Raw genomic sequence first — 209,045 nt, 5'->3', positions numbered from 1 at the left:
TTTTCATTCATTCGCCCTGGTGTCAAAGCAAAGCACGGTGATGAGTTCCGCCACTCAATACGCAATACCTCCAGAATTCAGCAGAAAATGGAGAACGGAGTGTCTTAACTAAGTTCCCTCTGCTACAGCGAAAAGCTAAAAAAGCCAGCTATGTGGAAATCGGACTCGCCCACCGATGTTTCCGAATCAATTTCAGGATTGAAGGCCGATGGGAAGTACAATTTATAAAAGTTTACAAAGTTAAGTTTGCGGGCGTATGCATCATCATCATATTTTACATATGAAATTATATGGGTTCGTCTGGGGGGCGCTGAAAAAGTATTTTACCCCGAACGCGAGTTAAGCTACTCCACTGCTAAGAATCTGAATACAAATAAAAATTACACTACATAAATTGATTATGACTAAAGTAATAAATTTATTATGCTCAAATACGATACATTAATAATTTTAATTATATACACAAAGCTATTTACACACCGCAACCTAATTAGTTTTTGCTTCATACTATAATAGTGATAATAAGAAGTGTGAAGTAATACGATGTGTAGTTTATACTCGCGACCACACTGCACTGTCAGTCATTTTGAAGAAGTGATGCTACCCCATCAAAAATATCAATGTTAAATGGGAACCAACTTAAATGTGTAATGTTAAATGTAATGCATATTCTCGACTTCTATATTGGTGCCGAGTTCTGTGTTCACTTGGGATAGTTGATTAATTTAATCACAAAAATGCATACTTACTTTATATGCCTACTACCATAAATAATCATAGATCTGGCATTTAACTTATTTCTAGCTAAATGATGTAACTTTACGTGTTTTACATATTTACTGAGACCATCATGATAATGCAGTAGGTACATATATATTTTGACGAAAAAAAATATGAGGACACAAGCGTGTCGTTGTAAACGCGACGGTTGTAAATTCGATTCTCACTCAGGGAAAAGAAATATTTAATATTTTTATTTCCTCGCTCTGGTAACAAGGCAAATCGCGGCGTTAATACACAATGCCTCTAGATGTTGGCGGAAAGTGATGAACGGAGTGTTTTAGGACTAGCGTGCCTACAGTGTTGTATGCGGATACAGCGTAAAGCTGAACTGTCGTGGGACGCTGTCATAGTGCAGTGGTACAGCGTCTGGTAAACACGATGGTTTTGGGTTCGATTCCCACTCTAAGCAATGAATTGTTTTCAATTCGTCGTTCCAGTAACAAGACAAAGCGCGGCGTTCAGTTCAACATGCAATGTTTCGAAATTTGGATGGACACGGAAACGGACAATCTTAATACAGGTTCCCTCGGCCTACTATACGTGAGATGCAACTTAAAGCTTAAAAATATATGTAAAAAAAACTGGACAAGCGCGAGTCGGTATTTCAACTCGATATCTCCAAGCATACTTGAGATATGTGCCCTTGACAGAAAGACAGACAGACGGACGGACAACAATGTAATGTTATAAGGGTTCCTTTTTTGTTTAAAAAGTACGGAACCCTAAAAAGGTTATATCGTTAGGTGTTCGAGATGTCAACGCCTACCTATCAAGTCATATTTTTACAAAATCATAATAAGACCTAAGAAAAAGTTATGTTTAAGAACTTACATATTTATGTTATGTTATCTTACTGTAGATAATTCGTAATAATCATTTGAAAAACTGCAACGTTACCCAAATATTATTTTCTTTTCCGTAATCTTTAGTTAGTTTGCTTGAAGAGGGTAGTAAATAAGATTTTCTCATGCAATTTACTTATGGGAATGTGAGGGAGTTGATGGCAATACATATTTTTTTTTGGCACCCATATACGGCTCTAAAAGTTATTGTTAGTATTTAGCACTGTTGTCGTACTTTGTAGTATGTTGCTACTTAGTATTTAGTAAAAGTAAATGATTACAATTTTAAGGTAGTCAAAGTCTATAACCATAATTTCACCATGGTCACGCGTCTACCGCATACATAATAACTTTTAGCAGATGTGTATCACACTGAACTCCAAGAAATGTTTCAAGCATTTATAGATAACATATTGTAAAATGTAAGGTTATAAAACTAACTCATTTTTGGTTAAGATATTCAAGGTTTATATTAAAAATAAAATGAAAAGAGTGCGTGTGGTACGAATAACCACAAAAAGAACCGATTATGTCGATAGAAATTACATAAGTAATTGAGGAAGTAGATTCGAAACAATGATGCGTTTCTATTTTAAAATTGTAATAATTGACTTATTACTATTATTTTAATTTATCGAAATTAATACAAACTACACTATTGGTATATTTATTTTTAGCTACGTAATAAATAAGAGGCCGTCGTGGCGCAGCGGCACAAGGTGTGACTGTAACGCGATGGTTGTAGGTTCGATCCCACTCGAGGAAGTGAAATATTTAATTACGTTTATATTTCCATTTCGTCGTTCTGGTGTCAAGGCAAAACGCGGCGTTGAGTTCTGCCACACTGTACACAGACTTCGGCAGAAAGTGGGGAGCGGAGTGTCTTAACACTAGGTTCCCTCTGCCTACCCTGCTGTGGGTGAGATACAGGGTAAAGCTGATTTAATTTAATTTTAATTTTAGTAATACGAGTGGGCGTGCTACGTATAATTTATGTCAAATTAGCGTTAAATACTTCAGAAAACTATATTGCTGCGTTACTTTATTTATATTTAGATAATAATCGTCATGCTTGGCTTTTACGAATGCAGCGTCAAACTATTTCATCCAGCAATGTATGCGGTCACAATGTACATATTGTGTTATTCAATAATAACAGATTTTCATACTTTACAATTCGCATTTTTTTTTAGCTTTACGCTGTATCCTGTATCATGTAGTGGAGTAGGCATAGGGAACCTCGGAACCTAGTGTTCAGTGTAAAATATGGTAAACCTTGTGCGCTTTTTCTAATGCATTTTTAGTTATAATTCTAAAATTGACAACACTGATCTATTCAGTGCCTTGTTCCCTTAGTCGTTGTCTCTGACAGTCACAAAACAACTATTGAAGTAATGAATTATCTTTTTCGAGAAATAGTTTTTCACAATCCTAATACTTACTTTATTTCCGCTCATTAATTAATTCGAAATCATGTCTATTCAGGTACATTCATTAGTTTTAGAAAATGACTATGTTAGCTCATAACATCGACTTTGGTCAGTGATTAATACTAATCTTTCTATGCAACTCATTACCCTAATGATAAATTTGTTAATGCAATTCTGTAAACAATATTAAACAAGTCTGAATACCATAAATATTTTTAAAAGATATACCTTACCAAAACCAATTATTTTATTAACAATAAAATTTGCCAAACATTACTTTTCATCAATGGCTCAATATTCTCTGCAACAGCTACTCCTTCCAAGCGTCTATTAGTTAACAATATTCTAGCTTCATTTGTTAGAAAGTCGTATTTGTAGAAAATGTAGATTAAAAAATAAATAAATAAATGTAGATTTATCTACTTCGACCTATACACGCGATAAGTAAAAATCTTGCTAATCTATCGCAAGAATTAAAATTATTAGCCTCAACCGATAACTATATGTTATTGTTGGCATAATGTCACGTTCTGTAAAATTTATACATAAACTGTAAATTTTTGCTTGTATTTAATAATAATATTTCAACTTTATCAGCACCGCATAATTATAATGATTGGCTTCTTTAAATGATTTTTGGTTATATTTAAATGATTTCAAGTGTCAAAATCAGACCCAAGTTAGCCGAGAGTGAACATACATGACGACATGTGTAACGAATATCAATAACTAAAACTTTTAACCGACTTCAAATAGGAGGTGCACAACGCTTTTTGTCAAAGATAGAAGAAAGATAACAAAGTTAAAAAGTTTATATACGAAAACAATGTTTCCATTTATTTAAATTATATTAAGGAATTAGTATTTCCGTTTCTTTTAAAATTGCAAGACACATGTACACGTGCATAGATATGTAAAGAAACTTTATAATCAATTCGTCAGTGAAAGTTATACCTACACGTTATCTGTTTTATCTGGCCAATAGTTTTAGCAATGGAATAAAATAAGGCTATATAAATAAGTAACTTAATATTTCAAACGTATATTTCTACAAAGCTTTATATACTTATAAGTATTTTTTACATAAATTATTTCTTTGATACTATTTATAAATAAATTTCTACATGTATTATGAAAATAGTTTTATTTAAACAACATTTAAGTACTATTTTTACTTTCACTCATCACGAGTATTTTTATATTCTTTACAATGTGTTTTAAATTCTCAAAATTTTCTGCCATAGCCATAGTTCTGTTGCTGGTCATCATCACCAACAGTCCCTTTTACTACTGAAACATAAAAGATATGAATATAAAATCATATAAAATAAATATTTAATTCATTCATATATTTTTTTCCTTGAAGTATGTAGGTACTTATGTTATTAAATTAATACTAAGATTTCCACTTCCGCATTATTTCACCACAACGTAAGGCCTAGTAAAAAGAACATAAATAGGAACTTGAATTAATAAAATGCACTCGTTTAATCAGTTTAGAACTCATTACTTTATATATTTTTTTATGATTTAAATACTCAGTTTCATCCTTATCAACAATTGATTACTTATTTTATAATCTACCCTTAACATTTAATCTTTAACATCCAGCTTAAATATGAAAATACATACGTAGGGCCTCTACGGTATCCCAAACGTTTAATTAAAGAAATCTTTTTTTATTAAGAAAAATGAAATATTGAGGTTGTAATTCAACCTCAATATTTCATTTTTCTTAACGCATAACGTTTTTAATTAAGAAAACATAGATTGTTATCTTTGAATATACAAACGTTATATGTTGTACACACGAACGAGTTTTCCAACGAAAAAAAGAGGGAGAGAAGCCGTAGCAGCAATAGTGCTAGCAGTGAAAGATGCACCCGAAGGTGCAGGTGATTCACAGCTGATGAGTGCAAAGGGTGTTGGCAGAAGTGTAAGCGCTGTGGGCGAGAGGGGCGAGCGGGGCGCAGATTGAGGCCACTATTTAATCGCACCGCGGCCGCGCAGCGACCTGTTGTGATCCCGTCATGGCGCGCTACGCCCGTGTCGCTCCTCTGGTCGCGTGTCTCTTGTTCGCCTGCGGTGAGTCCTAACCTTTGTCTTACGTCTCCAGATTCCGTCTATGTCGCGACGTCATCAGTCAGCGGGTGACGCGGTTACATCCGCTCATCTGCAATCATAGTATATAATGCGCGTCCATTATCCAGTGCACAATAGTGAACAGTGAAGTCACGAAATGACCGTCGCGAGATAGACTGTGTCTTAAAGTTTCCGATTGAATGCAGTCAGAACGTGATCTCCTTGCATCAAATGACTTAAGAATGTAATCAGCGCGCTGCAAACCTTCAAGGACAATTTTATAAATACAACTATCGAACGCATGTTAATAGCTGTAGTATCCTTATTACCAAAATTTGTAAATTAAAAAAAAGACATTATATAACTGTAGTAAGCTTATGAAATATACGTGTCCTAGTTTGTAGCTACCCGTAAGTCATATGTTAAAAATGTAACTCAAATGTGGGTAGTAAGTCTAAATAAGTTGTATTAGCGTTGAAATCAAATAATTTACGAAAGCACTCAATTATTTGATAAAGTAAATATTTAGCACTTACTGCGACTGCGCATTGTGGTTGCGGAGAACTTTCACATTCAGTCCATGTTGCGTTGCGGTTGCTGCTGACGTCACTCCCGCGCCACTCGTAATAGCGAGAAGTGTTGATTCTCAGCTTTCATGATAATACTAGAAAATATTTCGTCAATATAATATTAATACGTTTCATTATATGTTAATATTTACAGTATCAAACTCGGGTGCCATAAAACACATCTTGTAATTTAAATGATTTTTTAGGTATAGGGTATTCTGTTAATATAAACCTGATCGAACTTTGACTTGCGATATGATAAAAAAGGGCGGTAAAATAAAAAGGAAGTAAAACAAAAAGTAAAAACATATAGTATTTCAAATTCAATATATAAAATTACAGAACGAAAGACAGCTTTTTTAAAAAAATACCATTCATTTTAAGGTCAAGGTCACACGCTTCGCGCTCAGTGCTTTGACTTTTTATTTTATGGTGCTTGTAATTAATTAAGTAGAATATTATTATAATAATATGAATATTCTAATAAAAATTGAATCTTTCGTTATGGTCTATTCGGAGATTATATAAAATTACAAAACTCATTTTATAAGTAGTTGCGTAGTTAAGGTCAAATATTTGGCACAATTTCAGTCGCAAAATTTACATTTAAATAGCTTACAAATCGTAATTATACAACACAACGACCTAGTCAAGAGTCAAGACATCTAAGTTTATTTATTATACTTGTTTTAATGCTTAAGTAATAGTCCATGTGCGTAGTATGTATGTTTTTATGATATTGCAAAATGTTATAAATAAACATCATCAAAACAATGCTAATTGAATTAACAATTTTCTCCGACTAATATAAAGATTTACGGCAATTATTACCTATTATTCATTTAAATATTAGTAGTTTTTTTATTAGACGTTTTTTCTATTTCTATTTGTGCTTTTATATATTAATCAGTATGGTTTGGCTTTAAGTGAGCCAAAGATTAAACCGGTCATGTTTATTCCACAAAACTCATCCATTACGTGATGTTATGCAGAGATAGGATACCTTTAAATGTCAATCAAATATCGGTGGGAGGTAAGTTCATTGCGCTAAGTCATGAAGTTAATTTAAACACGTGCCAATGTTTTAATATTTTCCACTTAAACGCAGCATTTGTATTTCTTAATTATAATAATATTAAGTAAATAAAACTAAAGTGAAATTTCATTCGTTGAGTTTGTCAATCTGCCCCATTATATGTACGCACTGATGCAATTGAAACATAGTAATAGATGTCGTGAGAACGAAATATAAAAATAGTTTATAGCGAATTTTTCACAAGCCGTGAGAAGATATTGCGCACATGTCTAGTAATTCAGCACTCGGTGTCATGTGTCATCGTAGCGTAAATATTCCCATTATTACACTTCTCACGTTCTGAAGTTTGGTTAAAAGAACTAAAAGTTTCCAAATACGGAGTTGTATTTAAAATAAATTTACGGTGTTTCATTTATCAGTGTTTTTGTATTTCAGCAATATTTTAAAATAGTGCAAGTACTTTTACAATAGAAAAAAATGGCTTGCACATTTTTTTTCTCTGTTTAATCTGAACAAATATTTACTAGAATTTTGTGCAGCATAATATTAATCATATTTTTTTACATTCACTTTTCTAACGCTATCCTTCATAAAGTCCCGTTACTGATTTACCGTTTCATAATAACTTTATAGAAAACAATTGACACAAGGAAAGCCTAAAAGTAACATTCCATATTTGTGACTGATCGGTATGCAAGCAGCGCGCTAGGCCAACGGCCGTAGCGACGCCCGCGCAGCATAACTATGCATTTACACAAATCAAGGCTGTGGTATTCATCTAAGCAATAATATTTATTCCATTTATATTTAAAGAATCACATAAAACAAAAATATAATAAGAAAATTCAATTTAATATTCATATCATCGTAAGCTAGGCTAAACTATATAATTTAGAATGTGACATCAAGACATTCATAGAAAAGACATCAACGCGCGCGGTTATTTATAATCCGTAAGTAAATCGTTAAGAACCATATTAACTTATACTATTTCTTTCATATTATTTCATATAAATTTTACAAAATATATATTTATTTATTTATATGTGAGAAGAAATGAAATGTGGTGTGGTGTGAAAAGTCGTGAGATCAAGTCCATGTAATCGCTGCCGAAACACGTGGCAGATCCGGGTCAAAGAGGACAAGTTCTCATTTATCGTTCCGGTGGTGACAACTATTTTTATTGCGTCATGTTTTATTCATATATCTACTACTATCAAAAATTAAATAAGTAATAAGAATTAATTACGTTTTCCTGAGAGTTATACAACAGTCTAACAAATATTTGGTAGGATACTTGATAGGTACACATAATTCTTAATTCTTACGTGGTATTGTCCTTTTTTTATATTTATAGAAGACATATTCAATATATATTTATTGCGGTTACTTTTTAAATCATAATTATATCTAGTGCACGGAACCTTTAATCCATCTACAAGTAAAGAGACGGTCGACATTGAAAACAGGGTTGATTTATTTCCTGTTTACATTCACAAAGTCGTCATTTGGTTATGTATTTTTTATTGCATTGAATGAATTATTATATTTTTACTTCAATGTAGGTATATATTAAAAACATAAATCATGCGATGCAAATTTTTGAGGACAAATTAACAGCTATATAAAGGATTTTAGTATATTTACAAAAAGAGAGCAATAAATTAGACAGCTCTTCTCAAATTAAATACACTGTATGTATTTAGCTCAGTTTTTTTCTATTACGATTATATTTCTTGCTAACTTACACTCGCATGCATAATGTCATATAGATAGCAAATTTAACAAGTATGTCAACTTCTTGTCTAAAAAACATCATTTAATGTTAATATTAAAGTAATTTCTTTATAGATATGTACATACTAATGATTTTAACGTAGTCACTTGATAGTAATTTAATTTTATATATTATAATATATTTATTTTTCACATATCAAAGATGTAAATCTGCCATTTCCTGTTTAACTAGCCTATAGTTAGCGGTCAAGTAAATCAACTTTTTCGTGACCTATTGAAACTATAATAATTTCGACAGAACTCTCGCACAAAAACATCAAATGCCATGCATAATGAAACAGTTGTTTGATATATTCAGAAGAACTTAGAAAGAGTCGTCCTTGTTGTTGCTTAAGCGCTGACATTTCGAAGCAGTCAAATGTCACGTGCGCTCACTTCGCCTTTGACATTTGGGAACATCTTCTAGTGACATTTTACTTCTAACATTAAAAATGCCGTAAAGTATTTGTAAATATTAATCTATGTATTTTCATTTAAGATTTCACTTTAATCTGTCTATCGATTACTTAAAGAAATATGACGTTGTGCCATCTAGTATGGTTTCAATTGGGTAATGCTTAAAAAATATTTATAAATGTTTTAATTATTTTCACATAGTATTCGCTGATGGACACCGTTGGCGCCGACAAGCTGATGACTCTAAGAAAGACGAAAGTCTGGAACTAGAGCTATGCAAGGACAAGGACGCCGGCGAGTGGTTCCGGCTGGTAGCCGGCGAGGGCGACAACTGTCGCGACGTCATCCAGTGTACTGCCTCGGTGAGTGTAATAGGCGAATACTACTTTTCCATACATATATGTCATTTCTTGTTTTAAACTACATATCAATGCCATATGAGTAAATTGCCCATAAATAAGTAAATTTATAAGCAAATTTATAAAAATATATATGTATGTTATTTATTTCTTTAAAATAGTTTCAAAACAGCGGGCGCTTGAAAACTATTTTTTTAAAATATGTATGTCGAGACTTTAGTAATGTTTAGAATGAACATTTTTTATCTGTTGGTTATAAATAACTATTTATTGTTGTAATTATTTAACTGTAAGGGCTAATACTAACATTTTAAATTCTTTAATAGGGTATTCAAGCTATTCGTTGCCCTGCTGGTCTTTATTTCGATATCGAAAAACAAACTTGCGATTGGAAAGAGGCGGTTAAAAACTGCAAATTAAAAAACAAAGAACGTAAAGTAAAACCTCTATTGTACACCGAAGAACCTCTCTGTCAAGATGGATTCTTAGCCTGTGGTGATACTACGTGCATAGAACGCGGTCTGTTCTGTAACGGAGAAAAAGACTGCGCTGATGGTTCAGACGAAAACTCATGTGGTAAGAAACAAATTACACATTGTAACTTATTTAGACTTAAGGACTATTCTAAAATTAAAATAAAATATTGAACTTGAACACGTATAAGTAAAAACTGGCTCGTACGGCGTGACAAACGACTTGCCTGAAATGCCAATCACTTGGCCTAAAAAAACATCTCAATGCTATGTCGCAACGCACCTTAAGCAAATGGGGTGTTTGTTTTATTTACATTTTACTGAATAAGTTAACATTTAATTTTGTGGTGTAACATTTTCTATAATTTAAATAAATATGTATTGGGACACATCATCGTTAATAGATTACTAAATAACATAATGAATTTTATTACCTAAAATATATATTATATATCTATAAACTTTCTTTGAATAATTTGTACTAAATATAGTTATGTGTACGTATATTTTCATTATAGACTACATAAGCAGTCAAGCAAAACAAGCAAGTGTTGTAATCATTTTAATTTAAGTTGCACATTTCAATATGCATTAACTTCATTAATTACACAATTTACATGTTACGCTAGTTCATATTATGAGAGCTTATTACTTTTAATCACAACCACAATATCTCGCTTCAAAAAGTGAAATCAAAATGGATGCTAGTAGTGTTGAATGTTTTGACAAAGCGAAAGTACCCTTACTGGTTCTAGAAACATGACTCTAGCTGCAGACACATATTATGTTGATTGAATTGAATATTTTTTGTTTTAGATATTGACAATGACCCTAACAGGGCTCCTCCTTGTGACACATCCCAATGTGTACTACCCGATTGCTTCTGCTCAGAAGATGGTACCGTTATACCAGGTGATTTACCTGCCAGAGACGTACCTCAAATGATTACTATCACTTTTGATGATGCTATCAACAATAACAATATCGATTTGTATAAAGAAATTTTCAATGGAAAACGTAAAAACCCGAATGGTTGTGATATCAAAGCCACTTACTTTATTTCACATAAATACACGAACTACTCAGCCGTGCAAGAAACCCACAGAAAGGGACATGAAATCGCTGTACACTCGATCACGTAAGTAAAAACTTGTAACAAATTTGTAAAAAATATGTTACGGTTGAATATTTTGACATCATTAACTTAATATGATTTTTTGTTCTTAGACATAACGACGATGAACGGTTTTGGAGCAATGCTACCGTCGACGACTGGGGTAAGGAAATGGCTGGCATGCGAGTTATCATTGAAAAGTTCGCAAATGTAACCGATAACAGCGTTGTTGGTGTACGAGCTCCTTATCTGCGGGTTGGAGGCAACAATCAATTTACTATGATGGAAGAACAAGCTTTTCTTTATGACAGTACTATCACTGCTCCTCTATCCAATCCTCCTCTATGGCCCTATACTATGTACTTCCGCATGCCTCACCGCTGTCATGGTAACTTACAAAGCTGCCCCACTAGAAGTCACGCAGTTTGGGAGATGGTAATGAACGAACTTGACCGTCGTGAAGACCCTACCAATGACGAATACTTACCCGGTTGTGCCATGGTAGACTCTTGTTCTAACATTTTAACTGGTGACCAATTTTACAATTTCCTTAATCACAATTTTGACCGTCACTACGATCAAAACAGAGCTCCCTTGGGACTTTACTTCCACGCTGCCTGGTTAAGAAATAATCCAGAATTTTTGGAAGCATTCTTATATTGGATTGACGAAATCCTTCAGACTCACAATGACGTATACTTCGTAACGATGACACAAGTAATTCAATGGGTACAAAATCCACGTACCGTTACCGAGGCAAAGAACTTCGAGCCATGGAGAGAAAAGTGCGCCGTCGAAGGCAACCCCGCCTGTTGGGTACCTCACTCATGCAAGCTGACATCAAAGGAGGTTCCCGGTGAAACTATCAATTTACAAACCTGTGTCAGGTGCCCAGTCAATTACCCCTGGCTCAATGACCCCACGGGCGACGGTCATTATTAAATGAGATCTCGCGCCTCACGTGGTGCACGTTAGTTGATAAATTGCAATTGATTGCAAGGACATTATATTCGGAAATGTTATAATAAATAAAAGCCAAGTTTATTCAGTGTCGACTTATTCGATGAGTATGTGTCCGTGTAATTATGTACTGGGTCATAATCCCGTCTATAGTCTAAGTACCTACCTAAATGTAATATAGACTCACATGATATTTAATAGGTCTGTTTTAATACTATATGTGATTTTTCTACTGTAAGTCTGTTGGATAAAATTAAAATAAAAATCGTAAAAAATTTATATTGTTTTATTGTTTTTTAATTAATATATTTAATAACCTAAAAAACATGAAGATTAAAGAGTTGTCCATTAATAAATAAACGATAGTAACGTTAGATTAAAATAAAATAGCTATATATCTCGGATTAAATGTTGACTTTTAATTTTAGTATACAAATCACATCATCACTATAAATGATCTAAAGATATACCTACGAGTATATTTATGTATTTAAGCTGAGCACGTTTGCTCATTGTTATTCAATTTTCGTGCTTTTAGAACTAGCAATATTCTATACAGTTTCACAAATAAAAGTTGTTTTGTACGCGACATAGATAAAATGAATAGAATCAGTCAGCGTATCTGAAAGAATGGGGGTGTGGGGGTCTTCAAAGATAGAGTGAATAGGTATCTTCTAGGCAAGCGTGCACCACCGTAGATCGCATCAACGCTTACCAGACTTGATGCTGTCAAACGCAAGCCTATTACAAATATTAAAAAAAGAAATGATAATAAATTCCAGACAAGCATTTTATTTCACATTATCTATATACCCTACATCACGACAAAACGACTACTAGGATACGACCTACTTATTAAAATATGAGCAGGGTCTTATGCACTTATAGATTTATATTTAAACTGTATGAAAGTGAAATAAATATACATATTATGGTGTATACGAATACATGAACATACATGTTGAACATAACTAAGCCTTATTTTTAATATAAATGAAAACTAAATTAGTCATAAAATGTTAATATAATATAATTTTATAAAAGACAAGACACGTGTTAAGTTTACATGCATTAGGGAATTAATATTTTTTGAATTGAACATAGTACTGGTAAACGATTTCAATTCGAACTAATAATTGAACTGAATGACCACAACTCTTTTATGATAAGTAGTTATAAAAAGTAAGCATCATCCTTCACCTTTTTGTTTGTCGATACAACAAGATCTCGCTATTTTTTCAAAGAATTTGATTCAATGTGAAGTCCATTAATCATTTTGAAGTAACTTAAATGTTGTACGAAGTAACTTAACCTTGCTTATGCAGATATTTGAGTGGACATTTATGTCTTACCGATAGAAGTACCCACAACTCGGTATAATGCATCTATAGCAACGGAAATATAAATATTTTTAAGCAATAAGCAAATTCAATTCTTATAGGCAAATTTACTCGCAACTAAAAGTAAAATTAAAGAATTTGTAAAATTATAAGATTATTATACAAGTTCACATCTTAATATATTTATATTTTTTTGTAGTTAAAAACTACAAGGCTTACGGATACGATTCTATCATAACTATCCATTATTAGTCATTGCCAACTTAATAACATTTTTGAAATAGAATACTACAGTAGGTAGGTACAAGCACTATTATCTCGAATTATAAGCAATGTGGTAAAAATAAACATGACAAGCTACACTAAGCATTACCAAGAATTACAATTATATTTCATAAATAAAATTAATTAAAGAGTAAATATATGTACATAGCTATTGTTTAACTCATCAAAGTAACGAGGACGCAATCACTTGTGCGAGACAATAGAAGAGGGACGCCACCAACGCACCGCCTTCCCCGGTCTGACACATTGGCCTCGGTGGGTGGTTTGTTGCACATCATCACCTTCATTACGACCATCTGCCTATACTACATCGACATCATGCCAAACTTTCCATTTCATTTCGCAATATATGGTGTAAATCGAAGCAAAATAAGGATAATGAAAATTATTACTAACACTAGAAATGCGAAAATAAATAGAGAGTTGGCGAGTGATGTTCTCGTAGTAATAATGCATAAAGTAAGCATAGTTATGAAAAGAGGCGAAATACAGCCTGCAATAGTGAAAGCAGTGAAAGTCAGCGAACTGCACAGCCGTAGCATTCTTTATTTGTATTTGTCGACTAAAATATCACGTTGCGTAACTATAATAATATAATCTTTAGAAATCAACCGAAGGACTAGATAACTTAATGAACAAAATTTTATATTCAGTTAGAACTATATTTTTTTACATGAAGATAGACAATACCATGTAATAATAATAATTATTTTTTATTTATTTCTTAAATATTAAATGTTTTGCTTCTGCCACATACAGGAAAAAGAGCACAGTAAAAACTCGAATCTTTCATAAGAATTCCCCGAAGTAAACTACACAGCTGTTATGAGAAATAATTTTGTCATGTGTAAATTAAACGATAATTCAAAATTTAATCTAAATTAATATGCTAAAAGGAATTTTATATTTACTTGTTTATACGTGCACATGAACAAGTATAAAATATTTAAAATGGAAGTAGTTAAATGATTTGTGAGTAGCAAAAATACTTGTTGGCCTTATTGATATAGAATTGCTTAGAGCTTAACAAACCACATTTATTCGATGCTAATAGGTATACATAGGAGTGCATGCATTGTCGCAAGTGAAAGGAAATATCTTGAAGGATCCTTGACTCTTGCGCGCCTACTTGCCGCTGTGTTGCGCCGTGCGCGTCGCCTCGTCAGTACCATGGCTGTGACGTGCTCATATTCCGCACATCCATCCTTGCAACGTTAATATCTAAATAGCTACATTAATAGACATAAAAGTTTTACGAAACATTATCTACTTAATTATATTTTATGTTTCCAAAAAATGATGTCGTACACGACACGTAGCCTTATTAGCTAATGTTTATATACCAAAAATGTTCTATTTCGGAAATGTAAATTAGAAAATTTAAGATTAAAAATATATTTTAAGTAAATATTAACTATAATGTATTATGTATAATACTACTCCATTTGATTCAAAGCATAGCTTAAAGCAATAAATTGACCTATAGTGTGGGGAGCAATTTAGTGAGTGAACATATATTTAAACGCATTGTACATTGTTTAGAAGATAAACCTACTTTGTTGGAAGATTTGCTTCAGCACACAGATTCAACGGAAAGTGGCTTTTTAGTATTTTTTTTATTTATCTCAGCATCGTATCAGTCAGTCTAAGTAAATGCCTATATATTATCAAAGTCACTTAACACCCTTGTAGCATATGTACAATATATATATATATATATATATATATATATATATATATATATATATATATATAGATAAATACATTTAATAATACTCTGGACACCTTGTATCTACTACGTATGTCTTAATTATTTCCGCTGTTTTCGATTTACTTCCACATATTTCTTCTACTACCCGTTTCCTTATTTGTCGCCTCTGTAGACTTACGTACATTTAAGTATATGACTAGGTTAAAAACTTATTCCTGCTGCTTTTAATTATTTATTATTATTATGGTCTAGTCCTTAAGACTTTCACGTGATAAACTACTGGTTGCGTAAATTTCGGAAGATTTACCATTTAAATTTTACCTATCGATTGCTAGTACGTAAGCAATGTTCAGTTGTTACGTGCACAAATGACACGGATACTTGACACACATATGTAGGTATGTCTCATACAACTTACTCAAAGACGTTTTACATATATTAGATTTTTTTATCAAGTTAGTGTTCTTGCTTAAAAATATTTGCTTTGCCTCGGTCATTACATTTTTCCGAGTTATACCTGTTCAATAATCATTTGACCTTTCTTAATAGTAGGCACCTAATTATACGTTTTATTATATGCCACTAGTTTAAATATATCTATATACTGATTAAATTAACATCAAATTGATTTTAATAATGTTTAGTTGAATAACAAAAAAAACGACTCGTCTCGGTCAGATACAGAAACAATTATTTGAATAGATATATTACTTTTACTAATGTTACCTATTTATACTTCCCAAATCTATATTAAGTCCTTGCGTAATTAATATTCTATAATTTCCAAGATTTTGTTTAGGAGGTCAAAAAAAATTATCTATACTAATATAATACTAATATAATAAAGCGGAAGAGTTTGTTTGTTTGTTTGTTTGTTTGTTTGTTTGTTTGTTTGAACGCTAAGATCTCTGGATCTACTGGTCCGATTTACATTGTTTTTGTTTTGTATGAAAGCTGCATTCTTCAGAAGTGCTATAGGCTATATAACATTACATTACACATATAAATTAATATATTTTAAAGTACTTTTTAATTTGACATGCAATTTATTCTGCCATGTTAATAACAACCGTCGCGTCGCTACGCAACCGTTATCGCGACATTTAGATATTCATCCTTATGAAAATAAACATTATAGCATTTTATCTATTGAAATTATAGTTTACTGTATAACATTCTAATAAATAATTAAGGAGATGTCACTGATTCGAAATGACCTAGCCTACGGGCGGCATAGTATGACCTACGCGAACGGGCAGATGAGGTTGATGATTTTATTACATTTTCGAACTTTATTTGCTGTTTATAATTAATTTAAAATACACTTTGGTTCTCTACTTATTTTATTTGATATTGCTGGCAAAAATATCCTTTTAGGTAGTTTTTAGGTACGGGTTATTTTTACTTCTTATGGTATTTTTACTTAATTTGTAGTTATTTTTACTTCTTATGTTGGTTTTCAATTTCTCTGATATTTTTTCTAATAATATGTCTCTATTTATTATTATTTTTGATTATTTAAGCTTATATTTTCTTACTAATTCTATTGAAAACTGAAAATATAGTTAATAAATATTCTTATAGTTTAAGCAGGCGTAGCCGCGTCCGGGTCCACTAGTACTAATATAATAAAGCGGAAGAGTTTGTTTGTTTGTTTGTTTGTTTGTTTGTTTGTTTGAACGCTAAGATCTCTGGATCTACTGGTCCGATTTTCATTGTTTTTGTTTTGTATGAAAGCTGCATTCTTCAGAAGTGCTATAGGCTATATAACATTACATTACACATACATACTAATATATTTTAAAGTACATTCTAATTTGACATGCAATTTATTCTGCCATGTTAATAACAACCGTCGTTGCTACGCGACCGCTACCGCGACGTTCTGATATTCATCCTTATGAAAATAAATATAATAGTCACTTTTAGCATTTTATCTAGATTGAAATTATAGTTTACTGTATAACATACTAATAAATAATTAAGGAGATGTCACTGATTCCAAATGACCTAGCCTACGGGCGGCACAGTATGACCGACGCGAACGGGCAGATGACGTTGACGGTTTTATAAATTTTCATACATTTTCGAACTTTATTTGTTGTTTATAATTAATTTAAAATACACTTTGATTCTCTTCTTATTTTATTTGATATTGCCCGCTAAAATTATCCTACTTAATAGAGAGAAATGTTTAGTTATTTCGTAGAGTCGATATCTATGTACGCACGTACGGAAAACTTTAGGTACTTTTTCTAATATTAAGAATACCTATCCTTTAGTTACTTTTAATCCTTTTGTTAGTTCATTTCAATAACTCAGATATTTTTTTCTAATAATGTGTATCTACTTATTATTCTTTTTGATTATTTGAGCTTATATTTTCTTACTAATTCTATTGAGAATTGAAAATAATTTCATGAATATATTTAATAAATATTCTTATAGTTGAAGCAGCCGTAGCCGCGTCCGGGTCCACTAGTAATTGACAAAATCATAAGGAAATATTTTTTGATAATCTACAAGATAAAATTTACATGAAATATACGGTAATATAATATATGAAATATTGATATAATTGAAGCCAGTCGTGGTGCAGGGGCGCGTGATTGTAAACGCGACTGGTTGTGGGTTCGATTCCCACACGAGAAAATAAAATATTTCATATTTTAATTTTTTCGCTCTGGTGTCACGATAAAGCGCGGCAGTTACTTCCGCCACTCAACAGGTAATGCCTCCAGAATTCGGCGGAAAATGAGGAATGAAGTGTCTTAACACTAGGTTCTCTCTTGCCTACCCTGTTGTGTGTGGGATTGAGCGTGACGTTGGTATAATTGTGAACATTTTAATATTTTCGGCCTACAGTAGGTACCTCAGGTCAATAGGACAATGATATTTGCATTCGATTTATTCATATCAAGTTATAATGTAACAGTAAAGAAGATACTTAAAACTATATTATAGACTCTTCTACACGCACTTTCATGTACAGAGGTCACTATTAAAGGAAAGGCATATTATGTGGCTACCTTTTACTATTGCAAAACCAAACCTAATACCTGATGGGAGAACCAAATGATAAACCAAATAATTAATAAAAGTATGTAATTCTCAAAAGATAAACTTGTATTTTAAATGAAATGGTCTGTGCCCTGAAAAAGTATTACACCAAGTTTTTTTTACACTTCACAATCAGATTTCTATTTGAAATGTTTGCTTGACACGAATGTTGTGAACAACTATAAGAAACATAGCTTAGAGAAATATTATTTATTTAAGTATTGATCTGATAACAATTGCTTGAAGCTATAAACATTAACAAAGCTCATCATAATTCATATTATTCAAATTCATAACGAATAGATCAATTAATTTCCTTTTAATCAATTTTTATTTATAATCCATCCTTCACCTTTTCACTTTAGTGTAGTAATAGTAGCAGACATATACATAAATTTTATATAATAAAATACATGTAAAAATAGGTACGTTAATATGTCAAAAGGTCATAGAGATCCAACGTGATGAAGTGGCAAAACAACAACGGCGCCGCGGCCGCGGTCGACGGCGTGCCACGTAGCGCCCGCGCCGCCCGGGCCCCCGCGGCGCCCGCGCCCCTGCCCGCTCGGGCTTCGGTGCTTGTATGTTACATAATCTGAGACACCCGGATATTGCTACAAGGCCACCCATCTTCTCGCATATATTTAGTTGCAGTTATCTCATATTGTTATTAATTCTCCTTTGTCCTTTTCTAATTCGACAATTAACAATTAACAACTATTAATGTGCGAGTATGTTTGTATTCCTTAGTATATTGATAGCTATTTTCTTTTTCAATCTTTATTGATGAAATGACAGAGCATGAACTGAAATTAACAAATATATAAAAAAATCTTAAATATTAAATTCGAGAATTAGCTGTATTTATTAATAGATAACAAATAGTAGTTATATTAATTAAAATATAAATAAATATATTAAAAAAATAAAATGTCATTTTATTTGTCGCCAATTACTTCTTCCATTATTGTAATTTAAAAGAAACTAAGTGCAGGTTACGGAGTAAAGCTATATTAAAAAATGCTTTTGGCCCGTACGTTATTACTAGGTGTTTTTTATAGAAATAGCTTATATCTTGTTTTAAGTAATACCTACTTAATTATACAAAACCAAATCTTCTCTCCACATTTTTGTGACATTGACATAAATTTTAGAGAACAGGTTCGACGATAATCGAAAGTATTTCTTAATATACGATAAACTTTATTTTGTGGAATTAAAATTAGGACTAGTTTATTGCGAAATTAAAACAAATATTTAGCTATAAACTAATATAAAATAAATGATATTGGTTTTCTTTTTTATACTTTTATCCATCAATGTAATTGTATAATATATATGAGGATCTGCAGCGCGATATGAGCACTGAGAAGTATCTTTGTAATGCTTCTTTAAACCGCAATAAAATTACGGTATAACCACATTCATGATCATATTACATATATTCAAGGTTAAACAAAAGTAGCACTTGTTATTTTCTTCGGAAAAATAATTATTTTATAGATACTCTATAAAAAGTTTTCACATTATGCATCGTTTGTTTCTGTATTGACATGACCCTAAGATATTTAAGTCTCTATACAAATATATGCTAATACTATTCTTTATTCAAATTTATATAAATAATGTCATATTTTAGTAAAGTGGAACAGTTTCTAGGTACTTTATTGGCTTATTATTTAAAATATTCTACTCGCTTGCCTTGACAAATACTTAGCAGGGCAACATCAAAACTTTTAATGTTATGTTTTCTTTTTATTTAAACTTATAAGAAAATTATTATGCTTCTAATTGGCAACAAATTAGATATTTTTTTTATTTTTTGTCAATGATATAAAGTAATCAATAATTTCTGAATAACTTAAGTTATTTTTATGTATTTTTTTTTATGTTTTGCAAAAAGATGAAGCAACAACCATGTACCTAACTAATTACCTAGGAATTTTACTATACAAAAACTAAATCAATATTTTTGTTATCTGTACAATGTAATAATTCGTATCTATTAAAATATAAAAAATAGTATCGTTACAATTTATCTATGCTATTTTTTATTGAAAAAAGTATAGCGTAGTGGATGTTTTCGTATTTATGTCTAATAAAATTAATATTTTCTAATACAATTCATATTAATAATTGTTGGTGTTTACTCATTTCAACAAATAAATAGAATAAGTTCATAACAAGTACATGGTTACACCATTATAGAACTGATAAAATATGATTAATAGTTTCTATGAAAAAATGATAAAGTAATATGTGTAGCAATCATTTCTTTCGAACTATTTTACGCTATAATTAATTATTTAATTACTATTCAATACAAATAATTTACCGATAAGTAAAAAGAAGTGATTAACAAATGAAGAACATTTAAATTAGTTACAAAGCTAACCGTCATTATCATTTTTGCAAATTGTCGCGCAAAGCGTCAGCGAGTGCTTATTAAAAGCTGTGCCAAAGGAGTGATGACTTATATTGACGGGAGGTATAGTGCGTACAGGACGGGTGGAGTTTCTCGGCTGGTGTCGTGTACGACCTGCTGGTTATATAAATAGGTGAAGAGGGGCAGCAGACACCTCTTGCACTTTCTTGTAGAGCGCGACGCACCGGCCAGTCTTTGCCGAGCGCCATGGCTCGATACGCGTACCTGTGTCTAGGGGTATTACTTCTCGCACACTTTGGTGAGTACTAATTTATATTATTTTATTATTATAATAGATAAATTGTATTTTTAAATATTTCATATCAAAAGTGAGGCTTTTTTGTAAAGAATAAAGCAAAATTTGCACATTATAAATAAGATGTAGGTAGTTGTTAATTTTTTAATTTTGTTTTTTACAAACCGAAGAAATTTAGTATTTTTTTTAAACCGTATTCTTACGATTCCAAATATAGTCTGTAAATAATACTTGTTTCAATTTTATGCAAGCTCTTACACAATATGTGGCGACACCATATTATTAAATTTGCTTAATATACTTACGTAAAAATATCTTTAAATTCAAATATGAAAGAATACCGGCTTACGTGGCCGGCGTTGACCTCGATTTCCTTTTAACGTTTTACCTTTCAATGCCGTCATTGACTTGCTATCTGAGTGCGCAACATTATAAAAGCTTATTCTCCCTTATAAATATTTATTTACTATATTTAGGTTTCGTTCATATTAAGACATTCACAAGTTTTACGCATAACAACATGCTACGTCGAAATGAAACGGTACTACATTCCTTCACCCGCGTGTGGTAATCGAGGTTTACGTTAACTCACTTACTCAATAGGCATGTTAACATGCTATTAACGAAGTTGACTTCGTGCAACGTCTTACCTTTACAAATATTTCAAGCTGATGCTTTTATAGCAAAGAATCAAACGTTGAAGATTCAAATTTTATTTATGTACCCTCATATTTTTTTAATTTGTAATTATTTCATGTGTAGTGATCAGCGAGACACGAGTGAAGCGGCAAGATGAGGATAACGAAGATGAAGTGAATCCGGAAAAGCTTTGCGACGGTCGTCCAGCTGACGAGTACTTTAGGTTATCTACTGAAGGTGACTGCCGAGATGTCGTCAGGTCGGTTTCTCTTTTTTTTTTCATAAATTATTTATTGAATACCTACGTTATAAAAGAGTTGCTAACTAAATTATGCATTAAGCTAAGCAATAATAATTCGAATTGAATAAATGTACGAGAATATATCAATTATAGTTATCCGGTTTGACAAAACTTATGCATACAGTTGAAGGCTACATATTAAATGCAGCCGTTTGATATTCAAGAACTCGATATTCCAGCCAGTGAACGGAACGGTCGCCATCGTGCCTTGAATATTAGTCATAGGTATATTGCGCCTTCAATCTACAAAACAAAGCATTTTGTCTGGCTAACTACAATAACTTATATAAAATGTTGTATTCACGTTAGCCACTTTAGCATCTATCGTATCTAGAAATATTTTCTGGGACCTGGACTTCGAGCGTTGAAAATGTTCGTGTAAAGGTTTTTTTTTTTTTTCAGGGCACATTTTTTGTTAGTAAAATTTCTAGTGTGGGCACGGATCACCCGTACCTAGGGGGGTTCCTATGCTCATGCACTTTATTTCAATATAAAGTAGTATTTATTTCTCTAGGAAATTCCACAAAACGTTTTAAAACATTCTATGTCACATTTTTTTTTAAATTAAATTTATATAAACATGTTGGGTATTTCTAAATTAGATAATGAATGAATTTACGTAATCTAAGCTGAATACAGTTGTGTAACTACAATCATTATTTCGAATTGATACGAAGTTATAAGTTGTACCATAATTCCAACTTTAATTCCTATATCTATGTAATATACAGGGTGTCCCAGGAGCCAACGATAAAACGAAACCAGGTGATAGACCAAGTCGTGACAGTTATGAGAAAAATATAAAAAAAAATCTTTGTCATGTATTTTACATATTATATTGATTTTAAAAAATATCGCAAAAACCGACACCTGTGATGGTTTTTCACGTCCCTGGACTACAAATATTACTCTTTCTTCATTTTTTTTTCGGTAATGTAACCATGAGTAACCCTTCTGTGAATTACAGTTTAAGATTTAAACATACCTGCATCAGTTTTTAATAAAATGTGGTGTTTTTGCCAAACATTAAATTCAAAATATTTACTACACCCAACTTTAACCGACTGTACTATAAAAAAAATGTACTACACTGTTTTTGCAAGTAACTTTAAAAGTTGGCGCATTTAATCTGGATTCCAAAATGGTACGACACTTGCTGGATTACTTCTTTGTTGAAGAGAGAAAAATCGAAATACACGATAATCGGGATGACGTTCAGCTTTTTGGTATCTTTTCCGATACATTCTAGCTGCAGCATTTGCGTTACATAACCATTCTCCATGAATGAAATGCATATTGGCAATGTGTCAAAGACCGAGTATATCGCCTGCGAGACCCCGGACTCGAGCACTGTCCTTATAAGTCCTGGGTCCAGCAAGTGTCGTACCATTTCGGAATCCAGATTAAATGCGCCAACTTTTAAAGTTACTTGCAAAAACAGTGTAGTACATTTTTTTATAGTACAGTCGGTTAAAGTTGGGTGTAGTAAATATTTTGAATTTAATGTTTGGCAAAAACACCACATTTTATTGAAAACTGATGCAGGTATGTTTTAATCTTAAACTGTAATTCACAGAAGGGTTACTCATGATTACATTACAGAAAAAAAAATGAAGAAAGAGTAATATTTGTAGTCCAGGGACGTGAAAAACCATCACAGGGTGTCGGTTTTTGCGATATTTTTTAAAATCAATATAATATGAAAAATACATGACAAAGATTTTTTTTTATATTTTTCTCATAACTGTCACGACTTGGTCTATCACCTGGTTTCGTTTTATCGTTGGCTCCTGGGACACCCTGTATATGTTCAATATTTGTAATATTACCTACAATTTATACATAACTATCCTTATGATCATAACTAAAAGCTTTTTTATTTAATAATGAAACATATCTTTATTTATCTAAATATGCTTAGAATATTTGATATTTTTTTAAAAAAGAACCTTAATCAGTAACATATATACAAATTAGATTCTTGTGCTGAAAACTTGGCTGTATACAGGTGTGACAAGGGAGGTGAAAATGGTGTGACTAGGCTAGCTTCAGTGCGCTGCCCCGGCGGACTGGCTTTTGATATCGACCGCCAAACATGTGATTGGAAAACACATGTTAAGAATTGCGATAAATTAGAAAGTAAGTTCCGCCTACAACAGGGAGTGGTCGTGAGAAGGGCTTCCGACATGTCATATAGAGACGTAATTAATTATTCACCGCCAACAAGCCAATTCCACGGTCACTTCCTGCTTTTACACAGTTATTAAATATATAATTCTTATCGACACAGGTGCACTAGGTCAGGTCTTAAACAGATCACATGCCCCTCGGGACTGGCTTTTGATCTTGATAAGCAAACCTGCGACTGGAAGGGTAAAGTGACCAACTGTGACAAACTTGAGAGTAAGTGCGATAAAGTTATCCGCGAGTAGCGAGCAAAACCGAGCTTGGGTGAAGGGGCCGCGTCGCACTGTAGATTTGGTATAATGCATGAGGCCCCGGACTAAGGAAATAGTCCGTATCAGGACAAACGCACTATTTACGCATTAACATATACCACACAACCACTGTTGTTAAACTCGACTCAATTATCACACTTGCATATATAAATTAATTATTACATACATACTATGGATTATATAAATGTTTCTTATTTTAAATCACATGTAAAACATATCTGAATTCACTTATTCATATATAAATCAAATCTTCTGTTTCTTATATTTTTATGGAATACATTCATGTTTCTTTTAATTATCTACATACATTTACTGCTAACAGCTTTACATAACAATTTTCACTAACCGCTATCTTCTACACCTTTTACTAATTTTACTTAATTTTTATGACCACTTTAAGAAGTCACTTTTGTATCATACACCTGGGCTTTTATAAATTTAACACTATATAGATGATACCAACGATTCGCTTTTCTTATTAATTAAAATGTCATTAATCAAACGTGGTTATTACGAAAATACTAATTAATTTAAGTATGATGTTAATGACTATTCTTTTATAAATTTCCTTAATTTTTGTTTTCTACATAACCTCGTCTGATCTTCTTTTTGTACGTCTTATCTTTACTTTTGTTTATTCTGTTTCATTTTTTATTATATTTTCATTTTTTCCAAAGCATTTATTAATAAACGATGTTTAAAAACACTATTTAATTATCTTCCAACTTTCTTCTTCCCATTTTCTTCGTGATCATTAATTATCACCGAAAATTAAAATAAATTAACTCAAGAATACCTTTCTTTCTATTGAGTGACTAATGAACTTTGAGGACCTTCACTATACCACGGCAAAGCTCTGTGCTAAAAACATCTATTTCCTTATTAAAATAACTTATCTAATGTTAACTTGTCATGCTTTGACAATCATTGTTCAAACTCTTCTCTTTCTCCACGACCATTACACTATTACAAAGATACCTATAAACACAGACGAAGTAAAAACTTTCTGTTGGTCACTTCACTTATAATGTAATATATCGTTTTTTAATCAATTTGTGTATATACTTATTTACAGCACCTACAGCACACAAAAAATATTTAAACTAGAAGGTATACAAAAATGTATGTTTCAGAACCAAGAAAAATATTACCCATCTTGAAAACGGATGAACCAATATGCCCTGAAGGCAAATTAGCTTGCGGAAGCGGTGATTGTATCGAAAAAGAGCTGTTCTGTAATGGAAAACCTGATTGTAAGGACGAGTCTGACGAAAACGCCTGCAGTAAGTATTTATGAATAACGAACCTTAAATGCCTCGGTATATAATAATAAATTAAAAAGTATTGACAAGTGTATATAAATAATGTATTTATAAATGTGTACAAAGAGATGATTTATTGAATGCTTTTTTAATATTGCAGCTGTTGACCTAGACCCTAATAGAGCACCAGATTGTGACACCAACCAGTGCAGACTTCCCGATTGTTTCTGTTCCGCTGATGGCACACGGATTCCAGGAGGAATAGAGCCCAACCAGGTGCCTCAAATGGTAACGATTACCTTCAATGGCGCCGTAAATGTTGACAACATTGACTTATATGAGCAAATATTTAACGGTAACCGCCATAATCCAAATGGCTGTCAAATTCGCGGAACTTTCTTTGTCTCACATAAGTACACAAACTACGCTGCCGTTCAAGAATTACACCGCAAGGGACATGAAATTTCTGTTTTCTCACTAACACACAAAGATGATCCACAATATTGGACAAGTGGAAGCTACGATGATTGGTTGGCTGAAATGGCCGGTGCAAGACTCATCGTAGAACGATTTGCAAATATAACTGATGCTTCTATTATTGGTGTTCGGGCCCCTTACTTAAGAGTCGGTGGTAATAAGCAATTTGAAATGATGGCAGATCAATACTTCGTATATGATGCTTCAATAACAGCTCCCTTAGGTCGCGTTCCTATTTGGCCTTATACATTGTACTTCCGAATGCCACACAAATGTAATGGTAATGCCCACAATTGCCCCTCTAGAAGTCACCCTGTGTGGGAAATGGTAATGAACGAATTGGATAGACGTGATGACCCTACTTTTGACGAATCATTGCCTGGTTGTCACGTAGTCGATTCTTGTTCCAACATTCAAACTGGAGATCAATTTGCGCGTCTTCTTCGCCACAACTTCAACCGTCACTACTCTACCAACCGCGCTCCTTTAGGTCTTCACTTCCACGCGTCGTGGCTTAAATCCAAGAAGGAATTCAGAGATGAACTAGTTAAGTTCATTGAAGAGATGTTGGAAAAGAATGATGTTTACTTTAATTCTTTCACACAAGTAATGCAGTGGATGCAAAACCCAACAGAATTATCACAACTTAGAGACTTCCAAGAATGGAAAGAAGACAAATGTGATGTTAAAGGGCAACCTTTCTGCTCTTTGCCAAATGCTTGTCCATTAACAACTCGTGAGTTACCAGGAGAAACTTTACGTTTATTCACTTGCATGGAATGCCCTAATAACTATCCTTGGATTCTAGATCCTACGGGAGAGGGCTTCAACGTTAGGAAGTGATCTCGTTAAGTAAAATATTAAAAGACTGTACACATGTAAATAATACTCAATAATCTTAATGAATACAATTTATATTGTGACTGTGGCAGATAAAACCAATGTCAACTATTAAGTGATCGTTAAAATTATTTTTGTTAAGGCTAAAACATTAAAATATATATATTTTTATTCTTAACGTTGATATTTGGTTCATATTATAATTTAAATGCTGCCGCTCGATGTTTACCAGCAGAGATAGATAAACTTTCATTACTTAATTTAAATTGTTACAATCTTATCAACAATAATAAAAAATATAAAAATTGGTATTTTCTTTTATTTATCCCAATAATATAAAATAATTAAAAATATATTAATTTTATAAAAGATGTGTACAATATGTCATTAAAATTTAAGTGAATGTTTAAATTTGATATTTCTGATGAAACATAAATTAAGTCAATAGTAAAATTAGATTTACGATTTAAATTGTACATGAACTTAAATCAAATAAAAATTATTAAAATTCAAAGGCAAAACGGCCAGTCATGGCATGACTGTAAACACAACTGATTGCGGGTTCAATCCCCACTCGAAGAAATTAAAAATTTATTTAAAATTTATATTTTCATTTCTTCGCTCTGGTGTCGAGGCAAAGCGCTGCATTGAGTTCTGCCACTCAACACGCAATGCCCTAGAATTCAGCGTAAATTGGGCAACGGAGTGTCTTAACACTAGGTTCCCTCTGCGTACTCTGCTGTATGCGTGGGATACAGCGTCAAGCTGGTTTTCAATAGCAAAATGTTTATTGTGTTCACAAACAAGGTTAATTCAAATACTACTTGATAAAAGAGTGGTTTGCCAGCAAAGGGAAAAACTTAAAATTAATCTTATAGAATCTATAAGATTAATTTCAAGTTTTTAAAGAACGAAAAGGATGAAGAAAGGAAAGATGGACACTTTTTTTAAGAACATATGCTGTCTTATCATGGACATCATGAAGGCATAAGGTTTGTGTTTCACATATATATAAATACAGATAACAAAATATTAAAAATATTAATAAAATTAAAATAAAATTTATTAATTTATGAATTCAAAGTAACATTTTCAGATTTTTTAAAATATTATATATATTTGTAAAATATCCAATTTCCAACTTCGCTTGGTTTTTTAAAATTACAAACTTATAAGCCATTCAAAGATAATAAACTCCAATATGGGACACGTAGTGACTATTGTGGACATTTGATAACTTGACAATTGACATATGACAATTTTTAAATAACCCATCATGTCTAGATGACGTTTATATACGGCTTATCCAAAATTTAAGTTTTCACTTAAAATATATGTCTGTTTTTGTTTTTCGCACTAACAATATCATTAAATCAGTGTTGATTAATTTTAATTATATTATATATTGATGTGTGTAAATTAACTTAAGAGAGACTCCGAATATACGCATGTTTTTATTTAATCATATGTAATATACAGACAAACTAATTATTTGATTAATTATTATGGCATCACAAATTATAAATAAATTTAAACAGCTGGATGCTTATGCCAAAACTTTAGAAGACTTTAGAGTCAAAACAGCAACTGGTGCTATTAGTAAGTATTACTAATGTAAAGTTAACGATATTAAAATACATTATTATTATTGAGACCAGTCGTGGCGCAGGAGCACAAAGTTTGACTGTAAACCGATTGGTTGTAGGTTCGATCCCCACTCGAGGAAATGAAATATTTATTTAAATTTATATTTTCATTTCTTTGCTCTGATGACGAGGCAAAGGGCGGCGATGGGTTTCGCCACTCAACACCAAATGCCTCCTGCATCCGGTGGCAAGAGTGGGGAACAGTGTCTTAACACTAGGTTACCTCTAACTACCCTGCTATCTGTGGGCAATGGCGTAGCGAACTTAACTCGTGCCAGGGGCAAAATACTTTTACAGTACATATAATTTCATATCTTTGCTTAAATAGTTTTGCAAATTATTTGGCGCCCCTTTATGAGCGGCGCCCGGGCCATGATTTAATTTTGATTTTAATTTAGTTATTCTTTTATTTAATGACATCTCTTTTCAGTCACTGTTACTGGTGCAATTGTAATGATGCTCTTAATTTTGTCGGAACTGCATACTTATATGTCTCGTAATGTCTCTGAAGAGTTATTTGTTGATACATCCAGAGGACACAAGTTAAGAATCAATTTTGATATTATTGTACCAAGAATATCGTGTGATTGTAAGTCAAAAAATATTGTTCTTCTTCTCTAATGACAATGTATTATATATATTATTTAAATTAAAAATTATAATTCTTTAAAAAATATCAACTGTTGAAAATAATCATAATAAATTTGCAGATTTAGTATTAGATGCTATGGATTCATCAGGAGAACAACATTTACAAATGGACCACAATATCCATAAGAGACGATTAGACCTAAATGGTGTTCCAATTGAGGAATCTAAAATAGAAGAAATGACCATGTCTTCAACTGTTAGTTTATTTTTCTTTATATTAATTAAAAGCCAATAAAGATTTATTTTAAAACTAATATATCTGACACCATCAAATTATGTAGGCAGGGGGGGTACCTATCTAGTGCTAAGGTACTCATTAAGTGCCCCTGGGCCACAACAGACTCAATTGTGTGTTAAGTGATAGAATTCAATATCACAATATTGTTGTGTTGTCTGTCTTGTTACCAGCAGCCACATTTATGTTATATCTCAGATTTCATACACAATATTTAACTATAATATATTGTTTTTAAATATTTGATATTTCATATTGCAAAATATTTTATTCAATATTTACAAAATTTTACTTTTTAGGTGAAGCAAAATATAACTGAAGTTGCCAAAATAACATGTGGCAGTTGTTATGGTGCAGCATTTAATGAATCTCAGTAAGACATCATTAATCTTAAATGCTTATTATGAATTGCTTGATATATTTGTATTTATTTTATTTAGATTGAGGCACATGCATGCATCTATAATCGCAACAGTTGTGGGTTTTACTTCTACCTAGGGGATACTTTCATTTTCTCTCTCTGGTAATGAATCAAAGTGCAGCATTAAGTTATGCCACTCAACATACAATGCCCTGAGAAAACAATGAAAAATAATTCAAATGTCTATATGGAAATGGAGTATCTTAACATTAGGTTTCCCGGAACCCTCTGCCTACTGGGCCATATAGTGTGTAGCTAAAAAAATGTATAACATTGTGTAGCAATTGACAATAGCTACTTAAATTCAATAATATATTATTATATTTATCTATCCCTCAAATGCATGGGAAATAGATGTAGATGTGCCTAATATATAAATATACTTTAAATTAAATAGACATACATATAAATAAAATAATTTTATCAATATTTAGTTACTATATATTATACTTATTGTCTAATTATTTATTTAAAGGTGTTGTAATACTTGTGATGATATAAAAGAAGCATATAGATTGAGACGCTGGGCATTACCAGATTTAGCAACTATAGAACAATGTAAAGATGATAAATCATTAGAAAGGACCAACCTAGCTCTTAAAGAAGGATGTGAAATCTATGGTTATATGGAAGTTAATCGGGTAACAATACTATCATAAATCTAATAATGTCAGATGTATCCTATACAATCTGAAAGTAAATGATATATAATATGTAAATTTTAGGTTGGTGGTAGTTTTCATATAGCTCCAGGCAAAAGCTTCACTATAAATCATGTCCATGTCCATGATGTCCAACCATTCTCATCATCTGTTTTTAATACAACCCATATAATTAAACACTTATCTTTTGGAACAGACATAAAAAGCGCCAATACATCTCCTTTAGATGGTGTAATGGGATTAGCCAAAGAAGGTAAGTTATACATTTTTCTATTTTAAATAGGTTAATCTAGAAATCAAAAGAAATACAAATTATTAACCTAAAAATTGAACTTTAATAGAAATAAACCAATATATCACTACATATTATGGAAGTTTTATATACAATTTGCTTTATAATAGTAATATCAACAACGAATTCCAGTACCAATAGCCATAAAAGTGCCAAAGGTGCCACCTCCCTGAAGCATAACTTTTCCTACAGAATGAACCAATTCTCGACCCCTTGCACCATATCTGAAAAGTAATACACACAAATATAGTAATTAGGACCTAATATAAACAAAATATTACGAATTCTTAGGTAACTCAGTGTTAACCTTAAAGCAGTAAAACCGCCGAATAAACCTCCGCTCGCCATGCCTACACAAAACCCTATCATAAATCCCATTTTCATTTTATCAAAACACGAAGGTCCTTGTGTTTGATATACACCTCCCGGAACTGGCATTGTATTTTCGTTTATTATAAAACTAATTAAATGCTTTTGCAGTAATACAATAACTATGTTTGATCCCAAATGTCAATGTCAGTTATCAGAAATGACATTTCACTTAAGTTGCTCTATTCTGCGATATCGATGTCTTTGTCGTTACCAATATTATAAGTTAAAAAATAAATATTGTACATTATTACATTGTACTTTTCAATTTATATTTTTTGTTAACTCGTAAGTTACCTATCTTATAACTTTAAAAAAATGTGCGGTTAAAATTATTTATAAACGAACGTCCTTTTTATTTGTAGCATTACGCGAAATAAATAGGCTAATATTCCAAGAGCCAAACCAAGCCAGATCTTCGTTATGTTATAAAACCTGAAAATGTCGCTGCGCAAGTGCGCATACACCTTACGCCATTAACTAGTAAGAGCTATAGATTTATAGCCTGCGCCATATAAAATTCTACTAGAAGATAAAAGAAAAGAAACCAAACAACCCAAGATATCTCACTTTTTTAATCCATAGGGCAACTAGATTTTAAACATAACTAAGATATTAATATTAAATATAACAAAATATAGTATATCGAATTAATCTCAAAGCTCATATTTTTAATATTTTTTAGCAAATTCAATATTCACGAACTCTTCGGAACGCATACCACGCGAATAATGAAGGACCAGTGTATTATAATAACAGCCGTCGCAGCGGACGCCCTTACCACAATTGACATTCTCATAAGCAGCCACATAGTGCTTACAATTTTTTCAGGGACAGAGTACCCGTAGTCGCAGTAAACGCCAGTAGGGCTAACAGCATTAATCAATTCGAAAAAAAAGGAGAGGTCTAAACTGAGCTTTGCATTTTTGTGTGTTCATATATAGTATAGGAGTAACCTCCCTTGATTGGCCTAAACCGGTTGATCTACCACCGGCCACCACCACCACCACCACAAGTATTGGTAGCAGCTTCAGTCGTCATATATTTAATTCTTAATATTTTATTTTTGTGTTCCATTTATTAAAATTGAAAGATAAAGTTAGCACAATCAACATACAAGATTGGAATAAAAATGAATGTGACCGAGCAGTAAAAAAGCAATCATGAAAATAATTGCGTACACAACGCTGTTTTTGGTAATATAACGGTAGTATAAATTAATAACTCAAATTCTCATTGCATCCCGGACATTTCTGGCGTAGAAGAATTGATATATATTTTTTATTGGTAATTTAAAAAAAATGATTTTAAATTAAAATATTTTTCTGGCTCTACTTATAAAAACAGTTCCTCACAAATACAAAGATCTCCCAGCCTGAAACACGTTCGCAAGCCGAGGTTCCAGTCCCGCAGGGGTGCCCTCGCCGCCGTCGACATCCTCTCAAGCAGTCACATAGTGCTTGCAGATTTTTCAGGGACAGAGTACCCTCTTCCCTATCCACCTGGTGTCACTGTAAAAACTAATTAGGACTAACGGAATTAACCTCAAGTTCGAAAAAAAGGGATACAAAGCGCAGTTTACGCCTCGTGAATAGTACTTATTGTTTAGATTCTCTAAAATAGATTACATTCTTATGGAAATCCCACTATTTTTAAATGGTACAGAACTTTAAACCATTTGTTAATTTATTTTCAGATGCTGTTATGTTTCAGTACTATTTAAAAATTGTTCCTACGATGTACATAAAGTTAGACAACTCTGTTCTGCACACAAATCAGTTTTCAGTAACAAGACATCAAAAATCTGTCTCAAATGTAAATACAGAATCAGGGATGCCAGGTGCATTCTTCAGTTATGAACTGTCACCTTTGATGGTTAAATATACGGAAAAAGAAAGGTTTGTTAAAACTATTTATAGATAAAAGAAAATAAGTAACAATGATCTATTTTATTTAACACTTTATTTAAATTATAATTATTAGTTACGCTTTATAAATTCCCTCTTCAATTAAAATATTAAATTATTTATTTTTGGTTTTGCTGATATTATACTTAAATGTTTAAATTTTGTGTGTTATTTTAGGTCCATTGGCCATTTTGCAACAAATATCTGTGCTATTGTTGGTGGAGTGTTCACAGTAGCAGGTATATTTGATACTCTCTTGTATCATTCACTAAATGCTTTTCAAAATAAAGTTGTTTTAGGTAAAGCAGGTTGATGTAATTTACAATGTTTTTAAAAATGTATTTAAGTCATCAATGCTGCATTTGGCATGATTTTTACAAAATTCTAAATCTGTACCTTCAACTAGTGCATTCACTGGTATATAATTTTCTTTGCTGGGATCATATTGTGCTCTTCCTAAACTTTTAAGAAATTGATGTCGTTGTTTTACTTTAAAATTTCTACATAGCAATGCATTTGGGTAATTTAATAATGTTTTATGGGATATTTTAATAATGTTATGCAGATAATTGAATCTCTCTAATAATGATTTTTGACCTGAAACAAAAAAAATGTTTATAATAAAAATGACTTGAATATAAAATAAATGTATTTTTAAATTTTCTGATTGCTTATTTCCCCTAGAACCTTGCATATCCTTTTTATAAATTTACAAAAAATATCAATGTATTTTAATAATTACTGTTGTTCTCATTTGTATCAACAATATACAAGTCAAATTACAAACTTAAAAGTTACAAATAGTGCATACTTATTAACCACAATTTTGGCTTTATAAGGATTAACTGTTTTATTTCTTCATCATCAAATCCCATTTCTTCTTTTATTACAAATGTATTTGTATTTATATGATGTAAATTATATGTTATTATTTTTGGTTGTCTTGTTGATAATTGTCGCACTTCATTACCACATAAATTAAATTTTTGTTGGAAATATCCTAAACGCCTGTCAATCCTTAGAGAACTGAAAGAAATAATTACACGAAGATAATGTAAAAGATACAGTATGGCACAACCTGTTGTACGTGCCTGTGGTACATTTAGTGAGGTAAGCAGAAAGAATCTAGTGTACACCTATACTAGTCATTACAAATATTATACAATTTTGTATATAATTGCTTGTATATAATATTGCATATTAGGCATTGATATAAGCAATTCAAAGATAAAGATATAATAAAAAAATATGTTATGAATGATTTAAATAATGAGATAGAAATATATATAATGCCAATACCTGAACATTAACCAAAAAGGATTTTTTATTATTATTTGTTGAATTTCATTCATAGTAAACCGTTTTGATTTGAGATAGTTAATTCTAACTTGAAGATCGTCTAAAGGTTCACATAAAATAAGAGGATTTTTAGTTAGAATTTTTCCAGTATTGTCTAGACCCACATAATCTTTTAAAAAGTATATATGACTCTTCATATCTCGTTCAAAATCTAATTTTAATATTTTATTCACCACATGTGGTCTTTTTTCAATTTTGCTCAGATTCACATTTAAGTGAAGGAGTTTTTGAAGTGTTTCAGAGTTATTAACATAGGCTGCAATATTAAATGATTCAGGAAAATAAGGCCTTATTTCCGACACATCGTTTGATGATAGTGTTATTGGACTTTCGTTTTGTTTGCTTGTAACCTGCAGTGAACTATTAAAAAGCTCAACATTTTTTTGGGCAGTTTTTCTGCTTCGGTGAAAACTGCGATTGCATAGTGATAATAACCGATAAAAAGATTCATGACAAGACAAATTCATGTCGTTTTCTTGTTTCTAATATGTCAAACTTAAATTACGTTGTACGTTTTGGTGGTTTCTCTTCGATGTACATAGATCGTGTGTCTTTGCCTTAATATATTATTTATAAGACAATAGCGAGTGTTGTGAAATATGCTGTTTTCTTAACTTGTTCTTAATCAATATTTTCGAGCGTAATAGTTCAGGAAAGGAATTCTCCAAAGCTCTCAACAACCCTTCACAACAAACGACTAACCTATTTGCATATCGTGGATTGTCACTTGTCATTTAAGCCACAGTTACTATAAGTTTGCAATACCAACTACAGTGTAGACCTAAAAGTAATATTTCTTTGCAGTGTGTTTCACTGATCTCAAGAATTCGTTCACATTCTTGTTAGGCTTAAATGTAGTTTTAATGGAAGTATTTCTAAAGATGTTGCCAATCCTGCCTGTAACCCCCTTCACATACCATATGTGACGATGTGACCGTTGTTTTTCTATTGTTTTGTTGACCGGGCATCTTGATCTGATGAAGGGCGTTCTTACCTATCAAAACTCTAGGTGTGTCAAGTTGCAGATTTGGAGGGCTCTTTGAAATAAAGATTTGCCAACGGTACATAAATATTTAGGATGGTGGTGAGATTCACTATTGAAGTATCTATTGGTATTGTTTCATTATATACTAATGAATATGATTAATAAATAGAAAACAATACCTTTATATATAGTACTGTCCGTAGGTAAAATTATAAAACTTGTTATTAACGTAAGGCATGTACCGTGGGTAAAAAAAGTATTTGCACACCCTAATTTTTTGAAGTTACATCTACAAAAAAACGAATGCTTTTAGTTAATTATTGTATTTAATAGCTTAATCTATATTTATTTCGAATTGGTTAATAAGTATTTTTAGAAAATAGAAATGAAAAATGAGACGGTATAAACACGTATTTTAAAGTCAAATAAGTATTTGCACACCAACCAGCTTGTACGTATTTTGTAAAAAAATTCAATAATAAGTAAATGAAAGAAAAAACACCTCATATTTTGTGTGCATTCCATTAGCATAAGTGATGGCTTGCAATCTCCTTGGCATCGATTGCAATAATTTGGACGTGGTTTAAATCGAGATTTAAGCCATTTCTCCACCAAAGCACGCTTCAAATAATTTTTATTTAAAAAATTTCATTTTCCTTACATTTTAATCCAGCTGTTGCCATAAATTTTCAATTGGATTGATGTCTAGCGTTTGTGGCGGAGTTTTCAGCATTCTACAGACATTGTACATCACCCATTCCTTACGTTTTCATAGCTGCATGCTTAGGACCATTACCCTACTGACAGTAGTATGTCTCACTTACGCCTAATTTTGATCCGCTGCAAGATAAAATATCGCGCAACACTTTACCATAATCTTCTGCTTTCATTATTCTTTCGATAAAAGCAAAGTTTCCGACACCATTTGCTGTCATGCAGCCTCAGACCATCACATGACCACCGCCGTGTATGACTGTAATATGCAAATGTTTCGCCTGCAGTTCAGTATTTGGGATAACTTCAACCTTCATTACGGAGTAAAATAATTTCTCCACGCGTTGATAATTACAGTTCTTTCGGCATGTTGGCTTCAAGATTTTTCTGAACACTAAACAAAAGTCTCGATATTAGGATACGTTTCCCGATGTATACAAACGATGTTCATATTTTACCTAAAGTGACAAAATGTCGCGGGAATAACATTGTATCAAGAGAATGGTTGGTGTGCAAATACTTGACTTTAAGAAAAGGTATTTTTACCCTCTCTTTTTTTTTACTTCTATTTTCTAAGAATTTTTAGTAATCGATTCTAAATATATATAGATTAAGCTATTAATACATTAATTAACTGGAATCATTCTGTGTTTTTGTAGACGTAATATCCTTGGTAGACGTGGTGCAGAGCTAAGAGCCCTCTGTTCAAAATCCTCCATGTATATATTTGCTAGCACGGGGCCACGTGCTAACCCATAGCAATGTCACATTTTTTCAATAAAATCCACATGTAAGATAATGTTTTTATAGTTCAAGATATTCTATAGGCCTACTCTTATATACTGCTAAACAGCGACATTCAACACTAAAAACGGTTTCTTTGTTAGATAGCGTAAGATCTTTCCGCCCACTAACAAAATGGTAAGATTTCCTGACATAAGATGTTGAGCCAGCTTATACCTGCACTAACTGTTGGAGGAAGAGGTACAGTCAGTACAGACTTTTTGTGTATTTCCGGTAACCCATACAACTTAGGAGGTTTTACACAGCTAGTTACGAGGGATTTAATAGGAACTTTGTCGGATGGAAGTGCCTTGCTAAGTGTATATGCGTGTATCTGGAGCTAGACCCCCCGAATGCCCAAGGAAGAGCTTGTTGGATGTCGTGATGCAGGACTTGAGAGCTATTGGTCTAATCACCCAGGACGATACAGACTGTGCAAAGTGGAGTAAGTTAAGCAGAAAAGCCAGACCTTGGTAATAAACGCCGGGATTAGTGCCAGGATGAAGAAAGTACATATAACATAGAAAAAAGTTATTTCAAAATTAGCTTTATATTTCACTTCATAGAAAGTTGATCTACAATGCATACAGAATATCAAAAACATGAAATTAAAAAATTCACGGAATCCTCGGTGGGCAACTCCCGACTCGCACTTGACTGATTTGTTTTATTTGTAAATAAATAAAAGTATGTAAAGTATGTAATTCATAAAGTGTCAATTTTAAGCGTTAGTTTTTTTAGTTTAATTAATTTGTTTTCTTTACTTTATTTCATTTACTTAAAAAAGTTATGCCAATGTCAAATATTAGATGTCAAGATGATGACGCAATGCCGTCAAGTGAAGTGAAATGTACTAATTTTCATACTTGCTCACGTTGTATCTTTGTACACTCAACGCTGCCAGTTTTCTAATTCCTGCTATTTCCCTATAAAATTTCATCTTTCCATAAGGTAAACTGAAATATTTACTAGTTATTCACTTTAAGAATACCTACATAATATTTTTTTTATAATGTTATTGTAGACATTTCATTTAACTTGCTATATACTTACTTTCACAAAAATATTGTAACCATATGTTTAAATGAAAATAAATGATAGCAATAAACTTAAATGTTTCTTAGCTTCTATTAAGTACTCGTTTAGGTCCTTATATTTATTTTCTAAGTCATGATTTAGAATATACACTAATAAAATTATTTTTATATTTGATACAAAGATAAAGTTTAACCTTTATTTCATCCCAATATTATCTAATTCATATATGATATGTTTATAATGCATTTAATATTTTTTTGAATTACTATTCCTTCGAAGGCTACATGATCCGTTGCACCATTTTTTAAAAAATGTATTATCTAGATATTAATTAATACCTTATTTACATTTTTATGATTTATATTTGAAACATATTTCTTAATTTATGAGTAAGGCTATTATTATTTATTTTATACTAAAATAACATATAGTCAATTTTTTTATAGTTCCAAAGTAAACATTATATTTGTGTTTTTGAATAATAAACATTATAATTTTATTCAATAATTGAACTTAGTTTAGCCACATAGTTAAAAGCAAATTATAACCTAGAATAAATTGTACAAATAAAAATGAACTCTGCTGTATCCCGCATACAGCAGGGTACAAATCAATTGCACAAATCTTTATCTAAAATTCAGTGATTTGCCCATATTATATTTTTATTTAAAAACTAGCGGACCCGTGCAAAGTTTCGTAAACTACTAAATAAACCCTATATGTTTTCAGAAGCTTGCCAGAATCAAATAGTGAAAACCCCCAGACAAACAGACAAAAATTTTAACCAATAACATTTTTTTAAAATATCTTCCAGGTACAGACACCGACCCTCTTACGATTTTATGATATGTATAGATTATTCCTTTGATCTACATTTAGAAAGTATATTAGTATAACATGGCATTAAGGCCTACTTTCTGCAAAATTTTCAAGACATGTTAGTTAGCAGAACCTTAAACCTCTTGTATACTAAATAAAGGAAATAAAATAATTTAACTATAATCATTCCCCCATATCAAAAAGAACAATATATAAGCAATGATATTTATATTCTTTATTGCACTAAAAAAATACATAATAAACAATATATAGACATTTTGTGTACAAAGGTGGACTTATCTCTATAAGAGATCTCTTCCAGCCAACCAGTGGAAGTGGATGAGTGAGTAGCGAGCAAAACAAAGTACAATTTAAGAAATTAAAAATTATATACTAGTAACAAAATACAGCTAAAATATATATATACGTACATATATAAGAGTAAACTATTTAAAGAATTTTTTTTATTTAAAGAATTTATAGCAAGACCACTCCCAACTGTGCGACAATGGCCTGCACATTTGTTATATATCTATCTAAATTTCAATTTGTTTCAAACTCACTTAGTGAATGTATGTTAAAGTTAGACGAGAACAAGTGTTGAGTTCTGTGACTGTAGTATTGCAATATTTCTTAAATAGTCAGGAACTGAAGAATGCAGTATCAACTGTACTTTCTTTCAAGCAATTTTTATAAATTCCATGCAATATAAACATAACTGTATAATGCAATAATAATACTAGTAATTAATTAGATTTTTTAAAAATAAAATTGTAATATACATCTATATTTTGATATATTATAGTAAAAAGAAAAAACAAATACTTTTGTCATTAGTAGCTATTGTTCATTATAACATTCTTCTTACAGATAGTTGCCATCATGGATACACAACTGACAGGAAATGAGATTAGAAAAGCATTTATAGACTTCTTCATCAGTAAAGGTCATAAATATGTCCATTCTTCCTCCACAATACCATTAGACGATCCAACACTGCTGTTTGCAAATGCAGGCATGAATCAATTTAAACCAATATTCTTAGGATCAGTAGACCCCAATTCAGACATGGCTCAATACATAAGAGTAGTTAATACCCAAAAATGTATAAGGGCAGGGGGGAAACACAATGATTTAGATGATGTTGGAAAAGATGTTTATCATCATACATTTTTTGAAATGATGGGAAATTGGTCTTTTGGTGATTATTTTAAAAAGGAAATATGTGCATGGGCTTGGGAACTTCTTACTCAGGTTTATAAATTATCTGGAGATAGATTGTATGTCACATATTTCGGAGGTGATAAGTCTTCAGGGTTGGACCCAGATTTAGAATGTAAAAATATCTGGCTGGACTTGGGAGTTTCAGAATCACACATTTTACCTGGTAGCATGAAAGATAATTTTTGGGAGATGGGTGAAACTGGGCCTTGTGGACCATGTTCCGAATTACACTATGACAGAATTGGTGGACGAAATGCTGCACATCTTGTAAATATGGATGATCCCGATGTCCTTGAAATTTGGAACTTGGTGTTCATACAATTTAATAGAGAATCTGATGGATCATTAAAATTATTACCAAAAAAACATATTGACTGTGGTTTGGGTTTAGAAAGATTAGTGTCTGTCATTCAAAATAAAAGAGCTAATTACGATACAGATTTCTTTATGCCTATCTTCCACGCTATTGAAAATGGTACAAAAATAAGACCATACAGTGGAAAAGTTGGGTCAGAAGATAAAGATGGGATTGATATGGCATACCGCGTTCTAGCTGATCATGCCCGAACTTTAACCATAGCTTTGTCTGATGGTGGATACCCCGATAACACAGGGAGAGGATATGTTCTTAGAAGAATTTTAAGAAGGGCTGTTCGATTTGCTTCAGAAAAACTCAATGCAAAACCCGGTTTTTTTGGGTCGTTAGTACGTACTGTTGTTCAATTACTTGGCGATGTTTTCCCAGAAATAAAAAAAGATCCAGAATCTATCATTCAGATCATTAATGAAGAAGAAATCCAGTTCTTGAAAACCCTCACCCGTGGACGCAATTTGCTTAACAGAACAATTGAGAAATTAGGTGATTCAAAAATCATACCGGGTGACATAGCATGGCGCATGTATGACACATATGGTTTTCCAATTGATTTAACTCAGTTGATGTGTGAGGAGAGGGGCTTATCAATAGACATGGAAGGATATGAAAAAGCCAAAAAGGAATCTCAATTATCATCTCAAGGCAAATCTGCAGGGCAGGAAGACTTATTGTCTTTAGATATACATGCTATAAGTCACTTGCAGGAGAACAGCGTTCCTATTACTGATGATTCCCCAAAATATAATTATGTGCCTTCAAAACCAGACAAAGACGCTGAATATAAGTTTTCTACATGTTCTGGTACTATTTTAGCTTTGCGTAAAGATAAACAATTTGTAAATGAAGTAACAAGTGGTCAAGAATGTGGCATTATCCTAGATAAAACTAATTTCTATGCCGAGCAAGGTGGTCAAATATTTGATGAAGGATACATGGTAAAGAGCGAGGATGACAGTGTAGAATTTACAGTTAAAAATGTGCAAGTTAAAGGTGGCTATGTTCTTCATGTCGGTAAAATCGAGGGAACACTTAAAGTTGGTGATTCTCTTGTTTTGCATATTGATACAGAAAGACGTAGACTAGTTATGAATAATCATACAGGAACTCATATTTTAAATAGTGTCTTAAGAAAAGTTCTCGGAAATGATTCTGATCAGCGTGGATCACTTGTAATGCCAGATCGTCTTAGATTTGATTTCACTAATAAAGGCCCTATGACAGTTAAACAGATCAAAGATGCCGAAGATGAAATTAAATCAATTATTAATAGTAATAAACGTGTCTACGCGAAACACACTAGTTTAAGCGAAGCTAAAAAAATTAAAGGTCTTCGTGCTATGTTTGATGAGCAATATCCTGATCCAGTTCGCGTAGTTTCTGTAGGTATACCAGTAGAAGAATTAGAGCAAAATCCAGATGGGTCGTCTGGAATGGATACTTCGGTAGAGTTTTGTGGTGGCTCGCATTTACACCAAACTGGCCATATTGGAGAATATGTCATAGTAAGTGAAGAAGGTATCGCAAAAGGTATTCGAAGAATTGTAGCATTAACTGGTCCTGAAGCAATAAAAGCCATAAATAAAATGAGCATTTTAGAAAATGAAGTCAATGACATTACAAGGTTCATTAAAGATGAGGGTGATAATATCAATCAAAAAGAAATAGTCAAAAAAATTATTGAACTTACAAATGACGTTTCTCACGCCCAGATATCATATTGGAAGAAAGAGGAGTTACGTAATATGCTGAAATCTCTCAAAAAACAATTGGACGATAAAGAAAGAGCCGCTAAAGCAATGACTATAAATTTAGTAATTGAAAAGGCAAAAGAAATGTGTTTGGAAGAAAAATGTCCAGAAGTAATTATTTCGGAGTTAAAAGCTTACAATAATACCAAAGCCCTAGATGGGGCTTTGAAACAAGTTAAACAATTGAAACCTGATTCAGCTGCTATGTTTCTTTCTGTCGATGAAGATTCTAATAAAATATTTTGTTTGGCGGCAGTACCTAAACCGTTAGTCGACAGAGGATTGTTAGCATCAGAATGGGTTCAGTCCATTGTACCCGCCATTGGGGGAAAAGGAGGTGGAAAATCAGAATCCGCACAAGCATCAGGGAATAATCCACGTGCCTTGCATGAAGCTATTACAATTGCCCAGAATTTCGCTCAATCAAAAATATCCAGTAATTAATTACTTATTAATATTAAACAATGCAGGAACTACTATTTTTATTATGCACTACTATTTATTTTTTACATCAGAGTTCATAATATTAATGATATCTAAGTGTCATAGTATATTTCTTTTAAATATATATAACAAATTAATTTTGAAAATTAAAACTTTTATTTATTAACGTTTTGTTTTATTTATGACTCAAGAGTCTAATTAATTAACTTTTAAAACTTAGTTGGAATATTTTGTTTCCGATGGACCTCTTATGCGCGTAAAAGCGTTTAATAAAATGTTATTACATATACTGTAATAGATACAAGGAAAGACATTGTTAAAATTTATGTCAGAAGTGAGATTCCACATGGTTGCATTTCTTTTTTAACCAACCTCAAAAAAGAGGATGTTCTCATTTTCAACTGATTTCAAAAATATTATATATTATATTTTTTATGTAAGTATGTTCTTGTCAATATACCAAAATGTTAGTTTGCATGTTGTTTCCACCTAATTAAGTGAAGTTTTACATAGGACAACCACTCGTATACAACCACTACAACCACCACTAGTACTTTTAAGGTCTACTCATCACTTAAAATCGTAAAATAAAAAAAAAATTAACAAAGAGAAAAACTGACTTCAAACAACTTTACAAAGATTTTATAATTTTAAAGTCGGTGTCAAGCTAATGCTACAGCGACCTTACTACAATATCAAAATACTAAGCCTGTTTGTTTTACTTAGTTCGTTGTTTGAAGTCGATTTTTCTTTTTGTAAAATAAATATTTATTTAACCAACTTTTATAATTTATGTTTGTGTATTTTTTTGAATATACATGGTAGTTAATGTAAAAAATACTGAACAAACAGAAGTGCAGAAATTACCAAAATAAGTAACACGAAACAAGAATCTCTATTCACTATTTTCCCCAAGTTCGTTACAAATAAATCTACGTAAAATCAATACATAGACTCCTCTGTATTTATTAATTTTGATAATCTCAATTATGTTATAAATCTTTTTTCAAGAAAGTTCTATAATAAAAATAAATTCTTTATACTAAACACAAAATGAGGTATAACAGCTATGGTAGCGGAAATAAAAGCTATGAGCAAAATATGTAATTCGATAATTGAAAAAAATTTAGACCTCAAACTTGAAAAAAATGCTGCACGCATCTCCTACGGAACACATACATCGGATTTTGATTGATGAATTTTCCTATGAAATACCTGTAAATTATCACAAATTTCATACAAAGTACTTTTGATTGCGTTGACTATTGTATTTATTGACCTATAGACAAAATCTAGGTTCTAAATATTTTTACTTAAAAGTAACGACCTCGCGAGGTCTTACTTTAGCGTAATAAATAAATTATATTTTTAGATTTGAACTTTTATTTTTACAATGTTCCTGGCTTTAAATATGAAAACAGTCTTTATTTTTAATTATTAAATTCATATCGTTTCGCTTCAAATTTTATAAACTTAAACATTGTAGGTACATATCTAATTTTATAAAATTTGAAACTATAAGTAATTGTCAAAACAATTTCATCATCGATGAAATCGATAAATTAAAATCATAATTATTATTAACTAATAAGTTTTATAGATATCGTTCAATAATATTATTTAACTCCATAAATCCATAGATTTCTTTAACTTAATATAGTATATTCCATCAATCGCGACCTACAAAATAACCTTTTTTTGTTTACTTTATACAGGGTGAGTCATATTGAACTTTCCGATTTCAATAAGGTGTGTATTAAAAACAAAGCGACATGCAGTAAAAATTATTTTATTGTTTGAAAGCACATAACATGCAGTTTTAATTTAGTTGGTTTTAAAAATGATATCCTGTAAATGTCTACCTCCATTGACCACACACTGCTGAAGCCTTTCCCGGAAGTTGTCCATTACTCGTCGAGTCATATTCAGCGGAATAGCATTGATTTCTTCCGTGATTGCAGCCTTCAGTTCATCGATGGTTCGGGGACGATGCGTGTACACCTTTTCCTTCAGGTAACCCCAGAGAAAGAAATCGCAGGGGGTTAAATCAGGTGATCTCGGCGGCCACCCAACGTCACCTCGCAAAGAAATGAGATGACCGGGAAACATTTGTCGCAGGATTTCCATTGAACGCCTGGATGTATGGGCTGTAGCACCATCTTGTTGGAACCAGATGTTATCGTTGTCATGATTCTGCGTTAATTCCTCCAATTTCGGTTTCAGAAAAGTTTCAAGCATGTCGCAATACCGAGCAGAGGTAACTGTGACGACTTGACCATCTTCTTCAAAAAAATAGGGACCCCACACACCAAACTCTGCAATAGCGCACCACACTGTCACTCGAGGGCTGTGAAGTGGTCGTTCGTGTAGGTTTCGTGGGTTATTCTCAGCCCAGTATCGAAAATTCTGTTTGTTGACAGTTCCGGCGAGGTGAAAATGTGCCTCATCACTGAAGATCAAAACAGCAGTGCGGGGGATCTGCTGAATGTCGCGGCATAAGTTTGTTCGTGTGTCTAAGTCTCTAACTGTTAATTCTTGCACTACCTGAATCTTGTATGGGTGAAATTTAAGGTCTCTATGCAGTATTCTGCGGACACTACTGAAAGATAATCCTAGTGAAGCGGCATGTTTCCGAACAGAACGCCGAGGGGATTGTTGAATTGAAGCCCGCACTCTATCCACGTTTTCCGCTGACGTTGACGTCCTAATTCGGCCTTGTGGTCTTGTTTTTAATGCTGATGATGTTGCTCTAAAATTTGATACCCAATTTCTGATTGTTGGTCCAGTGGGAATGGGATCACGTCGACCAATAGCAAAATGTAAACGGAACGCACGCTGTGTTGTGATCACGGAGCCGCCATTTTTAATAAACTCTTCAACTACGAACGCACGATGTTGTCCCGACCAAGCCATTGCTCACACTAAAACTGCATGTCATGGCGCGTCTAATGACACCATCCCCACCCTTCTACTCCTTCCCTTCTTCGTGCAACGTCCTTCCAAAACCGGAAAGTTCAATATGACTCACCCTGTATCTCATGCTTTCGTGAATAGGATATAAATGTGATAAATAAAATGAGCTATCGCACATAATTTTAGGAACTTTGTCTATTGACCACGTTTTTGAACTTGTTGACTAGACTATTAGATTAATAACTTTTTTTTATTTGATTTACATAGTATAACAATTATCATTCCGAAAAATCATAACACTTGAAGGACTTCAATGAAACAATTATCATTTTACATAATTTTATTGAACGTTATAGACGAACTTTATAAATATAGTTAAAACAAAATATATCTTATATAATCGACATAATACGCTAATGATATCTACACAATAAAATAAATGTTTAAACAAATATTCATATTTTTGGTTGGTCTTTTCACCGCGGCACCTAATCCATAGAAATAATTCCAAGATGGGAGCATGGTGCATAAAGTTAAAGTGATAATAATTTACATTACTCTACTAGTGCTAATAGCAAAAACATCTTTACTCCTGACCAAAACCTTCAGTTTCTTCGATAGCATAGTTTAATTTTTCACATAATTGTTCGTAGCTCTTATAGGGCGGGAGGTCGAGTCGATTGAAGCACGTATGCGACCGGGGCAGCCAAGTGTCTTTGCCAACCTGTATTCATAAATATTAACCACATTATTGATTATAGTTGCTAAAAGCATAATTATGACAAAGAATTGCAAGTATAAGTGAATTGTAAATATATATATTATCAGTTATTTTATGTGTATATTCTATTCACAAAGGCATGAGATAAAAGTTATCTTTTACGTGTTTATACACGTCAAAAAAACTTTGTTAACATGTCACGGTTGATGGAGTTACTATATTAAGTATAAAAAATATTTATCTATGGATTTATGGACTTTATTATTTATGTAATATACTAAATTAATGACCGATAGCACTGTAAATAATATTATCTTATTATAGAAATAAAATACCAGTAGTGGGGAAAAAAATATTAACAAAATTTGTTTACACTACAATATCCAATTATTTTCATTAATGTACTCTGAAATATAGTAAAGGAACGGTAAAATAAATGCAAAACGTATGTCACGTTTGAATAGTTATGCATTAATTTTATTGTTGAATTGCATCAATTTGTACTATAGAAAAGTTATACATTTATTATATTATAAAGTATAAACACTGTGTTCAGTGACAAAAAACTAGTTTTATTATTCTGTCATTAATTAGGATCAAGTTATAAGTATTAATTAATAAAATTACAATTTAAATTTGCGGATGTCGATAAAATTATTTTTATAATTATATTTTAAAATTTTATAAAATTGAATATATATTTCTTAAAACGAAGTAATTATCTTAAAAGAAACGAATACAATTAATAAAATATAAAAATACATTAAATTATTCCAAGATTTCATATTCATTCCACCAAAGCCACTTTAAATTATTTTCTTTACTTTCAATAATAATTTTTAAATACTTGAAATGTAAAAACACCTAAAAGCCAACTTCTTCTCAAACTTGTGACATATTTTAATAGTATAACAATAAATTACATACTGTAATTATGATAAGATAATAAGTACATTTTATATAAAATTATTTTGTCATCCGTCAGATTATATTCGCCATTTTCAGTTATTTTCATAGAATTTCCGTCATTACTTTTGTTTTTATTAATAATAACTATACGCTTGGCAAAGGCTTGCATTGACCATGCGATAAAAGAAGAGCAAAAGATGCAAAAAAATATGCTAATATGGTGGACCATTTCGTCATTAATGTAGGTGTTAGTTCCCCAGAATCCTCCGAATTTAAATAAATAATTGAATAATATATATATTTAGTTTTATTATCCTCATAGTTAAGTACCTTTTAGTAAAATTTGTACATAAATAAATTAAATAGAAATAAAAAAATAACAACAAACACAATTTTGTTTTTTACATTTTGTCTCATGACAATTATTTTAAGAAAAAAACAAACCTTTTCTATACAAAATAAAAAAAAAACCCGGTTTTTTTGGGTCGTTAGTACGTACTGTTGTTCAATTACTTGGCGATGTTTTCCCAGAAATAAAAAAAGATCCAGAATCTATCATTCAGATCATTAATGAAGAAGAAATCCAGTTCTTGAAAACCCTCACCCGTGGACGCAATTTGCTTAACAGAACAATTGAGAAATTAGGTGATTCAAAAATCATACCGGGTGACATAGCATGGCGCATGTATGACACATATGGTTTTCCAATTGATTTAACTCAGTTGATGTGTGAGGAGAGGGGCTTATCAATAGACATGGAAGGATATGAAAAAGCCAAAAAGGAATCTCAATTATCATCTCAAGGCAAATCTGCAGGGCAGGAAGACTTATTGTCTTTAGATATACATGCTATAAGTCACTTGCAGGAGAACAGCGTTCCTATTACTGATGATTCCCCAAAATATAATTATGTGCCTTCAACACCAGACAAAGACGCTGAATATAAGTTTTCTACATGTTCTGGTACTATTTTAGCTTTGCGTAAAGATAAACAATTTGTAAATGAAGTAACAAGTGGTCAAGAATGTGGCATTATCCTAGATAAAACTAATTTCTATGCCGAGCAAGGTGGTCAAATATTTGATGAAGGATACATGGTAAAGAGCGAGGATGACAGTGTAGAATTTACAGTTAAAAATGTGCAAGTTAAAGGTGGCTATGTTCTTCATGTCGGTAAAATCGAGGGAACACTTAAAGTTGGTGATTCTCTTGTTTTGCATATTGATACAGAAAGACGTAGACTAGTTATGAATAATCATACAGGAACTCATATTTTAAATAGTGTCTTAAGAAAAGTTCTCGGAAATGATTCTGATCAGCGTGGATCACTTGTAATGCCAGATCGTCTTAGATTTGATTTCACTAATAAAGGCCCTATGACAGTTAAACAGATCAAAGATGCCGAAGATGAAATTAAATCAATTATTAATAGTAATAAACGTGTCTACGCGAAACACACTAGTTTAAGCGAAGCTAAAAAAATTAAAGGTCTTCGTGCTATGTTTGATGAGCAATATCCTGATCCAGTTCGCGTAGTTTCTGTAGGTATACCAGTAGAAGAATTAGAGCAAAATCCAGATGGGTCGTCTGGAATGGATACTTCGGTAGAGTTTTGTGGTGGCTCGCATTTACACCAAACTGGCCATATTGGAGAATATGTCATAGTAAGTGAAGAAGGTATCGCAAAAGGTATTCGAAGAATTGTAGCATTAACTGGTCCTGAAGCAATAAAAGCCATAAATAAAATGAGCATTTTAGAAAATGAAGTCAATGACATTACAAGGTTCATTAAAGATGAGGGTGATAATATCAATCAAAAAGAAATAGTCAAAAAAATTATTGAACTTACAAATGACGTTTCTCACGCCCAGATATCATATTGGAAGAAAGAGGAGTTACGTAATATGCTGAAATCTCTCAAAAAACAATTGGACGATAAAGAAAGAGCCGCTAAAGCAATGACTATAAATTTAGTAATTGAAAAGGCAAAAGAAATGTGTTTGGAAGAAAAATGTCCAGAAGTAATTATTTCGGAGTTAAAAGCTTACAATAATACCAAAGCCCTAGATGGGGCTTTGAAACAAGTTAAACAATTGAAACCTGATTCAGCTGCTATGTTTCTTTCTGTCGATGAAGATTCTAATAAAATATTTTGTTTGGCGGCAGTACCTAAACCGTTAGTCGACAGAGGATTGTTAGCATCAGAATGGGTTCAGTCCATTGTACCCGCCATTGGGGGAAAAGGAGGTGGAAAATCAGAATCCGCACAAGCATCAGGGAATAATCCACGTGCCTTGCATGAAGCTATTACAATTGCCCAGAATTTCGCTCAATCAAAAATATCCAGTAATTAATTACTTATTAATATTAAACAATGCAGGAACTACTATTTTTATTATGCACTACTATTTATTTTTTACATCAGAGTTCATAATATTAATGATATCTAAGTGTCATAGTATATTTCTTTTAAATATATATAACAAATTAATTTTGAAAATTAAAACTTTTATTTATTAACGTTTTGTTTTATTTATGACTCAAGAGTCTAATTAATTAACTTTTAAAACTTAGTTGGAATATTTTGTTTCCGATGGACCTCTTATGCGCGTAAAAGCGTTTAATAAAATGTTATTACATATACTGTAATAGATACAAGGAAAGACATTGTTAAAATTTATGTCAGAAGTGAGATTCCACATGGTTGCATTTCTTTTTTAACCAACCTCAAAAAAGAGGATGTTCTCATTTTCAACTGATTTCAAAAATATTATATATTATATTTTTTATGTAAGTATGTTCTTGTCAATATACCAAAATGTTAGTTTGCATGTTGTTTCCACCTAATTAAGTGAAGTTTTACATAGGACAACCACTCGTATACAACCACTACAACCACCACTAGTACTTTTAAGGTCTACTCATCACTTAAAATCGTAAAATAAAAAAAAAATTAACAAAGAGAAAAACTGACTTCAAACAACTTTACAAAGATTTTATAATTTTAAAGTCGGTGTCAAGCTAATGCTACAGCGACCTTACTACAATATCAAAATACTAAGCCTGTTTGTTTTACTTAGTTCGTTGTTTGAAGTCGATTTTTCTTTTTGTAAAATAAATATTTATTTAACCAACTTTTATAATTTATGTTTGTGTATTTTTTTGAATATACATGGTAGTTAATGTAAAAAATACTGAACAAACAGAAGTGCAGAAATTACCAAAATAAGTAACACGAAACAAGAATCTCTATTCACTATTTTCCCCAAGTTCGTTACAAATAAATCTACGTAAAATCAATACATAGACTCCTCTGTATTTATTAATTTTGATAATCTCAATTATGTTATAAATCTTTTTTCAAGAAAGTTCTATAATAAAAATAAATTCTTTATACTAAACACAAAATGAGGTATAACAGCTATGGTAGCGGAAATAAAAGCTATGAGCAAAATATGTAATTCGATAATTGAAAAAAATTTAGACCTCAAACTTGAAAAAAATGCTGCACGCATCTCCTACGGAACACATACATCGGATTTTGATTGATGAATTTTCCTATGAAATACCTGTAAATTATCACAAATTTCATACAAAGTACTTTTGATTGCGTTGACTATTGTATTTATTGACCTATAGACAAAATCTAGGTTCTAAATATTTTTACTTAAAAGTAACGACCTCGCGAGGTCTTACTTTAGCGTAATAAATAAATTATATTTTTAGATTTGAACTTTTATTTTTACAATGTTCCTGGCTTTAAATATGAAAACAGTCTTTATTTTTAATTATTAAATTCATATCGTTTCGCTTCAAATTTTATAAACTTAAACATTGTAGGTACATATCTAATTTTATAAAATTTGAAACTATAAGTAATTGTCAAAACAATTTCATCATCGATGAAATCGATAAATTAAAATCATAATTATTATTAACTAATAAGTTTTATAGATATCGTTCAATAATATTATTTAACTCCATAAATCCATAGATTTCTTTAACTTAATATAGTATATTCCATCAATCGCGACCTACAAAATAACCTTTTTTTGTTTACTTTATACAGGGTGAGTCATATTGAACTTTCCGATTTCAATAAGGTGTGTATTAAAAACAAAGCGACATGCAGTAAAAATTATTTTATTGTTTGAAAGCACATAACATGCAGTTTTAATTTAGTTGGTTTTAAAAATGATATCCTGTAAATGTCTACCTCCATTGACCACACACTGCTGAAGCCTTTCCCGGAAGTTGTCCATTACTCGTCGAGTCATATTCAGCGGAATAGCATTGATTTCTTCCGTGATTGCAGCCTTCAGTTCATCGATGGTTCGGGGACGATGCGTGTACACCTTTTCCTTCAGGTAACCCCAGAGAAAGAAATCGCAGGGGGTTAAATCAGGTGATCTCGGCGGCCACCCAACGTCACCTCGCAAAGAAATGAGATGACCGGGAAACATTTGTCGCAGGATTTCCATTGAACGCCTGGATGTATGGGCTGTAGCACCATCTTGTTGGAACCAGATGTTATCGTTGTCATGATTCTGCGTTAATTCCTCCAATTTCGGTTTCAGAAAAGTTTCAAGCATGTCGCAATACCGAGCAGAGGTAACTGTGACGACTTGACCATCTTCTTCAAAAAAATAGGGACCCCACACACCAAACTCTGCAATAGCGCACCACACTGTCACTCGAGGGCTGTGAAGTGGTCGTTCGTGTAGGTTTCGTGGGTTATTCTCAGCCCAGTATCGAAAATTCTGTTTGTTGACAGTTCCGGCGAGGTGAAAATGTGCCTCATCACTGAAGATCAAAACAGCAGTGCGGGGGATCTGCTGAATGTCGCGGCATAAGTTTGTTCGTGTGTCTAAGTCTCTAACTGTTAATTCTTGCACTACCTGAATCTTGTATGGGTGAAATTTAAGGTCTCTATGCAGTATTCTGCGGACACTACTGAAAGATAATCCTAGTGAAGCGGCATGTTTCCGAACAGAACGCCGAGGGGATTGTTGAATTGAAGCCCGCACTCTATCCACGTTTTCCGCTGACGTTGACGTCCTAATTCGGCCTTGTGGTCTTGTTTTTAATGCTGATGATGTTGCTCTAAAATTTGATACCCAATTTCTGATTGTTGGTCCAGTGGGAATGGGATCACGTCGACCAATAGCAAAATGTAAACGGAACGCACGCTGTGTTGTGATCACGGAGCCGCCATTTTTAATAAACTCTTCAACTACGAACGCACGATGTTGTCCCGACCAAGCCATTGCTCACACTAAAACTGCATGTCATGGCGCGTCTAATGACACCATCCCCACCCTTCTACTCCTTCCCTTCTTCGTGCAACGTCCTTCCAAAACCGGAAAGTTCAATATGACTCACCCTGTATCTCATGCTTTCGTGAATAGGATATAAATGTGATAAATAAAATGAGCTATCGCACATAATTTTAGGAACTTTGTCTATTGACCACGTTTTTGAACTTGTTGACTAGACTATTAGATTAATAACTTTTTTTTATTTGATTTACATAGTATAACAATTATCATTCCGAAAAATCATAACACTTGAAGGACTTCAATGAAACAATTATCATTTTACATAATTTTATTGAACGTTATAGACGAACTTTATAAATATAGTTAAAACAAAATATATCTTATATAATCGACATAATACGCTAATGATATCTACACAATAAAATAAATGTTTAAACAAATATTCATATTTTTGGTTGGTCTTTTCACCGCGGCACCTAATCCATAGAAATAATTCCAAGATGGGAGCATGGTGCATAAAGTTAAAGTGATAATAATTTACATTACTCTACTAGTGCTAATAGCAAAAACATCTTTACTCCTGACCAAAACCTTCAGTTTCTTCGATAGCATAGTTTAATTTTTCACATAATTGTTCGTAGCTCTTATAGGGCGGGAGGTCGAGTCGATTGAAGCACGTATGCGACCGGGGCAGCCAAGTGTCTTTGCCAACCTGTATTCATAAATATTAACCACATTATTGATTATAGTTGCTAAAAGCATAATTATGACAAAGAATTGCAAGTATAAGTGAATTGTAAATATATATATTATCAGTTATTTTATGTGTATATTCTATTCACAAAGGCATGAGATAAAAGTTATCTTTTACGTGTTTATACACGTCAAAAAAACTTTGTTAACATGTCACGGTTGATGGAGTTACTATATTAAGTATAAAAAATATTTATCTATGGATTTATGGACTTTATTATTTATGTAATATACTAAATTAATGACCGATAGCACTGTAAATAATATTATCTTATTATAGAAATAAAATACCAGTAGTGGGGAAAAAAATATTAACAAAATTTGTTTACACTACAATATCCAATTATTTTCATTAATGTACTCTGAAATATAGTAAAGGAACGGTAAAATAAATGCAAAACGTATGTCACGTTTGAATAGTTATGCATTAATTTTATTGTTGAATTGCATCAATTTGTACTATAGAAAAGTTATACATTTATTATATTATAAAGTATAAACACTGTGTTCAGTGACAAAAAACTAGTTTTATTATTCTGTCATTAATTAGGATCAAGTTATAAGTATTAATTAATAAAATTACAATTTAAATTTGCGGATGTCGATAAAATTATTTTTATAATTATATTTTAAAATTTTATAAAATTGAATATATATTTCTTAAAACGAAGTAATTATCTTAAAAGAAACGAATACAATTAATAAAATATAAAAATACATTAAATTATTCCAAGATTTCATATTCATTCCACCAAAGCCACTTTAAATTATTTTCTTTACTTTCAATAATAATTTTTAAATACTTGAAATGTAAAAACACCTAAAAGCCAACTTCTTCTCAAACTTGTGACATATTTTAATAGTATAACAATAAATTACATACTGTAATTATGATAAGATAATAAGTACATTTTATATAAAATTATTTTGTCATCCGTCAGATTATATTCGCCATTTTCAGTTATTTTCATAGAATTTCCGTCATTACTTTTGTTTTTATTAATAATAACTATACGCTTGGCAAAGGCTTGCATTGACCATGCGATAAAAGAAGAGCAAAAGATGCAAAAAAATATGCTAATATGGTGGACCATTTCGTCATTAATGTAGGTGTTAGTTCCCCAGAATCCTCCGAATTTAAATAAATAATTGAATAATATATATATTTAGTTTTATTATCCTCATAGTTAAGTACCTTTTAGTAAAATTTGTACATAAATAAATTAAATAGAAATAAAAAAATAACAACAAACACAATTTTGTTTTTTACATTTTGTCTCATGACAATTATTTTAAGAAAAAAACAAACCTTTTCTATACAAAATAAAAAAAAAACCCGGTTTTTTTGGGTCGTTAGTACGTACTGTTGTTCAATTACTTGGCGATGTTTTCCCAGAAATAAAAAAAGATCCAGAATCTATCATTCAGATCATTAATGAAGAAGAAATCCAGTTCTTGAAAACCCTCACCCGTGGACGCAATTTGCTTAACAGAACAATTGAGAAATTAGGTGATTCAAAAATCATACCGGGTGACATAGCATGGCGCATGTATGACACATATGGTTTTCCAATTGATTTAACTCAGTTGATGTGTGAGGAGAGGGGCTTATCAATAGACATGGAAGGATATGAAAAAGCCAAAAAGGAATCTCAATTATCATCTCAAGGCAAATCTGCAGGGCAGGAAGACTTATTGTCTTTAGATATACATGCTATAAGTCACTTGCAGGAGAACAGCGTTCCTATTACTGATGATTCCCCAAAATATAATTATGTGCCTTCAACACCAGACAAAGACGCTGAATATAAGTTTTCTACATGTTCTGGTACTATTTTAGCTTTGCGTAAAGATAAACAATTTGTAAATGAAGTAACAAGTGGTCAAGAATGTGGCATTATCCTAGATAAAACTAATTTCTATGCCGAGCAAGGTGGTCAAATATTTGATGAAGGATACATGGTAAAGAGCGAGGATGACAGTGTAGAATTTACAGTTAAAAATGTGCAAGTTAAAGGTGGCTATGTTCTTCATGTCGGTAAAATCGAGGGAACACTTAAAGTTGGTGATTCTCTTGTTTTGCATATTGATACAGAAAGACGTAGACTAGTTATGAATAATCATACAGGAACTCATATTTTAAATAGTGTCTTAAGAAAAGTTCTCGGAAATGATTCTGATCAGCGTGGATCACTTGTAATGCCAGATCGTCTTAGATTTGATTTCACTAATAAAGGCCCTATGACAGTTAAACAGATCAAAGATGCCGAAGATGAAATTAAATCAATTATTAATAGTAATAAACGTGTCTACGCGAAACACACTAGTTTAAGCGAAGCTAAAAAAATTAAAGGTCTTCGTGCTATGTTTGATGAGCAATATCCTGATCCAGTTCGCGTAGTTTCTGTAGGTATACCAGTAGAAGAATTAGAGCAAAATCCAGATGGGTCGTCTGGAATGGATACTTCGGTAGAGTTTTGTGGTGGCTCGCATTTACACCAAACTGGCCATATTGGAGAATATGTCATAGTAAGTGAAGAAGGTATCGCAAAAGGTATTCGAAGAATTGTAGCATTAACTGGTCCTGAAGCAATAAAAGCCATAAATAAAATGAGCATTTTAGAAAATGAAGTCAATGACATTACAAGGTTCATTAAAGATGAGGGTGATAATATCAATCAAAAAGAAATAGTCAAAAAAATTATTGAACTTACAAATGACGTTTCTCACGCCCAGATATCATATTGGAAGAAAGAGGAGTTACGTAATATGCTGAAATCTCTCAAAAAACAATTGGACGATAAAGAAAGAGCCGCTAAAGCAATGACTATAAATTTAGTAATTGAAAAGGCAAAAGAAATGTGTTTGGAAGAAAAATGTCCAGAAGTAATTATTTCGGAGTTAAAAGCTTACAATAATACCAAAGCCCTAGATGGGGCTTTGAAACAAGTTAAACAATTGAAACCTGATTCAGCTGCTATGTTTCTTTCTGTCGATGAAGATTCTAATAAAATATTTTGTTTGGCGGCAGTACCTAAACCGTTAGTCGACAGAGGATTGTTAGCATCAGAATGGGTTCAGTCCATTGTACCCGCCATTGGGGGAAAAGGAGGTGGAAAATCAGAATCCGCACAAGCATCAGGGAATAATCCACGTGCCTTGCATGAAGCTATTACAATTGCCCAGAATTTCGCTCAATCAAAAATATCCAGTAATTAATTACTTATTAATATTAAACAATGCAGGAACTACTATTTTTATTATGCACTACTATTTATTTTTTACATCAGAGTTCATAATATTAATGATATCTAAGTGTCATAGTATATTTCTTTTAAATATATATAACAAATTAATTTTGAAAATTAAAACTTTTATTTATTAACGTTTTGTTTTATTTATGACTCAAGAGTCTAATTAATTAACTTTTAAAACTTAGTTGGAATATTTTGTTTCCGATGGACCTCTTATGCGCGTAAAAGCGTTTAATAAAATGTTATTACATATACTGTAATAGATACAAGGAAAGACATTGTTAAAATTTATGTCAGAAGTGAGATTCCACATGGTTGCATTTCTTTTTTAACCAACCTCAAAAAAGAGGATGTTCTCATTTTCAACTGATTTCAAAAATATTATATATTATATTTTTTATGTAAGTATGTTCTTGTCAATATACCAAAATGTTAGTTTGCATGTTGTTTCCACCTAATTAAGTGAAGTTTTACATAGGACAACCACTCGTATACAACCACTACAACCACCACTAGTACTTTTAAGGTCTACTCATCACTTAAAATCGTAAAATAAAAAAAAAATTAACAAAGAGAAAAACTGACTTCAAACAACTTTACAAAGATTTTATAATTTTAAAGTCGGTGTCAAGCTAATGCTACAGCGACCTTACTACAATATCAAAATACTAAGCCTGTTTGTTTTACTTAGTTCGTTGTTTGAAGTCGATTTTTCTTTTTGTAAAATAAATATTTATTTAACCAACTTTTATAATTTATGTTTGTGTATTTTTTTGAATATACATGGTAGTTAATGTAAAAAATACTGAACAAACAGAAGTGCAGAAATTACCAAAATAAGTAACACGAAACAAGAATCTCTATTCACTATTTTCCCCAAGTTCGTTACAAATAAATCTACGTAAAATCAATACATAGACTCCTCTGTATTTATTAATTTTGATAATCTCAATTATGTTATAAATCTTTTTTCAAGAAAGTTCTATAATAAAAATAAATTCTTTATACTAAACACAAAATGAGGTATAACAGCTATGGTAGCGGAAATAAAAGCTATGAGCAAAATATGTAATTCGATAATTGAAAAAAATTTAGACCTCAAACTTGAAAAAAATGCTGCACGCATCTCCTACGGAACACATACATCGGATTTTGATTGATGAATTTTCCTATGAAATACCTGTAAATTATCACAAATTTCATACAAAGTACTTTTGATTGCGTTGACTATTGTATTTATTGACCTATAGACAAAATCTAGGTTCTAAATATTTTTACTTAAAAGTAACGACCTCGCGAGGTCTTACTTTAGCGTAATAAATAAATTATATTTTTAGATTTGAACTTTTATTTTTACAATGTTCCTGGCTTTAAATATGAAAACAGTCTTTATTTTTAATTATTAAATTCATATCGTTTCGCTTCAAATTTTATAAACTTAAACATTGTAGGTACATATCTAATTTTATAAAATTTGAAACTATAAGTAATTGTCAAAACAATTTCATCATCGATGAAATCGATAAATTAAAATCATAATTATTATTAACTAATAAGTTTTATAGATATCGTTCAATAATATTATTTAACTCCATAAATCCATAGATTTCTTTAACTTAATATAGTATATTCCATCAATCGCGACCTACAAAATAACCTTTTTTTGTTTACTTTATACAGGGTGAGTCATATTGAACTTTCCGATTTCAATAAGGTGTGTATTAAAAACAAAGCGACATGCAGTAAAAATTATTTTATTGTTTGAAAGCACATAACATGCAGTTTTAATTTAGTTGGTTTTAAAAATGATATCCTGTAAATGTCTACCTCCATTGACCACACACTGCTGAAGCCTTTCCCGGAAGTTGTCCATTACTCGTCGAGTCATATTCAGCGGAATAGCATTGATTTCTTCCGTGATTGCAGCCTTCAGTTCATCGATGGTTCGGGGACGATGCGTGTACACCTTTTCCTTCAGGTAACCCCAGAGAAAGAAATCGCAGGGGGTTAAATCAGGTGATCTCGGCGGCCACCCAACGTCACCTCGCAAAGAAATGAGATGACCGGGAAACATTTGTCGCAGGATTTCCATTGAACGCCTGGATGTATGGGCTGTAGCACCATCTTGTTGGAACCAGATGTTATCGTTGTCATGATTCTGCGTTAATTCCTCCAATTTCGGTTTCAGAAAAGTTTCAAGCATGTCGCAATACCGAGCAGAGGTAACTGTGACGACTTGACCATCTTCTTCAAAAAAATAGGGACCCCACACACCAAACTCTGCAATAGCGCACCACACTGTCACTCGAGGGCTGTGAAGTGGTCGTTCGTGTAGGTTTCGTGGGTTATTCTCAGCCCAGTATCGAAAATTCTGTTTGTTGACAGTTCCGGCGAGGTGAAAATGTGCCTCATCACTGAAGATCAAAACAGCAGTGCGGGGGATCTGCTGAATGTCGCGGCATAAGTTTGTTCGTGTGTCTAAGTCTCTAACTGTTAATTCTTGCACTACCTGAATCTTGTATGGGTGAAATTTAAGGTCTCTATGCAGTATTCTGCGGACACTACTGAAAGATAATCCTAGTGAAGCGGCATGTTTCCGAACAGAACGCCGAGGGGATTGTTGAATTGAAGCCCGCACTCTATCCACGTTTTCCGCTGACGTTGACGTCCTAATTCGGCCTTGTGGTCTTGTTTTTAATGCTGATGATGTTGCTCTAAAATTTGATACCCAATTTCTGATTGTTGGTCCAGTGGGAATGGGATCACGTCGACCAATAGCAAAATGTAAACGGAACGCACGCTGTGTTGTGATCACGGAGCCGCCATTTTTAATAAACTCTTCAACTACGAACGCACGATGTTGTCCCGACCAAGCCATTGCTCACACTAAAACTGCATGTCATGGCGCGTCTAATGACACCATCCCCACCCTTCTACTCCTTCCCTTCTTCGTGCAACGTCCTTCCAAAACCGGAAAGTTCAATATGACTCACCCTGTATCTCATGCTTTCGTGAATAGGATATAAATGTGATAAATAAAATGAGCTATCGCACATAATTTTAGGAACTTTGTCTATTGACCACGTTTTTGAACTTGTTGACTAGACTATTAGATTAATAACTTTTTTTTATTTGATTTACATAGTATAACAATTATCATTCCGAAAAATCATAACACTTGAAGGACTTCAATGAAACAATTATCATTTTACATAATTTTATTGAACGTTATAGACGAACTTTATAAATATAGTTAAAACAAAATATATCTTATATAATCGACATAATACGCTAATGATATCTACACAATAAAATAAATGTTTAAACAAATATTCATATTTTTGGTTGGTCTTTTCACCGCGGCACCTAATCCATAGAAATAATTCCAAGATGGGAGCATGGTGCATAAAGTTAAAGTGATAATAATTTACATTACTCTACTAGTGCTAATAGCAAAAACATCTTTACTCCTGACCAAAACCTTCAGTTTCTTCGATAGCATAGTTTAATTTTTCACATAATTGTTCGTAGCTCTTATAGGGCGGGAGGTCGAGTCGATTGAAGCACGTATGCGACCGGGGCAGCCAAGTGTCTTTGCCAACCTGTATTCATAAATATTAACCACATTATTGATTATAGTTGCTAAAAGCATAATTATGACAAAGAATTGCAAGTATAAGTGAATTGTAAATATATATATTATCAGTTATTTTATGTGTATATTCTATTCACAAAGGCATGAGATAAAAGTTATCTTTTACGTGTTTATACACGTCAAAAAAACTTTGTTAACATGTCACGGTTGATGGAGTTACTATATTAAGTATAAAAAATATTTATCTATGGATTTATGGACTTTATTATTTATGTAATATACTAAATTAATGACCGATAGCACTGTAAATAATATTATCTTATTATAGAAATAAAATACCAGTAGTGGGGAAAAAAATATTAACAAAATTTGTTTACACTACAATATCCAATTATTTTCATTAATGTACTCTGAAATATAGTAAAGGAACGGTAAAATAAATGCAAAACGTATGTCACGTTTGAATAGTTATGCATTAATTTTATTGTTGAATTGCATCAATTTGTACTATAGAAAAGTTATACATTTATTATATTATAAAGTATAAACACTGTGTTCAGTGACAAAAAACTAGTTTTATTATTCTGTCATTAATTAGGATCAAGTTATAAGTATTAATTAATAAAATTACAATTTAAATTTGCGGATGTCGATAAAATTATTTTTATAATTATATTTTAAAATTTTATAAAATTGAATATATATTTCTTAAAACGAAGTAATTATCTTAAAAGAAACGAATACAATTAATAAAATATAAAAATACATTAAATTATTCCAAGATTTCATATTCATTCCACCAAAGCCACTTTAAATTATTTTCTTTACTTTCAATAATAATTTTTAAATACTTGAAATGTAAAAACACCTAAAAGCCAACTTCTTCTCAAACTTGTGACATATTTTAATAGTATAACAATAAATTACATACTGTAATTATGATAAGATAATAAGTACATTTTATATAAAATTATTTTGTCATCCGTCAGATTATATTCGCCATTTTCAGTTATTTTCATAGAATTTCCGTCATTACTTTTGTTTTTATTAATAATAACTATACGCTTGGCAAAGGCTTGCATTGACCATGCGATAAAAGAAGAGCAAAAGATGCAAAAAAATATGCTAATATGGTGGACCATTTCGTCATTAATGTAGGTGTTAGTTCCCCAGAATCCTCCGAATTTAAATAAATAATTGAATAATATATATATTTAGTTTTATTATCCTCATAGTTAAGTACCTTTTAGTAAAATTTGTACATAAATAAATTAAATAGAAATAAAAAAATAACAACAAACACAATTTTGTTTTTTACATTTTGTCTCATGACAATTATTTTAAGAAAAAAACAAACCTTTTCTATACAAAATCTTTGAGGACCATTGGAGCCCATTAATTCAGCAAATCCGCCAACTGGCACTCGACATGTTCCTGTTACGAACTGCAATAGCCTCGCTCTCTTTTCATTGTCCATTTGTCGCACAAACTAAAAAAATAAGATATAATAAAAACCTATGAGAATAAGTTAACAATATTAATAGCATAATAATTATTTCTCCCCAAATAAAAGGAAATATTCATTATATTTCTGCTCGAGACCTTGTAATGGAGGATTAGAGAATTTTTGAAATTACAGATCACTTTGATAACAAACTGACAAGTATATATGTACGAGTGTTCCTTTTTTAAGATATTTTTTTTAGCGTCACATTGTACTCTGCATATAACAGGGTAGGCATAGGGAAAGTAGTGTTAAGACAAGTTGATGGGCCTAACTCCACGCCCGATATATTTTTTAAAAGAGCCATGAAATGATAAAAGCTCCAATCCCCAAAATGACAATCAAACTCACAACTGTCTTTTGTCTTACACAATCATCAGAGTGACTCATATTTTGATTATTTCTTCGGGAATAGGTCATGCGCAAAAGTTTAGAAAACCTTACTACAGAGCAGCCACAACTCATCGACTGTATTATACGCTCTAGAAATTAATTCATCATAGTTCCTAAGCCTAACAGGTTAAGTCTTTTAGCAAACAATAGAGATTTCGTTGTTATACTTTTCGCTTCTACCTAGTAAAAATTAAAGTTATTCCTGGTAACTTCATTAATAAATAAAGAATAACTTAAATATTCCATTACATACCTGCCAAAACCATACAACTTGTTTGCTGGTGCGCGTGTAGTGCCTGTATATGGTGTTGCGTTGCCAGTCGTCCACGTCCACCTCCTGCATACCGCACAACATCAGCTCCAGCTCGCGCTCGTCGAAGTACTTCAACCATTCTAGCGGCACCACCTGAAATTCAGAGGATGATATAATTTTACTAAAAAAGCAACTTTACGCTTATTCCCGTATAACAAGAAAAAGGTTGGCTTTGGACAAATGTATACTCGGCTAAAAAAACATTATTTTTATTATATGGATTTTAATAAAATTTTTAGTAAATCACATTAGAAAACGGTAAATCTAATGAACTTCATCATTTCTTCATATATATGTCCCAGAAACATATGAGTATACTTCAAAACTGCAGTGGTCCTTATTTTGTTTGTTGAGTAGTATATAAGAAAATTTTTAAATAAAAAAGTATTCCTATTATTTTTAAAGTTTACTATTATTATTACTAGAAATCAGGAGCGTGAATAACAGTTTAAATAGTTTTTTTCGTTATGTATCACCATAAAAAGTTATGAATGGTATTGTTTTGAAATGAACTTAACATTATAATTTAACAACAAATGTTATAAAAAATCACTTTTTAGATTAATTATAAAAATTAAGATAAAAAACTAATAATTACCTCATTAAAGCCATCAAGAAAAGCGTTTGTTTGTTCTTCAATTCCTCTAGTCATTCTCCATTGTGTAACTAATTGTAAATATTGCTCTTTGTTAGACTGAAAAAAAATAATTAAATACATAAATGTATTAGTATAGTATTTATCTCAAAAATTATGCAAAGGCGCTATCCATAATTTACGTCACACGAAATACATAATTTTTTGACCAATTGAACACATACATACTTGACAATGTTACTTTAGAAATTATTAAATTAATTAAACTATCAGTTCCAAAATTATGTCTGTTTATTATATTTTGAAATGTTACGAAATTTAAGATCACTGCCTACCCTATGTCACAATGTCACCCTTCGTCAACCTCCTCCTTCACGTTCAATGTGTGACGTAATTATGTTAATAGATTCTAAGTTTTGATCGTGTTCAAACTTACCTCAGTTACACGTTCCTTATCGCCCGCGGGCTTCAATTCATGGTGTATAACTTGTCCTAGAACTTCAAAATCTACACTAAACCACATTTCAAGACCGCATTCATCAATATTGTTGTCTTTGATCCATACTAGCGAATTATAAAATTCTGGGTCAATAGATTCTATATCTTTCATGGTTAATTTTTTATTCAACATTCTCTTATAAAAAGGCATAGTGAAACCAGAATAAATAAATCTGCCGTGGTACAGGGCCATGGCTATAAATCTTCCTATAAACTTAAAATATAACAAATGATCTGGGTTAACATAACTGGCTGGATTGATTTGAAGGCTGTAGTTGTTTTTATTAGCATACTCGAAGAGACAGTACATAGGATTTAGCACTTCATGCGACAGAAGGAAGAACCACTCGCGACTTACTCCTCCATAATCTAAGCCTTCTTCACCACGGAATATTATATACAACCTTCTTCGTAATTCATACGCAGGTAGCCTCATTATCTGTAAAAAATAAAGGATTTATTTGATTAAAAATAATTATCATACAAATGATATATTCAAAAAATTAATTGTGATGTATAAGATAACTTGTTATGAAATATAATTAGATATGTACACTGTTGAAAGATATGTTGTTCCCAAGGATTTAAAATTGAATACAATTTTTTAAAAAAAGGTGTAAGTGTTAACAAAAATAGAGAGCTTGTTAATCCTACACATGACTTTAATTTTTAATTATACTATTTTTTGGCTTTGATATCACATACATATATATATATATATGTATATGATTACTACTTTGATTTTAAAAAATATATTATCTTTAAAACCATAGCAATAGTAAACATATCGTAACATTAGTCCAACACGGGTGCATGAATTATTTTTATTTCCCTTATTTTCTCTGGTAATATGAAGCAGCAGCAGCATTCAGTTCAACCACTGAAAATTTAAAACAAAACAATTTCTCGACTTTAGGACGGAAAGTGATAATAAGGTTGTCTTTATCCGAGCCCCGTCCCTGTAGTACGCACTTGGTGATAAGAATCCTCAAAGAGCGTCTGCCGGGACAGCGTGATCTTGATGTGGCTGGGCAGCGCGTTGCTCTGGCACAGGTAGCGGAACTGCGACAGCTTCCAGCGAAAGGAGCGCTCGTAGGCGCGTGGCACGCCGTACGCGCCCTGCGGCCCTTTAGGCGCGCCCGGCCGCGGGTCCTGGAACGTGGTCGTGCGCGTATTGTGGTCCACGAAGTAGCGCGTGCCCTCTTCTGTGAAGCGGATCTCCCAACCCGGCGGCAGTGCCTCCTCTAGTGCGCTGATCTCTTGGCCCTGTCATTATATAACATATTCTGCATTGTAATACAGAGAGACTCATTCATGCCACCTTTACTTAATATTTGCTCATACATATCACCATATCACATCATTATCATCATATCACCAACGTAACATGTGACACATGACATATATGTGACGTACATCTACACATGTAATACTACACTACTACACAAATGATCCATAAAATTGAATTTAAATCTTAAGAACAAGAGGAACAAAACTATTTAAATAATTATAATTAAGCCAGTTAGTGTATAGTAAGTGTGGTGTAGTGTGTAATAGTTTTTACCCACTCTTATTCAAGAAAACACAGAAAAAAACAATACCTGCGTGCGCGGGTCCTCCCACTGTGTGGTGCGGTTCTTATGATTAACGTAGTAGACGCGTCCGTCGGGCTGCACGCGGCGCTCCCAGCCCGCCGGCAGCGCGCCCAGCGCCTCCTCGCCCGCGGTCGCGCCCGCACCCGCTCCCGAGCCCGCGCTCGCCGGCGACGCGGCCGACACGCTAGGAGCGCCACTGTTACCACTACCTGTGCCTGTAAATACACAAATATGAAAATATTAAATAATAAATTCCGTACAGTTAATCTGAGTAACTTTGGCAGGTACGAGCGAAATATACCACTACATCTAAAAATTTAAAGCACATTGCAAGAGCGTTTTGGTTTTATTAGTGCTCTCATAATACTTTTCACCTTTTCAAATGTTTTAATTAACTTAATTCTTCCAGTATTCTTCTAAAAAGAAATAAATTAAGCTAATTAAAAAAGTTTATTGTATAAGAGACAGGTTTTTAAGGATAAAGTGCAAAGGATCCCTGGCAGGGTTCTTTCAAGCAGCGTAGCATTCTTTCATATTTTCTCAATGTGTCCGAACTATCCGAGTATGTTCTAAGAAATATCTAAAAAAATACTAATCTAAAGTACCACCACTTTTTATAAGTGAAAAGTTATGCTGTTAGTTGTAATATGTATTTGATTTCCATTAACGAAATTATTACGGCTTGTTTATTTTCTTTTTAGTTTTATGCAGTTGGGGTTTTGGTTTTTTTAAATATTTTTTTATTGTATTCAGAAAATATTATTATAAAGTATCCATCATTTATCTATGAAGGATACTTTTGAAATTAATAAAGTTTGATAAATTAGTAAACTACAAAACAATTATTAGTTAAAATATTCAATCTTAATTATTATTTTACATTAATGATTAATCATTTCGATTCAGAGAAGAGCGAAAGAAAAGGATAAAATGTTATACAAATATATACATTAAATACAATAACGAAATTTGGAGTAAAATTTAATACGTGTGGGTTATTGTGTCAAAAATAATGTTATTGACAACAAAAATAGGATTGTTGGTGATAAAGCACACTTATCTGATATTTGTGTACAGAATACAGATAAAATTAATGAGTATCATAATGATAATTTTTGATATTAATAAAATCCTCAAAGTGCCATAGTGGAATAATATGAGACTGTAATCGCGATAGTTGTGGGTTCGATTTCTACTTGAAGTATATTTAACTGTTTTTTCCTACCGGCGGCATCGAGTTCTGCGGGGGCGGCGGCGGAGGCGGCTGCGTTGGGCGCCACGGGGTGCGGCGGGTGCGCAGGGTGCGTGTGGTGCGGCGGGTGCGGCGGCTGCGGCGGCGGGTACAGGAAGCGCTGGTTGCCCTGCGCGACCACGTGGCGGCGTTCGCCGCGCCAGTGCTGGAAGCGCGCCAGGCGCTCCGTGTCGGGCCGCTGCCACGTGGTGGTGCGCGTGTTGTGGTCCACGTAGTACACTCGCCCGCGCGCGTCGCGCCGCACCTCCCAGCCCGGCGGCAGCGGCTGCGGCCGCTCCCACGACGTCGACCGCGAGTTATGGTCCACGTAGTACCTGCATCATTTCATTGCCTTATTTTAAAGCTATTACTTATAAAAATGTACTATTTGTAGGTTACACCCACAGTGTTTGATGAATTACTCCTTAACTGTATGACTGTAGATTATTACATATGATTACAAGAAACTATTATATTAAACTAGCATTTATAGAAACATCTCTTCTTTTTATTATAAAATTTTACTTTAAATATATATATATTATTTCCGAGTACCACAATAAAAATTATCATCACATATAATATGTTTACCGTAGTGTATGAACTATTATTTCATACACTACACTCTTAAAGTATATTGTATTTCATACTTTCTCCCGTAAACATCAAATCGCATCGCCCAGCCGGGCGGCAGGGGTTCCTCAGCGGCCGCGGCGGAGGGGGGCGCAGGCACGGCAGCGGGGGGCGCGGGGCCAGGTGCGTGCGCAGCGTCATCCTGGCGCGACGTCCCGGCGCCGCTGTCTACCGCTGCCCGCTCGTTCGCGGTGCCGTTGCTCAGCGGCGGTGGACCTGGCGGTGGCTATACAATTTTTTTCTTGTTACTATTAGCAATCTGATTACTATTACACGGTCATCGTCTTGGCACAGCATTTGACTGTAATCGCGACAGTTCAATTGATAGTATCGAACCTTAAATAATAAATATATAAAGATAGAACTTCAATAATAAATATATAAATCTTAATTTGTGTTAAATAATAACTCTCGAAGGTGTGTTGATCAATGTCAGATATCAAGACAATACAACCAAAGTAATAAAAATATTATTATTATTGCAGTATTGTAATAATAATAATCATTACAAAATATATAAAAGTTATTCCTGATAAATTAATAAAAAATAAAATAAAGTTCACACTCGCCGCGCATTACCTCAACACCAAAATGAAGAAATGAAAATATAAATTTTAAATATTAAATATTTCGTCGCATCGAGTGGGGATGGAACCCACAACCAGTAGCATTTACAGTCTCATTTTGTACCCGCGCGCCACTACTGGCCTCAATATTTAATAATAAATATTTGTTAATAATACATAGAAAAAGTAGCATTTACAGTCTCATTTTGTACCCGCGCGCCACTACTGGCCTCAATATTTAATAATAAATATTTGTTAATAATACATAGAAAAAATTTAAGTCCAAACCAATCAGAACTATGCACTATCTTAAATATTTCTGAATATATTCTGAGGATATTATTGTATACCTACAATTTAACGCAGCACAAAAGAAAAAATGTAAATAAGAAATAGTGTTGTTGTACTTATCACACTAATACATAATTATATGTTATGTGCTGAACAAATCTCATCACAAGTATAATGAAATTTAATAAATGAAGAACCTGAATGTTACAACTACTTACTCGTAATGTTCGGGGGTGTACCAAAGACCTGAGTGTTTCAGAATTATTTCGTAATCTAATTCTGGCTCGAATACCGTCATTAAGTGTACTAGTTGGTTCATTTATGACTTCATGTGACTGAGCTAGAACTGCAGGATCTATTCTTAAACCATCCAATAACAATATTAATTCGGCTGATTTTGTTTCTGTATCTGAGCTTGAAGAATTATCTTGTGATACTGTTTTCATCATATCTAAAAGTAATGTATATGTTTTTAATATCAGCTTTTCATGAAAATAAAAGGTTAAGTAAAGAATTTATTACAAACTTTAGATAGAATTCAAAATTTGAATAGCAAACAATAAGAAGTTCAAATTTAATAAATTCAGGAGCAGCTTCTAATCTTGCAATATATTTTTTTAAATATGTAAGATATCAATCTGTTTACATTTCTATATATACTGAATACAAATATCTCCAATAATGTCATCACGCATATGGGTCACACACAACATATGGGTCTAGTTAAGCTTTACAATATTGAATATATTTTTTTAACTATTAATAATATAATCGGTTGATGAGAGATGTTATAAAAGATGTTATAAAACTAAACATAAATCAATTAATACTTCTGCCAACAATATAAATAAAATAACATTATTATAACATATTTTATGTTATGCTTTATTGAACTTGAATTAAGGAAAAGGATCTTTCATACATTACCTAAGTTCAATTCTACATTTTCACACTTTCCATTGAAGTATAAAAGAAGTTGTAGGAAGTTTACTTTTTTTTCACCAATAATATTGTCCTTCCTAAAGCTATGGTGGTCAGCCAGGCGGAATAATAATTGTGATAAAGGAGTCACTAAAATTGTAAATTCTTCTTTCCATTTTGGATGAAGTGTATTTTTTAGAACTTCCGTTCTTCTATAAATTTTGTCATCTACTATAACTTGTAAATATGGATTCGGTTTGAACAGTCCAGAGTTACGTATATTGGCTGATTCAACTGTAATGTTAAAGTTATGATATAGTATAATTGCCTTTACTTATTATTGTAATTTGTAAAAATAATATCATATTATTATTTATCTTATGTTTGTAAAATGTGCTGTTCACGGAGTGGCATGTCATCATGCAATTACTTGAATGGAACATCTTATAAAAATTATTGTTAGCATGCATTGTAAAAACAAAGTAGGCAGAGGAGAAAAGAGAAACTAGGATTAAAGATAAATAATGATCTAGTGCCATAATAAGAACATAACCTAATACCATAAAAAAATATTTACTACAAACTTACTTAAACATTCATATTCATTGTATATAAATACCTGTCAAACTCAGCTGATGATATGCTGATAGAGAGATCGGAGCAGTTAGTGTTGGAATGGTTTCAGTCATAGTGATAGATTATTTCATATTATGTTTTGAAACAAAATTTCCACATTATTAAATATATCACATATCTAAAACAGAAATATTCCTCAATATAATTCTCACTTCTCCAATACATTTAATACTGTAAGAACATCTTATACACAGTTTAAGTTTTATGTTATCTGTTTATGATGAAGAAATGATTTACTGCATAATACATTCTTATCTTGTGATAAGCATTTGAGTAAAATCATTTATAAGTCATTATTATATAAAGTATTGATATGGTAATAATACATTTAAATTTAAAATTAATATCAAGTTAGATTATATATACAGATTATTTCAGTGAAATAAATATACAAATAATTTATATTGTAATTTTTTAAAATATCAGAGGGTATAACATTCCATATTTTATAAAATTGATCGTTAACACTAATATCTGGAAATAAGACGTACTAGACATACGAATAAATAATATTAGATCTGCTTACAAATAAAAAAAAGGTACTAATTTACTTAATACATTCTGAGATGTTGTAATTCTTGTCTATGCATTTGTAAGTTACATATTGATGTTATTGATATAAATTAATTTGATTAGCCTATTACCAATTTATAATCATGTCGAATCCAGCGAATTCTTCAGATTGTCACTATCGTTCTCTCTTATCACACTGTCTGAAAGGAAATGGACTTAAAATTTTACTTGTCACACAATGGTCAATATTATCAACACAATCAACTTTCGAGTGCAAAATTTCCATGTAGTTATATTTCTTACATATATAACGCTTAATTAAATATTTCTAAAAACTTATAATCTTCTAATTTTGTAAACAAAAATAATACTAAGATTAATTAGTCACAAGTTACTTATTACCACAGACACTTTTAAACAACTTGCTAGCACCAACAAAACCACAGAACACATTTACTCAAACTGAACAAAACAGACTAATTGGTATAATATAGACCACACAACCAATATAGAAGAATAATATACTACAGATTAAATAACACACATAACATTAACAAATTATTAATTACGGTACTATTTCGAAAAAAAAGTGCAACCATGCATAGAGGATTGGACTGTGGAGGTCGACGGTGAAGATTGTAATTGTAGTATTATTTTGGTAATATTTACCAATTAAATAAATCTCAAATTAAAAAATATATAAGAAGAGAACAAGACTTCTGTTGTTTTATTTCGTGAAAATAAATCAGTGTTACCTAATTTGGCCTGAATTATGAAAACAAGTTATTCATGATTGAATGTATAAATTATATAATAAATGTATTGGCAGTTGGTGATAGCCAGATTTAGTAAATAGTTTAGTAGTTAAGTATTGATAGTAATATTATGTGTGTGGCTAGCCATACACAATATTATTGATAACACGTACTTTATTGACAATATTATTGTACATGTGTGGCCAGGCTAAGAAGCTGAGCTGGATAGTGGATACATTGGACATTGCCATTATCAAATGTGTTCTTACGACAATAATTTAATTTCAATGTACCCAATAAAATATTATTTTTTCTCCGTTGTGGTTGTGAGTGTGACAACTGACAACACTGGTTGTCATGTCAATCATAATTTGCAATCACAACATTCGTTTTCGTTCGCATACAAGGTCAATAAAATTAAGAATAAAGTAGCGTTTTTTACTTTAATATCAATAATTCATTATAATTCCTTAGTCCTTACTTTTAAGGACTTACTCTTTTTCTTTACTCAAACGTTGTTGATGTTTTTTTCTGTGTAATTCTAAATTTTCCAATAAAATCGAAAATGAGCCCTGTTGAAAGTGTTCCTGTTGCAATTTTAGACCACATTGATGATTATATCGAGTTACTGTATGACGATATTCCCGAGAAGATTAAAGGATCAGCACTCATTTTGCAACTTGCTAGGAATCCAGATAATTTGATAGAATTAGCTAGAAATGGTAAGTATATTCTGCTTTTCTCACTTTTTATGTTCTCAAGAAAACAATTGTCCACAATACATTATATCCCACTTTAAATAAATAAATTTTATATAATTTAGGTTCATTAATCTTCATTAGTTCAGATAAGTCTAAATTTGATAGATCTGTTACTCATATTTTTACTCTATATTTTAATATTTTAGAAGCTCTCTTGAGTGCCCTCTCAAGAGTTTTAAGAGAAGAATGGAAACGAAGTATTGAATTAAGTACAAATATTGTTTATACATTTTTCTGCTTTTCAACTTATATTGAGTTCCACTCTGTTATCATACAGTATAAAATAGGTTCTCTATGCATGGATGTCATTGATTATGAGCTTAAACGTTATGACCAGTGGAAAGAAAAAGTTGAAGGAAAGAAACAAGTGCTTACTCCTGAGAAAGTAAGTGAATAGCTTATTTATTTATTGTTTTTATCAATTATTACACAACGAAAAAGAAAATGAACAGCAAACACTTAGAACTATATTTACAATCATACTTACAATAAACACTGCACACAAAAAAATAATAAAGTAATGATTTGCTTGTAAGTGCCTATTAATTAAATGCTATGATTATTCTTTTGTTGAAATCTGTATTTTTTTTGTTAATTATAATATTTTTCATATAAAATTACAAAGTGTTTTACAGAATGAATTACCAAAGAGTCGCATTCCAGAGCCAAAACGGAGGCCAAAATCAGGGACTTGGGCTGTTGCTGATGTTAATATACAAAAAACCCGTTCAATTGTCTCTAGTTATCACGAAGATCTATGTAATGCTTCAGATGATGTGCTATCCAAAAATGATGAGGAACAAATGAAAAGAAAACTGAAAACATTGTCAAAAAGACAAGAGCAACTATTAAGAGTGGCTTTTTATATGCTTCTCAATATAGCTGATAATATTAAAGTTGAAGAGAAAATGCATAAAAAAGACATAGTTGGCTTACTAATTGGAGCATTAGAAAGACATTCAAATATTGATCTTCTTATATTGATTGTATCTTTTCTACAAAAGCTATCAATTTTTGTTGAAAATAAAAATGCTATGGCTTCTAAAGGAATCATTGAGAAACTAGCCCCTTTGCTAGATTCACCCAATGCAGATTTAGTGAATGTTACTTTAAAATTACTGTTTAATTTGACATTTGATACCAAATTACGAAATAAAATGATAAAGCTAAATCTTCTCCCAAAATTTATTCAATTTACAAGTGAGTAGAAAATTTACAAATAATATTGTATAATTTCACAAAAATTCAGAAGAATTAAGCATACTTATGACTCAATTTTGCAGGTGATGATAAACACATTAACTTGGCAATGAAAATTTTATACCATCTGAGTATGGATGACCGTGTAAAGTTAATGTTCACTCAATCAGATTGTGTCAAATTGGTGAGAACATACTTTATTTTATTTATTAATATATTTTTTAAGAACTGATTTATAAGCAAGCTGCCGAACATAACAAAAAGTAAAATAACTATCAAATTACATATTATCATTTGCATTTGTTTTTATTACTACAATGAACACTACTGACTAGTATAGAATGGATAACATACAGTTGCAAAAATACACAGTTATGTAACACTGTTAGTAAATGTGACCAGGAGTGAAAGCAGCCTCACTGTGTCTGTCACTGCCGATGCTGACTTATATAAATTATAAAATGTATTGCAGCTAACGGACATGCTGCTTCTGAACGTGAACAGCGGCGCGAGCAGCCCCAGCGCGCCGGGGACCACCGACGTGCTGTTGGCGCTGTGCGTGAGTGTGGCGTGGTGCGCGCGCGCCGCCGCGCAGATGGCGGCGGAGGGCCGCCTGCGCGAGCTGCTGGCGCGCGCCTTCCGTCACCGCAACCACCTGCTTATGAAACTAGTGCGCAACCTGTCGTTACACGACCAGAACAAGCCCTTGTTTGTGGTAAGTCTGTCATACATATGATACATTCATGAGAAATACCTTTATTTTATAAATTGGTCACGCTGTATCCCACACGCAACAGAGTAGGCAGAGGGAACCTAGTGTTAAGACACTCCGTTCCCCAATTTCTGCCGATGACGAATTTCTCAATTACAAAATATCAACATATCATTTAAGTATTTTCTTGTTATTAGCAAATTTGTTAATATACCTCTTGATTCATTATAACTTGCTAAAGTAAAAGAACTGTATTTATTCGTTTTCGAGTCTCTCACATCGGCCGACGGAAAAGAATGTTGGGTTTTAGCTAAAGTAGCTAATATTGAGCACTGAACGGCAAAAGAGAAACGGCGTCATCGTGACCACTGGCCTCGTGCCGCGTCCACTCTGCTCAGGTGCCCCTCTTGCTGATAGCCGCCAACCGCCGCCAGCGCCAGAAGATGTGAAAGGCTCGAATGAATGGGTTTAACCTAACAAAATAACATAATATGCCATTAAACGTTATTATTTTATTAGAATCTTGCTAGATTTGTTTTTAAGTGGTGTATAATTACTTAATTTATATAATTATTATACATTTAAATTAATAAAGACACATATTCTACTTTGCAGTAACAACACCGTGAGGATAGTTATTTTTAACCGACTTCTGTAAGAAAAGGAGGTTATCAATTCGACTGTATTTTTTTTTTTTTCTTTTTTTTTTTTATGTTTGTTACCTCATAACTTTTGACTGGGTGAACCGATTTTGATATTTTTTTTTTATTTGAAAGGTGAAGCTTCCCGAATGGTCCCATTTTTTTTGGTCCATGTCTTACAATGGTATCCATGAGAAAATAACATAAGTCTTAAATTTGCATTAGGTATGTGCGCGACTAATAGCCGAATAACTCAATGTTGCGCCAACCGATTTTGATGATTCTTTTTTTATTTGAAAGGATACATTTCAAGGATAATTTGGTGAAAGTTTGGTTAGGTTCCGATTATGGAATCCGTTGAAAATTGAGAAAGTTTGTTTTTTTTTCGTAAAAAATTGATTATACTGTAATAGTTACAAGCAAAAACTTTTTAAATTGATGTCAGAAGTGAGATTCCTGATCGTTACATTTCTTTTCAACCAACCTCAAAAAAGAGGATATTCTCATTTTCAACCAACTTCAAAAAAGGGAGATTCCCAATTCGCCCGAATACTTTTTATGTATGTTCTTGTCAATATACCAAAATGTTACTTTGCACAAAAATAATACCTAATTAAATGAAGTTTTACATGGGACAACCACTACCACTCGTTGAGAACCACTACCACCACCATCACCACTCGTTTAAGAAGCATCATTTTAAGATCTACATCACTTAAAATCGTAAAATAAATTAATTTTTAACAAAAACAAAAACCGACTTCTAACAACGAACTAAAAAGTGAAAAATAATTTTACAAAGATTTTATAATTTTGAAGTCGGTGCCAAGTAAAACAAACAGGCTTAGTAATTAGATATTGTAGTAAGGTTGTTGTAGCAGTAGTTTGACACCGACTTCAAAATTATAAAATCTTTGTAAAATTATTTTTCACTTTTTAGTTCGTTGTTAGAAGTCGGTTTTTGTTTTTGTTAAAAATTAATTTATAGCTTATTTTTTAATTTAGGAGTTTGTGGGCGACATTGCCGGTGCCGCCACAAACGACGAGGCTCCAGAGGAGTTTGTCATTGAATGTATGGGGACACTCAGTAACATTCTCAGTGTTAACAATAACATCGACGTATACGCTGTAGTCGAACGATACAATCTAATACCATGCTTGTTAAAAATTCTGGATCCAGGTAAGCATGGGGCTGTTTATAAATAAGATCACATTAATTTTATGTTTTTTATCCCCTTATCTACATACTATGACGTCGCATATCTTGTAATGTTTCACCAAGAAATTATTAAATTAAAACAGCAGTTCCAGAATTATACTTATATATGGTTCATTAAACATATTTTATGTGCTTCAAAGGTTGTCTGGTAGACATTTCTTAAACTAATAAGACCGCTTTTTACGTGTTTTTCTTTTTTGTTTATGTTTTACATATTTATTTGTTTTGTGTGTGCAATAAAGAATACTCTATTTTATTCTATTCTATTCTGTATATGAAATGTTGTCATAAAACTACACAAGCAATTTCACGCTTAATATGTAATTTACACATGGGCTCTTTATTTTGCTAAGGTGTTCGTTCTATGACAGGCAATCAGCGTTCGGCGCCGCTGGTGCTGGAGGCAGTGGTGGCGGCGGGGGTGGCTGGAGCGGACGCGCGCGCGGCCGCAGCGTTAGCTACGGCGGGCGGCGGAGGCGCGCTGGTGGGTGCGCTGCGGGACCGCCAGGCCGACGACGACCACGTGCTGCACACCGTCTTCGCTTTCCGCCAGATGCTGGCGCATGCGGCCGCCGCCGACTGCCTCGTCAACACCACTGGCACGTGTCGGAGTAACCTGGGATGCTTAGATACTTTCATTTCTTAGTTATTTCCATTTCACCATGCGGGTGAAGACGCATGTAAAAGCTAGTATAAAAATAATCTTATGCTTTACGAGTAATCCAAAGTTACCAATAAAATTAAAACCAAATCAATTCAGCTTCACGCTGTATCCCGCACACAGCAGTGTAGGCAGAAGGAACCTAGTATTAGACACTCCGTTCCCCATATTTGCGCAGAATTGTGGAGGAATGAATTGATGAGTGGCAGAACTCAAGGTCGCGCTTTACCTCGAAACCAGAGCGAAGAAATGGAAACATAAATTAAATAAATATTTCATCTCCTCAAGTGGGGATCGAAACTACAACCAGTCGGTTTTACAGTAACACAATGTGCCCCTGCGACACAAATGGCTGGCGAAAATTAATTATTATTAATTTATTATTAAATATATATTAATAGTAATTACTATTTTAATCGTTTTTAATAGTTTAATCTTTATATTTAGAGGCTCCAGCATACCTTATTGATCTCATGCAAGACAAAAACGTTGAAATAAGAAAAATGTGTGACTCTTGCTTGGATATTATTTCACAAATGCCAAATGAGTGGGCAGCTCGAATAAAGGTAAGCGATAAATAAAAAATATATATTTAGAAATATACAATAGCATTTTAAAACTTATAAAATTTTATAATCAGAATTTTTTGCATATTCTTTTTTTATTGTGTGCAATAATACATATGAATAAATATCCTATTCAGCTGGAGCGTTTCCGTTGCCACAACGGGCAGTGGCTGTCGGTGGTGGAGACGCTGGGCGAGGGCGGCGGCGCGGGGGACGCGGCCGACGACCTCCCGCCGTATCTGTCCGCCGAGTACTTGACCTCGCACCGTCTTACTACATCTGGTAAAACAAAACAATTGGTTATTTTCCTATACAACGACCCCTTAATTCTCAAACCAGCTAACTATGCGTGAACTGTACAAGAGACACCGAAAGTGTTGTTATCTTTTTCATACCATATATTAATGACAAAAAAACTATTTACACAAAATGTTCTCTAAAAAAGTATTTTTTTAATCAGTGGTCCGCAAAAAAAAATGTGTTTTTGGCGTCTCTTACAAATAGAGTTAGCTGGTATGCAAATTAAGGTATCACAATGTACAATTGAGATAGTTTAGGGAATACATGCAAATAGAAAATGTTCGTTTTTGTTATTCAAATAAGAAAAGTTATTTTAAAATGTTCCTTTTAGTTATCCAAATAATCAAAGTTTTAGAATTTTTTGAATATGCGAAACAACGTTCTTGTTTTGTCAGTACATTTATTTATAAGACCACATATCTTGGCTGTGACAACTGGTTTTTTCGATTTTTTTATAATAATTATGAATACATTGAATAATTAATTTTAAATCACATATAAAGTTATAAACTGAACTACATTTTTGTTTCTTGACTACTACATTTTCGTTTATCAACAATAAAAATTAAATACAGTTACCTTAAATTATCTTTACAGATTCCCAAATATCACTTAACGACGACTCGGACAGTCTTTCTGGCGAAGTGGATTTTAATCGAGCTAATAGCAGGTATAGAACATTATATATTAGTTAATAATAACATGAATAAAGATTAATATCTGTCCGATATTTAATTTAGTTTGTGGGCATACGGGTACGCGACCCCGTATCCTCGTGCCGCCGTTGTTACATCTTCATCCAGTCCGTAAGAGTAATGTGTTTCCTCTTCTCCTCCTCCTTTGTTATACCTATCCGAAAAATAAGGTAAAGAGTGTCTTGATACTAGGTTCTCAGATTCCTTTTGCCTACCCTACTATGTGCGGCATACGGCATGAAGTTAAAAAAAAGATTATATTATGTCTCCTCTGCCTATCTAGCATGAAGCTAAAGAAATCATAACATTACAATACATTGAGCCCAAACATAATACTTGTGTTGTAAATTGATATTATATTATTCATATTTGTAGTTAAGATTGCTAGATGCATGATGATTGCTTATATGAAATATTGAAATTGTTCTGTGAGAGAGATAATAAGGAGTCATTTGTTTGGGAGCTATGATGCCACAGCATACATACAATTTCACGAGTAGTCTAACTTATAACTCTCCTATCTATCTGACGGGGCTAAAATAACGTAAAAAGTCCAACAATGTTGAGGATAAGGATTTAATTTTAAATAATACAAGCGGCCCGCCCACGGTTACACCCGCGTGAACTATGTTATTATTAATTTCTGTCTCTATGACTACGTCCTAGTGACGTCCACCCAAAATTTGAGATTCCTAGCATTTGTAGTAACGAAGTTTCATACAAACTTTCAACCCCAAAAACAACCCCTTAGAAGTCGAATATTGCAAATTCCCATCTTAGCGAGCACCTACGTCCTATAAGTAACTCCTATGCAAAATTTGAGATTCCTAGCACATGTAGTTTCTGAGATTTCGTGATGAGTGAGTGACCTTTCGATTTTATATATATACTTAGATTATGCAAACCTCAACTTACGCCCCGCGGACTGTACGCTAATGTATACAAAAATCTTATTAAGTTATTTTACTGTCTTTAAATAAAATCAATGCCATAAGTCAAATTGGATCGTTATTTTGCTATTCCGCTATATTGTAATTAAATTAATATAATTGTAATTAAATATAGTCTATATTATATGGTATATATATATAAATATATATTGTAATTAAATAAATAATACTAGAGAATTTAATATATATAGACTTAACTATGTATTATTAGTTTCAAGCCACACTTTTTTCTTAATAATATTAAAAGATTTAAATATGTCTTTACAGAAATACGCAAGATGGGCAAAGTGACGAGTTACTAGGATTGTCAGACTCATTATCTGGAAAAACTTTAGATGACGACGCACAATTTTCTAAAAACATGAATGTGTTTGCTTAATTTATACTTACATTTACTTATTTATAATAATACTTGTATTGATTTATTATGGCTGTTATTTTGTATTTTTTAAAATACAGATTAATTTTATTAAAAGATAATCTAAATTATTCTAATATAACATACTTATTAATAAAGTCAAAGTCAAAATCAAAATATCTTTATTCCATAAAAATGCTTAACATTCACTTGGACATGTCATAAAAGATAAAAAAAAATGGAAAACAAAATAACCAAAAAAAATGTGCAATTTTGACTTGAAAAAAGCCCGTTCAAATGGTTGAGCTCATGAGAAGATACAGGCAAAGAAACTCATGGCCACTCTTTTTAAATGCCAACATTTGTTATAAATCACAATTAACAATTTTAACTTAGAAATAGAGCAACTCATTTCCAAACATCTTTATCGCGAACATAATCTTTAACAGAGTAATAAGCTTTTTGGCAGAGCCTGTGCTTTACCACTTTTTTAAATTTGTTCAGTGATAAATTAACCACGTCGTTTGGAAGTTTGTTATAAAAGTGTATACTTTGACCTACGAATGAGTGAGACACTTTATGGAGCCTAGAGAAGGGCACAGCAAGCTTATTTTTATTTCTTAAATTATATTGATGGAGGTCACTGTTTTTATTAAATTTATTAATATTCTTATGCACATATACTAAGTTGTCGTAAATATATTGGGAGTGTAGTGTGAGGATGTTAAAGTCTTTAAATTTATTCCTTAGTGACTCCCGTGGACCCATTTTATAGACTGCTCGGACAGCCCGTTTTTGGAGCACAAAAATGGTATCTATGTCAGCGGCACTACCCCAAAGTAATAGGCCGTAAGACATAATGCTATGAAAATAGCTGAAGTATACTAAACGCGCGGTGTCAACATCGGTCAGTTGACGAATCTTGCGGATAGCATACGCTGCCGAACTAAGTCTACCAGATAAAGTTTCTATATGCGGACCCCATTGTAACTTAGCATCTAATGTTATACCTAAGAAAACAGTTTCATTAACTACTTTAAGTTCCTTATTGTTCATCAAAACCCTGGTTTCTACTTGTTGAACATTCTTAGTAAAGAACCTGATACATTTAGTTTTACTACTATTTAAAAGCAAGTTATTGGCACTAAACCAGTGCAATATCCTAGAAAGAGCATTGTTTACATCGTCAATTTCCAATTGCTGTCTATTAACCTTAAAAACTAAAGATGTATCATCTGCAAACAACACCATTTCACAGATATCTCTCATAAGGTGAGGTAAGTCATTAATGTACAAAAGGAACAAAAACGGACCCAGAATAGAGCCTTGTGGCACCCCCAATGCTACAGGTGACCCGTGTGATAGTTTCCCGTTGACATTTACCTTTTGAATCCTATCACTTAAATAAGAAGTGAGAAGATCCAAAGCAATACCTCTTATACCATAGTGGTGTAGCTTCCTGATAAGAGTTTTATGCTGCACACAATCAAATGCTTTGGATAAGTCACAAAACACCCCAAAGGCATCACGTGACTCCTCCCAAGCCGCGAATACACTCTCTAATAATTTGACCCCAGCATCAGATGTTGACCTTCCACGAGTGAAACCAAATTGACCTGTGTGCAGTAATTTATTTTTATTAAAATAAGTAAGAAGCTGACTGAGTATCAGCTTTTCAAAAATTTTACTAAACGTAGGTAGTACTGAAATCGGTCTGAAATTTGTGGGGTCTTGCGTACTACCTGATTTAAACAATGGAGTTATTTTACTATATTTCATCAAATCAGGAAACACTCCACAATCAATACATCTATTAAAAATTGTAACTAAATCAGGAATCAAAATATCAATTAAAGAATTTATGATATTAACTGAGACACCCCACAAGTCGGCTGTCTTTTTCATACTAATTGATTTGAAAGCTACACTAATGTCTGAATAATTTACATGACGGAAAACGAAACCATTATAAAATTCGGGAACATTGTCTTTAATTAACGATTCTGCAATAGTGGTGGAAGAACCTAAATCGTTTGTTAGACTGACTGGGAAAGTAGAGAAAAACTTTTCAAATGCAATGGGCACTTAGAAATCGGAATCAACAATGTGACCGTCAATACTAAGTTTAAAATTAGAATCTTTCACCCTAGTTCTCCCAGTCTCGGCATTAACAACCTTCCAAGTGGCTTCAATTTTATTATTACTATTTCTGATTTTTGTTTTAATAAATAAAGATTTAGCAATTTTGCAAACTCTTTTGAAAATTTTAGAGTAAGATTTTAAGTACTCTTTAAACTCTTCACCACTATTAAACTGTTTTTCATAATATAACATATACAGTGTCTCCCTACTCTTATAAATACCTGCTGTGGCCCAGTCTCCAAAGATAGGACTATCAGTAATTGTAATCTCTTTGGGAGTAAATATTGAATGAAATTTATTAATAAAAGAGTAAAAAAAAGAATTGTACAAAGAATTGGGAGGTAAAGTTATATCTAAAACTAGTAAATTAGTTAGTAAACTAACTCTCATACGTTCCAAACGACTAGCTAATAAAAGTATTATATGCGGTATACAGCGTCAAGCTGAAAAAAGTATAGTTATTTCAAACTAAATCCTAGTGTTTTATTTAAGAAAATTATACTAAAAAGTTCCTTCATAAGAAGCTAATGGTTTGTCTTCATAAATATAAAAGGACATATACTTACATGTATGTTATTTGAAATATTTCCAAGTCACTAACAAATAATATTTATATAATATATTTATTCTCAAATTAGTTATATTATAAAAAATATAGTATATTTTATAATATATTATATTTTTTGTTATGTATGTACGGTACCATTTCCAACTTCAAATAAATCAATAAATACAATATTTATAATGTATTATGCAATTGTCATTCACTGCAATCATTAGTTCTTGTAATTAAGTGCTTTATGAAAATGTATCTAGTGCAAATAAAGTTTTTCCTCAACTATATATTTTTATTTTACTATATTAGTTATGAGATGCTTCTAACAACTGGTAAAGTTTAATTATATAATTTATTTATATTCAATTTATTTGTAGCATCTTAATTTTCTTGAAAAGTTAACTGATCTTTATTTCCTGGTTTCTAATCTTTTATTTATGAAATATAATAATAACATATTTTAGTATATGAATTTCAGTTCATTTCATGATTAGTATAACACTTATTATACAAGGCGCAACTTTTTTCAGTGTTTATTTGACTAAAATATATTCGAAACTGCTTGGTGATGTGCAAATTACGCGGCGAATTTCATTAAATATTGGTAAAAACGAAGCATAACGCTTGTATCTTTCTTGTTTTAAATTAGATAGATTGGATGTTTGATGATAATTTAGACGGACAACAAAGTCATGCTATAAGAGTTCATTTTTCTCTTGTAGTACAGAACCCTAAAAGTCGTGTGATGAAAAAGGCTACTTCGTGATAATATAAAATATATTTAATACTTTAGTTCATATTAATTTATCACGAATTATCTAAAGAATAACATATTTATTTGTTTTAAACAAAAAATATATTAAATTAAAGCATTCGAATTAGGTATATCCTCCGATTTTATAATTATTTTTTTACTACAGAAAATTGATTGTATTACGAGCTATAAGAAAAAGTTTATATGATTACCAAAACTTCATAATATAATTAATTTCGTTATATGAATTCGCTTTGATTTTAGATCAATCAAGGCAACTTATATGTTAGACAATTATTTTTATTATGTTTCTCTTTCATAATTCTCGGCAACTCAGCCCTTTGGAAGGCTTGCGTAGGGACACAGATCCAAGACGTAGACGCCCTTTAGAGAATATACAAATGTTTTACGGTAACTAATCAGCCGGGATCCATCCCTGAGTTACCACAGGTAATTGCCCAGAGATGGTCGCCTGCTAATGCATAGGACCTATGAAAAATATGGAAATCTGAACTAGGACTATGGAATAGAATTTGAATAGATCGGCTACTGGGCTATTGAATGAGATTAACGAACATCTGCCTTTATCGTTATTATTATTTTTAGCACATAACAGGGTAGACAGAGGGAATCTCGGAACCTAGTGATAAGACACTTACTCCCCGCTCTTCACCGAATAATATAATTGTACACTACTACTAATGGAAATAAATATATCTTTAACCGAAATCATATATTGTCTACTAATAATTAATAGTTAAAAATATACGGAACCATAGTGGTATATTCAACTCCAGTATATGCAGTATAGTATTTTACTGTATATTGGCAACCCTGAATATATTGTCATAATCTATTGGTCATAATTAAAATTTCAAATTTGATTTTGATATTTTTGATAACATTACGATCATTACGATTGAAGTTGAACTTTTGCACAATGCATATTATTGACTTGACTGTGCTTGAACTCAAATTTATTTATTAAAAAAACAAGCGTCGTGCATAATAAACAAAACATCTAAACATTTTTACTTAACCAAAAGCGAAAGGTGAAGGAGAACGTTTAATAGTAAATTTATTTATGTTCTTACGAATTCGACATTAAAACTGAATACATACAGAAAACCGGTTGAAGTAAATGACTAAGTGAGCGGTAGGTGGTATTATTAGTAGAGCCTTCCGCCTGACTCCTTTCACTTTCTTTTATTGTGTAACTTTAATATTTTGATAACATACTATAGTGAAATTCCTTTCATGTCTATCAATATCAAAGTGCAAAAGTCCACTTCTGAGATCGAAGTAAGTTATTGCAATTTCTTACAAATTCTAAAACTGCTTTTTCAATTTTCCACATAGTTGATAAAACTAAACTTAAAGCAAAAGACAACACTGCTGCCTTGATGTTATGTATATCATGCCTCATCATATGTTTAAGAAATAAATATCATTTACTTTACAGGATCTTAAGATGCTTCGGGCTTTAAGACTAGTAAGTTAAGGACACTGTTTTTATTTTATTGATATGTGGTTATGGAAATTTTAATAAAAATTACACTTTTGTTTTTCAGTGTCAATCTAATGGAATTTTCTTAGCTCCTTATGTGAGTTCTTTTCAATTGAAATGTAATTATACTGCAGCACAGCCTTTAGGTAAAGTTCAAAATTTGCCAAAATTGCCTGTGCCAAAACTCAGTGATACATTGAGTAAATATTTGAAAACTGTACAACCATTTCTAAATGATGATGAGTTTGCTAGCACTTCATCTTTAGTCAAAGAATTTGAACATGGAGTTGGACAGAAATTACAGGTAAAACTTTTATATCTTGAAAATATTTTATGTATGTGTATGTATACAAGGAAAATTCAAATATTATTTGTATTTTTAAGTATTGTTGTTTAAAGATTGTTAATTTCCTTCTATATTTTATCCTTAAAGTAGTGTCCATAACTTTGATATTTATATGAATATAATATTAATACTGGAGGGGACATGGCCTATGCTATATACCTAAAGATTATTAATTATAAGAATAACATAGCTTCGGCAATAAATATTGCTTTATTGCCTTCTAATAATTAATAATGTTAATGAATGCTAATGCCTTGACGAAACACGTTATTGCCTTCGACGCATGAAGAACGGAAAAGCGGTGGGACCTGACGACATTCCGATCGAAGCGTGGAAATCGTTGGGCTCTCTTGGCATGCTCATGCTTACTGACCTTTTTAACCACATCTTGAACACTGGTAAGATGCCGCATCAGTGGCGGCTTAGCTTTATTATCCCTATTTACAAGGGAAGGGGCAGTGTTCAAGATTGTAGTAGTTATAGGGACATTAAGCTTATGAGTCATACCATGAAGCTCTTCGAGCGCATGATCGACCTCAGGCTCCGCCGAGAGTGTACTATCTCTGAGTCTCAATATGGATTTCAGCCAGGATCGGGCACCATGGACGCCATTTTCGCCCTCAGAACTTTGATGGAGGCATACAGGGAAAAAAGGAGAGCTCTGCATGTGGCCTTTTTAGACCTGCAGAAGGCCTTTGACTGTGTGCCTCGTCAGTGTATCTGGTGGGCATTGCGATCCAAAGGGATCCCTGAGGCCTATATTGAGAATATCAGAGACATGTACCACGATTCCGCTTCTATGGTTAGGACTGCTGTTGGCGACACTAGACCCTTCCCGATTACAGTGGGGGTTCACCAGGGCTCAGCTCTTAGTCCGTTCTTATTCAATGTAGTGCTCGATACTGTCTCGGCTCACATCCAGGACCAGCCTCCATGGCTGATGATGTATGCCGATGACATAGCACTCATTGCCGAGAACCGACTGACGCTGGAGCGTAAAGTGAACCTCTGGAAGGGAACGCTTGAGAACGGCGGTCTTAAACTAAATGTGTCGAAGACAGAGTACATGGCCTGCGGGAGCCGGGACTCGAGCACCATCCTTATAGGTCCTGAGCCAGCCGTTAAGTCGGAGAAGTTCAGGTACCTTGGATCCGTTATGCACGAGTCTGGAGGCATCGATCACGATGTCCAAGGGCGGATAAGCGCTGCCTGGGCCAAATGGCGGGAGGTCACTGGTGTGGTCTGCGACCGCAGAATACCGCCCAAGCTCAAGGGGCATCATCCGACCGGTTCTTTTATACGGCAGCGAATGTTGGCCGGCACTATCCCGGCACACTCAGGAGCTTCACGTCACGGAATCATTTCCGTGACGTGCTGATGCTGAGGTGGATGTGCGGCGTGACGCGGTCTGACCGCATACGCAACACATTCATTCGAGGTAGTCTTGGAGTCCGTGACGTAGCGGATAAGCTCCAAGAGCGTCGTCTGAGATGGTTTGGCCACGTTACGCGCCGGCCTAAGAACTATGTCGGATGCAAGTGCCTTGCTATATCAGTCCCTGGAGTCAGACCTCCTGGACGCCCAAGGAAGCGCTGGCTGGATGTCGTGATGCAGGACATGAGAGCCAATGGTCTAACCACCGAGGACGCAAAAGACCGTGCAAAGTGGAGTAGGTTGAGTAGGAGGGCAGACCCTGGCAATAGCCGGGATTAATGCCAGGAGGAAAGAAAGAATGAATGCTAATGGACACGACACCTTCTGAATGGGCACTGCTGGACAATATTAGCAGCAGGAGTGTAAAGGCTATATGACACTGTTCAGTCACAACACTTGAACCAAATTAATTCTATTAATTGTATACTTATGATAATTAAATTGTGTCTATCTCCACCTCAAAGGCCGGCAATGCACCTGTAGCTCCTCTGGTGTTGTACAGGGTCGCGGGCGGTGGTGATCACCATGAGATGACCCGAACGCTTGTTTGCCTTGTCATATTTCCATAAAAAAAATTAAATCTTTTAAGCAAGCAATAGATTTATTTTAAATTTTATTATTTAATAATTATTAAAATATTATTAGTTTTTCTAAAACTCTAAATTGTGGGCTTATTTTACAGAATCTATTAGAAAAACATGCTGAAGCTCGTCAAAATTGGCTTGAGGAATGGTGGCTGAATACAGCATATTTAGAGTACAGAGATCCTGTTGTAGTATTTTCTAGCCCAGGTCTAGTTTTACCTTTTTGTAAATTTAACAATCAACAAGATCAATTAAGATATGCAGCAAAGACATTACTAGCTGCATTAGATTACAAATCATTGATAGACAAGTGAGTATTAAAATAAATAAAGTGAGCTTACACCCTTTCATGATCTTAAATAGGGTACATTTTCACTCCAAAATCTTTAAGTGGGGTGGTTTAATCGCCACTAAACACCAATTTTAAATCACTTTAACCTTCTTTTAACTATAATCATTCTTCTGACTGAGGAAGCAGGGGTTAAACCTATTGTAAGTTTACAGTCAGACACTGCCACTGCACACACCACTACAGCCTTAAAAGAAATAATTACTTTATACATGTGTAGTAGGGCTTAATAATTTTGTTGCACTTTATTTAAAGTATTATTAAGTACATGTCATTAGTATTAATTATTATATTTCTTTTTTTTTAGTGATAAAATTCCAGTTGAAATGATGGGAAAAAATCCCTTGGACATGTCTCAGTACAAAAAAATATTTGGCACATGTCGTATACCAATGGCTAAACGAGATAAATTATCGTACAATGATACCAAATATGTAACTGTTATGCATAATAATCATGTAAGATATTTTTCGTTACACAAGGAATTCTTTATTTATTTTATATCTTCCCTGCATATGCAGCAGCGGTGAACCTATTGTTAGGACACTCTGTACCCGACTTTCTGCTCAAACTTCAAAACTTGTTTTGAGTGATGGAACTTAATGCCGCGCTTTGGCTTGCTACCAAAGCATAGAGCCTGCAACCTAGGCGTTTACTGTCTAATACTGTCCCACTTTACCATTACAAATTTAAAAAAATAAATTAAATGAGCTGCACACTACAAATGTAAATAAATATTTCACTTCCTTGAGTGGGGATCGAACCCACAACCGTTGCGTTTCCGGCACACCATTGTGCCGCTTCGCCAAGACGGCTTCAACTTTTAGCATTACAGCAGATTATTGTATTAATTTATTTATTTTTTTTATTTATTTGTGTTAAAATTTTATAATAAATTTTACCAAAAAATAATATTCTAGATCTTTCATATGGATCTTTGGGGTGGTGATGGTAAACGGTTAAATGAAAACCAAATAATTGAAGCATTAAAAAAGGTAGTAGATATGTCACCAAATACTACAGATGAGGCTATAGGTGTTCTGACATCTGAAAACAGAGATAATTGGGCTAAAGCTTATCAACTGCTTATCAAAGGTAATATTGATTTACCATAGTACATACTACAAACACATTTAAACAAATATAATAAAGATCATATATTATTACTTTATTAGATTGTTATTTAACATTCATTGCCTTAATATTAAAGTATTAAAATATACATTTTTATGCAAATCATTATTAAGTCTGCGAGGTCTATGCTGAGCTTTGCATTTATGTAAGAGTTCATGTATAGTGTAGGTTTGATGTCGTCTCTCATCTTACACGGCTTACACTGCTTTTTGACAAGCAACATATTTATTTCTAAATATGTTAATTTTGTGTTGGATTTATTGAAAGTGAAAATAAAGTGGGCACCATTACCATACAACAATGAAAAATGTAATGCAAGAAGCTTATGAAAGTTGTAAAGACAGTTACCAGTCAAACTCGTGCATTACTTAGACACTAAAATACAAAGTAAAATTACTGAGGGGAGCTTAAATCAACTATTAAAGAAATATTATTTAAATCTAGAATTTATACGAGTTATGGTACTCGAGACAAACCTTCGTGGTTTTTTGTAGTGCCTTCATCAATGTAAAAATATATTTGTATGGATATTTGATAGTAATAAATAAATATGTATATATATATATACAGGTGTCCCAGGAGTCAACGATAAAACGAAAACAGGTGATAGACCAAGTCGTGACAGTTATGAGAAAGCTGCAGTATTAGCATTACATAACCACTCTCCATGAATGAAATGCATATTGGCAATGTATCAAAGACCGAGTATATGGTCTGCGAGATCGCGGACTCGAGCACTATCCTTATAGGTCCTGGGTCAGCCCCTAAGTCGAAAAAGTTCAGGTCTCTTAGATACGTCATGCACGAGTCTGGAGGTATCAATCACGATCTTCATGAGATAAGGGTTGCCTGGGCTAAGTGGCGGGAGGTCACTGGTGTGGTCTGTGATCGCAGGATACCGTCCAAACCTTTTCTGACTTAGGGGCTGGTCCAGGACTTTTATTTCCTTTGTAAATTTATCATCTACTAATCGTGGCCGCACTGAAGATAGTTAGCTGCGCACATTTAATTTATGATTTCTTACTTTTGATAATGTTCTTCAGTGTACAATGTGCAAAAGTTCTTCAAAGCGGTCATAACGCATCTGCCTTATTGCACCGTCCATTGAACGAGCTCCTATCACATTTAGAATCAGTAAACAAGTCTTCGCTGGCGGACATTGAGAGCAGTCTGGGCGTGCTGTGCCTGGACGGCGCGTCGGGGCTGTGGCGCGCCGCCGACGACGACGCACGCCGCACGCTCGCCGCGCAGCAGACCATACACGGCGGGGGTTCGGCCGGCCACGGTGGGAACAGGTGGTTCGATAAGACTATACAGGTGATTGCTGAGCGTTGCATTTATGTCTAAATCTTTATTTAGCTTCACGCTGTATCTGACGTATAGCTGTAGGCAGAGAGAACTACTCTATATTTGAGGCGAAAGCGCAAGTTTTATACAAGGGGAAATAATCAATTTCTCTAAAACAGGCAACAAATTTATCAAAATGCTACACATTGGGACAATTACTACTTTATAAAGACAACATTAGATCATTAGAAAAATAAGTAGAATATAATACTTAAAAATGTTGTTGTTAATTTACTGTATCTATTGATTATTCATGAAATGTAGTACCATTTTTTATTATACAGTAAGATTATTATGTAAAAAATATCTTTAAATATATATCGATAGTATAAATGACTGATTTATGCAGTAACATTTTTTTAGTTTCACCCTGTATCCCAGCCCATCTAACAGGTAGCAGAGTAGACTGAGGGAACCTGGGAATTTAGTGTTAAGACTTTCCGTTCCCATTAAAACGATTCCGTTCCAAACTCTCGGCCGCAATTATGGAATCAGTAACATAATAAATAAAAATAAAACATATTGGTCTAGTTTATTGTGGGCGCCGATGGCATCACCGGTCTCACATACGAACATTCACCAGCTGAAGGACAACCTATAGCTGTTCTCACTGACTACATTGTTAAATATGTGTAAGGTTTTAATAAATATTATATAAATTTTAATTATGATAAGCATAAACTTTGATTCTTATATTAAATCACCGTTGCTATTTCAAATTGCCGCTTGACATATATATGTATATTCTTTTATCAAAATATTTTACGCTCAGGACGCCCAAATAATCTTGTAAATGTAAATGTTTTTTACTAGGAACGTAACAATATTTTCTATGTTGAACAAGTTTAATCTTAAAATTCTACATAGATAGATATATAGGACATTTGATGCAAGTTTTATTAATATTATTATGTAATGTATATTAACTATACTGCAAATACCAAAGATAACCTTGTTATAAACTCAATAAATGAGGGGCTATGTGTGTATTAAACAAAACAAAAAGATCACCTGGAGTATCTTAACACTTAGATTCTTAATACACATTATCAAGAACTTAATATTACTTACAATATGATTTACAGTCAGCAAAACAAGCAAGCAGAAGAGTCATCTTCAAGTCCCAAAGACCCTATCCATCTAAAGTTTAATGTTAGCAATGAAGTTGCTGGTATGATAAAGAATGCAAAGAATAATTTGGATAAGTAAGTTTCAACACCTTGTGACCTAAATCTGAAACCAAATTACATATTAAGTATGTTTTTATTAAAGGAATACTATATTTCAGATTTTAATATATATGTAGTATTACATACTTACTTTAAAAATGGTTTTCTTTTTTTTTTGACAATTCTCAAATTCTTTCATGATTGTTTCAGGATTAATTAGTTATTTTAAATACTTTTTAACCTTTCATTTATTTTTATTTTTTTTTGTATGTATTATCACTTTATACAAAATAACAATAACAAGAAAATATGTTTTCTAGATTAGCTGATAATTTAGATTTGGATTGCTTCAAATTTGATGATTATGGCAAGAATTTCATCAAATCGCAAAAAATGAGTCCTGACAGTTATCTTCAAATGGCAATGCAGTATGCTTTTTACAGGTACACCTACTCTATACAACATATTTATTTTGGCATGAGACAAAATGTAAACAAAGAAATACTGTTTCTAAAACTTTCATGTAACTTTTAATATCTATTTATTTTAGGCAAAAGTTGTTTTTCTTTTGTATAATTAGTATTATTTTTTGCGTTATATAACGCAAACTTAAATGAAAAAATTTTTTTGATCAATAATTTTAGTTACTTTTTTACTACAAAAGAATCAAAGTCAAATAGTTTTATTAAAAATAAGAAGTTACATGGTTTATTTTTTGAACGTGAAATAATCAACCACCGGTTCACAAGTACTGGCTCAGACTTGTGTAGAAAAGGCGCAAGAAACTTAGAGCTTGTCGAATTCCTAACTTATTTATTATAATCTAAAAAATTTTTTGTTACTGATGGATAAAATTTAAGATATTATCTTAGAAAGATTATTTAATTTAAGAATAAATGACGGAAAGTCAAAGGGAATCAATCATCCCTTACCATTAGCGACATGCAATCGTCGTTCTTTTGTATAAAAGTAAAGGTTCACAAATAGACTGTGCAAGCTTTAGCCGTCCAGCGCTATCAGTTTAATTAGCTTGGTTAGAAAAAATTATGCTAAAATAGTAGACGGTCGAATGCAAGAGAGGTCCGAAAGGTGAAATGGGAAATCTTTAGATCTGGAAGAGGGTGTATGGATTAGATCTTTTAAGTCAGCATGACCACAAAAAAAAATTGTCTTCGCCGTACACTATAAAGTTTTCTGTGCCTTTGTGGAGGCGTTTAAAGGATTGTGAAAAAGAAACTAAGGGAATACTGCCCTATTACAATGTGAGCTAACCATGTTGCAGGGTGTAAAAGTCTCTATACACAATGCTGTGCTGGTACTGACATTGTTATGCGGCAGCGAAACGCGGTTATTACATAAAAAGAATGAAAGAAGGATGAATGTGTCACAGTGAGAATTAGGAAGAACGTGATCAGGTGGCCTGTGCACGTCGAGAGAATGAGAGCTGAAGGTTAATAGAGATTTAATTCAATGATTATTATTAATATTAAAAATGTAATAATATCTCGTAGCTTACACTCTACACCCGGTGCGCACTACGAGTCAGCAGCGACGCGCATGTACGCCGGCGGCCGCACGGAGACTATACGCTCCTGCTCGCCCGAGTCTATTGCGTTCGCGCGCGCCATGACGCAGCGTGCGTCCTTGCCCGCGCGCCGCGACGCACTGAGAGCCGCTGTCGCCGCGCACCGCGACTATACCGCACAGGTACGGAACAGAGAGATAGCCTCAACCTGTGAGAGTGAGGTGGAATATGTTGTATCGTGTATTGTTAACAGCTTAATATAATGGCAGTTCATTAATATTAGAAAATTTATTTAGCCCACAATAGTGAGAGTGTATAAATGATACAGTGATTGTTCTTAATAATAGTTTAATATAATAATAGGCACATTAGAAACACCAGACAAAATAGAAATTAAAAATATATGCGTAGGTGTTAGATGGATTAGGTTATGTAGTGTTTCCTATCACCTATGTTGAATATTTTCTAAGCTTGTAAACAATATAATATTTGTTTAACCATATTAATAATGAGGGCAGTCATGGCGCAGAGGCACAAGCGTAAACGCGACAGGTGGTGGGTTTGATTTCCACTCGAGGAGAATAAATATTTAATTTCAAGACATTGCTTCTTGAAAGGTGGAACTCAATAGCTTTATCTTGTTACCAGAACGAGGAACAGAAAATAATTCCTCTGAATCGTACCCACAACACCACGCCGGCCTAAACATCAATATAATAACAATAAAAAAATTATAACATTTGCAGGCTTTACAAGGATTAGGAGTAGATAGGCATTTATTAGGACTCAAAATAATAGCGATTGAAAACGGAATCGAGATACCTAAGCTATACTCTGACCCCGGATATGTGAGAAGTGCCCACATGCGAATTTCCACAAGCCAGGTATGTATTTCGCAGTTTTATTGGTAATATGATGAAACATTATAAAACAATAATGGATGTAGCTTACTTCCATGCGGGATGCAGCGTGAAGTAATATACACTGTTTGTAGGTAGCGTGCAAATGTGACGGATTCATGTGCTACGGGCCGCTGGTGGCAGACGGGTACTCCACGTGCTATAATCCGCGCGACGACGACGTCAACTTCGCGACGGCCGCTTTCCGCGCGCACCCTGCCACTGCCGCCCCCGCCTACCGCGCTGCGCTACAGCGTGCGCTTCGCGACATGCGTGACGTGCTGCGAGCCACCGCCAAGCTTTAGTGCCTTAAAGTGTCTTCTAAAATTACGTAATGCTTATATTTTAAGATTTTTAACCTTCCCTAATCCCTCCTCTGTAACTTTACTGACATTAACCATTCTGTGCAATCAATGGACTCCCTGTAAAATACAATTTGATCATTTTCACATTTTCTTAATAAAACAATAATGGTATGTTTCACACTGTTGAGGCCTTCATTCGGTCCTGAAACGCATCATATTGTTTTACAAGAACCTCTCTCCCAACTCAAAATTGCATTACGTTGTATTTAAACGCTCCCTTAATGTTTTAGTGCACTAATATCTTATTTACTGTTACCATGATGCTCTTATAATCGTATTATTGTAAATTTTGTTAATAAGAGTTTGTATTTTAAAACATGAAATTTTATAAATTTGCTCAAAACATAAAGGTAAAATAATAAAAATATATGTTATATGGTTGTAACCTCAATTAAGAAAAATTACATAGGTATATTTTTAAATATATTTATGATAAAATAAACACACTATTTTTATTTACGCACCTAAAGAATGCCCTGAGCATCACCAATAGGAATAGTTGACTATTATTAATAATAATTATAATGTAATTTCAACAATATTATTACATTGTTAATTAATAATAGTGTAAGCTAGCCTACATCATGCGGTTGATAAGTCGCACGATTACCGCGTACCAACCGCTATACAATAGGAACATGCTGTGCCCGTCCGAATCCGTCTACGTTTTACTACGAAGCGTGAAGGCATAGTTCAGGTGCGTTGCGGGCAGTGCACGCTTCGCACATCACAACAACGAGGCTGTTAACCGCAGCAGTGTGAATACATAATACAATTTAAATACGGACACATCGGATAGTGCGGACGGATATATAATGCTTTCATTATAATTGCTGCGGATAACGGATTTAAATTATAAACGTGGTAACCATATATTGTATTAAGGTAAAAAAATATTGTAATCAAATAAAACAATTGTACTTTAAAAGTCTATAATATATAATATGATGTAATAAAATAGTTCTAATTGCAATAAATTATAACTCAATTGGATTAAAATAACACATATATCATTTATTCAGTTACAGGCGGTTGGGAGCAATAGGGGGGAGGGGGCTATGGTGCTGGGCTAATGGTTTTCCCCATTATGTTTGCCTCAGGTAGTTGTTTCGGAGTAAGTAGTAGACGCCCTTGGCGGCGACCTCTATTTCCTAAGGAAAAATAAAATTTCGCACGGGACCTTTTTTTCCTGATTCTAGATGGTTTAAACTATTTTTTAAGCCAATAAAAAAAATCGATTTTCCAAAAAATTTACAGTGGCCTTACCCCTTAAGATAAAAGAGCAATATAAACATAAGACAACATTTATTAACAAGTATTCTCATCAACTATTTTTAGGTTAACTAGTTTTTTTTACACTTTAAAATCTGCATTTGTAATAAAAAGAACTCCTTATAAACATTGAAATTTCCTTACATGAAGAAACTATGTACTATCTCAAACATCAAATATTACATATTTTAAATAACTCTGTAATACATTGATATTTCTTTATGTTTTGTTCTAATAATGTTAATTATATTAATACAGAATTAGGATATGCATGAAACTGTTAAAAACACTTGATACAGTTTAGATCAATGTTGAAACGATAGGAAATAAACTAGAACCATTGTTTTGGTATACAAATCAAAAAATAATTTGAAAAAAGGTCAAACATCGAAATAGAAATGGATAGTCCAAGTTTATTGATTGACAACAAATTAAATGTGTAACTTATATAATAAAATTATATGTTATACTTCATACTTAACTTAACTATATAATGCAATATATAAAATAGGGAAAAGAATTGCAATTTCTAATCTTAAATAAACAGTTTTTCAAATAAAAGTTATTGTATGAGAGACATTATCTAACCCTTCATATAAAGTATAAATTACTCATCAATACATACGTCTAAAGCAATAATAAGTAATATCTTATTCAGAAAAAGAATGTCCTATAAAAAAAATAACTTTTTTATTTACCATTTTTTATAATTTTTTAAATATTTGTTACATTATTATTACTATTATACAATATATAATTTAAGTTTTATTAGCACTACTTAACATAGATCATATATTTAAATTTATTATTTGATGAAAATCCTATTGTATAAGGTCATTATGTTAAAACAAACAAGCAACTATTGCTTTAATACAATTATAATATTTTTACTCTATTGATAGATAACTTATCCAAAACAGCATTTGTATTACAATCGCAACTAAATATAAAATTGGTTGTAGTGTTGTTATGAAAAAATAATACTAAATATGCCATTGTAAATTACTTTCATCGCATATACAGTATTTGCTTAATTGAATTTTAAATTATTCAAATACAACAACAAACAAAAAATGTTTAAAATAAATAATTTCTAATAAAAACATATGAAGATATATTTGTCAAATAATATATTTATATCTAATCGATCATTCAAAAGCTTTTAAATTCATAACTCTATGATACTATTCATTTACTGATATATACAATCAGTAAAATCCTAACATGTTATCTCTTATATAATATTCCATGAACCCAATTAAAAGGAATGTGAGATTAGAGTGCACCCAAAAAATACAACTAGAAAAACAATAAAAAGCAATATTAAATTATATACGTAGTATAAACGATAACGTGGGATTACTAACATATAAATATGTATATACAAATGGCCCAAAGTAAAGCGAAGCTAGGAAGTATAATAAAGGTACATTTGTTGTTGCACAATATTGAATATGAAAAGCTGCCATATTGTCTTCATCAAATATATTTAATAATTTAAATCCAGAATGGCAGAAGAAAATGCATATTAAACTTAACTATGTCAATCACTATATCATCGGCTTAGCGTGCAAACCTACTAAATATTTAAGTTCTTTTGTTTTTTCGTTATATATAATTTTTATACCATTTGAAAGTGTAAAAGAAGAACACAATATTTACTTTTATTCAATTTCATATAGTAGAAAATTCAATTTTTTTTTTATAATAAAAACCTTCTGACAATAAATATAACTCATAGTATTTTAACCCGCCATTGGCGACGCGTTTGTCTGTGAGACCGGCTGGATAGAAAAAATCTGGTATTATGAAATTAAAGATAACTTACTAAAGTATGTTGTCTAAAAAATCGTATAAATTTATTAATCTCATTATACGTCCTCCGCAATGATTTCTATCTATAAAAGCATCGCGAACGCACGTTCCACAGTTTTGGCATTAACCCGGTTCGTGAGGCCGGCGTCACCAATTACGTATGTAAATTATTCAAAGTTAAATTTGTAGTTTCTTTTCTAAATTTACTAAAGCATAGTTATTAATATGTTTTATTTGAAAAGAAACTATTCTGCCAAATGTAAAAATGTGTTTCTGATAAATTACAAAATACTTACCGTTATCGAAACTAATAGTCACATAAAAGAGAACGACAAACATATTTAGTTAAACTTGCCTAGAGTGATGAGATTAAGACTTTCAGAAATTTTGAAGGTCGATAATAGAAGTGGGATTGTTAGTGCTTTACGAAGAGGTCCGTGCCGAGAACAGTGTGTGTATTTTTTTGTGCTAGAAGGATATATATTTTTGTTTATTTTTCACGAGTTCCTAATGTCATAATAATAATAAAAGCCGATTTAAGACATAAATGTGTATGATTGCTATTAGTTTTTCAAAAATTATAACACATGAAAAAACGTATTGATTTTTAGAGTCCTAAATATGATTATATAATAATCATAACCCAGTTGTGATTTACCAAATACTTGTTTTATTGTCATGTTTATATGTAAGATTAAAACGAAATTATCTATACGTTACTTAACTAATTACTAATTAGCAAAGTCTTAGGTCAAACATCCCGGTCCGTGAGACGAGCGTCGCCAAAAATGTAAGTCAACATAAAGTAACGTCACCAATGGCGGGTTAAAGACGTTTTTTATCTCTCCTAATAAATTACTTAATAGGCTGTTAGTAGCTATATATTCTATGCTGACGATATGTTAACCATATCTAAATTATATTTGTAATAACTTTGACTTTTCTTTTAGTTTTAGTATTTACATTTAGTTTTCATTACGGATTTAAATATATAAATAATGAATTTATCTATACTTCACAGCAACTTCCATTTTGTTTAATTGATTTATCAAATTGAAAACATACAACTTTTAAAGTGCTTTTATTATGCAAACAATTTTTTTACCCTTTAATTTTCTAGCTTCGTATGGGCTTCTTTATTTAAAAATGCTGCCTCTATATATTATCATAAACGATTTAAATAAGAGAGACAGAGAAAATACATTACTCTTTTATGACATATAGCAATATTGTGGGTGTGCGAGAGGTGCAGGATATGGGAACGGGGGACGGGGTGAGGTTAGCAGGCGCAAGGGTCACGAGAGGCTGGGGGCGCGGCCAGAGGGCGCCCCGGCGATGCCGGCTTGTGCTGCACACCAGACTCTGCCGCATTCAGATCCAATCGCCCGTCCTGGATACTCTGATAGATCTTTTTCGCTGTCTCTAGGAATGCCTCCTCTACATTTTGACCTCTGGAATTTTATAAGTATATCTGTCACCGTAAGATTATAAAAACCGTTGGTTCACAATTTTGTCCGCAAAATTGTAAACTAGCTAAAAATTTTAAACTCTTTAAACGCCGGCCTTGATTGGTCGCTTTAACAGCAACATCGACCAATACGCGTTGTGGCCACAGAGCTAAGAATCTAAAAAGGGGCCAATAAAATGATGATCAGCTTGGTAAGTGAAAATAAACCCTCTCATGATTTACTTCGTGGTATTCAAAATTATTAAATTATTAAATTTTCTACTTCTTTAACCAAACTATTCTGCCGTCGTAAGGAAAAGAGGCACAACTAACATTTTCTACGAAATTGAGATCAGCATCAAAAAGATTTATCTGCCTAATTTTTTGTGCCTAATAATTAATGTAGAAGAAAAGTCATAACTGTCAGTTATGTCTTTACTGCTAAAAAACACTTAATTAAAATGAAGTGACAAGGAGAAGTATGTAGCGAATTATACCGGTTGTGCCTATCGGTTCGACTTCCTGGTAAGATTCTGTTGTAATTTATTTCAATACTTACACCATCATTACTTAATTTACGACGATATTAATTTAATGTGTCAGTGTATTATTTATTTAATAATAGAAAGTTGTTGTTCAAAAACAACACCCAAATTTTTAAAATAGTCGTGTTTTTTAACCGTTGGACTGCATGATTTTATGTTGAAACTATTTATATGGCAAATTAATAGAGGTACATTTTTCGGAAAATGTCTATACTCTTTTAGCTATATTAGCATGATTAAATTATGTCGTAATAACTTCATTTGTTTATTTATACTTTTCTTTTACATTATATTATACGCATTATAACTATAAATGTCGAGAATATTGAAAAAAACATTTAGTATTTGTATAAAGTTTAGCTAGTGATTGTACTATTCTCTTTGTCAGTTATTACAATATAGTCATCACGGAGCGCACGATTTGTAAATGCTGCTTTATGCAACAAAAAGTTTGAAAATGAACAAATATCTGTCATATCTAAAAGCGGCATACAGATATTTGTTTGTTGCCATGCAATAAAGAAAAGGCTCATTTGGTTGTAAGTGCCTTTAAATCGTAATATTTCTGAGATAAAATTAGTGAATAAGTGATTCATAGATGAATCTCTTCCAGCGATGTCAATACATCATAACAATGGAAACTCCATAAATGAGTTTGCATTATTATGATCTATTGTTTAACAAAAATAGTGAAATAAAATATTTAGAAAATTAAGAGATTATAGGAAGTCCTTACACATTTAATTTATATATATTTAAGTGTTTGTATTATTTGTAAAATGATTACACAGCATTATACTCTTACAATTTTATAGTTATATATATGCAGTACAGTTACACAATACTTGTATTTGTGTAATTAATAGTTAACATTTGTATTATATATATTATTATTTACTTACGTTTTAGCACTGGCTTCAACAAACATTAATCCATTTTCATCAGCAAATTGTTTGGCTTCTTCATATGTAACATCCCTTTGGCCATCTAAGTCTGACTTGTTACCAATAAGAAATATTACAGTGCTTGGATTTGTTAGATTACGAGTATCTGTGAGCCAACTGCTTAAATGATTATATGTTGACCTGTTTACAAGCAATAAAATTATGTAAACAGAACAAATAATTGTATGCATTACTTAAGCAGTATAATATTTGTAAAACATACCGTCTAGTTATATCGTAAACCATCAGGGCACCTGCAGCTCCTCTATAGTAGGAGCGAGTCACAGCTCGAAATCGTTCTTGTCCAGCTGTATCCCATATTTGTAGTTTTATTTTCTGACCCGCTACTTCAATTATTCTAGTGCCAAATTCAACACCAATTGTATGAGGGCAATCGGCCATGACTGTAACAAATCTTATAACTCTTTAGAACTTGAACATATTTTTTCATATTTTAAAACTGACATACATTTAAAAAAATTTTAAGTTTGATTAATCATCAAAGAAAAATGAATGTGTTAAGAATAAATATACACAGTAAAGAGCATAAAAATAAAAAGATACTTACATTTTTTTTCAGTAAACTGATGTAAAAGACACGATTTGCCGACGCCCATGTCACCAATAATTATATATTTAAAAATATATGAGTAATTATATGGTCCAGATGTCATCTTTCTAGAAAAACATAATAATATAAGTGAGCTTATTTTCTTATACTTGAAAAACATGAATGATTATAAAATTATACTTTTGTTCTATTCAGTTAAATAACCAATCGGACTGTTATATTTCAGTTAAATATATTGAAATAAAAAAGTAGGAAATGACTCACTTAATACAGAAATAAGAGAATATGACATTGCAAACAAAAGGATAGAACAATTTTACTGTATGAAACATGTTTATAAGACTCCATTTCCTTATCAAAATATTGTCCTAAACTCCGATTATTGTACGCACAATATTGAAAGAAGACATTACTAAAGATGACGAATTATCCACCTTTTTAACTTCGTAATCTCTAAGCTGAAATAGTTAAAATTAAAAACAAAATAGGTATTATGAAATTAAAGATAACTTACTAAAGTATGTTGTCTAAAGTGGTAGAAATTAAATTGAATTAAACCTTTTGTTTGGGTTTGTATTTTACTTTCTGACTTGTCACACAATACTCAATACTATGACCATCAATAGAATATAGATTATAGATTGAAATATGAAAGTGTCAATTTAGCCACACTAAAAACCAACTTTTTACAATATATTTATAACCTGTGTTGCTGTTGAAATTATACTTGAATTTTGCAAATCTCTATCGTGCTGTCCAGTGGTACAAAATGTCTGCCCTGGAAAAAAAGACATAAGACATAAGTTTGGACATTATAATGCACGTTTATTGAAGTGGCATCTATGAAATACCCCATATTTATTTTAAAAAATGTAGTTCGCTAAAATTGTGTTGATATGGACAATGATAATTAGTGAGAATAATGATAAGCATCTGAAAGAAAACTATGCTATAGTACCAACAATGAAATTGAAATTAAACACTTGCTTATATTATAGATTTTGTTTAGATCATTGGGTCTCCAACGGACGGCTCTACGTTGTACGCGATCAAATGGATCAAGCTGGTACTGGGGTATACTATTTACTTTATACTTGACACGTTCGGCTTGAGGTTGAATCCTATTTGTAGATTTAACGGCACGTAAAAGTCTTGCTTTCCTTCTGGTGCTGTAGCTGTATAAGTTCTCTGCATAACGTAGAACAAAGAGCAGTTAAGTTTGACGAAGCCTCGATTCAGCAGAATAAAAAACAGCAGTTACATCGACTTTTGTGCCTTTCCCATAGTCGATACTGAATGAAATTAATACATATGAAATTAATAGACAGAACATGAGCAAGTTTAAATATATTTTTAACGGTTGGTAATTAGAACTAAGAACAGTTTTAACCAACAGCATTAGTTTTTTGAAGAATTTTTGTAGTGCTGGATTAAATAATTAGAAAGTGATACAATGCATTTGGATAAATGATTCGAAGTAATTTTTATTTTATTGAACAATTGCTGTTAGTTATTGACACATCATTATAATTAACATTTAAAAACATGACATTGATAACGACAAAGAAATTTGTTCCCGTTACTTGTGTTCAGTAATATTTCAAAATCTTTGTATGATACTTTTTTTAAATAATTGTAGATTTATATGACATTTAATTATCTGTAAATTAAATTCATTAAGTCACTTGACATACATTTACTTTATTTATGGATGTTTCTTGCGTCATTATAGTGTTACCCCTACCTATCTTCTCCTCACTTTCAAGGAATATAATATACATTTATTGCTTCTGATATAATTAATCGGAGATCTCACTTAATAATATTTTTATGTGTTTGTCACATCGTCTCATCATCGTCATCGTTTTGTCTAGGTAGCATATAAAAATAATAATTGAGTTGTACCGGACATTAGAATGTACTCTGTGGGTGGATGTCCGAGGCAGTAGAAAGAGCTGATTCATTATTAACTTCTTTGATTTTCACGATTATTTATATCTAACATATTTTTTACTTAGCATTAGCTCACAAAGTAAACTTACTGCTCCTCCGTTTTTTATTTTTTCGATTTTTACATTTTTATACGATTCTAAAATTTAAAAAAAAATAATTGTATATTATAGAATACAAATCATTTTGAAACTATATTTTATTATTATTCAATATTAAAATTGGATTAAGGATTGAATAACCTTTTATAGGTTATGAAGAAAATGAAAGAAAATATAATGGAATTAATAGGTATTTTGTATTTTAATATTTGTAATTTTGAGATGTATAATTTCTGATTCTTAAGTAATAATGCAATCTTTTTTTATCAGCTGTTAACACTAAAATTTTGTAAAATATTTGCAAATTTTGATTTGCGAATAATAGTAAAAACAAGGAACATATACTAGTAAGTAAAAATGTCAAATGTTATTTGAGTAAAATACAAATAAAATAACTTATAAATTTAATATTTTTATAGCAGCAAACCCTCAAATATTCACTACAAAATTAACCGTTTTGCGGCAGTAAAAATTTATTAATTATTATCATTATGACAGGAGTTGATGATAATAAACCTGGAGAAAATGAATCGGTATCTAATGAAATGGAAAATGATGATGAAGAAGATATAGCTCCTGAAGGTAAATAATAATAAATGTTGTCTATAATTAAAAAGGTTTTTTACGTCTTTTCATAATTTGTTACATACAGTTTATACAAAACAATGCTTCATTAAAAAAAAATAATCTTACTAACAAGTAATAATAATCTATTTCACAGAATATGATATATTGGATAATCAACTGGAGGAATTAAATCAAGCATTAGATATGTTAGAACAAAAAAATGATGATATTCACAAAAGATTGAAAGAACTGTTACAATCAAACAGAGATATTAGGCAGCAGCTGCAAAACGAAAATTCTGACAATAAACAAGTTCAAAAAGAGTAATATATATTAATCTATAATATATATATATGTAGATTAAAAAAGTTCATTATAATCATATACCAAAAATACAGTTCTATGTTTCATGATATACTTATTAATTAAATGAAAAATATATTTTAAATAATCATAAAAAAAATCAAATCAACTTCACACTGTATCCTGCATTTAGTAGGGTAGGCAGAGGAAACCTTGTGTTAAGACACTCTGTTCCCCACTTTCCACTGAATTCTGGAAGCATTGCATATTGAGTGGAATCATTGTGGTGCCTCAACACCAGAGCAAAGAAGTGTAAATATAAATTTAAATGAATAATTCATCTCCACAAGTGTGGATTAAACCCACAACCAGTCAATTTTATGGTCACACTTTCTACTCCTCCGCTATGACTGGCCTCAATCATAAAAAAAAATCATAAAAGAACAGTAGAAAAATAAAAGGTTAAAAAAAACCCTACATTCATAATTTATGTGCATAGAAAAATTGTGTATATCAATATTGCACTGAAAATTGTAGTGCATTTTCACTAAGTAATAATTTAATTTTAAGTAATTGATAGAAAATGTAGAATGATATTGTTTTCATATAGAAATTGACATGAGTAGTAACTCATGATACAATATATATATAAAATTTATCACCTTAATGAGATATGTATTTAACTATTTATATATGAATATGATAATATAACACAATCCAAAATCTTGTTATTAGTAACCAGATAAAGCCCTATATCAATACTCATCAAAGAATTCTCCTTTGATCAAAAGAGGCAAAGACTATTTTCACAGATTCTATTAAATAATGTATTTTATATATTTTAGCTTCAGGCTGTGTCATATATATTTAAGAAATCTGTAAATAGCAGAGTCAGAGGGAACCCAGTATAAGACACTGTTCCCCTTCTCTCCATCAAATTGTGGAGGCAATGTGTATTGGGTGGTAGAACGCAATACTATGTTTATTACCCATTATTTAATAGAATTTGTGGGAATAGTTCATCAATGCCATTGTTTTTTCCTTTATATATTCCTATTCCTATTAGTAATTCTTCCTTTATATAACAATTATGACTGTACATTCTGAAATAAAAATGTTAGTCTGTACTCTTTTAGAATGAAAATAATATATTTTTTTTTTTTTCATTTAATTAGTGTTATTTTTATTATTCAACTTTATCCAGCATAGTAAAGTAAAGTCAAAACACTATTACCCATTTTTCACTTTGTTTAGACTTTGAAATTAGGAAGCATTGTTTTGTACAAGAAAGAAGCTGTATGTAACAAATTATGAAAGGGCTTGAATAAACAATTTTTAATATATAGAAATAATAAATCTGAAATATATAAATGTAACTTATGTACTTTCAGGAGCTATATCTTCCTCATCATTGTTTTCCAAACTCAATGCCACACCACAATCTAAGTACACAAAAAGAGTACATATCATTTTTTTCCTTATCCATCAGCATAGGCTGTATATGTAGGAGGTTAATAAATCTTTAATTTTTGTATAAATCAATAAAAGTAGATAGAATTAAGTCGATGAAGAATTGATTGAAGAATTATTATAGGTCCCGACTGTTACTCCTAATAACCTATTATTTATATATATTATTATAGGTAATGATAATCGTGATATACCTTTTCGAAATCCTTGTATTGAGCTCTTGAATTTGATACCCATATTGTGGTATTTGACACCAAAAAATTTTTTTCATCAAGTCTAATGGCATCCCACAGCTGCCATGATTTTTTTTAAGACCTATCTAAGAACACTTGGGCTGCCAAAATGAATCTAACAATACCTCAATTATGTAAATCCGGTCGGTGGTTCTGGAGTTGAGGTAATAAAGAATATTACATACATACATAAATAAGATGCATGCAAAAAACAACCCTTAACAGTCAGGAAAAAGAAATTTATTAAAGAATAAATCTGTTTAGCTACATTTCAATAATTCACCTTTTACTATTATTATGATAATACTAGCGGACCTGGACGCGGCTACGCCTGCTTGAAATATAAGAATATAATTTCTATAGAAATATAATTTCAATCTATATGAAATGCTAAAAGTGACTATTATATTTATTTTCATAAGGATGAATATCAAAATGACGCGGTAACGAACGCGGTCGAGTAGCGACGACGGTTGTTATTAACATGGCAGAATAAATTGTATGTCAAATTAAAAAGTATTTTAATTTATTAGTATATATGTGTAATGTAATATTATATAGCCTATAGCACTTCTGAAGAATGCAGCTTTCATACAAAACAAAAACAAAGTAAATCGATCCAGTAGATCCATAGATCTTAGCGTTCAAACAAACAAACAAACAAACAAACTCTTCCGCTTTATTATATTAGTATAGATATGAAAATAATAATTTTTATAAGTAAGAAATATATCTGTACTGTAAATCCATTTATAATAAATAACTTTTTAATATACATAAATCATACAAAGTTATAGTAAAATTAAATTTATTTCTTCTAAGCTATTGAAGAATTTTTACATTTGACTGTATTTTAAATAAAATTTCAAATTAAATTAACTATACTGTTGTTGTATACTGATGTTAATGATGATCTTTCTTAACAAATCTTAGCCCACAGTATCCACAAGCATGATCGCCTGGCTTGTCCTGGAAAAATGACAATATTTATTAATAGTATATAACAATATTAAAGAAATAAATGTTTGATTATATTTGTATATAATATTTACCACATTAATGTAAACCCTTGGGTGGCCTTCTGGGCCACTTCCACCGTCACACCATACTACTCTTTCTGTTACTTCTTTGGGTGGTACTTCTGCAATTAAATTAATAGCCCAATTTGGATTTACTTGCTTTGGTGCAAGCGCAAATCTAGCAAGGCGATAATCATCGGAGTCCCATTTCTGAAAAATATATTGTAAATAGTGTTCGTTTCTTAATTTTAACACAATTTCATTTAATTAAATAAAAACATTTTTTTGGGAACAAATTACACTTACAAAATAAAATATATTTAATTTTAAATTATATATTACAAAGTATTAATGACGTTTTCTGTGTTACAAAAATGATAAAATATTATTAGCAAATTTAGTAATACACACATACTTGTCCCGTGTGAGTGCTAACATCTTCTATTTTATTAGTTATGCAACGGCCTACAAATGAACCAAATCTATTGGGTATACATATTATTTGCCGTTTCCGTAAAATTGAACACATGATTGAATTTTACTCAATCCTTTTAAATTATAGTTTCGATATCTACTTCTCAGATTTTGTAAATACAATGCAAATATTAAATAGTCAAAAACTGAGTAGACAGTAAAGAAAAACATATACTCTATGTTCTATATCTTTACTCTATGGATGCATTATGACTTTTATTTTAAGATCGATTAATAGACAAATCGACTCTACGGTAAGAAATATCGATAATTTTGAAAATCGACATATACTCTGAACTTTGAATACTCTGTTTCTTTGTATGTAAAAATAAAACAAAATAATAATATAAATTATAAATTCACATATAATAAAAATATATAATTATCTTCTTCTTCTTCTTCTTAGTCGGTCGTCTTGACAGAGCGGTCGTGGCCATCACGTAGTCACGTTTTTGGCTTTCGTTATTCTTGCCACAGTTTCACGCCATTTCCTTCTGTTGGTCGCCATTCTAGTGCAATTTACCGCCTACAGCTGATTTTACTTGGTCAGTCCATCGCATGGGTGATCTACCTCTTGGTCTGGTACCATTTAATCTGCCTTGCACCACGAGTCGCTCTATGGAGTCGTTTCCTTTTCTGGAGATGTGACCGAAAAACTTAAGTATGAGAGTTTCTACAAGAGCTGATAGTCGCTCTTTGATGCCAAGTTCTTGGAGGATACATTGGAACGGAACTCTGTCCACGATATCCCGAGCATCTTCCTCCAGCACCACATCTCCATGGCATCGATCTTCTTTTCCGCTTCCCGCACGGTCCCTGTCTCGGCGGCATACAGAAAAATAGGGAATAGAAATAGAATAGAATAGAATAGAAATAGGCGGCATATAGAAAAAATAAGAAAAACGAGTATTCGGATCAACCGCATTTTTGTGTTTTTAGTGATTTTCCTATTCTTCCATATGTTCCATATATAATTATAAGGAAACAAAAAAAAACCCGACTGCAGGTTCTATATGCCCGCAAAATTTAAGTTTCTTAAGTATATTCGCTGCATCATCAAAACTCATAACGTACTTACTTGCCAATAACAATTCTGAAGTCGGGACCCTAGGTGGGCGAGTCCGACTTCTGCTTGGCCGGTTTTTGCTTAAATACAATTAAATAAACATTCATATATTTCGGCGGGTGCACCTATATAGGGCCGCTTATATGAAATAAAAAAGGCATTTTTCATTTTAGTTTTTATCCAGCCGCATAACTATTAGTAACGAAGAAAAAGCAAGCCCAATAGCTTTTTTCCCAAGGAGTCCTATAAGAAATAAATAGGTTATGTAATGAACTTAGTGGGACTATTAATCTTAATATGCTACTGCAAGTTTTTTACTTAATAGTATTTATACTAAAAAAATTTTTATATAGACAATTTATCAGGCAATCGGACCATGTTACTTACAGAGAAGTAGATGAATTTTGCATATTGCATTTATGAGCATGTACCTCCATTCAATGATCCCATAGTCCGCTGAGCCGTTGCGCCGCGACTGCCTAAACCTCAATATGCTGTTGTATAAAAGCAAATAAAATGACCAATTTCAATTATTTTAGATTTTTATTATTTTTACGATTTCTCATCTTACTATTATCTACAATACAATACATAAATCAATACAGCAACGCAAAATAATAAAAATACATGTAATAAATAATTTTATCACATTCAGCGTTTGACTTTAATGAAAAATATATAAAAAGTCGAAGTCATAATAGTTATTAACGATCTAACAACTACATTTACTCAGTAATAGAAAGAAAAATATTTATTAACCATATATAACTAGTCATTCTTAACATTAACTTATTAGAATGATTGGAGTTAAAAAAAGTTCATTTACGCAAACAGCGTACATTTCGAGATCGTAAAACAGTAAATACTTGAGTTAATCTAGTTCATGAACTTTTGCAGTCAAAAGTAAAAAATTACGTATGAAACAATATTGTTCTCCATAGGCCATACATTGATTTTAGTCCTCATTAGCTTCCTCCCGGCAGGTATAACACAAATTTAGTCTATCTATTAATATCAAACCTTGAGTTAATTTAAATTTGAAATCTCCAGTCTTCTGACGTTAATTTTACATTTTTAATTAAATGTGTAACTACAAATTTACAAATAGTTATTTCAAAACATCTGAATTTATTTTGCCAAATAACTTTGTAGTATGTTTTATTACATAATAAGTAAAATATATTATTTATAGGTCTGTAGTGAAGTGACAATTGTTCAAACTACATTAGAGTTCTTTAAGAACTTCCGTATGTCGAGATCATTGAAGTATTGCATATATATTTGAATAGATCTAATTTTTACATGAAATAATGCGTTGTAAATAATAAATTGTTTGTTATTACTCTTCTCAGGGTAATTAATAAGTATATTTTTTCGTTACGTCATGTTTAAGAAAATTAATTTGTTTTCATAGAAATAATATGTTAATGGTTAGGAGCAGTTTCTGTTGATTGTCTGCCGGCACTTGATCTTAGCTCACGACGTGGTCCAAACGTAGAATCCTCAGAAGATTTACGACCTTTCTTTTTGCTGCTTCTTCTTGCACTTTCATTAGAATTTTCTCCTGTATGGACATCATCGACAAGAATATCTTCTTTATCTATTTCAAGTTTAGAACAATCAAGACTTTGACCATGTTCACTGTCATTTTGTATTTCTCTCTCGAGTAAAGGGCTTTTTAGAGATTTATCATCTCTTTCAGAATGTGTTAGAACTAAAGAAGTTGGTTCAGAACTTCGCATTTCAAAATCGCTAGCTTTCATACCAGTTTTTATAACTGTGGAAGGTGCTATTAAATCCTCCAAGTCCATTTCACCTGGATGTGCAGAATCTGACTGCTTATCAATGTTTTTTAACGTCTCTGAAGAATTTTCTTTAATTTTTTTCGAGACCGACTGCATTGCCAGATTTTCTGGTTCATTGCTAATTTCATCTAAAGTTCTTTTGTGTGCAATAGTAACGGAGGAGGAGCTATCATCTGTTGGAGTACGTGACATATATTCTGTAGGTTTTACGAGTTTGTCGTACACATCCTTATCAATGTCTTTAGTTTTCTTAGCTTCGGCCGAACTGACAAGACTTGCGCTTAACGCACCAGATGCCATTTGTTCCAATAACATTTTACTAATATCAATGTCCTTTTTATCACCTTTTAGGAGTTTTTCTTGGACTGCAGCAAATTCAGGCGGCATCTGCGACCTGATTGGATCAAAAGGGTTTTTCTTCTTTTCTGATTTTGATAAATCTGTTGCAAAGGATTCATGCAATTCGGCATCACGAATTCTTTTCTCATTTTTTAGCGCAGACTCATAGTTCATTGTCTGTTTAGAGAGAGATTCCAGCAAATATGGGTCTGGTGGTAAAAGTATTTGCGGTAAATGACTTGATTGAGTGCGGTCAGATACTTTTTGTTGGCGAGATGTTGAAGAGCTTGTAACAACGGTAGAAGATCTAGGAGCAGTGGTCTTACTACTGCTGCGGGCACTGTGACTTGACGAACTATGTAATGAAGTAGCACTTGAACTTGCCGCCAGATTTCCACCCAATAAACCTAAAGCATCATATCCAGACATGCCTGAATGAACACCAAAAGGCGATAAGCCGCTTATGCCCAGCTGAGGATATAACATGTTAGGATTTGGAAAAACAAATGGAAATTGAGAATTACTTGATTTAGAGGCAGATGAACTTGCAGCTTCAGATGGTTTTCTCGTTTTAGATTTACTATCAGACGACCCAGTTGCTGCACTCAGGGTGTTCATGTCGAGGGAAGGAAAACCAGGTAATCCTAAGCCAGCCAAATTTGCGAATATATTGCCCCCAGTAATATTTCCTAACAAATTGGGCATACTACTAAACGAATTAAGAAGGGGATTATTTTTAGGATCAAAGCTACTCAAGCTTGAAAGTAATTTTGGATCAAATCCTGTTAAGTTAGATAAAGTGGCTGCCAAAGTCTTGGGATCGAAGGCACTAAGACTTGATAAACTTGCCAGCAGTGCTGGGTTTAAGCCAGAAAGATTTTGATTTAAATGACTCGAATTTGAAGACAAAACATTGGTTGAATTACTGTCTAAAGTTGGAGGTCTGCCTTTTTTACGTTCAGGCACGGAGCTCGTTGGTTGCATTGGAGAATGTCTAGAATTACGTACATCTTGCGGTAATTTTACATGTTCTTTTATTCCTTCAGTCCATTTAGAGTCAATATCATACATTGGGTTCTCTGCAATCCATTGAGCTAAATGTTTCAATTGTGGTGCCTTATGGCCCACTAAACGCTTTCCTGTAACACGATGAACAACCGGAACGTGCTCGTCCGGTGCCAGACGAGGAGCCAGTCCACGTCTTCGGGAATCCACATTAGCTTGTTCGGCAAGCCATTTATTTACTTTTGCTTCATGAGAGTAAGGCTTGGGAGTGGTTGACGTAGAAGTCGAAGTACTTGCTTTTTGATTTTTATTAGTTTGTTCCAGGGATTGCTGTAAAAAGGACGATAGCTCCTTTGATGATGAATGTGGAGAAGGTACATTGGTGACGGTTACGGAAAATGGTCTCTGCGCGGGCGGCGTACTTGCACTGCTTGGTGGTGCTGCGGGTGTTACAGTTACTTCAGGCAATACTGAAGAGACTTTACTTCGAGGAGTATCGTATGAAGTGACTGAACTTGGGCCACGACCCTTGGCAGCTGAAAGTCCGAGTACAATTTCATCTAGCTTTTTTCGTTTCTTTTCTTTACTGACAAGCTGTTCTGGTGCAGGCTGTGAGAAAATAAATGGGAAAATCAGATAATAAAATCTCATAACAATAAAGCAACAACCACTTATGATAATTCAGCAAATTGGGATTTTATTTGAATACATACCACATTTTTCCTTTTCATTAATCTCGTCAGGGTATCGTCAAGTCTGCTGCGGGAAGCCGTGCTACTGGGGGGCGAGTTGTCCGCTTGCGGCGTTCGACGCCCCATGGAGAAGTCCTGTGCTTCACTGAGGTCCAGGGGCGCGGAGAGGTCGACGGGCGCGAGGGCGGCGGCGGCGGGTGCAGGAGAGGGGGGCACCGCGGGCGCGGGCGAAGGCGCCACGCGCTGGTGCGCGGGCGGTGGTGCGGGCGTGGAGCGCCGCGACCCCGAGTCGCTGGACGCGTCGTCCCGGTCTAAGTTGAGGGCTGTTGGAGGTCTCTGGGTCTCTCTTGACGAAGAGTGTGCAGCTTGAGGTGACGAGAGGAGAGCGTGCAGTTTGGCTCTTTCCGTTTCTACATCGATTGCGATGTGACGCTTTTGGTTTTGTTTGCGATCGTCCGAGGTCTCTGCAGCTTGCGCCGCTTCACTCGTCAATTTAGAGCTTGCACTAGTGGAGGGCCATTCACAATTTTGCACAGCATGTGCAATATGGTGTAGTCTTGTTTCTAAAGCTCTCTCCGAAAACCAATGTTCTGGAGTTAAGGTTTCATCAATTCTCCCTAATTTTGCCAATGTTTCTAATTCAGACAAAGCGTCTGTATCGTCATCGTTATCGCGATCCAGAGCGTTTGATGTGCGTTTACTGCGTCGCAAGGACATTCGTGGTTCTGCTTCTGGAACATTCTTTTCTTCATCTTCAGATGTTGCTTTCGGTGTGTCAGTCTTTGTTGTAGTTTTATATTTTCCATGCCATTTTCTCGCAGCATCCGCATAAGGCATTTTCGGATCACAAAACAATTTATTGTATGTGTCTCCTAATCCATGCCTGTGAAAAAATATATCTTGTTATTGAACTCTTAGACTAAATTTATTTTTGTTATAACAAAAATAAAATGATATAAAACTATAATATTTAAATACGGCAAGTGCAAATAATTGCTAATACCAAATATCTTATCCTTATTCATAAACCAAGTCTTGATGACTTTATCTAAATATGCAGGTAAAATTAAAACAAGCAGTATAATGCACAAACAATCAAGTTGTGAATTGATGTTGTTGTGTTGAATTGATTTCTATTATGTATTCCACAGTTGCGTGGCGCGTGGAAGGAAGTTCCTACGAAACCGCACAATAGTGGAGTGCCACGGATGGTGTGGATGATACTTGAGTTTGTGACGAACTTACTTGCATACTCCCAGAACTAATAGTTTATCGTGCCTCGCAGGCTGCCACCACGGCGGTGCATCTAGCGATCTCTCGCATAGTGCCAAGCGAGCTTCCAAAGCTGGATGGGGAGCCACCTCCTCCCGTAATACGCGAAGCAAGTCAATTCTGCAATTATAGTCACAATATTGTAGTGTTCAAAAGATTGTAAGTAATATTTTAAAAAATATATATTTCAATATCATATAGTTAGTATATTTGAAAATCATCGAAAACTGTTAAAAGGTTGCTTGCACTGGTAACTTTTGTCACCGGGACTGTTGCGTCACTGTCATCGTCTACATCACCGTTAAAGTAGATGCGCGCATTTGGATAAGTGACAATTGGATGCTTCGATCAATTATACTCTAGATGAAGGAAAGGATGCAAAAGAAATACGAGCACGAACAATTATGTGTTCTTATTCGTTTTTAGTATGGTCCAATCACAGCCAACGTGCGGACTTGCCGAAATGCGTCACAGTGTGCTTTATAAAATACAAATATTTACAATTAAATACAAATACTTCATCATTTGGCCAATATTTGCGACGAATATTGGTTGGTCTGGACTAGAAAACGGAGTGGATGTATTAATTTTGATAATTGTTTTAATCTTTCTTTTTCTTATTTCCTACTGACCTATTTTTCTATGTACAATGGATATCCATTGTCGCCCAAGAAATGACTATTTAGAATATTAAAATTAAATATATATATATATAGCAGTGGCAGAGGCCACTTCGTTCCCGATCAAGATATTTTCGTTACCCATTTTCCGTACCTAAAAACTACCTACAAGGATAATTTTTGCCAGTAACATCAAATAAAATAAGAAGAGAACCAAATTGTATATTAAATTAATTATAAACAGCAAATAAAGTTCGAAAATGTATGAAAATAAAACCGTCAACGTCATCTTCCCCTTCGCGTCGGTCATACTATGCCGCCCGAAGCGTAGGTCATTTCGAATCAGTGACATCTTAATTATTTATTAGAATGTTATACAGTAAACTATAATTTCAATCTAGATAAAATGCTAAAAGTGACTATTATATTTATTTTCATAAGGATGAATATCAAAATGTCGCGGTCGCGTAGCGACGGTTGTTATTAACATGGCAGAATAAATTGCTTGTCAAATTAGAAAGTATTTTGATATATTAAGTATATATGTGTAATATAATATTATATAGCCTATAACACATCTGAAGAATGCAGCTTTCATACAACACAAAAACATAGTAAATCGGACCAGTAGATCCAGAGATCTTAGCGTACAAACAAACAAACAAACAAACATTTCCGCTTTATTATATTAAGTATAGATTTTAGTAAATCTACTAAAAATAAAATACTATTTTTAGTGCCAACACATTGTAAATAAAGCGACTCCATGATTTCTATGTTCTATTTTATATCAAGGAATTTAACCCCCTGCGACTGATGTGGCTTAATTTTTACAATTATACTGACGCAGTATCATTTTAAATTTTTAGATTATGATGAGAAGAATGAGTTAGGTTTTGACTATTCTTTAGAAGCAAAATTTTATATTTTTATTTTTAATACTAGTATAAATATATATATGCAAATTAAATTAAATCCTAAAATAACGGGAAATAATACAAAAATACACATTATCTAAAATAGAGAAAATAAAACAATTTTACTGAAATGGTAGTCTAGTATCTTAACGTTGACGTGGCAGTCTCGTGGACACTTACTAGTAGTAGTACTCACCAGTGTTGAGAGTATGTGCACAAAATCTTTGAGGCTTTATAAAATAATGAAGGTCTGGCTTGGTTTGGCTCTGGGGTTTATAATTTTATTCCCCAGACTAAAGTCATAAGCGCGGATAAGCGGCAGCGGCATAGCATACTGACTGTAAGAGCGACGGTTATGGGTTCAATTCCCACTTGAGGGAATGAATAATTTTTATTTCCTCAATTTCACCACTAAACACGCAATGTGTCGAAAATTGGGCGGCTGGATACAGCGTCAACCTAAAAAAACAGACAGGATAATTAATCTGTAAAGTAAAAATACCTCACCTTTCTAAAGTAGCAATAGCTCTTTCTTCACCGATTGGTTCTGCTTTCAAATCAGCTCGAGTAGGTAGCTCTGCTTCTCCCACAGCGAGGCCACACTGTCGTTTACACATCGCCATAAATGCTTTAAGGTAATCTGTTAAAGCATCATCACTTTTAGAGTCAAGTCTCGCCAATGACCTAAACCGACTCCAGCGTAAGCTCTTAGTTGCTGGATCAAATTCCACTCCATAAGATGCCACTGTTCTTCTAAAAGCTTCTTCGTCCGCACGCGACCAACGCCATTGAGAAATTTCATCTCGAGCAAGTTGATCCATGCGCTCACGCCGTTCCATCTAATCATATAAAAAATTGTACCATGAGTAAATTAATTAATAAATTGTTGTTGTTGCGCAGGTCTCTGTATCAATGTTGCATGCATCAGAGTATAAATACTATGGATTTAAATGTTTATATTTTACACAGAATGTTTATATAGACAAAAAAAAATTACTATTTGAGGAGTGAGAGTAACTAACCTTAGCCCGCTGCTGCAGCTTGAGCTCCTCGCGCTTGTAGTTCCTCTGGTAGGCGGTGATGAGGCGGCGCAGACGCGTGTTGAGGTCCTGCATGGAGGGCCAAAGGTGCGTGCCATCGTCATCGCGCGGAGAAGCGGGCGAGGCGGCGGGCGAAGCCGCGCCGGCGCCGCTCGACACGTCATCGGTGCACTCCTCGTCGCCGGCCACGCTGCCCAGCACCTTCCTCTCTTCGCTTCTGTCACAAAAAATGTATGAACTCACTGGCACACTCCGAATGTCATAATCAACCAACTTAACTAAATTTGTTGTTTCTTTACACCAAAGACCAAGTTTTTTATTATCCTTAATTTAAAATTTGATGACAAATTGACAAAATGAATGAAATTATCAACGAGGAACAATTTATTTTTTTGTGATTCATTCAATTATTTCATTTCCCTGCTCTGAAAGATAAAATTTATAATTATTACATAGTTTTTTAAATTTTATAAAATTCTAATGCAAACTACACTGTTAATAGAATGTTTACACAATTTTGTGGCTTTTTTCCAAAAAAATAAGACTGAATGAGACGGTAAAACGTAACAAAGTCTCACTTTATATCGGTGCATTCAGCGTCGTCGGGGGGACCCAGCTTGTCCACGTAGCAGAGCTGAGGGTCGGAGCGCATCGCCAGGTAGTTCTCGTAGCCGTGCTTGTACGTGCCCACTAGTAAAGACACGTCGCACTCCGAGTCCCACCAGAGGCGCGGGGGCGCGCTGTCCACGCCGCGCGGCACTCGCATGCCCAGCGTACTGTATCATGTTCATCAAAATAAAAACGTGTCACCAGTATTTCCTACTGGAAGCTATTTCCCCATTCTTTTAAAATATTATTGACAATAAGTGTATAAGAATCATGACATCAAAAGTATTTAATTCCACACATTCATATTATTATACTTATCTAGAATTAAATAGTAACTTTGAATTAATTAATTATAATATATATTTTTTATTTTAGCCTTTATTTTTTTAAATGTCAAATCTCACATCACTTGTAGAATTTAATACATACATATGTATGTACATCTCATCTCATAAATGATTTGCCAACTTTTTGAAGATGAATATGATCATGAAGAATGAATAATGCTCATTCTTAAAATGTATTTCCAAAATTGCTTAGCATACTTATCAGTTATTCTTTTATAAGACATTTTTTTTATAATTACTAGACACATTAAGAAAAAAAGAAGGTCTAAATAGTATTATAATTTCAATGGCTATTTTTATTACTCTCTATATCTCAGATGTTGTGTTTAACTTTACTTTTAAAAATGTTATAATTATTTAAAAAAATATATGGATTGAGACATTGCTATTGTGACTATATTTCCACATTAAGGTGGAAACCGTTAGTAAATTGTATATATGTATAATCGTTTATATAAAATCACCTTGCATGAGCTCCATTGTCTATCTGTATAGAGTAGTCTCCTATAACTTCATGTTTTATGTAGTACATCATACGAACCCGCAGCAAAACTCTGAGAAAGATTTTTAAAAAATTAACAAAATACCTAATTAAAACATTCGTTTTGCTATTTAAGACTACAGATTTATAGGAAAAAATCTAAAGATTTTCTCGTTTTTAGTTTTTGTCATGTAAATATATATATATATTTTAAATATATACTTAAAAGATAAAAACTTGAATGAAAATATAATAATAGTGATTAGATTAGATAGAATGAAAATATAATAATAGTACATTTAGGTGAAAAAGACAATAAAAGCAGTGGAATTGTCTCAAACGAACACAGTTGCTTGTAGGCAGAAGCCCTGAGAGGAAGGTATCTAGTATGTAGTATTGTTATCGAGTGATACATGTCACTTATGGTAATTACGTGGAACCTCTATCCGAGTACATTAAAAACATATAGATGATATGTATTTTTATCGTGTTTATTTTAAAAACGTTAACCGCTTCCGTTTTCTAATAATAAATATATTTAATATCTACCAACACTTACTTATTAGCATGCCTATACAAATGTTTTTTGTAGCTGCTTTCTAAGTAAGCTTCACAATCATATTTATCTATTGAACTCCAGTGACCTGAATCCTCCCATTTTTGAGTATCATGAGCTTTAGGTACGTCTTTTAGCCTATTTTTCTTCTTTGCATTTCTACCTCGCGGTACTGGATTATGCAGTCCACTGTGGTTTCTTGATATTGTAACCTCACCATTTTCACATGGTTCAATGAGATCCCATATAAAATTTCTTATCTTCTCATCTCCTTTATAATGGCGTAAGCAGTAAAGAACCTGCAAGTTATTCATCAATTGTTTTTATCTATTTATGTAACGAAATTTACTTTTATCTTTTATAAAATCAATCAGTATTAAATAAGTATTCAACTCAGTGAAAATCTATATTTTCTCAGTATTAGCATGGCAAATCATCATTTAAAACAACAGCCAAAATATGAGTATCTTCTCTCCTTAAGATACAAATAGACTACGACACTACACGCGGTACACTCAGTGTATACATAGAGAATCTCTGTATGAACATGACTGTCTCTAATTGCAAAGATTTATTAAGACACAGTAATTACATGATTGTGTTCACGTCTCTAGCATAGTTGAAGAGTTTTCATACTACTTTGACATTATCAATAAACGGCGCTGCGCGCAATAAATGCATTGCAGTATTACAAACTGACACCATTCATACACAAATCTGTACAAATGTAACCAGTACATACATGTGTGTCTGACGTTTGTCGGAATTTCCGTCGTAGTGTATTCGTACCATTAGGTATTTTGTCAATTAATTAACGACTTACGATAATTCGTGCACAGTCTTCAATAACAGGAAGTGTCCATCCTTTTCGGAATTGATTTTTATCGACAGTTTCTTCCCAACGTGCCCATCTGTATAAAAAATAAAATTCAATAATAATTATTTGAGCATCAAGTAATATTAACTTAAAGTGAGAAAGAAATCACAAATATCTTAAAGTTAAATAATTTAAAAAAAACCACTACCCAAACGTCAATAAGCCACGTTCAATCTTAAAGCATTCTGATCTGGTCCAGGACCCATAAACTACTTCTTCATCAACAGGCACACCCTCATGCCGAGGGACATAATCATCACTTGCATATCTTCTGCCTTTTCTGCCCAATTTTTCTTTTTTACGCTTGCTCCTTAGACTTATACCTGATAAAGTAATAATTTCATAAAACAAATTTAATAATACTTGTTTATAAAGAATGAAGCTGTCAGTGAAGAGATGAGATTACTTATTTTTGCTACAATCGTGTCATCAGTAAAAAAAAAATCAAATAGTCGCGTCCATTGAAACATCATATTAAACTATATTTACACATACTATTCTTATTTTATTACCTTCTTCGTCTTCATCAGAATCTGGAGTGGCTTCCATATCAGACATTTCCATTGGGCCATCATCATGACCATATCTTTTTATTATAGTTCTCTTTCTTGGTTCAGTAACTATTAAATCTTCATCCTCCTTCTTTTCTGTTGTATCAATTTCTGCTTTTTTGGCCCATTTGTTCCAAAAATCAGGATCTCTTATGTCAATATCAGATCTCTGATCAGTAGCTGCAAAACTAGCTTTGGAAAATGTTGATCCTTTCTCAGATTCCATTTGAATAACTTGAGTTCTACGAGCTAATATCATTTCAATATCTTCTTCACAAAATTTATCCCCAGCGTTATCTTCATCCATAACAGCACCATAAGCTCCTTTTTTTAAAAGGTCTTCAATTTCTTTTTTTGATAACTGTTTGAGCCCGGTCTCTTTACCTTGTGAAGTGTTCATACTTTGCAGAATGGCTTTATCCAAACCAAGTTTTAATGATGCTTTATCAAACATTTCTCGTTCGTAACTATTTCTACATATTAATCTGTATATTTTAACCATTTTTTGCTGCCCAATGCGATGACAACGTGCTTGTGCTTGCAAATCATTCTGAGGGTTCCAATCGCTATCATAAATGATGACCGTGTCTGCGGCAGTTAAGTTAATACCCAAGCCTCCAGCCTTTGTACACAACAAAAAGACAAATCGATCAGAATCGGGTTTCGAAAATCTATCAATTGCTTCTTGTCGTAGGTTCCCTCTAATCCTTCCATCAATACGCTCATAAGGATACTTTCTAAAAACGAGGTAATCTTCTAATATGTCAAGACATCGTACCATTTGGCTAAATATAAGAACTCTATGTCCACCAGCCTTAAGTTTAGGCAGCAATTTATCAACTAAAACCATTTTTCCTGATGAATCAATGAGTGCTTTATAATAAGCTTCTTTGTCTTCGCCATTAGCCTGCTTATAATCAAATTGTATTTGATCCTCTGCACCATTTAGTAAATATGGGTGAATGCAACATTTTCTTAGTTCCATCATAGTATTCATCAGATTTGGAATGTTTGCCGCTGATGCGGTGCCTTTCTGCAGAAAGCTGAAATTTCTTTCTAATATAGCTCTGTAATATTTTTTTTGAATGTTTGTCAGCTCCACCTCGATAATAGTTTCTTCTTTTGGAGCTAGTGTCTTTTCCACATCTTCTTTTAATCTTCTAAGCATCATTGGTTTAAGAAGTGCCTGTAACTTTAACACTTCTGATTCCGTTTTCAACTGACCAAATTCTGTTAAAAATGCATCACTGCTAGAAAACTGAGAAGGTTCTAGGAAGTTAAGCAATGAAAATAGTTCATTTACATTATTTTGTAAAGGTGTCCCTGATAAAAGGACCCTGTGTTCCAAATGAAGTTGTCTCAAACCTTCTAATAACTTACAATTCCTATTTTTTAACCTATGAGCTTCGTCAATTACACATAGCCGCCAATTAAATGATTTTAGTTCCTGAAAATCTGTTACAATTATTTCAAATGTGGTTATCAATACATTAAATTTTGTAAGTTCTTTAATAGCTTCCCCCTTTTCATTTTTGTAATGAAATTCATATTCTTGAATCATGCTCTTGCTCTGCTGTGAGCCATGATAAACCACTACATTCATTTCTGTCCAGCCTTCAAATTCTCTCTGCCAATTAGGTATAGTTGACAGAGGAGCAATAATGAGAAAAGGACCTCGTACTCCATATTCCCAAACTGAATTAACAAATGTTAAACTTTGTATAGTCTTACCTAATCCCATTTCATCAGCTAAAATACAATTTCTGTTGTTGTGCCAAGAAAATAAGAGCCAGTTTAAACCCTCTAACTGATAAGGCCGTAAGGTGTTTCCACCCTTATACAATGGAGATTCTTTCAATTGGGTCCATTGATCAGCAGATGGACGTTTTTTAAATTTCCATTTATCTTTTGGAGGTAAATCGCTAAATGTTTTGTATTGCTCTATTTTATCAATATCTATATCTTCTTCTAGTTCCCAGGTGCTATCTTCATATTGCAAGCTTTTCCATTTAACTAGATAATGTTTCACAACAGTATTATTCGCCGGGTCTTGGTTTTCAGACATATCTAAAATTCTTTCTACTTCAACATAATCAGGATTGAAAGGTTCATCATCCAGAAGTTCAAATATATTCATTTGTTGAGCTTGTTTTTGTTTAAACCGTTTTATTTTCGAAAATATGCGTTTATCGCCTTTATAAAGCTCTTCTTCAGTCTTCCATTCACAATGTAAATATGAGAAGTTTCTATATTTCACATAATATTCTTCTACATCTACTATTATAGGTTTGACAACTTTATTTTCAGTCATTTCTTTATCCTTCTCAGTATCTTGTATATTGATATCTCTTTTCTGTACTTCCTCTTCTGGGTTATTAATTTTATTATCTAAATTTTCATTATCTTTCGTTATTAATTCTGTTTCACTTGGAATTACACCTTCTGGATTTTCATTCAATGTTTCCAAATTTTCAATAGCTCCTTCATCGTCTCGTTTTGGCAAACCGTCGTTAGAAGATGGCACTTCTATTTTAATTTCTCGTTTTCCCATTCGACATGCCAAAACGTGTTGCACAATCATAGAATCTTCTTCAGTTGTATTGACATACATATAGTTAGGTTTCGGCATCATTTCCGGTCTATTAACATCTTTGGTTTCAAGTCTTAAGTCATCAAAGTCTTTATCTTGTCTAGGATTAGCCATTGTGAATTCATCGTCCGATAAACGAAGAAGAACATCATCTGTATACTTTTTACGTTGAGTATTTCTAGCTGATCGACGTTTTAAGCTATCGTCACCCTCCGGAGGCGGTGACGGTGGTGGTGTAGACATAAGATCATCAGGTTCACCATCGGAGTCAGGTATTAATCCACCGCGCCGTTTTCTTTTTCCACTGGGTGTTCTTTTATTCATAATTTTTTTACAACTTCCTCCACCCGATGACCTCTTCTTGGAAGACTTTCTCTTTAGATTTGATGGATCAAATTCGTCTTCCTTGTCAATTAATTCTTTTTTTGCTTCTGCTTCTTCTAATAAATCTTTTATTGCTATTTTCGAGACTGGTATATCATCGAAATCGGTTACATTTGTATCGTCCAAAGCTGTTGTATCCTGTATCAGAGATATATTTGATTTTAATGTTTCATTGCCAGCAATACTGTTGTTGAAACTTTCATCAGTTAAATTATCTGGATTATCTTTATCTAAAAGCTCATTAAAGGTTGTTGTATCAGCATGGATTTCGAATGCTTTTTTAGCATTCCTTCTTCTTTTTGGTGCGTTGGGATCTTTTGGTTCTCGTTTCTTTCTTTCTTTTACTGGTTTGTCACCCACTTGCTTTGCAATTTTTAATTCCTTGGGAACACGAGGTTTTCTCTCCTTATTCTTACGTGGCGCTCGTGGTTTCTTAATTTTTCCACCTGTCATCTCTTCTATAGATATTGCACTATCTAAATTCGTAACATCTTCACTTGCTTCTGCATCTATTTCAGAGTTACTTTGTAAGCCTGTACCAGCAGTTACGCAATCTTCAGATACAGGTAGTTGATCAAGTGGTTGTGACAATGTTATTAGTTTTTCTTTTTTAGCTCGTGGTTTTCTGGGTTTAGCAGGACCTTTACCGCGTCCACGACCTGTAGTGCTTGTGACTTGTGGACTTTCAACCATTTTTGAGCCATAAATAGGATTCTGTAATAAGCAATTTGGTCCTCCATTACATTTATCATTTGTTTCATGTTGTTGTAGCATGGATAATCTTTCTTGTAAGCACCTAACTTTCTCTTGATTTTCGTTAGAAGGAGGTAAACAATATATCTCTTGAATTTGTTGTTGCAAAGATGCTCTTTCTTGATGGTGTGATGTTGGATACATATTGGGATGAGGCATGTTATTAGAACCCATTATTATCATATTTGGATTAAGGTTATGTGATATATTAGCCAATACATTTGGTTGACTCGGCATATTTGGACCTAAATTTCCATGAATATTTTGCGGATTTATAGGCATTCCTACTTGAATGTTCGATATTGTTGTAGGAGTATTGATTTGAGCACCAATAATATTACTTGGTGAGTTATGAATGGCTTGTTGAACATTTCCTAGCATATTTGGAACATTAAGAGGTAAGCATGGCATATTATTTTGTGAATTGTGAGGTATACTTGAAGATACAGTATTAGTTATATTTGCATGTTGTATAGAATGAGGAACTGGAACATCACTTTGTAAGTTTTGCAATGTCGGGGATGAACCCTGTGGAATAGTTGCTGTTTGAAAATTTGTAGTAGTAGAGTTATTGTGACTTTGATTACTTGCCATACTATTTGAAATACTTTGCACAATACTCGGTGATACACCTTGGGGTATAATATTTTGCATATTTTGAAAGGTACCACTTTGATATGTTTGATTTCTAGAAACGCTGATGTTTGTCGTATTTTCATATTTATTGTTTATTGTATTTACTACTGGTGGTGTATGGGCCAAATTTATACTAACTTGTGCAGTATTATTTGAAGTATGTTCACTTATACTATCTATTTTGTTAGGTGCACTTGACAAAAGAGAACTTTGATTTAAAATAGACTCATTGGCATTGCTACTAATACTGTTATTTTGCTTATTAGTATCAATTTGTACATTTTCTGATTTACTTTCATCATTTATGGGGACATCATTTTGTTTAAGTTCCTCTTTTGAGTTACCTAATGTTTCAAAAATTCCATCTGTAGAAAGTTTATTATGATTTAAATTTTCCTTGGGCTCAACAGGTTCAGCCGCACAAATTGCTGAATTAGATATAGTTGATGTAGTAATTGTAGGGTTATTCAAGCTAACTGATAATCCTTCTTTTGGAGTATTTGGTAAAAATCCAAGTGATGGTGTCTTCTCAGGTCTTCTTTCTGTATCAGTCTGATTTTTATCTAATATTTTATTACTGTTAGTTACTATTGGAACTGCAGGAACTTTAACTTGTTCTTGCTTTAAACTAGACATAGCTGGAGTATCCAAAGTTTTTGGAGTTTGATCAATGGTGTCCATTTGCATTGTAAGGCTTGTTGGCGGAGTTATTTTATTTTGAGTCCATTGATTTGGAGATGATACTATGTTATGTCCTATTGCTGGTGAAGATTGATTTCTTTGAAATGTATACTCTCCAGTAGGTGGTAAAACCATTTGTTCCAGTGCTTGTAGTGTATTTTGAGATGGAAAAGATGTTTGAACAGGGGGTCCTGTAGTTGGAGGTGCTTGTATATTTCGAGAGCTGAGTGGTGACGCACTGGGTCCCTTTACAGGAGACATCACAGGTCGTGGTGATACTTGAGGCTGTGATTGTCTCGGCGACATCTGTGCTCGTGGAGACATTTGTGGTGATAACTGTGGGAAAGGTGGTCTGTATTGTGGATTTCCTGTATCCAATCCCGGCTTGACAGATCCATATTGGTTAGTGACATTTACATCAAGAGGATGTTGTACTTGATGAGGTTGGTAGTTGATTGGTACACTATGATGAGGTGAACCATAAGGCATTTGAGATGATACAGCATGGGATGGCCCAACTGTTGATGGTGGAACTTGCGGCTGTCTTGGAACATGATGTAGAGGTGAAGGTCCTGCATGATGCATATGTGGGTTAGGGTGGCTTTGAATTCCCGGGCCCAAGCCTGCTGCGTGACTCGGCATACTTTGATGGGGCTGGTGTTGCTGTAAAGAGCCATGACTCTGTTGATTGTGAGGTATTCCATACTGGTGTGCATTTACATCCATTTGCTGGTGATATGTGGGATGCTGAGATATTCTGGTTGCAGATGGAGGGTGCATTTGTGCATAATTTGGGTAATTCTGAAAGCAAAAGAATAATACAATTATAAAATTTATTTTAAATTTTTTATATTTACATGAAAACCAATAAAATTGTCTCAAAATTTACCTGTTGCTGACCATATAGTTGTTGTGATGGTTGAGGAAAATGAGGTTGTCTTGGAAGATATGCACCATTTTGTGCTTGTAAGCCTCCTATGCCAGCACTCTAAAAAATATTATTACTTTATTAGTAACATAATAAACTGAAAGAAAATAATAATTTTAAATATTATTATGTTTACCTGTTGTGGTGGGTATTGGTGCATCTTTTGTTGATGTTCATATGAATGCCTATATCCAGGTGTAATGGGTGAATATCTATTTGCTCCTGGTGCTCCAGACCATACACCCATGTCTCCAATACCTTAAAATTTTATGATAATAAAATAAGCAGGGCAAAATTATTCTAATATTATATATAATCCCAGTAAATATATACCTACCTTGTTCAGGTATTGTGTACATTGGTTCTGGTCCTGGATGGTAACCAGGGTAGGAATGAGATGGATGAACATGGTGTGATGGATGAAGTGGTGCATGCGGGGGCTGTGGTAACCTAGGTCTCGGGGGGTATCCACCATAATCATGATATTCTGGTCCAGGTGGGCCTGTTCCAGGATTCGGAACTGATTGAGAACTACTAGGTATACCACTAGCACCCCCACCCCCGAAAGATGCCAGTTTTTGTATTGTTCCTTCTTGTGTCACACTATTAGGATTATAAGGTTGCCTGTAACTATAGAAATTTAGCAATGACATTTGTAGATGTGTGTGTTTATATTTTACTTAATATAATGATTCATTATACCTATTGTCCGAAGTATCTTTATTATCTCCTGTTACTCCAGATGTAGAGCTACCAGCAAAGCTGTCTGTTCCTCCGAGATCAGTGAGTCCTTCCAACATACCGCTTCCATCATCACCAAATAAGTTATATGAGTCCATCACTCAATTAAGAGTGAATTAAAATAAGTTTGGATTTAAGATTCCAGGAACTAATTAGATGACCCATTTTATCTCTGAAATATCAACAACTTAATATAAATTAAGAAATTTTTGGAAATTTTTGCCATCATTTTGGCATATATTTAAAAAAATTATGTAGCTTACTTTAACTAAAAAACTTAGATTATAATAACACATATTTGAAAAGTAATATTTCAAATCCCAATTTTAAATTCATAAAAATTATTTTGGGTATTTTATTACTTTTAAATAAACCAGTTATTGCAAGTGCTTTTGTAAAACATGGACATTATTGTTGTATTAAATGAGTTAGATATACCCATGTGCCAAGGTCTAGACTTAAGAAAATATCAAAATAGGCTAGACCAGAAGTCTAAAATTCTATGAGCAATTTCATAATGATACATTATATTAAATGTATTTTATGACACATTGCTGAAAAATATTTATCAGCTTTTTTTTTAAACTGTTGATTTCAATATTCTCATACTTTAGAGTATGTGTTTTAGTTTAAAAAAATGTTTGTAGCAAAAACAATAGCTACCTAAATAACTGCAATATTACATAAATATTTTACTTACAGTCACATATTTAGTATTTTATTATAACATATCAATACAATCATAACCATAAAGTTATTTCAAATTTGGTGCATTAAATAAATTAAGTAAAATGTTAATATTTTCTAAATATTTTACTTCTGTAAAGAACATGAATAGATAAAGAGTAAAACATATTTTTTGCAAAAAATACATACATTTTTAATCCATATCAGGAAACAACATCATATTATTTAAATTAAACTTTAAAAAGACTACTGAAAAAAAAACTCAATTATGCACTGTCCAACCAAATGTGTGATTATGATAATTAAGATTATTTGTGTAGTATGATGATATTTTTATACAATCTTCCTGTATGTTATAATACAATAAACAAAAAACATTTTGATATACAGCAGTGACTCTACTTTTTCTAAAATTCAGATAGATATATAATTTTTTATTTATACATAATATGAATAATGTTTGAATCATTTTAAGTTTTAGGATTAATTGATTATGCTGAAGCATAAAATTCCTTGTCCATTTCTTACCTTAGAAACTCTTCGTGATGCATTTTGTTGTACAACCAAGGGGAAAAGCTATACGCTTATGGCTATAACATAACATACAGCGCTATAACTTCTCCCGTTCAGTTATACAGCATAAAATGGACATCTTAAATAATTTAGTACAACATTAAAGATTTGTCCTTAAATATTGTCACCTAATAAAAGTCTCGGTGAATAATATAAGTTACCTTTGCCTACAGTAACAACCATGGATATTATAAGTAATACTTTAGTAGAGATAAGAATGCATACTTAATTTGTACACAAATAGTTAATTAGTCAGCAATTTTGAATATTTAAAACATAATAAGTAATAATATAACATTCCAATGCAATTTTATTTCATAACAAGTTATACTTACTGTAAGCGCCACACAATACGATTGATCACAAAATGGATACCATATTTCAAAGAACCGAACGCTATTAACAAACAAATAAAAAATAGCCTTTTATAACTTAATCTGTCTTTATTATAGATAGTAATGATTATTTATCAATTATTAAGAATTAAATCAAACAATTTGCAATTTGTCTCACAATATTTAGATCATTATAAGCGTAGCCACTACACTCCGTCCATTTTGTTTCTCTTTGCAACTTGAGATTTGAGTTGAGACTGCGAACAGTGCTGCCAGAATTCGAAAGTATTTAATTTAGTCCTCGTAAAATAAATAGATACAGAACGGTGCTATTAAATTTTGCTTATAGATTTGATGTAATCTTTGTGGCGTTCATTATTTATTTTTGTGTCTTCAAGTTTTTCTCATTTGGTTGGGTTGGCATATACTACATTATTTTACTTAATATCGTAGCAAACTTATTATTTGTCTAAGGAGAATGCAAAGTTTAGACCAAGGAAATGAAAAGTCGTTGTCATAAAAGCAAATGATTTGATAAGATAATTTCTTTACATGCATAAGTATTAATAGTTTCCTAGAAAGGTAGTGAATATTTACTGGTGAAACATTTTAACTACAGCCTCTAAAAGTTAATATTTACTTTAAGGTGCTATCAACCAATCCATCCTCTATAGGCACTAAGTTAGCACAAAAACACGGTCTCACATTTATTTCACAAGAGTAATAAGTTGTGCTCTCCATTTTTTTTGTAAATTGAAATTTTTTTTTCTATAAAAATAAAATTACCAAATATCTGCTGAACCACTGAACATTGCTGAAATTCAGTGGCTATAAATACAAACTTCATCGACGTAGATATATTTCTTATAGAATATTTTCTTTGCGCTTTGCGTATCGATAACAATTGTATAATATCATATGTAAAGTATAAAAAGTAACAGAAATATATCGTATATTTTAAAATATAATATATCAATGAAAGAACAAAAGATTTTTGTTTATATTTTTGAATTAGTTATTTAAAATTATATGATTTATTTCTTTATTTTTGAACAAGTTTAACATTTTTACTATATTGAAATATATTTTAGTATAACATTGCAATAATCAATAATACAGTAATAAAAAAGCACTAAATATAAATAATTTATAAATAAATGACAAGTGACAACATTACAATACAAGTGCTTTTAAATGATAATTTGACAATTGATACAGCGCGCGGTGTTGCTTTTAGAGCTTGTTAAATTGAATTCATACTTTGCAGATTTCATTCTCGGCATTGTATTGTTTTGGCAGTGTAAATAAAACTAAACCTCAATACTTCATATATTCATTCCAATTTACACCATTTGGTTAAATTTTTTCCGCTATTCGTGCTAGAAATCATAATATCCTAGAGAAGACTTAAAACAGCATCAATGATGAAATTAGTGGATCAGGTTGTGAGGAGCTTTAAGGTGGCAAAAGTGTTTCGAGAAAATACAGACAAAATAAATAGTATAGATTTTTCTCCCACTGGTGAAACTTTGATATCTTGTAGTGAAGACGATCAAATTGTAATTTATGATTGCGAAAAAGGAACGCAAATGATAACTGTAAACAGCAAAAAATATGGTGTAGACTTGATACATTTTACACATGCTAAAAATACCGCAATACACAGTTCTACAAAAGTTGACGATACAATACGATATTTATCACTCCATGACAATAAATATATTAGATATTTCCCTGGGCATACAAAGAAAGTTGTTACTCTTTGCCTCTCACCTGTTGAAGATACTTTTTTATCAGGATCTTTGGATAAAACTTTGCGCCTTTGGGATTTACGTTCACCAAATTGTCAGGGCTTGATGCACCTATCAGGAAGACCAGTCGCAGCATATGACCCTGAGGGTCTTATATTTGCTGCGGGTGTAAACTCGGAGAGCATAAAGTTATATGATTTGCGTTCATTTGATAAGGGTCCTTTTGTTACATTTAAATTGAATCAAGAAAAAGAGTGTGACTGGACAGGACTTAAATTTTCAAGAGATGGTAAAACAATGTTAATAAGTACTAATGGTTCTATAATACGACTTGTAGATGCTTACCATGGAACCCCACTTCAAACATTTACTGGACATCTTAACAACAAGGGGATTCCTATTGAGGCATCATTTAGTCCTGATTCACAATATATATTTAGTGGATCAACAGATGGAAGGGTTCATGTTTGGAATGCTGATACTGGCTACAAGGTGTGCGTCTTAAATGGGGATCATCCAGCTCCTATACAGTGTGTTCAGTTCAATCCCAAATACATGTTACTCGCATCAGCATGTACTAATATGGCTTTTTGGCTACCAACTATAGATGATGTTTAAATAATATAATATCAGTAAATAGTGGTCCCTTCTCTTTAGTGAATTGGTACTACTTTTGTAAAACATTTCTACATTGTAGAAAATCTGGTATTAATGTGAAAAATCTGTTGATACAACTAGTGAACATGAAACAAGAATTGTTTATTAGTACAATGACTTTTCAGGATAACTTCTTTTATACTAATTACAATTTCTTTCAACAATTATAACCAGCAGTGTTATGAGTGAATATTCCTGTGAGGCAAAATTGTGAAAATGTTCTTATTTTTTACAAGTCTCTAAGTTAAGCTCCAAAGAAATGTCTATTCTTTTATTTGATTATATTATATCTGTAATATAATAAAAATCTTAAAGACATCAAGGTAGATATAGGCATGAATGTAAGCCTTAAGGAAAGAAATAAAAACATATAAAATATTTTAAAGATAGAGACAAAGAAATCACAAAATAAAATTGTTGTTTAATTTGTTTCTTTCTATTTGATTGTTGTGATTTTAGCACTATTTAAGTTAACATTAAGCCAAGTAAAGGTATTTAAATTACAATATATTCCATAAGGTCCCAAGCTGTAAGCTCTATGGTGTAAACAAAATTAAAAACCTGATCTACAATGAAGTCTTAGTTGTTATTAATTTTGAATAATATTTTTTTCTTATAATGCTTAATTATATAATCTTTCTTATAATGAAGAATTTAATTTTATACAAATATTTGTGTAATGCTGATCATACATGGTACATCTAACTGCAGAGGAAATATTTATTTATATTAAAGGTCTTCAGGTCTGATAGATAGAATGCAGCATTGGGTTCTTCCACCTAACAGACTATTGCATTGCAATTTTCCTAATTGCACATAGGAATGTGTTATAATGATTGTGCAGATTGCAGTTGTCCAAAAAACTAGTTGTTTAAATAAGTGTGAATTCACACATATTTCTGAAATCCTCGATATTTATCATTCTATTATACAATTGGATAATAGAATGAGAAATAGAAGAAGAAATAGAATTAAATTTGTCTTGTTTGTTAATTCCTTCACCATTTTGAAAATGTGTATCTTGACTATCTTGCAAACAATTGAGCTATGAGAAAAAAAAATGGTCAAGTGTGAATTGGACTAGCCCAAAGATTTCAGGATCATAGATTAAATGGAAATACTACTTATAAAAGTTGACAAACTTTTATAAGTTTTGTTATGTTTGTGAGATATGAACAGTAACAATGAACCTTGTTTATAAGTTTTATCTGTAATATAAAAATAAATTACCATTGTTTGGATTTTTTCTATTATTTGTACTGCAAGTTCTCACTTAGCGCCAAATTTCATAAATATAAGTCCACCCAAAAAGCCCTATCTATATTTAGATTGCGTTGACTTAAAGCTTGATTTTTCTGTAGATACTCCAAGCAACTATAGACCTGAATAATTGATATTAGTTACAGCTTAATACCTATACGCGATGTCTATTTTCTATTAATTGTATTGATAAACTGACAACAAAGTCATATAAGGTTTGTTTTGAGGTACGAACTACGAAACTAAAAATGGATGTAAGAACCTCAATCATCAATATCATGTCTCCTAGAGAAGGGTGATAGAAAAATAAAATACCTATTTATTAATAATTTATTTGTTTTATTTCACATGGCTAGCCCATCACACACAAGATTATTGTCAATACAATATTTGGAACAATTGTGTTTAATATATGGCCCCAAAATTTACACAATATTATTGACAATATGTCGTTGTAAAATCTGACGCAGTAGGAATGCCCTATGTTAGAAAAACATCGATGTTCGACAAAAATCGAATCAACAAAGTACATATTTTCAATAGATTTTTCGATTGAAATACATACGTATTGAAAATTTTATTATACGTGTGTACGGTGTGTGGATTTACTATATCTTATTACCATAAATACGTTCAAAAATACTTTCATCCAGGGCGCTAAGCACAGAACACATTTACGCTAAGTGAGAGTGACTTAAAAACAGCTTATGTCAGGTGTCAATATCACATTTTTTGGTTTTAAATTAATAATGTGAAATTGACTTTCAGATGTCTGTGGTTTCATGAGTTTTAAATATTTTTACATTACGCGATTTTGATACCATGAGTTTGTGTATCACGAAATGAATAAAACCCACTGGAAGATAAAGAATCTTCACATTTTTTAAATAAAAGTAATAATCTTAATGTGTATAATTCACGATGGAATCGGGAAATTCTGCTGCTACAGACGAATCCAAAGATGCTTTTAGTTACATAAATGAACGGCCAGTAGATGATATATCTCTAGAATTCTTCTATAAACCGCACACCATAACCTTATTAGCAGTGTCTATAGCTTCTGTCATTTACACCGCATTCGTCAGGTATTTATTTATTTATTCAGTGGTAATTACATATATTTTACAGTAATAATTTTCTTAATTATAAATTTCTTATCCTAAAATGCATTACCTTTTAAGGAGAATACCACATGCAACATTGGAGATTAATTAATATACAAAAGTTTTTATGTTAATTATTGGTAAAAGATATACATAAAGTTTAATTACATAAATTTAAAAAGGACAGGTTACTATTAGGTATTGTGTGAATATCATATTAGTGAATCACTTTTACTCTTATTTGAAAAATAATCTATTGCATATCATGTTAATAAATATTTGACCAAGTATAACCCATTTGAATTATTAGATGACTGTAAAAAAATTTGTACTTGTATACAATATTAGGTGTGGATTTGGTTAACTGAAGTTAAATATATATTTAACTAATAAAAGTACTTTTCAAAAAGTTAATTTACATATTTTTTCCCCAGAGATGAAAGTAACACGCAAGAGAACATTTGGTCAGGAATTTGCTGTGTAATTTTTTTCTTCTTAATAGTATCAGTACTTACATTTCCTAATGGACCATTTACAAGACCACATCCAGCTGTTTGGAGAATTGTATTTGGCATGTCTGTTCTCTATTTACTTGCATTACTATTCCTTTTGTTTCAAAGTTATTCCACAGTTTATGAAATAATGTATTGGATTGATCCTAACTTACGCAATTTTCACATAGATATGGATAAGGTAAGCAAAATGTTGTCTTCTTTGATTTTTTTTCTTTAATTTTAAATTTAGTGTGCCACTTACGCACTTACTGGCAGATAAAGATTCCTGTAAGCAATATAGCAGCCATCATGTACATTTTGGTATACTTTTTTTATTTACTGTTGAGTTATACCTTAACTGTTAAGTCTCTTGCTGGCTTCAACGAGACAGTGGTAGTTTTGTGTTCATTTGACGATTCAAAAGTGCTTGTAAAAATCTATTTGAAGAAACAATAATTTGAATTGAATTTTTAATTAAAAATTATTTTTAAATGAATTTAACACATTTTTCATATTAACTCACATGTTAAAAATTTTTTTACACACTTCAACATTTCATTTTATGTTGCATTGGCTTTAATTTATAATATTGGTAATATCATCATCATCATAATATATCATTTTACATTTTTATTTAAATGTTAATAAGTTTTTAAAAATAGATTGTATTTTAATTTAAGTTAACATTGTAATTTAAGTTTTTAAAAATAAATAGAAAATGGATTATATGCACTATGAAAATGCCAAATATGTACTAAAAAAGGGTGAAATATGCACAAAATTCATATTTTGTGCATATTTCATACATTTTCACGAGTCCACGATTGCAAAAACAGTGTAGTACATTTTTTTTATAGTACAGTCGGTTAAAGTTGGGTGTACTAAATATTTTGAATTTAATGTTTGGCAAAAACACGGCATTTTATTGAAAACCGATGCAGGTATGTTTCAATCTTAAACTGTAAGTCACAGAAGGGTTACTCATGATTACATTACAGAAAAAAAAATAAAAAAAGAGTAATATTTGTAGTCTTAGGACTTAAAAAATCGTCACAGGGTGTCGGTTTTTCCGAATTTTTTAAAAATCAATATGATATCAAAAATACTTGACACAGATTTTTTTTTATATTTTTCTCATAACTGTCACGACTTGGTCTATCACCTGTTTTCGTTTTATCGTTGACTCCTGGGACATCCTGTATATTATTAATGTCTAGTAATTGTATATACATATACAGAGTGTTTTTATAACCATTATCACCACCACCATGTGTACGACTTTAAATGAAATCACAGTTTTAACTACTCTATAAAAGCCTAATACAATTAAAACAAAAGAGATTTTGCCAAAAATAAAAAAGTTATATTTTCAAACATAATAATTAATAAAATTATTAATAAAATAAAAAAAATAATAATTAATAAAATTATTAATTATTAAAAACGAAGCTCGCAGCATAAACCTACCAAAGGGACACCGATTCACGAAATCGACGCGATGTCTCATTCACGAAATCGAGTCGTAGGTATTGGCGGCAAAGTTCTTTAACCTGTACTAGTATTTTTGTAGTAGTGTTTACGTTATTGGTATCGTATATTCGTAACTGTGTCACACGAAATAGAGTATGAGTCGTGAAATGAAAAAAATCCTACGTCTAAACTGTTGAGTGTTAACGTATCTTAATTATTTTTTTAGGTATGAGTCTGTAATATTTTTCCCTATATGCTGCTCCCGTAAAAAGAGCGTAGACGCTTCCACCTTTATATATAAATAAATATGAATTATAACAATTATAAATTTCAATCTTAATTTGTTACAGGAATATGCAGTTAATTGTTCTGACCTTAGTTTACCTAGAATCTGGTCTCATGTTGATGTTTTTGCTTGGGGCCACTTTTTGGGGTGGATGTTTAAAGCAATACTTTTCAGGCATACTGGCCTGCTATGGGCTATATCAATTATGTGGGAAATAACAGAAATTGCATTTGCTCATTTACTACCAAATTTTTTAGAATGTTGGTGGGATTCTGTTATATTAGATGTTCTTGTCTGTAATGGCTTAGGTATATGGTGTGGTCTTAAGATATGTAAGGTACTGGAAATGAGAGAATATAAGTGGGTCAGTATTAGGTAAGTTGCATTTAATTTAGATCAGAGTTTTGATTATCCAAACTGAATCATTCCTGCCATACATTCACAAGAAACTTTCAGATGTTGATACTGATGTATATAAATAAAGTATAACTATAACTAGAGACTCCAGAAATCGGCGGAAAGTGGAGATCGCAGTGTCTTAACATAAGGTTCCCTCTACATACTCTGTTGCTCGCGGCCTACAGCGAATTTTAATTTATAATATCTAAATACTACCTATACCTACCTACCACCTATTTTTTAATGAGATTAGTTTTATGGGATATTTATTTTATTGTATTATATTTTTTATATTGCCTTACTATCATTTATGAAGTACCCAGTGAAAAAAACTAAACATAAGGCCACATGATTTAAAAGACTCACAGTCACCCACCCCAGAAATTTTACTTAAAAATTTTCACCCAAAAATTAAATACCAAATATATGAAGATACGCTAATGTATGTGATGATTGAATATGTAATACGATTCTGTATTTTTTAGAGATATATCCTCTACAACAGGAAAAATAAAAAGAGCCATTTTGCAATTTACTCCAGTCCATTGGACTCCTGTAAGGTGGCTAGATCCAACATGTACTTATATGAGATTTTTTGCACTTAGTCAACTTGTTGTGTTTTGGCAAATATCAGAATTAAATACATTCTTCTTAAAACATATCTTTGAAATGCCACCATCTCACCCGCTGGTTATTGCAAGATTATGTTTGATTGGAGTAATTGTTGCACCTTCAGTAAGGTTGGTATTATTAATTTTAAATCATTATAATAAAAATGATTAGTAGTCACATATTTTATTAATTATTAATAAAATTTAGGTATTTATTATTTTCATTTGAATACTTAAATTTATTTTGTATAAATATATTTTTATAAAATATAAAACATATTTTTAAATTCACAGCTATATTATATAATAAATAATAATACAATTATTGCTTATATTTAAATACCAATTGCTTATTAATATTTAATTACAACATTAAATAACAAATACAAAGTGATGTCTTACATTATGTTTCTGTTTTATACATAAATATATTTATAGTAAATAAATAAAAAAAAAATAGTAAATATTAGGTAGGTCCTTACATATAAAATTGTCGTTTTGTAGTACTGACAATCACTTTAATCTGTGTAATCACAAAGGGTCTAGCCCGATAAGCATGGGAAAGCTGCACTGGTTTCTAATGAATAATTTTTAATATGATTATATTGTTTTTTATCTGAAATAACGACACATCATTTTTTTTGCCTCCAGCCCTTACAGTAAGGGGGTTATGGGAGAAACGACCCTTAGCGTTAATGTTTATTTTCTTGGTCCTTAGTGTTATTGTTTTTTTTTGTTCAATAGATGAAGATATCTTTATGAAATTTAAATTCTAAGTGGCTTTGTATAAGCCTGTTAATATATAATTTATCAGAATTGTTGAGAAATTCTAAGCTTAGAAAAAAATAGATGTTTATTTTTTGAAGGTGCTTTTATATAACACTCCGTTGAAAAAAAACATCATGCACAGAAATACAGTCATATAAGAATATCGATGTAGGTTGATGAGAACATATAGATTAGTGGTCAGAGCGCTTAGACTGTTTCTACAAGGCGCAGGTTCGAGTCCTGCTTCGTAAAAATTTTTATTTTCTAAAAATTTTCAAATGTTTGCTGCCTTTTTCAGGCAGTATTATACTTACGTAACGGATCCACGATGTAAACGTGTCGGCACACAATGTTGGGTGTATGGCGCCATAATGGTAACTGAATCAATGTTATGCATCAAAAATGGCAAAGAACTGTTTGGACAGGCGCAAGTGTGCAATGTGATTGTGTGGCTAGTCATACAGATCCTAGTCTCTATTGGCTGTGTATATGGTGTTGTGCTTTATCATGGATATTTTGAGGTAATATTCATATTTATGTTATTTCTTTTTACGGTTCCCTACCTTTTAAGAAAAAAAGGAACCCTTTTAAGATCACTTTGTTGTCCGTCTGTCTGTCTGTCAAGATAATTATTAATTTACTACTCGGCATTACTTTCGCTTTTTATATATCTATACCAATATTGAAATGTAAAGTTTGTAGAAGTTATCTATGTCTATAGACCTGAATATCACTCAATGAAATATTATTTTCTAAATATATGTATATATATTTAGTTTGAACGCCAAATTCACTTCATTAAAATTCGTAACGGTTATTGGCAAAAGTTTTTAATACAAATATAAATATTTTGCAATAGTTTACTTTATCTTTAACATTATTTGATATTACAATTACGTATTGTTCCAGCCAAATAAAGAAGCTAATGTAAGTAGTCCGAAGAAAGAACAATAGAAAAAAATGTTTTTAGGTTAGTGTAATTTTATATGTTGTATTTTATACATTGAATGTGAATAGTTTAAATTTATTTGTTATATTACCTGTGTAACTTTATCAAAAAGTAAATATTGAAGAAACATTCCATTGTACTTTACTCTTGCTTTTAGGGGCCACCCATAATATACGTCACACGAGTTTCATGTTCTTCTCTCATTTATCAGACGATAATTATATAATGGGAAGTCATGTATTTACCAATTTTACAGCTAGAAATTATTTAATTATAATATCACTTGATTTTACGGCTGGGAGAGAATGCTTTTAGCGTTAAGCCCGCCTTTTGTACATTGTTTTTTTGTAATTTTGTGCAATAAAGTATATATAAATAAATAAATAAATCACTTCCGAAATTTTATATAATATTTTAAAATGCTGCGCAGTTTAGTACCCCTACACACCATGTTAATCAATGTCATATTTCGTCGAATCCGCTTAACGTGTGACGTAAGTAATTAATGGATGGTCTTAGTTACATTAAACTATATCTCATATCTAATTATGTTTTGGTATTTACTTATTTGCTTTTTGTGTCTAAAAAGTCATAAATTCTGTCTGGCGTTCTGCGCATCTAATAATCAGTGACCTAGTTTTTAGAAAATGACTTTATTTGTTTCAGATTAATCAGAAGATAAAATATGACTTTTAGCTAAATAACATTATGCTAAAGTGCGATAGCTTAACAGAAAAAAAAACATCCCGTTATTATCTACATTTTATAGTTCACGAATACTGCGGATGACGATGGTCATTCTATAATTTTAGGGCTAGTCGTGGCGCAGGGGCACAAGCGACAGGTTGTGGGGTCGATTTTCACTCGAGGAAATGAAATATTTAATGTTTTCATTCCTTCACTCTGGTATTGAGGCAAAGCGCGGTGTTCAGTTCTGTCACTCACGCAATGCCTGGATAAAACGGCAGAAAACCGGGAATTGAGGGTCTTAACACAAGGTCCCTCTGCCTACCCTGCTGTGTGTATAATCAATAATTTCAAACGTATCCTAGAAAAACCTACCTTTACAATATTAAGATAAGTATGCTATAAACTTTACGGGAAAAAAGGATATTATAACGGTGTCTACAAAAAATCATGTTTATTGATTGGACTGAAGCTATTCATGTTACTCTAGTAAAATATTAAACACCAAATATTATTTATTACTTCAACACTAGTTACCTTGTATTTTTTAACACTTTCGGGAATGGCAGTAATTGTGGGTGACCGTCTCCAAGGCAGCATTCTGCTTGTCATATGAGTATAGCTGCTTCCGGCAAATGGACAGCTGCCAGTTTTATCTTAGGTAAAAAGCGGGATATAGACAAAGTATAAATAATCATTCGTTTTTATTTCTTTTCTATTTATTTTGTGATAGCAATATAAAATGCCTTTTTTAATGGGAAAACGTCACTATACCTAAAACAATAACTGTTTGTTTGTTATTTGTCTACTCCTGTTTGTGTCTCTGTCTACGGCTTTCCTAAGGCAGTTCAGTCCTTTGAGTACCTACGTATCTTTAAAATTGTTATTAAGTAATTAAGTACTTAATTAAAAATGATTTATCCCAGTGCACGGAAAGTCCCAGAAAAAGCGGGGGACAATAACTGACATTGGGACATAATTTTAGGCTAAAAATAGAGACGTCTGGTAACGCTGGTCGCAACCCTTTGTCGGTTTATGCGGATCACTACGTGCGAGTCTTACATCGTCGACACCACCTCTGCCGCTACCTCGTAGTTATTACCTATAAATAGTTAATTATTTACGTTTACGTAAACATTGCTCATTAAATATTGTAAGTTTGTATATGAATAAATTTAGACATTGTGAATATTAAATCTTCCAAATGTATCTAAATTAAATGCATATTATATACATATATACTAACGTTACTACGTACGCATATATACTACGTATGAACACCCCCAAGTAAAGTCGATACTGATTTTATTTATTCTGTGGTGTTATAGCTAATTGTACAATACAATGTGTTAACAGTATTTATGTTTGTGCATTACCGAATCTACAACTAATTAGACTAATTATTGTAGGAAATAAATGTAGCGGTGTTATTAGAGAACAATTTGTTTTTTTAAATTAAAGAGACAAAATCTTCCATATTTAAATAAAATGTGTTTATTATGTCTATCTTGGTTAAACAAATATAAAACATATAAGATTAAATTTTGTACCCTACCTCATATTGTAAAGCTAAAAATTTATTAAGTACTATTTTTTCCCTCTTTAGTGCTGTTTTTATAAGATATTGTATTATAGTAATACAGTAGTCTAAAAATATCATATCATTAAAAAATAAGATTCATATTACATTCCAATATATTAAAAGGTAAATGATTTTGGTGGTGTTTTGAATTTGTCTACGATATGTATAAAAACATAATTTGATGTTATTTTAATAACGATCTCATTTGTAAATAAGTATAATAGAAACACTTATAAAAATGGAGTAGGTACATAGTACATTATACAGGATCCTAATTTTAAATAAATGAATATCGACTTTCCTACCCGGGGACGTCACAGCACGTAGTTTTGGTTGTTGTACGAGCGAGATTCATTAGAGCCCAGTAAATTTAGTTTTGTGTTGATAAATAAATGTTTGTCTGAATTATAAAATTGTTGCTAAATTATATTTTTAACATAAACAACTTGCGCTTCATACATTGTAATATGAAGGAAAGATAATGAAACAAGCTTCATAGCAATAGATATTCTGAAGTTTTAAAATTTAAATAGCAGTTACTATATTATGTAAATAGAATTTTATTGTGGTCGTGAATAAAAATCTTAAAACAAACAAATGTTTTAATTGTCAGTTTTAAAAAAAGTACTAGGTATGTGTATCTTGTACAAATACTATACCTTAGGTATATTATAATGTTATACAATATATTATCTTAATAAAATTTACATTTTAAATGAATACAAAGTAAGAAACGAGGCACGTATTTAGGTATTTAATATATTATTAACGAAACAAACAATTTGTCTATTTATTACATTTTTAGTGTTAAGTACTCCACATTGAAAACCAGTTTCAAGGAGGTCACGACACTGGTCGTATTGCAATTGAAAAGAACTAGTAAACAAGGGTTTACTTGTTTAGTTTCTTTTTAGGAAAATAAGATCGTCGTAACTTAAAATTTTAAAATCATCGTCACTGATGACGCGGAATAAAATAATTTACCAGGACTGTCGGTTTATTTTACATTACTGATTAGTTTACGCAAAACTTATTACTTATAAACTGTTCAACTTACACCAGCTTCACGCTGTATCCCGCACACATCAGGGAAGACAGAGGGAACCTAGTGTTAAGACATTCCGGTCCTCAACTTCCGCCGAATTCTGGGCGCATTGCGTGTTAAGTGGTGGAACTCAACGCCGCGCTTTGCCTTGACACTAAAGCGAAGAAATTAGAATATTAAATATTTATTTTCCGCGATTGGGAATCGAACCCTACAACCTGTCGCGTTTACAGTCACACTGTGACCCTGCGCCATGTCTGGCCTCAATATTCATCTTACACGGATTTCATAAAATCGGTTCAAGTTGAAAACGGTCAGGGAGTAAGTATTAACTTAATAGTTCGTAAGTGTAATTTTATTTTAGGATTACTAAGAATAATGAATGAAGGAACATCAAAATAATTCCATATTTTTTTTATAACTAGAGGCTCAAAACGAGGTTTTGCCTTACGCTTGAACTTATTGTTACATTATAGCTAAAGTACAATACACAATACATTTTTTTTACATAAACTGTAGCGTATGTGATATTCTGATGTATAAGCTAGTTAGTAATAAGTATTACTATAGTTTCATCAAAATTAGTTCAGTAGTTTTTATATGCATAGCAGCAGTGGAAGATGTTGGAGAAGGCCTATGCCAATAAACACACACAGATAAGAGATCAATTATAGTGTGCAACAGAGTCGTTTGATCCTAGAAAACTTGTATTCTTATTTGGGAATAAAAGGCTTATTCAATTCAATATATAATAAATTAAAATCTATTTGTCGCTACACACATGTTTGCAAAATCTATTATCTTAAAATAATCTTATTTCACAATTTTTATGGAATTGACATAAGTACGTCAAGATAGATTAAGGTTATTTAGGTAAAATTGTGTCGCTTGTTTGAAAAACAAGTCTTCTCTATATAAAAAAAAAACTGTAAGTGCCCAATGCTGTTTGTAATTGTCGTCTGAAATTATTTTTGTTTACCAAATGTGATACATGATATTAATTAGCTATTATTTAATAAAAAGTTTTTATACTTCTGTTACAAAATGATCAATGTAATTTTTATTATGACAATTAAAATTTAGATATATATTATAAATAGAAGAAAAATAAGGAAAACTGACCCCACAACCACGTGGGGCAAATAGCTAGGAAGAGAGAGGGGTTGTTAATTCTCAAATATCAATAAGTTGTCCAGAACAACAACCGCACGGGTAGAAAACATTTATATCAAAATTTTTGAATTTTGGATTGATAAGTAAACAATTTTGTAATTTCTGAAGCAATTCTTTTACACGAAGTAAATCTTTGTGTCTAGATTGTTGTTTAAAGTAAGGTGCTAATTGTTCATCTGTAGCTAATCTCAAAAGCAATTCGCTGAGTTCGTCTAAATGCCTCTCCAGTTTATCACATTCTGTTTGAAAAATTTTTAGTTGATTACTTCTCTCTTCTTCTCGTTTTTTCAATAAACTTCTTTGCTGTTGATAGAGAGCTACATACTCACATATTGTGTCTGTTTCGTTTTGCAATTGTAAAATTATATGTTCAAGCCTATGTTTCTCATCTGACAAGTTGGCAACTTCGTCCATTATATTCAAAAACCGTTCCTGAAGCTTTATCATAGCATCTTCCTTTTGTATGTATATATCATCTATAGATTTTGTTCTGGATTCTGTTGAAATTTGCTGAAATTTCAATTGTGACAACTCTTCTTCACATTCTGGTTTGTGATCACAATAGTTATGGTTTTCTTCATGTGACAATTCACAATTATCTGTTGACGTTGGGTCTAAGTATGATTTTATTTCCTTATCATCCTGAAGACATTTTTCATATTCTTCTTCTTTGATTCGATACTCATTTTGCAATCTTATCATTTCATCATCTTTAGCTTTTAATTTATTTTGCAAATTTTTTAGATTTTCTTCAACTTCAGCAAATTTTAGAGCTAACCCTTTATTGAGCTGCTTTTCATGTGTCAACATTTCAGTCAGTTCCAGTTTATCTTTTCCCTGAAAACAAATAATTTTGAAATTACTTCTCATCATTTTACTCTAAAACATGATAGTAGTATCATGGATATAAGTAGTTATTTCCTCTTCCTCCTTATGCAAAAATGTAATTAATATATATAAAAACAAACCATTTTGACTATAATTTGTTCCAGTTCTTCTATATTAAGTTTTAATTTTTTATTCTGTTCTGTTGCCCTTTGTGCAGCTAATTTATCACTACTTATATCTGCAGAAAGTTTTGTAATATCAACATTGTCATGATTACAAATATTTTCATTAGAAGTGATGTTATCTTTTTCTTGTTGTAGAATTTGGATTTTTTTAACAACTTCTGCATATTGTGTTTGTAACTGATTGTATTTACTATTACTTTCCTCAAGTTGGTCCTGAAATATGTTAATAAATAAAAATACCTACAAATAAAGGGTAAAACAAGTGGATTGTACATAATTATTAGTAGTATAGTAATTATTAGTGTATTTTTGTACTTTTAATAAAATAAAAGATATTTTTTAATATTCAGGTATTCAGGAAGTCAAACTAAATTAGTCGACAAAGGTCCAACTTCCAACGACTTTAACCTATATTGTATTGTCCGAATTTTAACCGTTTTCGAGATGTCAGCTGTATAAAGATTTTTTGTCTTATAAATCGATAAACGCCCGCTGCACGCACGAAAAAGCATATCTCATAGTCACGTTCCGCCTGAGGCGAGCGTGTAAGCGAGAGCGCGGAGCAAGCGATAGAAAGGCACGTTCGGCCTAAGCCTTCGGCTTGTGACGCGTCTAAACTCACATTTGTAAGTAAATAGGACTAAGTAAAACAATATTAGAAATAACGAGTGCAAAAAAATGTCAATTTATCGAAAAAAAAATATGTTATTTTCAAAAGAACTCCTTTGTATTATACAAAATAATAATAATTCACTTAAATTTATTAAAGTATGCAATTTTTCATCAATGTTTTCTTTTAATGTTGACACGTAAAATTATCGTCTATAAATCGATTTTATTCAGTTTATTTATACAGTTATTTCCGAATTACTCGTACAATAAAATGTTCAAGAAAAAATATTTTGCGGGTTTTTCATCAATATTTGGTGTATTTTCTGATATATAGCCAATTTAATCATGTACCTTACATAACGCTGCCTAAATATATATAAAAGGACAAGTTGCTCACTGATTGAGGTAAGACGCACATACAGCCGTAACCGATGATGGTAGAAACGTGAAATTTGGACAATGTTTATTTTTGTAATCTTCAACCACTTGAAGGGATTTTAAAAAAATTTAACTCTTAAGGTATGGAAAAGGGGTTGAAAGTTTGTCTCGATTCTTTTTTAAATCAGCTACTATTATTATAAAATTTGAAATTTAGACTCTTAAAAATATTTCATTGAACACGTGTTTCATGGTTTATTCGAATGCCCCTAAGAGCACAAATAAGCAGGCGAAGCTGCGCGCGTCCGCTAGTTTTTTATAAGGTTACAAAATTTTTTACGTCAAAAATTTGTAACAACTTGTAACTTTCAATTAGTGTGTTCTCAAAGTTTAATACAAAAAATATTAGACAAAATATTTAAAAAACACCTTACTTTTCCATTTAATAAGAAATAAATGTTATTTTAATTATTAATTTAAGATAATGTAAGTTGAATGGCAGTACGCGCTTTTGCCTTGGTACTAAAGAGAAGAAATTAAAATTATAATTTTTTCCACCAAGTGGGAATTGAAACCACAAGTTTTGTGTTACAGTCACACACCTGCAACACAAAGGCACACATACAGAGGAATATCAGTATCAGTAATAAATGAATAATAATAAGAATTTACGCATTCAGGTAACAAATAAAAACATGGACTCCCATTAGTTTTATGTTTAAGAAAAGGTAAAATATTTAAACCTATATAATATTTAATTTGTGTTATAAAATAAAATTTACCCACTTTAATTTCTTGATAATCGTTTTCAATACTAGATGCAACATTTACATTACACATCTCAGTCTTGCTTTTTATATCATAGTTTTGCAAGCGTATTTCCATATCACTTATTTGGTCAATTAAGCTGCTTTCTCTGTTATATAAATTATCTAAATCTTTAGTAAGATTTTCACTTTTGAACATTTCAGATTTTAGTTGTTCATTTAATTCATAAACATAATGTTCATAATGGGACTGTATTTGGTCTCTTTCTTTCTGCAATGCTTCAATTTTTTGCTCTAAATTGATAATATTTTGCAGTAAGCCACTATTTTCCTGTGAACTTTTATTTTCTTGCCTTATATTTACTGGAGAATCATTTGTTAATTGTTGAATTTGAAGCTGCAATAGATCTAATTGGTTCTGATAAGTGAATATTTGATTCTGAAGCTGTGCATTTTCAAATTCTTTGGAAGTTAGCATTGATTTTGTAAATTCAAGCTGTTCAGATAAATTATTATTTTCGTCCTTTAAAGATTGATTTAAAATGGTTATTTGTTTTGAAGATTCATTTTTATGATTAATTTCTTCAAGTGCAGTAGAATATTTATTTGAAATATCTGTGACATCAGATTGTAAAGATGTCAATTTTTGCTTACAGATGTTATGATTTGTTACTTCTAAGCCATGTAAGTATTCAAGATGTGCTAATTTTCCATTTAAGTCATTAATTTGTATTTCAAGATTAGTTCTATTTGAAATTAAAATTTCAGCAATGTTAATGTCAGATTTTACACTGAACTCATTTAAATTTTTGTTGTGGTACGAATATTCAGTTTCACCATTGGAAGAAGAACTGTGATCTTCATTGACCTTATCAGTATTTTTTTGCATATTATCGTTTACAGATTCTTCTACATTGATTGTATGACTTAATTGAGCAGTTACTTCGCCTTTGTGACTCATTGTAGATCTCTTTTCTTGGTGATCTCTTAACTATAACGAAAAGATACAATTTTTCTTGTAAAAAGTCAATTCAAAAATAAACAGCTAAGTAACAAAACTAAACTAAACTCAAAGTGTTTGCCTTACCTTTTTACGAGCTTTTGCCAGTTTTTCAGCTCTTTCATCCATAGTGCTCGAAACCTTTTGTAATAAAACAACTAATGGAAAATATAATAAAATATGTTAGTTAGTTATATTGCTATAATTCACTCGGTACACAGTTTACACTTTACAAATCACAATCAGAAAATTGACATTTGATATTTGACAAGGACAACTCACAATTATATTTTTTTTCTCTATTACAAAAGTCGAAAGTCTTAAGTATTTCTATATACAGCTACGTCCTCAATTTTTTAAATAATAATTGGTACTACTATACATAATGAAATGATTTTTATAATATACCGTACCATATGTATTATATTATAAAAAACATTTAATTATAGTAGTAACAAGTTTTTTATACTCGACATTATTCTCTATTATTCAGGTGGATACATAAATTTAAAAATAAGTATAGATAGACCATCTACTGGAACTAAACTTACAAATACATAAAAATATATACAGGTATAGTTATGGTAAAATCTATGGCCTGTAGTCTACTGTCAGTGTCAACTGCCAAGTTCTCATCTTCTCACTTTCAAGTTTCAGTATCAGTATAATAGTATATTACTGGCACGCTCGAAGCGCCATAAATAAAGAACCGAACCGACAATAGTATATATTTATATTTTATATTATATTATCCGCAGAGCAGTTTCCACTTTCCAACATATTACATACTACATAGTACATACTATCTGACGTTATTCAAGGGACATCATTATATTCTATTATCTCAGTATCAAGAAACTTTAGTATTAACTAAAAAGTAAAAAAACTGAATTGAACTTAGTTAAAACCATAATTGTGATTGGGCCACAATCATTGGTAGCTTTTAGATAATAAAAACCGGAACTTAAAATAAAATAAAACATAAATTTGTCTTAAGACTTTCTACAAATAAAATAATATATAATTATCAAACAAGGTTAGCAAATTATTTATAAAAAAGAATATTAATAAAATTATCAAATAAACGTTTAAATATTATTAATTGGAATGGGAAGTACTCATTCTTCAATATTGTAAAATTATATATTCAAAAACATTTTTTTAATTTTTCAAAATATTGTGATAAAATTAATTATTTAATGCAATTATGAGTACAAAAAACATTAATTATAAGAAAGCTTCTGAATATTGGGCTGAAATTCCACCTACTTTAGATGGAGTCCTTGGAGGTTTCGGATTTATATCTGACATAGATATTGATGGTTCAACTTTGTTTTTAAAATCAATACTAAATGTAGATAATGCCCCAGGTACTGGGATTGCTCTTGATTGTGGGGCTGGTATTGGTCGAATCACAAAATATTTGTTAGCTCCTCATTTTGACACAGTGGATATTATTGAACCTGATGAAAAATTTATAAATTCTATTTCGGATTTTGTTGGTGAATATAAAGAAAAATTAGGAGTATTATACAAAGATAGCTTACAAAAATTTGAACATGAGAGAAAATATGATATTATTTGGAACCAATGGGTTCTAGGTTATTTAACAGATACTGATTTAATTATATATCTTATGAAATGCAGGTGAACAAGTTTTTAATATTATACTTTACAAATAGATATTTATTTATACATAATCCATTTATTAACTTGGTAATTTTGATTGCCTTTCTATCAATTATTTTTAAAGTTATAGCCTTAAAATAGCCATAATTATAATGTGAGGCAGTTGTGGCACAGCGGCACAAGGGTATGTCTGTAACGCGACAGTTGTGGGTTCGATCCACACTCGAGGAAGTGAAATATTTATTTACATTTATATTTCCATTCCTTCGCTCTGGTGTCGAGGCAAAGCGCGACGTTGAGCCTGCCACCCAACATGCAATGCCCCCAGAATTCGGCAGAAAGTAGGGAACAAAGTGTCTTAACAACTAGATTCCCTCTGCCTACCCTGCTGTGTGTGGGATACTGCGTGAAGCTAATTTATTTTATAATATTATGATGACATAACATTTATTATTGAGTAAAGTTATAATATAATATATAATGATTTTTTTATAACTAGTAAAATCTTAAAAGTACTTAAGTATATTCACATATATATTTTTTTAGGGATGCTCTTTCCAGTAATGGAGTATTAATAATAAAAGAAAATGTGACTTCATCGGGAAAAACAGAAGTTGATGACACTGATTCTTCTGTTACAAGGCCTTTAAAATCATATTTAAAAATTTTTAATGCTGCCAAATTAAAACGAATTAAACAGTGTAAGCAAACAAACTTTCCTACTGGAATATATCCTGTTTACATGTTTGCCCTTATACCTAATTAAGAAAATACTGTAATTACATATTTATATCCAATAAATATAAAACAATTTGATTTTGCATTTTATTAATTATCAAAACTACTCAAATTTAATAAAATTAATTAGCATAATATATTTCATATGATCTTACTTTTATATAAAAATAAATTTTGTAATTTTTGAGTATAGTAAAACAGTTCTCAAAATTTTTTTTTACATTACAGCCAGTCAAATGAGTTTTATTATATTTGATTTTATTAATAAAATTTTGTTATTAAAGTAAAATAATATCGGTAAATATATATATTACAGTGCAATCCCGATTTAACGGTACTGAAGGGAATCCGAAAACACTTGTTATATCAAGTAACTTGTAAAGATGAGGTTTGTTATACAGAGGTTAAGAAGATCTACTAATATAATAAAAAAATATTGATCTCAGGTTTTTTGTTTATCAGCATTGCAAACTTTAAAACAACAGTGTCAAACAGCAATGTTTACATTAGTGAATATGAAATTGAATGTAGTAAACTGATAGGATGCGTTATGTAAAGGGTATAATTTAATGAAATTCGCTATATAGAGGTAAATAATACTTTCTTTTTATATTTTGCAAGATTGAAAATTCGTTATTTTTTTATGAAATATTTTAAAGTCTATACTATTGTGCACTAAATTAATCGTTACGTTCGGGTTCGGTTCAGGAGGGATTTCAATATTTTTTATACTTCAGCTGTACTGTTATGGTTGTTCATCAGATGATCTTCAGTTTTTATGTTTCATTGGAAAATGCTCATCAAACGTAACAACTTTCGTTGTAGACGTTTAGCTGGAATGGATCCCTACGGTTCTATATCAGGTGTGGAAGTCTTCAAAATCAAATATAGCCTAGATCATGCCCAGAACTAAATAATAGCTATACAACAAAAAAGGTTTAAACAAATCGGCCGAGTAGATCAGAAGATGTGCGTCTACAAAATTAATTATAATTAATTTAAACTAAACATTCAGTCTTTGGTTGTTTACAATAATTATTGTTGATTATGATTATGCCGCGGATTTCTTAAATCATTCATCAGTAGAAATTAGTATCCTATAAATTCTTCTGATATATAGCGATATTCGTTAAAAACCAATAATCATAAGACCGTCATGGCGCAGCGGGTGTCAATAGGGTGTGACTGTAACGCGACGGTTGTGGGTTCGATCCCCACTCGAGGAAATGTAATATTTATTTACATTTATATTTTCTAAATGAATGAGGATTGCGTGATCGCAATGCCTCCAAAATTCGCCTTAAAGTGGGGAACGGAGTGTCTTAACACTAGGTTCCCTCTGTATACCCTGCTGTGTGCGTGATACAAACAACAGAGTGAAGCTGACAGTGACCAAACCAATAATCATATTAAACTAGGTACAATAGTGAAATGTTTGGTAAATTATTTGACTTTCAAAAAATGAAGCAACCAATTTCTTATCTACTTATATATATATAATAAAACAGTAAAAATATTTTGTCTGTACATTTAATATATTATTTTTGACTGAAATAGATAGAGGGACACTTAAAAAGAATAATAGAAAGCAAAAATATTTTTTTTTAAATTTATTGTCAGTCTGTCTGTCTGTATGTATGATCACGCTAATCTTCGAAAGTACTGAACCGGCTTACTTCACCGGCAAACTTTCACCAATTGCTTTGTTTTAACTCAACTTAACATCTAAAGTCGGTTCATTAAAAAAAAAGTTATCGGCATTTGAATGAACCTAAGGCATGAATTTGCCTGCAAATATAAACCAATCCATATCTATACTTATACTTATAATAAATCTGTATTTGTTTGTGATAAATTTGTATTTTTAACCGACTTTTAAAACAAGGAGGAGGTTCTCAATGAAATATTTTCGATTCGTTATTCGATTAATTTATTTACTTTGAATTCGATTTCGATATTGGATTATTCGATTCGATTTGGGTATTGCAATCATTACAGTCATTTTACAAAGAATATTATAAATTCTTATTCAAATTAATAACATTACATTTAAGGCTGTTTTTGAACGAGTAAATTAAATTAGTCATTGACATCAACACATATGACTGTCAGTCAATTCTGTTTATTTGAATAATCATGCAGTTCAAGCGGGCGAAGCCGCTGGCAGGCCGCTAGTTTTGAATGAAATTATTTGAATTTGTTTAATTTTTCTTATATTTTTATTTTACTTACAAGTTTAACAATAAGTTGGTACACTGCAAGTCATTTGTATGTAAACGTAACATAATATATTTTCTATGATTATATTATATACTTAAATACATATTTTTTTAATTAAATATAAGGTTATATCTGGTAAAAAGCAATCTTAAGTATAAGATGGACCAAGTTTGCAATAAGTTGCTTCATTTGTAATTTTCTTTACAAAAACTAGCTATCATATCTTCGTATAGGAGAAATATCAACGTTATAATTATTAATGTTAATATAGCTTCTTATATATTCGCGATCACTTTCTGTTAGCAACGTCCAGCTTTCTAATTCCACTAATATTTGTAGACTCATACAACTTTGAATTAATCTTTCTGCAGACAATATAGTTAAAAAATCTGATTGCATTATGCGCAGCTCTTTCAAGTAAATCAAAGGGTTTTTATCTAATATTTTTAACATAAATTCATCTGTTAGCTGTACTGCTGTTCCAATTTGGATAAATTCTACGTTAAGACAATTTGTTAATAAAAATAATAATTGTTCGTCGCTAAATGTAGATACACATGTTAATTTTTTTAAATTACGAAATGGTAATATTTCTAAAGATTTTGTATACAACGACGTGTGTTGTATTAGAGTACAATTGTAAAATGTCAGAGTCTCAAGCAAAGGACACATTTGACTTATGTACATAAGTGCGTTTAAGTCTATCTGATCTACATGTTCTAAGTGTAACTTTAATAAATTACAACCTTTCACTTGCAGTACTTGTTTAATTTGATCCGCGTAGAAATCACAAGATAAAAGTTTTAAATCACTCAAGTCTTTTAATCCAATCAAAACCATTAGATCACTTTGTAAAGTGTTATGGAACACTGTCATGCTACTGATCGAAGGACACATTTCGACAGCTAACTGCAAGTGGTAGCTTGTAGCGTATCTACTGACATATACTTTTAAGTTCAGAGGGCAAGCCTCTGGACAATTAATATGAATAAATTCCAACACTTTGCCAATTTCGTCACATCTACCAATATCTTCTAAATTGTGACAATTTATCAACAGATTAACATAGCCTTCCCATGTAACAAACGTATGATATAATTGAATACTTTTTAACTCTTTTAATTTACTTAAAATATTTATACTTTCATTTGTAATACATTTAGAACAAGAGACATCGAGTTTTCTAATTTTAGTACAATTTTTAGCTATACATCTCAATATATTATCCGTACAGTCATAATTTATAAATAAATACTTAAGATTGTGCAACTGTTTCAATGATTGTATTATAGATTCTTCCATATCAGCAGTCTTCCAGCCACCAGAAAGGGAACCTAAGTTTAAGTACTCGAGCCCGGTGAGCATGTGAAGCTTGGAATAAAAGACAGACCGCATCATTTTAGGTATAGAATCAATTGAGACAAATGTGAAATTTTTTGTTAACAAAACTTCAGTCATCTTTATGATGACGTTCATTTGACTAACGAACTTTCCCATTGAACCACGAAAACCCAGTGAGTGCTTAGTCTTCTCTAATAAACCAGATAGGGATTGAATGGCTTCATTGGCAAATTTGTCGTAAAGCATCCACGGTACATGAATGTATAAATATTGACGAATATTTTCAATGTTGCAATTAAGGATTGCTTGTGCTTTGTCAGGATTATTTTGAGCTAATAAAGCAGTTGGAATCATGTGGATTTCTGCTTGTTTAGCTACCCACTCTCCGAGCTTTATAAGAGACAGTTTCTCTAACTTTTTAGGTTCTTTGTGCCTTGTCATGATGTAAGTATCTGTAATATCAAAGTACAAGACAATTAACATCATATACATAATATAACACTTTTGGATAAATAAAACAAAATCGTTTCACATATTTAGCAGCTTCCCAACTCTTACAACAAACATAAGATATATTTAATAGTAATTTATTAGTATATTATTTGTTTCATGATTTTAGTAATCAAATAGCGTAATTAATGTAATAGTATGAGGTTCATGAAGAACACTTTATAAGCAAACATCGTAGGTACTTAGAATGTAATATTAGCTACTTACTATATCATAATTTTTTCGCCAATCCTTAAATTATTAAATTTATATTAAATAGCTCTTCTATATAATTAATATTCACTATATTTAACATATTAAATATTATAAATACTCCAGAAGCAAGATAAATTTATATATTTGACTGCGACTATCGCTTTCTTTGCTGTAAATATGAGTATTCTTAATACATAACACTAGCCAACATCATACGGCTATTAATAGCCAAGATTCAATATTCAGTCTTTTGTAATGGCATTTGGCGCAAAATTATTTGTATGCATGTTTGGGCTACATAGCTATATAATCTATAAAAAATCGAAAGTACTAACATATTTTTAGATTTACTTAATTACAAATTTATTTTTAATTTTAACGTTTCTATACAAAATTGTAGGGATTTATTTATGATAATTGATATGTTATGCTTAAAGGCTGAAATTGAGTGACAAGTCATCTGTTAATTGCGAAAATATTTACGAGGTAAGCATTTGCATAATTAAGAATTTTTAGCGTTATAGACAGATTCGCGATGAAAAGAAAATTAATGACTGTCATAAATGTTATCTCACGATTTTCCGGGGAAAAAAGGATAAGGATGTTTCAAAATTATGCATTATTCATTTAATATTGTACAACGTACGTGTGTTTATCATAAACGTTACTGATAAAAGCCCGGGGTTTCTACCGTGCAAGAGAAATGAGCGGGTAATGCTTAGGCGGAATTGACCTTTTGATTAAAATTCCATCAACAAATAAAGATTATTTATTGGTGGAAATTATAGTCCTTTAGCGTTTAGTCCTTGAAGTTGAACCTATTCCACTCGGATTTAAATCCTAGTAATTATAACTATTCTTAACTCTTAATAGCTCAATACATTGGTATTATCTATGGTCTACTCTATGGATACTAGACAGCAGTCAAAACCTAGTATGATGTACTATATGTTCCTTGGTCAAAAGTCAAAACAGTGAAAACAGTAATGTATCTTTGGGTAAATGTATTCTGTGATCTGTCTCTGTGGTAATGTCAAACTGACGGATGGCGGTCATAGGCGTGATTATCAATCACGTACGATGTTCATGTATATAATAGATAAGCAAAAAAGATTATCGAGTCATATCTTTAACAAAAAATATTTCTATAAAATATTATATTTTTTTTGTTATTTAACAAAGTATGGCTTTACCATTACCTATACCGCCATGTGCTAAAAGAGATGGATTAAGTGGCTTAAGTTGCGAGCAGTTCGAATACGCAAGTACCATGGCTACAACATTATTAGCTCCTGTTAAAACAGAACGAGAGATATTGGAACACTCTATGTTTGAAGATGATCCTAATGCTAATGTTCAACTGCCAAGTGAAGTAGGAAATCAGCCTCGTTGGGGTCCTCGACACAAAGGTGCACAGGAGCTCGCTGAACTTTACAGTCCAGGTGATTTATTTCCCATGAACTTATATGTGAAGGTTATTATCATTATGAACACTCAGTCACGAACTCATGAATATTAAATAAACTTTTAATATTATATCAAACTGTCACGGACATCCAATATTTTAATCATAAATTGGTATTTAAGATTATATATACATAAGAATATATATATATATATATATATATTCTTATGTATAAAACACAAGTTTATTGCTATAGATCAGGGGTTCCCAACCTTTTCTTGCACAAGGACCACTCTGTAGGTATAATTAATATAAACTGTGATAATGAATCGAGTCCAACGCCTCACCACACTAAAATTTAAATTGTTTGCGGACCATTTCTAGGCTTGGAACCACTGGACGACCGGTTGGGAAACACTGCTATAGCTGTATGTTACATCTTATTTAATGTTAAATATTTAAATTTTAATATACTTTATCAGGGAAAAAGCTGCAAGAAGGTGTGTGTGTAGTGGTGTGTTGCACCTTATGCATCAGTGCAGGTCTTTTAATGGCCAAATATATTCGGGCAGATGCTTCATTACTTTTAGCAGCAATAGCTGGTGTGCTGACTGCTGATTTTGCATCAGGAGTAGTTCATTGGGCAGCGGATACATGGGGTGCAGTTGATCTACCTATTATAGGCAAGGTATTATTTATTGGAATAGTTATTACATTAAGGTGAAGCTAATAGTTTTTTTTTTTTCTATTTATCATCATTTAACAATTTGGTATACAATGAGCAACATAAGATTAAAAAGCTGGCATAGTTTATGGGAACGAAGCTATTAAATGTATTATTTATTAAAATAGTTAGTTATAATTTTCTAAGACACTTTTAAAAATTCTGTTGAATCCACTTAATTCTGCCTCGTTCCTACATTTAGTAGTATGGAAAATGAGGTCATATACATTTTCTTTATGAGTTCAATTTAATTTAAATGCTTATTTAGCTGGCTTATAGAATACGTCAGCACAGCTGCGCGTTTGGCCGTAAACAATGCATTGTTGGTACCGACGTTGTTATACGTTGTGACGACGGTGAAACGTGGGTATTACAGAAGAAGATTGAAAGAAAGATGAATGCCGTGGAGATGCGTTCTCTTCATATTCGCAATGAAGAGATACATAGAATGACAGGTACTAGAGAGGATGTCACGGTGAGAATGGAGAAGAATGTGCTGAGCTGGTTTGGGCACGTCGATCGAATGAGTGATGAAAGAATGGTAAAAAATATTTATGATGGAAAAGTGAGTGGTAAGAGAGGTAGGGGGAGACCTCGGTTGACCTTCCAAAACACAGTATTAAAGATACTGGAGGAAGGTCACGTAAAAAGCATGAGGATCCCCTGGAGGACATGTATTAAGATGTTTATGACAGTGGACGAGGCGAAAGAGGTATGTAGAGGCCGTAGCGTTTGACGCTAAGTTCTCTCTGACTATTCTGCTAGGGATTAAGTGTGAAGTTAAGTAAGTGAGTAAGTCAATTTTCTAGAATTCAGCAAATTAATCTTTTACGAAATTGACTTCAAGCCACCATGCCAAAATGTCCGTCCCACAATTTTATTTCTCTAAATTTTACATAGATTAAATTTAAACCAAATATGTTAAAAACGTTTTGTCCTCCTTCATTCGATTCGATATTGCATAGCAAAATGGAATCAGCTTCACGCTGTATCTCGGACACAGCAGGCTAGGCAGAGGCAACCTAGTGTTAAGACACTCTGTTACACATATTCCGGCGAATTCTGGAGGCATTGCGTGATGGGTGGTGGAACTCAACGCTGCGCTTTGCCTCGACACCAGAGCGAAGAAATGAAAATATAAATTTAAATAAATATTTCATTTATTCGAATGGGGATCGAACCCACAACCAATCGATTTTACACTCACACCTTGTGACCCTGCGCCACGACAAACACTAGATAGTGAACCTCAATTTTTGTCTGTTCCATCTATATTTGAAATCATATAATTAAAATTTGATTGTTGTAGGATTAGAAATCTTGATAAGAACCTATGGCTTAGTAGTGAAAGCATTTAGACGGTTGCCATTTGATGCGGATTCGAGTCTAACTACATTCAAATATTTATATTTTTATACGTCTTCTAAAAATATTTTTCTATGCTTGACTTGATATAACACTTAATAACGGTAAATATAATAATATAAGTTTTGAATTTATATCGTGTAGCGTACGTATCAAATAAATGGGCTCTCAAATTAATATCTGAATTTGAAATAACTTTTGTTCCATAAAGAGACAAGAATTAAACCCCGCTCTTATCCCTATCATCTTCGAGCTATAGAGGCTATAATATAAAAAAATGGTTTTGTTACTACAAAGAAATCAAATTCAAAGTATTTTTGTGACGTAGATACGCAACTTTGTAAACCTTTCCACGCCAGACTTACATGCATTTGTTATAAATAATTTTATTTTTATAATTTGGAATTCATAAACTGAGTTATAACTCATGGACCACTGATAATTATTGAATTATCAGAGTGACGCTTAACAAGTACTTAAGTTCGGTGTGGCGGAAGGTTCGGCAAACCGGAAACCGAACCTTCGGTCGGTCACTGCAAAATACACATGGCAGATAGTCATTAATCTATTGTTAATCGCTTTGTTGGACTTGGTTGCCACCGAAATATTTCTATCGTATAATAATTAAATAATCAGACCTTATTCCATTTATTTTCAGAACTTTTTACGGCCTTTTCGTGAGCATCATATCGATCCAACTTCAATTACTCGTCATGACTTTATAGAGACAAATGGTGATAATTTTGCTATAACTATACCAGTACTGGCGCGAATTGTATGGCAGTTGCTGACATATGATGCATCAAAGATTGAAAACCAATTTCATTGGATTGCATATTGGTACTTGTGCTGTATATTTGTTGCGATGACTAATCAGGTAAAGTAATGTTCATATATCTTGTCTGTTATATAGTTACTTAGTTGGATATAGGAGATCAAGAATTCTTCTTCATTCTGAATCCCGAACATAGCATGATAGGTTTACGCCCAATGTTAATAACCAATCCTAATCCAAAAATTGCTACCATAGATTGAAATAGACAGAGATGGAGGTAGGCATGCAGGTTAGTGATTGGATAGATATGTCGGCCAGTACGAGATAGACGTTAACTGGAGATAGGAGATACATTATTAATATTGGGCGATAGGGAACATGGAAACCTAGTGTTAAGACACTGTTCCCATTAAGACACTTTGGTTCTCCAAATTTCACCGCATTCTGGTTGCCGCACTTTGCCTTAATTGAAATTAAATTGTTATAAAAGAATTCTTACCAACAGTCATCCTTGAAAACGAATGACCTATGGATTAAAATATTTATGTGGTACAGGTATGTTTACCTGGCTTGTAGTGCCTATTGTAGGTCACATACTTTGGCCTAGCATGCTACATGTGAGTAAAGGCGAAATTAATAAAAATAGTACATTATCTGTACCTATATATTTTTTTGTACAATATAAAAAAGATAGTGAAAAGTGTAACTTGAATGTCACTACTACTTGGTGGCAATACAGATTCACAAATGGTCGCACACATACTTCGGCCTGCCCACGTGGGTGGTGTGGCTGCAAGAGTGGCACGTGGTGCTGCCGCGCCGCCACCACCGCATCCACCACGTGGCGCCGCACGAGACTTACTTTTGTATTACAACCGGTTGGCTCAACTGGCCGCTGGAGAAACTACGCTTCTGGTCCACACTCGAGTCTGTCATCGAAGCTTTAACCGGCTGCAAGCCCCGTGCCGACGACATGAAGTGGGCCCAGAAACGCTCCTAGAACTGACTCTGTCCAATTTTTTATATGCCGCAAGTAAATTATGACTTTACATAAATTAATAATTTGCTAAGAGTTTATTATATCGCTTTATGAGTTTTCTTGCTTATAAGGATAACTATTAACTAATCTTATTATAAAGTATATACACTATATAAATGGCATATGTAAATAATTATAGCATATTTCACTATGTTTATTTTACTTTTATGGAATAAGTTATAACTTTGTGATACAAACATGTTTTTAAAGCTGTATACAAATTTCTTGATTTTTGTTTTTTAGAACTTTAATATAAATATAAAGTTATTTGTGGCCTTGTTTCTTATGATATTAAATGCAGGAAGACTGGCTTGATGCAAATACGAAAACCTAAAATTATTTATTAACTGTTGTAACATGTATTTAATATAACTACGATAAAACTGTGATATGACGTCCCAATATGAATTAGAGTGAAATTATTTCATGCTTTTGATAAAACCCTTACATAATATTTTTCATTAATATAAATTGCTACATTATGCAATACACTTACGTAAAAGGATTTTTTATTTATTCGGAATACACAATTGTAATTTTTTAAAGATTCTCAAGCATTATTTAATAGAATAATTTTATACAAGCATACAGTTCAATAGCAATTTTATAATCAGTTTTTGTTTTAGTGGTTTTTACTGTACAATATTTATAATAATAATAATGATATGAAGTACTTTTCAAGTGATTTAATTTAGTTAGCTACTTTAATAGTTTGTTTTTTACACAGCATGTAAAACGCAGTTTCGGCTTGCACAAAAAAAATAGTGTCATTATATAATAAGTACACATTTAATTATATTCTACTATTGCATTATATATGAAAAGATCAAAAGAAGCTAGCTAAGCTTAGCTTTATGTTCATATATCATTATTTAATGGAGAATAATCACAAAATTTAAATTCTAGCTCATCGCATTGTTTTTTAAAAACAAAAAATACATGTGAAAGAATTATTTAGATACGTCTTTTAGTTTTTGAGATATTGTCCTTTAAAGTAAGCGCGCGACGCGAGATTCCGTCGGGCCGTAACCGACTCGCGTGACGTCACAGGTCTTGCAAAACTCGCTCGCTCAGTTCGTCTTCGTTCGCTCGCAGTTCGCGCTCTTCTTTAGCTGGCGTTCCATCACAAATTTAGTTTCGTTTAATAAATAATATATAGATATATATTTAAAATCTTTTTTTTTTCACAAACATAATGTAATAGCGAGCATTGTATTTTAAGATATTGAAGTTTTGATAGTACTTTGTCAAAAAAACAGTTCTATCTTGCTCGGTTTCATGGCGTGTTGTACCAAAATCTTTAGCTTTGATTATTTTTATTATAGTATCGATACTAGAAAGCTTGAATTTTTTCCAACAACACTTGGCTTGACTTGAGTGTTACCACAAACTTAATCAGTACTTTAATGGAGAAACTACTCAGAACTTCGATGGAGGCATACAGGAAAAAAAAGAAGAGCTCTGCATTAGATTTGCGGCCTTTTTAGATTTGCAGAAGGCCTGTAACTGTGTGCCTTGTCAATGTATTCGGAGGGCATTGCGATCCAAAGGGATCCCTGAGGCCTATATTAAGATTATTAGGTATATGTACCACGATCCCGCTTTGCGATTCGCGATGGTTAGGACTGCTGTTGGCGGCACCAAACCCTTTAGATCACAGTAGGGGGTTCACCAATGCACGGCTCTTAGTTTGTTCTTATTTATTGTAGAGCTGAATACTGTCACGGCTCACATCCAGGACCAGCCTCCATGGCTGATGATGTATGCCGATGACATTGCACTCATTGAAGAGAACCAACTAATGCTGGAGCGTAAAGTGAACCTCTGGAAGGGTGCGCTTGAGAACGGCAGTCTTAAACAAAATGTGTCGAAGTTCGAATACATAGCCTGAGGGAGCTCGGACTCGAGCACTGTCCTTATAGGTCCTGAACCAGGCGTTAAGTTGGAAAAGTTTCCTGGGCCAAATGGTGGGAGGATACTGGTGTGGTCTGCGACCGCAGAATACCACCCAAGCTCAAGGGACTGATATATAAGAGCATCATCTGACTGGTTCTTTTATACGGCAGCGAATGTTGGCCAGCACTATCTCGGCATGCTGAGAATCTTCACATCACGGAAATGAAGATGCTGAGATGAATGGGCGGCGTAACGCGGTCTGACGCATACGTTACACATTCATTCGAGGTAGTCTTGGGGTCCATTACGTAGCGGATAAGCTCCAAGAGTGTGGCCTAAGATGGTATGGCCACGTTGCGCGCCAGTTAGGAACTGTGTCGGATGCTGGTGCCCTGCTATGTCTATCCTGTCCCTGGAGCTAGACCTCCGAACGCCCAAGGATGCGGTGTTTGGATGTCGTGATGCAGGACATGAGTACCAATCGTCGAACCACTCAGGTACCAATGGTTGGTTGAAGACTCGTCGCTTCGACGATGTAGCCCATTATAAATGCCATGGTATGTTTACAATGACCTCTGCTGGCGGCACAATCTTCGCAGATTACGTATAAACTTATTAGTTCTTTTCATTGCATTCTAAACTGCAGTAATATTGTTTAATACGTGCGCGGTGTTCTGCTGTAATCTACATTTGGCAATACATACATTACCTACTCTTTTAACTTATACGTACGCAATAGCATCATGACCATAACTCTCTCTTGCCGATCTTCAATAATCACAATAAAAATATTATTCTGATATACATATATAGAAATATTAAAAATCTACATCAAAGAAAATGTACATCTGCTCAACTTACTGCATGTATTTAGTTATATTATTATTATATTATTTTCACTTATAAAACAATCTTACTACTTTGAACTGGAATAAAAGGTTTGGTACTTTTAACGCAAATAGCGTTACCTACAATATGAAACTAGTTAGGTTAGGTTACATTACAGTTTTAAATAAATAATTTCAAACAAAATAACATAAGATATTATCTATCACTACCCCAAATCGACATAATTTTACTAGTTAGACAACAAAACTTATCTTCGCATTTTTACTCCTTGCATTTCTGCGGCGATGAAATCACTATTATTCGATAAATAATCGGCAACCATAAATCCATATATTACAGGTAAGTTATCCGATTGCCCTTTTTCGAATCCCTCATCCATTTTAATTAATTGGATTAACACTTTAGCACAGGTAAGAATCAAACAAACAAAGTACTGCGCGAGTTCTCCTAACTATCACCGGCGACTAGCGAGTTGCAAGACCTGTGACGTCACCGCCGACCGCGGGACTTTAAGCGGCATTTAAAATTTTTGCAAACTTCAAATACCTGTAAAATCATAACTACTTAGTTTTTTTTAATGAAACAAAAACTAGTGTATTTGTATACGTAAAAACATTACTGTAACGAACTTTGAAGCATTATTTCATACCTATTACCATTCCTCATTGTCTTTATTTTAATATAAAAAAAATGAATGCCTGAAACTATTTGAAATGAGAGAAAATTGTAATTTTAAGGTACAACAATGTTGACACGCTATAAACTAAAAACTATTTTTATCATCTCATTTGCGTAATAAGTAATTCAAAACAACGTTTTTACGACGGAGTTAAAAATGCCTTATTAATTTTATTTATTATAATAAAGTGTAGCAAACTAAATATTGAGCATTCAATGGACACAGATAGAGATTTAAAATAATTGTAAATTAAACTACTAAAATATATTAAAGTATTGGCTAATATTAATTAGCCTAACACACGATGGAATAGTTTATATTATATAAATTATAATAACTATGAGATTTATTTATTCTGGTGTCAATTACGCATAAATATTTTCGTGAATTAGTTTTACAAGGCATTCCATATCTCATTTTTACCAAGTAAGTATATGAACGTGCAATACAATAAATATAACTATCTAAAATATTAATTTAGCCTTTTTAAACATAATACAATGTGTGTATGACATATACCAAAAATAATTCTAAGTCAAGTCAGTAATTTTTATGGGCATTTTAGAATTATAAAGATTATAATATTTGATTTATATTGTTTTCACATTTAGCTATGTAACAAGTAATTTGATGACAATATGATCATTAACAAAGTAGTATTATGATGTAATTGCAAGCTCTAAGCAACTATATTAATTAATGTGTATTTAAAATTATTAAATCATTCTACTTTAGTTAATTTAAAAAATCTTTTGAACAGCCATTTTCAGACTGGTGCCCCAAATTTTTATGAAATGTTGTTCTAAGCAGCATCTTAGCTAATCTTTTTTTATTAATAATAATTTTATAATGCATATCATTTAATAAACATTATGTAAATCAATACTTCGTCTTAAGAAATTGGAGTAAAATATTTTTGAACATTCTTTGGATTGATAACATTGAAATGAATATTTTTCATATAAGTTGAAGTGTTATAAAATAAGTATGGTGGTAAAAATAGAAAATTATGTAAACCTATAGATACAGTTTCAATTCTGTATTGTTAAAATAAAAAAATAACAATATTGACATATATTGCATAGTTATATTAGCACTTCTTTATTTTTTCAGCACTCTTTCATTAGACAAATATTTTGTCACTGAAAAATAGATATATACTTGTAGATTTGAAAGAGTGATAGTTTTTAAATAAAGAAACTTTAAATTTAAGTTAACTAAATGTTATACAAGTGAAATTTTAATTTATTTGGTAAACCTATGAGAGCTAAAGATTTCTAAATACTTAATGGATTTATCGCCTTGTTCAAACGTAAACTAGCTGTCAACTTAGCTGTCATTTTTATACCAAAGCTCAAATGACACATTCTCACATTGTAAATTTTGTGGCACCAAACGAAGTTTTGCCTGTGTGAATTTGTCTATCTAATTAGTAGTACACTTATTTTTAAGTACAATAATAATAGCACTTGCCTATTTTGATATAACTTTATTAATTACTTATACACATTTTTTCCATTTAAATACACATTTAATAAAAACAAATGTATGTTATTAGCTTATATTGCTTTGATTTTTTTATTACATTACTTGTTTTACAAGCCAGTTTAATACAATCTTGAGTTACTGTAAATGGTTTTATTTGTCACGTATCAGACTATTATAGAAATAAACTCTAGCATAAATTCACACGAAGGGTAGTGAAAAAGACTTAATTCTGTCCTGAATATATTCACGCAACAATTACGGATGTATAGATTTAAATTTACACTAATACATCAGAACAACACATAAGGAATTAAATATAATGTAAAGATTTTTGCATAATTTAGCTTATACAATAAGTATAAGCGGGCGAAGCCGCGTTTCGGTCGTATTATGCACGTAGTAAAAGCAACGGTTGTGGGTTCGATTCCCAGTCTGAGGGACTGAATTATTTTATTTCTTCACTCTCACTCTGGTAACAAGATAAAAAGCGCTGCGTTATTCCGCCTCTGGACGTTCTCTCTGTCTGTCATACTATATACTTATGCGGAATATTGCGTGAACAAAAAAAAGGGTGTTATCTCCATCTTACTTTTGTCCAATTCTGTGTGCGTTTGTAACTGCTTACGTATGTAACAAGATATCGAACCGTAACTCTTAATGTTCTGTGAGCGCGACACGGTTTCCTGATCAATTTTCTCTTAAGCGATAGCTCGTGATATGCTTTACATAGTTGTATTATAAGGCATAGTGAACGTCAGCTGCTGCTCCGTGGGTTGGGTTGGGTCGCTGCGGGTCGAACCACGGTGCATGGTATGCACGGACGCTAAAATGCCAGCTGGGTACATTATGGGTAGTGCAGACTGTCGGCCACCGCCACTTAAATGAACAGAGGCTATAGACATTGAGGTATCTCATGGAGACGGCGGCTGTCAGGGCCAGGAGGATAGTGTTATGGCATAATGGATAGACATCCCATACACTTTTTGCAGACGAACATCAATCACTCCGCTGGAGCGCAGGACCTAATGATGCAATCCATGATGGAGTGGCACATCGACATTGCCGTAGTATGTGAGCCGTATTTTGTCCCTCATAATACTCGCTGGACTGGTGATCTGGATGGCTCTGTTGCTGTCGTTTCTGGGTCGCTGCAACCTCTTAATCAATAAAAAAGAAATTATATATATATTTTTAGTCATTTCCTCCCGATTGAAAATTTTTCAAATGATAATGCAATTATGTGAAGTACCTCTGAGCTGCTGCCGTAGTCGCTGGTAGCCTAATCTTGAGACTGACTGTCTTGAGTGTGGCTCCTCTGAGAAACGAGTAGACTCACCATTCCCGCTGGGCTACCCTGTCAATATTTGTCCACGCTGACTTCTACACCACGTCCATATTAATGGGCGGAGTAAGAATTATTCGGAGGTTTCGATTTTGAAGCCGTTTCCCCTCTCCCCCTCGGGCGGCTGAGAAGATCATATGAAGTAGATTGGTTAATTTTTGTGAGTCTTTGCGAGCTCGTTGATGAGATCCTTATGTCTACGTTAGGTGGCGCGTTCGTGCTCCACACGAACAATTTTCAAGTGGTACGTTGCGCGCTGGCCTAAGAACTAAGTATGTCCGATGGAAGAGCCTAGCTAAGTATGTCTGTCCCTGGAATGTGACCTCCCGAATGGCCTCTCGTAGCTCTCATATAAAACAAAAAAAGTAAATCTGACCTGTAGATCCAGAGATCGTGGTTTTTAAACAAACAAACTCTTCCGCTTTATTATATTAGGATAGATTTCAAAAGTGAGTAAAAAAATACGTAAAGTTGAAGAAACTTGTCCTCACTGACTGAGGTAAGACGCACGCACAGCCGTAACCGCTGATGGCAGAAACGTGAAATTTAGACAGATATTTACTTTCATAATAGGGACATCTACTAAGAAGGGATTTTGAAATTTTAACCCTAAAGGGGTGAAATAGGGGTTGAAAGTTTGTATGGAAAAATCTTTTAATGGCCACCGATTTTTATAATTTGAAACTTAGACTCTTAAAAGTATTTAATTGAACACATGTTTCATGGTTTTCTAGAATTCTCCCCGTAAATAAAGGGTTGAAAGTTTGAAATAAAGGGTTGAAAGTTTGAATGGAAAAATCTTTAATCGCCACCGATTTTTATAAAATTTGACATTGACTCTTAAAAATATATCATTAAGCGTGTGTTTCGTGGTTTATTATAATTGAACTCCTAAGGGTATAAATAAGCAGACGAAGCAGCGCGCGTCCGTGTTTTATAAACAAGAGGGAAGAACAATAAATTTAAGAAAATATATTTTGGAGGCCATAGTGAGTACACATGATATACCTTGCACATTGTGTGCACGCTTATAGGCTTGAACCATCCAAATCTATCGCTGGCAGGATTGATCCTTTAGAATAATTATCTAAATAATTACTTTTTCACTTGTGGCGCAAAGGCACAAGCTTGTAACTATAAACACACGAACCCTATTTTGAGTATTTTATTTTATATTAAAAAAAATATAGCCATCGTGTCGCTGTGAGGCAGCATTTGTGGTTTCGATTCCTAACCGGGGATGATTATATTGAAATAATTTCCATTATTTTTTATTTCCCGCTCTGGTGAGATACAGCCCGATGTTGAATTTAAACACTGAACATGCAATGTCTCGAATTTGGACAAATTGTTCTGCTACTATTTTAAATTTTTTCTTATAATCATTGTTGTAAAATTATATTTTTGAGTTGTGTTCTACTTGGCCCATGACGGCCAAAAAAATATTTATTCATTCATTAATAAGTGTTTTTATTTAACAAATATTGTCTTTTTCTGATATAAATACGATATAATAGTGATTATCCAGACATCAATTGACCAAACACTGCTTACAGGAACTACTACACCCAACATACTAATTTATGCACTTTCTATAAATGAAAAGGGAACAATTACAATTGTAATTACGATAAACTGAATTTCCCAGTGTTTTGATGATTTTCTTTTATAATTTATCCAAAGAATAGACCAATGATAAAAAAATTGGAGACTAAATACCATTTGAGTGTTTTCTTATAAAGTATAACTCCTATTGGTCACTAAAAATATAATTATATATGTAAATATAGTTTTCTTTCCCTTTCGGATTAATATGGTGTATTAAAACAACAGATTCTTTTTTAAAAAAATTTACCAGTACTAGGTACCTTGTTATTTAGATTTTTTTTTAGATTTTTTCATAGATTTAAGAAAAGTCAGGAAATAATAAATTAAAGTTATTTTAAGTATTTATTTACGCTTTCACAGCATATACTCTAGGAGGGAACAGAGATTTTTTTCTGATCTCCTTTTGGGTCTTGATTTTCGCCTCATGTTTAGTAAGAGCTTTTCGCATAGCGCGGGTCTTCTTTGGCCTCAAGTCAAGAGGCTTGTATTTCTTATTTTTGTAATGGTTTCTTAGGTTAACCTTCATTTTCTGATGATATACAATGTAAACACGGGCAATTGCTTTCCTCACAACACGGCTGAAATGGATGTTAAATTTAATTATTTAAAAATTATATTAGAGCATATAAGTTCTTAGATATTTACTCTTACAAATGATAAGTAAAATTTTAGATTATATATAAAGTTAGGTTAAGATTATATAGAAACACACATACAGACATAAACATAAAAAAAAATCATTTCATATGCTCTACAGTACTTAAACTACTACAGACATTTACTTAAAAAAATACTAAAAAAGATTAAAGAAAGTATAAAGTAGTAGTAAAAAAATAGACAGTGAAGATGAAGAATTTTATAACATGCATTGAAAATACTTTTTTATTCTTCACACGAAAATTTGTATAACTACTAACTATTATCAACATTTATATTTTTTTTATACCAATATTTATATTATTTTCATTGCAACTATTTGAAAAGACAAGCAAGCCAAAGAGATTTTTGTTATACAAGACCAAAATAGAAAACTGTTTTGTTTTTTTTTAAAGAAGTTAATTCAAGTCTTTAGATCATTATTATATATAGAGGCTGTTGTGGCGCAGTGGCACAAGAGTGTGATTGTAACACGATAGTTGTGGGTTTGATCCCCACTTGAGGAAGTGAAATATTTTATTTATATTTCCATTTACAGAAAGAGGGGAATGGGGTGTCTTAACACTAGGTTCCCTCTGCCTACCCTGCTGTATGCAGCATACAGCATGTAGCTGATTTTATTTTGAATTATTTTTTTCTATATAATAATCCTTTGCACTCCAGCTGTTTACTGTTAGCTTTTTAATGTCGCAAATATGGCGACAATGGAGTGCAAATTTGTAATAACAACTAATAAACATTCAAATTTGCACAGCATAATATTCTTGTTTATGTCTTGTATGAAATAAAAGATATGTTTACTAGGTACACTACTAAAAGTAAAAACAAAATTGTTACTATATATTTATAACTTATATCTATATCACGAAAAAAATCGAAATTAAATTACATTTGTTATAAAAAACAAATATGAATAATATAGTTTATCTGTAAAATTGTATCAATTTTAATTAAAGCCCATAAAGTTGAAATAAATACTTACATTTTAGATAGTTTAGATGCAACTCCTCCTGTAACCTTAGCAACTCGAAGGTTAGTTAACTCTGTTTTTAACTCTTCAAGTTGCTTGAAGAGTTCTTTTTTGTCTTTCGTGCGTAATTCTGAACACTTGACCTTCCCCTGAAATAATAGTATAACATGATGAACTAATGATATGATTAAATTATCAATGTTTCTTTTTCTAACCTAACAAATATAGATCACCATTAAATTAGTAAAATTATGATATATTCTAAAACATTATTTTATTTAGTAAAACTAAAACTATATAGTAATGTTCATTTCATTTACCATATCGAATTAATAAATATTTTCTAGAATTTAAGCGGTCTTTAAGTACAAAATAATAAAGTATTTTTTATTAAAATATAAAAATAAAAGCACTAAATGTATGTGATACACATGAATTAAAGAATTTAATTATATTTTTCGATTTAATACGAGGATGCTTTAAGTTAATTTAGATTTTTTTAAACAATATTACACACACCATTTTTAAAACACCTTCTGTCACCACATAAACTGAAGTAAAGACAGATTTTGTATTTCACAGATAACTCATACCGCAAAATTAATGTAAAATGTAATTTTATTTGTTGCCCAGCAAAAAAAACCAATATGTCATATATGTCTATATAGATAAATATGGTTTTGACTACATTTGGAATAAAGACTATTTTTAATTAATATAGTAAACTTGTCGTTTTTAAATATAAATAAATAGTAGTGCTAGTTAAAAAAATCATAAAGAAATAGTCCTAACTTCAACCGATGACATTCAAATTAGCGTTGCCAAACTATCGATTGTTTCGCAATCGATAGTTTTAATCTAAAAAAGCCTATGCGATCGATAGGACAATAGATAGTATCGATATTTTCGATAGTATCGATACTATCGATTGTTTTGGACTATCGATTGAATGCTAATTCACGATAGTATTGAATAGGATTCTTAAGTATAGCTACAAGATGAAATGAAAAGAACAAGAAACATTTTTGTTACATGTCTTTTGTTTTTTCATATTTTGGTGAAAAGAAAGATACTATCGCAACTTAGCATGCGATCGATAGTTCACAATAATCGATAGTTCGATACTATCGATACTATCGTTTCCTAGATATTCAATAGTATCGATACTATCGAAAATATCGATAAAATATCGATACTATCGATAAAATATCGATAGTCCTACTATCGGACAACTATCGAAAGAATATCGATAGTCGACTATCGATCGGCAACACTAATTCAAATATATTTTATTTTACATTTCGATAACTTTACGTTAATATGGGGGTTTATAGTAGAAACAAATATGCCTTAACAAATAAAGAATACAATAGTAGATTTGATTAAATCATTGTAAAAAGAACTTTTTTTTAGGAACTAGCGAATATTTTGGTGACCTATCCTTTTTCAGCCTATGTAAGTAACTATAATTTATGTTCATTATTGACAATTATTAATATAAAAATTTAGTGTATTAATCTTCATTGTTGCATACTGTATTCAACTTAAAAAGTAATACAAATAAGGCTTATAGAATTAAGTAAATTGTTTTTGTAAAATGTAACTACCACTGGTGAATCTGAATAAATAAATATAAATATTACTACTATTACTTATTTCGGAATAAAGAGTATATGTATTATTTGTCTATATTGTTGCACAATAAGAAACAAGCTATGTTTTTATTTCCAATAAATACAAAAACATAAAAGAAACGCAAATATTGGAAACATCCAACAAAGTATCCTTCAAATTAATACGTCATTAAAGGTTAAGTATCCGAGTAAAAATATTAAATAGGTAATAGTAAATAAAACTACATTTTTATTTAGCCGATCTAATCATAAATAATAAAATTATCGTTGTAAAATAAACCGCAATTTATTAAGGACGACGCACGCACACATAAACCTATCAGAGGGACACCGCTGCACACGCCTTATTCCGAAATCGAGTGGTAGGTACTGGCGACAAAGTTCAAAGTTGTTTAACTTTTAAAAGTACTTTTGTAGTAGTATGTGTTTACGTTATTTGTATCTATGCGTAATGCGTCACACGAAATACAGGATTAATAAACATTGTAAAATGAAAAAAAATCCATCGTCTAAACTGTTGAAGTATCTTGATTAACTTCTTTAGGTATGAGTTTGAAATATTTTATCCTAACAGGAGCGCTGACACTTCCAACCTATATAAAGATTATCTATTTAATACTTTTAATCAAAAAACTATTTATTAATTAATGATTAGTGCTAATATTTTTAGTTTAATTAATTAAAATACTCATTATTATTATAGTTTTAATAGGTAATAGACCAAAATTTGGAATGTGAAAAAAATCCTTAAATAATCGTAATAAGTGAATATTGTTCACATTCTAAATTATGCTGTAATTGTAAATTATGATCGATTTATTTATTTTAGAACATCAAAAAAGAGCAGATAAAAAAAAACGCATCGGCCTTCTAAAAAAAAATTGGAAGAGTGGTTTAAAAATTTTATTGTTTTTTATCGCATATGCAGGGTGGGCCATTAAGTATGTTATGCCAATTTTAAAAAAAACTAGAAAAAACTACAAGGCGTAGGAAAGATAATCTTATATTTATAATAAAGTAAACACATAGGAATTTTATTTTTTAAAAATAACATCACTGAGATGTGTACCATCCAAACGTACACTCCACTCCTCGAATCTGAACCTCAAATTCGTAAAAACTGGTTGGCAAATCGCTCGTGGGATAGCGGATATTTCCTCGCAAATGTTATTCTTGAGCTGGGCAATTGTCGTCGGTTTATTAGCATAAGGCTACCCTTAGGGCCCTTTTCACGAGCGTCCATCAAAGCTGGTACTTACCCTCTCCGCCCGATGACGCTTTTAGATGATTTTAGAAGATTATTCCAGGTCAACAGCAGTTTAGGCCTTTCGAAAAAAAGAACACTCACAGGGCCAAGTCCGTTCGACGGGCGCAAGCCAAGGTTCGAGTTCCGCAGGGGACGCCCTACCGGCATCGGCGCCCACGAAAGCTGCCACATAGTGCAAATATTTCAGGGACAGAGTACCCTCTACTCACCCGGTGTCGCTGTAAAAGTAATATGTATGACAGTATGATTCACAACGTTAACTACAAGTGCAAAAAAAGAAAAATCGTAGCTTTGAACGTGAACGTCTATCGCAACCCTTTGGGTGTGTTCTGTGGTCTGACTCTGAACGCAGTATTAATTGTTTATGTCATAAGTTCCCGGCTTCGCGCTCCCGCATCTCTGCGGTCTGTGGTTTATTTATTTATACTTTCATCTTCGATTTGTTTTCACTTAATCTCTTCCATTTTATACTTTTAACTTAAATTATATGATAAACATGATATTATTATCTTTAATATTTATGTTTACCAATTATGAAGCTATAACGGGGAGCCTTGTCAACGGATATATTGCTTATTGTCCTTGTATGGGTATGTTTTTAACATATTTTAAATATATAAGTTCACATTTATATTTTAAATAAAAAACAATAATTCTATATATTTAATATATAGAATTAGTTGCAACCAATTCTATATATGAAATATATCGTAGATTTATATTTGATAAATTAAGTGAAAACATTTTAATTTCAGGTAGATTTGGAAACCAAGCAGATCACTTTTTAGGCGCTTTAGCGTTTAGTAAGGGTATTAATAGGACGCTTATACTTCCGCCATGGGTTGAATACCGATATGGAGAAATGAGATCTATACAAGTTCCATTTGATACATATTTTGATATTCCTTTATTAGATCTTTATCATCCTGTTATAAGTATGGAATTATTTATGAAAAATATAGCACCAGTTTTGTGGCCCCCATATAAAAGAATTTCGTTTTGTTATACTCAAAGAATAGGAGAGATACAAAATAATTGCAACGCTAAATCAGGCAATCCATTTGGTCCGTTTTGGGACACTTTTGATATAGAATTCGTTCAGTCTGAATTTTATGGGCCTCTTAATTATGACGCAACTAATACTAATATGATGGAACAATGGAAAAATAAATATCCAGTTGATATGTGGCCTGTTTTAGCTTTCACAGGTAATAAATGTAAAAAAATTATAAAATTAAAATATTCTTCATATTAATAGAGGTCTTGTATTGAGGTGGGACAAAAACTGACTGTAAATGCCATAATTTTGGGTTGAAGTCTCATTTGGGGAACACAATATTTTTAGTAATAGTAACATGACAATACCAGTTGTTTCATTCTGCAATTTCTCAATAGTTATATGTGTGTAGTGTATATGTAATAAAAATAATGACTGACAATATTTAATTACTATTGTTAAAAAATAATAATTGAATTGAAAAGAGGACCTCTTGACTTTCCTTCCAGCTCCTAGCTAAACTGCCTTCCCCAGTGGTAGCTTTAAGTTCAAACGTCTAATTGATTAAATTATAATTTGAATTGTTTATTCAGGTGCACCAGCTAGTTTTCCAGTTCAGGCAGAAAATGTCCCTTTACATAAATATTTAACATGGAGTAAGGACATTCTTGCAAAATCTAAGTCATTTATAAAAAAGAATATGAGTGGTGGAGGTTTTTTGGGTATCCATTTGAGGAACGGGCAAGACTGGGTGAAGGCCTGTCAACATATACCAGATAGTCCTAAGCTATTTTCGGCCCCACAATGTGTAGGATATAAAAATGAAAAAGGAAAATTAACAGTTTCTATGTGCCTTCCACAAAAAAGTGATATTTTAAAGTAAGTCACACTGCAAATAGCAGTGTAGGCAGAGGGAACCTAGCGTTAAGACACTCTTTTCACTTTCAGTTCATGAACAGAAATTTAAATTCAATGCTTTTTTTTCTTAAAAGAGAGAAAAATTAAAAATCATTCTCCCAAGTGGGAAACATCGTGTTTAGTCAGATGCAGTTCTACTGTGCTAAAATGGCCCCAATCAACATTTTTTGTATAACAATTAATTATATATGAATATAATAATACACATTTTTATATTTTTAGGCAAATCAAGAGAGCACTTAAAAAGAATAAAGATATAAAATATGTGTTTATTGCATCAGACTCAAATCACATGAAGGAATATTTGGAAAATGCTTTAGAATACTTAGATGTCACAATAGTAATATTAAGACCATGTAATCCTCATCTGGATCTGGCTATTTTAGGACAGGCTAATTATTTTATTGGCAATTGTGTGTCATCTTTCACAGCTTTTGTAAAGCGAGAAAGAGATGTAAAAGGTCTTCCATCAGAATTTTGGTCATTTCCAGATAGGAAAAAAATTAAACATGAAGAACTCTAAACTTATTGTGATATTAAAATATAAGGATATATTTTTTAAATTTCAGTAATTTTATAAATAATTAAATGTTTTCTAAACTAAAATAATTATTTCTTTGTTTAAGTATACTATTAGTAATTAAATCATCAATTTTAATTGTATGTTTACTTAACTTCACGCTTCATCCCTAGCGGGGTAGTCATAGAGACCTGTGCACTAATCGCTACGGTCTCTATATACCTCTTTCGCCTTATCCACTGTCATCAACCTCTTCATACATGCCCTTCAGAGGGTCCTCATGCTTTTTATGTGTCTTCCTCCAGTATCTTTGGATACTGTTTTCGAAGGTCAACTGAGGTCTCCCCCTACTTCTCTTACCACTTAATAATTGTATGTTAAAAACTATATTTTTAAATATTAGCATAGTAATATTCTGCAATTGCAATGTAAACTTACAATATTAACTAGTATTATTCAAATGTTTTGTGTTCTGTTTTATCATGTTTTATTTAATTCCATTAGTAATAACAGAGCCACCAGATTGAATATATTGATAATTTCTCTAACAAACAACAACTTACTGGCACATTTAAATGTTATTGTAAAAATTTAAACATTGAATAGGTATTTAAATAAAACTAATGTTGGTAAACTGATAATGATAAATATACTATGCTAAGCCAGAAAAGAAATCTGATGCATTCTTAAAACTACTTGAGGGTAAATTGTTCACCATATCTTTCCTTTTATTTTGTTTATGGTTTACATCTATAAGAGTGTCAATGGATTCAAAATATGAGATATTCCAAAACTTTACATCATTAGCATGTGAACTAGATGCTATGTATTGGCCATCATAACTTATATCAAGTGCTTCTACTGGGAGACTGTGTTGACCCACCACACCTAATTGCCTTTGTGGGAACATATGAGCTGCTCTAAGTATACCATCTTCTCCAGATGACACAACTATATTTTGTGTTATAGGTACCATACATTGTATAGAATGTTTTTGTCCTACATATTCATCACTATGAAGCCCAAACTCTTTCCAATTAAATAAATAAAATTTTCCAACCGATGATCCAACTAATAGTTTAGTATCTGAACGAAAAAGTCCCATACATACTAGTTCTGAATCATATTGTTCTGATGTTGTATATATTTTACTGAAAGAAAAAACACACCATTATAGTGAATATTTTTAATAAATTGTGAAGACAATGTGAAAGTCCTTATTAATTATAATCATTTTAAAATGCAGTATATTAATGCTGGACTTAATTATGACTAAGCCATACCTTCCTTTTAAATCAATTGTTGTAAGCATGCCATCACCACCTGCACAAACCAGATATTTTTGTGCTTCATTTGTAATCATGTCTGAAATATATTCTTCACCAACTTTTATGCTAAATATAGCATCTTGTCTCCTTAAATCCCATAATTTTACAGTACCACTGTCATCACCTACAAAAAAAATGCAAGTAAAGATAATAAATCTAAGAAAGACACAAAATATTAAGTTAATAACTAAATCACACAGCAGCTTAGGCAGGTGGAATCTAGTGTTAAGACAGTATGTTTCCCACTATCCGCCGAATTTTGGAGGAATTGCGTGTTGAGTTTCGGAATATAATGCCCCACTTTTGCCTCAACACCAGAGCAAAGAAATAAAAATATAAATTTAAATAAAAATTTCATTTCCTTGAGTGGGATCAAACACACAACAAGTCGTGTTTACAGTCACACTGTGAACCTGCATCATGACTAGCCACAACTGGCTTTAATTTTAGTAAATATTATGCTTGTGTTCATTCTGTAAAAATAACAATTCTGTGTCAGATAAAATTTGTTGTTCTCACAACCGAACCAAACTTAAACTAAAAAACCCAATATTACAAACTTAAGTTTATTAATTTCATTTTCTTATATAGTTTGTAAGAGGTTACTTATAACATATAGAAGGCTATCTTTTAAACATATTAATACTTAGGATTTTTTAATTTTTTAGGGATCTGTATTAATGGCTGTATCAGAAAACATGGAACTGAAATTAATTCTTTTAGAGATAGTTCTTTTAATAAGAGATTTCTGAATTTTTTTTCATGGTCAACTTCAAAAGACTGAAAGATGAAATTTCCAAAGTAGTAACATGTAACCAGTAGTTATCTATATTCTGAGATTTTTGATAGAGATTATTTTCAAATATTGCAAGTATAACTCTGTCGTTTATATAAACTAAGACACTTGTAACGAACCTGTGACTATTTTGTTTTCATCTAATGATAGTAGTTTATAAATTGGTTCTTCATGAGCATTCTCTATACATTGTTTTAACTTTCTGGTTTCTACATCTGTTGCTATTATTGCCTTATCCTAGAACAAAGTAAGTATCATAAATAAGACACTATGTTTTATATAAGTATAGTAACATTCAGTGTGCCCACTAACTTTTCCTGTAGTAAACATAACAATTCCATCATCATCAAATTCTATATCTCTGCAAGCTTTAGTGTGGAGTTCTAAAGTATTGAGAAGTTTAGTCTCTTCATTATTGTACTCATATAATAAAACATCTCCAACTATATTTGCTAATGCTATAATATTTTTTGATGGATGAAATGAGATATCAACAATGAAATCTTCACATGTAATACTGGGTGGGTGATCACGTGGTCGATTTTTTTCAGCTCTAATTGCTTTGACGACTTCATCTTCATCATCATCATCATTATCATTATTATCATCATTCTTATCCTTTTCTTCTTGGTTATTAGTATTTGCTTCTTCACCTTCTTCTAAAACAATGTATTTAAATGGTTTATTTTATTGGTTTCACTAACATTCAAGAAAAAGACATACATACCGCTCGAAGATTGGTGATCTTGGTCAAATTCAGAATCTTCATTAAAATCGAGACTACTGTCATCAGATGAATCAGTATCAATTTTTTTAAAATCTAAAGTCATTTTAGAATTGTTTATTTTATATTTTAAACATATAAAAAATCTATGTATAAAATATTAAAATAAATAATAATTTCGAGCGTGCCACTCAAAGTTGAAAACTGAGATATCAACAATGTGATCGGTGACATTGATGTCTACATTTTCCAATAATGACAATTGACAAATGTACACAGATCATGATTGTATAATTTGTACTTAGTTGAATAGAGAATTAGAGATGAGTAAATCAAAAGCCAGTATTAACTTATACATCAATATAGATTGTTTTATATTTAAACTCGGTACTTCAGTAGCATTAACAAATTGTAACTTAAAGTCTAAAAATGTGTCTATCCACCCCCATTGATGATATTGTGGATAAGGTACAAGAAATAAATCACTATTACTGTACCATTTTAATAAAAATATTCTCAATTACTACAGCAAATAATATTATTATATTATTATGGTATTTTCAACACATTTCAAGAAAAGCCGGAGTAGGTTTTAAATATTATATATTCAATCGAATCGAAATCTACATCTATTGCTATTATTGCTTTATCCTAACAAAGGTAATATCATAATACATATGTAGTACCGTAATATTAATTTTGCTAGCTTAATATTAAATATTTTATAAAAACCCTGTAAACGATATTTATTCATAACATTATTCATCATTTAGCTAATATTCATTTGTCAATATTTTTATTGTCAAATTACAAGATGTCAAATTCGATTTAGGATTTCAATTTTCACATCACCACATAGTACAACTTGTACGTCTAAGCTGTATAGTGTTCAATTACAGTACTCAATATGTACAACTCGTCCAAAATATTAGAAGTTTAATTTGAAATTTCTAGTATATTGTTGTCTTTTTTTAAAAGTGTTGTTTACAAGTAATTTGGAAACAACATCTAAAATATTAGTAAAAGTTACCTAATTTATGCAATTTTAAATAGATAATTTTAATTTCTTTTAGAATAAGTTAATTGTTCAGGATTACGCTAATGATATCCATCGTTATAGTGTTAACGGAACGACTAAAAGGTAAATTTTAAAATTGTTTTAATAGAGTTACCATAAATTTATATTAATTGATGTTATACTATAAATAGTTATTACCACTTGTTGATTTATTTAACACATTGGTATTGTATAAATATATGAGCTAATAATTAATTAATATTTATAATATTAATAATTATAATATTGATTAAAATATGCAAAAGCTTGTTAATGAATCAATTCAACACATCATCTTTTTATTGTAAGATATAACTATGATGCTAAATTTATATGTACCATACAAGGATATTGTAACTTAGAAAATAATGCTCAAAAAACTGATAAAGTATAAACAATTTCAAAGCATTACAAATTTTACATTTTTAAAGCATTACAAATTGTTAAAATTTTATTATTATAAGTTTTTTTTATTATTATAATAAAATTTTCTTTATTTCTCGCTAATGGCTATTGCCACTTAGCACACAGGATCTGACTGCAAAAGTGACAGTTGTGGGTTTGATTATTCCTTGAAGGAATATTTTTTTTTTCTCACTGTATGGTATAAAGGATAAAGCATGGCTTGACCTCTGCCACTCATCATGCAATATCTGGAAAATTGGGCAGAGACTAAGGAGAAGATTGATTTATACTATTTATAATCAAATCAGCTTCGCTGTATCCTGCATATAGCAGGGTAGGCAGAGGAAATCTGTTGTTAAGATACTCCATTCTGCATTTTCTGTTGAATTCTGAAGGCATTGCTTGGAGAGTGACAGAACTCAACTAGAGATTCATAGTCACACACTTGTGCCTCGAAAATACTATAAACTAAAAACAATGATGTATATTTATTAAAATCAATATGTCATTCTCCTGGTACATCATATTTTTATTACTAAGGATTACATTTTTTATTCCACAAGCTTTAGGCTACATCTATACCATACACATACATGAGTTTGTATTTAGTAATGGCATAAATAACAAAAATATTAGCATGGAAATAACAACATAAGTTTTTCTGCAATTACAAATGTAGATATAAAATAGAGAAATAACTAATATACTACTAAAATTATGAATAAGACATAATTTTTATATTTTTGTCATAAATGAATATTTAGTATTTACATAATTGAAATCAAAGATGATACAAAAACCTTTAAAAGATATTATAGTTCTATAGAAGAATTATATAAGTACAGTTCCAGTGCCTAATTTTTATAATTATATTTTATTGTACATCAAACTAAATATGAGTCTAAAATCTATTTAGGTATATTTCTTTATTAACTATTTAATTTATTGTTTTTCATAAAATATAAAAGACGCAAGTATCCAATACTTGAATCGTTTTCGTTAATGTTTATAAACTCTTTAACGTCACCACTACGTCGATCTACCTTATTCCTACCTTACAGTCCACCGGCACGTGCACTGTACACGCGACTCGCGTGACCTACTATTGGTTCGTAAGCTGGTCACGTGGTATGCTCTGGGCAATTTTATTCAATTTACTTATTCCACGTACTTCGTCGCACTAGTTTACTATTGTAAATAGTTATATAATATCAAATCAATGTATAATGTTATAAAATTTGTATAGAAATAAAAAAAGAATTTATTCGTATTTACGGATGATAAAGTAAAAATATAGAAAAATAAATATTATGCCGCTAAATATAACAAAGATGTTTTTTTTACATTTTTTTTGAAAATATGTACATGTTAAATTATACACGTACAGACAGATATTAAATACTTAGTTATTTACTATATAGACTTACTGTATTCGGATAATGCAAAGAAAACGTTAATGTTTGAACAACTTCCCTAAAATATATTATGTACATATATACCGTTGGATCGTCGTCATATCGAGGCCGTCGTGGCGCAGGAGCGCAAGGGAGTGACAGTAATGCTACAATTATTGTGGGTTCGATCCCACTTGGGGAATGAATTATTATTTATTAATATTTTAATTTCTTCGCCAAGGCAAACATGACGTCCGGCGTCGAGTATATACCTACCTAGTATACATTTTAGTAAATTTATTGTTTTTTATTGTTACAGATAAAAGATGGAGTGGGTTCTTAAAAGTCCCCAAATACATAATACCTTCAGCAACCTCGGATTTGCACATGCAGATGGATATCACATAAATGAGAATTGTAATGGTATGTATCTACTTATAAAAAAAATAAAAAGTTAAATAAATTTCTAATTGGTAATCACTTTTGTTTTGAACAATATATCTTATTTTATTGACAGCTGCCTTAGAATCAATACTTCAGAGCATATTAATAGAAGATAAATATTTACGTACTTATAGAAGGAGTATTAGTTTCGGCCAAAATATTCAAAAGGATCTTATACCACTCTTAATCCATACTAAAGATGATAAGACGGTTGAATTGGTGATAAAAATACTAGTCAATTTGACTATACCAGTAGAGTGCTTGCTATCCGTAGAAACTATAGGAAAAACGGATATAGGTAGACATACCATATTTGAGATTAACAATTTGCTATCATCAACTAAGATTGCCATTACCGACCATCGCGCAACAAAGGTTATAATCGACTTTTTAAAAAAGAATGCAGAAAAGGATCAAAAACCCAAATTATCTGCCGAACAATGTACTAATATTAGCAACACTCTTCTGTTTTTGCGTAATATCTTACACATTCCTGAAGACATGAACTGTCTCAACGCGACGTACGGTGGCCCGCCGCACACCATACAAAATCAGCTCTTATGGAATCTGTTCAGTCAGAGTATCGACAAAGTTCTAATAAAATTGATGACGATCCCTGATGCGGTAAGTGACTGTAAGTAAGTAAACATAGGCAAGCATGCAGACATGAGCAGTTATGATTTTGGGGTAATTTTTATTTTTTCTTTTAATATTTTATTCGAATGGCAGAAGTCGCCTAGAACTTAATAACAATTACCAAAATTTTCATAAATAAAACATTTATTAGTTATTTAAATGTAAATATGTTTTATGTATTCATTTTAGGTAAGAGTCAAGATGTGTGTTTTGTATTCATTTTTATTTACAGATAAATTGGGGAGTTACGATGGTCCAATTGATTGCCCTTATTTACAAAGACCAACATGTGACCAAGTTACATAAACTCCTCAATTTATGGCTTGAAGCGTCACTTTCAGAAAGTTCTGAGGATAATGAGAGTAACACTTCTCCTCCTAATAGAGGTATTTAATTAAAACTGATATGACAATTTGAAAAATATTTGTATACATTCCATAATTATGAAAACAGTACCAACTGCTTAACATATGTAACTGAGAAAACTAAGAGATTCCTCAGTAATATTACTGGCGAGGCCAGTCGAGGCACAGTTGCACAAAATGTGTAAACTATACGCGACAGATTGTAGTTTCGATTCCCACTCTAGGAAATAAGATATTTAATATTTCTATTTACTTCGCTCTTGAGTCGTGGCAAAATCACGGCATTGAGTTCCCCCACTAAAGACACTATGACTCCAGAGTTCTGCGAAAGATGAAGAACGGAGTGTCTTAACATTACGACGGTTGTGGTTTCGATCCCCACTGAATTATTATATTTAAAATATTATATTTCCGAGCTTTGACAGGCTCTACCAGAGTAGACAAAGATCGGTGTCGAGTTCCACGTGTATGTGGGAAATGGAGTGTGTTAACACTACGTTTCTTCTGCCTTCCCCATGGGAAAATTGCGTGTAGCTCCTTTATTAGTTACTTTACAAAAAAGGACCATACAATATAAGCTTTAACCTAATTACATATAGATTTGTGTTACTTTTTTCCTAGGCGTTATATATAAAACACTATGGCACTTCTTAAAATAGGTAGCGACGATTCTTCCCCCATGCTAACGTCAGACCCAACGTCCGATTCATCGGACACAGGGGGCAGCGGGAAAAGTAACGAGGAACCCAACTCTGTTAACAATGGTTGGGACAGTTCATCCAGGAATAACAGTGAAAATGGCAACCAGACCTTTCAATCGCAGAGTAAAACGGACAAAACCTCAGACTATTCGTGTGAAGCTACAGAGAATAATGCGTTTATTGAAAACAATGACAAAAAGGTATTGTTATTTTTTAGTATTTTTTGTTTAGTAAAATATTTTTTTTAAAATAAAAGGTGAAATTTACATCTCAATCAATAAAAGTATAACTATAGATAGATAGATAAATTCTATTTTAATTGCAAAATTAAAATAATATTTAATTAATAATATGTTTACACAGGTTTGTTCAGACCTTGGAGACCAAGAATCAAAGACTATGAGCCCTAAAAATGACAAAAAAACAGTTTCTGAAAATTCGGACTGTGGCTATGGAACGCAAATAGAAAATCAAGAAGCAATATCGACGTCTAGCAACGAAGATGAACTGCCGGCTAAAAAACCCGTACATCAGAAACCACATAACCCTAAACAAAGAATAAATACAAAAGTGCGTTCTTGTACAAATTTACAGGAAAGAAAACGAAAAAAAATTGTCAAAAGAGGCAAAGCAAACATGTGAGTATATACATATACTTATTGGTATATTTTAAAGTTTATTGAAATTACATTTTATGTCTCTCTTATAACAGTCCCTTAGAAGTAGGTTTCATTTTTTCAGAATCAACGTTCAAGGACTCTCACACAACACCCCTACAGACGACGATATATCCAATGTTTTAAAGGAATTTACAGTTGATTTTCTACTGAAAGGATATAATTCTTTGGTCCAAACTCTTCATACGCAAATTCTTACCAATATTCAATTAGAAATCGACACATCGCACTTTTTTTGGCTAGTGACATACTTTTTAAAGTTCGCCACTCAGATTGAATTAGATCTGGAACACGTTTGTTCTGTCTTATCTTTTGATATAGTTTCATATCTAACGGCTGAAGGGGTCAATTTATGTGAACAGTTCGAACTTGCTATCAAATTAGATGGGAACGATTTGAAACCTGCAATAAGGAGATTGCACTTGGTGAGTATAATATGATACTTTACAATAAAAATATTTAAAAAGTTTTTATTTATTATGTTTATTAATTGAAAATCAAAGGTCCAGAAAACAGGATGTTAAATCGGATGATTTTATGTTCAAATGCTATAGAGACTGCAGCTTTAAATATTATTTAGATATCTGGACTGTTTAAATAAAATTATACCTTGAAACTCGCTTAACTTATAAAACTAAATGATATAAATTATCTCAGCAATAGTGTATGAAAAATACAATTTAAATTGTTAAATTAAATTATAATAATTAAAATATTGTTTTTGATTTATTAATATTTTTTATGATTTTAAGGTCGTAACAGCCATTCGAGAGTTCGTTCAAGCCATCGAAGTGTATAAAAAGTCCGCCCACATTTGTAACAACGATAAGGAGGCACTCCTCAAATTACAAACAAAGATGTGCGAAACTGACGAGTTGCGGTCACTTTTAATTCTACTCCTGAGACATTATAACCCTAAGTATCACACTAAGCAATATTTACAAGTAAGATTATTTTATTATTGTACTCGTGTGTTTCGGAGTGCGTGTTGAGTGGAGGTGGAGTTGAACGCGTCGTGTTAACTTGTTACTAGAATGAAATATTAAATATTTCGTTCCACTGAGTGGGAATCAAACCCACGATCGTCGCGCTTACAGTCGCTTGTTGATGGTAACACATAAATGTTTCTTTGTTGTGAACGCGCTGGTTGTAAGTTCGATCCCCATTGAACGAAGTAATCTCCGAATTATTATAATTTAGGTAAAATAATTTAATATAATATGAGGAATTTAATTTAGGTAATATAGGTATAATTTAGGTAATATAAAGCGAAAAGAAAATGGAGGAAGTGTTTTGACAATAGGATTTTTCCACTCGGCCTTCTAAAGCGGGACGCAGCGTGAGACTAAATAATTTATATATAGATAATATACATAGAGAAAGGATAGCAAACAGCGCACGCAATTACGATCACGTGTAAAGTTTCGCCCGTTTTGGGTTCATCACGTGCAGTAGGGAGCGTTAATTAACTTCGCGGGTTTGCCAATTAATTTTATTAACAATAAAGTAGTTTTTACCTTAATATGTTGTATTAATTTTATTTGATATTTCTTATTTGTTACAATTTTAGGATCTTATTGTGACGAATCACATTCTTTTGATGTTTTTGGATAGCATTATGCAGTTACCTGACTACAAAGGCAATGGTACCATGGTGGAACACATCCGACAGTGAGTTAAATTTATAATCTAGTGCGTGTTATAAGTATGTCTTTAGTTAGTGATGTTGTTAATTTTACTGTGTTTCATTTAAAATAAAATAAAATCTGCATTTTTCAAGCGTTTACATTTGAATATATAATGCCTTTTTGCAATTGTATATGTACTATACAAATGTTGTGCAACATTATAGGTCAATAATTCTTTATTACATCGTTAGCTTAGTTTGATATTTTATTAAAAATTCCAATATTAGTGACTTTGAGTTCGTTATGGCAGTGCGGCACAGCGTCTGATTGTCAGCGCTATAATTATGGGCTTGATACCCACTCAGGGGGGCTAATTATTTCCATTTCTCTACTCTGGTAGAAAAAGTGTAGAGTTTCAAAACTCAACTCGTAAAGTTCCGAAAATTACATCAAGGGTACAGCGGGAAGTTAAGAATGATTTCTATACTTAAGACAATTTTTCTCATTAGATTCGCTTCACCCGAAATAATGTACCAGTATGGGCTTCTATTAGAAGACTATGAAGGAAACGGGGAGTTCGTCAACGACTGCATCTTCACGTTAATGCATCACGTAGGCGGCGAGCTCGGCTCCCTTATATCCCTCTTTCAACCAAAGATATTAAAAATATTCACTTCTATATGGAAATCAGAGTTTGAAATATGTGATGTAAGTATATTATAACGCTCATTTGTTGTATTAGCTGGTGACTGATTGATAGCAACAAATTCGCGGGTCGTATTTTTTGCTTTCAAATTGATAAAAAATAATAATTTGCACATGACGGTGTTTTGACGTATTATAAAATGTAGCACATCTGTATGTAACTAGTATACATTATATTGTTATGTTAAACGAAACTTAATCAAGTTTCGATTAGCTCAGAAATATATAAACAAACAATTTGACGGATTGTAACAATATTTTAAGATACATCTTTTGATTTACAGCCTACAACTTAACCGCCACTATCTAAAATGAATATGTATTCTTATTTCTGCCATAATATTGGTTTTAATAATTAATAAATTTGCAGGACTGGTCTGACTTGATAGAGTATGTAATAAACACGTTCATAAAGAAACCATACAAGTTACAAAGCTCAGCGCAACTGCCCTTAGACGTGGAAATGTTCGACGACGATAAAATGCTCAAAGAGATACTCGATACTGCCGATGGAACGGAGCAGTCCATCGTCGAGAAAAAGAAGCCAAATTCCGTCAGTGGAAAAAATGTTCATAGGTAATGACTCATGTTGCAACATGTTACCCATATTTACATAATTTGTATCGCATAATCAACGTTTTTGCCATTTTCACGTTCCTACATAAGTGTATCAAATATTTCAATTCTCTGAGTGGGAATCGAACCCAAAATAGTTATGTTTATAGTCAAACGTCTTCCCGCTGCGCCACGACAGTTATAAAATTCTCTAATTTTAAATCTTCTCACACTAACTTTTCTTTTTATAAAAGGTGGACGGAAGATGAACTGTCATTGCTAAGTTGGAACTACATGCAATGCAATAGTTCAGCAGACGTCATTGGAGACATAGTGAAGCTATTCAAAGAAGACGACATAATCAAGAGTCGCCAGGCCGTCGTAAGGGAGCTTTATAATCAATTCATCATAAACAAAGAGGAATATGATCGTCTATCGAAAGTGGAAAGTGAAAAGAACTCTGAAGCCGTACAAGAAAGTAAAGAGGCGAGAGAGGATGAAATCGGGAAGCTGTGTGAACAACTCGGGCAAGATGGAAAAGTTAAGTTTCTAGATTGGGTCCAAACGGTTCTGTTAGAGACTTGTTTTGCAAAAATATATTTGCAAAAAACCGCTTCGAACACATTCAGACATACGACAATGACAATGTTCGATAAACATAAAATGATGTTCGAAACATTTTTGAAGAAACCCACCGATATGCCGGTCATGTCGCCGGTGTCGTATCATTCATTGCGTAAGTTCATTTTTATTGTCAAGAATGTATTAAATTTTAGTCAATATGGTATTTACTAACACAATTTTTATTTATTGCTAGTTTAGAAACTGAAAATATTTATGATTTTTAGTTTTAAACCAATCGGTGCCGTTGGTGCCATGGAATTGTCAACAAGCATCTATTTGTAAGGATTTGAAATTCCTACAACTTTTACACAAACTCGGGTTTCATATGCCAGTGGATACGGGCAAAGTCTTTATAAGAATACCACACTTTTGGACGCCAGACTTTTTATACGAAGTGGCTGGAAAAATATCTCCTATTGATGTTTGTAAGTACTATATGTTAATATGTTACAATAATTATTCCTTATCTTTATAAATATTAGGTATATTATAATAAAATTAATTTGAAAACATTTCATATATATATATAATTATGTTAGTTATTCAAATAACTAGTAACTATATAATAATTTATTCGTCTATAATACTTTGTAAAAATTACATTAGAAATTTTATTTTAGAAATTATATTTGAAATTTGTGTATTTTCCATTAAAAAATACCGGATGATTCTTACCGCACCGGACCTTCTATACTTAGTTTTTATTACATGTTATTTAACTTTAACTTAATTATTCGATGATGACATAGGCTGGAGATAAATGATGAAGTAGCCTGTCTTATTATATTACGGTTTTTTAAACTTAACGTAATATGCCGCTGCATTGAGTTCTGTCATTTTACACGCGTTGTCTTGAAAATTGGACGGCCGGCGCGTGGGGAACGAAGCGTATTTACTCTAGTTTCTAGGCAGACGAGGGTTAAGACACATCTTCCCTTTTCCCTATCCTGCTATAAACGGGATACAGCGTGAAGCTACAAATAAATATATATATATATATATATATACAGATAACAAATGTTTAAGTATTGTGTACATTAATATAACAAAATGAATTTCAGCTAAGCTTAAATTCTCCCTAAGCGACATATCCCAGTCAAGTGTAGATATTTCGGCTCAGAACACATTCCTGCTACCAGAACTGTCTAAGGACTCCACACTGACGCCTACACCTGACAACTTCTATCAAATACATAATAAAAAACAAAAACACCTCGCCACCATTGTTAACTTTACGCCTATGTAAGTTGGAAACAGAGTTGAGCAATTTTTTTATTGCAATTGGCAATTAAATATTATCAATTACTCATATGTCTGTGCGGAAATCACAATTAACAGTTGTTTATGTGTGTATCTGTATGTCTGTCTTGGAATCGTAGCTTCCAAACGGACGAACAGGTTTTTATTTAGTTTGTTAGAGTGGTGACTTAATCGACAGTTTTCTTAGATATATTTCAAGAAAATATGTTCATCCGTTTGAAGATTATATTATCAGCTCATTACTAGATGCTTGTTACTTTTTAGAGATTTTGTGTCGGGAATGTTTAATTATCTTCCTATATAATGCAAGTGTTTCTATTTTATATGTTCACTATATTATATGAGAACCGAATAATAAACAACTGTAGATCTTCTATGAACATTTTTGTGTTGTCAACATATGTTACTTAATAATTTATAAAAAAATATTAGTGTGAATTGATTTAATGTATAATAATTATTATTAGGCCTGGCTCGTCGTTTTCGACAATTGACGACGATGTCAACAAGCCTAGCTGGTTAGAAGTAGTTCAAAAATCACAAGAATACAAAATCACGCTGGATCTAGGAAAGTACGTATTTGATTTCCATAAATGTAATATAATAAGGAAAACAGGTTCAAATGTTGCCGCATATGGCTCATATACAAATTAAACTGTGATAACGGTTTTTGAAAAATCTTATTGAATTTATAGTCATTTTAATTTAATTCATTAAAATGACTATAAATTTTATATATTAATTAATTAATTTAATTTGAGATCAGTCGTGGCGCAGGGGCACAGTGTAACTGTTAAATCGACTGGTTGTGGGTTCGATCCTCACACGAGGAGATGAAATATTTATTTAAATTTATATATCCATTAATTCGCTCTGGTGTCAAGGCAAAGCGCAGCGTTAAAATCCGCCACTCAACACGCAATGCTTACAGAATTCGCCGGAAAGTTGGGATCGGAGTATCTAAACAGGTTCCCTCAGCCTACCCTGATGTGTGCGGGATACAACGTGAAGCTGAAATAAACGAAAAATCTCTTTTTCTTATTTACTTAAAATGTTAATGTTATTTCCAATAAATAATACAGATCCATAATTGCTGAAGACGAAAATTCTTCGGTGTTAAGTAATGAGAAGCCGATACTGCCAATTTTACCGCAAGTGTCGATCCCCTCTGCCCCCTCGCTCCTACTGCCGACCATTATGAGCGTGAAACAGGAACCTACGACCTTCACTATAAATCAGGCTGAATCTGAATATTATAACAACAGGTTTGTCTTCATTTTAATTTTTTTAGCTTCTAGTATAATGTTTTGGCTAGAAATTGTATAAATATTATAAATTGTCAACTATTTTTAAATATTCTTTAATTGATGAGAATAATGACTAATGTTATTATAACTTTAGTAACGATTTTCGAATCCGATGATATTTTACAGAAAATAGAAATTTATTCACTTTCCGCTCCATAAACTTACATAGTATAGGTACTCGTACAAAAACGCTACCATTTTCAGTGGCTTTACCTAAATAGTTCGCATCATCCTATTATAAATATTATATTAATTATTTATTTAATATACAGGCGGATAATTATTAATAATTATTTATTTAATTTAAGGGAACAGTATATAGGTTAAAATATTTTAAATCCATTCCTAAAGAAAATAATCAAGATACCTCAACAGCTTATACCTACGTATTTAAAAAAAATATTTTTTGTTTTAATCGTATTAGGCTTTTATAGAGTAGTTAAAACTGTGGTTTCATTTAAAGTGGTGATGACAAAAACACTCTGTTTTTACTTTTTATTTCCTCCTTTACATCTATTTTAGGGTATAAATAAAATAAAAGTGTCGATACGTAGTGTTAAATGCATCATACATTCACTAAGCTTAGTAAGTTGAACATCGAGATCGCGATTAATCGCGTTATGTAAAACAGGGGTTTCCAACTTAGAAAAAATCTAAGTCGGTGACCACTTTTATGTCATTCTAAAAACAATGCAACAATGCAAAGCAGAGACCATGATTAGATTAAAAAATTAAAAGTTAATTGATCTAACATAAAAAACATTTTAACGTTTTCTTTACTTTAAGCAACAATACCTTCTAAAGATAGCTAAATATTCAGTTTATAAATCCTTCTAAAGATAGCTAAATATTCAGTTTTTTTCTATAGTGTATAAGTGCATTTTCTCCAAATTAAAAATCATTCGCGGCCCGTATAATTTGATTTCTGGGTACCACTGATCGGAAACCAGGTGGATGGCCCCGACCGGACACGGAACAAGTTGCGCTCTTCCTCTATTTGCGATAATTTTGTTGATCTTTTTTATTTTAATACATTGTGTTCATTCTTTTCTGGATTGTTCTCGCTGTTTTTTGTAGGTTAATAGAAAAAAATATTGTTGCAGTAGCATACTTTTTGGGAATACTATCAATGTAATGAATATTTAATATAGTTTTTTTTATATGTAATAAAGTAGTAATATGTAAAAAAAATATTTTTAACTGGTAATTGATTCCGTACTCTACTTCCTCTCCAACTTCGGTGTCTTTCCAGAGCGGGGGAATGAAAATAATTTAAATTCCACGAGTGGAATCCGCAACCATAGCACTTGTAATCAGACTGCTCACTCACTGCGCCCTGAGACAAACATAAGGTTTACTTTAAAATTTCTTATACTTCCTTCCCACAATATAGTTTATTTGAGACGGAGAATTTTATATTAAATAATGAAATTGTAACCCAGCGTGTGCGAGACGGCGTCCGTGGCGTCAGACCTCACGCGCATGTACGTGTCGGACGAGGACGAGAAGCCCGAGCTCGTGCGGCCGAGGGCAGCCCGCGACGAAAGCGCGGAGAAACGCGCACGAGTCCAGTTCTCGCCGTCCTTCTAGAACATTCTACGTCACTTAAGTATAGAGGAACACCAACAAGTGCAATCTTCGACACCCTTCTAGAACTCTATATGCGACTTAAGTGCAGAAACACAAGCGAGTAAAGTTCTCACCGTCTTTCTAGTACATTCTACACGCTGACGCCACCAATGCCACAATTATACGTTTATTTTCATCTTCTTACCATGTTTTTTTATAAGTATATTTTAATTTATCACATTTATTGTTAATGAATAATCTTATACTTAAACCAAACTTTTTTTCCCTTATGAGTTATATTACAAAAATATCTGTTTTATTGTTTGAAACTGACGCTGTATCCCGCATTCATCGAGGTAAGCAGAGGGAACCTAGTGTTAAGGCAATTCATAGCTCGCTTCACTTAATTTTCAAAACATACTAAGCGTATATTACAAGATGACGGAACTGAATGCAGCGTTGTCATTCCGCGTTGCTTGCAGTTTTTTTCCTTTGTCTTTTTACCAGTACCCTCGTGCTGATAAACTAAAAATAAAACGTTCCACAAAGTGGAAATAACACAACCGTCGCGTTTACAATCACATGGGCTGCTGAGCCGAGCGCACGGCCCCATGTACATCATAATATATAGATATTATATTTTTTTACTTACGGTAAAACCGTTTAAAATTTTGGGTAAATTAATATTGCATGTATTAGCAGATCGCATTAAAATTGGCGGTAATGCCTAAAGTGCTATGGAGTACATAATTTGCTAAAATTAGTATCTGAACTATTTAATAATAGATATATGTATACCTAATTATAATTGTATTGAAATATTTTTATTATATCATACGATTTTTCGTGGTAGAGTCAATAGTTAAACGTATAATAAACACTTTTGTGTTATATTGTTCATAAAAATAATTTTACAAACTTTATATGGATATAAGAATTAACTAAATATTATAATATATAAGTTAGTGATAATATAAATAATGTAATAATATAGTATTTACAACTAAGTAATTTAACATTCAACAAATACTTATATATGTATAAGGAATAGTACGCTTAAAATCTTATTTGATTTCTACAGTTCCATTACGAAAAATTTGAAATTATTTGAATTATTATATTTTGTAGGTGTTTATATTTCTTTAAACAAAAAACTATTGCTCTGTATTAGTAAATATATTAACAAACTACACTTGTGTTATAGGGTTGCCAAAATTTTTGAAAAATAATATAGTAGACTGTACACAATAATAATATAGTACAGCTCTTTAATATTTTTAAAAAATGTTATCATTTTAAGTTACTACAGTTGTATAAGAATTTGAAATATAATATAATTATATTGCATTACTTCTGGCTAGCAACTCTAAAAGTAACCAGGATTATGTATTAGGGATGTAGTGTTTGACACTCAAAGTGCGATAACCACGCTTTTGTGATACATAGGACTATTGTATAAAAATAAATAATATGACTACAAATGTATTTAAATATATATTTGTACTGAGACGTATTATATTTGACACTATCTTTGTAGTTATGTAGGTATCCTAGTTTACATTTTATTGAAACAAATTAATTAAATATTGTTGTAAGCAGTTTGTGTTGTTACATGTTTTATAAATGTTTAAATAAAATATATTTGAACCCTGAAATCATTAGAAGGGATTTTGACTATACATTACAATGTTATACATATAATAGGTGATCTACTTTCAATCTCATATAACTAATTTTGCGTACAAATTTTTATATAAGTAAGTATAATGTATAATAGTTTATAATCTAAACATGAATATTTTGTCTGAGGTCAATATTATAGAATTTAGTAGGTACAAACTTTATAAACTTTATAAGTGTATTTTGTTATATCTTATATAAAATGTAATTATAGTTACTAGTGTCCAATTTTTCTTGATTTTTTATGGAATTAAAATTAGTTTAACAATATAAAGTGGTGATTGTTTTTTTTGTTTGATTATAAAATCTCTAAATAATTACAAAGAGAATAATAGTATATGGATAAGGTATAAAATCTATTTGTCCGAGTTTGTTACGTAATTAGCATAACTCTACAAGTAGATAGAACATAAATAAATATATTTAAGGAATAATATGTCGTTTTATTTATATTAAAAATAATAATTTATGTCAAAATTAACAATATTACGAATAGATACTTACACATCTAATAACAATCTTAACAATTGAAAACATCCACACGAAGACACAAAGTTATTAAATTTTTCCAGTTTTTCCTAGACCGGAGACAAATGAAAATACTGAATTATTTTACAATATCATATTTCTTTCCTTAAATGGATGAAAAGAAACATAGCTGGAGTCATAGTGCAAAGTATTTTGTTACAAATATTGTAATGCAAATCATATTTCAGGTACTAGAACTTATATATTTTATCGATTTGCTAAGCGGTTAGTGAAAGTTATTAAGATGTCCCACATTTCTATTTGAATTTATTTTGTTCCAATAATTCTGAATTGCTTGGTCATAGATTTTTGATTCAAAGGAATTATGCCCATCTTGATCAGCAGGAAAGCCTTGATAATCTTGTGGTGCTTGTCCGTAAAATGCCCCCGACGATCCTTGTGAATTATAATCTCCACTCGGAGCGCCGTAACTATTTTCGCTGTTACCTTGTCCTTCAAACGATTGACTTCCTGAATCATCGTACGAGTCGGCAGATGGAACCTCATGTTGTTCTTCTTGCACTTGATATGAATTACCATCTTGTTGCCGGTCTTGGAATTGGTGCCCGTGTCCTGCATCAAGGGCTTCGTGACCATGACCGTGTACGTGAGATACTGGTACTTTGATAATTTGTGGCACTGGCACTGGGTATGGCTTGTTTACATGAACAGGATATGGCACCTTTTCCACAACTTTCACAGGATATGGTACGGGAACTTTGACTGCAATGGTTTTAGTTATTTTGATCACTTTAACCGGAGTTTCGGGTATTTCAACATGCTCTCCAAGATTTTGAAGTTCTGTCTCATATCCTTCCACGGGTATTGTATGGGAGTGATGGGAATGATGAGAGGCGACGCAGATGGTAGTACAGCATAATAATATAATCGATTTCTGTAAAAAAATATAATGATAAATATTTCACGCTTATGTTAACGAAAGTAAGATTTAAATTATGTCTTTGTTAACATAGTATACCTCATAAAGTTTTTGTAAGTTATTTAGAATGCTTTTTTTAAAATCTGAAGTTACAAAACGGAAATAAGCCTTACATAAGAAATTATGTAATGTACTCATTTCCTAGTAAAAACCGTTAGATATAGTCGACGACGTCTCCGACGCAATCTAAAACAAAAAATACTGACCGGTATCTCCATTGTGCTACGAGTAAGTGTAAGCCCCAAGGTGCAGTTAGAACTATCGTACAACAAGTGTACTGAGCTGCTTTATATAGCACCTCTCAACAGAGAGGTTCTCTCGACTATTACTTTCTTTAGCATTCGCTTGAAATCAGTGTTCATTTTAATGTTAGATCGGTTAGGTAGATCAGTTGTTGAATAGCAGTTAGCTACATATCTAAATAAATATATATATTTTTTTCCTTTTTCACTACGTAACTTTTTAAATGAATGCAGCCTCATGTGTAATAGTTACATACCGCGTATTAAAAAGCTTCGTAATATTGTTATCTTTTTATCTGAATGTCATTAAAGGATAGAATGCCAACAATATATTCGAACTAAGAAGAAATTTAGTAGACTTAAATAAATACATCCCTTATTATTAGACAATACACTAGGTGTTAGGTAAGTATTTAATCTAAGAGACAACTTTCACTCAGGAAGTTGAACTTTAAACATTCTGATCCCCATAAAATTATTCTTACCTATTAACAAAAGTTTGTATTCACGGATTGTGTTACTCTTTTTCGTTCTCTCGTTTTTAGATTCAGCTTTATATTTTGTTTGTTTGTATTCAATTAAGCGCTATTTAACGAATTTATCAATGGCTAAGCTTAACGAATCAACTACAGTAGAAATTCGATTAACCGGATTAATTGTTGTCGTTAGTTATCCGGATAATCGAATGTATAAAGAAAAGTTGGTTTTGTGCGTATGTGTAGCTAAAAATTGTAATATATGTTTTAAACGCAACAAGTAAGGGAGAAGTGGCATGAAAGAGCCAGTTTACTAAATGAAGCTAAAAAATATACTTTTAATTAAAGAAATTAAGATTTTTTTTCCTCAAATTATTATTTATTTATTAAACTAGGTAATTTTAAAAAAATGTGTCATTTGGCTCTTTCATAACATTTCGGTATTGAAAGAGCCATTACAAGTTATGAAAGAGCCAGTCCTATATTATGAGGTATAACAGTGAAAATTATGCTAAAATTATGCTCTTATTAAAAAGCAATGTTTTTTTTAAATTATATCAGTCATTTTAAGTAGATAATTCTAACAATTTTTTTAATCTTATATTATTCAGACCAATCACATTATATTATTTTATTTATATTCTATTTTTCTTAACATTATACAACATAAAATCTTTGCAGTGCTTAATTTCTCAAAAAATGTTTTTACATTACGTTTTATAAAACTTATTGCACGGAACAGTGAAGTATTTTCAGGTTTTCTCAGAGTTAAATCTTTATGCTTCTTCATGAATCCTTTGAGCCAATCATCACCCGCATTTTCATTTTCTTTCCACTTATCTAGGCAGAAACCATTGGCCATGGCCAATTTAATTCTTCAATTACTGATTTTCGGGCCTTTTTCGTTTTTTCTTTCGGCTCTTTCAAGGCCCGTCCACCCGGCTCTTTCATAACTTATTTTATAAAAAAATGTAACCTCCAAAATGACAACGATATCAAAACTTTTCAAACTCAATTTTAATGCAGTTACAAGGCTAAATATATACATAAACTCAATCTATATTCCAATTACCCGTATTTGTTTACAATGAAATACTAAAAAACAACTCAAAGGAGGTAAAATACTTACTTTGGAATGCCAAAAACTTCAACTCGACGTATGGGCGTCCGTTGGTTCCGATGAACTGTAAATTTTTTAGAAAATCAATATTGCCATTTAAAAATAAAATATTCTAACGAATCCGTTCCTAAACTACTATAATATTGCAAGTGGCTCTTTCAAAATCTGGCTCCTTCATGCCTTCATCCCTTACATATCAACGAAAATCAACGTTTATTAAGAAATAATTAACATTTACCAACATACCTCTTATACACAAATTATGTACGCATTTACGTACCTGCATATATATTATTTCTAAAGTGTCATTGTAGTTGTATAAAATAGTTATCGCGGTTGACGAGTCCGGATAATCGCGAATCTGTATAACTGAGGGCCGGATAATCGAGTTTCTACTGTAGTACAAAACAGTACAAATTAGTAAAAGGCGCAGAGACACAAGGGTGTGACTGTAAGGCGACTGTTGGGAATGAATTAAAACTTCTTAACATTTTCATTTCTTCGCTCTGGCATCACGGCAAAAATCCGGCGTTGAGCTCCTTCACACACACAAATCCTAAAATTAATAGCCTTAAAAGAGAGGGGCGGGGGCCCTCCCCCCTGGTAGAATGGATATTAAAGCCGATAGTTTAAGTGACGTGTCAGTTGAAAGGGCTCTGGTGGGCAGGCCCAACGCGCGTTGAAATCAACAATAAAACACTGAATGATAACTGAATAAGTATAATACATTTTATTGAACATATTTATAAAGAATATTTACATATACACTAGACTTTTAATCTATCAGATAGAACACGCACAATTGAGCCAGAACCGCCAATATTAAATGCTTTTTCATGCCACAACAAAAGATGCCCACTTGATCCCTCTGAGGGATACTCAAAGCCTCTGTAAATATATTTCATCAGAATATCTATATCATCCAGTGAAAGAGTACCAACAGCTTCTTCAATTTGGGCTGATTTTATTGCAAGTAATACTTTCAATGTTAAGCTTAATGCATTATCCTGAAAATAAATATTAAATTACTACTATGTTGTAAATAGCTTATTCTTTGATAGCAAATAAAATGGCTTAGAAAAGTATATATTATTTTGTTTATTTAATTCTATGCAGCAGCAATAACTCAATTTGGGTTGAATCAAGGTTTCATATTTTTTAATAAATTTAAATTAAATTTAATAACTTTAAATAGTTTACATATTGTATTATTATATTTATGAATTGTGTGTTCGCCTTTAATTAGGAGTAATAAATAATTTAGTAGATAGAAATAAAATGTCATAACTTCTTGGGTGCCCCCTTTGGAGATGTATATGATATTCTTTGCTTTTTTATATATTATTGCTATTATATTAAAACAACTATTGACTTACTTTTATTTGTTGATCAGAGGACCCCAAAGGTGCATTGCTTAACACATGCTTAAGTGCTTCAACATATCTGCCTGTATTCATTTATTAAGGAAAAAATATGACATTGACTAAATTGGTATTATGAAAGTAATTGTGGATAATTAAAATAAATTTTCAAGTACCCCCTACAGTTGATTTGCTCCCTACTCAGGAAATGTTTATTATTTAAATTATTTTCACTTCTGAAAATTTATCTTCAAATTTGAGTTTCTCTACTCAACATGCAATATCATGATTTCATGCAAAGAGCAGGTTTACAAGTTGATACTGTGTTCTTATGAACAGGTAGATTTTTTCAGTTCATAATAATATGTAAGATTTTTAAGTTAAAAGTGTATTTAATATTTTAACAACCAAAAGGGATTATGACAAAAATGTTTTGTTTCATTTTGTTGTTTCCATATTTTACAAGGATATACTTCTGTGACTGTGGCGAATAATTAAAACATTTTATCATTATAATTTTATGATTCATATAGTACTGTCATTGTCATGTTATCAGACAACTATAATATATATTAAGTTACACTATTACAGTACCTGAAATAAAAGTATTAATTAAGTTATTAAAAAGGATATTGGTTAAGAAATGCACAGACTTCTGCTTCATCAGGTCCGGTAGGCACAGATTGCACTGCGTCGTCTTCTTTAAAGTTATCTTCATTGTACTGATCAATATCAATTTTACGAAAAGCGGAGCTGGAAGTGTTTTTAGCCATCTCTTTGACAGTTTATTAAATTAAAACTACTTTTAAATATCAATTCTTAATAGCAATTGATATCAAACAAAACAATTATATTTTAAATTGTAATCACCACAGTAATCACAAAATAATTGTAATCGAAATGTCAAAGTTGAGTTTTTTTTGTATTACTTTTTAAGTTATTAAGTATAGGGCTGCCAGAGCTAATATTGAAGAAAAATATACTATGCACAGTAAGGTTATAAATTTTTTTTATTAATAACAAATTGATTTCCACAAATGTTATTTGATCTTTTTGGGTTGAATAATTAATAACAATAATTAAATCACTTAAGAAAGAGAAAAGTATTTTACAATATTTAAAAGTATAATTAAGTTGTCATATTCAATATTTTTTGAACAGTTAACATTCATTTGAAATGTCAATTGTCTTTACTGTCGAATATCTCACTTTTCTTTTTATCTACATATTGGCCTAAAATATTTTTTGTTGTTACAGTGTACATTCAAGTTAAATATCGACGATTAGTTCTTTTCGTATAAACTGCGTCACTGTTGTATAACATTATCTAAAACGTTGTTTTTTTGTAGCAGTAAAGTTAAATTAATTTGTTGGACATAATGACAATGGGTGATGAATTACCTGTCACTTCTTTAGTTTTACCTGTCTTAATACGTCCTGTTTTAACACAGGTATTTATTTAAATAAAATACTACATAATTTTTATTATCAAATTCGCATATAATTAGATTTAAAGTAAAAGTGAAATAAGAAAATTGCATATGAGTAGCTACCATATGATTCTGTTATTGACGTTAATTAAGGTGTGGTGACAGTGGCTGAGATCAATTAATCGTAAATCTTAAAATATATTTCAGTTAGAGAAATATGATTTGGGTGCTTCTCAAACGTTGCGTGCTGCACTTACAAAGGCGGAGGCAGCTATTCCAGGTCTCAATTATGATTTGGTTGCTGGCATCATGAGAAGAGCAGATATTCCTGTTAATATGAATGAGAGCTTACTTCGTTTACAAGGAACATTGACAGAAACCGAATGTATGTAAAGCACAAATGTAATTTGATTAAATAAATAAATTTCTTTCTAGGTCTGCATGTATTGCTTGCTAAACTTAAATATCTCTTTTTCTATTATATAAAATATATGATAATAGACAAATAGAAATTGGCCTCAGATATATTATTAATTTGTTAATTAACAATAGGTGCTGACTTGAGGTTAAATAGATCAGAAGAAGCATTTCAAGAGTTAAATAAGAAATCCACAGCTTTAAAAAAGATTTTAAGCAGAATCCCTGATGAAATTACTGACAGAAAAACTTTCCTTGAAACAATCAAGTAAGTTAAAATTGTAAATAAGCTCTTTAGCGGGCTAGACAGTGGGAAGTTAAAGACACTCACTTTCCCAAATGATGCCCAATCTTCGAGACATTGAGTGTTCAGTAGTGGAACTCAATGCAGTGGTTCTTGTTACTGAGCGAAGAAATGAAAATAAGTTATTCCCCTTAGAGGTAATCAAACCCACAACTGCCCTGCTTTACCACAATGGTCTCATATATCAAAAGATATACTTTAATACAATGGTAACCCTGCCACTGTTGTAAACAATAAATTTAATTGTTTTATAATTAATTAAATATATTATTAAGAAAAGTGTACACCCTGATGTCAGTCATAATTTGACTGTGAATGTTGGAACAATTTAATCTCCACTCAGGGGCATAATTATATTCAAATTGTTTTTATTTCCTCTTTCCTGTAAAACAAAGTGTGACTTGACACATATTGTATTGTAGGCGGAGTACATGTCACATATCTGGGCATGTAAGTTCTATTTGTCTACATATTACTAACAGATTTTTTTTTTAAAGAGAAATTGCATCAGCTATAAAGAAGTTGTTAGATGCAGTCAATGAAGTGTCATCATATACCCCTGGTCCAGGAAAACAAGCTTTGGAACAAAGAAAAAGAGAATTTGTTAAATATTCCAAGAGATTTTCTAATACTTTAAAAGAATACTTTAAAGAAGGCCAGTAAGTAGCATTTTCATATCTAAAGCATTTTTTTCTTAGCTTATGCATAGCTTAGCATATGCATATATTGCATTGCAGATTAGGCAGAGGGAATCAAGTGTTACAACATTACCCAAATTATGCTCAATTTTCGAAATATTGCGTGTTGAGTGTCAGAATTCAATGTATACTCACTCAATATAATTTTTTCTTGTGACTAGAGTGAGGTAATGAAAATACATCAATTTTCAAAATGGGAATTGATAACACACTATTATTATTTTTGGAGTCAGAAGCTGTGCGGTTATTTATACTTGAGGTTAATTTAGCCTCCTAATTTCAAATATGAAAAAAATATGAGTATAAATATCATGTGTAACAAGATAAATTTGAAGATGATAACCTATTTTTATATAACATGTGGTTTAAAAAATGTTTTTCTTATATTATTTTTATTCTTTTCCAGAGCCAATGCTGTATTTGTTAGTGCTCTATACCTCATTTACCAGACCAATCAAATACTATATACTGTGAAGAATAAATCGGAATAATATTCTGAAAATGAATAGTTGACAATAGTTGATGTTATATTATGTAAATTGATAGATATTCATTTTATGAAAATTATAGTTGCCTATATATTTAATATTTAGTTTCTATTTTATTTTTTAATATTAGTACACTAAATTTGCTTCCTTAAATTAATGAGACCACCAGAGTTTCTTAAACTAGGTAGAGTATCTAACTTGATTATTACGTAAAACAAAAAAATACTTTATTCCAGGTCCCCGAGAGTTTTTGAAAATATCTATGTTTATAGTTGCATTGGATTTAGTTATGAAATATTATATGTAACGTAAATAGTTTAATTATAACATAAATTTACACTGATTGTACTGTGTATTCATTGTTATGTTGAGGTGATGCTTTGTGAAGGCTAAAGAAATGTAAGGTAAATTTAATTATAGTCATAAATAATATATGAAAAACAGAGTTTATACAAAATAATTAAGTTTATATAAACAATAAATATATTATTTTTATTCATTCCTTATGTTTATTATAATTTTTCAACCACACATTTTTCTGCCAGGCCGTCTGTCTATATGTTTTTCAAAATCCTTTTTCTCAACAATGCTTGGAGATAAGCTGAAATTAATGTCAAATATATACTGACAGGTCTACAGTTCCTTGGAGGACTAAAAAAATAAAGTTAATAAACTATTTTGTCGTTTGGAGCGTAATCAAAACTTACAAGATACTTCCCATTAACCTAAAATCATGAAATTTGGCAAAAAGTAAAAATTTACAGTAGAAACAAAAAAAAACCTTAAATTGGATATTTATAAAATAACATTAGGTAGGTACAAACTTCTTGTAGCTTATTTTATACAAAAGCCAGGGGCTTGTGCCCCTTGTGCGTGCAACTGTAAACGCGACAGGTTTTTTGTTCGACTCTTACTCGAGGAAATGCCATATTTAATATTTCCATTTTCCTCGCTCTGGTAACGATTCAAAGCGCAGCGTTAACCTCCGCTCAACACTAATGTGTCCAGACTTCGGCGGATAGTAGGAAATGAAAGTGTCTTAATGGGAAGGGAGTGACTTCACGCCTGCTGTGTGTGGGATACAGCTTGAAGATAATAAAAGTCTTTAGATTTATTATGTAAGAATATGAAAAAAAAGAGTAAGTATTTATTTTTAGTTGACATTTTACGTAGTAGGTAATCTCATAATTATTATGTCTAATTTTTACTCATAATTATTGTCTAATATTGCAGCACAACCTAAATAGTCTTAGCTATCTATTATATACGTATAGGTAGCGGAAAGGTGTACGAAACGATACCTCGCGTTAACATTAAATCCACGTCTACGGCCCCTTGGAGCAAGGAAGATATTAAGCGTTTACTTACTTATGCATAGTTTTTGCAGTAGGGGAATTGTGCTTAAGATGACATACTTTTTGTTTGAAGACAAATATTTCAAATAAATAAAGTGATCTGAGAACAGCATATTGCGTATGCTATTATATATTTAATAATCAACGAAATTATTTTAGTTTCAGAACAATCATCTTTCAAACATCATAAAAACAAACAAAAATCGCACTTAGGTCGACCGGTGTAAGACGACATATCTACAGGGTAAAATGACATACTTAGTATGTGGCATAAAAATGCCATCATTATTTGTCGAGCGTAGTTCACAAATAAATAGTTTCTTCTTTGCTGGGGGCTTTTAATCAGTATTAAGGCCAGATTAATATATGTTGCAAATTCTATGAGGTTGGATTCCGTTATCAGTCACTTCCTTTTCCAAAAGGGAAATAAGCTTCGTCACTTGCGGCTATTGAATGCCCTTGCTCTAGCAGCCTTATCCATGTCTTCTTGTCACCAATATATATTCGTTTGTAATTGCCCGGCATTTTGTAGGTAAAGTAAAAAAATGCATCGATTCTAATTATAAGGGTAAAATAGTATGCCATCTTATACTCACATTTTGTATGTCATCTTACCCAATAGATATATGAATTTAATTTTAACCGTTGTGACAAAAGTTTATAGGTCAGGATGCGCTTTTAGCGTTAGTTGTGTCATATAATAATCATATTTTACATTTATAATTAGTTCAAATAGAAAATCTTTATCTTACATGTCTTTTCACCACCAAGCAAAAGCGAAAGATAAATTTGTTGCAATTGAAAATAACTAAAACATGAATTACTTGCCCATCTGCATTCACTTTCAGCCATAGTGAATTTAAGCACTAGCTGCATCTACAGACACTCTCTAAAACGTCACAAGATCGCACTTTGCGCTAATAGTTTCATCAATATTGGTAGTGTGTCATCTTATCATAGTATGCCATCTTGAGCACAATTCCCCTATTTTATACGAAATTCGAAGTGTAACCTACAGGATACTTAATGCGCACTTACAATTAGGAATTTTGGTAAAAGTGACAAGCTAACAGTATAAAAAAAGGGAAAAATACCGAAAATTGGAATTTCTAATAGGTATATTTAACAGAAAAAACCATTACAAACTTTACACTCCCGTGAACACAACGTCACATTCTCGTTGACCTACAATCATGAAATTGGTACGTTCTCTAGTATAGATATGTGTATTATCTTTATTGGTACGGAACTATTGGTGGGCGAGACTAACTCGCTCTTGACGTATTTTTTAATATACATATATATAGGTCATCTCGTACACACGTTACGTACAATATTGGAGACCAGAGTGTCCAAGATGATCCTTTAGCATAGTTTTAAAAACGTTAAATATTACTACGATAGATCTATAATCTGATTACTATAATCAAGTGCTATTCAATCCATAATAATATCAATATCACGTATTACTACTACTGCTACTTCGGGTCTCCTCTTTTAAAGGACATTGTGTGCTTTAATTCGCCAATATGGTGAACACAATAACTAGTCCACTAGGGAGTCAAAAAGTAGGTACCTACATACCTCATATTAAATCTTTACATAGGTGGGTTGCTATTGCATTTTCTTTATTCTTTTTAATGTTAAAACTTCGGCAGCCAAAATTTTTTCACGTTTTAAAAAATAATGTCCCTACTCACTATCAATTTCGTGATGGTTATCGCTAATAACTTTTGTTCCAATATAAATATTATTCCTATTACTATACACTTAAATAAGCTTTGGATTAAAAGAGGAAAAATGAACTGAATAGATTGAAAGAACAAAAAATACGTTCATGGGAAGTGTCGAGTCAAATGATCTTATTTGCGGCGTGCTTTTTTTTGTATATTATTAGGAAGTTGGTGGAAAATCGGTTCGTGACCGCGTTGACGTGGGTCATGCAGCCTCTGATGTGATTCGTCTCGTCGTGCGACAGCGGACAATGGCTGGTCGCCGGTCGTGCCTCTTGAACTCGGCGCGTCTCAGTTATTCCTGCCCGTGACACTTGACACAAGCACCCGCGGTCCACGACCTCACATACTTCAGCGTACACATTTTTTACCTCATTCCAACCTATCTTTCTATTGACGGTGGCTATCAGTGATTCGATTCGAAAGAGTTAAATTAAAATGAGTTTTTTTCTTAAAGTGTGAACATTTTCCTACCTACATCGCCTACTAAAAAATCGTTTATATTTTTGAGATATAAATTTGAATTGGATTTATTTTTTAACTAAAAATAAAAAGAAAACTTTTAGTAGTAGTTATAAGGCTGCATAATTTTAAAGTTTATTATTAAGTAGGCATGTATATTATTTGTGGCTGATTACCAGGAATAGTGGCTATCTTGCAATATAATCTAAAATATAATAAAATTTCAATTAAGTTTCAAATTATTGACCGTCTACAACATTTATCTATCTAAAGGTATGGGATCTATAATGTTTTAACTCTAATATTCACTAAATAAATATCGAACGCAATTAAATGATTAAGTATGCTAATGACTGATTCACACTGTAACCCGCATATAGCAGGATAGGCAGAGGGAACCTGGGAACCTAGCCATAAGACATTCCGTTCTCATTAAGACACCTCTGTTCCCCACTTTCCGTCAAATTTTGGAGGCATTGCGTGGAGTGAGGTACAATCAACGCAACAATAATTGCCTTGTTCAAATATGATATGAGTATTTAAAAAAAGTGTTGAACGTTTTACTGGATTCCAATAAATGGCTCAAGATATCTTGTAGATAGTTTTACTATGTTACTATGTTTTTGAGGGAGTAACTTTATATTTATGAATACTGGCCATTAACTGTGTAAATTTCACCTGTGTGCGACGTGTAAAACATCGTCATATTATATTGTTTGAAGTGTAAATTAAAGTGAGTGGGTACATTTCAAGTGTACGCTTCGTACCGTACGTACTAAAAAGTGTTAATAAAGAAAATTATAATCAATGAGTAGGTGCTTACACAGCTTCTACCTATATATATATATACATATATAGTTACAGGCTCACTTACTCGTACAATAGGTCACTTTCTTTCCGGATCAAATACGTACATCTTATGACACCGAATCTTAACAATGAGTCAATCATACGGATAAGTTAAAATATTCATAGCTTCAGAGCGGGGGCGTCAGAGCTCTGCCGGTGCCGGCGCCGTGCCCCGCTTGATAGATGAAAGCTTATGATGTGCGAACTTATAAAACTATTGTTATTAAGACATTCATATAGAATATACGTTCATATAGGTACGCAAAAAACAATATTCTTTTAGCTTCACGCTGTATCCCGCACATAACAAAGTAAGCAGATGGATCCTGGGAACCTACTGATAAGACACTCCGTTCCCATTAATCGAGGCATTGCATGATGAGTGGCTGAACTCAACGCCACGCTTTAGCTCGTGACCAGAGCGAAAAAATTAAAATATTAAATATTTCATTCCCCCAAATGGGAATCGAACCCACAATCGCCTCGCCGCGACAGCATCAGAAAACTGTTTCTTATTACACAAATATACTGCGAGAAAACAAAGTAATTCTCAACCACTGTGCGGCACTTTTATGTGCAGTGAAGTTCTTTAACTTTTCTAAAATAGGTAATATCTAAACTAAGATGTTGATCGAGAGCAAATTCTGTCTATGATCATAAATTTTAATTTTAGTAGTATTAATAAACCCATACTTTGAGTTTAGTATTACAAGAAAATTTTAACCTCTCTTCTCCTTTCGATGCTATAGTGTATTTTAAATGGTTTTAACTGGTCTAATAGCTGCTTTAAATTAAAATTAGAACCTAAGTAAAGGCTAAAGTTAGGTAAGTACATATACCTACTACCTACAGGTATAAAATGACTATATATAAAAATATATAAAATACTATATTTACACATTTAAATGAATTACATAAAGCTTCTATAAAAAATATGATTGTCACTAAATCATTACCTACTCGAGGAAATTAAATATTTATTTAAATTTACATTTTCATTTTTTGTTCTTCAAATTCGCGACGTTGAGGTCCGCCTCTCAACACGCAATGCCTTTAGAATTCGGTGGAAAATGGGCAACGGGTGTAGTAGCACTAGGTTCCCTCTACCTCTCGACCTACTGTGTGCGGGATACAGCGTGAAGCTGGTTTGATTGATGTACCTATATAACTATTTATGTATCATCTGTATGCTATGTGCATACACATAGCACGTAGCTTGTAAGGTAATTGTGTCAAAAATAACAGATTTCCATCCTTAGTTAGTTAACAAAATCTCCAAAATGGACGATGGATTGATGCATTAAAGTGCTATTTGTATAAATTTACAAATTATCATAGTAGACTGTAAAAAAAGCTAGTTGTAAATGCAACACATTTTGAATTGATGTCCGAGGAGCATCCCGTAACTGTTGCACATCAATCTCCGTTCGCGGTTGCAAAAACAAAGCATTTGTTATAGAACATATTAACATTCGATATCCGAAACTGTTATCGTGATTTACGAGTATACCTAGCGGCTACTGCTCATTGGAATTTGATATTATGCGGGGCGAGATGCATGGAAGTTCAACTTCGAATTTTGCTTCAGCAATATACGTATGTATACTTAATCAACTAGGTGACAGTGCTAGCTTTTTTATATATATATATTTTTTAAACAATTACCTCTTGCGTCATGTCATACAAACGTAGTAAGTAGTGCATTTGAAATTATACAAGTACTTATTTGGTTTAATTACCTAAATAATATGAAACAAGTTTGATATTTAATAAATGAGCACTAAATGTAGAAACATTACATAATAAATAGATAGCAAGTACATGGACTAGCAATACAGACGGTTAATTCACCCCTGTTTCGAATCTAGATTTCCCGCAACAGACAAATGCCTAGCAAAATATTAATAGACTGACTACTAAGGAAGGCAGTCACATATATTTCCTTAAATGTTTTCAGATTTGACAAATTTCCATGTTTCAGCAGACAGATGTGAAGATGAAATTTTGACGATATAGCAACCCGCACCTAATGCGATGCGTGATAAAATATTAATGGAGCATCTGCTGGCGTCGGGGCAGCGGAGGGGGTGTGCGGGTGTGCGCGGGGGTGCGCGGGGCCGCGGCGCATATGCAATGGCGGCTCCCGGCGACGACTGTCGGACAATCTATGCTAATCTCATTCAGGTTGAATAATGCGCTGTTTTGACGGGTCAAGTGTCTGTTTGTTGTATCACAATTCGCTTCATTTGTTATATTATTGATATCAGACATTTTTAAAAAATTATTTAGAAAAAAAAAAATCGTCAATGAAATGTAACATGCCATGAAATATGCAAATATTATATTAATTACTTTTGTACAATATCTTTACATTGATTAACATCGTAGTTTAGCGTCGTTAAGTTGAGATTTAAATTTTGCAAAATAATTCACACGGTAAGGTTGGATTCCCACAAGAAAAATGAGGGTCATTTGATAGACAATACTATGAGTGGTAGTGGTGCAGCGGGCCCCGGCGCGAGCGCGGTGCTCGGGGCCCCCAGCATCTGTTCCCTGTCGTGGGAGTGTGCTCGGAAACCGATCGCACATAGTACAACAATAACAAATAAACGAGTCACTCGTGACAGGTCACCCGGACTTACCCTTCGGAAGCTGTGGGAACGGGGCCTTTCAATTAATAATATCATACATTTAATCCCCATCTCCATATAAACAACAATGGTAACGCAGGCGCCTACACATTGGACAATAGTTTCGATGCGGAACTGTGACTCATTGCTATCTTAGGGAATATTATATTTTCCCACAGTTATAAAATACAAATTTTATCAACAATATGGCTGATATACTAAATTTAAATATAAGTACCTACGAACTAAATATATATTTTGACGATTTAGTTCATTCACATAACGTTGTTCCGATGCAATTTCATGTCTTTTATGCTTTTATATTTTATTATTTAAATATTATGTATTGGTGGACATGTTTACAACTAGCATCCCGCTCGCGGCTTCGCCCGCTAGAATCAAAAAAATATTTATTTATTAATCAATATCCATACATTGAAAACTAAAATTTTAGTCAATTCTATAACAAAATTATTATCCAATAGTTTATATTATTGATATAACTTTTTTATTTATATCCAATAGTTTATATCACAATATAATATTAAAACTCGCACTTAAATCGGGCAAACAGACAAAAATTTTCAAAATCAATTTTCTGTAATATTGTTACTTGCCTCCATTAATAATTTTTCCATAAATCTTCAATGTTCAGGCACCTATCAGTTATGATTTTATTATAATTATAAATATAGATATAAATATAGATATATATGTATAGTACATACTTATGTACTTATAATAAATTGGGTGTCTATAGAGTGCTCACAAACCATAATGTAAATTTCATATATTTTTTTAATTAGAAGCATAATATTTTTACAATGGTGCAATTTTATATTAATAAATGTACGTGATAGTTAAGTTAAGTGATAGTATATAAATATAATCTTACGATCTAGTTATATAAGATGGCACTACGAGAAAGGCGACACCTAGCTCAAATATAAATGATTGTTTGTGTCGAAAGTGCAAAACTGAAACTGTATGTCATGTGACTCATAGATTTTCTCAGCCTGCTTCCTCAGGTAAAGATAAAAAAAAACTTTTTTAATGCAATTAATAATCAGCTTCACGCTGAATAATGCACGCTGCAGGGTAGGTAGAGGGAATATAGAGTTAAGACGCACCGTTCCCCATTTTCCGCCGAATTCTGGAGGAATTGCGAGTTGAGTGGCTCGACACCAGAACAAAATAATGAAAATATAAAATTATCGAGGGATCGAACGCACAACCAGTCGTGTTTATTGTCACACACAGCCCCTGCGCCACAACGGGTCTCTAATGTGTCTTGAATTAGATACAAATAATAGCACTAGCTAATATTGCGTCAGCTTTATGTATATAATGCTGGAGTACTTTACATAGTACCCATATGATTTCACAACATAATATGTAATAATATTATTTGAATTTAAGTATTGTATTTTCATATCACTGGTACGCAATCTAGGATTATTCATTACTCGCTTTTTGAGGGGCTAAGTACCATCTGACACCGGTGGTCAGCGCTGCGTGACCACCTAATGCAGAGGTCTCCAATTTTAATCATCAAATTGCGGATAAATTAACCAATGGATCCCTATCACTACAATTGGTCTTGCCTTAATATAAAATTGGTGAAAAGAATTAATTATAGAAGTTTCCTATTTAACTCGATTGAGTTGCCTGACTGTAACGATGTTTGTGAGTTTGATCATTCTCTATCAGAATTCAATTGTCCGCTTTGGTAGGGAAAATGGAGGACGAAGTGCTCTACTTTAGCTTCTCTCTGCCTACCTATACAGTGTGAAGGTGTATATAGTTTGTAAGATGATAATTTCCTTTAAACTTTATATAGCTCTATTTTTTTTCCTATAACTTTTTACTATAACTTATTCAACACATCGATCCATAAAATAAAACAATGTGTTGGCTTAAAAAACAAACATCAAACATTAAACGTCTTTTAGTACTTGATGTTATATATGGACACTAACTTTAGCAATTTATTTTGTTCTTTTTTATTGTTATTTATGTAATTGATATATTAAAGCTTAAATGAACTTCCTATAATATTTTAAAATTAATGTACATAACAAAAATGTATGTAGATTAATTTTAAAATATAATTAGAAGCAACAGTCGCGTTCCACTCCATAAGGTTTTCGATTATATCATCCGTGTGTCGAGCCAACTGTTGGCGGTCGCGTGCCCGCTTAATAAGCTCTTAATAAAATTAACGACTGTTGCGACGTGCGACGTGCCATATTGATAGGGATGACCAACGAAAATGGTACAATTAGAATTTCGTGTTTTGTGTTCTACTCCCCCGCTTGTATAAATTAATGTTAATACAACCTGCCGCCCTCTATCTGAATTAAAACCGAAACAAATTACCGAATCTAAACGTATTTTAAATATGTTGATGTTGGTTATTGCCTGAAATTTCTTTTATACTTATATTTGATTTGCAATTTCATATATATTTATAATTTCTCCTTTATGAATCTTTTGAATGGTAGAGCACTTAGTGTCTTCTCATTACGTGCGTTATAAAAACAGGAACATGAACATTATTTAAATGTAACATCATACACTTAATAACTGGCCTTTTTTAAATTAAAAGATATATCCCATTCATAAGATATATGTATAATATACTTTCGTGCATAATAATTGTGTCAAATCGTACGTGACTCAGTTGTGTTTTCTTTGCGCGGCTTAGACATATTTTTCACTATCAGCAGAGTATAAGGATTTTCTTTGTACACTTAGAAGGGTGGTGATGAGTAGTGTTTACTTACGGGTTGCTTAATGTTACCTATTCCCGTCAGGAGTCGATCCCCTTTGAGGCCAAAGATACATCAATGAACACGTGCGCTCGCGCAAACACATGTGTTCCAGAATTTACATCGGCTCTTTTCAGAACCTGATTAGATAAGGCAGGGCGCGAAAGGCAATTAGTTTACACGACTGACGGTATAAGCATATTTTGTAAGCTACCTAGTATCATTTAGTAGAAATTCATCTAATGGAATTCAAGAAGCTCAATGGTTATAAAATTTCCTGTTAATATATGATATAATTTCACTCATATCAAATCTGTTAATAAGTGGGTGCTTAAAGGATTTCTTAATTTGCTAAAATTGTTTATTTAGAAAGATTAGAAATCGAATAATAGAAATATTTTCTGTACGCTCTAAACTTTAGTATAGTCAAATCATAAAAATATTCAACTTAATAAGAGACATGAAAAATTACATTAAATATTATGGTGAAACATTTTTCTATGGCACGCTATTGATTTACGGCAATTCCATATAATAAAATTGTAACGTGGTCTACACATGGAAGAAATATGGGAAAATCAATTATTTATTGGAGGCATTTATAAATGTATTAAAACTGAAAATATATTTCATCTCTCTCAGAAACTTTAACGGCCTAACCGATGTAAATGCAAAACTGTATTTAAGGCCTTAATACTTTGGTAAACTTTCCTTAACATTTAGCGTTTGTTTTATTTAAATCCGTTAATAGATAAAAAAAGTTATATCAATATAAAGTATTTTGTTTGCCAAAATTGGCCGAAACTTGTTTGAATATTGTCAATGTATGGATATTGTCTTTAAAATGATAATAGTACTATTAAAACATGAAAATAATTCATATTAGTAAGCAAATAATTGTTTAATTCAAGCAGGCGAAGCCGCGAGCGGTTCACAAGTAATAAATATATTAGTTTAATACTGATACCGTTAATAATAGATAGGTACTTGGTGATAGACCGACACGTGTCAAGAGGCGTACGTGAACGAGTGCAACATATTCACCCACATCGCGATCCGCGGCCTCAAAGTGCTCAAATCAACATTGAGATTACTCCATAAGTTACGATCTTCGTAAATGCATGGCTATTCATTGAAACATGGATTGTTATGTTAAATAAATTTTCGAATTACATGAGCCATTTAAATTTTATATAATGTTAAAAATATTGAATAGTTATATTAAGGTTTGGATAACGTAAAATTTGTAGAAATTTCCCTACAGAAATGCTAACAACATAAATAAGCAATAACGCGCACTGAATACGCCAAGTACGTATAGGCTTGTAAAAGAAAATTATAATTCAAAACAACGTTTACTTACCTTGTAAAATTAAAAAACAATGTTTTGAGATTTCAAAGAATGTTCGAATGTAGTGTGTTATAATATCTAAAGTCTTCTATTTATTTTTGTTCAGTTTTTTTTGTTAATGCTGTTTTTGTTATTATAATAATTACCACAGTTATAATTATTATTACTTATTATTAAGTAAATTAGACTACCTTTAAATTGTATATTTTTTGTGTATGAATAAATGTGACAGCTATTGTTTGTCAAAATAAATGAATACATAAAATTTTGAAACGCATTTAGGGCACTAAAACATTTAAAAAATTATAAGTTTTCTAAAATATTAAGCTTTTAAATTCTGCCACGACTATCCTATATATTTTATACTTTGGTGGCAAGTATCCAGAACAATTATTAAACCGCTACTATCCACAGACTTTACAGAAATAATCGCTGTATCGGTAAGGGTATGTAAAACTAATAATTATAATATTAAAATATTCTCATGAACATTTAACGGTAGCTGATTTATTGAGCGTTATGATAATTAAGACATGCATATATGCATTGAGGAGTTTTTATTCAAATATTCTAGTATACTTGTCCTGGGAGTATTAAACACACCTGCCCGAAGCTTCCGATTGCTTATTTGTTGACTCTCAAAGGGAGACCCGTTCAGTTAAACGAATCCAACATAGTTACTCTCTGGGACACAATTGAAAACTAGTTTAAATTATTTCAATATAAATATGCACTAGTTGCTTGATCCGGTTCCCTTTGTGCGTGACTTCGATTGAAGCGAGCTTCATATGAATACGTTTGATTAAGTATAGGAGATGCATATCAAACAAAAAATATATTAATATTCAGATTTTGTTAATAATTATGCACAGACTTGTGAGAAATTTATTCCGAGTAGAATATAAAAGAATAAGAATTAGGTTTGATAATCGTATTATGTATTTATCTATATCAACAACGTATATTTTGAAATATCCGAAGAATATACAATGCTTCCACTTATGCTGTAAGCTTTTGTCGACTAGATCTAAATCTAGCAGTATGTAAATAATACCTACTACTTAAGAAGAGAACACAGGAAATATAGTGTGTAAATTTATATTATATGCTAATAGATAAACAATAAAAAAACAACAATTTTAATTTACATATATTTTTTCCGATTATCTCCTTATAAATAAGTTGGATTCTTAAAACTGTTTATTTATTTATGTATTTATTTAAATTCATCAGTGGTAAGGACATTAAATATATTTTACGATAACAGTTTTACTACTATAAATAATATGCATCTTTTTTCAGTTTCATGCTATATCTCGCATGTAATGCAGTGCAGTCCAGTATTAAGAAACACCTCTCTCCTTTCTGCGAAATTCTGGAGGAATTGCTTGTTGACTTGCGGAACTTAACATCGCGCTTTTCCCGGACGTCACAAAGAAAAATATAATTATATCAAA

The 209,045-nt window shown here is 32.0% G+C and overlaps 30 protein-coding genes, 1 long non-coding RNA gene and 1 other non-coding gene across 51 annotated transcripts; 16 read left to right on the top strand and 16 right to left on the bottom strand.

Annotated features, from left to right (window-relative positions):
* Nucleotides 1-4,004: 4,004 nt before the first annotated feature.
* LOC146541495 (uncharacterized) lies at nucleotides 4,005-5,887 on the bottom strand. Its single transcript, XR_014878059.1, has 3 exons — nucleotides 5,674-5,887; nucleotides 4,849-5,228; nucleotides 4,005-4,345 (listed from the first exon to the last, which is right to left on the bottom strand). It is a non-coding gene; the product is annotated as an uncharacterized LOC146541495 (long non-coding RNA).
* On the top strand, nucleotides 4,999-12,118 carry serp (chitin deacetylase-like protein serp). The gene is made up of 5 exons (XM_085186831.1): nucleotides 4,999-5,140; nucleotides 9,137-9,297; nucleotides 9,621-9,870; nucleotides 10,584-10,905; nucleotides 10,995-12,118. The coding sequence occupies exons 1-5, from the start codon at nucleotides 5,086-5,088 to the stop codon at nucleotides 11,821-11,823; spliced, it is 1,617 nt and encodes a 538-aa protein (XP_085042957.1). The 5' UTR covers nucleotides 4,999-5,085; the 3' UTR covers nucleotides 11,824-12,118.
* An 8,598-nt stretch (nucleotides 12,119-20,716) lies between these two features.
* Nucleotides 20,717-27,205, top strand: verm (LDLa and CE4_CDA_like_1 domain-containing protein vermiform). Of its 2 annotated transcripts, none has more exons than XM_085186758.1 (5): nucleotides 20,717-20,921; nucleotides 21,681-21,816; nucleotides 24,149-24,261; nucleotides 25,451-25,600; nucleotides 25,740-27,205. In XM_085186758.1, the coding sequence occupies exons 1-5, from the start codon at nucleotides 20,870-20,872 to the stop codon at nucleotides 26,897-26,899; spliced, it is 1,611 nt and encodes a 536-aa protein (XP_085042884.1). In that variant the 5' UTR covers nucleotides 20,717-20,869; the 3' UTR covers nucleotides 26,900-27,205. The 2 variants fall into 2 exon arrangements, with proteins under 2 accessions (XP_085042884.1, XP_085042876.1); XM_085186750.1 differs by lacking the exon at nucleotides 24,149-24,261 and adding an exon at nucleotides 23,867-23,997.
* A 955-nt stretch (nucleotides 27,206-28,160) lies between these two features.
* On the top strand, nucleotides 28,161-33,741 carry LOC146541491 (endoplasmic reticulum-Golgi intermediate compartment protein 3). The gene is made up of 8 exons (XM_085186771.1): nucleotides 28,161-28,495; nucleotides 28,973-29,131; nucleotides 29,253-29,389; nucleotides 29,728-29,801; nucleotides 30,325-30,490; nucleotides 30,575-30,764; nucleotides 32,869-33,070; nucleotides 33,257-33,741. Exons 1-8 carry the CDS (start codon nucleotides 28,402-28,404, stop codon nucleotides 33,390-33,392), a joined length of 1,158 nt encoding a protein of 385 aa, XP_085042897.1. The 5' UTR covers nucleotides 28,161-28,401; the 3' UTR covers nucleotides 33,393-33,741.
* On the bottom strand, nucleotides 29,677-31,330 carry LOC146541492 (reactive oxygen species modulator 1). The gene is made up of 2 exons (XM_085186819.1): nucleotides 31,111-31,330; nucleotides 29,677-31,027 (listed from the first exon to the last, which is right to left on the bottom strand). Exons 1-2 carry the CDS (start codon nucleotides 31,239-31,241, stop codon nucleotides 30,919-30,921), a joined length of 240 nt encoding a protein of 79 aa, XP_085042945.1. The 5' UTR covers nucleotides 31,242-31,330; the 3' UTR covers nucleotides 29,677-30,918.
* mTerf3 (mitochondrial transcription termination factor 3) lies at nucleotides 33,116-35,587 on the bottom strand. Its single transcript, XM_085186806.1, has 3 exons — nucleotides 34,379-35,587; nucleotides 33,891-34,105; nucleotides 33,116-33,676 (listed from the first exon to the last, which is right to left on the bottom strand). Exons 1-3 carry the CDS (start codon nucleotides 34,903-34,905, stop codon nucleotides 33,399-33,401), a joined length of 1,020 nt encoding a protein of 339 aa, XP_085042932.1. The 5' UTR covers nucleotides 34,906-35,587; the 3' UTR covers nucleotides 33,116-33,398.
* A 2,123-nt stretch (nucleotides 35,588-37,710) lies between these two features.
* Nucleotides 37,711-42,735, top strand: AlaRS (alanine--tRNA ligase, cytoplasmic). Of its 2 annotated transcripts, XM_085186738.1 has the most exons (3): nucleotides 37,725-37,871; nucleotides 38,688-38,772; nucleotides 39,648-42,735. In XM_085186738.1, exon 3 carries the CDS (start codon nucleotides 39,660-39,662, stop codon nucleotides 42,567-42,569), a length of 2,910 nt encoding a protein of 969 aa, XP_085042864.1. In that variant the 5' UTR covers nucleotides 37,725-37,871; nucleotides 38,688-38,772; nucleotides 39,648-39,659; the 3' UTR covers nucleotides 42,570-42,735. The 2 variants fall into 2 exon arrangements, with proteins under 2 accessions (XP_085042855.1, XP_085042864.1); XM_085186729.1 differs by lacking the exon at nucleotides 38,688-38,772 and having other exon boundaries at nucleotides 37,711-37,871.
* Nucleotides 42,736-44,342: 1,607 nt separating this feature from the next.
* On the bottom strand, nucleotides 44,343-47,572 carry LOC146541488 (uncharacterized). The gene is made up of 2 exons (XM_085186797.1): nucleotides 47,557-47,572; nucleotides 44,343-46,206 (listed from the first exon to the last, which is right to left on the bottom strand). Exon 2 carries the CDS (start codon nucleotides 45,480-45,482, stop codon nucleotides 44,394-44,396), a length of 1,089 nt encoding a protein of 362 aa, XP_085042923.1. The 5' UTR covers nucleotides 45,483-46,206; nucleotides 47,557-47,572; the 3' UTR covers nucleotides 44,343-44,393.
* On the top strand, nucleotides 47,330-49,632 carry LOC146541487 (alanine--tRNA ligase, cytoplasmic-like). Its single transcript, XM_085195330.1, has 2 exons — nucleotides 47,330-47,357; nucleotides 47,644-49,632. The coding sequence occupies exons 1-2, from the start codon at nucleotides 47,330-47,332 to the stop codon at nucleotides 49,464-49,466; spliced, it is 1,851 nt and encodes a 616-aa protein (XP_085051456.1). The 3' UTR covers nucleotides 49,467-49,632.
* A 1,607-nt stretch (nucleotides 49,633-51,239) lies between these two features.
* Nucleotides 51,240-54,469, bottom strand: LOC146541486 (uncharacterized). The gene is made up of 2 exons (XM_085186783.1): nucleotides 54,454-54,469; nucleotides 51,240-53,103 (listed from the first exon to the last, which is right to left on the bottom strand). The coding sequence occupies exon 2, from the start codon at nucleotides 52,377-52,379 to the stop codon at nucleotides 51,291-51,293; it is 1,089 nt and encodes a 362-aa protein (XP_085042909.1). The 5' UTR covers nucleotides 52,380-53,103; nucleotides 54,454-54,469; the 3' UTR covers nucleotides 51,240-51,290.
* Nucleotides 54,227-56,529, top strand: LOC146541485 (alanine--tRNA ligase, cytoplasmic-like). Its single transcript, XM_085195319.1, has 2 exons — nucleotides 54,227-54,254; nucleotides 54,541-56,529. The coding sequence occupies exons 1-2, from the start codon at nucleotides 54,227-54,229 to the stop codon at nucleotides 56,361-56,363; spliced, it is 1,851 nt and encodes a 616-aa protein (XP_085051445.1). The 3' UTR covers nucleotides 56,364-56,529.
* Nucleotides 56,530-59,598: 3,069 nt separating this feature from the next.
* Nucleotides 59,599-70,218, bottom strand: Su(dx) (WW domain containing E3 ubiquitin protein ligase suppressor of deltex). 5 transcript variants are annotated; one of them, XM_085186680.1, is made up of 14 exons: nucleotides 70,085-70,218; nucleotides 69,814-69,882; nucleotides 69,153-69,287; nucleotides 68,540-68,827; nucleotides 67,831-68,063; nucleotides 66,773-66,981; nucleotides 66,117-66,457; nucleotides 64,898-65,106; nucleotides 64,269-64,562; nucleotides 63,235-63,735; nucleotides 62,802-62,897; nucleotides 62,144-62,296; nucleotides 61,351-61,482; nucleotides 59,599-60,000 (listed from the first exon to the last, which is right to left on the bottom strand). In XM_085186680.1, the coding sequence occupies exons 3-14, from the start codon at nucleotides 69,220-69,222 to the stop codon at nucleotides 59,863-59,865; spliced, it is 2,664 nt and encodes an 887-aa protein (XP_085042806.1). In that variant the 5' UTR covers nucleotides 69,223-69,287; nucleotides 69,814-69,882; nucleotides 70,085-70,218; the 3' UTR covers nucleotides 59,599-59,862. The 5 variants fall into 5 exon arrangements, with proteins under 5 accessions (XP_085042806.1, XP_085042835.1, XP_085042824.1 ...); XM_085186709.1 differs by having other exon boundaries at nucleotides 69,814-69,878; nucleotides 70,085-70,165; XM_085186698.1 differs by having other exon boundaries at nucleotides 69,986-70,135.
* A 553-nt stretch (nucleotides 70,219-70,771) lies between these two features.
* Nucleotides 70,772-78,570, top strand: Kap3 (kinesin associated protein 3). Its single transcript, XM_085186667.1, has 11 exons — nucleotides 70,772-71,159; nucleotides 71,345-71,583; nucleotides 71,834-72,398; nucleotides 72,482-72,582; nucleotides 72,871-73,113; nucleotides 74,757-74,931; nucleotides 75,342-75,569; nucleotides 76,079-76,197; nucleotides 76,335-76,479; nucleotides 77,095-77,167; nucleotides 78,410-78,570. Exons 1-11 carry the CDS (start codon nucleotides 71,003-71,005, stop codon nucleotides 78,519-78,521), a joined length of 2,157 nt encoding a protein of 718 aa, XP_085042793.1. The 5' UTR covers nucleotides 70,772-71,002; the 3' UTR covers nucleotides 78,522-78,570.
* Nucleotides 78,571-82,831: 4,261 nt separating this feature from the next.
* Nucleotides 82,832-93,053, top strand: CRAT (Carnitine O-Acetyl-Transferase). Of its 4 annotated transcripts, none has more exons than XM_085186626.1 (13): nucleotides 82,832-83,108; nucleotides 83,312-83,444; nucleotides 83,524-83,763; nucleotides 85,922-86,133; nucleotides 86,480-86,630; nucleotides 87,093-87,267; nucleotides 88,436-88,623; nucleotides 89,185-89,285; nucleotides 89,739-89,858; nucleotides 90,143-90,265; nucleotides 91,334-91,529; nucleotides 92,094-92,231; nucleotides 92,342-93,053. In XM_085186626.1, the coding sequence occupies exons 2-13, from the start codon at nucleotides 83,424-83,426 to the stop codon at nucleotides 92,549-92,551; spliced, it is 1,875 nt and encodes a 624-aa protein (XP_085042752.1). In that variant the 5' UTR covers nucleotides 82,832-83,108; nucleotides 83,312-83,423; the 3' UTR covers nucleotides 92,552-93,053. The 4 variants fall into 4 exon arrangements, with proteins under 4 accessions (XP_085042752.1, XP_085042736.1, XP_085042744.1 ...); XM_085186610.1 differs by having other exon boundaries at nucleotides 82,832-83,254; nucleotides 83,415-83,444; XM_085186618.1 differs by having other exon boundaries at nucleotides 82,837-83,108; nucleotides 83,415-83,444.
* Nucleotides 93,054-93,532: 479 nt separating this feature from the next.
* Nucleotides 93,533-99,854, bottom strand: Rab14 (RAS oncogene family member Rab14). 2 transcript variants are annotated; one of them, XM_085186646.1, is made up of 6 exons: nucleotides 99,764-99,818; nucleotides 99,470-99,663; nucleotides 99,203-99,312; nucleotides 98,858-99,038; nucleotides 98,593-98,775; nucleotides 93,533-97,149 (listed from the first exon to the last, which is right to left on the bottom strand). In XM_085186646.1, exons 2-6 carry the CDS (start codon nucleotides 99,535-99,537, stop codon nucleotides 96,978-96,980), a joined length of 714 nt encoding a protein of 237 aa, XP_085042772.1. In that variant the 5' UTR covers nucleotides 99,538-99,663; nucleotides 99,764-99,818; the 3' UTR covers nucleotides 93,533-96,977. The 2 variants fall into 2 exon arrangements, with proteins under 2 accessions (XP_085042772.1, XP_085042781.1); XM_085186655.1 differs by lacking the exon at nucleotides 99,470-99,663 and having other exon boundaries at nucleotides 99,720-99,854.
* Nucleotides 99,855-100,992: 1,138 nt separating this feature from the next.
* On the top strand, nucleotides 100,993-103,297 carry LOC146541480 (uncharacterized). Of its 2 annotated transcripts, XM_085186595.1 has the most exons (4): nucleotides 101,286-101,446; nucleotides 101,527-101,603; nucleotides 101,676-101,838; nucleotides 101,978-103,297. In XM_085186595.1, exons 3-4 carry the CDS (start codon nucleotides 101,748-101,750, stop codon nucleotides 102,148-102,150), a joined length of 264 nt encoding a protein of 87 aa, XP_085042721.1. In that variant the 5' UTR covers nucleotides 101,286-101,446; nucleotides 101,527-101,603; nucleotides 101,676-101,747; the 3' UTR covers nucleotides 102,151-103,297. The 2 variants fall into 2 exon arrangements, with proteins under 2 accessions (XP_085042713.1, XP_085042721.1); XM_085186587.1 differs by lacking the exon at nucleotides 101,527-101,603 and having other exon boundaries at nucleotides 100,993-101,446; nucleotides 101,755-101,838.
* Nucleotides 103,298-104,620: 1,323 nt separating this feature from the next.
* Nucleotides 104,621-105,521, bottom strand: ND-13A (NADH dehydrogenase (ubiquinone) 13 kDa A subunit). Its single transcript, XM_085186576.1, has 3 exons — nucleotides 105,264-105,521; nucleotides 104,882-105,058; nucleotides 104,621-104,798 (listed from the first exon to the last, which is right to left on the bottom strand). The coding sequence occupies exons 1-3, from the start codon at nucleotides 105,375-105,377 to the stop codon at nucleotides 104,733-104,735; spliced, it is 357 nt and encodes a 118-aa protein (XP_085042702.1). The 5' UTR covers nucleotides 105,378-105,521; the 3' UTR covers nucleotides 104,621-104,732.
* A 1,391-nt stretch (nucleotides 105,522-106,912) lies between these two features.
* On the bottom strand, nucleotides 106,913-126,303 carry kis (chromodomain helicase DNA binding protein kismet). 2 transcript variants are annotated; one of them, XM_085186555.1, is made up of 17 exons: nucleotides 125,986-126,303; nucleotides 125,808-125,868; nucleotides 124,174-124,384; nucleotides 123,809-124,101; nucleotides 123,608-123,729; nucleotides 123,433-123,531; nucleotides 117,461-123,344; nucleotides 117,097-117,271; nucleotides 116,895-116,982; nucleotides 116,075-116,370; nucleotides 115,499-115,588; nucleotides 114,657-114,854; nucleotides 114,061-114,295; nucleotides 113,546-113,877; nucleotides 111,475-111,621; nucleotides 110,251-111,112; nucleotides 106,913-110,146 (listed from the first exon to the last, which is right to left on the bottom strand). In XM_085186555.1, the coding sequence occupies exons 3-17, from the start codon at nucleotides 124,308-124,310 to the stop codon at nucleotides 107,813-107,815; spliced, it is 11,292 nt and encodes a 3,763-aa protein (XP_085042681.1). In that variant the 5' UTR covers nucleotides 124,311-124,384; nucleotides 125,808-125,868; nucleotides 125,986-126,303; the 3' UTR covers nucleotides 106,913-107,812. The 2 variants fall into 2 exon arrangements, with proteins under 2 accessions (XP_085042681.1, XP_085042690.1); XM_085186564.1 differs by having other exon boundaries at nucleotides 123,809-124,095; nucleotides 125,808-126,080.
* LOC146541478 (small nucleolar RNA U6-53/MBII-28) lies at nucleotides 116,437-116,516 on the bottom strand. The gene has a single exon (XR_014878727.1). It is a non-coding gene; the product is annotated as a small nucleolar RNA U6-53/MBII-28 (small nucleolar RNA).
* Nucleotides 126,304-126,846: 543 nt separating the features above from the next.
* Nucleotides 126,847-129,804, top strand: Wdr82 (WD repeat domain 82). Its single transcript, XM_085186441.1, has one exon. It carries the CDS (start codon nucleotides 127,229-127,231, stop codon nucleotides 128,174-128,176), a length of 948 nt encoding a protein of 315 aa, XP_085042567.1. The 5' UTR covers nucleotides 126,847-127,228; the 3' UTR covers nucleotides 128,177-129,804.
* Nucleotides 129,805-129,960: 156 nt separating this feature from the next.
* Pss (phosphatidylserine synthase 1 homolog l(3)77CDf) lies at nucleotides 129,961-138,422 on the top strand. Of its 2 annotated transcripts, XM_085186374.1 has the most exons (8): nucleotides 129,961-130,158; nucleotides 130,244-130,560; nucleotides 131,013-131,271; nucleotides 132,893-133,203; nucleotides 133,713-133,967; nucleotides 134,905-135,127; nucleotides 135,516-135,576; nucleotides 136,222-138,422. In XM_085186374.1, exons 2-7 carry the CDS (start codon nucleotides 130,397-130,399, stop codon nucleotides 135,558-135,560), a joined length of 1,257 nt encoding a protein of 418 aa, XP_085042500.1. In that variant the 5' UTR covers nucleotides 129,961-130,158; nucleotides 130,244-130,396; the 3' UTR covers nucleotides 135,561-135,576; nucleotides 136,222-138,422. The 2 variants fall into 2 exon arrangements, with proteins under 2 accessions (XP_085042500.1, XP_085042491.1); XM_085186365.1 differs by lacking the exon at nucleotides 129,961-130,158 and having other exon boundaries at nucleotides 130,165-130,560.
* On the bottom strand, nucleotides 138,409-144,134 carry LOC146541474 (uncharacterized). The gene is made up of 4 exons (XM_085186342.1): nucleotides 143,900-144,134; nucleotides 142,832-143,803; nucleotides 141,011-141,268; nucleotides 138,409-140,879 (listed from the first exon to the last, which is right to left on the bottom strand). Exons 1-4 carry the CDS (start codon nucleotides 143,939-143,941, stop codon nucleotides 140,043-140,045), a joined length of 2,109 nt encoding a protein of 702 aa, XP_085042468.1. The 5' UTR covers nucleotides 143,942-144,134; the 3' UTR covers nucleotides 138,409-140,042.
* Nucleotides 144,135-144,412: 278 nt separating this feature from the next.
* LOC146541473 (alpha N-terminal protein methyltransferase 1-like) lies at nucleotides 144,413-146,257 on the top strand. The gene is made up of 2 exons (XM_085186492.1): nucleotides 144,413-145,459; nucleotides 145,988-146,257. Exons 1-2 carry the CDS (start codon nucleotides 145,020-145,022, stop codon nucleotides 146,205-146,207), a joined length of 660 nt encoding a protein of 219 aa, XP_085042618.1. The 5' UTR covers nucleotides 144,413-145,019; the 3' UTR covers nucleotides 146,208-146,257.
* Nucleotides 146,258-146,763: 506 nt separating this feature from the next.
* On the bottom strand, nucleotides 146,764-150,681 carry LOC146541472 (uncharacterized). The gene is made up of 2 exons (XM_085186352.1): nucleotides 150,458-150,681; nucleotides 146,764-150,192 (listed from the first exon to the last, which is right to left on the bottom strand). The coding sequence occupies exon 2, from the start codon at nucleotides 150,179-150,181 to the stop codon at nucleotides 148,610-148,612; it is 1,572 nt and encodes a 523-aa protein (XP_085042478.1). The 5' UTR covers nucleotides 150,182-150,192; nucleotides 150,458-150,681; the 3' UTR covers nucleotides 146,764-148,609.
* A 767-nt stretch (nucleotides 150,682-151,448) lies between these two features.
* On the top strand, nucleotides 151,449-163,820 carry Kua (Plasmanylethanolamine desaturase Kua). Of its 2 annotated transcripts, none has more exons than XM_085186462.1 (4): nucleotides 151,449-151,887; nucleotides 152,333-152,538; nucleotides 154,598-154,816; nucleotides 161,655-163,820. In XM_085186462.1, the coding sequence occupies exons 1-4, from the start codon at nucleotides 151,629-151,631 to the stop codon at nucleotides 161,832-161,834; spliced, it is 864 nt and encodes a 287-aa protein (XP_085042588.1). In that variant the 5' UTR covers nucleotides 151,449-151,628; the 3' UTR covers nucleotides 161,835-163,820. The 2 variants fall into 2 exon arrangements, with proteins under 2 accessions (XP_085042588.1, XP_085042580.1); XM_085186454.1 differs by lacking the exon at nucleotides 161,655-163,820 and adding an exon at nucleotides 155,454-160,804 and having other exon boundaries at nucleotides 151,458-151,887.
* Nucleotides 163,821-163,944: 124 nt separating this feature from the next.
* Nucleotides 163,945-165,920, bottom strand: RpL35 (Ribosomal protein L35). 2 transcript variants are annotated; one of them, XM_085186529.1, is made up of 3 exons: nucleotides 165,762-165,920; nucleotides 165,255-165,391; nucleotides 163,945-164,193 (listed from the first exon to the last, which is right to left on the bottom strand). In XM_085186529.1, exons 1-3 carry the CDS (start codon nucleotides 165,762-165,764, stop codon nucleotides 163,962-163,964), a joined length of 372 nt encoding a protein of 123 aa, XP_085042655.1. In that variant the 5' UTR covers nucleotides 165,765-165,920; the 3' UTR covers nucleotides 163,945-163,961. The 2 variants fall into 2 exon arrangements, with proteins under 2 accessions (XP_085042655.1, XP_085042666.1); XM_085186540.1 differs by lacking the exon at nucleotides 165,762-165,920 and adding an exon at nucleotides 165,563-165,696.
* A 654-nt stretch (nucleotides 165,921-166,574) lies between these two features.
* Nucleotides 166,575-170,716, top strand: O-fut1 (O-fucosyltransferase 1). 3 transcript variants are annotated; one of them, XM_085186428.1, is made up of 4 exons: nucleotides 166,575-166,697; nucleotides 168,899-169,351; nucleotides 169,734-170,019; nucleotides 170,281-170,716. In XM_085186428.1, the coding sequence occupies exons 2-4, from the start codon at nucleotides 169,006-169,008 to the stop codon at nucleotides 170,579-170,581; spliced, it is 933 nt and encodes a 310-aa protein (XP_085042554.1). In that variant the 5' UTR covers nucleotides 166,575-166,697; nucleotides 168,899-169,005; the 3' UTR covers nucleotides 170,582-170,716. The 3 variants fall into 3 exon arrangements, with proteins under 3 accessions (XP_085042554.1, XP_085042537.1, XP_085042546.1); XM_085186411.1 differs by lacking the exon at nucleotides 166,575-166,697 and adding an exon at nucleotides 167,735-168,733; XM_085186420.1 differs by lacking the exon at nucleotides 166,575-166,697 and adding an exon at nucleotides 167,782-168,547.
* Nucleotides 170,310-173,565, bottom strand: LOC146541468 (WD repeat-containing protein 55 homolog). 2 transcript variants are annotated; one of them, XM_085186387.1, is made up of 5 exons: nucleotides 173,430-173,565; nucleotides 173,015-173,361; nucleotides 172,822-172,939; nucleotides 171,862-172,030; nucleotides 170,310-171,729 (listed from the first exon to the last, which is right to left on the bottom strand). In XM_085186387.1, the coding sequence occupies exons 1-5, from the start codon at nucleotides 173,530-173,532 to the stop codon at nucleotides 171,231-171,233; spliced, it is 1,236 nt and encodes a 411-aa protein (XP_085042513.1). In that variant the 5' UTR covers nucleotides 173,533-173,565; the 3' UTR covers nucleotides 170,310-171,230. The 2 variants fall into 2 exon arrangements, with proteins under 2 accessions (XP_085042513.1, XP_085042522.1); XM_085186396.1 differs by having other exon boundaries at nucleotides 171,209-171,729; nucleotides 173,015-173,358; nucleotides 173,430-173,564.
* Nucleotides 173,566-174,283: 718 nt separating this feature from the next.
* tim (timeless) lies at nucleotides 174,284-188,867 on the top strand. 2 transcript variants are annotated; one of them, XM_085186324.1, is made up of 17 exons: nucleotides 174,284-174,567; nucleotides 176,602-176,705; nucleotides 176,800-177,350; nucleotides 177,595-177,748; nucleotides 178,387-178,628; nucleotides 178,792-179,066; nucleotides 179,170-179,530; nucleotides 179,858-180,049; nucleotides 180,676-180,776; nucleotides 181,243-181,441; nucleotides 181,809-182,014; nucleotides 182,248-182,729; nucleotides 182,842-183,042; nucleotides 183,679-183,859; nucleotides 184,345-184,449; nucleotides 184,960-185,142; nucleotides 186,627-188,867. In XM_085186324.1, exons 2-17 carry the CDS (start codon nucleotides 176,609-176,611, stop codon nucleotides 186,772-186,774), a joined length of 3,678 nt encoding a protein of 1,225 aa, XP_085042450.1. In that variant the 5' UTR covers nucleotides 174,284-174,567; nucleotides 176,602-176,608; the 3' UTR covers nucleotides 186,775-188,867. The 2 variants fall into 2 exon arrangements, 1 of the variants encoding a protein (XP_085042450.1); XR_014878041.1 differs by lacking the exon at nucleotides 183,679-183,859.
* On the bottom strand, nucleotides 186,611-190,517 carry LOC146541466 (uncharacterized). Its single transcript, XM_085186476.1, has 2 exons — nucleotides 190,108-190,517; nucleotides 186,611-189,856 (listed from the first exon to the last, which is right to left on the bottom strand). Exons 1-2 carry the CDS (start codon nucleotides 190,117-190,119, stop codon nucleotides 189,188-189,190), a joined length of 681 nt encoding a protein of 226 aa, XP_085042602.1. The 5' UTR covers nucleotides 190,120-190,517; the 3' UTR covers nucleotides 186,611-189,187.
* Nucleotides 190,518-192,443: 1,926 nt separating this feature from the next.
* On the bottom strand, nucleotides 192,444-193,976 carry Arpc5 (Actin-related protein 2/3 complex, subunit 5). The gene is made up of 3 exons (XM_085186517.1): nucleotides 193,734-193,976; nucleotides 193,116-193,188; nucleotides 192,444-192,746 (listed from the first exon to the last, which is right to left on the bottom strand). The coding sequence occupies exons 1-3, from the start codon at nucleotides 193,871-193,873 to the stop codon at nucleotides 192,507-192,509; spliced, it is 453 nt and encodes a 150-aa protein (XP_085042643.1). The 5' UTR covers nucleotides 193,874-193,976; the 3' UTR covers nucleotides 192,444-192,506.
* Nucleotides 193,977-194,278: 302 nt separating this feature from the next.
* On the top strand, nucleotides 194,279-196,939 carry Ccm3 (programmed cell death protein 10 Ccm3). The gene is made up of 5 exons (XM_085186505.1): nucleotides 194,279-194,551; nucleotides 194,738-194,915; nucleotides 195,083-195,215; nucleotides 195,749-195,910; nucleotides 196,356-196,939. The coding sequence occupies exons 1-5, from the start codon at nucleotides 194,480-194,482 to the stop codon at nucleotides 196,438-196,440; spliced, it is 630 nt and encodes a 209-aa protein (XP_085042631.1). The 5' UTR covers nucleotides 194,279-194,479; the 3' UTR covers nucleotides 196,441-196,939.
* The last annotated feature ends 12,106 nt before the right edge of the window (nucleotides 196,940-209,045 follow it).

Source organism: Heliconius melpomene, chromosome 1 (genome assembly GCF_056956725.1).
Source record: "Heliconius melpomene rosina isolate 202511_hmr_F chromosome 1, ASM5695672v1, whole genome shotgun sequence".
Taxonomy (NCBI): domain Eukaryota; kingdom Metazoa; phylum Arthropoda; class Insecta; order Lepidoptera; family Nymphalidae; genus Heliconius; species Heliconius melpomene.
The sequence above is the reverse complement of the archived record's forward strand: the minus strand, read 5'-3'. Positions and strand labels throughout refer to the sequence as shown.

What these genes read in the sequence shown, in the direction of transcription:
- serp (XM_085186831.1), top strand. Translation starts at nt 5,086, where the DNA reads ATGGCGCGCTACGCCCGTGTCGCTCCTCTGGTCGCGTGTCTCTTGTTC. An exon ending in GTGTCTCTTGTTCGCCTGCG is followed by an intron (nt 5,141 to 9,136) that starts GTGAGTCCTAAC and finishes ATTTTCACATAG; the next exon opens with TATTCGCTGATGGACACCGT. An exon ending in ATCGCTGTACACTCGATCAC is followed by an intron (nt 10,906 to 10,994) that starts GTAAGTAAAAAC and finishes TTTTGTTCTTAG; the next exon opens with ACATAACGACGATGAACGGT.
- verm (XM_085186750.1), top strand. Translation starts at nt 20,870, where the DNA reads ATGGCTCGATACGCGTACCTGTGTCTAGGGGTATTACTTCTCGCACAC. An exon ending in GACTGCCGAGATGTCGTCAG is followed by an intron (nt 21,817 to 23,866) that starts GTCGGTTTCTCT and finishes GGCTGTATACAG; the next exon opens with GTGTGACAAGGGAGGTGAAA. An exon ending in GAATTGCGATAAATTAGAAA is followed by an intron (nt 23,998 to 25,450) that starts GTAAGTTCCGCC and finishes TGTATGTTTCAG; the next exon opens with AACCAAGAAAAATATTACCC.
- LOC146541491 (XM_085186771.1), top strand. Translation starts at nt 28,402, where the DNA reads ATGGCATCACAAATTATAAATAAATTTAAACAGCTGGATGCTTATGCC. An exon ending in AAATGACCATGTCTTCAACT is followed by an intron (nt 29,390 to 29,727) that starts GTTAGTTTATTT and finishes TTTACTTTTTAG; the next exon opens with GTGAAGCAAAATATAACTGA. An exon ending in AAATATACGGAAAAAGAAAG is followed by an intron (nt 33,071 to 33,256) that starts GTTTGTTAAAAC and finishes GTGTTATTTTAG; the next exon opens with GTCCATTGGCCATTTTGCAA.
- LOC146541492 (XM_085186819.1), bottom strand. Translation starts at nt 31,241, where the DNA reads ATGCCAGTTCCGGGAGGTGTATATCAAACACAAGGACCTTCGTGTTTT. An exon ending in GGCGGTTTTACTGCTTTAAG is followed by an intron (nt 31,028 to 31,110) that starts GTTAACACTGAG and finishes ATTACTTTTCAG; the next exon opens with ATATGGTGCAAGGGGTCGAG.
- mTerf3 (XM_085186806.1), bottom strand. Translation starts at nt 34,905, where the DNA reads ATGAATTTGTCTTGTCATGAATCTTTTTATCGGTTATTATCACTATGC. An exon ending in CCTTTTTGGTTAATGTTCAG is followed by an intron (nt 34,106 to 34,378) that starts GTATTGGCATTA and finishes TATTTCTTTCAG; the next exon opens with TTCTCTAAGGATTGACAGGC. An exon ending in GCCAAAATTGTGGTTAATAA is followed by an intron (nt 33,677 to 33,890) that starts GTATGCACTATT and finishes TTTTTGTTTCAG; the next exon opens with GTCAAAAATCATTATTAGAG.
- AlaRS (XM_085186729.1), top strand. Translation starts at nt 39,660, where the DNA reads ATGGATACACAACTGACAGGAAATGAGATTAGAAAAGCATTTATAGAC.
- LOC146541488 (XM_085186797.1), bottom strand. Translation starts at nt 45,482, where the DNA reads ATGGCTTGGTCGGGACAACATCGTGCGTTCGTAGTTGAAGAGTTTATT.
- LOC146541487 (XM_085195330.1), top strand. Translation starts at nt 47,330, where the DNA reads ATGGTGGACCATTTCGTCATTAATGTAG. An exon ending in CCATTTCGTCATTAATGTAG is followed by an intron (nt 47,358 to 47,643) that starts GTGTTAGTTCCC and finishes ATGTTTTCCCAG; the next exon opens with AAATAAAAAAAGATCCAGAA.
- LOC146541486 (XM_085186783.1), bottom strand. Translation starts at nt 52,379, where the DNA reads ATGGCTTGGTCGGGACAACATCGTGCGTTCGTAGTTGAAGAGTTTATT.
- LOC146541485 (XM_085195319.1), top strand. Translation starts at nt 54,227, where the DNA reads ATGGTGGACCATTTCGTCATTAATGTAG. An exon ending in CCATTTCGTCATTAATGTAG is followed by an intron (nt 54,255 to 54,540) that starts GTGTTAGTTCCC and finishes ATGTTTTCCCAG; the next exon opens with AAATAAAAAAAGATCCAGAA.
- Kap3 (XM_085186667.1), top strand. Translation starts at nt 71,003, where the DNA reads ATGAGCCCTGTTGAAAGTGTTCCTGTTGCAATTTTAGACCACATTGAT. An exon ending in AAAATTTATTCAATTTACAA is followed by an intron (nt 72,399 to 72,481) that starts GTGAGTAGAAAA and finishes TCAATTTTGCAG; the next exon opens with GTGATGATAAACACATTAAC. An exon ending in AATCAGATTGTGTCAAATTG is followed by an intron (nt 72,583 to 72,870) that starts GTGAGAACATAC and finishes AATGTATTGCAG; the next exon opens with CTAACGGACATGCTGCTTCT.
- CRAT (XM_085186610.1), top strand. Translation starts at nt 83,210, where the DNA reads ATGTCTATCAATATCAAAGTGCAAAAGTCCACTTCTGAGATCGAA. An exon ending in AGTCCACTTCTGAGATCGAA is followed by an intron (nt 83,255 to 83,414) that starts GTAAGTTATTGC and finishes TTTACTTTACAG; the next exon opens with GATCTTAAGATGCTTCGGGC. An exon ending in CTGTTATGCATAATAATCAT is followed by an intron (nt 86,631 to 87,092) that starts GTAAGATATTTT and finishes ATAATATTCTAG; the next exon opens with ATCTTTCATATGGATCTTTG.
- Rab14 (XM_085186646.1), bottom strand. Translation starts at nt 99,537, where the DNA reads ATGTTTCATACAGTAAAATTGTTCTATCCTTTTGTTTGCAATGTCATA. An exon ending in TCAGTTTACTGAAAAAAAAT is followed by an intron (nt 99,039 to 99,202) that starts GTAAGTATCTTT and finishes GATTTGTTACAG; the next exon opens with TCATGGCCGATTGCCCTCAT. An exon ending in GTTGAAGCCAGTGCTAAAAC is followed by an intron (nt 97,150 to 98,592) that starts GTAAGTAAATAA and finishes ATAAAATTCCAG; the next exon opens with AGGTCAAAATGTAGAGGAGG.
- LOC146541480 (XM_085186587.1), top strand. Translation starts at nt 101,410, where the DNA reads ATGAAGAAAATGAAAGAAAATATAATGGAATTAATAG. An exon ending in AAATATAATGGAATTAATAG is followed by an intron (nt 101,447 to 101,754) that starts GTATTTTGTATT and finishes TCATTATGACAG; the next exon opens with GAGTTGATGATAATAAACCT. An exon ending in AGAAGATATAGCTCCTGAAG is followed by an intron (nt 101,839 to 101,977) that starts GTAAATAATAAT and finishes TCTATTTCACAG; the next exon opens with AATATGATATATTGGATAAT.
- ND-13A (XM_085186576.1), bottom strand. Translation starts at nt 105,377, where the DNA reads ATGTGTTCAATTTTACGGAAACGGCAAATAATATGTATACCCAATAGA. An exon ending in TTAGCACTCACACGGGACAA is followed by an intron (nt 105,059 to 105,263) that starts GTATGTGTGTAT and finishes TATATTTTTCAG; the next exon opens with AAATGGGACTCCGATGATTA. An exon ending in CAAGGGTTTACATTAATGTG is followed by an intron (nt 104,799 to 104,881) that starts GTAAATATTATA and finishes TCATTTTTCCAG; the next exon opens with GACAAGCCAGGCGATCATGC.
- kis (XM_085186555.1), bottom strand. Translation starts at nt 124,310, where the DNA reads ATGGACTCATATAACTTATTTGGTGATGATGGAAGCGGTATGTTGGAA. An exon ending in GACAATGGAGCTCATGCAAG is followed by an intron (nt 114,855 to 115,498) that starts GTGATTTTATAT and finishes AACATGATACAG; the next exon opens with TACGCTGGGCATGCGAGTGC. An exon ending in TAATGAAAAGGAAAAATGTG is followed by an intron (nt 110,147 to 110,250) that starts GTATGTATTCAA and finishes ATTTTCTCACAG; the next exon opens with CCTGCACCAGAACAGCTTGT.
- Wdr82 (XM_085186441.1), top strand. Translation starts at nt 127,229, where the DNA reads ATGATGAAATTAGTGGATCAGGTTGTGAGGAGCTTTAAGGTGGCAAAA.
- Pss (XM_085186374.1), top strand. Translation starts at nt 130,397, where the DNA reads ATGGAATCGGGAAATTCTGCTGCTACAGACGAATCCAAAGATGCTTTT. An exon ending in ATTTACACCGCATTCGTCAG is followed by an intron (nt 130,561 to 131,012) that starts GTATTTATTTAT and finishes TTTTTTCCCCAG; the next exon opens with AGATGAAAGTAACACGCAAG. An exon ending in TTCACATAGATATGGATAAG is followed by an intron (nt 131,272 to 132,892) that starts GTAAGCAAAATG and finishes AATTTGTTACAG; the next exon opens with GAATATGCAGTTAATTGTTC.
- LOC146541474 (XM_085186342.1), bottom strand. Translation starts at nt 143,941, where the DNA reads ATGGATGAAAGAGCTGAAAAACTGGCAAAAGCTCGTAAAAAG. An exon ending in TGGCAAAAGCTCGTAAAAAG is followed by an intron (nt 143,804 to 143,899) that starts GTAAGGCAAACA and finishes TTTTCGTTATAG; the next exon opens with TTAAGAGATCACCAAGAAAA. An exon ending in AACAAATTATAGTCAAAATG is followed by an intron (nt 140,880 to 141,010) that starts GTTTGTTTTTAT and finishes ATTTGTTTTCAG; the next exon opens with GGAAAAGATAAACTGGAACT.
- LOC146541473 (XM_085186492.1), top strand. Translation starts at nt 145,020, where the DNA reads ATGAGTACAAAAAACATTAATTATAAGAAAGCTTCTGAATATTGGGCT. An exon ending in ATATATCTTATGAAATGCAG is followed by an intron (nt 145,460 to 145,987) that starts GTGAACAAGTTT and finishes ATATTTTTTTAG; the next exon opens with GGATGCTCTTTCCAGTAATG.
- LOC146541472 (XM_085186352.1), bottom strand. Translation starts at nt 150,181, where the DNA reads ATGACAAGGCACAAAGAACCTAAAAAGTTAGAGAAACTGTCTCTTATA.
- Kua (XM_085186454.1), top strand. Translation starts at nt 151,629, where the DNA reads ATGGCTTTACCATTACCTATACCGCCATGTGCTAAAAGAGATGGATTA. An exon ending in CGCTGAACTTTACAGTCCAG is followed by an intron (nt 151,888 to 152,332) that starts GTGATTTATTTC and finishes ATACTTTATCAG; the next exon opens with GGAAAAAGCTGCAAGAAGGT. An exon ending in TTGTTGCGATGACTAATCAG is followed by an intron (nt 154,817 to 155,453) that starts GTAAAGTAATGT and finishes GTGGCAATACAG; the next exon opens with ATTCACAAATGGTCGCACAC.
- RpL35 (XM_085186529.1), bottom strand. An exon ending in GCATCTAAACTATCTAAAAT is followed by an intron (nt 164,194 to 165,254) that starts GTAAGTATTTAT and finishes CATCCATTTCAG; the next exon opens with CCGTGTTGTGAGGAAAGCAA.
- O-fut1 (XM_085186411.1), top strand. Translation starts at nt 168,631, where the DNA reads ATGATAAACATGATATTATTATCTTTAATATTTATGTTTACCAATTAT. An exon ending in GCCTGTTTTAGCTTTCACAG is followed by an intron (nt 169,352 to 169,733) that starts GTAATAAATGTA and finishes TTGTTTATTCAG; the next exon opens with GTGCACCAGCTAGTTTTCCA. An exon ending in CAAAAAAGTGATATTTTAAA is followed by an intron (nt 170,020 to 170,280) that starts GTAAGTCACACT and finishes TTATATTTTTAG; the next exon opens with GCAAATCAAGAGAGCACTTA.
- LOC146541468 (XM_085186387.1), bottom strand. Translation starts at nt 173,532, where the DNA reads ATGACTTTAGATTTTAAAAAAATTGATACTGATTCATCTGATGACAGT. An exon ending in AGATCACCAATCTTCGAGCG is followed by an intron (nt 173,362 to 173,429) that starts GTATGTATGTCT and finishes ACATTGTTTTAG; the next exon opens with AAGAAGGTGAAGAAGCAAAT. An exon ending in TTATGTTTACTACAGGAAAA is followed by an intron (nt 172,940 to 173,014) that starts GTTAGTGGGCAC and finishes ACTTTGTTCTAG; the next exon opens with GATAAGGCAATAATAGCAAC.
- tim (XM_085186324.1), top strand. Translation starts at nt 176,609, where the DNA reads ATGGAGTGGGTTCTTAAAAGTCCCCAAATACATAATACCTTCAGCAAC. An exon ending in AGTGGAAAAAATGTTCATAG is followed by an intron (nt 182,015 to 182,247) that starts GTAATGACTCAT and finishes TTTTTATAAAAG; the next exon opens with GTGGACGGAAGATGAACTGT. An exon ending in ATTGTTAACTTTACGCCTAT is followed by an intron (nt 183,860 to 184,344) that starts GTAAGTTGGAAA and finishes AATTATTATTAG; the next exon opens with GCCTGGCTCGTCGTTTTCGA.
- Arpc5 (XM_085186517.1), bottom strand. Translation starts at nt 193,873, where the DNA reads ATGGCTAAAAACACTTCCAGCTCCGCTTTTCGTAAAATTGATATTGAT. An exon ending in GTCTGTGCATTTCTTAACCA is followed by an intron (nt 193,189 to 193,733) that starts ATATCCTTTTTA and finishes ATAAATGAATAC; the next exon opens with AGGCAGATATGTTGAAGCAC. An exon ending in CCTCTGATCAACAAATAAAA is followed by an intron (nt 192,747 to 193,115) that starts GTAAGTCAATAG and finishes ATTTATTTTCAG; the next exon opens with GATAATGCATTAAGCTTAAC.
- Ccm3 (XM_085186505.1), top strand. Translation starts at nt 194,480, where the DNA reads ATGACAATGGGTGATGAATTACCTGTCACTTCTTTAGTTTTACCTGTC. An exon ending in TACGTCCTGTTTTAACACAG is followed by an intron (nt 194,552 to 194,737) that starts GTATTTATTTAA and finishes AATATATTTCAG; the next exon opens with TTAGAGAAATATGATTTGGG. An exon ending in GAATACTTTAAAGAAGGCCA is followed by an intron (nt 195,911 to 196,355) that starts GTAAGTAGCATT and finishes ATTCTTTTCCAG; the next exon opens with AGCCAATGCTGTATTTGTTA.